Source organism: Balaenoptera acutorostrata, chromosome 3 (assembly GCF_949987535.1).
Source record: "Balaenoptera acutorostrata chromosome 3, mBalAcu1.1, whole genome shotgun sequence".
NCBI lineage: Eukaryota > Metazoa > Chordata > Mammalia > Artiodactyla > Balaenopteridae > Balaenoptera > Balaenoptera acutorostrata.
The window spans coordinates 101,062,745-101,320,927 of NC_080066.1; the positions used below are offsets into that span (position 1 = coordinate 101,062,745).

Sequence of the window (258,183 nt, forward strand, 5' to 3'; positions counted from 1 at the left end):
ACTTTCTCATATTTAAAAAAAATACTATACAAACAGAAATTATTATTGTTGCTCATTCTTACTGTCCTTTTTCCACAACCACAGGGAGCCAAATTACTAATTCTTTATTGGATTTGTCATTGGAAATGTTGCCAACGTGGAATTAGAAAGAGAAAACAATCGAGCTTCCTAAGAGCACAAATCCTCGAATTAACTCTAATAATTAAGGCATCTTGTGAAGGGCTTCAATGACAGGATAAACTCATCTGTCCCTAGCACAGGACCCATATCAATTACCCTGGGCATGGGGAGGCTGGTACACAACAAAAGGAATCAAAATACAGAGACTGACAATCTAGACAAAGCCTGACTCTGGTCAAAGGCAGCCTCTCCAAGTGTTATCTTTAAGCCAAGTGGTTTTAAATAAGTTTAAATACCAATAGGGGGTTAATTTGGACCCAATTTGATTTTATTTCTGAATTAATGCTTTTAAAATCTGCTTTTATAATTTCTGCTTATCAAGGATTGCCCTTCTGGTATAAAAACTGAGCCAAGACTCAGTTATCAAATACTATGAAGGGTTCTGTTAATTAGATAGTTTATCTGTGATGAGTTGTTGACACTGAGATGATGTGTTAAATAATTTTAAAATATTCTGTGGGGCACTAACTTGGTAGCTCAAAGCACTGTTCTTCCATTTTTCAGACCCTGATTTGAGTCAAACTAGAAGCTCTTAGTAAAAATTAATGTGATGGTTGTAACACATTTCTTAAATATAGAATCATTCATATCTCAAAATTATACATATGAGAGAATAAATCTTCTGGCACTCTTTATTAGGCTGCTCTAGACCATCCTAATTCAGCCTCCCTCACATGCTGGTTGGTCTTTAACTGCTCAGTACAGACTGCCAGGAAATTCATCCTTGCTGTTATTAAACACAATTCTCAGGATTTGCTCTTTTCATAGTGTTTCTTTTAAAAGCTTTTTTGGTGATTTTTCCTCTGGCTTCTCTCTCTACCTTCAAATCAGGCAACCCAGGAGAAATCTCAGAAAATGAAATATTTTTTCCCATGTAGGTAAATTAAAGTTCCAGCTGTTAAGGTTTTTTTCTTTCTGTCTGTCAATTTTCTTTTTCTAGTTATAGTCTGTGACAGCAGAGGCCAAGAACAGTCCACAGGGAATGGCTTGGAGCCTTAGAACAAGCTGGGATCTTTGTATTTTCCAGAAGAAAAAATATTGGACACTAGTCTTTAACATCAGGAAAGCTGCTAATTAATGAACCCGTAATTGTTCAAAGCACAAATCACTATTATCTATGGAATTTCATTTTAAGTTCCATTTTAAATATTGATTTTTATTTATAATTTTGTTTCTTTAAATTTTTGCTATTTTCTTTCCTCACTAATTCTCTAAGACACATGGTATACTAGAACAGCTGTGTCTCACGGAATCTGGAGTCCTAAGCCTTCCTTGTCTTTAATTTAAATTAATAGCCATAATGTGTTCAACCATTATGCATGTGGCTCAGAAGAAGAGATGGCTCTTCCAAGGTAGTGAAGCTCTCTGCAAGTCACTAACCTCAGAGAAATGCTGAGTTCAGATCCCAGTGTTACCAATGTCTGTGCCGCCTCAGGCAAGCTGACTCCCTCAGCCTTGATTTTTATATTTGTAAATAAGGAGATTAGAATCCATAAATACCCCTTTCAATTCTAATACTTTATGATTCTTTTCATCAGAGGAGCTTACTCTTGTGAAAGAATAAAAATGGAGCTCACATGAGAAAAAACTTGGCAAGCAGCCATTCTAAACTGGCTTTGTTCAGTTTCTTCAGAGGAGGTTTTGGAGAAAATTATCAGAAAAGAAAGGAGAACATTGGGCATCAGGTAAAAGGAAAGAACACTAGAAAATGAGGGGGTATCTTGTTCTTGTCACAGTTGTGCCATTAGCAACTTAGTAATCATGAACAAGTTATGGAATTGAAACCTCTGAGGCCAAAGACTGGACTCAAAATTGAAGAGTTTTGATTTTATTATCTCTTAGTCTCTTTCAGTACAAAAATTCTATGATTCTATAAAATGTCCCAGAAGTCATGGAGGAGGTGTACCTGAAAATGTTCTAACAACTATTGACAATGAACTCTGCTCTTTTGATCCAGACTGGAGAATGTTGTTCAAAAGCATGCTGTCCCAGACTGTCAACTCAAAAGTAAAACATTAGCTTGGGGACCCTAAAGAAATGCTAAGGGTAACTTTCTGAATCTATAACATCTTAGTTATCATAATGGCAATTTCCCTCATGCCCACTCCAAGAGTTAAGGATTATAAACAAAGCTGTTCCACGCATTTCTTTTATTCCACTTCTTGATTTCTTCTGTCCACTTCTTTACCCAGAATATAGCTGAAATAGCTAATAACAATCAAGAAACAACTAAAAATGTTAAGTCCTAGTGGTACATCGCAGGACCTTAGGGCATGTGAAGTGCTTGCTCGTTCTGCAAACCTTCCTAGACCCACTAGGCACTCTCTACAACAATGAATTTGGCAAAGCAGCTATAATACTAATGCATCCCAGCCTTTTAGCAAGAGAAATATCATCATTAATATTTTTCAAGTTCTAGTCCAGTTAATAAATCTGAAAGAACCAAGTATCAAAGGGAAAAATGCCAAAATAATGGTAGTAGGAAGGATAACTTCCAGATTTTAATAATTTACCAAGTGAAAAATATAAAAGGTAGTGGGATTTTTTTTCTCCTGAAACATCAAGTACTGGACACTGCCCAAGGTAAGACTATGAAGGCAGATGGTGTCATCATCCATTCCAGATAGTCAGTTCTGCTTTTTTTTCTGATCGCCTCCTTGGAACCCAGCCAAATGCTTTCCTTTTTTCTTCAGGACATTGACCCTTCCCCTTAGTGTCTGGAACCTCCACTTTTTGCAAGCCCTACTTATAGGATAAGCAGCATCTTCCAATAGCCCATGCTTTGAATCACAGTAAAGAAGATGGAGATTCTGGTCCCAATTTTTTATGAGCCTGATATGCTACCTAGGCCAAATCCCTTTAACCAACTCCTAGTGTCACGCTTTGATTTTCCTTTCATTGGTAAGATAATAAGTGGCAACATTTGAATGCACTTAAATATGCATTAATGATTATAACACATTGTGCCCAGAACATGAAACTCACAGCTAAAACTTTCGTTAATGAATAAATAAGAAATTTGTACTTTAAATTTTGATCCATAGAGCTCTTGAACCACAGCAAACAACCAACTTATCTTAGCCTCCTACACAACTATTCCATTTTCCAAATGGGAAACTGGAACAGAGGTTAAGGGAATTTCCTTAGGCTACAGTTCAGGTTCAGGGAATAACTTCTTTGTTCAATGTAAGTAATTCACTTTAAATTTCCCCAAGTCAAAATATTTCCAATATGAATCTCTAACGTATACAGAGCACCCACCAAGCATGGGGAAAAAAAACCTCAAAATACTCATTATTTGAAAATCAGCAATAACCTAAACTAGGTTATAATGCCAAAAACTGTTCCCTTAAAATAAGCTCTCATGTTGTACTCCCAGTGCTTGGTACATAGTATGGACTTTGCAAATGTATGCTGAATGGATGATGGATGGTTGGTGGTAGTCTTAAATAAGTTAGCAAGAAGATGGGGAATCGACGAAAGTGGATGGTCTATAGAACTATTATAAAGATAAAAATTTTTTAAGTTGGTAATTGGATGTAGAAAATATGTTGAAGAGGGGGAAATAGAGGGATTTCCTGGTTTCTGACTTACATGACCAGATAATGCCATTCAATAAGATAAGAAACACAGTTAAGGGGGAAGTAGGTGAGTTGGTGCGTAATGAGCTCAAGATTAGATGTGCTAAATCAAAAGATTTGTGAACATCAAGGAGATTCATTCAGTAGGAAACTGTATATATAGATTTGAGCTTAATATAGACATTTTTTACTTGGAGCTCACCATCATGTAAGTGATAACTGAAGTTATATCCATAAATGAAATAAACCAGGAATAACTGTAGAATAGTTTATCAATGTCCAGTATAATTTTAAATGGTTGGAAGGGAGAGCCAATAAATGGTTGTTAAATTTTTACTTTTTTAAGGACATTAAAAGTATACATAAGTAGCCATGTACTATCACTATTATTTCATAGAAGAAGTAGAAGACATTTCACCTTTTAAAAATATGGATAACATAGCCTTAAAAAGAAGGATAATTTTTCTAATTAACAAATTAAGGCACATAAAATGCTCACTACATTGTCCTTCATCACAAAATGACTCTATCATGAAATGGTATCATTCACAGGCCAGCATTTGGGAAACACTGATACTGGTGAAAAGGAACACCAAGGACAGATGCCCAGGGAACACTCATCCTTAAGGGTTCATCAGAGGAGAGGAACCCACAAAGGAGACTGCTTCTAATGGAGAATCAGGAAGCAAAGCCAGGGAAGTGTGGTGTCCTAGAAGGAGGCAGAGAAAATATTTCAAGGAATACATGGTCAACAGTTCAGATGCCACTGAAAGATCCAATAGATTTATTAACAAACAGTTTACTGATGTTCTGAGTAAGAATGGTTTAACACTGAAATTACATGATATGAGGACTTTATCTCAGGGTTGACTCAGGCAATACAGTCTTTTGTTATGACTCCTAAATTCAGGTCAATAAGCATTTGTTGAGCACTCAGTGTGCCCAAATCAATTTAACAGGTCCCCTGAGAGATTAAAAGATTAATAACAATTCCATCCTGAAGAAACTTGTAGTCTCAGAGGAGAGATAAGAAATGAACATAAAAGTCTATGGAATAACTCCAAAGATACACAAACGGCCAACAAGCACATGAAAAGATGCTCAACATCATTAGTCATTTGGGAAATGCAAATCAAGCCCACAGGAGATGTTACTTCACATCCACCAGAATGGCTACAATTAAAACACACACACACACATATACACACACAGAAAATAACAAATGTTGGTGAGAATGTAGAGAAATTGGAGCCCTCAAACACTGCTGGTGGGAGTGTAAAGTGGTGCAGCTGCTATGGAAAACAGTTTGACAGTTTCTCAAAATGTTAAACATAGAGTTACCATATGACCTAGCAATTATACTTCTAAGTATACGCCTAAGAGAACTGAAAACAGGTATTCAAATAAAAACTTGTACATGAATGCTCATAGCAGCAGCAGCATTCATCACAGGCAAAAAGTGGAATCAACCCAAATGTCCGCCAACTAATAAGTAGATAAACAAAATGTGGTATATCCATACAATGGAATATTATTCAGCCATATAAAGTATTGATACATGCTACAACTTGAATGAACATTGAAAACACTATGCTAACTGAAAGAATTCAGACAAAAGGCCACATATTATATGATGCCATTTATATGAAATAACCAGAATAGGCAAATCCATAGAGATAGAAAGCATGTTAGTGGTTGCTAGGAGCTAGGGGATAGAAGAATTGGGAGTGACAGCTTAATGGGTACAGGGTTTTTTTCAGGGGGGAGTGATGAAAATATTCTGGAATTTGAAAGTGGTGATAGTTACACATTGTGAATGTACTAAAGTCACTGGACTGTACACTTTAAAATGGTTAAAATGGTCAATTTTATGTTATGTTAATTTTACCTGAAAAAAGTGTGTGCAATACAATGTGATGAGCCATAAGAAACTTGCCAAGCACTGTGAGAATTAGAGCAATCAGAACACTAAAGAAGATAATGGTGTTTGATCTAGGCCTTAAGGACAGACTAGAGGAAGAATAGCAGTAGAAGCAGAGAGAACACTTTCAGTGGGGCAAGAAAGGGCAGGAAAATGTAGGTCATGCACAGATAGCAGTTGACAGCCCTGCTTAGCAGTCATATGATAGGTAAAAGGTAGTAGTAAAAGAAAACATTGGGGCCCATGTAGTTTGGAAAATCAGGTGCTGCTCTTTCCTCCTACAGGATACATTTACTCTTGGCAATGAGCTGTGACAGGACATTCTTTGAAGCAGATCAGAAACACAGATCCTTGAAATGATTCTCATAGTAAATGCCTAAATTGGAAGTTTTTTCTGTGTCCTTCCTCCCCATATTTCTTTTTTATCTTGAATAGACTTAGGATAAACAAGACAATTAATAATGAAAAGTTCTTGATGCAGTGAAGAAACAACAGTCTGTCTTCTCAAGTGGTCCTTTGCTGGGTATAAAATTCTTAAACATTGACAAGCAGTGACAGCCTTCCTGTTGTAGCTTTGTTAGTTACAAAACCCCAAACAGCCACAAGTTACCAGAGTGATTATTTGCCTTTCCATGATTTCAGGATATAAAAAGGCCAAGATATTTTAACCATCTACTTTATATATCTAAATCACAGCAGAGGACATGGACACCTTAAGTCACCAAAACATTGTGGAGGGAATAAAATATTTAAAAACTGCAAGCTTATGAGATGCATAGGATGGAAATTTAGTTCCTGGTTATAAAACATTTTATCAGGATACATGTCACCATTGCTGGAGAAGGTCTGTAACCTTAAGCTGTTCTTTCTTCCTTAGAGTCCTTACACAAATCTCTGGTATCTGGCCCTGCATCTCCATGATCTTCATCATTATTAGAGTCATTGTCACTATATAGCCATGGAGAATCTACATGAGTCTAGACTGATTTGCACTTTGAATTTATATAAACAGCATTATACCTCTGGGGCAGAAAGATCCTAAGACAGCCCTCCAAGATCCTTGCCTCCTGGTATTCACATCTTTGTGTAATCTCCTCCCCTAGATTATGGATAGGCCCTGTGACTTGCTTCTACCCCACGGACTATGGAAAAAGTGATGGAATGTATGTGATTACATACTAGCATAGCACCCAACTTGCTCGAGTCTCTCTCTCTCTGTTGCAGATTTTGAAGAAAGAAGCTGCCATGAATCCTACAGCTGCTAGGAAATGAATCCACCAACAACCTAAGGAGTATGAAAATAGATCCTTCTCCAGTCAAGCCTCTGGTGAGAACCCAACCCTATCCAACACCTTGACTGCAGCCTCGTGAGAACCTAAACCAAGGACCCTGTTAAGTCATGTTCAGATTCTCAGCCCACAGAAACTGTGGGAGATAACAAATGTGTGTTGCTTTAAACCATTAAGTCTGTGGTAATTTTTTATGCAGTAATAGAAAAATAATAAAACCTCCAAGAAGTACACTGTTTAAAACAGATAAGGGAAAACACGGTTATGCAAACAACAAAAACGTGAATTAAGTAAGTATAGTTGTGGGCTTTTTTACTCTCTCTGCAGGGAAAAAGAAATAGCATGAAACTTATTTTATTACCAATTAGAGAAGTGAGGCTTAGAAATGTATATAAGTTCTCAATGTTAGGGAGCCAAATAAAAAAGAGTATCACATCATGACATCCAACAAAGTAATTTAAGCAGCATTAGGAAAGTTGCTATGGCACTAATTCTCCTCAACCCAATAACAGAAATACACCCTTCATCATTTTAGCCTAAGACTTCGGGTTACAGGCATATGTATATATTCCTCAGAAGGAAAATATTTTAAACTATTGTCAATCATTTTCACTTATGAGAATGAAATTTTATATGAGTCAAGAAAAGCATAAGAACCCTGTTAGTCAGGTCAGCTCTATCCTTTTAAGTCTATGCTCTTAACCTAGCAAAGCTTTCTAAGACCTGCATAAAAGCAACACCGCCAAAGATACTACAGGTTTTCAGACCTGGATATTGAATCATTCACTTCAACAGCTAGCACATTTCACTGTCCTCTGTCTTCCTCGTTGTGTTTTCCTGGTTAATGTCTCTGCCTTATCCTTCCAGTTGATGTGTTGATTGATTACCTTCCAATTTCCCCACCTCCAAGCATGGATCCATTATTGCTCTTATTTTTCCTACCATTTATTCTGATACTCCAAGGGTGAATTTCCAGATAACATCCCCTAGGACTTTCCCTGGTAATACTGAAGCACTCTCCTAGCCAGCATCTCACCTGGGCAAAGTCCATCCCCCAAACAAGATCCAGATATAGGCACCTGAGTAAAGAGGGAAATAGTGCTCAGGAAGAAGGAAAGACCATGAAAACAACTTCACCTACTGCAGAATTTTGCATAATTCTGTGGGGTTGTTATTATCTACACAAGCAGACATTTAGACTCAGCTGAACTTGGTCTTCTTCCTCTCCACTGTCCTGGACTCAACAGTGGTATTTGTGGGAAATAATGAGAATAGAAAATTATCTTTCTCTTAATTTCTTCCAACATTTATGAAATGTAAAACAGTTATATGCAAGGCACTTTGTAAAGTGCTGTTAGTGACCTAAAAATGAATAAATCATGTCCCTTCTGCTGAGTTGCAAGAGGGGACGACATAGTTTATATAAGTATAATGCAAAGCAGAAAAATAATTCTATGATAGAGTCACAAAGAGATAGAAGGGAAAGATTATATAAGATTGAAGCAATCAGGAAAGTATTTTTGGAGAAAGGAAGTTAAAAGCAGTTGACCAGTGATCCATTTCTTTCTCAATTACCATAGGGATGCCTCTAGAGAAAGAAAGAAGGCAGTGACTCACTCTAATATTCTTGCAAGTATGATTACTGGAATTCTGGGGAAATAGACTAATGATGTAGGATGTTTCTGGTTTAGGACTGCTTAGGATGAACAAGCCTATAATCTATGGATTTATCATGCTTGGTTCCCTGTAGAATGTGATATAAGCTAAACACCTCTCTGGAGCGTAACGTGGAGATGTTTCCTAACTTAAATGCTTCCCACTGTGTGAGGTGACCTGCAGTCCGCATTAGAGACCTCATCTATTATTCTGGGCTGGAGAGCACATCTACCAAAAAAGGGACGTGGGGAATCTTGTGGCATGTCCCAACCTTCTCTCTGCCCTGCCTGTGTCTTTTGAGTGCTTTTATTTTTGAAACTGTATCAAAAGCTTGATACTGGGTAAGAGCTATATTTGTGTGAGTCTTGTTTGACAATCTGATCCTTGGTGTTAACTCAGTCTTCATGGAAGAGGCAGAATTTGAAATGAGTTTAGAGAGGTGTTTAGGATTTTAAAAGGCAGAAATGAAGCAAATGGCATTCCAAGCAGAGACACAATAAGTACTGAGAAAAGAAAGTAGAAAAACATAGGATATATTCAGGCTACAATACACATCCTAGTTTAGCTAGGGTATATGCTATATCTAAGGGAACAGTCATGAACATAAAGCTTGAAAAGTAAGTGGAGGCTTTGAATTCCAGGCTGAGGACTTTATACTTAATTCTGTAGAAAATGAGGATCCATTAAAGGATTTTTACAAAGAGAATAACAGTATCACAGCAGAGCTTCAGTAGATTTTTCCAGCAGATCTGTGCAGGTTGCTTTGGAAGGTGGAAAATTTTTCCAGATTGAAGCTTGAAATGGCTTAGCTCAATGATTCTCAAATGAGGTCTATGAACTCAGTGGATGTCTAGGCACAATTTTAAGCTCTTTTTGAGGATTTTGCTGTTGTTATTATTTGCTTATTTGTTTTTTACATTTAAAAATATTGAATATTTATTTATTTTGATTATAATTTTTTTGATTCATGTAATACTGCATGCCATGAAATGGCCTTTTTTTTTTAATTGAAGTATAGTTTATTTACAATGTTGTGGCAATCTCTGCTGTAGAGCAAAGTGACTCAGTTATACACATAGAGAAATTCTTTTTTAATATTCTTTTCCATTATGGTTTATTCCAGGAGATTGGATATAGTTCCTTGTGCTCTACAGTAGGACCTTATTGTTGTTTATCCATTCTAAATGTAACAGTTTGTATCTACCAACCCCAAACTCCCAGTCCATCCCTCTCTCTCCCACTCTCCCCCTTGGCAACCACAAGTCTGATCTCTATGTCTGTGAGTCTGTTTCTGTTTTGTAAATAGGTTCATTTGTGCCATATTTTAGATTCCACATATAAGTGATACCATATGGTATTTGTCCTTTTCTGACTTACTTCACTTGGTATGATAATCTCTAGTTGCATCCATGTTGCTGCAAATGGCATTATTTTGTTCCTTTTTATGGCTGAGTAGTATTCCATTATATATATATGTACCACATCTTCTTTATCCATTCATCTGTCAATGGACATTTAGGTTGTTTCCATGTTTTGGCTATTGTGAACAGTGCTATGGGTAAAAGCTATGATTTGTGTGAGTGAACATAGGGGTGAATGAACATAGGGGTGCATGTATCTTTTTGAATTATAGTTTTGTCCAGGTATATGCCCAGGAGTGGTAATTCTATTTTTAGTTTTCTGAGGAACCTCCATACTGTTTTCCATAGTGGCTACACCAACTTACATTTCCACCAACAGTGTAGGAGGGTTCCCTTTTCTCCACTGATGATAATTTTAAAATGTAATTTATGTTCAGCTAGATGACCATATCATAATTAAATATGCCACAAATTTCAGTGCTTATGTCTTCCTTCTGTTTATCATCATGTTGGCACTAATTACAATTTAAATTGTCATGGACTACTAAGAAAAAAAAAACAGGACTTCAAATGTAAATTTGTATTCATGCCAAGGGAAAGACAAATATTTTTTATTCATTTGAATTTTTTAAAAAATGTTATGAGAGAACTATGTCATCACAAAGTACCTGATAGTACATAGTACTGAACTCCAAAGAATTTGAATAAATATTTTTCTTTACCTCTCTAGACAACTCTATCTTTCTCCATTCTATTCTGTTCCCATAACCTTCATCAAGGGGTTTCCTTGATCTCTGGTTTCTGACTGGGCTCAGCAAATGGGAGTTAGTAGCAGGAGGCTGAAGAATGAGAAGAGTAAGATCAAGGTATTTATTTTGATGTCTTCCTCCCTGCTGGATTCCTGCAAATTCACTGCATCGCTCTAACAAAGAGCATAGCTTCTCTACCTTGTTCTCCTATAACTGCAGCCACTCTCTCCAAGCTGTGATGATCACTTCTTCATTTGCCTTTACAGTCTCACAGTGTTAGTGGCTCTTCACTACTAAAATACTCAATACTCTTTAGTTTCTTCTGAGCCTGTCTACACCTTTGTATATATTTCTTTTATTAAATCCTCTTCAAATACAGCTAAAATAAATGCCTTTCATTTTCCACCATGATTCATCTGATACAATGAATCTCAATGATCAGTACTGTGTTCGTATTACAAGCATCAATTTGGTTTCAGCAAAACAACATCTGTCACATTGAAATAAATATATTACTCTGAATTTGATTGGTTTTATAGTTTCATTTTATTTAATTTATAAAGTTATTTTTGTTTATGGTTGTATCTAAGCTCTAATCATAAGTGTATACCTAGTTTCATGTTTGTATGTTAAGTAAATTAATAAATAATGATAATAATGTCAATCAACACTAAGGAGGTCCTTGAATTTTTTCTCCTTCAAAAGAAGGCCATATATCATTCAGATCTGAGACTCAGTAGCCTAGCTCATTGCTTCTACCACAGCTTCCAAAACATCTCTTAAAAGCATCATAAAAACTGTCAGAGTGTGAAATGGACAATTGATAGTGAATGCATACCAAAAGCCAAGAACTTCATAAAGCCCATTATGACCCCAGAAGCCATAGCTGGAAACAACTGCACATTCTCCTACCCCCACAGTGCTCTGAGAAGGCCTACATGAACCACTATGGTTTTTCATGAATTCCAATCTTTAAACTCCAGATTGGAGAACTGCATTCGAACGTTTTCTTAGTCAAGCTAGTAAATTCATGACTTGACACACCCCTCTACTACAAACATATAGCAAGTTTGAAAAGGAAAAAGAAATAGGCATTTTTTTTCAAAAGAGAGGCATCTCTGTAAACCAGAATTCATAGTGGTACGTGGGGCTGAAGCTCCTGACTTGCTGGGTATCAGGTCCAGAAGAGATGGGCAGGAGGTAGTTCAGCCTCAGAAGCATAAGGTGCTCTAGATGAAGAACAAGAGTCAGCTTCACAACTTGTAGCCAGAGGTTGGAGAACTTATGGTGATTGCTGCCTGGGACTAAAGAAGGCCTCAGGCCTATGGAATTGGGAGTATAGAGACCAGCCTTCTAATACGAACTGAAGCCTGCCTGCTGGCTTGGTGGATTAATCTTCAATACCTCAAATATCATAATAGGGTAGGAACTTTGAACCATCATTTTATAACATAGTTCTGGAATAGAGGTTGGGGAAAAGGGTAGGTTGGCATGTGGTATATCAGCTAGGGCTAAGTTATGTTGCAGTAAAAAATTAAACCAAAATATAACCAGATTTAGATGACATGGAAAAAAATTTATTCCATGTTCACATCACCGTCCATGCAGGTCAGATGATTCTCCTTGACAGCTGTCCTCCAACAGTGATATGGGAATCTGGGATGATTCCATCTAGTATCTCTGCCAATTCAGTGCTCTTTACACTCATCAATAAGATAGAAAATGTGGCTATCCCGCATATGCAGACCAATGTTTCTAAACATATGAAGAAATTTACCAATAAGAAAAAAACATAAAACAACAATCAGAACATGAAGTTGCTTCATAGGAAATTAATTTCATAGAAAAGATTGACAGACTTCAGAATAAGTATATTTTGAATGCTCATAGAGATATGTGAGTTAATAACTTCTATTTAGAAATTAATTATGTAAAAGGAAGAATTATTTATATCAAAAATGACCAATTAGAAACATTGGAAATATAGCCATTAAAATTAAAAATGCAATGGTTGGATTAAACTGAATTATATATAATTGAAGAGAGAATTAGTGACAGTAGGAAAAAGGAGCAAGGAAGCCACCCAGTATGCCAGAGACAATGAGCTTTTTTAAATAGGAAGAGCAATTTTGAGAATGTAAGACAAATTGAGAAACTCTCACATTCATCTAATAAAAGTCACAGAAGAATAATATAGACAGTATGAAAGAGAAGCAATATTTGAAGAAATATTTGAAGGGAATTTTCCAGAATTGAAGAAAGACATGAAATAGGGAATGTATCCAAAATAACAAGAAGATTAAGCCCACACCAAAACCGGTATTAAATGTAAAATATCAAAAAATTTAAAAGCCATCTGAAAATCTACAAAGGAATGAAAATAGATTAACAATGATACCTCATCTAAGGCAATAGAAGTCAGAAGACAATGGAACAACACCTTCAAGATGTTGAGGAAAAAAGTTGCCAATTTAGAATTTTATATCTGCTTAAAGTGTTACTTCAGAATGAGGGCAAAGTAAACACATCATCAGACCTACAAAGGCTTAGAGTTTGCCACCCACAAATCCTCACCATAAACACTGATAAGACATGCACTTCAGCAAAAAGGAAAGTGAACCCCACAGGAATATATGTGCTACAAAATGTGTGAGGACAAAAACCAATAAAATTATAGTAACAAAAAGTAACTCTTGTCCATAGAAAAGTAACAATAACTAGTAATTTATATTTAAAAGGCAAAAATAAAAAATTTAAATGTCATAACAAAAAGGAGAGAATATCTAACAGTAATTAAAGAATGCTAAGACCCTTATCATGGTTGCCTTCTGTTGCTCGGGATTTCAGTATTAGAAAATATTAGGAGTGAAAAAGTGTTCAAGAGTGATAGATTCATGCCTATCTCCAAGTAGGTAGCTGTGGTTGTCTTTGATAAAATACAATTTTTTGTTTGCCTTGGTATATTCCCTCCATCCTATTTATTTTAAGTGTTGAAAGAGAATACGGTCTGACATGTTTTCCAATATTAGTCTTTTAAAATGTTTTATATCAGTCCAGACGAGTGATTGTATTTTAACTATTCATAGAAAGTATGAGTATTCTTGAGATTGCAGAGAGGTGTTATATTTCTGACTTTTGGTGGGGAGAAGTACATAGTATCTTTGTCCACTTCTCTCCATGGACCACAAAATTACACACACGCACACACCCCACACACACACTGAATTATAATGGGCTTTTACCTATGTTGCTAGGTTACTGTAGCTTAAAAACACACAAAACAAAAACTGCATGAGGCTTTCCAATTGCTTCATAATGGCATCTTACTTGAAATTTAATTTGTCATCCACAGGTGATGAAGATGAAAAGAATCTGATAGGTTTCCTAGTCTGAGTTAGCTTGTGAGTTAAAAAAAAATGTTTTGTGGTCAGGAAAAGTGGGAGATGCTATGTTATATCCACCATTTTGAGCTTTAGTTACCATAATTGTTTGGGTTTAGTGATGGCCGATATCAAACTTTAAATATTTGGGGTCTTTTTGTCTAGCTCAATTGGCTTTGGTAAGAAAGGAGTGAAAACTTCAGGAAAGGTGATGTGTAATTGGTGTTTGATGGAAGGATGAAGCAATTGAAATGAATTCATCCATAGCTCATTATTATAAGCAGCAAATAAGTCTGTTGCTTAGTGACAGTGATTATGTAACAGAGATAAGCAGAATTTTATTGTAGAACAAATATTCATTATATGAAATTTGTTATAACAAGATCATTCTTTTATAGAGAAGCTCATTGAATGGAATAAGCTTTGTTACACAGAACACCTTTTGTAAAGTAATTTGTTACAATGACTATTTTTACTCTTTTTTTAAATCATATTTTAAGCCCAAATCATATGAAATGAATGGTCAGTTTCTTATAGCTCTTTGATCTGTGTCACAAGAAAAATGCAAAAGTAATAAATTATTGACTACATCAAAGGAACAGAGAATTCATGCAGTGACAATGTAAAACATGTGGGAAATGTGGTTCAAAGAAGACCATGACTTATAAAAGTTTGTAATTTCAGGACTAATTTCTTGAAGTAGGAAAAAAATCTAATTTTAGCAGCTTTCTTTAGTAACAAAGATTGGAACTGGATTTTCAAGAACCTATATAATTAATCATTGTTCTCAGAGGCATAGATGTGGCTTCCACTAGTTTACTATTTAAATTCAATACCTCTTGAGAACCAAAATTCCTAACCATGTAGGAAGTGGGAAAATATCAGATTTCATTTACCATGAATCAACTCAAATCATTTGACAAAACTGAGCTACTTCTAGCCTTCTGCCTGTTAATTCTAGACTCCTGACTCCCAGTAAAAGAAGCATGAGTGAGACTACCAGTATTTATCCCTAATCAATGAGCTACTAAATTGTTACTTGTTACTCCAAGGTATGGGGTGAGCAATACAATGCAAGTGAGGCTGAAACTAGGAGAGAGGCCTGAGTACCAGAAGTTTAGCCAAGTTGTAATGAGATATCACAAGTTTGCAGGAAGGAAAAATCAAGCATCCAAATATTGTATCAAGTTAAAAGTACAACACAGATAGGCAGAACAACACAAGAAAAGATTGATCTTGTAGTTTAGGGGATTTATCTTCCATATTCTTTATCTTTCTGATAAGATGCAAAGTGGTCACAGGGTAGAAATAGAAAAGAAATATAATAGAAAAGCTTTGCATATACATACATTTATACATATAAAGTTAAACAGAAAACAAAACAGTTTGCAGTTAAATGCTAAATAGTGATAACATATAAGACTGAGCCTAAATAATTTTCAAGAAAGGTCAAATGTTTGTTTACTTGGCTCATTTGAAGCTTACGTTTAAATATGCTGTTTGGCTATTGTTTCTTGGGAGGCAGGCATCATGTATAGACCAAAATTACAATCAACAGACCCTTTAGCTCTTGTCTTTCCAAAGTCAATTTACCATAGCAGCTACTATAGATTCATTTAGCATGTAATTTTTTACATTTTACTGTGTCTATTATAACCAATTACATGTTATTTTAAAGATAGTCTAATAAAACTGAACACATAGCTCTAAATAAAGAATCATTAGCAGCTTTCACTGCAGAATGTAAGAACAATGGAGAGGCATGTTGATAATACTCAACAATTTCACCTCTGAGATGTGATTCTCTGTCTGTGCATGATCAAAAGCAAAACAAGCTTACTGATATTAATATAGCCCATTTTTCAAACTCTGCCTTAAGCTATTCAACTTCAAGCTTCCCATTTTCAAAGATGTTGGGTCTTAAGGGACATGTATTTTAAACTACTATGTCAAATTGATCAATTTAAAAATATATCTATGATGCACATCTCGAGAAAATCCATAAGAAAAAAATGGACAGTGTTTGTTGGAATCTAGATAAATAACTCCACTAGAACAATATTTTGGCTTAAATTCAAAAGCATCCCAAAGACTTAAGTTTCCATGACATTTTTCTAACTTTCAAAAGTTCATAAACAGGAACAATATAAGATACTCTCCCTTTCTCTCTCTCTCTCTCTCTCTCTCTCTCTCTCTCTCTCTCTCGTCAACTCTAAGTAGTATTTCCATTTTTAGCTCTGAAAAATTGATGTATCTGAAGTTGTACCATTGTATTCTAATTCAAGGAAAGATTCAAAATAGTAGTGTCCATATTATTTAGTGTTAGGCAATACCTGGGCATTTTACTAACAAGACAGAGAATTTGTGCCCTCAAGCCCTTTAATTGCCTGTGAGTTAATAAGTACTCATAAATAGATTTGAGAAGGAAACACAAAATTCCTGCTGATTATCATGTGAGTGCTGGTGCTAACCCTGGTAAAACATAAAGCAAGTAAACTTTGCTTTAGAAGTCCCATCTCCCCATCGGCTCCATCACTCCAGTTCTCTTCACTCCAATCTCCTTCCTCTACCCATAATACTGACAATTTTAACTCATCTTCTGTAGAAGAAGATGTATACAAGACAAGTATTTTGGAGAGAGAAAGGATTTTCAGCAGATAGGACTCAATGGCAGTAACTCTGAAAATAAAACATCTATGTGATTGTGTTAGGATGCTTCAGGAATCCTTTCTGAAACATTTTGAATTATTGCCCTGATCTTTTCCAAAAAGCATTTAATAATTCAGTCGATAAATATCAATGGCATTAACTATACTTAGTAGTAAGAGGGTGACTTCTTTATTCTCCTGATTCTATAAATTAATTACATTCAAACTATCACTTAATGATAATTCCCTGTTTTTAAGTGGTGTTCGATGCTGAGTGCCAGAACTGGCATCTGAATACTCCACCTTCTAAGTTCAAAGGAATGCCAGTAATTGGAGCCATCATCATCTTCCACATAGGGCCTGTAGAAAGGCACTCTTTCAACATAACCATAAAGATCACCTCCACCACCATCACTACCAATATAAGAGAAAGACTGGGTTTGGGAAATGAGGCATGGCTTTTATGGAGAGTGCAAGAGCTGTAAATTTGAAAATCAAGGCTATTGCTTTCCCAAGGAAGAATAGAGATGGCATACTTCTTACCAAAACAGAGAGAGAAGGGCTCCAGGAGAATTACTCTCAGTGACTGTCTGAACAGTCCTTATTTAAAAATTTCCAGGCTACTAGGCCAGCAGAATGTCTGATACTGAGTGTGGACAAAGGGCAAGAAGAAGATGGCATGTAAGAGAGGTCAGTGAAACAGCCTGCATTCCACTGTTAAATGTGGACTACGATCCATGATTTCCTATGTAGACACTGAGTAGGATGGCTGGCTTGAGCTGACTTGCTGGTATTAACCCCAAGAAGGCTGTCTATTAACTAAGAGGATCCCAGCAGTAAGAAGATATAGAGTGGGTGGCTTGTGAGAAGGGTTGACCTGGGAGGAAAAGATTAAAGCCAGCTTGGATCTCCCATTCCAGGAGATTATAGAGGGGGCATTCCTAGGGCCCTCCAAGAAACCAAAGGAGAATGATGGCCAATCAGCATTAGGTAGAGATTAGCCTGTTGAAAAGAAACATATAAGAAACCATGTCCATCAGAATAGAAGTACAGGAAAGAGGGAAGGGAAATGAGTCTTGTCTCGGTCATTTGGGGCTGCTATAACATAATACTATAGATGGGTGGATCAAACAACAAAAATTTATTCCTCATAGTTCTGAAGTGTGGGGAATCCAACTTCAAGGTGCAAGTATGGTTGGGTTCTGGTGAGGCCCCTTTTCCTGATTTACAGACAGCCACCTTCTCACCATATGCTGGCATGGAGCAGGCCTCTTCTTATAAGGGCACTAATCCCATCGTGAAGACTCCACCCTCATGATCTCATTTAAACCTAATTACCTCTCAAAGGCTCCACCTCCAGATACCATTACATTGGGGGTTTGGGTTTCAGAACATGAATTCTGGTGAAGCACAAACATGCAGTCCATAGCAAGTCATAAATCTAACTAGAGCTGGTGGGGGGGGAAATGGGAAAGTTTTGAATTGAATGTGAGATTGAAGCTGCAAAACACACAGGACTGAGTTTTCAAAAACTAGAAAGACTGTTCTGATAACTGAAAAGACTGTTAAGTCATAGAATTGGAAGTAGTACCTCAGCAAAAAATAGAGAGGTCAGCATAGTACAGAGTTATCAGAGAAATAAATCTAATTCATGTTTATCCCTAACAAGTTGAAGTTCCTCAATAAACTCATTACAGATTTAAAATTTTATCATATTAAAACAAATTTTAGAATAAAAATTAATCCCTGAAAATCATACTACATTAATACATTGATACTATTTTATAAATATCTTTTTATTGTTTACACATATAGTTACATATTTTACATAGCTATATACACAGTGTAATTTAAATTTTGAATCTTTTTATTTCCTGTATCATATGGTAGCATATTTTAATCATCCATTGTAAAAGACATTACATTCCATTGAACTGTTATTTTATAATTTGTAACTATTGTGTTTTTTTTCATATTTGCTTCTACGTTTTGCTACTATAGAAAATATAGCAGTTACTCGTAGCTCATGCAGCTTTTAAGATTTTATTTAGTTATTTCTTAGGATCACTGGTCATAAACCTGTCTCAAGGCTTTTGATATAATAAAATGATCAAATTTGTTTCCAAAAGTTTTACATTGCAGCCAGCAATAAATACAGATACTGGCTTCTCCACAATCTCACTAACATTACATAATATCACTTTTTAAAGTTTTACTTACTTTAATAGATGTAAAATGGGCCTTTATTGTTGTTTTAATCTGCATGTTTTGGATTCCTCCTGAAGGTGAACATTTTCTTTATTTCCTGGTTTTATTTTCTCCTGAATAATTATCTCAGTAACTTTTGTCCATTTATCTATATGGGATCTTGATGTCATTCTATGTATTTAAATGAGCTTTTTATAGGTTGAAAATATCAACTCTGTTCCACTTTAAAGCTGGTTAAACTTCTCTAGTACTAGCCCTCCCTTACAGCATGCATATGCATGAGCATGGCCACAAGCATCCCTACTCTAAGGAGGGTCCCCTTATATTTAATTGTTTTTTCCTTCTAAATTATTCAAGACTTCATGCCATTTGGGAGGAAAGGTTCATCATTAAGTATATGACTCCGACTCAAGTAATTACATTCTGCTAATTGGGGCTGTTCTTGTGGCATTCCTGAGGGATGGGATTCTCTGAAACTGAGAGACTTATTTTGAACAGTCAGGGACAATGTGCTCCATGTAGGGGCAAAGAAATTCTTCTCTAACGTTTCTTGTCCCTTGACAATTATTGGAAAAGATCCATTTACATTTATGCTACACATCCTCATCCCCCACTCCCACCCTAGGGCAGAAAGTTTGGGGCTATTACATAGTCCAACAGAGAGGAAGACCCCACACAGCCTCAGAAGGAGGCCTGCATGGGAGATAATAGGACAGAGACGAGACGGTGTCCTAGAGCAAATAACAGAAGAGACAATGCCCACTCAGATGTCTCTTGTCCAGATACACCTAGAGCCCAGGTTCTCATTCTCTAAGGGCAAGGTCTTCTAGCAATATGAGTAAGGAGAGGGTGGTGTGCATTTCTGTGAAACTTTAGAATGAGAGTTTCTGTTCATATTATTGCAGTATAAGGGTCCCTCAGAGCCCTTCTTGTAAAATCAAGGAAGTTGTTCTGGGATCTGTAGCTACACTCCTTGAGCCTGGCTCCCATGCAGAAACAACACTGCTTCAATAAGAAGTCAATGAATATTTCCCATAAGCCTTCTTCTTTGCCAAGAATGTTAAGCCTGCAGGCAAAAAAGGAAAATTACAGGACCAAGCGGGGTGGTGAGCAGTAAATACATAATAAGGCTGTGTGGTTTGTAGGTGAAGACAAATTGTTTTGAAGACTATAAAGACTTTCTGGGTGCACATACAACATTCATGAACACCTGCAACGACAGCCTCCACTGTTTTAGTCATGAACGACTTATTCCCTCCCCTCTTTCTAGTTTTCTTAAATTTACAAAGGATCAGCTTACATTATACCTTTCTGCCAAACATCTCCCTGCATCATATTAATAAAAGGCTTGCCCTAATATAAAAGTAATGAAACCAAGGAAAGGGCCAGAACCTTAACAAAGATTTGAGCATCTCCAACTCCTAACAAGTATTAAATTGTTTATATTTCTATGAGCAAGGAGTCATAGAATTACATGATTCACGTAGGTCATCTGCTAAAGGAATCATTGTTCCATTGGCACACTGTCAAGTATTAAAGAGAGGAAGATTATTATTACCTTTATACCACTCTTGGTAAATAAAAACAAAGTTCAGTTCTTAGACAAGAAAGACCACTGCCCAGATGGGTGACTACATAACTAAGGTTAAGATTCCTGAATTCAAAAATATCTCTCTTGGCCACTCTTTCTGAAATTAGAGCTAGACTTTTAGGCAATTACCCCATTAAACCTCAAATAGCCCCCATACAGGACAATATAGAAAGACACTGTCAAACATTAACATTTGGGTATGAATTTCTTTATAATACTCCTTCTCAGAGAGCTATTTAGAGAAAATGGTTTTGAAAGGAGAAATAAGGAAGAAGTTGGTCCAGATAATAGAAGACTTTAAGTTCAGGGCAATAGAAAGGAATTTTTTTCCCTAGGCCACAAATACAGGATGAAAATTCATCAAGAAATCTTCACCTATTAAGCTATTTATGAAAACAACAAGGTCTGAATTAACTCAATCATGAAAAAATGTGCACTAAAACTGTTGCCCCATAGAACTACTTTTGTCTGAATTTACTTTTAGAAGGGTGAAATCAGAGGAGCGCTGTTCAGATTTTATGTTATGACAGACTAATTTCTTCACTTCAGTCCTGGGGCAGACGTGGCTAGATGCCTACCCAATGTCTTTCCTCACTTCTGCTTTGTCTAATAGGACCCTGGCTTTTTGGAGACGTAACAAACTGTCTAGCTAAAATCATTTGCTTTCCCATACTCCATGGCAATCTAATCATGTGGCACAGTCCTGCTCTATGAAACGTAAGCAGACATCTGCTGGGATTGATGGGAAATCTGTTGCTTCTTGATGCAGTCACCATCCATGCCTGACTCTCTCTTCACTTTATCTTTCCTTTTTGTCTGATAAAATATTAGCATAAGACATGGCAGCAAGCATCTTTCTTGCAATCATAAGATGCCAAGCTTGAGAGCAAGAGCCTGCAAACTATGTTTGGCAGAACAAAAAGATGGAAAGAATTGAGGTTCCTAGTAGAATTACTGAGCTGCCACACCTACCCTGTACTACCTACTCCCAAACTTCTTGCTGCAGAAGACAAAACCTGGTCTCTTAGGGCCACTGTGGTAGTTTTCTGTTATCTGTAGCCAAATACATCTCTAACAGACCCCTTTGACCCTGTTCTGACCATAGACAAATATCAGATCAGAACAGATATTAGTACACCCTTTATTAAAACTTGCTTCAAGTCTTATCCTCTGGATTTCTGAGCATACAAACATAGAGAAATAAACTCCACTGTGATAAACACATCACCTGTTCAGAGCTGTGTTCTCTCTCTAACATGTCACAAACCATTGATTTCTTTCCCCCATTCAACAAATATGCATTGAATGCCTCCTATGGTCTAGTCACTAGCAATACAATAGTGAGCAAAATCTGTCTGTTATTAGAGCATATATCTAGTTTCCATAAAAAATATCTTGTTTTCTAAGAAACATGCTCATTGATTGGAATAGCATTAACTGAATATTTCACTTTTTAACTGGTTAGCCTGGTAACATATAGAACTCAAAACATCCCTTCTATATAGGTTCAAGAATATAGTGTTTAAAGTGGAAAGTATTACTAATGTTATATTGAAATTTAAAAGCAGGGTATCCATGAATGAGTGCTACAATTTCCAGATTAAAAAAAAAAAATCTTGTCTGAACAATGGACTTTTAGACACTTATGGTTTTACTTTTTTCCTTTCATTGGTCTTAATTCTTATATTAGTCTGAATAATGTAGTAGGGGTGGGTGGAAAACAACCTGTGCTGATGCTCAATAAAGTATGTTTGTGTGTTAGATACTGTGGGGAGTGTTTGGAGAAGCAATAGGCTTGCAAAAGATTTAACCAGCCAGGCTCCCCAACTTCATGACAGCTTAAATTATCTACTCCAAACTGCCAGCCACACTCTTCTTGAGACCAGCTATTAGACTTTACTTAGGCGGGGTTTCAGGAGCATCTGATGCTTAGGAACCAGCATTTTTTGTGCATTTACATAGGGACTAGTTTTTACTTTGACTTTTCCCCAATGGACAAAGCATTCTTGGACTGGTCCTGAGTGTTCCCCTGACTCCATAATGCATGAGTCCCTTATGGAGACAGCTGATTTGGGAAGAGGCACAACATATAATAACCCAGTGTAAATTATAAGGAACTGGAGTGGAATCCAGGCATACAGTAAGTCATTCATGAGTACGACTCAGAATGCTTAAGGCTGGATGCATTTTATTTCCACCAGCTCGGCTCCCTGCTATGATTTAGATCTAATAGGATACACATGCTGTTTGTATTTCTATTGGCAATATGCTTATAATGAATTGTACGGCTTCCATGAGCATACTAAGGATTGAGTGAATTAATTTTCCTGTTTGGTGATACCAGCTTGTCCTATTCCAATGCAAAGTGTCAATGATGTCAGAATTGAGCTTGAGCATGAAGTATGAATATGTGTACTTACGTTTGAATATAGGTCTATGGGCTCTTTTTTTTTTTTTTTTTTTTTTTTTTAGAAATTCACGTTCATTTATTTATTTATTTATGTATGACTGTGTTGCGTCTTCATTTCTGTGCGAGGGCTTTCTCTAGTTGTGGCAAGTGGGGACCACTCTTCATCGCGGTGCGCGGGCCTCTCACCATCGCGGCCTCTCTTGTTGCGGAGCACAGGCTCCAGACGCGCAGGCTCAGTAATTGTGGCTCACGGGCCCAGTTGCTCCGTGGCATGTGGGATCTTCCCAGACCAGGGCTCGAACCCGTGTCCCCTGCATTGGCAGGCAGATTCTCAACCACTGTGCCACCAGGGAAGCCCTATGGGCTCTTTTTTACTAGACTATTAGACATGTGTGTGTACATACACACACATCCTTACATACAAATATATAGCTTGTTCTTAGAGTGGTCCATTCAAATCCTACACATTAATGTAGTCTATATACTCCTTTACTTTTCCAGAATAACACATATTGATTTCAAAGGAAATTAATTTAGAGGTAAGCTACATGTTCATTCTCTAAAACTTCTTGTCTGAAAGTCTAGAGGTAAAAATCCTACCCTGCATGATTTGGTCAGGGAGCCACACCTGAATAACCATGCCTGACCTGCAATCTTGAGGTAGCATGAGTTAATAAATATTCTTTAGACCATAGTGCTCTAGTTTTGACAAAAATTATTTTAAAATTTCTATTTTTGATCTTTTTTCAATGATGTGATTACAACACAACATTATGTTTAAAGGATTTTGCCATAAGTCTAAAGACAGGCGAGATATTAAAGTTGTGTGTGCCACCTTTCCCCAGATTTCACACTCATATACCTGGAGATCCACTCTGACTGGTGAGACTATCTTTAAAAATTACAGACATATGAGGATTGGGGGAGAATTTAAGAATAATTTTCAAAATCAATATACAAAATAAAACAGTTAAAGAAAATAAACATATTTCTCTAGGCAATTCAGCTTTAATAGATTAACTGATGAATGGTCTTTTTTTTGGCTTAAAAAAGAAAAATAGTAAATTTTGCTTTATGACATTCAAGTGTTTTGTCAAAATATACCTGGCTGTACTTATTATCTTCCCTTCCAACACTACCAAACACACACACACTCTGTCAGAATAAACCTGAGGAAGACAGGTGCATGCATGAGTGGCGTTCTGGTACACATTGTAATCATTTTAATATAGGTTATCCAGTCACAAATGATGCACAAAAATGGGAAAGAGATGAAACTCCTTCCCGGCTTCTCTAAGAGATAAACAGAATCACAACAAGAGCAATTAATAATTCTCAACTCAGAAGAAGAGGTCAAAAGGTGGGATGCTCTCCAGAGCAGGAAAATATCAAATCTTAACTGAGGACCAGGTAATGCCACCATGTTGGAGAGCATATTCATTCTCTAGGGAATATACATTATCATTGCTGTTGTTGAGTCTATTTGTATTATTGCAACTATTCCTGTCACTGATTGACATGAGGTTGTTTGGCATACTTCCTTATACGTGAATCTATGCTCAGACTAAATAAGTATCTGGGACTATGTACGGGGCTTGATATAGTTTGAGCAAACCAAACTTCTAAATATATGTTCTTGGTTCTGATAACAGATTAATCTGGTGAGCTCTCAGAGTCAGTTCCTAGGTTCCCTTTGTTCCTCTTTACTTAATGTCAATATGTCTGAACAGCAGGTCTGATACAACTCTCCATAACACTCAAAGTTGACATATGCAAATAAATATTACTTTTCAAGTCAAATTCAATAGAGAGACAATGATAAGAATATGAAAAATATTGTCGGTAAATAAAAAAAATAGTAGCAACAATAGCAGTTTTTTACATTTGCAAATCATTTACAGATTAACAATTGCATGATTAAGTTCTTAAGTCAGAAAATATCTCGTCATTATAAAAGTTTGTTTATTATTAATTTACAATAGAAATGTCTTTGAAAGTTAGTCAGAAGGTAGTCAAAACCAAGCCTTTACTGTGGATTTAAAAATCTACCACCAAGTCCACTATGCATGGACTTTAAACTTTTATAGAGTTACTCCCCTCAGTTTTTCTAATATACCTGTTAAAATTTCATCCCATGAAAATCCTCTAAAATGTGGCTGTATTATTCTGCTGGGAGTGTGGCAACTCAAGCAGCAGTTCTGACATTAAAACTGCTGTTGGTGTTTTATCTTCTTTGCATCACTTACCCCAAACAGGCCTGATAGCTACTTGCCTGGAGCTACGTCAGGGCAGAGAAGCCTTCTGAGCTGGCTCACTGAGGATGCTGCAAGCCCAATTCCGACCTTTCCTCTCCAGCAGTAAGTGGGCTTCCTCTGTGCCATTTCCACACTTGTAAATATTTCAGATAGTAGGATCCCACAGGAGCAGAAAAAAATCTGACTCTTGCTTCTTTTTTCTTCTCACATCCTTTCCTCCTCAGAGTGGGGGTGGTAAGCTGGGGGACGGGCTGGTTAGGCTTTGATTCTGAGAAAGGCCAGTGAGGCTTTAAAAACTTGGTACTTTTCAATAAACAATCAGATATTCCTTTCAGAAAGTTTCCTCTTAACATTGTTCATGACAATGCCAATGTTAATGATAAAAATAAAAGCTATTTATTGGTTGGTGCTATAGGTCAGGGATTTCTAGATTTTCAAATTTTATGAACCTAAAAATTAATCAGCAATAGAAAAAACTGGGAAAGTGATATAAAGCTGCCAACTTTTCATTTCCTATGAAAGGTAATTTGAATAAATAAGTACTATCTTTTATCACTGTTGTATAAAGAAAAGACAATTTGATACCAAAATTGTAGGAAGAACCCCTGAAGAAGATGTAGTTTCTTATTAAATTGAATAAATTTGGCTAAACAAAATTCTCACTACTTTTTATTTTTGTTTTTGTTTTTGCTAGCCTAATAATATCATCACCCACTAACCCCAACTGATACGTATCCAAGATATAAGCATGTGCACAATGAGGAAAGAGATGATATGCTGTCTCTTTAATTAGTGCTAAGTTTTCCATTATTCTTTTTATATTCAACATTGTATCAGTGCTTTAGGGCCTAGAAAGAATTTGACTAGATGGTTGCTTCTCAGAAACAGAGACCATTAGAATTTCAGTGATCTTCCAAATCTACCTGTTTTAAGGCCTTCATTTTGTAGGTAAAAAAATCAAGGACCAGCAGGGCCCAATTTCTAAATACCACACAACTTCCCTCAATGTAAGGTGTTAGCCTCTATCTGTCTATAGCAATATGGTCACCTTTCAAATTTATAGTCAACATTTGTCTAATAAGCATCAGATATGTCTGCATGTTATTTCAGTTACGCTTATAGATTGGTTAACCATTTTGGTAGAAGTTAGCAATCCCGTTACACAGATAAGGAAAATAAAATCAATATGTAATTAACCCAGGTTCATACTGCTAGGAAGTGGTAGGGTCGCCATTTGGTGAGACCTTCTCCAAGTTAAATGTTTGTTATTCCTTACCATATAATGAGAAGGTATTTATTGAGTGGCTCTATGGGCCCAGCACTCTGATTAGTACTATAGCATTTGCCAGCTAGGTTGAGAATCTTAGGGCTGTCATGAGAAGAAAAAGGGGTACCTTGAGCTTCAGTTGCTCTCTTCTATTTATTAGGAGAAGAGAGAGTGAAAAAATCTATTTTAGTAAGAGTAATCCAGTGTGGTACATGTCTAGGAATATAGGGCAAGTCAGATAGATGCCCCTCCAGACCCCAGTACATTGGTTCAATACCTCTTGATTCCAGGTCATAATGATGGCTCCCTCCCCCAAAATTTTTATCATTTCCTGGTTAATTCTTCTGGTACTACCTGATGATATCTCTGTACTGTTAAATGAAATAATGATTTACTTTATGTCACTATATACATTTTTACATGCTTAAATGAAGTGCCCTACTCTCCTCATCCTATTGCTAGCCCGGTGCTTAAATCTCATTTCCTCTTGAGGACAAAGAACAAGACTCACATTTTAGGCATTCTGGCGCGCAGCTAGCGAGTCGGGCGCTGAGCGGGCGTGGAGCTCGGTCCCCCCCACACACACCCCTCTCAGACGCGAGCCCCACCCCTCCGCCGGCCAGGCCCACCCCGACCGAACTACCCACTGCGGCGCGAGCCCGGGGCGGCTTCGGGCGCCCCCCAGCAGAACCCCCGCCATGGGCAGCCAGAGCTCCAAGTCTCCCCGGGCGACGTGACCGCGGAGGAGGCAGCAGGCGCTTCCCCCGCTAAGGTCAACGGACAGGAGAACGGCCACGTGAAAAGCAATGGAGACTTATCCCCCAAAGGTGAAGGGAGTCGTCCCCCGTGAACGGAAAAGAGGAGGCAGCCGGGGCCACTGGCGATGCCATCGAGCCGGCACCCCCTAGCCAGGGCGCTGAGGGCAAGGGGGAGGTTCCCCCCAAGGAGACCCCCAAGAAGAAGAAGAAATTCTCTTTCAAGAAGGCTTCCAAATTGAGTGGCCTGGCCTTCAAGAGAAATCGGAAGGGGGCGTGGGGGGATCCGTCTGCTTCCTCACCCACAGGAAGGGCAGGAGCAGGGGCGGTCGGTGCCTGCAGCAAGGAAGGCACTGCCCAGGAAGGGAAGGCATGCGCCACCCCTGAGAGCCAGGAGCCCCAGGCCACAGGGGCAGAGGCTGGTGCTGCCTCCAAGGGAGGAGACACAGAAGAGGCAGGGCCCCAGGCGCAGAGCCATCCACCGCTCTGGGCAGAGAGGGGCCCTACACCAGCGGGCGGGCAGAATGAGTAGCTGGGTGGGGGCAGGTGGATGATCTTAAGCTGCAAAAACTGTGCTGTCCTTGTGAGGTCACTGCCTGGACCTGGTGCCCTGGCTGCCTTCCTGCGCCCAGAAAGGAAGGGGCTGTTGCCCCCTAGCCACGTTCCCTCTCCTCCTCTTCCTCCTGTGGATTCTCCACTCATCCATCTGGTCTTCCTCTTAAGGCCAGCTGAAGATGGTCCCTTGCAGTTTCCCAAGTTAGGTTAGTGATGGGAAATGCTCCTGCCCCTGTCCCTACCTCCTTCCCTGTCCCCACCTGTGCAGAAGGCAATTGCTGGTTTTCTTCCCCAATTCTTTTCCAAGTAGATTTTGTTTACTCCCCAAATCCCTGAGCCAGATCTGGGGGTGCCTACACTCCCAAACCCTGAGTGTCCAGCCTTCCCCTGTTGAGTTTTTAGTCTCTTGTGCTGTGCCTAGTGGTCCCTGGGCTGGGGAGGACACTGCTCCCTTTTAGGTTTTTATAAATATCTTACTCAAGTTCAAACCTCTGGCTTGTGAATCAACTGTGTCTCTTTTTTGACTTGGTAAGCAAGTATTAAGCTTTGGGGTGGGGGAGAGGTATGTAATGTGAAACAACTTCTTGTTGTCTTTTTTTTTCCCCTCCCATTGTTGTAAATAACTTTTAATGGCCAAACCCCAGATTTGTAATTTTTTTTTCCAGCTGCTAAAACCATTCTCTTCCACCTGGTTTTACTGTAACACTTGGAAAAGGAATAAATGTCATCCCTTTAAAAAAAAAATCATATTTTGTTTGTTTGCTTTTTTGAATCGTATTTTGAATGGCACAGTCCTTTAATGTAGAGGCCCAGAAATTATTTATTAATTGCTTCTCTTTTGGTTGAAAGTACTAGGAGTAGGCAAATTGTGTAATAGATAATGTTTGTCTCTGGCTGTATTATCTCTTCTTTCCATACTTTTTCTCCTCTTTTATGTTACTCTCTTCTACACCTACACCCCCCCAGCCCAAAAGAAACTAGCCCCTTAATACCTCCTACTAGATAAAATTATGTAGCCCTTTCCAGAAAATTTGTCTTCCCTCTGATTAAAACTCACATTCCTTCTGTGCCCAGATCTCAGCTACATGTCACCTGTCACAGAAGTTGAGCTGATAAGCCAATTAGCACTAAAGTATGATGACTACAAGAAGTAGTTCATTAATCTGTTAACAGAAGCATTAGATTATAACTGGGGATATTTGGAGACACAAAATTTGAACCTATTCACTCAACTTTTAATTAATATTTGAGTACACATTACGGTTCTCAGATTTTTCACCATTAAGTAAAGCTTTTTAATTCATTAGACTCCACAGTCCTTATGTTTTGATATATTTCATTTAGCAAACAAATTTATTTTAAGCAATATTTGGTTTCCTGTTTTATTACACATACATATCTGTTAATCAAAGTTTCCGGTCATCATGAAGTAACCAGGATATAATCTTACTGAACTGGTAGAATCCTAGCCAACAGCCGAGAAACTCATCTCTTTAAACAGTCTGTGCAGTCTTATCATTGTAGATGGATCATTTTCTTTGACATTTTAGAATACTGACTGTAAAACACATAGATTCTCCAATATTATCATCACATCCCTGGTGGTCCAGCAAACCCAGGTTTAAAATCACTGTTGGAACACTCACTGTACACTGAGCTTTGTGCTAAGTGCTCAAAATATGAAACTAAATAAGCCAAGGGCCCTGCCTTGATATTCTCAGGGTCTACTTCCCATTGTGGATAACCTTGGCTTTCACGTGTACAACACCTGCCTGGATTTCTAACTTCCCCCATTTTTACTCTGTTTATTTCTTAACCACCTAGGGCTCTCTTCAGGACAGAGCACTTAACACTTTTATCTTTTGTTATCTTAAGCACTATGCATAATTCAGGTACTTTTTGCATAGGAGGCAGTCTAGTAGCTGCTTCCGGGGAGAAACTAAACCAGAAGGCAGCAGAATGTGAGGTTAAGATCACTCACCTGAAGTGGACACTTCTCTGGATTTGAATCCCAGCTCTTCCACTTCTGAGCTAACAGAATTAGGGCAAGTTTCTAACCTTCTTTATGCCTCCCTTTTCTTATCTGAAAGACAGAAATAATAAGAGTACTTACCTCTTATTTTTTATGAGGATTAAATGATACAGTGTATGTAAAACATTTATCACAATATTAGCACATAGGAAGTGCTTAATGGATTCCATCTATTATCATTATTAATACTACTATTACTAAAGGGGAAAAGAAGAGAAATAGAAATATTAGGATACTGAGGCTTTAAAAAAGGGATGCATTCTTATTGGATCTTTAGCCAGAGAAATATCAGGTTTGAGGAGATCATTGTTTTGAGAGTTAAACAAAGGACAGGTGAAGGAAGATGGGAAAGAACAGGAGAGACAAAGAGCAAGGAAAGTGAAGTAACAGGGCAGAAAAGCTTAAATCATAGACCATGGAACTTGGTGTCTCTCTTTTCCAGGTAATTTTGGGTGCCTATGTCCATAATTTTAACGATCATAATATACTTAAAATGGAATAAAAATAGACATTGTTTGTTTTAGAGAAAAAGTGTTCAGAAATTATAGATTATGTAGAGAGATTTTCCTCGTACATAGTTCAAATGAAAATAAGACTAATAATGAATCTAAATCGGGCCAAGACTTCTAATTTTTGACTCTTGAAGTTATGTCAATAAACTCCAGCATTGGATTAGTGAGAAATCAAAATTCATTCTGTAATCTTGGAATTTGAAAGCTGTATTAGTCTCCTGTTTCTGCTGTAACAAATTACCACAAACCTAATGACTTCAAACAACATGAATTTATTATCCTACAGTTTTGGAGGTCAGAAGTCTAAAATGGGTCTCACTGTGTTAAAATCAAGGTATGGGCAGGGCCCAGAGGAAAGTCCATTTTCTTGCCTTTTCCAGCTTCTAGAGACTGTATGCATTCCTTGGATCATGGTCCCCTTCCATCTTCAAAGATAATAATGGCGGTCAAGTCTTTCTCACAGTGCATTCCTCTGACACTGACTCTTCTACCTCTCTCTTCATTATTTCTGTATTTTCTTGTGATTACATAGGACCCACCTGATTAATCCAGGATAACCTCTCCCTAGATCCAGGTCATCTGGTATGCAACCATAATCCCATCTGCAACCTTAATTCCCTTTTGCCATGTAACTTAATATATTCAGGGGATCCAGGGATTTGGATATGGTAATTTTTGAAGTGTCCTATTCTGCCTACCACAAGAGTGTATTGACTGCATTCTGCTTTAGCTTTTCATGCTTACAGAAATTAAATAGAATAGATCCAAATTTTAATATATATGGGTAATTAATACCATTAATGGAGGTTACTTCTGAAGTCCAGTTAGAAAGAAGTTCTCCTCACTTACTAACAATTTGGGAAAACTGATTAACCTTTCTGCGCAACAACCCTCTCATTTTAAATGAGAACCATAATATCTACCTCATATTGTTGTTGTGAGAATTAAATGAGTTAATTAATGTAAAGAATTTAGGCTGACATAAAATGAGCAGTCCATAAACTTAGTTGTTGTTATTATTATTAGCCAGCTTTATGATCTATTGAATCTCTTAAATGTATGTGTGGTTTTATACATTCATCAGTCATTATCAATTCATCCATGAATCTAGTCTGTCCATTGATCCACCAGCATTTATTAAACATCTATTGTGAAATGAGCAGCATACTACACATAATAGAAATAACAAAAATACCTTACAATTACATAGCACTTTACATTTTCACCTTTTTATCTTATCTGACCCTCCTTAGAAGTTCCTGCCCTTAGAAGTTATAGTCTCCTTGAGAAAACAACAGATTACATACAAATTTAGCCAAACACCCTAGACATAGTATTGAAGTTTTGCAACATTGGGAATGGGCACTCACTCAGGCCTGAGATTCATTAAGAGTAAGTCTATGGATTAGTGAGCACCAGGGGGGAATGACAATGTCCACCGTCTCAGTCTAGATTGGGCTCTTCTCTCACACAGGGCTGTGCAGTCTAGACTCATCAGTTTAATGAGGTCCTAACAGTTCAAAAGAAAGAGAACAACAAAAAAGTAGGCAAAGAAGAAAACAATCTACGGTGTGGTGGCTGTAATACCTCCATGAGTTCCTCCACTAAACAGTTAAATCTACACTACAAATTTCCAGGTTTATTCTTCTTCCAAATAAGGAGGGGTGGAAAACCCAAGACAAAATTATTTGCACAAAATTTCTCAGGTTGTGACCTGAGAAAATTTTATAGGGCAAGCACTGTGTCTCTTTCCCCAGAGTTGGTATTTTGATGTATCCACTTGCTGTTTCGTATGTTCATCGTTGATTCTGACAGTCACTTCGAACTATAGAGTATAGGGTAGGGGGAGTTTGAGTAGCATTCTCCAAGATAAAGAAAAGACCAATAAAAAAATAGGTGGAATGGGAAACCCCCAAAAGAAACAGTAAATGAGGGCACAAGGTTAGAATTTCAGTTTGAGTGTTCCATTCCTTCCACTAACCTCTTGAGTCTGGCTGCCCAGTGGGAGATTTGCTCCCAGGTGGATTTCTGGGAAGAGAAGGCCACCATTTGCTCGCTTTACCCTGGGGCCACCCAGCTGCCAAGTGTCAGCTGAACAGAGGTGCATCAGAGGCCTGCAGTCAAAAGGCAGCAGGATGGCCAATTGCCACGAATTTCTGAAGCAAGTCTGGCATCTTGGCATCTTGCTGCTCTCCCCCTCCCCCAGGTTAATTGCTGAGAACCTCCGACTTGAAAGCTGCTTATCCTACCAACTTCAGCTGCTGCCCTCCTTTCCCTATGCCACTTCAATTCCTACCTCCTAACACTCTGGAAGTGAAATGAAGTCTCTCATACACCTGGCTCTACTCGTGAGACCACCTAAGCTCTAATGTAAATACTTCTTTCCCCCTTTACACACCCCCATGGGTAAATGCAGAATTGCCACATCCCCCTTGGACCTGATTGCTAGGCAACACTCAGCCATGTGAATTTGTCACTTCTGTTTGGCGCAAATTTCAATTTCACCTCCAACTGTAACACTGCTCGATATATTTTAGATGCCACTGTGGTTGGACGGCATCCCAGGAAAGATGTGAAGTGCTACTGCCAGGAATGAATGATTGGCATTGGGTAAAGCAATTCTCTGAACTCAGCCTTGGCATACCATTAATTGTTAAGTCTGTTCAGCTACCACCAACCTCTTGTCAGAATCATGTCTATTGTAAGTCTTTGCAGCAAGAGTCCAAATGGTAGAGCTCTCTCCCTCTGTAAGATCTGAAGAATTATGTCAATAATGAAAGCAGTGGATTTCTCAGCTCACAACATATTACTTCTTCCTACTTTCATCTATTGGCTGCACTTTCATGTGCAAAGAAAAATAGTTCCACGTTTGAATATTACTGAGCTAAGAGCTGCCAATTCAGGTTCTGGCCCTGAATAAAAGATTTACCTTCCCTTCATTTCTTCATCACAATCTGCTTTCATTCATGGTAACAATTAAATGCTGCTACAAGGAAACATGTTATTAATGGAAAAAGATAAAGTTAATACTAAACATACTCTGGTGACAATAAATATATAATATTTGACATGTAAAATTTACATACTGACATTGTCAGAAAACATGCAACACAAAAACAATTATAATTTTTGAATAAATGCGTACCATCACTGGCAAGATATAATGCTATAATTCCCAAAGCCTAATGTGGTCTACCCAATGTTTATATACATATATAATATTATTTGTCCTTAATACATTTGTCCTTAATTGACACATTCAATTGCCTAGCCACCTACATCGAATATCCTTAAATACTACACAATTGCTCTATTGACTCTAAGATGCTACAGTGTGGAATGCTTTCATTTCTGTGCACTGTGCTAATTAATGGTAAAAACAGTAAATCTGTTTTGATTCCCCTTCCATCCCTCCAGCCACCAACTTTTTAGTCAATTGATTATTTTTTTTTCCTCAAATCTAAGCATCCTCAGAAAGCTTGGAAATATTTCCCCGGAATGAGTCTAATTAAATAGAAGAAGTCAGTCAGCTATGAGTAAGAATAGTGTTTCAGACTTTATATGCATTCCCTGATTCACTGGAAACAAAAGGAGTTTCTGTAACAGTGTGAATGAACCATGAAGTGTGCATGTTCTTTTAAGAAAGGCCAAGGGTGCAGTTCTATTTTCTTAGCTCTGTTTTCATATTTATGTGTCTCATTTCCAGCTCATTGCTGATGCCTCAGTTGCGCTATCCATCACCACTTTTATCCTCCTTGTTCCTCAAAAAGAACATAAAATCCTTTTTTATGTGGTGGTAATATTATTGCAAATAAAAGCAAATACCAAAATCTTTATTAGTCTGCCAAAATAATAAACTATTTAATAAAAGCATGCTGTAAAAATAAGGTCATTTGCATCACTCAAGTTACTTGTAGGAAATACAGAGAATTATTGGTCAAAAAAGCACAAACTGACAGCAATTATTGCTGTCGTTCATCTGATGCACCATGCAACAGGGTTAAAATTTTGTTTATATTTTGCATATTTTCTGGGTTCAAATGCCTTTAATATTACTTAAAACTGGTTGCTCATTGGAAAATGAAAAATAAAAGATCCAATTCTCACAAAATACTGATTTCCTCTTTGTAAAAAAGATTTTTGGTAAGGGAGAAGGACTAAGTAGACTGGTCTCTTTTTGACACCTTTTTCACAAATGTGGAAGTTGACCTACTGATACCCTTGATATTGTAAGATTTATTGCCTAAATATTTACCATTTTAATATCCAATATTAATTTCATTTGCTTTGGATTTGTGTCCATGCTTCAGCTGTATAATTTTTACCTCTTTGTATTCACCTTTTGTCATTTCTGCATGCACACCAACATAAGATATTTTATTTGGGAAGTTTAGTTTAACAGTGAAAGTTAACAATAAGTGTACTATTTCTAAATAAATGTCTAATGTTTGCTCTTTTAGCCTATTGTAATATAAACCCACCAATTCTTTCTCCCTTGCAATTTCCAACCTCAGCTGGCAGATTTGCAAATATATTATTGATATGTTTGTAACATAGCAAACACAGTAGTGTGGTGAGAATTAAAATATAATTTGTATAGTCTTTCCGTTGCCAAGAATAACTTGTACACCAATTCTTCTACATAAAAAGCAAACATGACAATTAAACAAATATTATAAATCTTTTCAAAACTACATATTAATTATTTACATTACTTATTCCATGATGACATTTAAGACCAAGAAAAGCTCTTCAAACTACAGTTATTACTATTTTCTCTTTATAAAGCCTTTTGTCTGTAGTTGTTTTCTTTGGGCCACAAATTAACCATTGCCAGTTTTATTGACATCAGGTTAACATAAGAAAATGAGGTGCAATTTCTATACAATGTAATGTTTCTGAAGGATAATTCAAGTATGAAAATTTGGAATTTGAAATAACACTTTTAGGGGCAAATAAAGGCAAGTAAATTCATATACTATGTGTTACAGCCTGAACTATGTCTCCCCCTAAATTCATATGTTGAAGCCCTACCTCCCCCATCCCCCCACCCCCCATACCTAGGAATGTGACTGTATGGGAAATAGGGCCTTTAAAGAAGTCATAAAGATTAAATGAGGTCACATGGTGGATCCTAATCCAATCTGACTAGTGTCCTAAGAAGAAAAAATGTGGACGTATGAAAAGACACTAGGAGTGTGAACCCACAGAGGGACAATCATAAGAAGAGGCTGCAAAAAGGCAGCTATCTGCAAACCAAGGAGAGACATCAGAAGAAACCAACCCTGCGGACACCTTGATCTTGGACTTCCAGCCTCCATAATAGTGAGAAAATAAATTTCTGTTGTTTAAGCCACCCAGTCTGTGGTATTTTCTTAAGGCAGCCCTAGACAACTAATATGCTATCCTATATAAACAGAAAATTTTAATAAAAATCTATCTGCAACACCACATCAAATATAATATTTATTTTGTCCAATTCTACCACCCAAATGCATTAAAGACACACAATACAACTAATTATTATCAACTCAGTGTTATAAGTTATCAACAAAAATCCAATTTGACGCCCTAAGCTCTGTGTTGTCACACAAATGTCTGAAAATCTTGCTCCATATTTGAAATTCTTTGTGTCTCAATAGTTTTTAACCTGGGGTCCACAGACCACAAAAGCCTCTTGATATTTCTTATACAACACATTTTGTGGGCTTTGCATACATTCACTGTCATGGGAAGGAGTTTGTCATCTCCAAAATTTAAGAACTGGGGTATTGTTTCTATTTGACCAATCAGTAGGCAATAGAGATGTTCTCTAATGGAAAAAAAAAAATCTAATGCTGTATATTTTAATTAACAGGTTTAGATGTACAATCATTTACCATCAAATGAATGATCTGGCTGGTCCACAGTGAGATGCTTGACTCAGTGAATAAGTCATGTGCAAATTTTGTCAGAGGACAAGATAAACCATTGTTTTCTGGTAACCAAATGTTTTCTAAGACCGTTTACTGGTTTGTAGCTTCTGGACTCATAAGGATCACATAAAATTCTAAAGAATCTGCAGTATGGTAGGTTCTAAGGAAAACGTCTGCAAATTTGGTGAATTCTATTTTATGCTGAGAGGAGCATTGAGATTACATTTCTGATCTGGGCCAAGTGCTGTGTCTTAGTGACACTGTTGGATAGTTCTTAGAAGGTCACAGTTCTTTCTTGATATAATCTACAAGAGATTAAGAAACTCTTCTAAATAGAGCTGACATCTCCCAATTAATACTTGGATTTGTCAGCTGTGGGTTTATCTAAATTTTACTTGGCACTATCCTTCTGGATTCATCAAATTCAGTATTGGCGATAATGCCCAGGGGAAAATAATCGTGTGGGAGAATCAAAAGAGCTTAAAAACATAAAATCTTCAGGATGCCTCTTCGTGGCCAGCTATCTGCTATGGAACACACCCTGACTAAGTGTAACATAGAAGGAAGGACATCTTTCACCTTCTGCCTGGCCATTCACCTCAAGAATCCATTCTTGCCTTTTTTTTTTTTTCTTGAAGACCCAGTGTAGATATGCTCAGAGGGCACCAGAGCATGTTGCAGCCTGCCTCAGAAGTACTGCAGGCAGCGGCGGTAGCACCAGGGCCTCTGGGACCAGTAGATACCAACATTTTATAAGGGGCCAGCAGTGTTGAAATCCAGCTAGAGGCACTGTCTGATTTGCTGCTCCATTCTCAGGCAGTGAGTGGAGGCGAATTCCCAGAAACATTCGATGAGGGGAGCCTCTGGAAAAAGGATTGGAATTCCTGATTCTAAAGGCAATGTGGACTTGGAGCACTGTAATCTGGTTATAAATAAAATGAGACCATTTTTATCACAAATGGCCCTTTTAAAAAATTCTTATTTTATGCAGGAGGAAACTGTAATCCAAAGAGGATAAAGGTCTCAAAGTTTATAGTCGATCTAGGATTCAAACTTGGATTTCCTTGGCTCCAAAGCCAGTACTTTTCCACAACACTAAGAGTTTCCCTGCCTGATCCATCCACTTTTTGCTTTGTAAAATGTGGCAGGTCTCTATGCTTGTATTTAAAGACAGCTACCTAAAAAGTAGTATCATCTTACCTCAGATTAGCAAATTAAAGTGTGCATGTCTGAAGTGGTAAATTAAGCATAGAAAGAAAGCTAAAAGGGTCTCCCACTAAATGCCCATAGCTCTGTCTGAATTCAAGTCTCCACTCACTGCCTGAGAATGGAGCAGTAAATCAGTTTTGGACACTGGGATGGGGAGGAGGAGGGTAGAGAAACCTTATCAGTTTGTAAAATTTAAGCAAACAGATCCCTATTTTGACTACATAAACCAGATAATAATACTTTCCCATAACCATTTCACGCCATAGCACATGGTTAATTTAATTAACATGTGTGACATTACATTAGTTTCCTGTTGCTGATGTAACAAATTACCCCAAACTTAGTGACTTAATGGAAATTTATTCTTTTACAGTTCTAGAGTACAGATGTCTAAAATCAGTTTCACTGGGCTAAAATCAGGATGTCAGGAGGGACTTGCTTCCTCTGGAGACTCTAGGGGGTGAATCTGTTTCCTTGCCTTTTCCTGCTTCAAGAGATGCATTCCTTACATTCCTTGGCTTGGGGCTCCTTCCTCTATCTTGGAAGCCAGCAAAGTAATCATTTTGCTATAGGCATCACATAGCCTTCTTCTGTATGCAAATCTCCCTCTGCCTCTCTTTTATAAGGACACTTGTGGTTACATTTAAAGCCCATCCAGATAATTCTGGAAAATCTCACTATCTCAAGATCCTTAATGTAATCATATCAGCAAAGATGCTTTTGCCATATAAAGTAACATTCACAGGTTCCAGAGATTAGGATTTACCAGGATCTCTTTGGAGGATATTATTCAGCCTATTACAGGCATTCATACAAAACCTCTTTTTAAGGTATACTGGAGAACTGAAGTATTTATTCAGATATTTTAACAAAAGTCTATGCTTTTAACGGCAGAGTAGTAATATTTATTGAGTGCTTACTTTTTGTCAGGCACAGCTCTAAATATTTTAAATATATTATATAGGTTAGTAGTAACAAAACAAATTATGAGATGGGTTCTTTGTTATTTCTATTTTAAGGATGGGGAAACTGAGGCACACAAAGCGAGATTATCAAATTTGCCCAAGGTCACAACTACTTCTTTAAATTATCCAGATTAAGTACCTGCATATATAAGAAAACTCCTTAAACTCTCATTTCATATTGCCCATGTAGTTATTCTAGAACACTATGCAGTGTACAGACTTGCAGCTACAATGTGTTCTTTGTATCATTTTCAGACAAATGTTAATTTCCTTGCTTTGGTATTCTTTCTTAGAATGGTTTCTAAACAATAAACCCACTAGTCTCTCATTTTGCTACCAGCAATGATAATCCTAATTTTATTTCCTAAGTATCTTTCTTTCTTCTAAAGGTCACAAAGTTCAGGATAGGGTTACACAGTAAAGGGAAAAAAAGCAATTTCTCTCACCAAAGAGGCATGAGATAGGGGGCAGGCCTTGGCATATGCTCAATTCCTGTTGTTACCCACCTCATTAATTGCTTGTTTTCATTTGAAACTCTTCTCTGAATGTGTTCCTTATAACTTTTAAAACTTCTTTTCATACCCTTGTTTTCAATGGCCCCTTATAGGCTTACAGATGGAAATCTGTTTCCCTTATCCTTATAGGTCACCCATGTTCTTGTTTTTCTTTGTAGCAAAGGAGGGAGAGTGAACAAAAACAGCTCTGTCGTTCAAGATCTTTTACACACATTCCTCAACTTTTGGAGCTTTCTCTAAACCTTAGCTATGTAACAGTGTGTGGGGAAAAAGAAGATTCTTTTTTTTTTCTTTAATTTTTTTCTGGAGTTTTGAAGAATCTGTCTTAAATAGTGGAAAAGTTGTAGAATTTGAAGACTCAGTGAAAAGTTAAGTTTGGTCCCAAACCCACTGGCAAGGATTATGGGTTTTATTTTGTTTAGATAGGTTTCAAGTTACATCAAGCATGTTATTGTTGTGATATTAGAGTACTTCCTTGTAACATTATTAGATTATATAATTGTCATGACCTATTCAACTTAACTAAAAACAGTGACACTAATGGTGAGAGGTTCATACACCACACCATATAGGAAGAAGAATGGTTTACAGCAGACTCTGGCCTTTTAGCATATCTTAACCCATGATACTATTAGTGGTTTATTACATTTCTCTCTATTGCAAACAAAGGAATAAATATACCATGATACTATTATGCATGAAGAGGTAGTGTCTTAATAAAATGGTGGACTAAATAGCTATAGTGATTGGTCAAGTCATACTCAAATGAAATCTATAGAAAAAGGTTGATTTAATTTTTAAAACTATGAACAATACTGAGAGCAGATGATACTGAGAGAAGGAACTGTATGGCTGACAGAGTCATGAAATTTAGAAGTTAATTAATACATTGGTAGATATCCATGAGATAATTAGAGAAATGAGACAGATGTTGTATTTGTAGCTTTATTTCAGCCTGTAGGACAGCACTTATTTTAATAAATCTGGAGAATTATAGATATATATACACACATAAGAGAGGGGGAAATCTAAAAGCATTGTTCTTATGACTCTAAGTTTAGGGTTATCTGTAAAGCTTTTTAATTAAAAAGTTATTGAAGAAGAAACATCTGAAATAGAACAGGGAGCAGGTTCCTCAAGTGACTTAGCAGTTTGCAGTAGCATCAACTGTTGCAGTGAAAACAAAGATTTCTAATCTTAGAACTTGGCAGGTGAGTGAGTAACAGATTTCTCAATATAATGTTTTGATTTTTAAGAAATAAATGGATTTGTCACTTTTTTCTTTGGCCTGCTTCACATTCAGTCACATGTTTTATTAACCACTTGGGAGGTTGATTACAAATATTTTTAGTTAAAAGAATTCTTGGTTCTCTATTAACTGAACAATTTCCTAGACCTTGCACCTCTCTGGGGATCTGTAAGGTAGTTCAAGCCTGAAAAAGTGAGTATATTTTTGAATATGCTGATATTAAGATATATGTAGGTCTGTGCATGTGTGTGTTTGAAATGGAAAAGAGGATGTAATTAAGAAGTTGAGGCTTTTAGTGTTAGAGTTCCTTTTTGAACATTATTGGTTTCTGTCACTTTATTAATTTCTCTCAACTTTTTGATTATACTGATTGCAAATGTTGGGAAGAAGGTGCAGAGTTGTTTGAGATATTTTTACCCCCTGCAGCACACCATCTTAGGTTTCTTTAAGTGCGATGAATGTTGTATTAATGAGGACTGTTGTCAACGCTATGCCAATAAAACTGCCAATTAAGACAAGAAAAGGTACGCCTAGATATTTTTTAAAACATAATTTAGCTAGGTAGTTGGGCTGTATAAAAATACATTAAAAAATAAATTTCTCACTAATAAAATGCTTTTGAGTCGAATGAATTCTACCTATAAACACTACTCTTCCTCATGGTCTCTATACCAGCCTTGCAAATATTCCCTTATTCACTTGTCCATTGCAAGTAACCATGGGGGCTTCAGGAGTAATAAAGACTATGAATTTACTGTTCAAATATATTTCTCCTGAGGTGAGGGCAGGTAGGGAAAATAATGAACAAGTCAGTTTTTGAAAATTATTTGCAAGGCTGCTATAACACACTTTACAGAGAGAAAACAGACGGTCCTTAGAATTTGCCTTATACTGACAGGGCAATTCTAACCCAGAACACTAAGGCCATTTCTTACTATGGTGGCAAAATGATAGAAGCCAAAATCTCAGAGAATATTGTACTTTGCCCTGACAAAGTAAATTGTGAAAATGCCATATTTCTACAATATTACATCTTGCAGAATGAAGTTATCTAACAGTAAATACTTTTAGTTGTCTTTCTTCAAGGGGTCAGAGTTCTTTACTAATTGTACATTAATATTTAGAACACAGTATGGTTTATTTTATGTGGAGCATTTTATGCCTAAAACTCAAATACTTTCAAACATCAGCTTAATTTCCCTTGATCATTAACATAAATTTAAAAATCACTGACAAAAATTTTTTCATGACACACATAGCTGGAACAAACTTAATTGTTTAGAAATGGTATAAAAATAACCACACTCTTTGGTTATGGTTATTTAATATTAAGCCAATTCAGTATGCATTTTGCTTCCATAAACTGGGTAACCCTCTGAAAAATCTCCTCTTACACTACTGTGGACTTGTTGGCTTGATTTAAATAAGTTTCTTTTTTTCCTTCTCTATCAAAAGAAAATTACTTCTTTAAAATTGCCATTTTTCACTAGAGATTTAATTCTTTTCTCTGTTTCGTCTCAGACAAAACATAGAGGCCTAATGTCTCTGTGTCAGTGAAGAATTTTCGTATAATTTAAAATATTTTATCTTTCCTTCCTTTCGTATTACTCAAACTAGGTTCACCCATCTACCCACCCACCCATCCACTTAATCATCCAACACTGATTAAATGCTTACCATGTTAGGCACTAGGACTAAAGAAATAATAATACATAATCTCTTCCCTTAAGAAATGTGTACTATTCAAGGTGCTATTAGGGAAACCACAGAATTTAATGAAAGAAACATTTGTAGATGTGTGTGAAGAATTAAAGAATCAGCAAGAGATGTTGAGGTATTCAGGGACTGGCAATTGTGGGAAGCCTAAATCATTCCTAAGCCTGAAGAGGGAAGAGGAGGAAATGGTGTTACCAGCACCTAGTGAAGTCTGGAGCTAGGCGAGCAGAATTATGAGGAAGAAGAGCACAGCTACTGCCAGAAACACAGCATGAAAGCAGAAAAAAAGCAGGAAAAGAAATATTTCTACTCTATTTCTATTTCTCTTTCATCTTTTATTCTTCTGCCTGGACTTGCCATTGGTAAAACCCAACAGAAAGCCAGAGGGTATGAGCCTGAGTGATGCAGTCCAACTGAGATCCATATCAGGGCAGAATCGGGCAGAGAATGAATTGAGGGTATGAGAAGCAGCCTCCAAGTGGCTCCCAATGATCATTGCCTCCTGGTATTCATTCCCTTGTGTATCCTCCCCCTGAAGTGAGGCTGGAAAAGTCGTATACTTCTGATGAATAGAATATGATAAAAGTGCTGAAAAGTCACTTCCATGATATGATTCCATCCTGGCTTCCATCATGGGCTTCCATATTGGACACCATCCCCTGCTCTCTCACTTCCTTACTCTATGGGAAGTCAGCTGCCTTCTTATGAGCTGCCCCATAGAGAGTCCCACATGGCAAAAAAATGAGAAAAGTCTCCAGCCCAACAAGGAACTGAGGCCCTCCGTCCAACAACCCTGAGGAACAGAATCCTGCCAATAGCCATGTGAGTGAGCTCTGAAGTAGATCCTTTACAAGACAAGTCTTTGGATGGGCTTCAGCCCTCTGAGAGAACCTGAGTCAGAGTATCTAGCTAAGCTATGTCTGGATTTCTGACCCACAGAAATTATGGGATAATAAAATATTGTTCTTTTAAGATGTTAGGTTTGGGAAGTAACTTGTTATGCCATAATAGATGGGAAGGGGGGCGGGACAGAGCATAAACAGCTTAGTTTACAATTTTTGCCTCATAGCATTAATTTTTGCCACTCCATCACATGAAAAAACTCTAACTCCCTCACACAAAAGTGACATCAGCTATTCCATAAATATGGAGTGATTTCAGTTCATTCATGCCCCTTCCTGAAACTTAAATTATAATTAACCTCCCATCAGAACTTTTTATATTCAGTAGCAGAAAAAGGGGGGAAATGAAATTAACATAAGATACAGCCACTATAATATCTGCTTTTGTAGCTGGTCATGAGACCTAAAATTATATCCATCACTCCTTCCATGTATTTTTCAGATTGGGGTTATTTACCTGGAAGGGTGACCTAAACCTTTATTTCCACAATTTAAAATTCTTAGTGGTGCTGACTTTATTGCGATTCCACATTTTCCCACGGACCATTCTTATGGAACAGTAAGTTCCTCAGTGAAATCCCCGAGTTCCACACGTGTTTTTCTTGCCTCTACTGTATCACAGTAACCCAATTTCCACATAGCAGTTACCTTAGCCAATAGAGTAAGATCTTCCTGTTGGTTCTTCAGCATGAGAAGCCCCAAAATAGCCAAAAGATCGACTCAGCTCTTAATTTAATGGAACAATGACTATGTTTCCTGGCAGAAATTGCTCTACCTTGGAAATTAGGATTTCTAAATCTTCTGAATACTTAATTGAAATATGAGATACTAAGACAGGTAACTCCCACCTCCATTCTTTGGTTCCTGAATCTGCATTCTGGCTAAAAGGGCACTATATATCTAATGTTAGTTTAAGGCATATACTACATTCTATAGCATAGCAACCTAAACTCACCAGTTGTTTCTAAGTTGATGCCTCAGTTGATAAAAAAGTCTATTTTTTAATATATTCAGAAACTGTGGAAATAACTACAGGATGGGTCTGTGGACTTATTGAATCCATTGTCAGATTAAATAAAGTCAAGACTTCATTTATCACTTGACCTCCGTTAAGTCCATACTCTGACCACTGGGCCATAATAGTGTTTTGTCTCCTAAGGACTAGCATTATCTCAAATTCACTATCTAAAAACCCCAAGAAGGACTGGGGATTTCCCTTCCCCAGTAAAAATCATCCTGGTAAATGACCATAGGTTAATCTGGAAAAGCCATGGATGCCATTTGTGGCCATATTTCAGGCTACATTCTTCCTCAAAGGGACCTGGCCTGCTCCTTAATTAAAGGACTTCAGATCTGTGAATTGGGAACTGGGCCTGAGGCTAATTCTCACTGACAACTTAAATTGGTTTTTATTTTATATAAATCAAGAAACACCTTACAAGATTGCCCATATATTTAATTGCCAGTGACCTTGTGATCAATTAGTCACTGGCACGTGTCCATGTTGGTCAAAACACTCTGATTACCACTCTGTAAACTGTGTCTAATAAGATATTATTATTAATAATAAAATATATTATTGTTAATAATAAGGTATTATTATTAATAAGGATATTGGGATAATTGTGCCCACCTTGTCTCTGACAGTTAAGAACAGCCACTTAGCCCTGCTACTCAGGGAGTTCATTTCCATGGCAACATTCTCACGTCCATCCTCAGCTATTAGGGATGCCACCACAGAGGTTTTCAAGGGTGCTCTCTTCCTTAACCCATTGCATTTTAGTATGTTTTGAATGAAGGAGGTGTCCTCCAGGATGTTCTGGAGTAAGGAAGGTGAGAGGGTGTGGAGCAAACTGCACATTTTAAATCTGTTCTAACATTCTTATTTCTCTAAGCCATCAAGCTTCTTTTTCTACATTATGTCAAGGTAGTTCTGTAATCTTAAACTCATTAACTACAGGAAACTGTTGAGTCCAGGCTTTCATTTACCAGCCAACTGTTTGACTCACTCCCAATTTTTCTAGCTAACATACTAAAATCTCATATTCTAGTAGAGGCCACATACATACATTTAGCATATTCCAATGGTTCTCAAATTTTAACACATACCAGATCACCTGGATGATTTGTTAAAACAGATTTCCAGGCCCCATGCCCTAGAATTTCTGATTCATTAGGTCTAGGATGGAGTCTAGGAAATCTGCATTCCTAACAAGTTCTCAAGTGATGCTGATGCTGGCTGGTCCAATGACCACATTTTGAGAATCACTGGCCAATTAAATCTTACAATTCATTCACCTTGACCTAATCTCTTTAGCATTCAATCTAATTCATGCTTGCCAGATTCTTGTTTATATAAATTGGCAAGATGATCTCCCAGAGCAGACCTTGCAATTTTCTCTCAGGATTATGCTGGGTCTCATGGTTATGTTGGGATTTAATTCTCATTATAGTCCTGGAGGCAATAAGGCATGGTGAATGGGGCAGGCAGGAGTGTCTTGAGGAGAACAGGTACCCCCTTGAGAGGCAACTGCCCCAAGCGAAGTTATTGAAAAGTTCTTCTGGAAGGAAAGACTGGTTTCACTAGACAGTGGGAGAAAGCATCTTCCATTGTCAAGGCAGCTTCAAAGGAATTTGAGTTTCTAAGTTCTCAGCCTTATCTATGCCTGCCCAAATGTCCCTATTTCAAATAATAGTTTTCACTTCTTCCCAACAATTGCCCCTACCTTAGATAAGAAACATGAATTCTTAACATGGATTCTAGGTTAGGAAATCTTGCTTAAAGCTTCCATAGAAGCTTTCTGATATTCTCTTCATGCCTTTGGTTTAAGAGTTCAAGCACTGAGCTTATTTTTTTCTTTTTTATAAGCTTTACAACACAGAGATAATCAGCCCATCCCACAGTCTCTTAATCATCATTGTTGCCATAGTGATCAAATGCCACAACCGCATGATCTCCTAATGCCTTGCCCCAGCTGACACTCCACCAAATATCAATACCAGTGATAATTTGAGTAATTGTGTGTAACTGCATGCCATGAATTACATTTTCTGATTCACCTTCTTCACTTAATTATCTACTCAATAAACTTGTTCAAATTGAGTCACCTCAATTTTGCATACCAATACGATCTCTTTCACAATTCCTTCCCCAGTTACTTTACTTTTTAGTATTCTTCATAGGAGTTCAAAATGTGGTTTAAAAGTATTTAATATCAATAGCTAAAACCCTCTCATGACAATATTCAGTGACAAGACAACTTATTGAAGTAAACTAATTTCCTAAAAAAGCCAAGAAATGCAGCCTGATCTTAGCATCCAGATTAGTTACTTTGCTTTTAATGTCTATGTTCTTCATTCTTTCATCCATTAAATATCTTTAAGTATTCCCTATGCACCAGGCAAACAAACAGGAATTGGGAATATAGCAATAAGGAGGTGTATAGGTTCTTCTGTTTGCCCTTCCAAGACCAACCCTTCATCCTACTCTGCCTTCTCTGCCAACCCCAAAGGGCTGATCTCTGTGAACTGTATCCACATGCTTCCTTATCCTCTTCCTGTGAAATTCAGCCAGTGGGAGGCACTGGTAGGAGATGGCAAAGCAGATGCAGAAAGAGGTCAGTGATTTCTCTTTCTTGGTGCACTATTATGGTAATGACCGGATTCCTCTATCACAACGGCTCCTATTGAGTGACTGACCCCTCTTCCATCACTCCAGTATCTAAAAAGATCCAATGACACCATTTTCTTCCTTTGCCTCTTTAGAGTTTGCTGCTCATGCAAATTGGCAGGATTATCTCCTCCCTGAGATAACTTGGTGGACTTCGAATTTCAGTGACCTCTAAAATCTCAGTAGTTTGCAACAACAAAAGTTTACTTCTTAATCATTTTAAGTATACATCCCAAGACAGCCAGGGGCTTTGTTTTAGGACTTAAGCTAGTAGAGCAATGAGCAGTCTGATTACCAGTCCCTTGGCAAAAGAAAAAGAGAACCAGTGAACCATGTACTGGTTCTTAAAAGTTCTTGCCAGAAGCAACTTCTGTCACCTCTGCTCATTTAATTGGTCAAAACAAACCACATGATCTTTGGGCAGAGATTAATGGCCTCTCATCAAGGGACTTCAAAGGGAAGAAAGACAGAATATTTGGTGAACAGTAATAAAAGCTACTACATTTACCAGATGGGATCTTGCCAATGGATGGGAAATCATCCATTGATGATTGAAAAGTCTTGATAAGTCTTAGGAAGCAAAAGTCTTTTCCATAAGATACAAAGTTAATGTTGAGTTTTTAACTAGGACTGATATGGGCAAAATGTTCCCAGCCATCCACACAATAGTGTTCTGCACTAATAGCATTAGAATATTTCAACTGATTGGACAATTATTGTGCATTTCGAAAGAAAGCAGAATTAAGGGTGTATAAATTTCCTTTTGCCTGAGAGAGAAAAAGGAGTCAGTGATGAAGAAAAACAAAGAAAATCCTATAAACAAATCAGGTAGGTTATTTGTTCTTTATTGATTTATATCTCTACCTTTTATTTTTAAAAAATTGGAGGAGATTTTAGAGAACGATTCTTCCTCATTATTTTTATTTTCAATATTTTAAAACATCAAATAAAATTAATATCCACTGCACTTTTTCAAAGAATTTCTTATCTATAAAAAGTATTCATTTTCCCAAGTCAGAACACAAAATTACATCCACTCAAAATAACAATTATGTTAAAATTATGTTTGTATATAGGTACAAACAAAAATTAAATGTGGAAAATTAAAATTAATATTGGTAAGGAGATACAGAATTTTTTTGTTTAATTTCTAGAATTATAATACCAATTGTGTGATGAATAATTTAAAGTGTTCATTGCCTATTATTTATCATCAAAATCTCCCACTATTTTCATTACATTAATGCTTATATAGTATATTTTGCTTGCTTAAAAATCCTACCTATTTCATTTCTGTCATGTTTTTTACTGTAGATAAATTAAATCATGTCAACTATATGCTTTCCTTCCTCACAGCTGAATAATTCTCGGATATCACTTATTCTCCAAGCATGTGCACATGCTCAGATACAGAGATGAGAAATGAAAAACAATATTAGAATTTGCACACACATAATCCAAAATACACATTGCTAAACACAATAAAAATTCAATCGATTCAGTTCTACAAAAAGAGCAAAGCCAATGTACAGAAATCTATGAAATGAAAGCTCAAAGAGAAAATGACCATAATTAAAATGTTGTTCAATCAAATTCTAACATACTACTATAATTGCAATGAAAATTTTCGAAGTTTAAATTCTATTTTTATAGACTGTTTTTTTCAGTTTTTCTTGCAAATTGCTCTACTTCAGAGAAATATAGGTTTTCCATTTAAACAAACACGTTTATTCAACTATTCCTGTTGCCACTGAGTCACTGTTTAGAATTTAGTTTGCTGGATTATTTAATTCATCTAATTACTCAGAAATACACAGCTGGACAGAGAAGTTTATTCATAAGCTTTTACCAGAGCCATGAGATATTGCTATGAATGAGTACAGACTATATATGTTCCATGATGAAAAAGAAGTGAGAGATGGGCATGATGTTTATGATGCTCCCAATATTTTCAGAGTGTAGTCGACCAGTTTCAAATGATTGATTTAGAGTCTAGGGCATTTATATGTTTGGACAATAATTTACAAGAATGAAAATAGGTGTAACATTGAGCCTGATGTCATCACATTTTAAGCTCATTTTACAGCAAAGTTCTGATGAAGAGAATCAGTGGTTGAATACATATTCTCTACATTTCTTGAGAAATGTTCTTTTCCAATGAGATTAGAAGGAAGATATTTTTTCTTTTTTTAATGGATTATTATTAAGCTCTAGAAATTCAGAATGTGTGAGAGTATATGCTATTACTTTTGCAAAACTGCAGAGGTGACAGTTTTATGATTCTGAAACTTATAATCTGGCTTGAACATGAGGAAACCTGGGTTCTAGTCCCAGCTCTGTCACTAGCACACTTTGTAGGCAAACATTAATTACTTGACATATCTATGTTTCTGTTCTTTCATTAATAAAGTGAAAAGACAATATTTTCTTCCTATTTCAAGGGGATATTATTAGGACAAATGAAGCAGAACTTGTTAAAGTACTTGGCACTTGTCAAAAGAAAGATGATCCACAAATCCCCATTATAGTTATACAACACTATATATTCCACCAGACCAGAAACATTTTCATAAATAAGAACAATGTATAAAATTATAAAGAAGGAATCTGGAAAGAAACTTTTTGAATATGGAATATTAGAAATATCAATTTGTCACTAAATAACTCTAAGTTTCTTCTATGATGCAAGTTTACAGACAAAATGTCTGGCAATGGAGACTGAAATTGGATGCACATATTAGTCTTATTTGCAGTACACTGAATCAGTAGCAATGAACTTCAAAAAGAATTTCATCATCCATCTCCAACTTACTGGGACATCTTGAGAGTGTAATCTATAAGACTTGATTACAGTTTGGGGAAGGATAAGGGAGAAGGAGAAGTTAAGAATTACCTTGGAGACTAAATTGGTGGAAGCTTATGTCTTCAAAAAACAATAGATTGGTAGAAGTGTGAGTTGGTGTAATGGTGTAGGAGTGTGACATGTTAAGATATTGACCTTAGCTTTGAATGTGCTGGAGATGCAGGTGTCCAGCATTCTTTAAATTAGTTACATTCCAATCTTATTTTAGAGGGGCTTCACCTAGCCACATTAGCTAGAATTTGGACACCCTGGTTTTTTTTGATGGAAACCTTAAAAAAAGAATACTTTATTCTTGGTGGGAGGGAGACGCAAGAGGGAGGGGATATGGGGATATATGTATACGTATAACTGATTCACTTTGTGATTCAGCAGAAACTAACACAACATTGTAAAGCAATTATACCCCAATAAAGATGTTAAAAAATAAACTTTATTCTTTACTATGCAGTTGATAAAAAGAATGAGATAGAACTATATATAACAGTACAAGATAATGCCCTAGATATATTCAGAAAAACAAAGTACACAACAGTGAATATAGTATGCTCCCTTTGGTGAAAAATAAAAGTGATATATGCTTATATATTCATAAACTCATTCTGGAAAGATACAGAACAGTGGGTAATGTGTTGCCTCACAGGAATGATCTGGAGCACTGAGGGTCTGAAGAAGGAGAGAGACTAATTTTATTCCTTGCTCTGAAATCTACATCATCTGATATGTATATAGTCACCCCAGCTTTTTTTTGAGTAGCGTTTGCATAGTACATATTTATATTTCTCATCCTTTTACTCTTACCCTGTATGTGTCTTCATATTTAAAGTGAGTTTCTTGCAAACATGATATATTTGGGTCTTGCTTCCTTGTCTAATCTTTCAACCTGCATTTTAGGTATTTAAACATTGATATTTAATGTGATTATTGATATTACTGGATTTAAATCTACCATCTTGATATTTGTTTTCTGTCTCATTTTTCCCCCCTTTCCTCTTTTTTTTTGCCTTCTCTTGGACTAATACAGTATTTTTATATGATTCCATCTTGACTCCTTTTTGGCTTTTTAGCTATAAATCTTTGCTTCATAATCTTTTAGTGTTTGCTTCAGGGTTTACATGTGACAGATACTGTGACCACTGTGTGTGTGTATGTATATGTATAAAATTCTAACCTCATAAGGTAAATGTGAATATCTCTATTTCACAGATGAAGGAAAAACATATTGCTGAAATTACAAATGAATGCCTCAGAACCAGAATTCAAACCCAGGTTTTCCTGACTCCAAAACATACATTGTAATATCAGGAAAATTTTATAATAACTTTCAACCTTGATATAATCAGAAGTCTATAAAAAAGACATAGGCTAAAAACTGAATTGTTATTACATTTTTTTTGTTTGTTTTTACATTTTTAATTATTGAATATATACGTGAAGATTGTAAAGAGATATAGGGTCTAAACATAATGGATTGCCAGAATTTGGAAATAAATTCAAGAATATGGTACTGTTATCTCTCTCTCTTTGAAGCTAACTATAGTAAAACAGAACAATGAAGAAATTAGCTATCTGCAGAAGTAAACCTTACCCTTAAGGCAAAGTTTTAAAATATGTCACTGATAATATTAATGTGTAGTGCAAATTTCCTTTCATATATTTATAACTGACTAGTGCCTGATTGAAATCACTATAGTATTTGAAAATGCAACTGCCACTAAAGATGGTTTTGGAGGCTTTAGCCCCCTTATAATCTCTTGCCTCCATTTTTAACTGGATAGCCACTCCTAAAACATTTTTTATATAGAGATTCTAGAACTCCTATTGTTTGGGGAAAAGAATGAAAGGAAAAGGGAAAAGGATGCCCCACCAATGAATGTAGATATTCCGGTCTCCTTCAAATTTTAATTCTTATGGTACATATACTCATACATATAATATATATATATTGAGAAAGAGACTTAATGGAATGATACCATTTATCAGATAATAAAAACTGACTCTATCCTTTCCAATTACTGTTTTGTTAATTAAGATATTAATTGCATACAATAAATATTACCAATTTTAAGTGTACAGTTTGATGAATTCTGATAATTGCATATAATTGTGTAACCACATGTTCTATCAAGATGTATTAGAACAATTCCTTCACCCTAAAAAAGTCTCCTTAAGGCCTTTTGCCCTTGATGACCTCTCCTCATTCCTGACTCCAGGCAATGCTGATACTCTTTCTATTACGGGTAGCTTTGCCTTTTCTAGCATTTCATAAAAATGGAGTTGCATGAAATATAGTCTTTTGTGTTTGACTTCTTTCACTTTAGCATGCTTTTAAAATTCATCCATGTTGCTGTGTGTGTTGCTGAGAAGTATTCTATGGTATGAATATACCATAATTTATTTATTCATTTGAAAATTGGGGTTGCTTTATGTTTTTAGCTATTATAAATAATGCTGCTATGAATATTCAACTACACATTTTTACATTGATATATGTGTTTATTTCTCTGAAGCAAATACAAGGAATAGAATTGCTGGATCATAAGGTAAAATGTGTTCAATTTTATAAGACACTGCCAAACTGTTTTATAAAGAGGCTGTACCATTTTTGCATTCCTACTAACAATGCACTAGAGTTTTAGTTGCTCCATAACCTTGTCAACACTTATTACTGTCAGTCTTTATTACATTAGCTATTTTAGTGGGTATGTATTAGTATCTCATTGTGGTTTTCATTTGTTAGGCAATGTTTCAATGAAAGAGCTATATTTCCAATTTGTGCTTTCCTATTGGCAAAAAAACAACTGACTTACGTACATTCTGGTTTATTATTGAGTCATCCATGAAGCTGTGTAGCTTCTATCAGTTCCCTACAGTCTTATCTACACTGGATGAATGGTAAAGACTTTTTGAATCTATGGAGCTGAAAACTAGCTCCTATACTTTTCAGTAATTTCATCAGAGTATTGCCTAACCCGTGAGACCTAGCCTGAAGCAGTCGGGTATCCTGCCTCTCTTCCTTCCTTCCTTCCACTCTCTCAATCATCCATTCTTCCAAATATCTCCTCTATTTACAAAGATAGGTTTTAATTTTGGAAAATTAAAACGATATAGAAAGGTATATATAAGAAAGAAAAAGAATCCATTCAGTTTTATCACCCAAAGACTACCACCATCAACATGTTAATGAATTTTTTCCAGATCTCTCTTTATGTAAAATAAAAAGACTTTGTTATTATAATGAACTATTTAATTTAATTCTTACAACAACTATGTGTAGTAGATCATACTTTAATCCCCCCATACAGATAATAAAACTAAAGAAAAAAAGGTTTCAGTACTTTGTCTCAAATTACAAAGCTTAGTAAGTGGCAGTACTGATATTCAAATTAAGGCAGTCTGAATCCAGACTGCAAGTACTTAACCATGCTTCTGCACTGTCTCTCATATATATGCCTATGTATATGTGTGTGTATATTCTTTGTATGTTAATGCAATCATATTATATCTCATGGTTATATTTACATGGTACATTTATTTAACCAATCCCTAATTATCGATATTTAGTTGTTTTCTGTTTTTCAATATTATAAACAACATTGCAAAGAACATTCTCTGTACTATTGTTCAATTATCTCCTTAAGATAATTCCTACTGATGGGAATGCTTAGTCAGAGTTTATGCACATTAAAGATTTAATATGTAGTCCCAAATTGCCCTCCAGAAAAGTTGTACTTACTTCTCCAGCAACTGAGGATGAGATTTTCCCTTTCCCTGTATTCCTGCCAGCATTGGTCTCTATCCTCACCAGTTTTGGCTTTTTTATAATCTCCGCTAACCTGAAAGTTAAGAAATTATATCACACGTTATTTTATTTCATTTACTTGTTATTGGAGCTAAATTGTTAGTCTTTTAAAATATACAAGTAATGCATATATATTCATCAAAAATAGTCAAACAATACAGACTTATATGAAGTGAAAGTAGAAGTCCCACCTCCCATTTTTCTCATAGAAGTATCATTGTAACAGTTTAGTATATAACTTTGTAGAGCCTTTAATATTTACTAATATATTTATGCATATGTATGCTTAATTTTCCTTTGATATAAATGAAAACATCTTATGCAACTTGCTTTTTACACTTGAAAATATGTCCTAAATAATTTTTCATTTTTCTTTAACTGTTACATATTATTTCACTGTGTGGAGGTACCATAATTTATTTAACTAGTTCTGTTGATGAAATTTAGGTTAATTACATATATATGTATGTGAATAAATATATAGTAAGTACCTACTATATACAAGGACTGTTCAATAAATGAATAATAAATAATATCAATTAATAAATATAATAAATAATATTATATATAAATATATAATAATTTAAAAGTCCCTGTCCTGATGAGATTTCCATTTTGCCGCAGTGGACATTCTTATACATTTTTGCACATATACAAGGGCAAAATATTTCTGTAGCCATGTAAACATTTAAAATTTTGATAAATAAACATATAATAGGCCATCAATAAATACTAGTTGAGTAAAGGAATAAAGATTGTTCTCTAAAGTTAAATTAAAAAATTAATAATAAGCAGATATGTTTTATTTGCTGTGCATAGTGATTAAAACTTTTAAAATTAGTTTCCAACACTGAAAAAAGGAGTTAACTAAAATGGAGATTTCTATCATCTCTTGGAAAATTGGAAGATCTGGTAACACTGGGTTCACATTTGCACAGGGCAGCTACAGCAAAGTGATGAGTGAGTAGTGGTTTGCCACAGTCTTCACCATTCCAAATTTTCTTATACCAACCTACTGCACTCATCTATGTTATCTGACTGGCTCCTATAGCTTCTGAATTTGCCATTCTCCATTATGGAGTAAAGAAAAAAGATATCTAAAGGAGATAGAATGAGTCTCAGGCCTATAATGCTTACCCATGACCTCATGCAATATATTAATTCATGTAATACAATTTGTGTCTTTCAAACAATAGCAGACATCAATGAAACTGAAAGCTGGTTCTTTGAGAAGATTAACAAAATTGATAAATCTTTAGCCAGACACATCAAGAAAAAAAGGGAGAGAACTCCAATAAAATTAGCAATGAAAAAGGAGAAGTTACAACTGACACCGCATAAATACAAAGGATCATAAGAGACTACTACAAGCAACCATATGCCAATAAAATGTACAACCTGGAAGAAATGGACAAACTCTTAGAAAGGTACAACCTTCTAAGACTGAACCAGGAAGAAATAGAAAATATGAACAGATCAATCACAAGTAATGAAATCGAAACTGTGATTAAAAATTTTCCAACAAAGAAAAGTCCAGGACCAGATGGTCTCACAGGCGAATTCTATCAAACATTTAGAGAAAACCTAACACCTATCCTTCTCAAACTCTTCCAAAAAATTGCAGAGGAAGGAATACTCCCAAGCTCATTCTACGAGGCCACCATCACCCTGATACCAAAACCAGACAAAGATATCACAGAAAAAGAAAATTACAGACCGATATCACTGATGAACATAGACGTTAAAATCCTGAACAAAATACTAGCAAACAGAATCCAACAACACATTAACAGGATCATACACCACAATCAAGTGGGATTTATCTCAGGGATGCAAGGATTTTTCCATATCTGCAAATCAATCAATGTGATACACCATATTAACAAACTGAAGAATAAAAACCATCTGATATTCTCAATAAATGCAGAAAAAGCTTTTGACAAAACTCAACACCCATTTATATAAAAACTCTCCAGAAAGTGCACATAGAGGAAACCTACCTCAACATAATAAAGGCCATATATGGGAAACCCACAGCCAACATCATTCTCAATGGTGAAAAACTGAAAGCATTTCCTTTAAGAACAGGAACGAGACAAGGATGTCCACTCTCGCCACTATTATTCAACACAGTTTTGGAAGCCCTAGCCACGGCAATCAGAGAAGAAAAATAAATAAAAGGAATCCAAATTGGAGAAGAAGAAGTAAAACTGTCACTGTTTGCAGATGACATGATACTATACATAGAGAATCCTAAACATGCCACCAGAAAACTACTAGAGCTCATCAATGAATTTGGTAAAGTTGCAAGATACAAAATTAATCACAGAAATCTCTTGCATTCCTATACACTAACAATGAAAGATCAGAAAGAGAAATTAAGGAAACAATCCCATTTACCATTGCAACAAAAAGAATAAAATACCTAGGAATAAACCTACCTAAAGAAGCAAAAGACCTGTACTCAGAAAACTATAAGATACTGATGAAAGAAATCAAAGATGACACAAACAGATGGAGAGATATACCATGTTCTTGGATTGGAAGAATAAATATCGTGAAAATGACTATACTGCCCAAAGCAATCTACCGATTCAATGCAATCCTTATCAAATTACAATGGCATTTTTCACAGAATCAGAACAAAAAATTTTACAATTTGTATGGAAACACAAAAGACCCCGAATAGCCAAAGCAATCTTGAGAAAGAAAAACGGAGATGGGGGAACCAGGCTCCCTGACTTCAGACTATGCTACAAAGCTACAGTAATCAAAACAGTATGGTACTGGCACAAAAACAGAAATATAGATCAATGGAACAGGATAGAAAGCCCAGAGATAAACCCATGCATCTATGGTCACCTAATCTATGACAAAGGAGGCAAGGATATACAATGGAGAAAAGACAGCCTCTTCAATAAGTGGTGCTGGGAAAACTGGACAGCTACATGTGAAAGAATGAAATTAGAACACTCCCTAACACCATACACAAAAGTAAACTCAAAATGGATTAGAGACCTAAATGTAAGACCAGACACTATAAAACTCTTAGAGGAAAACATAGGAAGAACACTCTTTTACATAAATTACAGCAAGATCTTTTCTGACCCACCTCCTAGAGTAATGAAATAAAAACAAAAATAAACAAATGGGACCTAATTAAACTTAAAAACTTTTGCACAGCAGAGGAAACCATAAACAAGATGAAAAGACAACCCTCAGAATGGGAGAAAATATTTGCAAATGAAGCAACTGACAAGGGATTAGTCTCCAAAATAAATATACAAACAGCTCATGCAGCTCAATATCAAAAAAAAACAACCCAATCAAAAAATGGGCAGAAGACCTAAATAGACATTTCTCCAAAGAAGACATACAGATGGCCAACAAACACATGAAAAGATGCTCAACATCACTAATTATTCAAGAAACGCAAATCAAAACTACAATGAGGTATCACTTCACACTGGTCAGAATGGCCATCATCAAAAAAATCTACAAACAATAAATGCTGGAGAGGGTGTGGAGAAAAGGGAACCCTCTTACACTGTTGGCGGAAATGTAAATTGATACAGTCACTATGGAGAACAGTATGGAGGGTCCTTAAAAAACTAAAAATAGAACTATCATATGATCCAGCAATCCCACTCTTGGACATATACCCAGACAAAACCATAATACAAAAAGATACATGCACCCCAATGTTCACTGCAGCACTATTTACAATAGCCAGGACATGGAAGCAACCTAAATGCCCATCAACAGAGGAATGGATAAAGAAGATGTAGTACATATATGCAATGGAATATTACTCAGCCATAAAAAGGAACGAAATTGTGCCATTTGCAGAGACGTGGATGGACCTAGAGACTGTCATACAGAGTGAAGTAAGTCAGAAAGAGAAAAACGAATATCGTATATTAATGCATATATATGGAATCTAGAAAAATGGTATAGATGAACTTATTTGCAAAGCAGAAATAGAGACACAGACATAGAGAACAAATGTATGAATACCAAGGGGGAAAGGGAGGAGGTGGGATGGATTGGGAGATTGGGATTGACATATATACATTATGTATAAAATAGATAACTAATGAGAACTGACTGTATAGCACAGGGAACTCTACTCAATGCTCTGTGATAACCGAAATGGGAAGGAAATCCAAAAAAGAGGGGATATATATATGCGTAAAACTGATTCACTTTGCTGTACAGCAGAAACTAACACAACATTGTAAAGCAACTATACTCCAATTAAAAAAAAAATTTGTGTCTTTCAGAAAAAGTATTGGTCAGCTTGGAAGCATAGAAAAAGGAAATTCAGGAAGTGAATGATGGCAATGTCCTTCCAAACATATTTTGGAAATAGGATATATTTGCCAAAATAACAAGCTGGCCTTTTCAGTTGCAGATATAGTACAGTGGTTAAGAGCATAGACTTTAGAGCTAGGGTTCCTGGGTTTGAATCTTGATTTTGCCACTTATTAGCTCTAGGATTCAAGGCAGTGCTACAGACTGAATGTTTGTGTTACTCCAAAATTCGTATGTTAAAGCTCTAATCCCCAATATGACAGTGCTTGGAGGTGGGGCCTTTTGGAGGTAATTAAGTCATGACATTGGACCCTCATGAAGGGGATTGGTGCTCTTATAAGAAAAGGCTCTCTCCACCACGTGAAGGTACATCCATCCACAGACCAGGAAGAGAGCTCTCATCAGAACCAGACCATGTTGATATTCTGATCTCAGACTTTCCAGCCTCCAGAACTGTAAGAAAGTCTGTTATTTAAACCACCTACACTATGGTATTTTGTTAAAGCAGTCCAAACTGACTAAAACAGGCAGCTTATTTAACTTCTTTGTGCTCAGTTTTCTCATCTGCAAATGGGAATAACAATGTATCCTACTTCATATATTTGCTGCGATAGTTACGTCACTATACCTAAAACACTTAGGAGAGTGCCTGGCTCATATAAGTTGTCATTATTAATATAAATGCATCAGACACTCATGTAACGATGCCCTTAAATCTTCCAGATAATCACTTAATTCCTTTTTTCCCTAAATCCTCACCAGGAAATCTTCCAATGATTCCGTGTATGGCATGACTTCAGAGAGATGCACTGGCTTGAGTTGTATTGGTAAATCCTCTCAAGATCTCTGAGGAGTATCTACCTATAGGGTTTTTGATTTGATTATCTGAATCTCTATCAATCAGTACATCATTGAGATGTGCTGCCAAGGAAGCAGAATTCAGTGACAGCTTGCAACTTTTTATTACCAGCAACAGTATTTGGCTATGAAGAGTCTCCCCTAAGTAAACTGGCAAGGAACTGAGATTTTTTGAGGCTGATTTTCCATTCACCTATTTTGTTGGCTTTATAAACTAATACATAGTCATTTATAACAGTTTGAGATTGTAGGAAGTGAGCTCACAATGCCTTTGAAAGGCAAATCTTGGGCAAGTCATTTCAATATATTATAAAAAGAATTACTTTAGACTATGCTGATATAAAATCTGTTATCTTGTTGACATTGGTTGGGCTGCAGCTACCTTTACACTATCCATGTAGAATGCTATGCATATAGGGGTCCTGCTAAGCCAACTTTTCTTGAAGTTTGGGCAAATTACTTATCGACAAATGGATTGACTACTTAAAAATGAGTTCTCCTTATTAACTTGTGAATCTTTTTAAAAATACTTTGTGATGTTTCAATATTAGTATGTTACTATGTTCAGGATTAGTATATTTGTTTCAAAGTAAATTAAAGCATTTCTTTAAAAATACTGGTGTTGAAATTCCTCATTTTGGCTTTCCATGACACTGGATAATCTGCCATCATTTTATCCATCCAACTTATTTTCCCTTCTCTCTTATATACTCTTACAACTTATCAGGCAGGTTTGCCCACTACTGCTGAACACACCATACTCATTCCTGTTGGGGAGGAAAAATTCTCTTCTACCCTCTTAGGTTCTCTGGCTAAGAATTAAACTCGCCTATGGCAGATTAACTGGCAAAAAAACATACAAGTTTTACTAAAATTTCTTACATGGACATGGGAGCCTTCACAACAGAATGAAGATCTTCCCCACCAGCCCCCAAAAGATGGCAGAACCTACATGTTTTTATAGTAGGTTGAACAAAGAGAGGTAATTGTAGAAAAGTAACTAAACTATACGGAGAGGCAAAAGGAAGATAAGAATCCATATTTTTAACAAGTTCTGTTTGCACAGATTTCTTTTGGTCTTGATTCCCCATTTCCCATCTCTGGAAGAGAATATCTTTTTTTCCCCCAAGTACAGAGAAGGCACCTTTTACATTGGGCTTTTATCTCCTGCTTTCAGAAATAAAAAGGAGTTCAGAATGCCCTTATTGCACCTGCTATTTCTCAAGTGCCCTTAACTTAAAATAATCAATATGCCAAAGTGGCATTTTTGGGGTGACATGCTCTGAATTCCTTTATTTGTCTTTGTTTGTAAGGTCCACCTATTCCTCCTCTTCATTTCTGCCCATCATTCAAGTCCTGTTTTTTTTCTAGAATTTATCCTGTGGATTCAACTCATGGGACTCTTGTCATATGCATTACATAACTTGTTACTTTCAAAATATGCCCTCTTGTATTGTGAATATTTGTTTCATGCATTTGTCTTATCTCCCCAACTAGACTGCAAGCTCCTTAAATACTTGACTCATTTCGTAAATATCCACAATCACAAAACTTTAAAACTGCATTTTAGATGCTGAAATTGGTATGCAGACTGTCACTGCTCTAGTCACCCATACTAAGAATAGCAGAGTTAATGAGAACATTATAGTATAATAAAATTGAATGCTTACTGGGTACAAGTCCCTTACATATATTTATTTATTTAATTCATAATGGTGACATCATCCTTCATGGTTTTCTTCCTCTCGCATCCAATGTTTAGTCCATGTGATTCTATTGGCTCTACCTTCAAAATAGATCTGGTACATTCCCACTTCTCACCGAAGTCACCAGTATCATCCTGATTCCAGGCCCCATTATTTCTCTCCTGGATTATTGTAAAAGCCTCCTAATAGGTGTATTCGCAACACAGCCCAGTGTCATTCTTTCAAAGTTTTAAGTCATATGTCTGTTCAAAATCCCGCAACGGTCACTCACTTCAAAGGAAAAGATGAAGTCCTTAGCGGCCTACAAGAACCTATGTCACTGGCAAAGCCCACTGGGGTTCCACGGAAAAATAAGATGGAATCTAGGTGTTAAGGTCTAACTTCTTCTTTTGTGCTTAGTCTAGTTTCACTTGCCTATAGGGGGTCGTGTGCAGAGGCCTTGCACCTAACATGTGGAATCAGAGTTCCCAGCGCAAAACTGCTGTGCCCGACACCCCAAATTGCCTGGGCCGTGGGCAAAAGCCCTAGCGCACACATCTCAATTCAAGGTGGGGACAACATACCCTGTGCAGAAATGCTGCACCCAGCACTTACGTCTAAAGTGCCCCTGGGAACACAACTGTGCCCCACCCTATTGACAAGAACCTCATAAAGCTGCCTTGCCCATGGCCTGTTGGGGAGAGCGTGTCTTCTAGAGCGAGAGCTCACACCTCTCCATTCTTTGACCAAAGAACAAAGCTTTGCTTTGCTTCTGAAGGAACCAGGCAGGAGGACCCTTGTTGGAGCCCAACTTGAAAGGGTTGGTAATACTAAGACAGGCTGGGACATGGTACACTCTGCTGTAGTACTTTCACATGGACAAACGGCTCCTTGAGCAACAAAATACAAGGAAACTACAAGGGACTAAAAATAACTGCGTGCATGCTCAGTTGGGGCAAATTATACAAAACAAGATACAAAAAGACCAAAAAAAGAACTGGGAGCAAAAACAGGGTGTCAGGAGCAAAAGCAGGGTGCTGTGCATGCCCCCTGCACGCAACACCACCAAAGGGGTGGGCAAACCACCTAAGCCACCACTCCCGGCCAACCCCTGGACACCCCCCCTACCCTCATCCCATATAAGGAACCAGCTGCCCCCACCCCCACCCCTGGGGAGCGAGCAAGGGAAACTATTACTTGTTTTTGCTCTTCCCTGCTTGCCTGAATTTCTTGTCTGGCCTCTTGTCACCTTCTATTGATTGGGCAAGGTCAAGAACCATGGTTGGTATCCGTAACACCTGTATGATCTCCCTCACTCCATCACTGGAACCTCATCTCCCACTACTCTGAGGCTTCAGCCACACTGGCCAGCCTTGTTTTTCCACAAACACATAATGCATCTAGGGTCTTGGCTCTGGTTTTTTTCTTCTGCCTAGAGCAGCGGTCCCCAACCTTTTTGGCACCAGGGACTGGTTTTTGTGGGAGACAATTTTTCCACGGATTGGGGGTGGGGGGATGGCTCAGGCGGTAATGCGAGCAACAGGGGAGCAGCAGATGAAGCTTTGCTCTGCTGGCTGGCCCTCCCACCCACCGCTCACCTCCCGCTGTACAGCCCAGTTCCCAACACGCCGCGGACCAGTTGGGTCTGTTCCCAACAGGCCGACAACCTCCTTCCTGATTCCTCTCAAGCTCTATTCTTTTTCATAGCACTTAACATGTTTCAACATGCTATGTAACCTTTTGGCAGTACACTGTCTGCTTTCCCCACCCCCAAGTAAACTCCCGGAGGGAGGTGATGGGTGTTTTTGTTTGTTTTTGCCGCTCTATCCTTGCAAAGCACACCTGGCAATCTCCCACGGGAGGTGATTGTTTCATTCACGGATGTATCCCAAGAGCCTAAAACAGCTCCAGGTAAATAAAAGGCACTCAATAAATACTTGGTGAATAAATTTAGAAACTAGATTTTCTTTCTGCAAGGACACTGCTCTTTGGTGATGAGCCTTAATCAGCTTCTGAGCTTATTACACAAAGGGCCCAAACCACAGGGAGCCTAGCGGCCCTGGGAGTGGCCCCAGAGGTAAGTTGGAAGCACTAAGGAGACAAAAGCTAAAAAACTAAAAGGTGCAGCTCTTTCTGGGGAAGGGGTGGGTGGGTGGCTGAGGAAGTAAAGACCAACTTGCTTTCCCTTTGCATGTCCACAAGTGTTTCAATGGGCGGCATAAAGGACTTTGAACATTCTCCTACCCAAACAAATCCAGGGCTCCGAGCCCGAGCGCGACGACGCGGGACTTGCCCTTCCCCAGGCAGCTTCAGTGCCCTCACTTAGGTGGTTAGGCCGCGCCTAAACAGCGTTCTTTTCCGGACGGGACGTCCCTGCCTCAGGGACTAGGCGCCAACGTGGCGCGTACTCCACGCCCAGGTGCCCCGTGGGCGGCCGCAGGGGCCGCAGCACCGGTCGCCTGACAGGCGGCGGAACGAACACCCGGGCGAGGACCTGCGCGCGTCACGGCGGCGGCGGCCCGCCCCCGCCACACGCATGCGCACTGCGCCCAGCATGAGGGTCGCGGCTCTGATCAGGTAACCGCCCCGGTGCCGCCTTCCTCCTCCCTGCTAGTTTCCAGTCCCTTTCTGCTGAGCGGCGGGAGCTGCCGCCACCGCCGAACTGACGGTGTCCCTGCAGAAGCCGCGTGTCGGGGGCTCGGCGGCTCCTCCCGGTAGCAGGAAGAGGCGGAGCTTTCGGGCTACCGCCCGGTCCGGCTGGTCCCCGGTCCCGGGCTGGCGTTCCTCCTTTCTGTCCGTCGCCGCCTCCTGGGTCTTCTGGGCCCCAAACTTGGGTTCAGATTGGTTTCACTTTAAAACTACTGATGTCTGGCTCTCACCGCCCGAGAGCTGGTTAAATTACCCCGACCAGACTCGGGGTCGGATTCTCAAAAACTGTAATGGGCTGTGAAGTTTGAGGGGCACTGCTTGACGCCACTTACTCAGTCTCTCCCACCCTTTTCTCTCTTTCTTCATCCTCTGTTATAGTTCCCTTCAGTCTTTCTGCCGGTCCTCGGGCCCTGCCTGGTTCCCTAGGTTGTTACCAGCCCCGCCCCCTCCCGCAAAAGACCACCTCTCCATCGCCTGCCGTCCCAATAGTGACTGGACTGTTTATGGCATAGATGTGTTTTACTTTGGTGCTCAAGTGATAGAGATGGAATTATCCTGTCTTATCTGAGATCCAGTTGCCATTGCTTTGGACACTCATGATTGCTTTTAGAAAAGTGACCTTACGGTAACATACTCCATATTCTAAAAGGAGTTTGAAATCTATAGTAACCCATCATGTTTAGGTGTCTAAATTAAGTCCTATGACGACCAAAGATTGGTCAGCTTAAATGTCTCCATACTCAATCTGTAAACTGAAGCAAAAGGGAAAAGAACAACAAAATGCAAAAGGGAATTTAGACTACTTGAACATTTGTTTGATGAGTTTTGGATCTGTATAGAGTGAGATGAATAGAGGGCAACCATGCAAAGCCCATTGAAGATTTCATGAAAGTTTTTGTTCAGTGACCTACGAAATTAATACTGGCTGACAATAGTGTGACCTATTAAGGACTCGATATAACATCTTTTACTTCAATGCCATTGTTAGGATACTGGACTATAATGCCAAAATATTTTTTTTTCAATGAATTTCTTCTGTAAACAATGTGATTAAGCTTCCAACATTATGGACTTCATTTGATCTAGATAAGTAAGAACAAAAAGCAGTCCAGGAAATGAGTAATTCATATCCACATGCAGTTTACCAAAAGTTTAACCGTTAAAGTGAGACACTTAACTAAAGTCTCAGAAATGTTGAAGGGAAGGAGAGAAGGAGATTGGTATAATCCATTACACTAAATATTCTGTAATGTGCATATGTTACTTTTATAATAAAAAAGCAAATTACTTTTAAAAAAAGGCAATGTTGGAAAATTGTTGCTGAAATGTAAGATCTGTATAAATGTTGGAAGACATAAGTAGGAGTACAGAACATAATATGTACATACAAATATGAATGCATACGTAATACATATATACATTTGTATGCATATACACTTGAATGTATTTGGATTTAAACTTGATACAGTGAATCTGCTTGCAATAAATATATTTAGTGTGTGCACTAAGAGATGGGATATGTGTGTGTGTTCTAGGGAATAAGTGAAACCAAGATTCCTACATTATCTTTAGACCATGAAGAGCATATTTTCCTAATACACCAAAGATTGCATCATTGAATTTTACAGTTGAATGACACCTTGAGGATTAGTTAGACCATTCTCTAATTTTATAATGAAGCATGTGAACCCAAGCACATTGAGTAACTTAGTTTGGTATTCCAGAATTGGGAACTGAAATTCTGATCTTGTGAAGGATGTCTGCCCTAACATGCTGATGTACTTTGTGATGTTCTAAGAAGTGAGTAAGGTACTCAGCATTTTCCAAACGTGATTTGACCTTGAAAACCTTTTGTTCTTAGAGTATTTGTTGGACACTAGTGTTCCACAGAACACAATTTGGGAAATACTATTTAAAAATCATATTTGAAAACTTAGCATATTTTAAAATAAAAGGACAAGTTCTGATTGTGGATGTATACCCTTTAATCTTTAATATTCTAAATATTGTAAAGAATTAGATCGTCTTGTCCTGGGGAAATAAAACAGTGAGGTTCAATAGGAGAAGTTGTGAAAGAGGTACTTGGGGGAAACATCAGAAGCTGAGGAGAGAGAGCATGATGTGTAACTTCACTTTGCCCCTTGCAGTCTCCCTCCCCTTGAGAAGTTCTGGAATGACAGTTGTTACTGATCAGAATATGGTAGAGGCTGACAAATGCTGGGAACTAAAATAAAAGGCAAAATGGCCAACTTCTAGGGTAATCAGTCTCTTGGTTTCTTTGTTTATAAATAGGTCTAAACATTATCTGGGGGTACATTTGCAGATTTTAGCAAAGATTAGAATGAAGGGAAACAGGAATAAAACAAAGGAAGAGAGACAAAGATAAAACAAAGGAAGAAACATGCAACAGAGCACTAAACTGAAATAGTGTAGAGGTTGCCATTCAACCTTGTTATAGATGAATGACTATTGGTCTTGAATAAGTGATTTGCCAGGTAGGTAGATTTGGTACCAGAATTTAGAATTTCCTGTCAATCTGTTTATTAGATTTATGACTCAGGCCTTATCCTGCCATCATATGTAGTGATGGCTGAAAGATGAAGTACTGATAGTACTGATGTTTAACTTTAGCAGTGTAATTCAGCATTTTGCTTTCAACCTCTACAGAATTTGAACCCAACAAGTACATCAAACTTTGTCATTTGATTGGATCTCAGATCTTTAATTTGATCCTTTAATTGGTGATGGTGACCGTTGTTAGAGTTCTTAAAGTGGAACAGAACAGATGTTTTTTCCTACTTTTTCATAGAAAATTTCATCTGAGAAGTATATATAATAGTTTAACTGAAATGTAAAATTAAATCATATTTTATTTGCAAAACACTTTATATATTAAGCAAAGCCACTATCGCAAACCAAAGAGTTGCCATTTTTTGTTTAGCATAGTCTTTGTTATAATGGCATATAATTTCATAAGCCCTTGTGAGTAGCAGCCTTAGATAATCAGATTCGTTTGATCAGTTGCGTATGCTATGGAAATTACATGTGTTTTTTGCATTCTAATGTAAAATAGTCCCTCAAATATTCTGAAAAGCTGAAAAAATGTGTTCTATTTCGATATCTAATGAGTCTATGTCAAATAATGGTCAGTAACCTGATATTTGTCTCATCTATTTCTTTATTTATTTTTTAGTGGTGGGAAGGACAGCTGTTATAATATGATGCAGTGCATTGATGCTGGGCATCAGATTGTTGCTTTAGCAAATCTAAGACCACCTGAAAACCAAGGTAAGTGTATAACTATCAGAAAGTTCTCTAAATGACTGAAACTCCAACCTCATAATCGCATTCTATTGTATGCAGTATGCAAACAATAAAAGGAACTCATATATCTTTAGCACTGATTACCTGCTATGTTCTATGCTAAGTGTTTTCAATTATGTGTCCTTTACTCCTCGCAAGAACTCCTACAAAGTTTTATTAGACAAAGATACTGAAGCTTAGAGTTTTATAAATTTGTCCAAGGTGAAATAGCTAGAATAAACTTGCAGAGCTGAGACTTGAATCCTCTTACTTCAGAGTGCACTGCTGTTCTACTACAACACTTTTCCAAGTGTTGTTGGCAATGCACAGTTAAATAAGATACAGCTTCTTGGAGCTTGGGAAGTAAGACATATATTAATAAATGATAATATATGTATTTTGTTATTAAAAGCATCCAGTTTAGCCACCTTAGATGTAAGCTAAATGTGTGAGACTTGAGAGAGCCATAGAGCAATGTATTTCTACTTTTTGTCTGTGGTAATAAGGACATCTACAAATAATCCATAGACCTTATTTTAGCTACTTTTTTCAGTTTTTCTCCAATGAAATTTCCCCATTTAGAACTGTTTTTTCTCTGTTTCCATGTCAGTGTCCAGATTTCCTCTTTTAATAAGGACACCAATCATACTGGATAAAGGCCTTACCCTAATGACCTCATCTTAACTAATTACATCTGCAATGACCTTTAGGACTTTAACACAAGAATTTGGGAGCGACACAATTCAAACAGCAACAATATCTTTTTTTTAATTGAGATATAATTGATGTGTAACACTGTATTCGTTTTAGGTGTATAACATAATGATTTGGTGTATATATATATATTGTGAAATGATTACCACAATAAGTTTACTTAACATCCATCACCACACATAATTATAATTTTTTTTCCCAATCAGACTTTTAAAAAAAGAAAAATATTCACTGATTTGCTTTTTATACTCTTTTATTATACCCATACAACCATAGATATTAACTGCTAAAATGTAATAGGGCGAGATTAACACTTGTCTAACTCTATTACTACTTTTCTAGTAAGATCTTTTTATCATCCCCTTTACTCAACTTCTTTCAAGATTCCATGCTTTTGCTCTACTATTATTTTAGGATGAATTATTAGTGAAAACCCTAATCATAGTTCCTGGCATGAAGTAGGCACCCAGTAAATTTAGTTGAATCTGCATCTAGCACTAAATATTTCCTTCCTTCCTTCCTTCCTTCCTTCCTTCCTTCCTTCCTTCCTTCCTCAGTGCTGCCAGTATATTGAATTTTTGTTTTTATATCATTTTACAGTTGTTTTCTATTTATTTTGTCTTTTTCTTTTTTTTCTTTATGCCCAAATAGGTTGTTTGTAAGCTTCTTGAGAGGAGAGGTCATATCTTTTGTGTTCCTTTAATTGTTCCTCAGCACTTGGGACAACTTTGTGCCTCTGATAAGCATTCACTCAAGGTTTATTGATGGACAGATGAATAATGAACTAACTAGAATTAGCCCTGCAAGAGCGAGCAGTTATTTCAGTCAGATATTTGAATTTTCTTTCCTTCTCTGATTAAGACCCAAGTAATGCTGGAAGTGAAGTGGGGAAGATAGAGATTAGAAATATTTTATAGGAAGAAATAGAACAGGTCCTGTGGAGGTCCTGTAGAGGGTCAGGGGTAAACAAACACTTCAGGATTTTGTACTGGGCTTCTGATGATTAATAATAATAGCTTTTTCGAAGTTATATGTTTAGAAAATAACCTCCTATTTCTGACTTTAAATAATAAAGAGAAAATTCTTTGACTAAGGGTGAGTGGGAACTATACTATAACTTCTATATTGTAAAAGAAGAAGCAGAATTTCCTTGCAGGTTGTATTCTGTTACCAAAGGAACGAATTTTCTTATCCCTTGTGGCCAGTCAGGCAAGTGAGTTTTTTAAGCTTTCTATCTTTAGAGGTGTTGGGATTTAAAAAGCAGATTGTTTTATATAATATATAATACGTACATGATATAATTTCATTCCCTGGAGTTTCTATCTTCAGCTTTTCTATATGAATTATTACAGTTACCTTGTACTGAATCATTAACGTACAGAGCTTCCTTGACTTACAGTAGGCTTATGTTGAAATACATAAGTTGAAAATATCCATAAATTCATTTAATACACCTAACCTACTGATCATCATAGCTTAGTCTAGCCTACCTTAACTGTGCTTAGAACACTTACATTAGGCTACCACTGGGCAAAAACATCTAACACAAAGCGTATTTTATAATAAAGTGTTGAATATCTTATGTAGTTTATTGAATTCTGTAGTGTGTGGAAGTGAAAAACAGAATGGTTGTATGGGTACAGAATGGTTCTAAGTGTATTGGTTGTTAACCCTTGTGATCGTGTAACTGACTGGGAGCTGTGGCTCTCTGCTGGGCATCACACAGAGTATCGACCACGTATCACTAGCCTGGGAAAAGATGAGACTTCAAAAGTTGAAGTACAGTTTTTACTGAATGCGTATTGCTTTTGTACCGTCGTAAAGTTGAAAAATCCTACATTTAACCATTTAACCAAAAATCCTAACCTTAACCAAGTTAAGGACTGTCTTTATAACCTTCCATGTGCTCAGGGTTCACTAGCAGAGTGGTAAGATGACATGCAAAGTATATCTTTAAATTACGCCTCATATGGAATGGAGCTATTTATTTAGAATATTGTTAGTGAGAAAAAATTTAGTAGTAAATGGAATTGGAATATTACAAAGTAAAAGCTGGGAAAAATCAGAGTAGTAAATGGAATTGGAATATTACAAAGTAAAAGCTGGAAAAAATCAGAGGCAACTCTCATTGCAATGGAAGAGAATAGATGGCTGTGGGTCGGTAGATGGAGAGGATTTAGCTAATCGTGATTTAAAGTCAGCAGGAAGTTGGTGATTATTGAATGAATCATTGACTGACGTTTTCCCCCAACCATGTAAAAGGAATCTTAATGAGGAATGACTGGTAGAGATGACTCCAGTACAAAGTTGGTTAAAGTAAATTCACAGCACTCAGTTTTCAATGGGTAGTCTGGAAAAGACTTTATCCCCATTAATGGGGATAAATGTGAACTTGTCATAAAATTCACAAAGCCATCTCTTTAAATTTGTAGTAGGAACTTTTGTGGTGTGTTAATTGAAGTGCTTCAGGCAACAGTGGAGCCTTTTGGTTTTATTTGCTCTCATACCATTGTTACTATGTAGCTTCCATTAATAAAAGTTACATTGTGGTTGGGACTAAATGGAGCCTTAAAGGAAAATTGTCTTCCAGGTTTTTGAAGTCAGTAAAGTGTTTTAATTATTAGGCTAACATCAGGAAGTTTCTTGCTAAGTAGCTCAAAGTTATTTAAATATATTAATTCGATTGTATTAATTGCTTTTAAAACTAATACATTTAAAGATCTAGTTTAAACTTGAGATGAAGGTAATCTGAAAGGTTTTTAGGTAACTTTGGCTATATCTCTCCTTCCTACTGGGACCAGGACTAGACAGATTTATAATAATAATGTGAGTACATGGAAGCCAGTCTGTTCTGTGGGTTCAGAAATCTGGTGAGCCAAAATCTGATAGCATATGGTGGCAGTTTTGATTATTGAAGGGCCCTTACAATATCATTTTTCATGCCTTTTGATAGAATTCTTTCACATTCAGTGGAAAGCCTAGACCTGCTTGGCATATATGCATATAGAAACACATATATGTCAAACATTGTTTTGTAACTTTTTGAAAACTTAATAATGTATTGTGAACATTTTCCCTGTCATTAAGTAGTATTCTACCATAGCATTTTCTAGATATTGTCTTTGGAACACAAATACCCTATGAAAATATAAGTGTTCTGTGGATAGATAACTTAGAGAGATAATTCATACACTCTCCCCTTGTTAGAGCGCCTTAAAGAAGAATAGCCTAGGAAGAACTGCAGTTAAAACACCTGTTTAATATGGTTTATCCTCATTTTTTATAAATTTATTTGACCACAGAGTCCTTTTTTTTCATCCAATACCTATTAATATCTCATGGAATTTCTATTCTGCAGAACATACTTTAGAAAATACTCCTCTTCAAAATTATATTAATGGCTGCATAGTATTTTATTATGTGAATATACTATCATTTTAATCTGTTATAAACAATGCTGTGATGAACATCTTTGCAAATAATCTTTGTGTATATTCATGATTCCTTTTTCTAAAAAAAAAGAGTGTTAAGAAATCAGAAAGCATATTCCAATATATTTCTAAGTTTATTTGTATCACCAAAAAGTCTGATGTGACTCATCTGTTTTGAATATTTTACTCATTGATATTTTTGGAATCTTGTGACAACCAGTGATTGTGTTACTTATTAGCTTAAGTTATGTTTCTATATACATTTGTAACTGCTCTAACAATACTGAATTTATATATGTTTATATGTTTTATTGAAGTAAGAATATAGAATATATCAAGAGCATCTAAATTTTTTTCTTACAAATATTTGTCACTTATTAACTAAGTACATATTTAATTAAGAGTTTCTTCTACAACTCTAGGTGACTTCATGAATAACTTTGAATGATTTGAGAAAATATTTATATAATAAAATCTTTAATCAAATAAACTATTCAAAATTTGCTGGATACATTACTCTTCTCTTTAAACGTTCTATATATAGTTTTAAAAATTTATGTATACTTGTATTTCTAATTGCGGAAGAAATGACCAGAGCTGATGTGAACTGGATGCAGCTTGAACAAATGTGCAACTCTTATATATTTCATTTCATTTAATAACTGAAGAGAGATATAGTGTAGTAAGCTTTTAAATTGTGTTGACTGCTCTCCAAGCAGTAAAACTTCAGTGGACTTTCAAATCCACTCTCTTTCACTCTGTTTGACTGATTATTTCCACTTTAATTGTTGCAGTGGGGTCAGATGAACTGGATAGCTACATGTATCAGACAGTGGGTCATCACGCCATTGATTTGTATGCAGAAGCAATGGCTCTCCCCCTCTATCGCCGCACCATAAGAGGAAAGAGCATGGATACAGGACGAGTGTACACCAAATGTGAAGGTGATGAGGTTGAAGATCTTTATGAGCTTTTGAAACTTGTTAAGGTATGCAGAGTGACTAATTACCTTTACTGAATTTAGTGTGTAATTTAGTAAATTACGTTTACTGAATTATTTAGTAATAAATAATTTACAACTGCTAGTAGCCCAACTATCCTTTGAAAGGATATTTTGTCTTTTTGGATAGAAAACTATTACTATGCCTTTATATTACATAGTATTTAAAAACAGAACTTTTGGTGTAGTCTGGCACCCATAACTATCAAATGATATTTAATTAAGTTCTCCTTAGGATTTTGGAGCTGATGACCTTTCAGTCATGATTGTAGCAAGTACTTTTTGAATGCCTACTATGTGCTTGTTATATATAGTTCTAGGCACTGAGGATAGGGCAATGAACAGATCAAACAAAGTCCTGTTTTGTTGGAGCTTACTTTCCAGTAGAAGGAGACAGACAATAAACAAACAAATTATATGCTTGGTGGTGAAGAGTACTATGAAGAAGTATGAAGCAGGGTCAAGGTGATCACGAGTGATGGCAGGGTGTGGTTAAGCAAGACCTTTCTGATATGGTGAAATTTAAATAGACCTAAAGAAAGGGAGAGACTGAGCCTTACTTTAAGTTAGTAAGAGGTATGAATTAAATACTTAAGTCCCTGTATATAAGAGTTTGGCAGTCAATGTGTATTCATTATTAATTTCTCTAGACAGAAAATTTAGGAGAGAAAGTATGGGACTCATATATCTAGTAAGTACTATACTTAGTAAATGTTAATTAATAGAGATCCTTTTATATTAAGCAGTTATCTTTTATCTTTTCATTCTCATTGATAGTCAATTACTTAAAAAAGAAACTGGTAGGGAAAACACTTAGAATTGTTATATAATTTACTGTCTAGTTATGGATGGCATAAGAAGTAGATACTTTTCAAAGAAAATCACAGGGACCTGATTTCTTCCCTCTGGGGATGTACATGCTAATAACAACTATTCTGATTATCAAACAAAGGGGAAGGCATAAAAGAAGTTTTCACTTCTCCCCATGTGCACAACTAAGACCTTGACAGCATTCACTTTGAGGTGTGAAATACTGAGCGCAAATTCTGCATTTTCAAAATTTCTTTCTCAGGGTACAGAGAAACTGTGTATTAAGTTTTTAGCATAAACCAATATTACAGAATGGTGGGACTCAACACTAGAGGTAATTGTATTGCTTAAAAATCACTGATAACTGATAACTTTGGAGAAACTACGTGATAATAACAGGCTTCCAAGAAAGGGAAAGATAATAAATTACTAATCAATTTAATTAAAAATGGGCTGATTAGTAGTAATAAAGAAGAAATTTCCCTTTCAATCCATGCTGTCTTTGGAGAAATGGATGCTTTGCCATTATCTTTATAGTAACCGTCAGTTAACGACATAAATTAATGCTAATGTTAAATCTTGACAACTTCTGCTTTGGAAGTTCGTACATGATAATTATAACTATAGCTGAAAGAGATGTTATCAGGTTGTCTGGGACTAAATAGTTCCTTCTTTTTCTGTGCAAAAATATTAATTTTACTATAGGATATTTTAAGGATATAAATATTGGAAATATATTGCTTTTATGGAAGAGATTGTATAACCAGGCTTTTATAGTTAAATCCATTTATAAAACACGGTGCAAAGATTCCAATAGTGGTCTTAGATATTCTAATAAATAATTGAGTAATTATAGAAAAAACGAATTGAGAGGAGCTATAATTCTTCAAGTTAGACTTCACTTGTTCTAAGGAAAAGATGGAATTGCATTTTTTTAATCCTTTGAATATTAATGAAGAATTGAAAGCATTTAGATTCATTTTCATTTTAAACATTCGTTTATAACAGGTTGCAGTTTTGTGACTTTCATATGTATGTCAGTCTTTTGTTTTTGTGAACTCTTTTTCCCTCCCAAATATTAGAGCTAATTTTTGAGTAGGAGGTACTTGTTTTTGCAAAGAGTTTAATTGACTAATTGCTGAAAATAAGTAGAAAGACTTGGAAGAATTTACAGAATTAAAAGTTTCCTAACTATTTTCTAGAAGTCATGAAAACTAATAGAAATGCAATAAGCCTTTATGTCTCACAGATTGTCAGGTGATTATGACAGGTAGATATATATATATATATATATATATATATATATATATATATATATATTTATATCAAGCTGTTTTCAAAATATCTGGTTATCATATAGCTAGTCTTTTATTCTTTAGAATTTCTTTAATATTAAAATGTCATTTTGGTTCTCATCTGGATTAGTTTGGTATATAGATAACTTGTATTATTTCCTGAAAATATAGTAATTTTCAAATTGTGTGGGTGTTTTCCTTTTAAGTCACATAAAGCAATGAAATAGTTACTGAAGGATACATCTAAACATCATATCTCTATAGAGAATATGTTTAGGGATCATGTATTCTTTCTTTCTCCACCTGTTGGGAGCCACTTCTTACTGGATCTCATATCGCCCTCTTTCTTGGTTTATTCCCTAATTTCAGTGGAATCCATCATTAAGAGACTGCCTTAGAGAAGTTACTTTCAAATCCTTGCATTTTGAAAACGTTCTTATTCTGCCCTCATATTTGATTGATAAATTGGTTGAATTTAATATTTTAGAATGAAGGTCATTTTTCCTCAAATCATTGAAGGCATTGCTCCATTGTCCCCTAGCATTTTGCCAGTGAGAAGTTTGATGCTAATATGATATTTGTTCCTTTTTAGCTGACTCTTTTTTTAAATTAATTAATTAATTAATTAATTAATTAATTTTTGGCTGCGTTGTGTCTTCGTTGCTGCACGCAGGTTTTCTTTGGTTGCGTCGAGCTAGGGCTACTCTTCATTGTGGTGCATGGGCTTCTCATTGTGGTGGCTTCTCTTGTTGCAGAGCACAGGCTCTAGGCATGTGGGCTTCAGTAGTTGTGGCACGCAGGCTCAGTAGTTGTGGCGCACGGGCTCAGTTGCTCTGCGGCACATGGGTTCTTCCCGGACCAGGACTCAAACCTGTGTCCCCTGCATTGGCAGGCGGATTCTTAACCACTGCACCACCAGGGAAGCCCCAGCTGACTCGTTTTTCTTCTCTGTTATCTTTTATGATTGTGTCTTTATGTTTGACATGCTGAAATGTCACAACAGTGCACTGGACATTGAAGGTTGTTTCCCCTGTATCCCTTCTGCAACTTCCTATTGAGTAGCAGCATATCTCTGTCCTCTTTCTCTTAATGATGGTTTAGGGTGGCATTAATGCAGGTGAAAGCCAGTCACAACATGGCATTCTGGCCATAGCCATTAGGTCAGGGATGATTTTGTTAACCTGCATTGTACCAAATAGAATGAAGCCTAAGATGATGGATTGTTGGCAGAAGATAAGGTCTTTCTCCTGTGCAGAGGGATGTGTGGATGTGAGACCTAGAACTGTTGTGGCTTTTTTGGGGGGAGGCAGGGAAGAGAACATGCTGTCAAATATGACACACAAAAAATGGCAGAGTCAATAGAATTGCAGTGTGAGGATGACTCTGCAAAATGCTCTTTCATTATTTGTTTGATGATTTACCCCCCTTGACTTTCTTTATTCCCTTTTGCTGGTACCCTCACTGATCAGACTTTAAATCTCCCAGATTGAATTTTCATGTCTCTTGTCTTTTCTCACATACTTTCCATCTCTGTATCTTTTTGTTGTACATTCTGTGAGGTTTCCATTTTAAATGCCCTACTTTCTTGTTGAAATTTTCTTTTTATTTTAGCAATCGTATTTTCAGTAGCCAAGAACTTGTTTATTGGTTGTCCCTTTTTTAATAACAATCTGTTTTTTCTTCTATAGATATAACGTCCCTACATCCATTTTAAAATACAGATTAGAGATTTTAAACATTATCTTTCATTCCCTAAAATATTCATGTTTTCTTTGGGTTTTTTTTTCTCATGTTTCTTTCTCTTTCATGTTGTAGGCTTTTCTCAGATGTCTCGGTTGCTTGTTCATATCTAAGCATAAGGCAAGAGGAAAGCTGACTGTGAATGCTTTTGACATTAGAGTTTTTCCAGCCTCACATTTCATCCTTGTTATACCTAGAGTTCAGAATAATGTGGCCTCGTTTGGTTCCTTTCTTGACTTTCTTCTCTTCCATACAAACAGTAGGTTACAGCTTCCTCTGTTGATTTATCAGTTGTTGTTCCTTATTCTTCTGCTTTCTGACTCAAGAAAACTAAATGCAATTCCTTTTCCATTGGTGTCTCCCCCCTGTTTTCTTTGGTTTTTGGAGATTATAACTTTGTTTTCATTTTAATGGAATCTCTTGATCCAGAAATCTTTCTTAATTTCATTCCAATGGAATTCATTTAATATTCTTCCCAAAGTTGAGTATTCAATTTCAGTCTTCCTCTTCTAATCTTTGGTACTTTTCTTCTTTCATGTTCCTTTTTGCATTAGGCATTTTATCTTGGTATTGATGATGTTAAATATGATGTTAAATTACCTAGTGGACACTTGTATTCTAATTTGAATACAACAATAAGTGAATAATGATCTTTTTTCTTTTTTAGATAGAATATTTACTATTGATAGACAGGCTTGTGAAAAACTTATTTTTTAAAACTGGATTTTAATTTAAAATTTTTAGAAAACATCAATTGCTACTTTACTCTTTGTATTGGTCAGAATTCTTTTGATTATAAGGAGCAGAAAGTAATGTTCAAGCTAGTTTAAATAATAAGAGAATTTACTGACTATGACCTAAAGATAAGTTTAGCTTCAAGTAGATTAGAAACAGGATACAAACTATATGACCAACCCGCCTGCTGGGCTGTTTTTATCTCTTGCCTTTCTTTTCTTTTGATTCTATTCTCAGTCTGGACCCTTGTAGTTAGAAGATGGTTCACAGTTACATTCTTTCTAGTTCCTACCTAGTAGGAAAAGCTCTAATCTTCTTAAATAGCTAGAGGGAAAATCCACTTATGTTTCATTGTCACTCAGTGGCCTGACACGTATCATCATGAATGCGTTGTTGTTGGGAGAAAATGATTTCATTTGATTGGACAGGCCTAGGTCCTGTGCTGTTCGTGGAGCAAGAGACTGAGTTGTGATTGCTGTAACCACATCTACTGTGGTTCTGTGGGAAGAACAGAACCCACTGTTGGAAGGGTAGGTCTCCACATATAAAGCAGGCTGTTGCCGCTAGAAGGCTGAACTGTGGCAGGGGGTAAAGAGTAACAAGTTTCCTGAGAATAAATAGGTTCCAACTGCTTACAAACTTGAGAACCATTCTAAATGGTTCTTCTTTTGAGATCTTCCTCCCTTTCTCCCCACCCCTCCCCCCTTCTTTTCTTTCCTCCCTCCCTCTCTTCCTTCCTTCTTGGCTTCTTTCAAAAATAGTTGACCATTGGAGCTACAATAGTAAGCTTATACTCTAGGACCTATATATTCAGTTGCTCATGATTTCTCCACCTTAACATCCTGTAGGCATGGTAAACTCCACAAGTTCAAAACTTATTCATTATCTTTCTGCACAAACGTGCTCACTTTTCTGTATTTCCCTCTTAGTTAAAAACATCGTCATTAACTGTGATTAAAAACCTTCCAACAAACAAAAGCCCAGGACAAGATGGCTTCACAGGTGAATTCTATCAAACATTTAGAGAAGAGCTAACACCTATCCTTCTCAAACTCTTCCAAAATATTGCAGAGGGAGGAACACTCCCAAACTCATTCTACGAGGCCACCATCACCCTGATACCAAAACCAGACAAAGATGTCACAAAGAAAGAAAACTACAGGCCAATATCACTGATGAACATAGATGCAAAAATCCTCAACAAAATACTAGCAAACAGAATCCACCAGCACATTAAAAGGATCATACACCATGATCAAGTGGGGTTTATCCCAGGAATGCAAGGATTCTTCAACATACGCAAATCAATCAATGTGATACACCATATTAACAAATTGAAGGAGAAAAACCATATGATCATCTCAATAGATGCAGAGAAAGCTTTCGACAAAATTCAACACCCATTTATGATAAAAGCCCTGCAGAAAGTAGGCATAGAGGGAACTTTCCTCAACATAATAAAGGCCATATATGACAAACCCACAGCCAACATTGTCCTCAATGGTGAAAAACTGAAACCATTTCCACTAAGATCAGGAACAAGACAAGGTTGCCCACTCTCACCACTATTATTCAACATAGTTTTGGAAGTGTTAGCCACAGCAATCAGAGAAGACAAAGAAATAAAAGGAATCCAAATCGGAAAAGAAGAAGTAAAGCTGTCACTGTTTGCAGATGACATGATACTATACATAGAGAATCCTAAAGATGCTACCAGAAAACTCCTAGAGCTAATCAATGAATTTGGTAAAGTAGCAGGATACAAAATTAATGCACAGAAATCTCTTGCATTTCTATACACTAATGACGAAAAATCTGAAAATGAAATTAAGAAAACACTCCCGTTTACCATTGCAACAAAAAGAATAAAATATTTAGGAATAAACCTACCTAAGGAGACAAAAGACCTGTATGCAGAAAATTATAAGACACTGATAAAAGAAATTAAAGATGATACAAATAGATGGAGAGATATACCATGTTCCTGGATTGGAAGAATCAACATTGTGAAAATGACTCTACTACCCAAAGCAATCTACAGATTCAATGCAATCCCTATCAAACTACCACAGGCATTTTTCACAGAACTAGAACAAAAAATTTCACAATTTGTATGGAAACACAAAAGACCTCGAAGAGCCAAAGCAATCTTGAGAACGAAAAATGGAGCTGGGGGAATCAGGCTCCCTGACTTCAGACTATATTACAAAGCTTCAGTAATCAAGACAGTGTGGTACTGGCAGAAAAACAAATACAGATCAATGGAACAGGATAGAAAGCCCAGAGATAAACCCACACACGTTTGGTCACCTTATCTTTGATAAAGGAGGCAAGCATATACAGTGGAGAAAAGACAGCCTCTTCAATAAGTGGTGCTGGGAAAATTGGACAGGTACATGTAAAAGTATGAAATTAGAACACTCCCTGACACCATGCACAAAAATAAACTCAAAATGGATTAAAGACCTAAGTGTAAGGCCAGACACTATCAAACTCTTAGAGGAAAATATAGGCAGAACACTCTATGACATACATCACAGCAAGATTCTTTTTGACCCAGCTCCCAGAGAAATGGAAACAAGAACACAAATAAACAAATGGGACCTAATGAAACTTAAAAGCTTTTGCACAGCAAAGGAAACCATAAACAAGACCAAAAGACAACCCTCAGAATGGGAGAAAATATTTGCAAATGAAGCAACTGACAAAGGATTAATCTCCAAGATTTACAAGCAGCTCATGCAGCTCAATAACAAAAAAACGAACAACCCAATCCAAAAATGGGCAGAAGACCTAAATAGACATTTCTCCAAAGAAGATATACAGATGGCCTACAGACACATGAAAGAATGCTCAACATCATTAATCGTTAGAGAAATGCAAATCAAAACTACAATGAGATATCATCTCACACCGGTCAGAATGGCCATCATCAAAAAATCTAGAAACAATAAATGCTGGAGAGGGTGTGGAGGAAAGGGAACACTCTTGCACTGTTGGTGGGAATGTAAATTGATACAGCCACTATGGAGAACAGTATGGAGGTTCCTTAAAAAACTACAAATAGAACTACCATACGACCCAGCAATCCCACTACTGGGCATATACCCTGAGAAAAACATAGGTCAAAAAGAGTCATGTACCAAAATGTTCATTGCAGCTCTATTTACAATAGCCAGGACATGGAAGCAACCTAAATGTCCATCGACAGATGAATGGATAAAGAAGATGTGGCACATATATACAATGGAATATTACTCAGCCATAAAAAGAAATGAAATGGAGGTATTTGTAATGAGGTGGATGGAGTTAGAGTCTGTCATACAGAGTGAAGTAAGTCAGAAAGAGAAAAACAAATACAGTATGCTAACACATATATACGGAATCTAAGGAAAAAAAAAAAAAAAGGCCATGAAGAACCTAGTGGCAAGACGGGAATAAAGACACAAACCTACTAGAGAATGGACTTGAGGATATGGGGAGGGGGTGGGGTGAGATGTGACAGGGTAAGAGAGTGTCATGGACATATATACACTACCAAATGTAAAATAGATAGCTAGTGGGAAGCAGCCGCATAGCACAGGGAGATCAGTTCAGTGCTTTGTGACCACCTAGAGGGGTGGGATGGGGAGGGTGGGAGGGAGGGAGATGCAAGAGGGAAGAGAAATGGGAACATATTGTATATGTATAACTGATTCACTTTGTTATAAAGCAGAAGCTAACACAGCATTGTAAGGCAATTATACTTCAATAAAGATGTTTAAAAAAAAAAATCGTCATTTACGCCATCACCTAAGTCTAACCTGGGGCCTCACTACCAGACTTCCACTTTCTCTCAGTTGCCTCCCACCCCAACCATAACCATTTGATCTACAAGACCTTTTGATATTACTTCTATGACTTCTGAAGTTGACCCTTTGACTTCATTCCCACCATAAATGTTTTTTTTATCTATACTATGCAAGTCTTCTAACTGGTCCACTTGCCTTCAATATTGCCTTGTGCACCCTCCAGCCTTGCTACCACATTGTCATCAGCTGATCTGCATACATACTTAAATAACCCACCCTTAAGATAAAGTCCAAACACATTAGCCTGGCAAAAAAAGACTCTTTAGGAAGAGGTCCTTGCAAGCCTGCTTGTCTGATCCTGCCATTCCCACATTCCCAAGCTTCTGGGTTTGAGTTATAATGAACTAATTAGGTTTCCAGGAGATTGCTTTTTCATATCTGAGTCTTTGCCTATGCTTTTCTACGCCTTTATCTCTTTGTTCTCCTGAAGAATCTCTTGTTGCTTCATACCCTTCTGTGGAATTGGCTCTAATTCACCTTCCTGTCTCTTCCTTGGCAGCTTATCCATACCTCTACTGTGCTTCTTAGGATATTATCAATACTAGGATTGTTTATATGATTGTCTCTTGCTAGACTGTGAGACCCTCAAAGACAATCTCAGTACTCTTCATTTTTATATCTCTAGTGTCCAGCTATGTTCCTGGCATATGGATGACGTTTAAAGGATAGTTGAACAAATTAGTCCAAAATTTAACGAATTGTCTTTTATATAATAATTTATCTAATGCAGGGGAGCCACAACATTGTTTATAAATATGATGTAAAACCATTGGCAAATTCATTTTATTTTGTTTTTTCATTTAGAAGCTTAAATAGAAGTGAAACTTTTATTCATAGTTCATAGAATAGAACTTTTATTCATCATAGTGAAACTTTTCAAAATAGGGTGTCCTATCAGATTTAGCAGTGTCACCATTAAGTGTACCAAGAATAATTTCCAGCTGCAGAATGTTTTATAAAAATGCTAAGCAGACACTTTTTCAAGTTATTTTTGGTATATATATCTTAGAAAACCTGCTTATTATGGTGGAAAATTACTTTGTGGATCTCTTTTCACTTTGGATCTCAGGGAAAAACCCTAGATAATTGGGTGGCTTGAGGCAAATCCAAAGGGTTTAGAGCGGGAGGCACATATAAGATGGCCTTAAGATTTTCAGGGAGAACCCATAGTGCTAATTAAACAGGCCCATAGTCCTGTACAGATTGCTTTTGGCTCTTCAGCATTGCACAGCTTGCCTCAAGCCCTGTTGGTTCCCAAGATTTTGGACGTTAAGCCTAATCCCTTGGCACAAGAAATGCTTTGCTAATATTGATTCTGGACTCCAAATAGGAGAACTCGGAATTAGCACAGGCCAGTGTCATTTTGACTCCCAGGTGTGGCTTTATTGAGGCTGTGCCATCTCTGGCCCTTTCAATGATAAAGTCAACTATGCATGAGAAAGTACATGATGGATGATCTGTCCGGAAATAAAATGTTGGATCATACTCATCAATGATTACAGTTTGTAAACTTACCACAGGTCTAGAGTCTTCATCTATAGATTTCCCCTAAAGTCTGGAAAACGTGACTCCTTCATTCTAGCAAAACTATCGTTCTGTCTCCTCAACTTTGAACTTTCCCCACTTAGTATCAATGAATGTGTGTGTATATTACACATGCACTTATATACTCTTCCTTTTTATCTTTTGCCTGATTCATTGCCTCTCTATAAATTTACCAACTGACTAACTTTTATGTCCTTGTATTCCTTTCTTCTACGAATTATAGATTTTTTTCTATCTTATCATCTACTCTATATATTTTAAAGTATGTTGGGTATGTTTGTCTTGTCTTTCAAATTTCTTGCTTTTATGCTTTTCAACCTCTGATGCTTGTGTCCTATTAACTTTTTGGACTATGCTACTATTTATTTTTTAAGAAACCTTTTGTTGATGTCTACTTCTGGAGTTGTGTTGTCTAAGATGCTAGGTGTATGTTGCTGTCCTACAGTCTATTATTTCATTTCTAGACCTGTTGTTTACCATGTCTTTGTTATGTTCTCTATTAAATGACTGAGAACACGTTACAAAGATTTATAAGTATAAATTACTTTATTCCTTTATTGTTATCTTTACATTTTTTGTTACACAAGACTTTATTGGTGGTCACACAATAATATGATAGGTCTTGAACTGAACTTTTATGTCAACTTTCCCTTTTAAGTAGGGAATGTCTTCATTCAGCAAGTTTGTAGTGCCTAAATCATAAAGTAGCCATAAAATCAATGATAATATCAATAAATATTTAGAGCTTATCTTTTTTATTGGTAAGAAATGATTTAATAGGGGCTTGTTCTGTGACATGTGAGAAAAAATTGAGTGAATCAAAGGGATGTGTTAGTTGACCTTGACTTTTCCTGTTAACTTTAACCTATACTACTACCATTTAGAGACTTTTCTTATGTCATTCATTTTGCAAACATTAATTGGATGCTTATAATGTACCACTACTGTAGAGTAAAAAAATGTACAAGACGTAGTCTCTGCTTTCACAGACCCTAATGAGATAAGACATATACACAAAGAAACTAATATAATGTAGAGTTGCCATTAGAGTGTGCATTTAATAGGCTTGGGGATTCAGAGGAGAAAAAAGTCCCCTGTGTTGGGGAATCAGGAGAGGCTTTACAGGGAAAGTTACATTTGATATCCTTAAAGGTTGTTTCAATTTTGACAAAGGCAAGCATGGAAAATGACTAAGAGAATGTTGCAAATTAAGGGCATAGTTTAGCCACAGTCATGGAAGCAGGAAATCATGAGATATATATTAGGGAAATAGTTCAATTTGGCTAGAGCTCAAGAGTTCAAGGAGTAGTGGGAAATAAGTCTGGAAAGGTAGGTTGAAGCCACAAAAAAGAGTGTCTTAAATTTTAGACCAAGTTCAGGCAGTGAAGAGTCCCTAAGGCGGTATTTTCCAAACTCAGTTTGGTGGTCACATCTTTTTCCTTAAATGAAAGAGGCTAGAATAAAATAGAAAATATCAAAATGCAGTGTATGTAGTAAGCTTAATTATTATTTTGGGAAACATGCGCAAGTGTGTGTGTGTGCATGCTAGGCTGTTAACATTACATGTATATATGTGTTTCTTACTGTTAAACAAATTGTCATGGTCAAACAAGTTTGAAAGCCACTACCTTGAAGGATTTTGCAAAAGAAATGACATAGAATTATATGGTTGAAGGGAACTTCAAGACCATTAGGTTGAACCACTAATAATGTAAGAAATGGATTAGGGAAGTGGAATTCTGGAGATGAGTTCAAATTGGAAACTGAGATACTCAGCTAGCTGAAAGGTTCTGAGGATCTAAACTGGGGGAGTACCAGTGGGAAAGCTGAAGAGAGGACATTGAAGAGGTGGGTTGATAGGGCTTGATGGTAATATTTAAATAAAAAGTGACAAGGAGTCTATGTAAGGTACCTTGTGAACTGACAGTTCCATGGCTAATCTACTCAGCTTTCACTGGGCACTGTTGATAATCAAATGAATTACAATAGCTATCTATTACAAATATTGTGATCCTCAATTTTGCAGCACCCTATCTTTGTCATCTCTTTAATCTGGTATAGGATGGTATAGAAGGTTCTTTATATCAATCTGGGTTCATTTAATCAAGATTAACTCTTAATAAATGTTAGTCTTGATGGTCCTTTTACATTTTCTTCATAGGGTTATATGTAGTACACATCAGCTAAAATAGTCCATCATATTTCTTGACTCTAAATAAAAGCACCTACAGGGAAGCACAATGTATGATATTAATGCTTTTAACATAATAGTCATGCATGTAGGTGGGATTCAAATTACCATGGTCTTTCTCCACTCTCTCACACTCTATAATGTATCCTGCAAACTCCTGCCAGGTTAGTCTTTCCAGAGTGTAGATCCAGTCACATTTGTCTCCTCATCAGAAACCTTTGCTGTTTACCATTGACCCCCTAGGTGCTCTGCAGTATGACTTCATCTTATCTTTCATATTTTCCCAGTATTCCCCCACATAGAACCTGTGTTCCACCTGCACTAGACTATTGTCAGAACTCATTCTTCCCCATATAGTCCTTGTCTTTCCTGCTGAGTGCTATGTTTTATTAAGAAATAACCTTTCCTCTCCAATTCCTTCTTTAACATGGCATCTCCTTCTTGATGTCTTCCTTGATATGCCCCCACTGAATGTAATATCTTCCTCTCTGGACCTTTCATGTAACATTGTATTTCTCTTACAGTACTTAATCTATCTTGATATCCAGAGCTACTGGCTCTGTTTTGTTGTGTAATTTGTTTTTGTTGTGGGTTTTTGTTTAAAGGTTATAATTACTTCAAGGGGCAAGGATTGTATTTCGTTCTTTTTTATTTCTTATGGACTATACAGGCATTGTGTTCAACTATTCTCCTCTGGAATTCAGTTTTTCCATCTGTAAAATTTGAATATATCTTCCTTTTATCCTTTTTATCTGTTTTGAGAATAAATGAGAAAATATATGAGAGCCTCTTTAGGTTTCTAGAAAAAAAGATGCTGTATAAGTTACTTTTTTTTTAAAGCCTGTCAACTTCATGTCAGTCTCAGATTTTCTTTCTCCTTTATTCTCTAGCTTCCAAAATAATCCAGTACAGCTAAATAAAGTCCGTTTTTTTCATTGCATACAATTTCCATTAGTATATTAATATTAAGTAGTAGCTGCAAGTTGGCATGGAGATGAGTGTAATTCCTCTTGACTTTATTAGTACATTAATGCAGAGAAGAAAAAGAATGGTAATCGTTCAAATTGTGAAAGAGGTTTTAATGGGGGCAAATTTATATTATATATTGGATTGAATTTATTCTACTACATTTGTTGCCTATAATTTTTGGCCCTCTGAGTCTTTTTTAGACTCTTTCAGTCAGATAGTTCAACCTTCCAAGAGATGTGTGGAAATAATGTTTTCTGTCTAGTTTCCTATATGAGTAAACTGAGGCATGGATTGTTTCAAAAGAAGATAAAGAAGTGAACCCAAAGATGACAAAGGTTCTTATTAATAGATGCTTTTTTTTCCATTAAAAATTATTTTGGCGTGTTCTTTTAGGATTAAACTATGCTTATTTTTAAAATTGAAGCAGTATATTTGCTATTAACTCATTTGTAAAAAGCCTTAAGCAAGGACTTTCATTGAGGGTTAATGAACTAAATTTAGAGAATTTTTACTTTTGAAATAGTATGTAAAGAATTAACAGATTTTAAAAATGGCTCTTAGAATGTCCAGAGGCAGTAAAATGGGACAATTATGTGCACTCCTGTATATAAGAGCAATTACCTCTCAATGCCAGCAGAATTTTCCTACCCTTATTCATAGAATCTATGGTGCTGAGGCATGTGGTCACTTTGTGTACTTGCACAGCGTAGGTGCTCAATGAGCAGTTGTTAAATTAGACTTACTAATCTGAGTCTATCTAACCTTCACCAAATTTAGCTAATATTGATTCCTATAGATTTCTATAAAAATAGAGACAAATCAGAAGAGGCAGAACTATTTATCAGATATTTATTTTCCCTTCCTTGTGCAAAATACTTTGCTGCCTACTATAAGATTGGTTCTAGAGCCATTGAAATGGTCTGTGGTCTCTTTTAAAACCAGTTCCCTTGTGGATTCTTTCCTACATACTAATTTTGCAAGGTGGTGAGGAGAGGAGGAAGAATCATCATCACTTGGTACATAACCCGTGGTCTTCCCTTTTGAGCCTTTCACAGTTTCCCTCCTTTAATGATTTTTATTGGTTTCACAGTCATTTTTGTGACTTCTTAACCCTCACCCAACTTGTACTGATTTTGAGTGGTCATATAACCTGGGCTTGATCACAGAAAGCTAGTAGGAATCAGGCTAGTGGACTTCAGTGCAAAATAACTTGATAAGACAGGATTTCTTAATTTAGAGGGGAGAGATGTTTTTGAACCCTGAAATTTTGTGCAAATTTTTTGTGAATGTAAATTTTTCTGGGGAGAGGTCCAAATTTTTATCATAGACTCACAGCGATCTGTTCTTTTCAAAAGTTTAAGAACTACTATTTTAACCATCAGTTTCAGAAAGCCTTGTAGCCTAGGGGTACGTACACATGACTACTCAGGTTAGGAATCTACTGTCCACTGAGCTATGTGCTCTGAGATCAGAGGGAGTTTCTGTGGCTTCCAAAGAGTGAAGAGGAAAGTACCATGGAGGTAGCACCTGAGAGCAGATGGGGATGTCAGGCATTTCTCAAGAAAAATATTAAGATCTCAAAAATAATAGAGTGAAAAGTGGCATCTTATAATTTCAGGTAGGAAATGATGACCAGAGAAGGGCCAACAGGCTTGGACCTTGTGTGTGTTCTGGATGGTTCTTAATAAGCCTTTGGATTTTATGTTGAAAGAGAAAAGGATAGGGATACAAAAAGCAGTGTTCCTGATTTTCTCAAATGTAGCTTTCTTTTTTTGAATTTCTGTTGTGCTTAGTTACTTTTTTGGGTTGTTATTACATTATGCCTTGTTTTACATCATTATTTGCATATGTATTATATCTTCCTTGTCAGTTTATAGCCTCTTGAAGGCACAACTTTGTGTTTTTCAACTTTGGATACTCTGCAGTGTTCATTATGGTGCCTTGTCCATAAGAGGTGTGCAGAATTTGTCATTGTGTATTTGCCCTAGGGATGCTGTTGAAGATTTTCACCATATTGCATGTTCAACTTTATAACGATCCAAGGGTGAAATTTCTCTCAGGACTTAGTCTTTATAATGGTTTGCCTTACTATAACTATTAAGACGGTTTTTATTGTATGAACACTAAATCACGCAACTCATTTTAGTTTCTTCTTTATATTGATTGTTAGAAAGCCCAGAGCCATGTGATTTTTTTTCAATTATTTTTGTCTTATTGTAATTATAGTTGCTATTGTTCATGTAGCACTACCTGCCAGGCACTGTCCTAATCTCTACACATTATATTCTAATTTATCCTTACCTCAACCCTGGTTTATTATCCCTGTGTTACAGATATGTCATTGAGATACAGAGGTTAAGTAACTTGTCCAAGGTTACACAGCTAGAAAGTAGAACATGTACTTTTAATCACTGTGTTCTGCTGCCTCCCAGCATTACATATGTGTTAATTCATGCAGATATTACCATATAACAATACATATATAATACATATATAGACCAATAAGGCATGTGTGAATTAGCAGTGAGACAGAGGGGGCAGGTATGTGGTTTGATAAGGGGAGGTGGAGTTATTATGTCTTGGATTAAATTGATCTATCATCTGCGATCTCATCTCATTTCAAAGCTCTCAGAATAGTTTTAGATTATTGCTACTCAGAGTATGGTCTAGGGGCTGGTGCTAGTCGAAGAAGTGTTTGCTGTTGGCTCAAGGTCAGCTATTTATAGAAATTGAAGGTAAGTATTTAGAAACTTTTATAGTAATTTGAGAGTAATTTTATATTTGTTGAATCTAATAATAAAAATTTGGCCTTGTGTTTTTTATCTTTTTAATTTTTTTTTTGTAATTCATTTTAATTGCATTTTACAAAAGTGTTGGTCTTTGAAGGTTTGGAAATCTTTTTTTAAAAAGTGGTCCTTAACTTGGTTTGAGAAGCACTGGTCTAGGTAACAGCTTTTCAAGTTTTTAGGCTATTGTTTGAAAAAGAAAAGACGTGATCTGTAGCTTGAAATTACATTCTAATCTAAACCTGGTTCTGAAGATGAATTAGTAATTGGTATATTTGGCTGCATTGTCAGTTTCTTGATTCTGTGAGAAAAGGCCCTAAATTGAATGGACTTTTTAGGGAAGGAGGGCAGTTTTCATTTTTTTTCTTATATTTAGTACTTTTCTCAAGAATGACACATTTTATTGATTCCTTGATCCAGGATAATAGCATGAGGAACTTGTCTATCATTTACAGTTACAGCCTCCTTCCTTGACTTAAGTAGCTAATAAGGTACTTCAAATTTTTTTGTGTTCAAATTTTTTCCTGGAATAACAGAAAAGAAAAAAGATAATAACAGCAACAGAATTGCTGATGATGCCACCTTGGTGTGATAGCTTCTACATTTATGGAAAGCAAAGATATCTTCATTGAAATAATATTTGCAAAACCAGTTCAGTTTTTATTTTTTTTGAATTTTATTTTTATACAGCACGTTCTTATTAGTTATCTGTTAAACCAGTTCAGTTTTTAATTTTTCTTTTTCTTTTTAGGTGGGTTGGGAAGTCTTCTTCTACAATATAATATGCTGTAAAATAACTACGTGTTCAGTTACCAATCCTAATAGGGTGTTTTAGTGTCCATACAATTGCCATCTTGTCTTTAAAATAATCTCTTTTTGGTGATCCCGTAAAGTAGCATTTGATGAGTTCTTTTCATCACTTTTTTTTTGGATGTTTAAAAGCTGGTCTGCAAATAGAGAAATGGGCTAAGGATATGAACAGGCATTTCACAGAGAAAGAAATTCAAATAGCCAAAAAATGTTCAACCTCACTAACTCAAAAATGCAGCTATCACTTGGGCAGGATTAAGAAATGATACTGGTTTTGGGGAAGTGAGTACTCTTATGTGCTGCCAACAGCCCTAGAAATTGGTTCAGCCTTTCTGAGTGTAATTTGGCAGAACTCATCAGAAAACAAAAAATATACTGTCTCTTTATCCAGCCCTTCCACTTTGGGGGATATATTCTAAGGAAATAAAGTTGTACTGAAAGATTTAGAAATGGCTGGCAAACTAAATTATGGTGTATCCATACAGTGGAATGCTGTATAGGATCAAAACTGAAGTTGCAGATATATATCTATATATATTATTAGGAGGAGGAAATGGAGTACCAGATACTCTGTATGGTATAATTACATTTTTGTGTAAGTATTTGTACAAATATATGCATAGAAAAATATCTGAAGGATACATTTTTTTTTAAGTACTTTATTTATTTATTTATTTATTTATGGCTGTGTTGGGTCTTCATTTCTGCGCGAGGGCCTTCTCTAGTTGTGGTAAGTGGGGACCACTCTTCATCACGGTGCGCGGGCCTCTCATTATCGCGGCCTCTCCCGTTGCGGAGCACAGGCTCCAGAAGCGCAGGCTCAGCAATTGTGGCTCACGGGCCTAGTTGCTCCGCGGCATGTGGGATCCTCCTAGACCAGGGCTCGAACCCGTGTCCCCTGCATTGGCAGGCAGATTCTCAACCACTGCGCCACCAGGGAAGCCCTGAAGGATAAATTTTTAAGTCTGTATATGGAAAGTATTAAGAGCATTGGTGTAATTTTTGCACATTGGAATTTTTGATTCTTTCCTCTAATGAACATGCATTGCTTTTGAAGCTTCTTTGTTGAAGATTTGGCCTCCATCTTAAAATGCACAGAATGGTATAGGAGTCAAGGAAACCTGGTAATCAACAGGATGTCGCCATTCCCCAGGTCCTTTACTGAAGGTTCATCAGGAGCCTGTTTTTCTTTTCTTTTTAGAGCTGGTTCTTGAAAGCTGTGTTTGAGGGGGTTTTTTGTTTGTTTGTTTGTTTTTTCCTTCTGTGACAAATGCCTATCATTTTCTAAACAAGAAAGCCAATGTCCCAGTTAGGTGTGTGGGGTTCTTTTCATTCACTTGCAGCCCTGTTGTGTTAATACTGAATAGGCAGAGACAGCCTGACTGGTGGTGAAAGATGGTGAGCCAGCCTCAGGGCTTTTTCTGGTCAGCCCTAAACCTCTGATTGCCACGTTTTCCTAATTTCCCATTTCCAGGGCATCACTAGAGTGACCTTGCTTGCTGAATATGACGCTCTGAATCTCAAAGATTTTCACATGCATTTGGAAGTGGGCAGCCAGGCGATTGTTTACAGGACTCTGAATGAACTGTGCGCTCACAGCAAGTTTGATAAACACACCATTTCCTCCTTTTATCAGTGAGATTGCAGAATGTGAAGTATGAGTTTCCAGTTTTACTCATTCTCCTCAACCCTTTTCCTGTTTAAAAACTTAGACATACTAATTGGATGCTGATCTGTCCCTGTTTTTTATTTTGCTTACTGGTAGTTGACGGCTTATTCCACTACTTACCTAGGCAAGGTTTGGCAGTCCTTCAAAAATAAACTTTCCATGTATTCAACTTAAAGGAGATTCATCCCAAGGAATGTAATGTGAGCACTAATTAACAGTAATGACTGCTAATCACTTTGCTTTTTATACTCCTTTAGGAGCACTGCTATTATCCAGTGTAGTTAAGTAAAATGCTTGTATATGAATCAACAATGCTGCATCCTTTTAGCAGCTATTGCTCACAGTCAAGCTTTGCATAAATTAGAGTAAACCAAAATTGATTTTAGTATGCTACATTTCTTTTTATAATAGGAAACTAAAATATCTACTTAAATATCCTGAATATTAAAGACATTACCTGTTTTTCTTTATTTCTTCTTTCTTTCTTTCTTTCTTTCTTTCTTTCTTTCTTTCTTTCTTCAATCATCCTTATGGTAGATGAAGAACAATATTGCAAATAAATTTTCTCATAGTTCACGACATTTCTCTTAGATTTCTTTGAAATTGCGTGTGACATACTCTTCATAGTCACAGCAGCACTTTGATTCTGTTGTATGCATTTTATCAGATCAGTGAAAAGCAATAGGCTTATGTTTAATTTTTCTGGTTTTGTGCATTTACTTCCTAGAGGATCTTACAGTTTCTTTAAATTACATGGCCCATTTATATAAACTTGGTTCATAGGATTGCTCATTCAATGTTCATTAGAAGAGGTTGTTTTATTATGTTTAGTGTATTATTAGACTATTATAAAAGCTTTCTGTTTATTTACATGCACTCAATATACCTACAAACTGCCTTGCCTCAGGAGGAGACTAAGCAAAACTCATAAATTAATAATTTAAGGGAGCAATACTCAAGTAGCATTTTGGTTAAGTTAATAAGTTAAAGCCTTAGAGTCAGTGCTGGCCACTTCAACAATGCTTTACTTTTGACTTTTATTGGCTGAAAATAACTTGTTAAACTGGGGCTTTGGTAATAAAATGAAATCTACATACCATCTGAAGCCCCTTCCCCTCTTTTTGATTTATGAGTAGGTTGACATATTATTGAAGAATTTTTAACACTTTCACAGTTCTGCACTTTGATTTCAGAGAACGTGCTAATCTCTCTGGAAGTTTGAGAGTGACAAAATGAGTTGTATACTGTTTTTCTGGGAAACTTGGGAGTCTTTACTAGAGGCCTTAGTTTTATTTTATTTTATTATTATTTTTTTGAGCTGCTCTGTGCAGCCTTTGGGATCTTAGTTCCCTGACCAGGGATTGAACCCAGGCCCTCGGCTTCGGCAGTAGAAAGCGCAGAGTCCTAACCACTGTACCGCCAGGGAATTCCCAAGGCCTTAGTTTTATGATGGTACCTTTATTAATGTTGATTCATCTAACTTCTAATGTGGTGTTATGATTTGATATATATTAATGCATTTCTCATTTTACATATTATCTCTAGTAGTCTGGTCATGATGTTTTAATTCTTATAGCTGTATAGTGTTTCAGCAATTCAGGACATTATTTTTTTTTTTTTTTTTTTTTTTTTTTTTTAATTTTTTTAATTAATTTATTTATTTATTTTTGGCTGTGTTGGGTCTTCGCCTCTGTGCGAGGGCTTTCTCCAGTTGCGGCAAGCGGGGGCCACTCTTCATCGCAGTGCGCGGGCCTCTCACTGTCGCGGCCTCTCCCGTTGCGGAGCACAGGCTCCAGACGCGCAGGCTCAGCAGTTGTGGCCCACGGGCCCAGTTGCTCCGCGGCATGTGGGATCTTCCCAGACCAGGGCTCGAACCCGTGTCCCCTGCATTAGCAGGCAGACTCTCAACCACTGCGCCACCAGGGAAGCCCCAGGACATTATTTTTAAATTACCAAAATAAATAATTTAATTTTCCTTTCCCATTTATATTATTTGTGTCAAAAATTTTAATTTTTGGTGAATAAACAAATGGAACAAAATTAAGTGGTAGGGTAATAAGTAGCTTTGTATTTTATATACTAGCCTCATTGTAATACATTGCAAACATATATATTAAAAAAGATCTTTGGCACTGTACTTAATCGAATTTAGTTGCAAAGAGTTGTAACAGGAATGATGTGAGAGGACAGAAAATACATGGAAAGCTTGAATGCTATCCGTATGTAATTATATGATTAGTGAATATTGTTGTATATAACTTATTTCTTTTATATCCCAGAACTGTTGCACAATAGCACAAAATTCATATCTCTGAAGGAAAACTTGTTTTTTCTATTTTGCTTTGAGTTTGAGTTTTTACATGTAATAGAATTTTGTTTAAAAAAGGTGAGGATTTCAATTTTGATCCTTTTTTTGTTTTGTTTTTTTGCAGTGTGTTTACTTTCATGTGAGAGTGATTGATCTGTAGCTGTCATTTTTCCCAAAGAGGGGACAAATGGAATTGGCCTTTTAGACAAAAGTATGCAAACAGACTGCATTCTTTCTGTTGATAGAATTATGGAAGGATTGCATGAGGTGCCACATTCGTTTTCCTATTGATTGTGAAGAGGATTTTGCAACGGGGTGCTGTTTCCATTGGATAAGGAGGTGCTATGATTAGTTACCTTTCTCATGAAAGCACTACAAAGGGAAATGCAAAACGTGTGCAATGCGGTGTTCTCAATTTGACAGTTGTTTTTGTTAAGTTTTTTGCCCCATTGAAGTTCAGCCTATTTTAGAAAAACATACATTTTGGTTTTTTCCCTTTATTAGGCTTAGTAGATTACCATGCATTTGACTCTTTAAAGAAATTACACATTCTAGACGTTTTTCTCAGCTTCTATTTTAAAGCTTCAAAGCTAATGCAACAGTGCCCTCTATAGTCTTTTAGTGAACAGTAGATAAATGTAGATGATTTGGAATATTCAGGTAAGAAGCAGGATATTTAAATTTAAGTTTTGCTCAGACAAGAGACTCCTTTTTCCTAAGCAGACATTCTTGTTTTTCACTAGCGGCTTTAAACAAAGGGAACAAAAGACCATTCTGAGTTTTCATTTAGAATTATTGGCTACCTCTTGGTGTTATCCAGTGGTAAATCTCAAGTTTTATCAGACATTCATCAGAGTAATTTGAGATAGAAGGAATCTTACAAGCTTTACTGTCTCTTCATGAAATATCTTTTTGAAGTTGAGTTCCAATAGGAGTATTTCAAAAAATAATTTAGTTCCTTTGTACTCATTTCTTCTATTTAATTAGAGCCTGAGTGGGCTGCCTAGAACTTAACTTTTACTTGTTCCTGAATTGGGTAACCCAGGCTTTATACATGACATTATTTAAATTCAAACTAAGGGAGTTACACAATGACTAAAGTATTTGTCATTAATTAGCATTGATTTAAATTTTAGATTTTCCTTTCTCTTTTTTGGTAGCCTATTTGATCATATATGTCGATAGCTAAATTTTTCATTGTAAAACAGCTTTATGTACAGCTGTTAAATGATAGTAATAGAAGGCAGGATATTTAGCTGTGATTAGAAGAGAAAAATTTCATGTGCTAAGTTATTTTGCTTCTGAAAGTATTTTAATAAAAAAAAACCATGGGCCCAAATCCTAGCTTCTCCTTGTATTCACTATGTAATATTGAACACATTTCTTAATGTCTGAGCCTGCTTTCTCATCTGTCAAACGGGAGTGAAAATAGCTTATCTTTTGAGGTTTTGTAAGGGATGAGAGATAATGTATATTAATTGGCCAAGTCATTATAGATGCTCAAATGGTAACTTCAGTCCAAAAATCACAGTGTGAAGGTAAGTGGTGTTGTTTTACATGGGGAAGTTTTAATATAAATCTAGAACACATTTAATGCACTATAGATTTCTTTAAAAATTCTGATCTCATAACTTCTGATGATTTATGTGGATCTGAAAGCTGGCATGGCATTCCTTGGTAACGTGGACTGACAAAGTGAGATGGTGCATTAACTTTCAATTCCCTGCAGACCTCATCCCCAAACTTCTTAAATAGGCCATGTTTATTAACTTTACTTTAGTAGACATTTACCCACAAAACAATATTTGGCAACATGTGAAACTGATAATAAATGAAACTCAAAAAAAAAGGGAGTCTTTTATTTTTTTCCCTCAGTATATCTGGGAACAGTTAGGATACTTTTCATTTACCTGTGTTCTTAGAGGTAGTCTAGAGCCCTTATTCTACTTTCTAGGTAAGTGGCTTTTGCTTTCTTCACCTGGCTGCAAAAAAGACGTGTAAAAATAGATGAAGGTGGAGCTTTTCTGGTCGAAGTGGACTTGGGTCAATAAAGACCCTCCCCTTTGAAGGAACAAAGTTTAAAAATCACTTGGTACTGTACTGTAAATGTATATGTGTGTACACACACACACACACACACACACACACACACCCTCTATTGTGCAAAGGCTTTGTTCTACTTTGGTTTGAATACAAAGTACTTAATTCTTTACCTGGCACATAAAAGATGCTCAATTAATGTGTGCTGAATACAAAATTTTTTTAACATCAGGCCTTTTTTATTGATATATAAGATTTGAGATATCATATGTATTAAAATTCACAATTTAATGCAGTGATGTAATATTACAGTAATTGTTTCTCTGTGAACCATTTAAAACAAGCACACCTTCAGAGTAATTCATATACCTATTCTTTAAAGTCAAATTGTTCTAACTACAAATAATAATGGGAAATGAATTTTTAAAAATTCAGAACTTGTCTTCAAAACGTAAAAGCTGCTTTATTCCACAGTGATGGATTTAGCTAAATATTCAGGCATTTCACATAACCCGATGATAAACATAATCTTTCTCTAGGAAGTACTGAATTGAATTTTCTCAACATTCTGTAAAGCATTGTTTTTCTTGTAAGGTTCTTACTTGTGCTTCATATTGATTTTGAATAACCTTGAATTTAATATTATAATAAAGCACGTATTGTTTTTAGTATATCACTTGGGTTAACATTGAGAACTGCAAAAGCATCTTTTTAAATCATTTTGAAGAAGCAACCAATGTTTAAGCCTTTAGATTGAAAATGAACAAGCTCTTAATAAACAAATATGGTAGTTCTTTTTAAAATAATGGCCAGTTGCAGTAGGAAACATGTTTAAAATTAAATTCTGGTTTCCAAGACTGACAAGATGCTGTCTACCAAAAAAAACGAATAAGGTATTTTTTCTTTGCAATGGAAGTACCAAATTAGGAATCCGCTTAATTAAAATAGTGATAAATGTAGATTACATTACTGAAGACAGTGAAATACAGCTGCTCCGTCTAGTTAGCGCCTGCATGATTTACCCAGACTGTACAAAGAAGCAGTGGGGCAGCCGCTGCAGACTGTTAGGGGAAATGTCCTGTTTATTCTACATACGTGTCTTTTTTAAATTAAAATGTCAGTGATAATTTTATAGCAGTCCTCTAAAAAAAAAATCCTTCTTTAAATTTCTTCAAGGTGGTAGAATGTGAGACGAGATCATTACCACTGCTGAATGAAGAAGAATGGAACCTGAGAAAAAAACAGCATTTTATTATTTTTTTACTAATTCAGTTTTCTTTATTATAAGTTGATATTGAAATATGTGATGAAATTTTTTTAATGTGAGTCTTGCATGAGAGAAATGTGGCAAAAATCTTTGAATATATATTTTATTTAAAAATCTTTTGGAGCCACAAGCAAGATTTGGGTGGAGCCATAAGTAATATTGCTTACAAAAAAAGATGTGTGTATGTATACTGTGGAATTCTCAAGGTGGGTATATCAGGATTAGCTGGGTGGTATTTCCTCCTCAGCTCCATCACTGGGTTGTGATGAGGAATAATCTGTTGTCAGTGTTTGGAGACCAAAAAGAGGTTGATAGCCCTTGTTACACTGTATATTTTCACCTTTTACTTTAATGATGACCAATGATATCTTCATAATTACATATATTTCAGAAAACCAAGGTTGTATGTAACAAGAAATGTTGGGATTTCTTTGTTTGTTTCCAAGGGCTGAGTGGGGACTCTGGAGTCAGACTTGTCTGTGTTCCAGGCTCTACCATACCACATGCTAGCTGTATGACCTTGGTTTAGTTAATTTCTCTAGCTTTCACATTTGTAAAGTGGGGCTAATGATAAGTACCTACATCATAGGATTGTCATGAGCATTAATGGGACAGTAAAATAGATCATAAAGGAAACCTCAATAAATGTTAACTATTACATTATTATCATTATTATTATTATTATTTTTAGTCACTAAGTATTATGTTTCTTTTGCATTAGAGCAATAGAGCATTGCTCGTAGTTAACTAACTTAAGATCATTGCTATCTGTCCTGGTTTATCTGTTGATCTGGTTCTTAGAGTAGTTAGCCATGCTCTTCTGTGTCTTCAGGCATAGTGTGGTAGAAATTTTGCTACGTCTTATTTTGTCTTTAATTGTCTTTCCTCTTTGTGCTTCAGATATCAGTTTCTTTGACATCGGTGAATATAATGTCAAAGCTTATGCATTTCACTATGTGTGTTTTTGACTTTGCTTTAGCTTGATATTGCTGGAATTAATTGAATATCTTCCAGGGTTCAGTTTTTCTAAAGGGTCTTGCAGGTGCCCACCTACTAAAATCTTATTAACTGGAAAAGCTTTGTAGACAGAAAATGGTCACATTAGTAGAATTTGAAAAGTTTATATGAGAAAACAATGTGAGGAGGAATTCTTCAGATGATTTTATTCTGTATGCTTTTTTCTTTGAGCTTCAGTAAGGTGATAAATGCAAGAGGTGCAAAGATAGGAAGTCACATACTATATAACCATTATTCTTAATGTTTACACATGCTCTGTGAGTTGTAGAACATTAACATACGTTTATTTTTTCTCTTGTTATTTTTCTAGGGTTTTTTTTGTCTAGCTGCTAGAGATGTGGATGATTTAAGGCACAGTACCTGTCTCAAGGACTTAGCACTTTGAGTTTTTAAAAGTTACTACTATGTATTCATCAGAATTATTATTTGTGATGAAATCTTTGCTCTTTTAAAAATATTCCAGGTTTCTTGTAGTGTACCTTTTGTTCCATGAGTTTGCATTCATCCTTCCTTGTCTGGCCATTGTCACTGAGTTTCTCCTAAGAGTCCTGTGGTCTTTAAGGCTCAGTATTGCTCCATCTGAGCCTGTTTGTGGATTATACTTACGAATCTTGATTTAGCTTATAATTTTGATTAATATCTTCAAATAACTTAGTAGTTTATTTTTAACCAATTTAGTCTTAGAGTCTCTAAGCTTCTTCCTTGTCCTGGTCCTCCACAATGGAGAGTGGATAATTACATGTTAACAGTTTTTCAGTGCTTCCACCACAGTACTAGTTTTGCCAAAGTGAAGTGTGATTTTGTACTAAATTAGGTCAGACTTCCAATTCAGTGTATCCTGAGGTCATTAATTAGACACTTCTTACTGTTTTAAATTAGTTGCTTTGGAAAGCCAGAAACCACCTCTCCCCTTTTTTTATGGAAGCATCATCACATTAATTTCAAATATTCTTTAGAGTTGTCATAGACTAGTTTCTATCAAAGAGTAGGTAATTTAAACATTAATTTTAGGTTAATATCAAGGGGCCTTGTTTTCAGATGGAGTTCTTGAACATTTATGCTCATGTAGAAATTTTGTCTTCAGCTTTGAGTAGCTTGATTTTTCCTTCATGCTATTGAGCATATATAGTTTCTTCTCAGACTGTCACTTGTGTATATTTTAGACAAAACAGTGATGTATAATAGGTAAAACTAATCTAGTTTGTGAAGATTTCACAGTTATAAGATACCAAACTTATGTTGATGCTTTCTGTATACTTTATGGTTATTTGATAATTACTGATTCCCTACTGTGTATAAAATCAGTGCATTCACTGAATTCCCTGTTTTATATAATGGATTTAGTGTGACTACCCTTTACTCCATGTTTTTATTGATTTGGAATCCAGATCAATCAAGCAATCTGAAATGAAAATGATTATGAAGCACTTACAGTCAAGAAAAGTTTAAGGGAAAACACAGTAAGTTACAACTTACTGTTACTAATTAACATAGTAGCTAAAATATTGTTTTATAAAAGACATAGCTTGTAGATTGTACACATTTCAGTATATAATTTTTATCACCTGGACAGTTTAAAGTTGTGTTTTAACTGTGTTTTGTGAACGAAATGAAAACAGCAGTCTTTGTATCTGTCAACTTCATAGAAAACAAAATGAGGTTCTAGAAATTTGTTTTGTTATTATTTAATAGTAACTAGTTTCTTTCCTTGTATTCAGTCCAAGACTTGGACTAAACATTCTAAAACTAAGCGTTATTATACTTTATTTTCTTATTTACTGAAACTATTTGGTACTTTTGTAGAGTAAAAAATCACATTGGCATTGATGATATCCCCTTTGCTTTCTTTGTCCAATTATTAGATTCTAATAGATCTGACGTTTCTACATTCTTTTTTTCTATTTTTTATTGTTTTTTTGCTTAACTGTTTCATCTGTCTTTTACCTCTCAGGTAGTCAGAAGAAAGAGCTTCTTTTTTTTCTGACACTAGGTTCTTGGTACTCCTCTTGCAGACACACACACAATTTCTTTATTCAGTGGAATAGCTTCAGTGTAACCTTGCAGTATCCTCACCCTTGTTCTTCATACCTTGTCTTTTATCTAAATTATTACTTAATTTTCTTTGATACTTAAAACAATTGATTCTTAAAGAAAATATATAAAAGTATAAGAAAAGATCTTGCTCAAAATTTAGTCATTCAGAGTTAACATTTTGACATATTTTCCACACCCATATATTTAACACACATACGTAGATATACACACACACTTTGTGTGTATAACTTCATACACTGCTTTTTTTTTTTTAGCTTAAAATAGCAGGAGCGTTTTTCATGTCACTAAAACGTCTTTATGAATATAATTTAATGGCTACTTAATATTCCATCATGTGGCTGTATAATAATTTCCTTAATGATTCCCTAATTTTGTAAATTAGGTTGAATCTAATTTTTACTATAAATAATAGCACTTTGATGTGGGTATATCAATTATTGTCTACATTAAAAAAAAATTAATTCCTTAAGATAGATTTTCAGACAAATCTATGCTAAGGAATTAATGCATCAAAGTATATGATTATTTCTGAAGCCATTGATATAGATTGCCTAGTTGACTTCCATAAATAATAAACTTGTTTATGCAAATATTATTTATATTTGGAAATTTTCAGTCTTTGTTTAATAAGTATCTGAAACCTCAACTTGGAATCCTATTTTTACAGTTCCTGGCATTTGGTGAATACAAGCTGGGAGTAGCATTCTGCCCATCTTTGACTGCATTTTTTTCTTGGAGCAAAACCAAAGAGATATGTATTAGGGAAGCTCAGTCATGAAATGCAAGATATAGGGTGATTTTTTTCCCCCTATTATTGTGAGAAGTCAGTCTCCAGTGATTTAATGGAGCTACATTCCATAGATGGTCAGCTGCAAAGTGAGCTGAATTTGACTACACTGTATACTATTAATGTGCCATGTGGATGAATACAGATACAGATATATATACAGATATATATATACACACATATATATTATTTTTTAAACAGATACAATATTACATTAATTATAATTCATTTTTTTCCAACAAGTTCTGTTTTCTGATTAACCATTATGTTCTCCTGGATATCAACTGGTATATTTTCTATTGGTATCATTAAGTTTGGCAGTATTTAGAAATGATTTCTAATTTTCTCTCATTAAATAAATGATAAAATATTGGATTAATCATGGTAGATTAATCATTTTAGGTGTATATATATATATTTAAAAGTCAAATGTAACATTTTAGGTAAACTTCACACTCTGCAAATTATTACTGCAGGTTTAAGCCGTTACTTTATGTCCAATAGAAAATGTTTCTCTTTTTTCTTGGGCTCGTGTTATTAATGTTAGCTATTTTATGATGTCATTAAGAACAATCAAAACTATAGTGCTACTATTTTGAATTTAGTCTCTTAGTATAGTAATAATAACAGTAAGAATAGTACGTTCATTTGTAAGAATAAAACAAATAATGTTTATTTTACGGTAACTATTTCTAAATGATTATTTAGACTTTGGAAAAAGAGTATTAAATCACCTTTTTAGTGTTATAATTACCTTGTGCTGTTGATCTCTTTACTTTCTCAGAAGTAATCTTTCCATGTTTACTTGTATTGTTTAATACAATTAGGGAATACTGGTTTCTGTGACATATTTTGCTTTTAATGCTTATTTCTTGGTAGTTTCTTGTTGCTGAGATGAAAAGTATTCCCATCACACTGTCTTGGGCATGTAAAAGAGGGAGTGTGTGGGAATGTGGTTGAGAAGGGGCATTGCTGCTCTTCTCCAAGCTGCTGGGTTCTCACTTAATTTCTTCTACTTTTCGGCCCTAAATACATCTACATATACATCCTCTGTACACTCTTACGGTTCCATTCTCTCCCTTTTATTTTTTCTCTCGTTCTTATTCTACCTTTCCTTTCTGTCTTCCTCTTTCACCTCTCACACATGTCTGTGCATGCACATACACACATATAAGTGAATTTGCAAGTATTAAAAACAAAGATTGCAGGATCTAGATCTAATTTAATTACTTAAGTTTTGCTAACATTTTCTCCCTGTTTTCTCTTTCATTATTTAAATTGTGGTCATCTGTAATATTATGTGTTTTTATGAGTACAAGCTGTTCTGTTCTTCACTGTTTTATGTCTCTCAATGAAGAATAAATGGTGGAACTAGAAAAACTTAGACCAGAGCTCCTCAGTGCAGATGAATCATCCGGGAGTCTTCTTAAAAATTCACATTCTGATTCAGTTGGCCTGGGTAGAGCCTGAGATTTTTCTAGCAAGTGCCCAGGTGATGCCATTGCTACTGGTCTGAGGCCACACTTAGAAATGTGAGGTTTTAGACGGGTTCTCTGCTGAGAGTACCATTCATTTAGAACAGGAATATTTGAATTTAAAAGTCAGTTTCTTCACACATTAGCTATAAAAGTCTAATATCTACAAGGATAGGGAGGTACTTTCTTTTAAATCATAATTTGCCGTGTTTCTACAGTTGTTCTCTAATTTAGGCAATTGTAAAGCAGGTGATTTAAAATATCCGTGAGTCTTGGATCTTCTGTGATGTTTCATATACAGCTTCCCTAGTTTAGTTTGCTACTTAGTGTAGACTAATGAAGATATGTATCAAGGTTTATTTTTGATGATTAGATTTTACGGTATATCATCTCCCACTGATATTTGAAATATTTTCTGCTGGGAGGTTTGGGAGTGAAGGTTAGGGGTGGGGAATTGGGAGCAGGCATGGAGGCTCTAGTGTAAATGAGAATTAGGTTACTGTAGGGAAATGCTTTTATTCTTTTTCATCCCTGTGGTTATCATTAGGAGAATCACGGACAACTGGATTGAAATGAATTACCTGTTGAAAGTGAGAAAACCACCCAGTACACATGCAAGAGTTTTTTTCCCATTGCACTTTTGAGTAAGATGTCTTTTAAATAAAGAGATCCACACAGCTTCCTGTACAAAAGCCAGCAGCTTCTAGCAATAAAGATGTTTCAGAACTGATGGGCTGATTTTAGAAAGGAGATGATATGGCCAAGTTTTTCAGATTGGCCCATTATTTGCAGTCCAGGAGTCAAATGTGACTACCATCAAAACACCTGCATCTTTGAAGCTGGTAATTGTTGAGTATCTTCGTTTACAACATTGTTGAGGAAAATGATCAAATTACGTAATGCGGTTGGTTTCTGAGGTGGCAGAAGCCATGTACTCTATTATAAACTCCAAGGAAGAAAGGTGGGAAGCCTTTCCCTTGCCAGTAAACACTGCACTTGAAATTAATTGTATTTTAATATATCACAAAAAGATTTCATCCAGCATGGATTTTGCTTTTTCAACCCTTTTCAAACATTATTTTAGAACTAGGTACAACACTTAAGTTATATTTTCAACCTTACTTGCCTGCGTACTTTCAGTGAATATAGATTGCCCTTTCTTTAGTCAGCCTACATTTTAAAAGCTTATGTTTTGCCATAATACAGTAGAATTATTTGTGGTAATGTTACAAGTCTCTAAACTGCATGAACATTATCCTGCTGTTTTATTGTTTTATAATGTAAAAGTAAATGCAAGCATTAAGAAATGTGCAGTGCTGTCAGGCTCCTTCAGGATTTAAGAAAATTGCCCCAACTATTGAAGAACTGAAAATAATCTTTCAGGTTGCAAAGAGCAGTTGTTATAATATTGCCTAGCATTTTGCTTTCTTTTTACTCTAACCATGGTGGTGATTTGAGTCAATGCTGAAGAAACTCAGATATTATTTGATTTCAGCAAACTGCTATTGCCTTCTAAGAATTCCATATAAAATAGCATAGTTAAAAATAGGAAGAAAATACAGGACTCATTCTTAAGTCTGCACAAGCCTAAACAGTAAATATGTTTCTTGTAATAGTAAAAATTTTGCAACCCTACTTCTTCATCCAATTTGTGAATTTGATATAATAGCCACAAATAGTATGTGTTAATCACAAAACTGTGAAATTATGTTGCACTGCAAGCTCTTCATAAAAATGAAACAAACATACAAACAAAATCTTAAAGCCATACCATACAGAAAAGTTCTTATGAAGCATTTTGGATTTTTAAAATGTAAGGATGGAGATATTCCTTATGGTTTTAGCCTTTTGTCCTATCTGTTTTAAAATATTTCCATTTAAATGTAGATTTTGATTTTCCATCTGGGAGTAGGTAGAAGCCATTCTATTACACTACTAAAAGAATAATCCACTTTAACACAACATTTCTCCCTAAAGAGATGGTCTTTTCTAGTCATAAGGTATTATTTTTTTCAGAATGATATTAACATTCATGATGTAGAGATTTTATCTTGATTTGAAAGATGTTTTGTTCTGGCAGTGAAAGGGATTAGAAGAATGTCCTTTGTATCCTGTTGCTAAATAATAGCCTTACCTTGCTCAAGATTAGGTATTAGTGATTTTCAAAGTGTTTTGGGGTGGGTGTATGATTTATATTTTTATAACATAAAATCTTTAAGTCTAGTGAAATGGAAATCACCAGATTCATTTAATTGAATTCTTAAACGTTGTACAAATATACATATTTTTAATAGATCAAGAAGCATGTTTGAAAATTTCTAAACCTGTTAGAACATTTTTTTGCTTTCATTTTCTTTACGCCTTGTGAAGAAGCCTTTGGGGTACATAAGAAAAGTGTTAGAGCAACTAGTTACAGCATTCAGTGCCATAGATATGTTGGTTTTGCCTCACCTAAATTTATTAAACCTTTAAGATAAAGAGGGATTACATTAATTAAATGGAATGTCTCAGACAGAAGAAGAAAGGCTCTGAAGGCCTCTCTGCTATTTGTTGGGTAAAGTCTTGGCGTGCAGAATGTAGCTATCCAAGGCTTAAAGCATGTTGGGACCCTGTGTGGGATGCCAGTGCCATGCCCCTAGGCACGCTGTCATTCAGCCGCAGATTAATTAACCAGAGGCTGCAGAGCCTCATGCTTTCAGTCAGCCCATTCTTGAGGCAGAAAATACAAGGTTTTTAAAACCTTGAACATTCAAAAAAGTTTTTATTTTCTTAACAAAATCAGAGTGTATAGTGACAGTTTTTCTGGGAATAGTTTTACTTATACATATATAAATATATATGTGTATATATATGTATATATACATATTTATAATTTTTGTCTCTTTGCACCAATGAGTGATTTAAATGGATTAAAAATTTTTTAATCCATGCAGAGGATGACGTGTATAGCCTCCAAAGAGAGAATTTTTCTAGTGTCACTGTGCATCTTTAAAACTTCCTAATTAATGATTTCCTAATTAATGATTTATTAAATCACAGTGAGTAGTGAACTCTTAATTATGATTAAGACTTATGAAGTTTCAATAGAGTCACCCTAAAAAACATACTTTTATATATCTGACTGATCACAAACTATATACATTCACATTTTCATTAAGACCATTTTTTATCTTCAGCAAGGACATTTCCATTCATACATGCATAGAAAGTATTTTGAGGTGAATGAAGATTTTTACACTGTAGTGTTCTGTTTAAACAACACAGTTGTTTATATTCATCTATATTCATCTATAGAAATGAGTACATTAAATTTGAAATGAGCCTTTTTTTCCCTTGTCAATTTAGCTTGTTTTATAATTATATTAAGCATTATTAATAGCTTATGGGTAAAATATTAATAAGTAATTATTTTCTAAATATAGAGCAAGGTCTATGTTGATAAGATAATGTTTCATTTGTACCTTAAAGTTAGGAAAGAATAAGGCATGTTTTCATTTTTATTTTTTAGCAGTGTAGAATACGACTCCCGCTCCCGCCCTGCAACCTTTTTTCCCTGACACTGTCAATTTTTTAGCGTTCTCACTGGAATTTATTTTGTTGTAGTAAATAAAAGACAAGTCATTATTAAACAGATTTTTCTGTTAATTCAATGTATGATTACCCTTTGCCATAGGTACTTTTAAGGGCTTTTATCCAAAATAAAATTCATTAAAAATGCAATTAGAAAAATCTATTGTTAATGACTGCTTGAGTGACTGGCTCATAATTGGCTCATTACAATAAAAAAGCCACTGTTTAAAAATCTTGACAATGAGATACAGTACAGAGTGAACACTTCATTGTAAGGCCCTATGTGATTACAAGATCCTGAAGGTGAAGCAGAGAAGCATGCAAATCTGAGACTCCAGCAGAACTTTCTCTTTTACACCAGTACAGTGAGTTTAGGTCGTGACCTAGCATGGGCTGTCAAAGTAGGAGCCCCTCTTATTTACAGTGTCCCACACTGAAGAGTAAACTTAGGTAATATATTCCACTTAAATGCTAGCATTCAGACTCCTCTTTGTTTCCCTTCCCCAGAAATCTTTTCAGTTGACTTAGATTACCAAGTCGTAATCAGGAAATCTTTAGTTCTGTTGGGGCTAAACTAACAAAGACAATATTGTCATACAAGCCATCATTATTACCTGCCCTTTTGTTAATGCAGGAAAGCTTGCAATAGCTCTTTTTTAAGCTCCAGAATTTTTGTTTAAGCATTCCTAGAGATTGTTTTTGTTCTAGTATTTTGGTGATTTGATATTTGCATTAGATTATTTTTAATTAATTAATTTTAATTCATTTAATTTTTAGGCCATAAATTGCAGGTAAGATAAAAATACAGACTTGGTGATGCAGGAAGGAAAGTACACTGTACATGATAAGGTTTTTCCTTAACAAATTAGTTTTATTTCTCTTTTTGTGTCTTGGGCTTGACATACTATGGTTTTAATAATGAACTTGCGATGTCAAATATCGGCTGTTCTTTGCAGAGTATCAAATTTTAAAATACTGACAAGTATAAATAAGAATGATCATTAAATCTCTGCTTAGAGTTCCACCTATAAGGCAAAAATCCTAAGTTCCAACAGTAGTTTAAAGGGCTTCTTTAATGAGCCCTATATTTCCAAAATGCTCTTCCTGTTGGAGGCTAGAAAAACAGTAAAAGTTTTAAAGACTGCCGACTCCTGCTTTTGTTTAGTCTACAACAGCAATATTAATGTTGCTTTTGTGTTCTGGTGAGTGACTTAGGTGTAATTTTTCATTATATGTATTAAAAGTTGAATTATTTTGAACTCTGAACTTTAGACCAGCCCATGTGTGAACCTTAGTGTATAAACAAGGCAGTAACTTCAGGATCAGAATCACTCAAGACCACTCATATTATTAAATGCAATCCAAGAATGTTGACATGAGAATTTAATATAAATTAGGAAAAAACTGTCAGTGAGATACTCAATAGTTTTTAAAGAAATAAGACACATTTAACTGACTTCATTGTAGCTTAAGTAACTAAACTGCTCTGAGTATTTCATCATTGCTCTGTTTGTGCTACTTTGCATTTCTCTCATCACCTTATTTTGTAACCTTTGCATTTTTTTTTTTCTTTTTCTCAATAGAATTAAGAGGAACCGCCTGCAGAGGAAACCACCGTTTAAAACATGGTGGAAACCACATTGCTTTCTGGTTGAATTTTTCTTTAAAGATCTACTTAAGGCAGTTTACCTCTACTCTTACAAGCAAAAACTGTGCTATGAGTTTCCCCTACTTAAGGCTGAGTGAGACAGCTTCAATCTACCTCACACTTATATGCAGTTGGGCATGTAAGCTGATGCCTTTGTGATTTATAAATGTAATTTAGTAAACCATTTAGTAAATGCCATGGTGTGTCATACCATTGCCAAAATATTTTATACATGTAGGAATTAGAGTAGCGGGAAAAACTATTGAGACTAAAACTTCAGTGTTTGGTTCATGTGGATATCTTGTAATATTTATAATCTGATGGCTATTCATGATCAAGTTTTGTGGCTTGGAGACAGGCCTAACATTTCTGACTTCTTATTGCCTTTATGTATTTTACTATTTACTTAAAGATTGCTTGTGTAGATGGTAGAGTTCTTTGTTCACTGGAACTTCAAGGAAGAGTCTATACTTGTATTACTATTTAAACAAAAATATTCTCTGCATATTGCTAGGATTTTAGCCGTTTTATAGGCAAGTAATTATTAATTAAGATTATGATGTCTCTTAGGATGTATTCATTTATCTTCCCATGTGCAGAGCACATTGATTTTGAATAGTAAAGAAGAGATACATCTATTCATTTATCAAATGTGTTCTGAGTGACTGCTGTGTTCTGGGTACTGGATATAAATATCAGTAAGAGAATGTCCCAGTTCTCTAAGAGCTCATAGTCTATATTACTAATGATAGAACAATATTATATTGTGATGATAGAGTTGGGTTTTTTTTAAACAAATATTTTGGGGATGTAGAAGTAGGAGAGAGAGATTAGCTTTACCTGGGGAAGGTGCAGGATGGGCGGTTTGGAAAATACAGATGAGTAATGATTCATCAAGGGAGAATGAAAAATGACTTCCCAAACTGAGAGAACATTCTATGTGCAGCAGAAGATGTGACAAAGTATGGTACATACTTCTCAGAGTTTGATGATTAGAGGATATGTGTAAGTAATTGCAGGAGTAGAAGTGAGAAGGTAATTTTGGAGCAGGTTATGAAGAGTCTCGTGTGCCTTGCTGAAGAGTTTGGAGACCCTATTTTGTAGGTGATGGAGAGTCATTGAAGGTTTGTAAGTTAAAAAGCATAATGGATAGATTTGATTTTGTAGCAGTGTAGAGGAAGCATAAGGGAGAAAAGAGATGGAGGCTAGGTCTTTCGAATATATTGAGATCAAGGTATCTCAAAATAGGAAGTAATGAAACTAAATAGGGAAAAATCAAGACTAGATAGATTGATGGTAGTGATTATTAGTGTATAATTAATAATCAAAGTTATGTGAGTAAGTATCCTTACCCAGGGGATGAAGTGTTGCATAGTGGGAAAGAACTGGGCTCTGGTACCTGGTTTCTCAGTCACCACTTACTAGCTATGTGACTTTGGGCAAGTCACTTTGCCTCTTTGTGCCTCAGTTTACTTTTCCATACAATGGAAATAAATACTGCCTACTTATAGAGTTGTGATGAGGACTGAATAAGTTAATGTTGTATTAATTATTATTATTAATGTTATGCTATTATTTAGAATTGAGAGTCGGGTTTTTTTTTTTCCCATGAAGTGTTTTGATAAGGAGGAAAAAATGGCTAATCAGTAGAAGGAACGCATTTTATAAGATGAGAGAGATTGGGATGTGTTTATAGGTTAAGAAAAAGTAGTCAGTAGAGAGGAAGTTATTGAAGTCAAGTGACTGAATGAGATCCAGGAAGATACGGAGGTGATGGTGTGAAGAGCACAGGTTCGTGGGTCAGCTCTGGACAGAAGAATATAGATATGTTTAGAAAGGAGAAATGGAATGATAAAGGACTATGTGTCCTTTGCTATTTTTCTCTGTGGTCTTGGAGGCAAGACCATTTACCTCAAGTGGGTGGAGATGATGGAAGTAATTAAGGGATTTGAGGAGAATTTTAAACATTTGGAATGATCCCTTTGGAGAAAAGAAAAGGGGACTGATTGCCAAACTGTCCAGAGCCCATGTGTGGTTAGAAATCAGAAATTTGAAAAGGAGATAGTTTTTAAAATTTAACTTTCACTTAAATTGAAAAGAATTAGGGATGTTTGGTAGGTAAGATCACTTTTAAGGAAGCAGATTACTTATGTACTTATATCAAAGGTAAGTAATAAATATAATTTATTATAGAATATATAAATAAAGCATTCCAGAAACCATAGCAGATAGCAATTGCTAAGTAAAATTTCTATGAGAATAATCTTCCATACTTCAGAGGGGAGAATACAGCATTAGTATGAATTTAAATGAATACAGCTGCTGAAAGATTATATTTTCTGGGCAATAAACAACAGATGATACAGTCACTTTATGATGGTCACTTAACTATGTCAGTGATGAAAGAATCACATACCAGAAAACAGTTCATAGATTCAAACAAATATAGTCCTCCCTTTCTAGTATTAATAATGATCCTAAATAGAAATAGGTGCCTAAACTGCCTTCTTAAGTGAATTAAAAACAAAATGAGATATCCACAAATAAGTTAAATAAATGTCTGCATAACAGTCTAGTGTTGCAATTTTTCTATATTATGTATAAGTTGCTTCAAGAGTTATTCCAAGTAGCTTTTTTATTTTTCAAATATTCCTCTTTAAATGTTTATCCTATATTTAATTTATAAAACAGTAGTCTCATTTTTAATAATTGAGAATAATCTTTAAAATATTGTCACTTCGTTTACATTAATTTATACTACAAAGGATGAATAAATATCCCAATGTCAACTACTTACTGTTCTTTAACTGCTGAGAAATGGACAGCTTATAGTTTGGATTCACCAATAGAAAACAAACAAACTGAATGGGCAATTATTTGTCAATAGGAGAACAGTGGTTGCAAATAGTAATGTAGAGATTCTGGTGGTATTTTGTTTCCTATCACTCTGGTGGCTATTTAATGCTTAATTTTTCTTTTTCTTTTTTAACTTTAGAATGAGGAAAATTTTAAGCATGTATAAAAGTAGAGAGAATAGCATTATGAATCCCCATATAGCTGTCTCCTAAATTCAATAATTTTCCACTCATGGAATGCTTCATATAAAGTATACAGATTCATATGATGTCTTGGTGCCAGTATAATTACCTGTATCTTAATTATAAATATAGAAAACTGCAGAGTAGCATTTAAAATTGTCGATTTGCATAAAAAGACTTTGAAGGAGTAAGTTTTTCCTCTGAATGAGCATTTTAAAGCCATTGTTTTTATTGTTTTCCAGTTAGGAAAATTAAAGCATCATAATTCTAGGTTATTTATCAAATGAGAGATCGAAGTCAAGAATATTTGCTGCCTAGGTGTAAGGATTGAACTGACCTTGAGAATGTTCCATGCTAAACTTAAATTGGATGGGTTAAGGTCTGGCTTAAGAATGAATGTCTTTGACCCATTGTGTAGTCCCTTTTACTTTGATTAGGAAATCTCTGAGAACTATTTTAAAATATAGCCACCCTTAAAAGAATATGAACAAAATTAAAATGAGAATGACTTCCTACTTTTTCTCTAGAAGATAAATGTAAAAACTTGAGTTTTGCGAGTTTCTTAAGGAAGGAACAAAAGTATGATCAGAGTTTTATTTTAGGGTTAACTTTTCAGGAACATATTTATTCTATTTATTAAGAAAACAAAGAAACAAACAACTAGACTGACTCTCCAGTACACAAATCAACTCAATGGTTCCTAAAATGTTTTCTCTGTATATAACAGAGACCAAGCCTTTGTTTTTCACTAGGAAGTTGAAGAAAAGTTCAACTAACTTTTCTATGTTTTTTATCTTTTATGTGAATCATGATGAATATTTCTAGGAAGAATTACACTTGTTAGAAATTGACCCATGTTAGCAGTTTAGAGGACTAACTGAGCTTTTGACTAAGCTAAATACTCATGCTAACAGGAAGGCTGCTCTGGCATTCATGAGAGTCACTTTGCTGAAAAGTGAAAAAACAAGCTAAGAGGCCATGGTTTTCAACAGAAAGTGATATAACCATGAAAGGAAGCTTCTAATGTTTTTCCATATCTTAGGTTTTTATTATTATTGTCATTGATTGTCATTATGAAATTAGGGGAAATATCTTTTGGAAAGAGGACGGGCAATGAGAGGGAAAAAAGGGAAGAAATACACGGACAGTCGTTTGAATGGAGAAATTCATATAATGCATAAATCGAACTAAGCCCCATTTTATTTAACATTAAAAATTATCATGAAAAGAGAGTACATGTTCAAATCTGCTGGCTTGCAGTTTATTCCTGGTAGAAACAAAATCCTCGGCAATACCAGATTTCAGTAGGCATGGTGCCTTGTTCATATTTGGGTACCCCAGTTATTTGTTAAATGAATAAGTAAATGCCAATGAACAAAGCAGTGGAAGTTTAGCCTTCATGTGAACAAGTATGTAGTAAAATAACCAACACTGCTTGTAGAATGATAGGTTGAGTTATTATTTAAATCACGACAAGGACCCCCAAATTCAATATATGCTTGTTAATAAAAATAGCCCTAGCACTCTCATTCTCCTTGATCACTAGATCACATTGCCAGCAGATGCAGTTCTGAGAAAAGGTAGTGAATATCTAATTAAATTGACTTGGATCATATTGAGCTTCTTGTTAGTATGCTGGAAACATTTGCAAGGTGGAGAGTATAGCCATCAGTGATCTATTCATTGACTGTAACAATATGATTTGACTCATAGAAGGTATAAGATTCAGGACTGAGAATAGGAAGCTTCTAATCAAGGGAGAGCCCATCACTGTCTTCCTAACCATCAGCATTATATGGAGTGGTTATGATACTGATTATGTTGTGGCATACACTGATACATTCATTATCCTGGAAAATAGAGGACTTACTTAAAGGATAGGACCAAAATGTCCTCATATTCATGATAGGGGTGAACCTAGAAAAATATGACAACTTCCTTAAAATTATTAACTTCATCTCTTATTTCATCAACTTCTTAACCTCTTTGCACAGTGGAAAACGAGCCGCATTACAGTCTGTGACCTTGTTGACATTCACAAGACTGAATGGTTGCTTTAGCAGGCTGGTTGTTATGGGTATGTTATTGCAGGAACCTTATTCCTGCTTCTTTCTATTGACACTGCTGCAGCTGTTGGCAAGGTACTTTCTGAGTTAAATGGGAAGCTCACCATCATGACACCTCTGCACCTATGCCCACCAGGCACACCTGTCAAATACACAATGGCCAGAAAGTAATGGAGCAAGCATCTGCTAGACCCACAAACCTGTGATTTCCCTTTGCTGCTGTGACTAGTTATTCTCTTTAATACTTAAACAAGTTCAGTTATTGATAAAATGATTTTGGCTATGACAAACATGCTATTCACATTAGGACCCTGGGGCCTCTATCCCTATAGCAGTAGCCAGCAGACCATCTCTCTTAACTCTTCCCTCTTTATCTTCCCTTTCCTCCTAAAACACACAGTGGAAAAATTACTATTTCACATGTAAACCTTTTCCCAGATTTCCATGGGTGTAGGTTCGGGGCCGGAGATATTCTTGTATTCTGTGTCATTAGTAAAATTTGGTAGGTTGGAACAGAGGAGGTACACATATCAGCCTAAAATGCATTTGTAACCAAAAGGTAAGTTAAGTCTCATAATCATCAGAAAAATAACTTGTGGGGGGAAAGGAAGGGAAGGGAGGGAGGGAAGGAGAGATGGGGAGAGAAAGAAAGAGAAGAAGGAAGGGAGGAGGGGAGAGAGGATTCTGCCTTGGTGTAAGTTCTATAAGTCCTGCACTTAGACTGTTTCATTTGGTTCTGGTTGTAGTATCTCAAGAGGAATTTTGTCAAGAGCAAAGGGAATTGGAAAGGAGTATGAGAAGGATGAACAAGGTCATTCTATATTTAGTGTTCTAGAACTGGCAAGAGACAAATTTAGGAAAATAGAAAAGTATAGAGTGGCTTTCTCAGGGAAGAGCAAACTACTGGAACTTGCTACTCTGAGAGCTACAACATTGTGGGAATGGTTAAATAAATTATTCCCATGGGATATCCCATTAAATATCCCAATGGGATATTTCAGTGCTAAAGCCTATATATATTAACACATAAAAATGCATATGATTTAACAAGATAGAAAATTACACGTATACTTTGACAACATCTATGTAAAAACAACTGTATGAATTGAGACTAAAAGGGAAGATCAAAAGATCAAATTGTATTTACTCCCACAGTAGGCTGGCCCATTCCTATCAACAGCGAAGCCTGTACTTCCCACTGGTGGCCATTTCTTAACTGTACTTCTTGGGAAGTGGGGAAATGTGGGATGGGGTGAGGGGAATGAGTAGAAAATTTCTAAATAACTTTAACGTTATGCTTTGATAACCACGTGACAACCTGTGCAAAATATCTGTGTCTTATGGTAGACCAGGAATAAGCGGATTCTCTAATTTTCTCCCAAGAAGTGATTTTATTTTTAAAAGTGAGAGTTGGGAGAAAGGAGTGAATGAGGGATGGGGAAGAGAGACTCTAGTACTCATCTAAGCTCATGACTTTGCTGTTAAAAATGAGGGACCTGAGACTGAAAGGGGATTTTTGTTGTTGTTGTTGTTTTGTATTTTAAACATTTTATCATTCTAGATCTATTTGAGACAAGCCTGTCTGTGAACTTATAAACATCCAAGAGCGTGGTTAGAAAGACATTTGAGATAGTATTAGGGGCAGGGGCTTTTTAACTTCTGAACTAAGGGACATCTCAACTCAAGAGAGAGAAAGTACTAACTATTAAACTATGATCTTGCGTGGTGCTGGGCTTAAGAGTCTTGTATCTGCTCAACCTATAGCAAGTGAAGAGGATGGTTTGCAGAGTGATGAACTCATGTTGCATAGGCTTCCTTCTAGTATTGAAAAAAGAATACAGCTCTGTACAGTCAACAATAATAGGCCATTTTAACAGATAGCAATCTTTTGTTCTATGGTCTTCCATTCGTGTGGTATTTGGTGTTTCTAAACTGTTATATGATTTTTACACTATTGGGTAATGTTAGTAGAATAGTAATTGTTTTTTTAAATACCTCGTACTTGCAGTAATGGCTTTGGAATGACAGTGGATAATATTAACTAAATAAGTTTGAAGATCAGTTTGTGTCTTGGTTTTGTTACTTTTAACTATGATTTTGAGTTATCTTTTTCTCTCCATTCTATTGAGAGTTGATTAAAATTTTGACCGATTGGCAGGGTTAGTATTCTTTTTCTTTTCTTTCCTCCCCCCGACCCCCACCCCCGAAATATAGAGATTGATTAAAAAAGAGATTTCTTGAGGTTTTTTTGGTTTTGATTTTTGTTTCACTGTCAGTAGTTAACCATATTATTGAGCTGTACTTTCTCAACTTCTGACTATGGATATGGTTACAGAAAATTTAAGAGTACCCTTCCCAGGACAAGAAAACTTGCTATGTGAAAAAGGAACACATTTTAGAGAATAGAGTTGATTCCAACTCTACTAGACAACTTTGTATCTTGGTGTCATTGATGGTTTCCAAAATGTGTAAATATTTGTAAATTCACTCCTGAACAACAGCAAAAATAAAAACTGCTGTATAAGGAAGAACTCACTAATATCTGTTTCTTGATTTCATGATATTTTATTTTTCGATTTCATTCATTTATTTAACAAATATTCATTGAGTACTTACTGTGTGACAGGCCCTATGCTTACTGCTAGGAGTATAATGGTGAGCATCTGCTTAGAGTCTAGTAATTAATGTCTATGTTAATTACTAATTAATTACATAATTAGTTGTTAGTGTCTACAGATATTAATCAAATAAACCATCTAAAACATAAAATTGCAGCTACGACAAGTATTACAAAGGAGAAGTACATGAGGCCATGAGGAAGAATTTAAACCGGTCAAAGATTATGAAAGGCTTTCTTGAAGTGAGGTTTGAGTGTGAGAAAATTTCTCCAGTTGGACAGTACCTGATTAAGTGCTGGGAAGGAAGAGTGTTTCCATCCCACCGATGGCTGTGAGCAAAGGCCTCTAGCAGGCAGGAGAGCAGCCTGGTGCGTAGTAGGAGGCTGAGAGAAAGCTAGTGTGGCTGCAGTGCTGAGAGTGAAAGTTGAGAGTGATAGGTGAAGAGGCTGAAGCCGGTAGATTTGGGTAGAATTTACTTAGGTGGTTTTCTTTGTAAGTACTCATCAAGTTGTCCAGTTTGATACACTTTTCTATTTGTGCATTCTACCTCAATTAAAAAGTTTGCTTCAAATTTGTTTGGGTTCACTTCAGAGAATATTTTAGAAGGGTCCAAAGTTTTATACAAAAGAGCACCTTAGTAATTCTCTTATATCCACTCCTGGTTACCACTCTCCCTTCACTAGAGGCAGCCAGTATCCTGGCTTCAATCACCATGGGTTATTTTTGTCTATTATTAAACATAAAATAATTGGAATCATAATATTTATGAGTTTATATCTGGCTTCTGTTGATCCGTTTTATGTCTATGAGATACTTCTGTGTTTGCACAGAGCAGTAACTTGGTGCACTTTTATTGTAGCATAGTATCCCAATGTATAAATATACCATATTTTGTTTATTCATTCTACTCTGGATGGTCATTTGGGCTCTTTCTAGTTTGGGGCTGTTACAGAATATTTTGTATATATCTTTTGGTGTACTTGTAGACTCATTTCCATTAGAAATGTGTATAGGAGTCAGATTGCTAGGTTATAGGGTATGCATATGTTCAGCTTTAGTAGATATTACCATATAGTTTTCCAAAATGGTTGTTCCAATTTATACTCCCACCAGTAATATATGAGAGGTCCAGTTGTTCCACGTCCTTGTCAGCACATGGCATTGCCACTTTAAAAAAAAAAAAATGTTACTCATTCTGGTGGTATATAATGTTATGCATTATGATTTTAATTTGCATTTCTCTGCTGAGATTGAAAAGTTTTTATATGTCTTTTGGCCATTTCGATATTATTTTTTAAATTTATTTAATTTATTTTCTTTTTGCCTACATTGGGCCTTCGTTGCTGCGTGCAGGCTTTCTCTAGTTGTGGTGAGCGGGGGCCACTCTTCGTTGTGGCGTACGGGCTTCTCATTGCAGTGGCTTCTCTTGTTGCAGAGCACGGGCTCTATGCGTGTGGGCTTCAGTAGTTGTGGCTCATGGGCTCTAGAGCCCAGGCTCAGTAGTTGTGGTGCACGGGCTTAGTTGCTCCATGGCATGTGGGATCTTCCCAGACCAGGGCTCAAACCCGTGTCCCCTGCATTGGCAGGTGGATCCTTAACCACTGCGCCACCAGGGAAGGCACCATTTAGATATTCTTTTTTGGTAGTGCCCTGTCAAACCTGTTGACAGTTTTTCTGTTTTATCCTCTCTTTCTCTCATATTGACTTAGGAGTTCTTTATATTTCTGATATTTTAAGTCCTTTGTTAGATAGGTGAGTTGCAAATATTTTTTATTCTGTGGTAGAAAAATATCTTCTACTCTGCTTAAAAATTTTAATTATCAATTTTTTCCTTTATTATTAGATAAGGCATCTCTATACCTTGGTTTTGGAATCTTCTCCTACCCAAAAGTCAGAAAAGTATTATCCTATACAGTCTTTTAGAAGCTATTGTTCACTTACACATTTAGATGTGCACTTGAAATTGATTTGAGTATAGTGTGAACTAGGGGTAAAGATTCATTTTTTTTTGTCCCAAATGGATATCCATTTGTCCCAGTATTATATATTGAAAAGACCTCACTATACCACATTGTCATCTTTGATGTAAATTAAGTGATCTTATACATGTGGATCTGTTTCTGAATTCCCTATTTTCTTCTGTTGGTTCATTTATTCCTTCTTGTGCCATTAGAACACTTTTTAAATTACTGCAGCTTTATAATAAGTTTGCTCTCTGGTAGTGTAATTTCTCCAACTTTTTTCTTTTTTAAGAGTGCTATGCTTTTTTTCAGCTATTTTAGATCAGGTTGCCAGTTTCTACAAAAATAATCCACTGGCATTTTGATTGGGATTATACTGAATCTATAAATTAATTAGAAGAGATCTGGCATCATTACAATATTGAATCTTTAATCCATGAATGTAGTATATCCCTCCATTTATTTGGGTCTTCTTTAATTCCTCTTAATGTTTTGAAGTTTTTTGTGTAGAAGTCATTCACATATTTTTTTAGATTTATGTCTGAGTGTTTTTGATGCTAATGCCAATGTGTATTAGTTTGTTAGGGCTGCCATAACAAAGTACCGCAGAGTGAGTGGCTTAAACAATAGAAATTTATTTCGTCCAGTTTAGAGGCTAGAAGTCCAAGATCAAGGTGTCAGTAGGATTGCTGTCATTCTGAGGCCTCTTTCATTGGCTTACAGATGACCTTCTCCCTATGTCTTCATATGGTCTTCCTGTGTCTGTGAGTATATCTGTGACCTAACATAAGGTATAGAAGACCTACTCTTCTTATAAAGACATAGTCATAGTGGAGTAGGGCCCATGCATATGACCTCATTTTACCCTGTTTACTTCTTTCAAGGACTCATCTCCAAATACAGTCACATTCTGAGGTACTGGGGGTTTAAGACTTCAACATTCGAATTTTGTGGAGACGCAGTTCAGCCTATAATACAGTGATATCAAATTATTTGTTGCTGACATATAGACATACAATTTTAATTTTGCATATTGACCTTGTATTAATTATATAGTGATCTTGCTAAACTCACTTATTAATCTAATAGTGTTTCTGTTAACTGTTTTGGATTTTTGTGCATAATTACATCACCTGTGAATAACGGCAGTTTTATTCCTGATCTCAGAATGAAAGCCTTTAGTTATTTCACTGTTAAGAAGATACTTGCCATGGGCTTTTTGTAGACACTTTTATCAGATTACGGTAGCTTTCTTTCTATTGCTCATGTTTCTTATTTGTTTGTTTTTTAATCATGAACTGACTTTGAAGCTCTTAGACTGTATGAATGTTAATTGTTACTGTAATGGGGACAAGTTGGTAGAATTTATTGATGGATAATTTTGATATGGAGAATGGTGGAAAAGAGAAATTTCTTGTTTGAAGTATGAAGTTTTGTTGAAAAAGTTAAGAATTCAGCCATCTAGTATTTTTAAAGTTACAGGTATTTATAATCATCAACACTTGAGTATTTTAACATGATTTTTATTTTTTTTAGTTCTTGCCAACTAATGTTGTTATCCAGTTTATTTTCAGTTAATAATGGAAATAACTGCTCTGGTTTCTTTGCTTTGGTATTTTGGAGTTTGGTGCTCCAAAATAGTGAGTATGTGCAAAAGTTAAACTGTGCATTGCACAAATAGCTATCATTTTAGAGAAATCTGAAAATCATTAAAAAGTATGTCATTCAGAAATAGATGGATGACAAGGAGTAGTCATGATGGTAATAGTAATAATAATAATAATAGTTATTAGTAATAATAACTAAAGGTTGTAATAGTAATAATAACTAAAGGTAATATTTTTTGAGCAAATAAAAATTGCCTACTTTTGAGCAGGCACTGTTCTAAGTGATTTACATGTATTAATATACTCCTTACATTAACTCTATACTACTATTTTATCGTTCCTTTTTACAGATAAGGAGACTTAGGCACAGAAAGATAAGTAAATTTTGCCAGGCCACGCAACTAATAAATGATTGAATCATAATTTGAACCTAGGCAGTTGCCTCCAGAGCTTTCTCTAGAAGGCTATGTTAGGCTGGGATAGAAATCTTCAATTTTAAAATAGAATCCTAAAATAGATAGGTAGTAGTACATTTTAATCTCAGACTCAAAAAATACAGCAGGAGCAATAAAAATGTTATTAAAATACCCTCATCTGAAATACAAGAGTTCTTCACATTATGACTTCATTATTTGTCCCTGTGCATCTACTAGGTACATGGTTCCTCTCCCTCCTGTTATTCTTAAACCATTTGTCTAACTCTGTGCCTGATTACTCCCCTTCCTACATCAAGCCACTTCACATGTTTTATTTGTGACTATGGATGAGAGAACGTTGGTAGATCAGCATGAATCTACTACTTTTGAATAAAGAACTTAAAAGTTAGTGATCTTCCTAAGGTAGAAAATAGAACCATGTTAAAGATGACACTAAAAATCAGATAAAAGTAGTTCACACATTTGGATCTATGTTTGTCAAGTTCTGTCTTGTGTCTAGTAAACCAAAATAGTGGACTTCATTATTCATTTTTTTCTACACCTTTGCCCTGATGTTTCAGTGTAGTGGTTACAAGCCCAGACTCTGGAGCCAACCTGCCCTAGTAGTTGTATGTTCTTGAATAAGTTACTTAATCCCTCTGTGCTTCAGTTTTCTTATTAGTAAAATCAAAAGTAAAGGAACATATCTTGTGAAGTTACAATGAAGATGGAATAAGATAATACATGTGAAACCCTTAGCAAAGAGCATGCACTTATTTAACACCTCAGTGATTGTCAGCAATGCTCTCAGACTTGAAAATCTCAGTCAGCGAAGGCCATGGGAAATAATCCTTAGTGAGAAAATGTTTCTGAATCTTAGGAAATCTTATTCCTATAGATTACTATTACTGATAAAGAGGGAGGGAAATTTGTGGATTACCTTCTAGCACCCACATGATAAACAATTTTCATTTGTTAGTCAGCAAATATTCTTATTTCTTAGTGAAAAACTTGAATAACGTAATAGGTGAATTTAATTGTCTTCCTTCATTGGCCTCATGTTTGATGTTGACCATGGAAGTTCAGATGATTAATTGAAAATGCCACTGAGAAAGTGATTATAGGAAGAACTTGAAAGAACTTGGTTTAGGACATTAATTTCAGTAACAGTTTACTTTGTAGAAAAATTTTCTTTATCTACGAATCCAGTCATTTCACTTTTGACCAAGCAAGGTAGTCAGCTAACCTTATGGCATTCGTGTTGACTCTGTGCCAGGCACTGTATATCGATATCCATTAATTTTCTCTTCCCTAATGTTGCGCAGCCTTTTATCTGTCTTCATTTTTCTATTCTTTAAAAAAGAATGTATATACATATATATGTATCTTTAAATTCCCAAAGCAAGCTGAGATGGCACAGTGTGTTTAAGCATTGTGGATTTCGTCAGACATCACATTCTTCCAGATATATTTTTCCAAATGGAAAGATGGCTCAACATTTTCTATTATTATTTTAGATGAAATGTTCTGCAATATGTTGTTGACATTGTACTGAAGTAAATACTGTATGCTCAAGTCTCTCAGGAACCCTCATGAAAATGAGATGCGTGTCCCAGGAGGCTATCTCAGAAAAGAAAAATTCTAAATAAAATAGCATGAATGAAGAGGCACAGAAGAATTTATTATAAGAAAATATTCTTTTTGTACATTTCTGGACCTAAAGAAAGTGAAAGGTTGGCACAACAGATTGCTATCATTATATGGCTCTATGTGGTCACGTACACATAATAATTTATAATAGTTTTCCTTTTCTAGTCAAATAGACTGAAGGTATTTTGTTTTACAGTGATGGAATGTAGTTCATTTATTAGCTATATTCCACATTCACTTGATCCACTACAAATCTCTCTTTATAACTGACAATTCAGGCTGCTTTCTTTTCTGGTTTTGGGGAATATATTTTCCTTTAAGAGGGACTAAGTGGGAGCCACAGAAATCTCAGACTTTACTTAGTGAAGTGCAGATTCACCCAAGAATTGAGGTGCAGTTGAAAAAGGGCCTGTGATCCTAGAGTAGATTTAGTCCAAGTACAAAGATAAATGCTCAGTCTTCTTTTACCCTTGGGCGTTTTAAGTTTAGGTGCACCTCCTGCATGAAGAGCATTGCTTCAGGGCTTATGCATTTTCAGTAATTTTGTCTAATTGTTTGCTTGCCAAAAATAGTTTTTTGCTACTTTTTAAAAGTAATCGTTATTAGGTTGTTAATTAAGAAAAATGGGCGTCCCTGGTGGCGCAGTGGTTGAGAATCTGCCTGCCAATGCAGGGGGCAAGGGTTTGAGCCCTGGTCTGGGAAGATACCACATGCCGCGGAGCAACTGGGCCCGTGAGCCACAATTACTGAGCCTGCGCGTCTGGAGCCTGTTCTCCGCAACAAGAGAGGCCGCGGTAGTGAGAGGCCCGCGCACGGCGATGAAGAGTGGCCCTCGCTTGCCACAACTAGAGAAAACCCTCGCACAGAAACGAAGACCCAACACAGCCATAAATAAATAAATAAATAAATTCAAATTAAATAGCTAGTCATCATCTTAAATTATAAAAAAAAAAGAAAAATGTTTAAAAAATCTTGTAATCCCATACCCAGATAATCTTTGCTGACATTCTAAAAAATAGTGCATTATTAGACAAATAGAATTGCACATGAAGGTATAGAATTTGTTTTCCATCTCCCCAAAGCAAAATATTTAGTAGTTTTAATATATTGCACCAGAAAAAAATGGTTTTTATATTTAATATTTCATTATGTAAACGAAAAGCATCTTATTCTGTGTACACTGTAATATGAACATGAGAAAGATATGGGCTCTTTCCTGCAAAAGTTTGGTGAATAAGTTTTGGTTGTAATTCTAGTTAATATTTATTAGTATGCATCTTATTCTATTTATGATGTATTAGTTGGGTCTGTTTTAAGATAGAAAAAAATGTTTTAAGGACAGAAGGGAAGCCAATGTCATAAAACTCTAGAGCAAGGGACTGGAGTACTTTCAAAACTCTTCTCTCTTATTTCTGCTTCTCTTTAAAAATCCACTCTATTTTCTCTGAAAAGACTGGTTTTCTCAGATCCCCAGATTATGTGGTAGAAAACATGGCTGCTCCTAGTTTTCAAGGTTATAACTCCCTTTTCAAGAGTCCGTCTTAGCCTGAGATTGAAATCTATTAGTTTCAATTTCAAATTTCTGAGAAACAAACTGTTGGCCAGCTTGGAGTGCCCAGTTTTGAACCAATTAGTTATTCCCACAGGGACCAAATCATCTTGTAAAAAATAGTTGTGGTTACCACATGGATGGTAGGTGGGTGTTTTGCACAAAAGAGATGCTGGACAGACAACTAAGTATGTATTTACTGTATTCATTGACTGAAATTACAAGATGCTAGGTGATTTTATAGCTTGCTATGCACAAAGTTGTAGTATCAATCTTGTATTTTTAAGGAATTTAGTATTAATAAAATTCAGAGTCTCATTTTTTTCTGAATTGAAATGTCTATGGCCCTCAACCAGATTTTTAAATTCCATTTGCCTGATTATAATTTCCTTTCCTCATCATTTTTATCTCTTTCATAGCCCTGTAGAACTTTATTTTACATAATGTACAATTTATTCTTTTTTTGTTCTTTTCAAACTAATATTTAATTACTTAAACTAACTAGTGATTTGTGGTCTCCTAAACCCCAGAAGCATTTAGGGAAGAATAGTGGGTACTAGGAAGGGCCCTGGACTCAGAAGCAAGAGTTCCAGTGTGAGTTTTGAATTCCCCACTTACCATATTACTGTAATCCAAATAGAGCAATACTATAAACTGTCAATTTAATTACAGGCTAGTGTGAGAAGGATCAAATAAGATAATATATATGAAATTACTTCATAAATTCAGAAATATTCTATCCAAACAGTTTTTAGACATTTGACTTTGACAGAGGGAGAGTGAAGCATGAGAAAAGGAAGCCTTGGGGCTTCCCTGGTGGCGCAGTGGTTGAGAATCTGCCTGCCAATGCAGGGGACACGGGTTCGAGCCCTGGTCTGGGAAGATCCCACATGCCGCGGAGCAACTGGGCCCGTGAGCCACAATTACTGAGCCTGCACGTCTGGAGCCTGTGCTCCACAACAAGAGAGGCCGCGATAGTGAGAGGCCCGCGCACCGCGATGAAGAGTGGCCCCCGCTCGCCGCAACTAGAGAAAGCCCTCGCACAGAAACGAAGACCCAACACAGCCATAAATAAATAAAAAATAAATAATAAATTGCCATATCTTTAAAAAAAAACAAAAAAAAAGGAAGCCCTGCCCTGCCAACTGATCAGAGACTGATGAAGGCATGTGATTTGTTAGAAGAACAAAAGAGAGTTGAAAAGAACAGCTGGCCACATTTATGATATGTATAAATGAGAAATTACATTAGCTATTAAATATTGCTTACATCTAAAAATAATCCATGCTGATCTTTTGAGCAGAGGGTGAACCATAGAATAAACTTGTCTTTGTAATGACCTGATCCTGTAATGGGGTTGACAAGGGAGAATAAGACCATTTAATTATTTTGACATAATAACATATCTTGATACCTGAATTGTGTAGTAATGATGTAAACATTAATAAGACAACACATGGCAACACAAAATATCTTAATCCCCTTCTCCAAGAATTCCTAATTCTGAACTTGTGATGTGTTCCGCATGTGCCATTCAATCCCCATCCCCCTCCCTGCCACCCATGGAACTTTTGGCTCTACTACTTACTAGCTGTGTGACCTTGGACAAGTTATTTAACTCTTGGTACCTTAGTTTTTTCATCTGAAGGATATTAGTAATACCTACTGCAGAGGATTGTTGTGAAAATTAAATTACACTAATACATGTTAAATGTTTAGAACAGTATCTGGTATGTGGTAAGTGGTCAAAAAATGTTAAAATAATCATTTTATTGTTTTTTCATTTAACAACATTTTCATTATTTTGCTACTTTGTAGAAACTTCTGAAATTTTGTTAAAAATAAGAAATGTTTACTTGCATTTAGTTTCTGAAAATAATACTTTCTCTCTCTTCTTGAAATTTTTATTAGGAAAAATTTCAAACATACACAAAAGTAGAAAGAATAGTGTAACTAACCCAATTACCCATTACCTATTGTGTTTGACAGCCTCTAAGATGGTCCCCAATGATCTCTGCTTTCTAGTGTTCCTGCCCTTTTGTAATCTTCTCCCCTTGCATGTGGGCTGGACCTAATGACTTTTTTTTTTTAATTTTTAAAATTTTTTTATTGATATTTATTTATTTTTGTATTTTGGCTGCACTGCATGGCATGCAGGATGGTTCCCCAACTAGAGAATTCCTTGTTAATTATTTGTATTTTATAGTTTTATTGAGGTATAAATGACAGTGTGCTATAAAATACTCATTGTAAGTGTATAATTCAGTGACTTTAGTAAATTTATAGAGTTGGACAATCAACCACCATCTAGCTTTAGAACATTTTTACCTCCACCAGTTTTCCTGTGCCATTTGTCCTTGTTCCCATACCCCAACCCGAGGCAACCATTAACCTGCTTTCTGTCTCTATGGATTTGCTTCTTCTAAACATTTAATGTAAATGAAATCATCTAATATGTAGTCTTCTGTATGTGATTTCTTTCTGTTAGCATAATGTGTTTTCTAGGTTTATCTATGTTGTACATGTATCAGTGTTTTATTCCTTTTCATTGCTGAAGAGTATTCCATTATGTAGGTATCTCACATTTTGTTTATCCATTCACCAATTAATGGAAAATTAAATTGTTTTCAGTTTTTGGCTAGTATATGTAATGCTGCTATGAATATTCACATATAAGTTGTGTGGACATGTGTTTTCATTTCTCATGCATAGGTACCAGGAATGGAATTGCTGGGTCATAAGATAAATTTATCCTTAACTTTTAAAGAAGTTACCAAACTGTTTTCAATATAACTACACAATTTAAAATCCCCATCTGCAGTGAATGAGGGTTTCCCTTTCTCTACATTCTCACCTCACTTGTAGACATTTTGATTTTAGATATCCTAGTGAGTGTGTATTGGAATCTCATTGTTTTAATTTGCATTTTGCTAATGACTAAAGATGCTAAGCATCTTTTATGTACTTATTAGCCATTCATGTTCTCTTTGGTAATACTCACTTTTTAGTTATGTTGTTTGAATTCTTATTATTCAGTTGCAAGAATTCTTCATATATTCTGTATACCAGTCTTTTATCAGATATATTAGTTGCAAATACTTTCTCTTAGTCCATGGCTTATCTTTTAATCTTCTTAATGGTATTTTTTGAAATGTGAATTTTTTAAGTTTAAAGAAGCCCAATTTGTCAATTTTTTCTTTTATGAACTGTGCTTTTGGTGGTGCTTTTAAGCTAAGGCCATTCGGGTATTCTTTTGTATTTTCTCTTAAGTGTTTTATCGTTTCAGCTCTTACTTTAAGTCTGTGGTGTAATATATTTTTAGTTATTTTTTTGTATATGGTGTGAGGAAAGGATTTGAATTAATCATTTGCACATAGATAATCAATTATTTCAGTACCATTTGTTGAAAACTATTCTTTCCTCCATTTAATTGCCTTGAAAACTTTTTCAAAATTCAATTGGCCATAAATGTGAAGGTTTATTTCTAGACTCTTAATTCTAACAGTTTAAATGACCTATATGCCTATTCTTACTCCAGTACCATCATCTTGATTATTTGATTTTATAGTAAATATAAAATGTTTAATAATCAGCTACTATTCCCTTTTGTGTCCTACCTGCATAGGCTTACCATTGTCAGGAATGTGTAGCTAGCTTGGGCCCTCTCTGGTGTCTCCTGCATATATGTGTGTAGAATTTATCAGTTGGTTCTATGCTGTTTCATTTTCTGGGTCTCCTGTTATATGTCTGGCTAGTCTGACAGTCCATTGCTTCACCCAACCAGGATTGCAGCCTCAGGCTATCTGAGTCCCTGGTCTTCTCACTTCATTTGCCGGGGAAATCATGGTTGGTACTGAGGATGCCACTGGATGTGGAGATTTTTCCATGGCTCATTCCAAATCTAGTCAGCCTCCTCTAGCAATAAAACTGCTGATTTTTTCAGCTTCCCCTGCCTTGATATGGGAGCAGCTCCAGGCAAGAATGCCACAGACTTCCAAAGTTCAGTAGTTTTTCATGTATTCAATGTAACCACTTCTCAATTTGGTACATACCTTTGATCAATTTCCAGATCCCCGAGATAGTTGTTTCTGACAGTTTCTCCAGGTTTATCATTGCTTTTGTGGGGATAGTATTTGCTGAAAGTAAATCCACCAGGCCTTATTTTCTTTTTCTTTAACCTTTTTGTTATTTTTTTTTTCAAAAAATTTTAAACATTTAAGAAGAAGGTAAAGGGGGGATGGAATCAAGATGATGATGGGGGAAGATGCTGGGTTAGCATCTCCCCACAACTAGGGTGCCTGCTGGCCACTGGTGGGGGACCCTGATGCCCAAGGAGACGGAAGGAACCCCCAAGTGAACCGGTAGGACGTGGGGGTACTGAGGGGGGGAGGAGAAGTGGAGGCCAGACAGGATTGGTGCCACTGAGGCCAGGAAGATCAGGAGAGGCAGGTGGGAGGGACCCTCCAGCAGGAGCAGGAGAAGAGCAGAGGGCGATTGCCCTGCCCACTGGGGTCCCAGGGAGCAGGCTGAGCTCCCAGGCAGATCCCCTGCCCTGAAAAGCCCCTTCCAGGCCATGTAGGCCCTTGGCATAGGAAGGAGGCCAAGGGGAAATCAGGAGAGGCAGGTGGGAGGGGCCCTCCAGGACCAGAGGAGCAGGAGAGGAGAGGAGGGCATTTGCCCTGCCCACTCGAGCCCAGGAAGCCTGCTGCATTGCCAGGTGAGGTCCCCCACCCTCTGAGACCAGGGGTAGAGGGCATGCCTGGGCCCTTTCAGTTCTGTTGAGCCTAAGCCCCACTGCTGACAGCCCCCAGGGCCTTTTCCAGCCCTGTGGGTCCTAAGCATAGGCCACACCCACTGCCCAAACCTCACCCTTGCTTAGGCCCCACCCTCCACAGCCAAGGCCTTCCCCGCCTCCCTTTTTTTTCTCTTTTCCCTCCTCTTTTTTACTATTGTACTATTGTACCTTCTGGTTGTTGATTCATAAATATTTTTATTTTTATATTCTTTCTAACATATCTGTTAGTTTCCTAGTCTAATTTTATGTTTTATTTTGTTACTGTTCTCTTTTTTTTTTTTTTTTGGCCACCCCATGTGGCTTGCAGGATCTTGGCTCACGAGCCGGGGGTTGGGCTGAATTTCCTGCAGTGGGAGCTCTGTGTCGGAACCACTAGACTAACAGAGAACCTCAGACCCCAGGGAATATTCATCGGGGTGAGGTCTAATGGAATTCCTCATCTCAGCATCAAGACCCAGCTCTACCAGACAGCCTACAAACTCCAATGTTGGAAGCCTCAGGCCAAACAACCAGTAAGACAGGAACACAATCCCACTCATAAAAAAAAAAAAAAAAAAAAAAGAGACGGCAAAACAATATGTCACAGATGAAGGAGCAAGGTAAAAACCTACAAGACCAAAGAAATGAAGAGGAAATAAGCAATCTACCTGAAAAAGAATTCAGAGTAATGATAATAAAGATGATGCAGAATCTCAGAAATAGAATGGAGGCATGGATTGAGAAAATGCAAGAAATATTTGACAAAGACCTAGAAGAACTAAAGACCAAGCAAACAGAGATGAACAACACAATAACTGAAATGAAAAATACACTAGAGGAATCAATAACAGAATAACTGAGGCAGAAGAATGAATAAGTGAACTGGAAGACAAAATGGTGGAAATAACTGCCGAGGAGCAGAATAAAGAAAAAAGAATGAAAAGAATTGAAGACAATCTCAGAGACCTCTGGGACAACACTAAACACACCAGCATTTGAATTATAGGGGTCCCAGAAGAAGAAGAGAAAAAGAAAGGGTCTGAAAAAATATTTGAAGAGATTATAGTTCAAAACTTCCCTAACATGAGAAAGGAAATAGTCACCTAAATCCAGGAAGCACAGGGAGCCCCATACAAGATAAAACCTAGGAAAAACACACAAAGACACATATTAATCAAACTAACACAAATTAAATTCAAAGAAACAAGATTAAAAGCAGCAAGGGAAAAACAAACAAAAACATACAAAGGAATCCCCATAAGGTTATCAGCTGATTTTTCAGCAGAAACTCTGCAGGCCAGAAGGGAGTGGCAGGATATACTTAAAGTGATGAAAGAAAAACCTACAATCAAGATTACTCTACCCAGCAATGATCTCATTCAGATTCGACAGAGAAATCAAAAGCTTTTCAGACAAGCAAGAGCTAAGAAAATTCAGCACCAACAAACCAGCTTTACAACAAATGCTAAAGAAACTTCTCTAGGCGGAAAACACGAGAGAAGAAAAAGACCCACAAAAACAAACCCAAAACAATTAAGAAAATGGTAATAGGAACATACATATCCATAATAACCTTGAATGTAAATGGATTAAATGCCCCAACCAAAAGACACAGACTGGCTGAATGGATACAAAAACAAGACCCATATATATGCTGTCTACAAGAGACCCACTTCAGACCTAGGGACACATAAAGACTGAAAGTGAAGGGATGGGAAAAGATATTCCATGCAAGTGGTAATCAGAAGAAAGCTGCAGTAGCAATACTTGTATCAGATAAAATAGACTTTAAAATAAAGACAGTTACAAGAGATGAGGAGGGACACTACATAATGATCAAAGGATCAATCAAAGAAGAGGATAAAACAATTATAAATGTTTATGCACCCAACATAGGAGCCCCTCAATATATAAGGCAAATGCTAACAACCATAAAAGGAGAAATTGACAGAAACACAATAATAGTTGGGGACTTTAACACCCCACTTACACCAATGGACAGATCATACAAAGAGAAAATAAAAAGGAAACACAAGCTTTAAATGACACAATAAACCAGGTAGATTTAATTGATATTAATAGAACATTCAACCCAAAAGTGGCAGAATACACTTCTCAAGTGCACACAGAACATTCTCCAGGATAGATCACATGTTGGGTAACAAATCAAGCCTCAGAAGATTTAAGAAAATGGAAGTTGTATCAAGCATCTTTTCTGACCACAGTGCTATGAGATTGGAAATCAATTACAAGAAAAAAACTGTAAAAAACACAAATACATGGAGGCTAAACAGTGCACTACTAAATAACCAAGAGATCACTGAAGAAATCAAAGAAGAAATAAAGAAATACATAGAAACAAATGACAATGAAAATATGATGACCCAAGACCTATGAGATGCAGCCAAAAGCAGTTCTAAGAGGGAAGTTTATAGCAATACAATCCTACCTCAAGAAACAAGAAACATCTCAAATAAACAATCTAACCGTATGCTTAAAACAACTAGAGACAGAAGAACAAAAAAACCCAAAGTCAGTAGAAGGAAAGAAATAATAAAAATCAGAGCAGAAATAAATGAAATAGAAACAAAGAAAACAATAGCAAAGATCAGTAAAACTAAGAGCTGGTTCTTTGAGAAGATAAACAAAATTGAGAAACCTTAGCTAGACTCATCAAGGAAAAAAGGGAGAGGGTGCAAATCAATAAAATTAGAAATGAAAAAGGGGAGGTCACAACTGACACTGCAGAAATACAAAGGATTGTAAGAGACTACTACAAACAACTATATGCCAATAAAATGGACAACCACGAAGAAATGGACAAATTCTTGGAAAGGTACAATTTTCCATGACTGAACCAAGAAGAATTAGAAAATATAAGCAGACCAATCACAAGTAATGAAATTGAAACTGTATTTAAAAATCTTCCAACAAACAAAAGTCCAGGACCAGATGGCTTCACAGGCGAATTCTGTCAAACATTTAGTGAAGGGCTAACACCGATCCTTCTTAAACTCTTCCAAAAAATTGCAGAGGGAGAAACACTCCCAAATTCATTCTACAAAGCCACCATCACCCTGATACCAAAACCAGACAAAGATATCACAAAAAAAGAAAATTATAGACCGATGTCACTGATGAATATAGATGCAAAAATCCTGAACAAAATACTAGCAAACAGAGTCCAACAACACATTAAAAGGATCATACACCATGATCAAGTGGGATTTATCCCAGGGATGCAAAGATTCTTCAATATACATAAATCAATCAATGTGATACACCACATTAACAAATTAAGGACTAAAAACCATATGATCATCTCAATAGATGCAGAAAAAGCTTTTGACAACATTCAACACCCATTTATGATAAAAACTCTCCAGAAAATGGGCATAGAGGGCAACCTACCTCAACATAATAAAGACCATATATGACAAGCCCACAGCAAGCTTCATACTCAATGGTGAAAAACTGAGAGCATTTTCACTAAGATCAGGAACAAGACAAGGATGTCCACTCTCACCACTATTATTCAACACAGTTTTGGAAGTTCTAGCCACAGCAATCAGAGAAGAAAAAGAAATGAAAGGAATACAGATTGGAAAAGAAGAAGTAAAACTGTCACTGTTTGCAGATGACTTGATACTATACATAGAAAATCCTAAAGATGCCACCAGAAACTACTAGAACTAATCAATGAATTTGGTAAGGTTGCAGGATACAAAATTAATGCACAGAAATCTCTGGCATTCCTATACTCCAACAACAAAAAATCAGAAAGAGAAATTAAGGAAACACTCCCATTTACCATTGCAACAAGAAGAATAAAACACCTAGGAATAAATCTGCCTAAGGAGGGGCAAGACTTGTACTCAGAAAACTATAAAACACTGATGAAAGAAATCAAAGATGACATAAACAGATGGAGAAACATACCATGTTCTTGGGTTGGAAGAATCAATATTGTGAAAATGGCTATACTACCCAAAGCAATCTACAGAGTCAGTGCAATCCCTGTCAAACTACCAATGACATTCTTCACAGAATTAGAACAAAAAATTTTATAATTCTTATGGAAACACAAAAGATCCCAAATAGCCAAAGCAATCTTGAGAAAGATAAACGGAGTTGGAGGAATCAGGCTCCCCAACTTCAAACTATACCACAAAGTACAGTAATCAGGACAGTATGGTATTAGCACAAAAACAGAAATGTAGATCAGTGGTACAGGATAGAATGCCCAGAGATAAACCCATGCACATATGGTCACCTAATTTACGACAAAGGAGACAAGAACATGCAATGGAGAAAAGACAGCCTCTTTTATACGTGGTGCTGGGAAAACTGGACAGCTACATGTAAAAGAATGAAATTAGAACACTCCCTAACACCATACACAAAAATAAACTAAAAATGGATTAAAGACCTAAATGTAAGACCAGATACTATAAAACTCTTTGAGGAAAACATAGGAAAAACACTTTGGCATAAACCACGGCAAGATCTTTTTTGACCCACCTCCAAGAGTAACGGAAATAAAAACAAAAATAAAAAAATGGGACTTAATAAAACTTAAAATCTTTTGCACAGCAAAGGAAACCATAAACAAGACAAAAAGACAACCCTCAGAATGGGAGAAAATATTTGCAAATGAAACAACAGACGAAGGATTAATCTCCAAAATATACAGACAGCTCATGTAGCTCAATATCAAAGAAACAAACAATCCAATTAAAAAATGTGTGGAAGACCTAAATAGACATTTCACCAAGGAAGACATACAGATGGCCAAGAGGCACATGAAAAGATGCTCAACATCACTAATTATTAGAGAAATGCAAATCAAAACTGCAGTGAGGTATCACCTCATGCCAGTCAGAATGGCCATTATCAAAAAATCTAGAAACAGTAAATGCTGGAAAGGGTGTGGTGAAAAGGAAATGCTCCTGCACTGTTGGTGAGAATGTAAATTGATACAACCACTATGGAAAACAGTATGGAGGTTCCTTAAAAAACTAAAAATACAACTAACATGTGACCCAGCAATCCCACTACTGGGCATATACCCTGAGAAAAGCATAATTCAAAAAGAGACATGTACCACAATGTTCATTGCAGCACTATTTACAATAGCCAGGACATGGAACCAACCTAAATGTCCATCAACAGTTGAATGGATAAAGACGATGTGGCACATATATACAATGGAATATTACTCAGCCATGAAAAGAAACGAAATTGAGTTATTTGTAGTGAGGTGGATGGACCTAGTGAAGTAGGTCCATCCACCTTACTTCATACAGAGTGAAGTAAGTCAGAAAGAGAAAAACAAATACCGTATGCTAATGCCTATATATGGAATCTTTAAAAAAAGAAAAAAAAAGTGGTACTGATGAACCTAGTTGCAGGGCAGGAGTAAAGATGTCGACATAGAGAATGGACTTGAGGACACAGGGTGGGAGGGGGAAGCTTGGCGAAGTGAGAGTAGCATTGACATATATACACTACCGAATGTAGTATAGTTAGCTAGTGGGAAGCAGCAGCATAGCACAGGGAGATCAGTTTGGTGCTTTGCAATGACCTAGAGGGATGGGATAGGGAGGATGGGAGGAGGCTCAAGAGGGAGGGGATATGGGAAGATATGTATGCATATGGCTGATTCACTTGGGTGTACAACAGAAACTAACACAGCATTGTGAAGCAATTACACTCCAATAAAGACCTATCAAAGAAAAAAAAGAAACGAAAAAAAATTAAAATTTTCAGATAACAGTTAATAAAAAGAAGACAAAGTAATATAAAGTAATAAATATTACGGCACCTATTAGAGAGCTTCAACAACAACGAAGCCAATAACCCATCTTCTTTCATCTATATACCTGCTTACTTACCTCCATCAATTATTATTTTGAAGCAAACACCGGATATCATGTATCATTTACAAATATTTCAGCATCTATCTCTAAGAGATAAGATTTTCCTTTTAGGTATAATGGTAATACCATAATCACAGATTAAAATAATGCATAGTAATTTCTTAATTCATTATATATCCAGTCAGTGTTCAAGTTTTCAGTTGTTTCATAAATGCCTTACATTGTTTTGTCTTGCTTAAATCAGGATCCAAATGAGTTTTATGCATTGTAATTGGTTGGTATATCTTTTAAGTCTCCTGTAATCTATATTTTCTCTCTCTTTTAACTTCTCTGTTGAAAAAACTAGGTTAGTTGTCCATTAGGGTTCCCGCAGACTGACAAAATCCCCACAGTGTAGTGCAGTATGTTTCTTTGTTCTCTGATTTGCTGTAAATTCATAGTTCAATCTAAAGCTTTGCTGTCCAATATGGTAGCTGTGAGCTACATGTCATTAAATACATCAAATTTTTAATTAATTAAATCTAAGTAAAATTAAAAAATTACTTCCTCAGTCTCACTAGCCACATTTCAAATGCTCAATAGCCACATGTGGTTACTGTATTGGACGGTACAGAAAGAACATTTCCATCATTGCTGAAAGCTCAGTTGAAAAGCACTAATCTAGAAGTTTCATTAAATTCAGGTTTGAATTTTTTTAAAAATTATAACTCACAAATGGTTTTATGTTCTTCCATTAGAAGACATAACGTTTAATTCTCTTTTTTTTTATGATGCTGATAACATCATCAGCTGTTGATGATTGTTGCTTAGATTTATTATTTAAAAGGAGGTTGCAAAATGTTGATATTAATGATTCTACCATTCTTGCTTCATTTATTAGTTGGAATATTCTATAAAAAAAGACTTCCCTTCACCTGTTATTTGGTTACTCAGCAGCTACCCGTAATAGAGTTCATATAAGAAAGACAGGACAAATTCTTAATTCTTAACTTACTTGAAAATAATATTTTCTTAAAGATAATACCCAACCTTAAATATTAAAGTAGTTTAATTTCTCTTGTTAAATTATTTTAATGGAATTTTTAGGTTAAATATCAGCATGCCATATGTGAAATCTTATAGTGCTTGCTTTAAATGTTAAACGTTTCATTTAAGGATAAAAACGTAAAACTGCTATAAGTTTTACAGGCATCCTATGTAAAATCCCATGAATGTATTTGATATATATGTGGTTGGTATTGGATAGAAAACTACGTAGCCTTTAGACTTAATTGTTGTGGTTGTTCACTGGCACCTGATCACTGCAGAATAACTTTAGTGTATTAAAGTTTGGGAAGCTTGTTTATGTCAAATTCAGTTTTAAATGTAAGTCATTGTCAGTTTGCTAATGGTGGTCATTCTTATATATAGGATTTCCTGAAGGAATTGTCTGTAGGAAAATGCTGTGTAAATATTTGAGCTTTTAAAGGGAGAAACCACAAAATTCATATATATTTCACTGCAAATAAGCATCTACCTAATATTAGCTTTTTTTAAGCTGATATTGTTATAAAGTCTTCTGGTTGACTTGAACTCATCCCAGGAGCAAAATTGGATTATTACTATAAATTTTTTTTAAAATTCAAGATTAATTTTTATTTTGTTTTCTTCAAAGTTTAATAGGTCATCATATTTATATCTTACATATTTATATTTATATCAGGTCTATATCAGTAATTGCATATCCAAATAAATTTTATCATTAGAATAATTTTTTTTAACATCTTCATTGGAGTATAATTGCTTTAAAATGGTGTGTTAGTTTCTGCTGTATAACACAGTGAATCAGCTATACATAAACATATACCCACATATCTCCCCCCTCTTGCATCTCCCTCTCACCCTCCCTATCCCACCCCTCTAGGTGGACACAGAGCACTGAGCTGATCTCCCTGTGCTATGTGGCTGCTTCCCACTAGCTATCTGTTTTACTTTTGGTAGTGTATATATGTCCATGCCACTCTCTCACTTCGTCCCAGCTTACTCTTCCCCCTCCCCATCTCCTCAAGTCCATTCTCTATGTCTGTGTCTTTATTCCTGTCCTGCTCCTAGGTTCTTCAGAACCATGTTTTTTTTTTTTTTTAGATTCCATGTATATGTGTTAGCATATGGTATTTGTTTTTCTCTTTCTGACTTACTTCATTCTGTATGACAGTCTCTAGGTCCACCACTTCACTACAAATAACTCAATTTAGTTTCTTTTTATGACTGAGTAATATTCCATTGTATATATGTGCCACATCTTCTTTATCCATTAATCTGTCGATGGACACTTAGGTTGCTTTCATGTCCTGGCTATTGTAAATAGAGCTGCAGTGAACATTGTGGTACATGACTGTTTTTGAATTATGCTTTTCTCAGGGTATATGCCCAGTAGTGGGATTGCTGGGTCATATGGTAGTTTCATTTTTAGTTTTTTAAGGAACCTCCATACTGTTCTCCATAGTGGCTGTATCAATTTACATTCCCACCAACAGTGCAAGAGTGTTCCCTTTTCTCCACACCCTTTCCAGAATTTATTATTTGTAGATTTTTTGATTATGGCCATTCTGACTGGTGTGAGGTGATACCTCATTGTAGTTTTGATTTGCATTTCTCTAATGATTAGTGATATTGAGCATTCTTTCATGTGTTTGTTGGCAATCTGTATATCTTCTTTGGAGAAATGTCTGTTTAGATCTTCTGCCCATTTCTTGGATTGGGTTGTTTGTGTTTCTGATATTGAGCTGCATGACCTGCCTGTATATTTTGGAGATTAATGCTTTGTCAGTTGCTTCATTTGCAAATATTTTCTCCCATTCTGAGGGTTGTCTTTTCATCTTGTTTATGGTTTACTTTGCTGTGCAAAGGCTTCTAAGTTTCATTAGGTCCCATTTGTTTATTTTTGTTTTTATTTCCATTTCTCTAGGAGGTGGGTCAAAAAGAGTCTTGCTGTGATTTATGTCATGGAGTGTTCTGCCTATGTTTTCTTCTAAGAGTTTTATAGTGTCTGACCTTACATTTAAGTCTTTAATCCATTTTGAGTTTATTTTGTGTATGCTGTTAGGGAGTGTTATATTTCATTCTTTTACATGTAGCTGTCCAGCTTTCCCAGCACCTCTTATTGAAAAGGCTGTCTTTTCTCCATTGTATATTCTTGCCTCCTTTATCAAAGATAAGGTGACCATATGTGCATGGGTTTATCTCTGGGCTTTCTATCCTGTTCCATTGATCTGCATTTCTGTTTTTGTGCCAGTACCATACTGTCTTAATTACTGTAGCTTTGTTGTATAGTCTGAAGTCAGGGAACTTGATTCCTCCAGCTCCGTTTTTTCTTTCTCAAGATTGCTTTGGCGATTCAGGGTTTTTTGTGTTTCCATACAAATTGTGAAAATTTTTTTTCTAGTTCTGTGAAAAATGCCATTGGCAGTTTGATAGGGATTGCATTGAATCTGTAGATTGCTTTCGGTAATATAGTCATTTTCACAACGTTGATTCTTCCAATCCAAGAGCATGGTATATCTTTCCATCTGTTTGTATCATCTTTAATTTCTTTTAGCAATGTCTTATAGTTTTCTGCATACAGGTCTTTTGTCTCCTAAGGTAGGTTTATTCCTAGGTATTTTTTTCTTTTTGTTGCAGTGGTAAATGGGAGTGTCTCCTTAATTTCTCTTTCAGATTTTTCATCATTAGTGTATAGGAATACAAGAGATTTCGGTGCATTATTTTTATATCGTGCAACTTTACCAAATTCATTGATTAACTCTAGTAGTTTTCTGGTAGCATCTTTAGGATTCTCTATGTATAGTATCATGTCATCTGCAAACAGTGACAGTTTTACTTCTTCTTTTCTGACTTGGATTCCTTTTATTTCTTTTTCTTCTCTGATTGCTGCGGCTAAAACTTCCAAAATTTTGTTGAATAATAGTGGTGAGAGTGGGCAACCTTGTCTTCTTCCTGGTCTTAGTGGAAATGGTTTCAGTTTTTCACCATTGAGGATGATGTTGGCTGTGGGTTTGTCATATATGGCCTTTATAATGTTGAGGCCATTTCCCTCTAGGCCTACTTTCTGGAGAGTTTTTATCATAAATGGGTGTTGAATTTTGTCAAAAGCTTTTTCTGCATCTATTGAGATGATCATATGGTTTTTCTCCTTCAGTTTGTTAATATGGTTTATCACATTGATTGATTTGCAGATATTGAAGAATCCTTGCATTCATGGGATAAACCCTACTTGATCATGGTGTATGATCCTTTTAATGTGCTGTTGGATTCTGCTTGCTAGTATTTTGTTGAGGATTTTTGCATCTATGTTCATCAGTGATATTGGTCTATAGATTTCTTTTTTTGTGACATCTTTGTCTGGTTTTGGTATCAGGGTGATGGTGGCCTCGTAGAATGAGTTTGGGAGTGTTCCTCCCTCTGCTATATTTTGGAAGAGTTTGAGAAGGATAGCTGTTAGCTCTTCTCTAAATGTTTGATAGAATTCACCTGTAAATGCATCTTGTCCTGGGCTTTTGTTTGTTGGAAGATTTTTAATCACAGTTTCAATTTCAGTGCTTGTGACTGATCTGCTTATATTTTCTATTTCTTCCCGGTTCAGTCTCGGGAGGTTGTGCTTTTCTAAGAATTTGTCCATTTCTTCCACGTTGTCCATTTTATTGCATATAATTGCTTGTAGTGACCTCTCATTATCCTTTGTATTTCTGCAGTGTCAGTTGTTATGTCTCATTTTTCATTTCTAATTCTCTTAACATGAGTCTTCTCCCTTTTTTTCTTGATGAGTCTGGCTCGTGTTTATCAATTTTGTTTATCTTCTCAAAGAAACAGCTTTTAGATTTATTGATGTTAGCTATTGTTTCCTTCATTTCTTTTTCATTTATTTCTTTTTTTTTTTTTTTTTTTTTGACATGACTCGTGAATTTGTTTTTATTTTTATTGGGCTATAGGGGATGGGTTGGGAAATATCTCTGTAAGTTATGCCCTACTAGGGAAATGTCCATTCTAATTTTCCTGGGATAGCTTTCGGAGCTTTTTCTTTTTCTTGGAGCTGCTGCTCTTGCTGGCAGCAGCCTCTTCAGGTCCACTGCTGAGAGGCTCCTCCTTGGAAGAGAATTTCCTCTTTTTCTTGGGGACCCTCTTGTTTCCTGACTCTTCAGGGTCACTATCTGGTTCCTCTTTGGGGAAAGATTTTTTCCTCTTGGGAAGACTTCCACTGCCAGCTGTCTCTTCAAGATCACTACTAACCAGCTCCCCCTTGGAAAAAGATTTCTTTTTTTTGGGTTTGGAGGAGACAGATGGGTCTTCCATTCCATTCTCCTGAGGAGCCTCCTGGGGCTTTTGCTTTTTCTTCTTTTTGGGTCTTTCACTTGTCTCCTCACATTCCTCTGGGGTACTACTGCTGTTTTCTGAAGACGCTAGGGCAATCGCAGCCAGCCTTTTCTTTTCCTTCTTCAAGCGTTTCTTCTCCTGTTTCTCCAGCTTCCTAGTAATCTCAGCAGCCGCTTCCTCTGCCTGAACCATTGCCTCCTTCATAACATCCAGATTCTTTCGTGGAATCTCTCCAGTCTCATAGAAGGACAGCCGCTCCTCAACTTGTTCTCGAAGCTTCTCCCCAAATACACTGGTAGGTACCTCAGAGAAGCAATCAATTCGTGAGGCAATACTGCATTTGTTTGCCAGGTATCGGGAGATGCGGCCTTTGTTCCTGGCAGCTGCTCGGCCAATGAAGGTAGAGTGGAAAATGAGTCCATATTTTGGGGTGTTACCCCTTGTCTTCAGGGCTCTGGAAAGCTGGTCCCTGTGCTGGGCCCAGGGAATCACTCAGTCTTTTTCATTTATTTCTGATCTGATCTTTATGATTTCTTTCCTTCTGCTAACTTTGGGGTTTTTTTATGCTTCTTTCTCTAATTGCTTTAGGTGTAAGGTTAGGTTGTTTATTTGAGATGTTTCTTGTCTCTTGAGGTAGGATTGTACTGCTATAAACCTCCCTCTTAGAACTGCTTTTGCTGCATCCCATAGGTGTTGCGTCATCTTGTTTTCATTGTCATTTGTTTCTAGGTATTTTTTTATTTCCTCTTTGATTTCTTCAGTGATCTCTTGATTATTTAGTAGTGTATTGTTTAGCCTCCATGTGTTTGTATTTTTTACCAATTTTTTTCCTGTAATTGATATCTAGTCTCATAGCATTGTGGTCAGAAAAGATACTTGATACGATTTCAATTTTCTTAAATTTACTGAGATTTGATTTGTGACCCAAGATATGATCTATACTGGAGAATGTTCCATGAGCACTTGAGAAGAAAGTGTATTCTGTTGTTTTTAAATGGAATGTCTTATAAATATCAATTAAGTCCATCCTGTTTGATGTATCATTTAAAGCTTTGTTTCCTTATTTATTTTCATTTTGGATGATCTGTCCATTGGTGAAAGTGAGGTGTCAAAGTCCCCTACTATGATTGTGTTACTGTTGATTTCCCCTTTTATGGCTGTTTGCATTTGCCTTATGTATTGAGGTGCTCCTGTTTTGGGTGCATAAATATTTACAATTGTTATATCTTCTTCTTGGATTGATCCCTTGATCATTATGTAGTGTCATTCTTTGTCTCTCGTAATAGTCTTTGTTTTAAAGTCTATTTTGTCTGATATGAGAATTGCTACTCAGCTTCCTTTTGATTTCCATTTACATGGAATATCGTTTTTCATCCCTTCACTTTCAGTCTGTATGTATCCGTAGGTCTGAATTGGGTCTCTTGTAGACAGCATATATACGGGTCTTGTTTTTGTATCCATTCAGCCAGTCTGTGTCTTTTGGTTGGAGCATTTAATCCATTTACATTTAAGGTAGTTATCAATATGTGTATTCCTATTACCATTTTCTTAATTGTTTTGGGTTTGTTATTGTAGGTCTTTTCCTTCTCTTGTGTTTCCTGCCTAGAGAAGTTCCCTTAGGATTTGTTGTAATGTTGGTTTGGTGGTGCTGAATTCTCTTAGCTTTTGCTTGTCTGTAAAGATTTTAATTTCTCTGTTGAATCTGAATGAGTTCCTTGCTGGGTAGAGTAATCTTGGTTGTAGGTTTCATCACTTTAAATATGTCCTGCCACTCCCTTCTGGCTTGCAGAGTTTCTGCTGAAAGGTCCACTGTTAACCTTATGGGGATTCCCTTGTATGTTACTTGTTGCTTTTCCCTTGCTGCCTATAATATTTTTTATTTGTATTTAATTTTTGATAATTTGATTAACATGTGTCTAGGCGTGTTTCTCCTTGGATTTATCTTCTGTGGGACCCTCTGTGCTTCCTGGACTTGATTGACTATTTCCTTTCCCATATTAGGGAAGTTTTCAACTATAGTCTCTTCAGATACTTTCTCAGTCCCTTTCTTTTTCTCTTCTTCTTTTGGGACCCGTATAATTCAAAAGTTGGTGCATTTAATGTTGTCCCAGAGGTCTCTGAGACTGTCCTCAAATCTTTTCATTCTTTTTTCTTTATTCTGCTCTGCAGTAGTTACTTCCACTGTTTTATCTTCCAGGTCACTTATCCGTTCTTCTGCGTCAGTTATTCTGCTATTGATTCATTCTAGAGAAATTTTAATTTCATTTATTGTGTTGTTCATCATTGTTTGTTTGCTCTTTAGTTCTTGTAGGTCTTTGTTAAACATTTCTTGTATTTTCTCCATTCTATTTCCAAGATTTTGGATCATCTTTACACTCATTACTCTGAATTCTTTTTCAGGTAGACTGCCTATTTCCTCTTCATTTGTTTGGTCTGGTGGGTTTTTACCTTGCTCCTTCATCTGCTGTGTGTTTCTCTGTCCTTTCATTTTGCTTAACTTACTGTGTTTTGGGTCTGTTTTTCGCAGGCTGCAGGTTTGTAGTTCCTGTTGTTTTTGGTGTGTTTCCCCAGTGGGTAAGGTTGGTTCAGTGTGTTGTGTAGGTTTCCTGGTGGAGGGGAATGGTGCCTGTGTTCTGGTGGATGAGGCTGGATCTTGTATTTCTGGTTGGCAGGACCGCGTCCAGTGGTGTGTTTTGAGGTGTCTGTGACCTTGTTATGATCTTAGGCAGCCTCTCTGCTAATGCGTGGCATTGTGTTCCTGTCTTGCTAGTTGTTTGGCATAGGGTGTCCATCACTGTAGCTTGCTGGCTGTTGAGTGGAGCTGGGTCTTAGCATTGAGATGGAGATCTCTGAGAGAGCTTTCGCCATTTGATATTACGTGGGGCTGGGAGGTCTCTGGTGGATCAATGTCTGAACTTGGCTCTCCCACCTCAGAGGCTCAGGCCTGACACCCGGCTGGAGTACCAAGACTCTGTCAGCCACCCGGTGTGTAGCACAGGGAAGTATACTCAGTATCTTGTAATAACCTATGTAGATGCTGTTTCTGCTGTTTTCTTTTTCTTTGTGTAGATCCAGGTTTCCGTGTGATATAATTTACTTCTGCTAGAAAGATTTCTCTTAACATGTCTTACACTGCAGGTCTCTCTGTGAAGCATGATTGCAACATGTGCATCTGCTGGTCTTGGAGACTTTCCTTGAGAGGTAGCCGGGACAGCTGTGGCTCACCCTGGGGATATAGTCACTGGCAGCAGCCGTTTTGGGGAGCTCTTTCTACCATGTGGACACTGGTGCTAGTGCTAGAGTAATTTTTTAAAGAGTAACATTTTCACTATTCAGGAAAATACATTTGAAAATATAGCAAATTGTGTTTAGAACCATAATAAATACATTATTTTCATAAATGGTTATTCTTATTTTCCTTGCAATTACTTTTAGAGGATGGACCTAGTATTGTAATTGTAGTCTCAAATAAAACTGTGGATAATTTTCTTTTCAATTAGAATTTTTAATTCTTGTAAATCATTACTCTTTTTATTTAAACAAGATGTTAAGTAATACTCTTGCATGGATTTGAAGTTGTGGAGCGTTCAGAGGGACAGTGTTGTGTCCATTAATGTGAGACTTGCAGAGGTCAGAGGGAGTGTGCATTAATTAAACCCTGTGGTATGAGAGGAGACCAAAAAGCCCTGGGGATTGCTAGAAGCAGCTAAATTGAGTCACCTCTTGGTGACCGGTTCGAATTTCATTCTATAACCCTAAGATAATTTTTCAGCTGCTCTGTGGTGAACTCTGAAATATGTGGACGTCTTGGAGAAATTTTAACCTGCTTTAAGCAGTGTTAGTCCTTGATGGACTCCCATCGTCCCAAGTGTTTCCTGAAAGGTGTACATTGCTGCTTGTAGCAGTTAGGAAAGCAAAACCACTTCCTCTGCACTTCAGGTAATTCTTTGCAAAAACGGTAATTTCAGAGAGTCTGTATTAAGCTTTTTAATGTATTGAGAAGTAAAACTTTAAGATACAGTGATCCTCTATCCATATGTGGGTAACAAGTTTGAAATTCTGTTGAATAACTTTAATTTGTACTATGGACCTCTGATGTTTAGTGGTTTGTATTTGCATAGAATTGGCCCAGTTCTTCTCCTGTCAGTGGTCTACTTACTAAGAAGTTGCATTTGATAAAGAGTATGAGAATCTTGTTGAAGTTGAATATATTATCTGATCGCAGTAGAAGAGAAGAATAAAGATGATGGAGTATTAATTTGAAATTTTCTTTGTCAGAGGGTTTGGGACTCCTGCTCTGATTTATAAATGGATTTTTCATAACTACTGCCTATTATGTCTTTCAAAGATAATTTTCCATTCTTTTCAGATTTAGTTTCTTTCTGGCACTTGTTACTGATATATCAGTTTATAAGATAGCCCTCTTCTATAGTTAAAGCAATCTTAATTAGGAATCTGAGAATGCTTTGAAAGTCATAATATGCTCCGAAAGTGTAAAGGTTTGCCAGCCTCTGTATATAATAATAATTGTAGGAGCTTTTAAATCCTCTTATTAATAACCAGGCCCCTGATGATATATATTATTTTAATTGGTAACACTGCAAATGACTGTTGGTGCTCATTGTTACAGGTTAAAAATTGTCTGCTTTCTTAATTAATTTAGGATCTTGCTATAGTTTAATCTACCCCAGATTTTTTTTTAAAATTGGTGGAATTGTATCATTTCAGGCACTAGGTAGAACTCTGTGGATGAATGATCTTGAATTTACATACACTTTCCCTTAGCCATTAAATATTTGGTTTACTTGATATAATTTTTCAAGTGTCCTAGAAGTAGTCTCGGTGATGATAAGCACTGTTTCAATAAAATCTCTCAGAGAATCTAATTTTAAGAATTCCATTTCCCTACTCCAGTGCATGTTTTTACTATCTTTTTGTGGGTTCATTTATATATAAGTGTGCATATGTTTGTTTTTATGTGTGGGTAAAATATTCCTAGTCTTTTCTCTAAATTACTTTTTTTTGCTTAAAATCATTTAGAGTAATTTGAATGTTGACTATAACATTTCTTTCCAGACAGACATTGTTACAGTGGTAAGCAGTTCTGTTTACCTATAGGCTTATCAGTAACCTTTACACATAATGTGATATTGTCTGAATGTCTTATTTTGTTCAGCTTTCCCTGGCACTGATGAAGCCTAAGGCTGCTGTTTCTTTGAGTTACTGATAATTTTTTATCTGATTAACTGACACATTTAGTTGAAATCAGACACAGCCCTTAGGCTGGGCATGGATTTAATTTAAAAAGTATCAAAGGTTTGCTCTGTGTGCTATTTAATCATCCTGTTTATCAGGCAAAGAAAAATTACCGGAAGGACCATAGGGAGAGGGTTATCTTAAGGAGCAGTAGCTTGGGAAATTGATAATAGCTACAAGGTAATTTACTGCTAACTTTTACATTCATTAATATAACATTTCCCGCTAATAATTACAGTGCATGTAATATACTAATTAAATTGAAAGCATTATCACTAATTTTCTTTTTGCTGAGCCCTAAGATGGCTAGATAAGAAGTGAGAATGTGAAATTGAAGAAAACCCATATAAGTCACACCAATTTAAACAATTGGTTAGTTGGCCAGTTAAAACATTTTGGAGATAGACAATGAAATTACCATGAGTGTTCAGAAAACTCATTTTAGGCTGTGACAAGGAAATGAAATTTCTAAATGAATGAAATCACTATGTACTATAAATCTATAAAATATTGCACTGGTCTAACCTGTAAGAGTAATACATTACCAGGAACAAGTGCATCACTACTCTCCATGTGTATGATGGCACTACTCTAGTGAATGAATATGCTGCACTGATGGAGTACACTGATGCTATGGGGCCTTTGCGGTGCCTTTGTTTGTTATATAGCTCTTAACACTTCATAATATGAGTCATTTTTTACTTAGAAAAACATTTCATGCTGTATAACAAAGTACAGTAACTCCACACTAATATTTAAGAGAAAATCTACCCCCCACCTAAGATCCCTTAACAAAACAACAAAAAAAACTAAAAAAAGATTTATTTAAAATTTTATGTAATTCAGACAATAAATGTTATATTATGATATATAGTTATGGTATAATTGTACATTTTAATCTAGCAATAAGCCTCCAGGGTTTTTCCCCATTTTCATTAATGTTATGCATAGGGTATATTAAAAATGAAAATAACATAATCATTTCAGCTTGTATGAAAAATAAAACCTATAATTAAGAAGTCTTATCTTTGTAGCTATAACAAAGTATTGTGCTACCTCTAAATGTCTTTTTTCACAATTCACAAATGTATTTGTTTTTATTTTGTTTTGTTTGGTTTGGTTTTTGAAAGTCTCACATTGTGTTCACTTTTAGAACAGAAAAGTTTAGTAGTTTCCGTGGAAAGAAAATGTTATAAAAAATGAAAAGCTTTGTTAAGTGGAAATCTGCATAGTCTTTTGCTACCTATATTTTCTAGATTATTTTTCTTAACACTTAGTGTTCTATAACTGTTCTATAATGAATGCTCTGAAGGCTAAGTAATGCATTGGGATTTCTCTATAATACGCAATGTAACTAGTAAGTGAAACTCAATCTAAAGTCAGTCTCTCTTGTACCTGATTAATCACAGACTGTGTTTTAAAGAAGTTTCACCTTTAAGTGATACCATAGGATAGATCTTGAAAACTTTGTAATCACAAAGTTTTTTTTTTAATTTAGTTTATATTTTATATTGGGGTATAGTTGATTTACAATGTTGTGTTGGTTTCTGTTACAGCAAAGTGATTCAGTTATACATATACATATATCAATTTTTTTCAGTTTCTTTTCCCATATAGGTTATTACAGAATACTGAATAGAGACCCCTGTGCTATACAGTAGGTTCTTGTTGATTATCTATTTTATATATAGTAGTGTGTATATGTTAATCCCAAACTTCTAATTTATCCCTCTCCGCCACCTTTCCCCTTTGGTAACCATAAATTTGTTTTCAAAGTTTGTGAGTCTGTTTCTGTTTTGTGAATAAGTTCATTTGTTTCATCTTTTTAGATTCCGCTTCTAAGTGATATCATATGATATTTGTCTTTCCCTGATTGACTTCACTTAGTATGATAATTTCTAGATCCATCCATCTTGCTGCAAATGGCTTTATTTCATTCTTGTTAACAGCTGACTAATATTCCATTGTATATGTGTGCCACATCTTCTTTATCCATTCGTTTGTCAATGGGCATTTAGGCTGCATCCATGTCTTGGCTATATTGTAAATAGTGCTGCAGTGAACATTGGGGTGCATGTATCTTTTCAAATTATGGTTTTCTCCAGATATATGCCCAGGAGTGGGATTGCTGGATCATATGGTAGTTCTAGTTTTAGTTTTTTAAGGAACCTCGATACTGTTCTCCATAGTGGTTGTACCAATTTATATTCCCAACAACAGTGTAGGAGGGTTCCCTTTTCTTTACACCCTCTGCAGCATTTATTGTTTGTAGACTTTTTGATGATGGCCATTCTGACTGGTGTGAGGTGATACCTCATTGTAGTTTTGATTTGCATTTCTCTAATAATTAATGATGTTGAGCATCTTTACATGTGTTTATTGGCCATCTGTATGTCTCTGGAGAAAAGTCTGTTTAGATCTTCTGTGCATTTTTGATTGCGTTGTTTGTTTTTTTTTGATATTGAGCTGCATGAGCTGTTTGTATATTTTGGAGATTAATCCCTTGTCTGTTGCTTCATTTGCAAATATTTTTTCCCATTCTGAGGGTTGTCTTTTTTTTTTTTTTTTTTAATTAATTAATTAATTTATTTTTGGCTGTGTTGGGTTTTCGTTTCCGTGCGAGGGCTTTCTCTAGTTGTGGCAGGCGGGGGCCACTCTTCATCACGGTGCGCGGGCCTCTCATTGTCGCGGCCTCTCTTGTTGCGGAGCACAGGCTCCAGACGCGCAGACTCAGTAGTTGTGGCTCACGGGCCCAGTTGCTCCGTGGTATGTGGGATCTTCCCAGACCAGGGCTCGAACCCGTGTCCCCTGCATTAGCAGGCAGACTCTCAACCACTGCGCCACCAGGGAAGCCCCATGAGGGTTGTCTTTTCTTTTTGTTTGTGATTTACTTTGCAGTGCAAAAGCTTTTAAGTTTAATTAGGTCCCATTTGTTTATTTTTGTTTTCATTTCTCTTGGAGGTGGATCCAAAAAGATATTGCTGTGATTTATGTCAGAGAGTGTTCTGCCTATGTTTTCCTCTGAGAGTTTTATAGTATTCAGTCTTACATTTAGGTCTTTAATTCGTTTTGAGTTTATTTTTGTGTATGGTATTAGAGAATGTTCTAATTTCATTCTTTTACATGTAGCTGTCCAGTTTTCCCAGCACCACTTCTTAAAGAGACTGTATTTTCTGCATTGTATATTCTTGCCTCCTTTGTCATAGATTAGGTGACCATGTGTGCATGGGTTTATTTCTGAGCTTTCTATCCTGGCCCATTGATCTATATTTCTGTTTTTGTGCCAGTGCCATACTGTTTTGATGACTGTAGATTTGTAATACTGTTTGAAGTCAGGAGGCTGATTCCTCCAGCTCTGTTTTTCTTTCTCAGGATTGTTTTGGCTATTTGGGATCTTTTGTGTTTCCATACAAATTGTGCAATTTTTTGTTCTAGTTCTGTGAAAAATGCCATTGGTAATTTGACAGGGATTGCATTGAATCTGTAGATTGCCTTGGGTGGTATAGTCATTTTGACAGTATTGATTCTTCCAATCCAAGAACATGGTATAGCTTTCCATCTGTGTAATCTTCGATTTCTTTCATCAGCATCTTATAGTTTTCAGAGTACAGGTCTTTTGCCTTCTTAGGTAGGTTTATTCCTAGGTATTTTATTCTTTTTGATGTGATGGTAAATGTGATTGTTTCCTTTAATTCAATTTTTCTTCTGTACATTGAATATAATATATTGGGTTGGCCAAAAGGTTCATTAAGTTTTTTACATAAGATGGTTCTAGTAGTGCTTACTTAGCTGTCTTTAACATCATTCAAAACAATTTTGTTAGATTGTATTATGACAGCTGTCATATCAGTGTGCATTAAAAAAAAAACTTATCAAAATTGGTGAATCTTTGTGTAAGCATTTTAATATTGAAGATAGAAGAAAAAAAGCAACATTTTCAGCATATTATGCTGTATTATTTCAAGAGAGGTAAAAATGCAACTGAAACACAAAAAAAGATTTGTGCAGTGTAAGGAGAGGGTGCTGTGACTCATTGAACACGTCAAAAGTGTTTTGTGAAGTTTCATGCTGGAGATTTCTCACTGGACAATGCTCCACGGTCGAGTAGACAACTTGAAGTTGATAGCTATCAAATCGAGACATTAATTGAGAACAATCAACGTTATACCACGTGGAAGATAGCTGACATACTCAAAATATCCATAGCAAGTGTTGAAAATCATTTGCACCAGCTTGGTCATGTTAATTAATCGCTTTGATGTTTGGGTTCCACGTAGGTTAAGCAAAAAAAACCTTCTTGACTGTATTTCCGTGCGTGATTCTCTACTGAAATGTAATGAAAATGTTCCATTTTTAAAACAAATTGTACATGGTTGATGAAAAGTGGATACTGTACAACAATGTGGAATGGAAGAGATCATGGGGCAAGTGAAATGAACCACCATCAACCACACCAAAGACCGGTCTTCATCCAAAGAAGGTGATGTTGTGTATATGGTGGGATTGGAAGGGAGTCCTCTATTATGAGCTCCTTCTGGCAAACAAAACAATTAATTCCAACAAGTACTGCTCCCAGTTAGACCAACTGAAAGCAGCACTCGATGAAAAGCATCCAGAATTAGTCAACAGAAAACACATAATCTTCCATCAAGATAACGCAAGACTGCATGTTTCTTTGATGACCAGGCAAAAACTGTTACAGCTTGGCTGGGAAGTTCTGAGTCATCTGCTGTATTCACCAGACGTTGCACTTTGGATTTCCATTTATTTCTGTCTTTACAAAATTCTCTTAACGGAAAAAATTTCAATTCCCTGGAAGACTGTAAAAGGCACCTGGAACAGTTCTTCACTCAAAAAGATAAAAAGTTTTAGGAAGATGAAATTATGAAGTTGCCTGAAAAATAGCAGAAGATAGTAAAACAAAAGGGTGAATACGTTGTTCAATAAAGTTCTTGGCAAAAATGAAAAATGTGTCTTTAGTTTTACTTTAAAACCTAAGGAACTTTTTGGCCAACCCAATAATAGCAATGAACTAAAATTATCAAGTAGAAATAGACCAATCTTTGTGCTTCTATGTAGACTTTTAAAAAACTAAGATTTTTAGATTGTGTATACATTGATAGTGTTGTAATTTTCTGTTATTTGGGAATTGAAGATCTTTCCTAGCATTTATTTGTACTAATTTCTTTGATAACCTGCTTTGGAAAAATGAAGCCGTGTTTCATTTATTTATTTATTTGATTTATTTGGTTTATTTATTTGATTCAACACAGCAGGACCAAGTCACATTCTATATTCTCAGATCATCTGTTATTCCATCATCCTAACTTTATGCACAACCATATTTATTAGTTCAGCTGCTCAGTATCAGGATAATAGACACACCAAGTCTAAACTTCTTATTTACCAATGACGGACCTGAGATCTAGAGAAATTAGGAATCTTGGCTAAAGACCCATAGTTAGTGATTATCAAAAATATATACCTGGTAAGATACTATTTCTATCATAGGAACTCAACAGTTAGGAATATTTCTTACTTTTATAAATCATCTAATAATTTTTAAAATTAAAAAATGCCTTTTATTAAAAGTTAGTAAGCCTTCTCTTGTCCCAAATCTTTTCTTTTCACGTCTTATGCACCCTCGGTAGTCATTTGCAACGATGTTTTGCTGTTTTGTTTTTATAAGATTTTTTGTTCTTTTCATTTACTGTTTTGTATTATTCATATATGTTTTTCTCCAGCTACATGTAAGCTGTTTGAGGGCAGAGACTGTGGCTTACATTGCTTTTTAATATTCTTTCCAGGTTTTTTTTGGTTCATGTTATAATTTATTATTATTTTTGCTCTGCCACTCTTACCCCTCTTCTTGACTGTCTTTCTTATCCAGTATTTTCTGTGATAATTTCAGGTTACTCTGATGCTTTATGTGCAGAAATTAACACTATTAAAATGTTAACCTGTCTACAATTCTGGCAAAATACAAAATGCTTCAAAGCAACATTAAAATTCCGTTTTTCACCAAATGCATCAAAAATTTTTGCTTTTCTGTAATTGACCTCAGAATATCAAAGATTTGACCTAAGAAATATATAATTCAATTTAATCAACATGTCCCCAATAGCACTGCAGTCTCTTTAATTGTAACTGTGTGTCATCTTAGTCAGTACTTGGTCTAGAAAGACCTTGACAAGTTTGGTATACTGGTTCTGATTAGGTTCTCCAGTTTTATAATTTCCAAGAGCCTTCGATTGCAGAGAGTTCAGGGAAACTAAATAAACATTGATGTTTATAGATTCTGAAATCATTGCTGATCTTCAGGTTTATTTCCAAATCTGCCCTACAGCTGATACTGACCCTGAAACTAGAAAATCACACCAGCAATTTCTTGGATGTATGTATGGAAAGAAGACTTATAAAAGACTGTTTCCATGTTTTATTTAACTCTCATTCTCATCCTATCCCTAGTCTATGCAATATTTAATGTTTGGCAGCTAGAACCAGGATAATATACTTTACTAAGTCTGTTGTTGCAGTGCTTCATTATCTAGATGCAGTGATGAAGCTGGAAGGAGAGAGAAAATCAAGAATGGTGGTAGCTGGGCTTCCCTGGTGGCGCAGTGGTTAAGAATCTGCCTGCCGATGCAGGGGACACGGGTTCGAGCCCTGGTCTGGGAAGATCCCACGTGCCGCGGAGCAGCTGGGCCCGTGAGCCACAATTACTGAGCCTGCGCGTCTGGAGCCTGTGCTCCGCAACAAGAGAGGCCGCGATAGTGACAGGCCCGCGCACCACGATGAAGAGTGGCCCCTGCTTGCCACAACTAGAGAAAGCCCTCGCACAGAAACGAAGACCCAACACAGCCAAAAATAAATAAATAAATTAATTAATTAAAAAAAAAAAAAAAAAAGAATGGTGGTAGCTGTTTAAGTTTTTTCCCCCAAGTGTGAGCGGGTAGCATGAAGGGCAGTATTCTAACTACTCCGCTCATGGGACTGGGCCTTGATGTCCCAACTCTTGATATCAAAGATCTTCTGAATGAAGGCCTTTATTATTTTATTTTTGCATTTATTTTTTATTATTTATTTATGCGTTCTTTTCTGGTGCAGTTATGGAGCTAATATTCATTAATTAGAGAATGCTGGCTTATTGATGACTAATAACATTGAAAAAAATCTTTAATTATTTAACTCTTTACATTTATATAGTATTCCGGTATGGTTTGAGAGAAACCCTGTTTGGCTGGTGGTCAACATTCTTTTTCCTCAGGGATGCTAAAATGAATAACTAAAAGATGATCTACCAAGAAAAATTGGCAAATAGATCTGTGCTTTGACTTAATTAGCCTAACCATGTGCAGACCATTGGCGGGTTAACCTTAAAAGAATTCTGAAAACTACGGTCTCTGCCTTGAAACTTTAATGTTATGTCTGTTGGTGGCTTTTTTTTTTTTTTTTTTTTTTTTAATCAAGGGCAAAGAAGAGTTAAGAATGTAACTGGTCTTCAGTATTTGCTTCTCCTTTTTGTAATTCCATATGTTTATGTGGCAACATTCTGTTAGAGTTTTAAACCTAGTGACTCTGTAGTTGTAACAGCACTTCAGGCAATAATATGTAGATCAGGGCTAATTGGAATTTTTCCCTTGAATTTTTCTCTCTCTTAAAGAGGGGAAAAAATTAACTTGGTTTGGAAATCAGTTTCCTGCCAAATTTGCTAAGGGCAAAAAGATTCAGAGGATGTTGCTGTTGAAGTTGCTCTTAATCTGGTTTATTTATTGAATAGGCAATGCATTCACCTGGTTCAAAATTCAGAATGTTCAAAATGTTCATGGGGACCTCCGATTTGTAGCCAAATGGGACAGAAATTGTGAGTAACCTGGGGACCTACTACTTGTAATTGGCATCTGAAGGAGGTGTGGGGGCAGTCTTGTAGGACTGAGCCCTTAACCTGTGGGATCTAATGCTATTTCCAGGCAGATAGTGTCAGAGTTGAGTTAAATTGTAGGATACTCAGCAGGTGTTGCAGAATTGCTTGATGTGGGACAACCCTCCTCTGACATTGGTGTCAGAAGTGTTGTGAGTGTGGTAGTAGTGTGAGAGTAAAGGAGAAACACAGGAGGAACTGGGTTTTTTCTAACATAATGATTATGTTATTACTGATCAAGGCTTTTATTTTCATTTCCTTAATGAAAAGAAAACATAACTGAATGTTGGGAGACCCGAGTCCTTTTCCTGATAATGATTTATTTGGTGAACTTATGTAAATCAAAGTACTTGCTTCATTTTTAAAGCTGGCACCATGAGTTTTCTTTCCCAGGATTGTTACCAAACTTTATGTAAAAATGAGACAACTCCTGTTTGCTGAGTGACCTACATGGTGTTTATTAATTAGCATATATAAACATGGATTCTCTTTCTATTCCTGACTTCTGGCAAAGCATTCTATAGTTGAAATTGACCATCTTAAAGACTGTTCCTCCTAAATTTCTATTTTGGGTATAGTCAGTTAAAGTTGCTTCTCTCAATTTCGGGATTAGTATCTAAGAGAATCAGAAGAAAAGAACATTTCAAATAGAGCTGGTAGCCCACCGTTCTTAACCATTTATATGGTGATGCTGGAAACCAGCAAAGTTTATGATATATTACTATGTCTTATTTATTAAGGTTGATTATTCTAGCAAGCCTTTGCTAGACAGTAAGGTCATTAAGGTAAAGATGATGTCTGTCTGTATTTGTTGAATAATCTACTGAGTGAGAAAAAATAGTGTGTTGGGATTTGTCTCTTGATGATTTTTAGACATTTTACTTTCATAAGTAGTTTTTTTCTTTTTAAAAACATTTTCTTAAATGATTACATACTGTTAAGGTCATTGTACGGGTCCTGGGCCTCTGCCTTCATATCTTTTTTTTTTGCTCCTTCCAGACCCTGCTTGGTATCCCAAGGGGGCTTAGTGGGCTTAGATTCCAGAGCTCCCCAGTAGCTGGCTTTCCCTTAGATAGGAGCCACTGGGGAGATTAAGGTCAGAAGGAAGTGAGAAACCCTGGTTCTTCCCTTTTTCTCTGCCTAGGTGGATTTTGTGCTATGGCTGGCTTGCCTCTTGCTTAGCTCTTATTGGACAGGCCCACTGAGGTTCCAGCTTCCACCAGGTACTTGGTTCCTGGGCTCTGGAAAAGTCCTCCTTTGTCCCTTCAGCCTAGGGATAGTAACTGCTTTCTGCTATTGCTGGTTCCTGGGTTCTCTCGCAATGCTCGGTTTGGCTTCTCAGTTCTGTAACCTGTGTAATTAATTCCCTGTACCTTTCTTTAAATTCTCAGAGTGTTTTTTTTTCCTACTTGTACTTTGACTGATACAGTCATCAAAGTGCTAATTTTATAAAGTATAACTTTAATATTGCTAATAAATTAGTCATCCCTTTACTTTTATCATTCTAGGATCTATAGAAATGACTGAATTCTCATGTACTTTTTTGATGATTGAATGTAAGACACTATACTGGGTGCCTGTGGATGCCAACAGAATAAAATAGATTTTGTTGTTATTTTATATATATATATAAATGACATATGTAAAGTGCCTCAAGAAGTGTACAGAGTAAGAGGTATAAAGGGGTGAAAGGCAGAAGAGATCACCTCTGATCAGAGGAATCAGGCAAGGCTTCATGGTTTGTGAAGAATGAGTAGGATTGCACTTAGTGGAGATTGGGGCCAGAGGATTGGTAGAAAACTGTAAATGGAAAGAAGAGTAAGATAGGAAATTAGTACATTCAGTCTAAATAGAAGATACATAAAGGATTTATGTAAATAAGTGTAGATTAGAGAGAGAAATGTATTTGGCCAATACGGAAGTGTGAAGGGATTGCTTTTAGGAAGATAAATCTGTTAGTTGGATCAACTGGAGGGAGAAGAAATTAGAGGTGGAGAGAGCAATGATGGCTCCATTGCTGTTATTCTAGGGAGAGCTGAGAGGATCTGAACTAGTACTAACGCAGTAAAATGCCTAATTTGCCATACCTAGTGACTGGATATGGGGAGTCTTTCTAGTCTCAATGTCCGTCTGGCTCCAGGTAAGCACCCGCAGAGGGTGGAGAGTCTAAGGTCACTTGTACATTTTGAAGCTGGGTGATGTTAGTGACAAATACAGAGAAATGAGAACATAAAGGAGGTTAATGAGGAAATATTTGTATTGCTCTATGATTATTTGAGCACTTTTCCGTATGTTATACTAGTTGCCTCACACAACCCTATGAACTAGATTACCATCTTTATTTTATGAAGAAACTATGCTTATAAGAGTTGAGATTTGTACAGGATTTTGTTATTTGGTATGTTGTAAAGCTGAGTATTTCAACTCAGGTCTTCTCTTTCCCTGTTTTCTTTTTTTAATAATGGACTTTATTAGCTTCCTTGATCACATTTAAAATCATATATTCTTTTGACCGTAAATCACAGCTTCTATAGTAATTATAATAAGGTTAATTTTGGACATGTTTTTAAAGGAAAGTTAGAAACTTTTAAAAAAGTTTTTCTTCTGAGAGTACAATTATTGAGGTAAAAGTAAGTTTTCTCGTTTTGTTTTACTTTTTGGAGAACACTCGTACTTTTAGAGATTATGAAGCTGCATACATTTTCTTATGGTCGTGTCATTCTTGACCTGGATAGCATTTCTGTATGTTAGTAGAAGTAAGACTGAACTCGGAAATGTTATTTCAAATTCTGATTTTCATGGTGGTGCCACCACTATGTTTTGTGAACTTGTAATACTAAACATTGTGTATCCCTCCTTAATCCTACCTTCTCTTCTAGCAATTGCACCATCTGTCTACAACAGATCTTTTTGGAATATTTATTTATATTTATTTTCTTTCTCATTGCCCATTCTATTATGCTGCTTCAACTTAGTTCCCATCAACAGCAATGCATTAAAACTTCTCTTCTTAAGGTCAGTAACAACTAAATCCAGTGGACACGTTTTATTCTTTTTCACTCCCAATCTTTGGGAACTTGTAAACTTTTCTTCTTTGGCCTCGTCTTCTGTGATATCCTCCCTTCCTAGTTTTCCATCTGTTTTTCTGTCCTTAGCTTTCTTTCAAGACCCTTCTTTCTCTACCCAATTTATAATATTATAGTTCCTCGTGGTTCATTTTTCACCCTCTTTTAGTCTACACTTCCTTGCCATTTGACCCCATCTCTTCTTATGGCTTCAGTTACCACCCAATTATATCTTTTTTTTGAGCTCCATACTCAACTGTCTATTGGACAACTCTGATTGAATGACCAAAGACACGTAAGGCTTAATGTCCAAAATAGTACTCATCATATTCCTCCCCAAATTTGTGTATTTCTTTTAAAATTAATGTCATTGCTCTTCATCAAGTGACCAAGCCAAAAACTTGAGAGCATTCTGGATTTCTTTCTCAGCCACATGCCACCAAAATCTGTGGATCTTTTCTTGTATCACAAGTCTGCCTTTTCCTTGTCATCATCATAACCACTGCCTTACTTTAGACCTTCATCATTTCTTACTTAGTTACCTTTAGGGTTCCCTAAGTAGTTATTCTGCTTCTGTACACTTTTCTGATCAATATTCCTATGTAATCATTTAAAAATGCAAAGCCAATTGCACAACAGTGTTAATGTACTTAACATTCAGTGCTCAATCAGAAAGGTAATATTGTTAAAATGACCATACTACTCAAAGCAATTTATAGGTTCAGTGCAATCCTATCAAAATTCCAGTGACATTTTTTATAGACGTTAATAAAAAAATCCTAAAATTTTTATGGAACCACAAAAAATCCCCAATAGCCAAAGCAATCTTGAGAAAGAACAAAGATGGAGGCAAACTATATTACAAAGCTATAGTAATCAAAACAGTACGGTATTGACATAAAGATAGAGACATAGATCAGTGGAACAGAATACAGAGCCCAGAAATAAACCCATGCATATATGGTCAATTAATTTTTGACAGAGGAGCCAAGAATATACAATGGGCAAAGAATAGTCTCTTCAATAAATGGTGATGGGAAAACTAGTTAGCCACATGCAAAAGAGTGAAACTGCATCCCTGTCTCACACCATAGATAAAAATCAACTCAAAATGGGTTAAAGGCCTGAATGTAAGATCTGAAACTTTTAAATTACTAGATGAAAACATAGGGGATAAACTCCTAGACATTGGTCTTGGCAATGATTTTTTTGGACTTGACTCCAAAAGCAAAGGCAACAAAAGCAAAAATAAACAAGTGGGACTACATAAAATTAAAAAGCTCTGTACAGCCTCAGAAACCATTCAAGAAAATAAAAAGACATTCTATGAAACGGGAAAAAATATATGCAAACTGCATGTATGATAAGGGGTTAATATCCAAAATATACAAGGAACTCAGACAACTCAATAACCAAAAAAAAAAGAAAGAAAGAAAAGAAAAAGAAAGAAAAGAAAAAAACCCAAGTAACCCAAGTAAAAAATTGGGCAAAGGACCTGAATAGACATTTTTGTAAAGAAGACATATGAATGGTGAGTAGGTATGTGAAAAGGTACCCAAAATAACTAATTACAGGGAAATACAAACCAAAACCACTATGAAATATTACTTCACACCTGTTAGGATGTCTGTTATCGAACAGACAAAAGATAACAAATGCTGGCAAGGATGTGGAGAATAGGGAAACCTTGTACAGTGTTGATGGGAATGTAAGTTGGACAGCCACTAGGAAAAACAGTATGGAGGTAGCTCAAGAAATTAAATATAGAACTACCATATGATCCAGCCATCCTGCTTCTGGGCATATATCCAAAGGAAGTGAAATCATTATCTCCGAAAGATATCTGTACTCTCATGTTCATTGCAGCTTTATTCAGAATAGCCAAGGTATGGAAACAACCTAAGTATTGTTGACAGAGGAATGGAAAAAGAAAGTATGATATATGTATATAATGGAATATTATTCAGCCTTAAAAAAAGAAGGAAATCCTGACATTTTGCAACAACATGGATGAACTTGGAAGGCGTGCTAAATGCTAAATGAAATAAGCCAGATAAAGACAACAAGTACTGCATGGTATCACTTATATGTGGATCTAAAAAAAAAATTCTTTTTAAAGATGAACTCATAAAAACAGAGAGTGGAAAGGTGGTTGCCAAGGGGTGGGTGATGTGGGAAACAGGGACAGGTTGGCAAAAGCGTGCAAACTTTCAGTTATAATATGAATAAGGTCAGAGGATTTAATATATAACATGGTGGCTATAGTTGATAATACTGTATTGTAAAGTTGAAGTTTGCTTTGAGAGTAGGATTTAAATATTCTCACCAAAATGAAAAGAAAGAGAAGAAAAGTTAAATATGTGAGGTGATGTGTTAAGTCAGAATCCTTACACAATAATATGGATCATCATGTTGAACATTTCAAGTATCTTACAATTTTACCTGTCAATTATTCCTCAATAAAGCTGGAATAATCAAAAAACATATAAAATATAATAATCCCCATTTATATAAGTTGCATGTTAAAAGTTATCTCTAATCAAAGGAAGTTTTCTTAAGAGCTTAGAAAGTGAGTTCAGAAAGCAGCTTTTAAACATATTAAACACCTCCTACCAAACTTGTTTGTTTAGAAATGAATACTTCTTGATTCTTTATTCTTGCAACAAAGATTAACAATTTAGTCCTTTATTTATTTATGTTGTTGTTGTTAGAGTTTCACAGAAGTCCTCAAAATGTTACCTTGTCTTGTTAGCAAGATGAATATTCTTGGGAAACTCAAGGAAAAATAATAAATAATTGTAGTTCTAGACTTCTATTCAGTTTCATTTTGGGTTGAATTTGGTCTAGGATGACCAGCAGTCTCTAAGTCCATTGAGGTTGGAACACACTCTCTGTAGCAAACGACTGATTTATTACAAACTAGGAGTGTCATACTGTTGCAACTCAGATGGAGACTCAAAAGTAAAAGAATACACATTAGTTTTAAAATGGAAATAAATGACAAATGATTATGATTTTCTGCAGTTTCTTTGTCATTTAATTTCCAGCCTTAACAAATTTTTCCCTATTTAACTGAGAAAGCTCACAAAGGGAAACAGTAATGCTACAAATTAGTGACCTAATACTCTGTCATGAGCTCACTGTTTAATGGAAGAACTCCAGATGGTGATCGTTTCCCATTTTGGAAATATTTTATATTGATGATGCTAAGAAAAACAATAACAAGTCAAACAAAAATTTTAGTCAGACGCCTGAATATATCACTTGGAAATTCTCAGTGTTACTTTCAGAATTATTTCATATAAAAGAATATTCACTTTTGTGGTTATTTTTACTAACCTGGACTGGTCTAATTCTACTAAAATGAAGAATTAGAAGTTTAAGGAAAAATCATCTAGTGCCTTACTGGCCACATAAACTTCTTGTTTAGTTATCCAGTCCCCAGAATATCATTGACATTCACAAATGTTTCTTATTTAATAATGTCATGCTGCCAGAAGTCCAAGTATCGCCACTCAGAGCTATAATGCAAGTGTGCTTCTTTAATGAATGGTTCATATTAAAAATGTTAGAATGCCTTTCAGATGAAAAACATTTTGAATTCAGCAGTTCATTTTTTTCTCAACAGGCAGGAACTCATTAACAGAATAATACTGGTAACGGAGGCATTTTTCAAAGAAAATAATATCCCCAATAAATGCAAGCTGCATATCTTCTCATCTTTGGAATAAGTAGGCCTAGTTTTCATCTGTAAAAAGGGACAGCTTGTTTTCATCACGTTGCACATTTTAAACATCTTACAATTTTATTTGTCAATTATACTCAATAGAGCTGGAATTGTTTAAAAAACATAAAAAATAATAATCCTCATTTATATAAGTTGCAATTTAAAAGTTGTTTAAAAAGTTTATGTTGTTGGCTTTGTGAATCAACTTTTCATTATGAAAATAAGTGAATATTGAGTGAATAAATCTAATTTGGGTCTAGATTTCTACCTTTAAAACTTGTAATTATCACTATTACCATATGACTGAATGCCTTCATCATCCCAATCTCTATATTGGGTGCCTTTTAACTGTTATATGGTAGAGTTTTGCATGAGGACACGTCAAGTACATTTCAGAGTGGAAGCCCATTTCTATCCTTGTGTGTCTATGTTCCTGATACCTTAGGGTATTGATTTTAAGAGAAGTCAATAAGACTTAGTAGTTAATAAGGCTTTAGGACTAGGTTATAAACTTATATGGGCAGGTCCTCATAATCTCATGCAGCTCCCCGCCTGGTGCAAAGGCTTGGACTTCTAGGGCCAGGCCTGGGCTGGGCTCACAGGAGCTTCGTGGAGCCCTCAGGGCAGCTGTCCACCCAGCAGAGGACTCTGGCTTTCTGAGGATCTAGGCCCAGGCCAAAAGCAGTGAGCGTCCCAGGAGCCACAGAAGAAAGGCGCCAGCCTGGCACAGGACCCGCCCCGCGGCCTTGACAGATCGACGTGGTCGTATGTGTTTGATGATTATTGATTGCTGTGTTCTGTGGAAGATGGAACCACACAATCGGATACCAAATGGAGATAAACGATTAGTATTATGTAGATTCGTTAGCTGATAAATTTTATGTATTTCTTTTTAGATCCAGATTTATTTCTTTGAAGAAAAAATACTTGGTGGATTTTGTACATAAATGCGATATGAAGGAGGGTAGAGGAAGACAGTAGTAGGAGCTCTTATCTATTTTCTTATGGTCAAGAAGGGCAAAGAATCAACATTTCTGACTGTTTAGTATTTGCAGTATAATTTTTTTTTAAGAAGTATTTTCTAATATCATTGCCCCAGCAAGAATTCTTTCCTTTGTGGTCCATTATGCTCTATATGGACTTATGTCACTTATTTTACTTAATTTCTTAATGTGTCCATTCTGCCACATCCCTCACCACTAGATTTTAACTTCTTAAGGTTAGCAACAGTGCTGTTTTCAAATGTGTTTCATCCTTCCTAGTATAGGACCTGTCACAATAGGCCTTTATAAATTACTGTAATAAATACATGAATAATTTTGTCTGCTAGCTTACCAGCACATAGGATAAGAGATGAGTACGTATATGCATATGTGGATCTTAATAACTTTCCCCCTAATTGAAAAGTAATACACGTGTTGTAAAAATATTTGAGGAAGTATAAAGTTGGAAATGAAATAGGAAAAATGAATTACTATTCAGAAGTAAGCATTATACAGTTTGGTCTATTTCTGGTCTCCAGAAGTTAAAATGTATTGTGAGAAGCATGGTTGACCATCTGTATTCAGACCTTGGATTCTTAAACAGAGTGTTGATATATTGATATATTTGCTCTTTCTGAATAAATCCTTGGTATAACTGCCCTTTTGCACACAAGTAGGTGTAGAAATAGTAATAATGAAGTTGTGTTTTGTACCAGTTTATGAGTATGTGTCTGTTTTTGCAAGTGAACTCTCTATTGTTATGATTAGTGAGGTAGGTCAGTAGCTGCCTGGACTAGCTCACCAGCAGTCCTGCAGGTGTGTTTCACATTGACAGAATTGGGAAAGAAGAGTGATCTAAGCAACAAATAAGCTTGTGATGTCTGCTTAGCTAATCTGATCATTGTATTTACAACCATTACATAGCATTTACATTGTATTAGGTATTTTCAGTAATCTAGAGAAGATTTAAAGTATGTGAGAGAATGTGCATATGTTATATGCAAATACTACACCATTTTATGTAAAAGACTTGAGCATCCTTGGATTCTGGCATCCACAGTGGGATCCTGGAACCAATCCCTTTGGATACCAAGGGACAACTGTACTCTGATGCTCAAGAGAGAATAGAGAAAGATGGGGGTGCTGTCAGCATGTAGGAGAACTTGAAGCCACAGGAGCAAACAAGAACCTCAAGAAGCAGGACATAGAGTGAGAAGAGGGCTCAGTATCTGACCCTGAGGGTTCAGTGACTTGTAAGAAGAGAGGGGAGGAGAAGGAAAATTCAGTAAAGATGTTGAGAAAGAGTGGCCGTGATAATGAGACACACAATGGGGATAGAATAATGGTGTGTGCACAGAAACGGAATTTTGATGAAAAGGTAAGATAAAGTAACAATATTACCAAGTTCCTATTATATATCAAGATTTGTGCTAGGTGCTTTGTATATATTATCTCAGTTATTCCTTATAACAATCCAAAATATTATTAACCTGATTTTATATGTGAGAACACAGACATTAACCCATTCAGGTTGTCATAGCTGGTAAGTAGAATAACCAGCCTTTAAGGCCTGTCTGCCAACCATACTTGTGTTCTTTCTTGTATACATAGTACCAAATTCTGTAGAAAGTTCAACAGAACCACTGTATTTTACAATATTTTACAATTAGGAAATTGGTTATGACCACTGAGGGGAAAGTTGTCGATGTTTAATGAAAGCAAGAACACAACACTTGACACATATTATTGCCAAATTCTTCAAAGAATAAATTTCAGACCCTCAGTAAAGTAAATATGGTTAATCAATTAATGAGTATCTATTGCTAAATTCAACACAATTCAGAGAATTTGGAGAGTTGAACACATATTAAATTATATTCCTGTCATAAAGTAGTTAAGAACAAAGAAGGCAAAAATAAAAATAAAAATTAGTAATGTCAGTAATAGAGAAGTTAGCGACAAGGGCCTGGGCCCTAGATAGTCTGGCACATTACTAAGCCCCAGGGACTCCCAGACACAAGTGGAAACTGTTTAGCTCAGGCCATTATCACTATCGATGATGGATGTGTAAGTTCAACTCAGGAAATAATAAAATCAACAGTAGCATCACTGAGTACCAGAAACAGCAGCACATAATGTCATTAATCATTTATATTCGTTACTACCCTCAACCCTGTTCCAAGGTAGATAAGCATTATAAGGGATGCTAAGAAATTTTAACAAAATTCTGTGCACACACCATTACTCTGTCCCGGTGGTGTCTCTTATTATCCTGGCCACTCTTTCTCAACGTCTTCACTGAATTTTCCTTCTCCTTCCTTTTCTTATAAGTCACTGCACCCTCAGGGTCATACATTGAGCCCTCTTCTCACTCTGTGTCCTGCTTCTTGAGGTTCTTATTTGCTCCTGTGGCTTCAAGTTCTCCTACATGCTGACAGCACCCCCATCTTTCTCTATACTGTCTTGAGCACCAGAGTATAGTCATCCCTTGGTATCCACAGGGGATTGGTTCCAGGACCCCATTGTGGATACCAAAATCTGAGGATGCCCAAGTCTCTTATATAAAATGGCACAGTACTTGCGTATAACCTATGCACATTCTACCATACTTTAAATCCTTTCTAGATTACTTATAATAGCTAATACAATGTAAATGCTCTATAAATAGTTGCCAGTGTGCGACAAGCTCAAGTTTTCCTTCTTGAAACTTTCTTGAAAATTTTTTTAAAAATATTTTTGATCCACTGTTGGTTGAATCCACGTATGCAGAACCCATGGATATGGAGGGATGACTGTACTCAATATACCTAATGGTCTTATCTACTTTGGATACCTAGCAAACAAATTGAACACAACACGTACGTTGCTAAATAAACTCAGTATTTTCTTTTAAGACATATATTTCCTTTCTCAGTTAATAGTCACTTAAATTACAGTCATTGGCCCCATGCTTTATGTGTGCTTCATGTCACTGTTCACAAGTCCTACTAATTTTGTCTCTAAATCATTTTTGGAGTTTGTCCTCTTATCTCCATTCTTCAGTTCTTTCAGATTAGGCTCCTTCTTCTATTACTCTACTCTCTAGTCAATCCTTCACACTGTCGCCACGTTTATCTTTTTACTTATAAATATCATATCTCACTTGTTAAATTCTTTAGTAACTCAGGAAAAGTGAAAACATATATTAACACAAAACCATAAAGTAAAATTCATAGCTTTATTCATAAGAACCTTAAACTGAAATATCCGTCAACAAGTGAATGGATAAACAAATGTGGCATGTCCATACAATGGATTAAAATGGAATAGAAGGAATGAACTATGGATACACATACAACATGGATGAACCTCAAAATCACACTGAGTGAAAGAAGCTAGAAACAAAGAATACGTATTGTAGGATGCTATTTATATAACATTCCAGAAAATGTAAACTAATGTATACTGACATAAAACAGATCAGTAATAGTATAAAGCCAGGAGTAAAGGGGAAGGGTTGGGCTGCAGAGGCACAAGGTATCTTTTGGGAGTAATCAGTAATCTTGATTGTGGTGGCAGTTTCACTGGTGTGTGCGTTTGTCAAAACTCATTGAATTGTGCACTTTAAATAGATGCAGTTTACTGTATGTGAATTGTACCGCAAGAGTTGGTTAGAAAAAATTTTCTACAGGGAAGGGTTCTCTGTTACCTTCAGGATGCAAGCCACATTTCTGAACAATCTGATCCCAATTTGCTTTTCCATCCTTTTTTCCTTCCACTTCTTGATGTGTGCTTTCAGCTCCAGCTACCCGACACTGCTGACCATCTCCTAATATGCCAAACACTTTATTTTGTTGCCTTGGTTCATATTCTTCACTCTGTCTGAATTGTTCCCTACTACCTTTCTTTCCTTTCTCAACAAAATCAAATATATCCTTGATGAGTAGGCCCTGAAGTCTACTTCTTCTGTGAAACCTTCCCCAACTTTTTGCTTTCATATCACTTTCTTTATTACTTAGTTTTGGTGCCTTAATCTCCCAACAGTAGAGCTAATCTTATTTATTAAACTGGTACATAGTATGGACATATAAAACATTTTTGGTTACATGTTTTAATATTAGATGAACCATTAAAGAATGATGACATGACAATTAGCATTATTGTTAGAAGAGGTTACATGGCTGGTTAAGCTTGGGAATATTACTTTGATGAGTACTGTGGTATAGCTCTCCAGACTAGAGACTTGATTTTGACAATGTACCAAGAAGTTATCAGTCTCTTTAGTATAGACTAATACAGACCAAATTCATTTAAGACTAATATATAGGCTTGAATGCCAATTTGTTGATTTATAATGTAGACCATTTTTGTTAAGTGGATGAGAATGCTTGTTTTTATGGATTAGCATAATCTTTCTGGGTTTGACAGTAACAAGGCAACCTAAGGTTGCTTAGTGGGCATGGGATTGATCATGGGAAGTTGGTTCGAATCTGGTCAGGTTTCTGGGTCTCAGATTCTATATTAACTGTTTTCTGCAGCACATTTATTTGTTTATTTATTTTTAAATATTTATTTATTTATTTTGGCTGCACAGGGTCTTAGTTGTGGCACACGGGATCTTCACTGTGGCATGCCTGTGGGATCTAGTTCCCCAACTAGGGATCAAACCTGGGCCCCCTACTTGGGAGCGTGGAGTCTTACCCACTGGACCACCAAGGAAGTCCCTGCAGCACATTTATTTTTATTTCAGTTATGTCACAGGGTGATTTATTTGGCTATGTCTTTATGCTGCCTTGGTATAACACCTTTTATTCTGGTAGTCTGGTAGCTCAGGTAGGACCTGAGCTTAGCTTTGTGTTTTCTGCAGAGTAGATTGACTATGTGATAGAATGTGATAGATTTTTATCTTTTACAGGTCTCTCTTTCTTCAAAATTAGTAGTATGTTCTGAATGATTAAGGATTCAACAGAAGTCTTACTTATCCTTGGATTATTCAGGGCTCACTAGGTTGGAAACATTTGTGACTGGACTGTAGAGTTGGTTGTCAAGGGTTATTTATTAGTCAGGGTTCTCCAGAGAGACAGGACCAATAGGATATATAAAGATATATAGAAAGAGGTTTATTTTGAGGGATTAACTCATCTGATTATGGAAGCTAAGAAGTCCCACATGCTCCATTTGCAGGCTGGACACCTAAAAAGCTGGTAGTATATAGTTCCAGTCTAAACCCAAAAACCTGAGAACAAGGGGGCCAGTGTTGTAAATTCCACTCTGAGTCCAGAGGCCCAAGAACCAGGAACACTGTTGTCTGAGGACAGAAGAAAATGGATGTCCCAGCTCAAGCAGAGAGTAAATGCGCCCCTCCTCCACCTTTTTGTTCTATTCAGGTCCTCAACAGGTTGGATGATGCTCACCTGCGTTGGTTAGGGCAATCTTCTTTACCCAGTCTACGAATTCATAATCTCTTCCAGAAGCTTCCTCACAGAAATAATGTTTTACCAGCAATGGGTACCCCTTAGCCTAGTCAAGTTCACACATAAAATTAACTATCATGGGTTAGTAAGCTAGTTAAAAAGTGATAATGAGCAAGAGATTAAAGTCCAGGAATGAAGGGCTTTGTTTGTTAAGTTAGGCCTTTATCTAGTTGTAGTGGTGGTGGTGGTCAGTAGTAGTAATAGTAGAAGTAGTAACAGAAGTGGTTATAAAAGTAGTATTAGTGATAACAAAGATTATGATAATGACAGAAGAAAATATTTACTGAGTGCTCACTAGATGCTAGTCACTTACTTATCTGTATTATATTACTCAATGTTCACAATGCATGTAGACTAAGAAGAATTTTATAATTATTTTAGGGTTGTAGTGAACATTAAATGAGAATTATAGAACATTAACACATTTTAAGTGGAGAGTAAATGCCAATTATTATTTTAACAGTGGCTTGACTTAGTTTAGAAAGAAGAACACCAATGACTTGTGTTTGTTTTCATGATCTATAGAGAAACACACACACACACACACATACTATTCAGTACCTTATATTTTCTTTTGGCAGTTAAACAATATATGGTAAAATAATATAACTAAAATTTTGATTTTTGATAACATTATTCACTACCCTATGATCCTATGCCATATTTTCATTTAATGAGGATCACTATGCCATGCTTTTTTCTAGTAATACAATGACTTTTATGAAAAGAAAATGGCTAGGAAGGTTAGAGAAAGGTTACAAGCAAATGTTCTCACAAAGTTGCTGAAATAGGAAAACAAAGGAAATAGCTCTTTTCCTGGAATCCTTATCTAATAGAAAGAATCATTTTATTTTGGGGAGGTTTGGGAAGATGTTTCTCTATCATTTTAGAGGGGAAATTTTAAATTGGCTTTATCTTCAAAGACATGAGAGATTCCTGTTGTGCATTTTTGTTTATTTATTATGGCATCATTTTAGGACATTCGGGGTTATTTTAGAATGTCTCCCAGGTATTACATTTATTTTTATGTGAAACACTATTGTTCTTTTTTGTAGGTTTCCAAGTTTGGAAAGACCAATGTTAATAATGAAGTTATCTCTCTGAAGTAGTTTCTTCTGTACTCCATAGGCTAGGATGACTTTTCTTTTATGCCTATTCAGAGAATTTCTATTCAGTTTGTTATTAGTAATCACCCCCCAGTCACTTTCTTCATATCTGTTTTCTAGATAACATTTCCCTAGTTTATACCTGTGTTGTGTGTGATTCTTCCTTAAGGGTATTATTTTATACTTCTTTACATTAAATCTCATCTTAGATCTGTCCTTTCAAATCCCCAAGTTGTCCATATCCATCCAGGTACTTGATTGATTTTCTTTTCTTTTTAATCCATCCTAGCTTTGTATCATCTGTAAACTTGATCATATTTGAATTTACATTCTCCTCCATGTCATTAATGGCTGTGTTGTATAGACTACTCCTCATCCCTGGGGGACTCTGCTGGATATACTGCTAGATGTTCTCAGCTCTACTGATAATAATTCATTGCTTCCTTCTCATCCTAGATTTCTTTATCCACTGTTCTATACTGTTATACAGGCAATGCCTCTATCATCTCTGCTTCCTGGATGCTCCTATGTCAATCACTTTAAGATATGGATTAAATCATTGTATTCCTTTATCTACTTATACCATTGCTTAAATTTTTTAAAAAAAGTTACTCAACCTGGGAATACATTGTCCTTAAATAGAAATTTCTTGAAAATTTCTATCAAACATCAGTGAATCTTTAAAAATATATCAAGTGAGAAAACATTTTGGAAGTGCTGCCTTTATCTTCTCCATGGAAAATGGTCTCCAGTTATTTGGATTTTAGGTAAAAAGAATAATTATTTCCCCCCAGAGCTGAGAGGGTGACTTAAAGATATATTTTTTTAATATAATTTCTTTTTCTCTGAATGTGGATTGCATTTCCAGTAAGTTATTCTGTTTCAAGGTGGTCTTCTAAATGAAACACAGTTCAGTTATAATTTTTAGAACATGATGCAAAGCCACATGTTATTTATTTTTTAATCATATTTTTTTCTTTATTTTCAGGAAAAAGAAGAAGTAGAGGGAGTATCAGTAGGTGCTATACTCTCTGACTATCAGCATGTTCGAGTAGAAAATGTGTAAGAAAACGTTAATTTGTCCTATATTTTTAAAGTTTATGTATTTTAAGAATGTGAATAAATAAAAACTCAATATGGGATTGACATATATACACTAATATGTATAAAATAGATAAATAATGAGAACCTGCTGTATAGCCCAGGGAACTCCATTTCGCTGTAAAGTAGAAACTAACACAACATTGTAAAACAGCTATACCCCAATAATAAATAAATAAATAATTATATCCAAATAATAAATAGATATGGTATTCTACATGCCCCATGAAACTAAATGTATTGCCCTAAGTAACAAAAGTTGCACTTTTACTTCTTTTCTATCCTTATATCAACACATGAGAAAACTTACCATAAGGAAAAGTAAATTATTTATAATAAAAAATTGAAACAAAGATTTTTTTGAAGTCGAAGTATTATTTTCAATTTTTCCTTATTTGAATTAGTACACCCTTTTAATATCTTAACTTATCATCATTTGTAATAAAAGTGCAGTAATAAAGAAAAAAAATGTATTAAGAAATCTCTTCTTTGGTCCTTAGAATTCAGTTCTTGACTAAAAATATTCATGAGATTGAAATACTTCTATAAAAAGCCATTCAACTTTAAAGGAATTTTTAGAGTGTTGCTCCTCCCATCTCCCCCACCTCCCAAGCAATGTAGTACTAGTAAAAAACATGGTCTGTACAAGTACCAAAATAGTCAACTCCTTTGATCTACTCAAAAAACATAAGGTCAAATGAAAATAATGATTATTAAATGTTGGCTTGGCAAAACACCCCCGAATGAATTTAATTTCCATTTTTAATTTATTCGGATAAATAAAATATTGTGTAGAGACTTTACATGTCATTATATTAGCAAAACAGAAAATAAGGACTTCACTGTTAATCTTGAGCACAATTCGATGTAGAAATAAATGATTTTGCCATGTAAAAGGGTAAATGGAAATAAGATAAGGGCTGTATTTAGGTAATAGTTTCATGTTCTTGACAAAGAAACATTCATATTGACTATCTCATTAAACACTCGCATATTAATAGACTTGAAAACTAGTTTTATTTTTTACTTTATTTATTTTCTCTCTAATTCCACAATGAATTTAAGGCAGTTAAATGTATAGAATTTTAAAAGTAAGTGAAGGGAAAGCAGGACAAAGAATAAATAAACGAAAAGAAGTATGATGATCTCATATTTGGGGGACTATCAGAATCTCTGGAGAATGGAGAGCGGAGGTGGAAGTGGGGGAGGAGGTCAAACGTGTATTTGGAAAAAGTTTTCCTTACATTCTATCTGCCTACATTTGAGAACAGCTGATTTATTGATGGAGATGGATTGCATATCCCTTAGCCATATGTTAAAAATAATATTATTCTCATCAAGTTTTAAGTCATGTTCTCTGAGAATTATTTTGTTTAAAAATCTTTGTTTTTGAATAAGTTCAAACCTACATGGTTCACTGGGTAGCCAAGCTGTAGATAGGGCTGACATCTGTTTATGAAAGCTTTAAGGAGCAGAATGAAAATGTGCTCCTGAGGTGAAGCTGCCTTATAGCAGTATCTAAATGGGAGAAGGGCCCATTGATTACTCATAGGTAGAGGCAAGCTATTTCTCAAAATGCAGTCTCAAGTACACTTCAACACATGGTTTAAGATGCCCAGATTATATACCATAAAGCACATCTGTAATAATTTAATCCTTGAAAATTGTAAAGCAGTGTTATTGGGAGTCTGTTGGTCTACAAACTCAGGTTTGAATTAGCTGATCTTCAATTTGTAGTTAGTGTTGCATCATTATATTTTCAAGGTATAAAGCACTTAATAGATGTCACAAGCTCAAATACAACAGTGATTTACAGAGGAAGCTTATTTCAGCCATGATATTTTAAACTGTTAAAGAATTTAAATAGGTAAAGAAGTATGACTTAAGTCTAAAAATAGCCAAAAGATCAGGGATACCAAAGAAACAATCAAGAATTTTGCAATAAGGCCTGGAAGGAATACAATTTTTTTCAAAAAAAAAAAAAACCTTTTAGCTGAAAAAGGTGGAGAGAAGTTTGATTAGTAGGCATTAAAGACTGGTGATAGGACAGCAAAAACTGTAATGCTTGTGTTACATGGATAGTTACAGTTTTATTATTTTTGTATTTATTAACTGCCTCCACATTGCTTTAGATGCTCAGGACATTTTACAAAGGTAAATTATATACTGATGAAAGTCTCTACATTCAGGAAGATTTTGATTTCTTTGAAGGTCAGGGTATATGTGCATGAAAAAAGGAGTGATATTTCTAAGACCATATATGAGTAAATGACTAAACGTGTGGTACATTTAATAGGTACTGGGATTATCTGAGAAAGAGTTCAGTGTGTGCTGGAGTAGTCAGCCAGGAAACCTTACTGACACTAGGGATGATGGGGTTTAGAGCTATGTTCTTTTAATTTGCAATCTGATCTCAGCCACTTACTCTGTGACTTGAGCAAGGCACTTGGCTCTGACTACCACTTACTGAAGACCTATTTTATCCAGGTATTGTACTACATTTTTTATCTACATTACTTTTAATTGATCAATCAATTAATCTACATTAATTTTAATCAATTGGTCCTCCCTGAGAAAGTGACATTTAAGCAAAGGCATAAAGCAAGTGAGGAAGGTAGGGAACATGGCAAGTGTGTTAGTCAAGAGTGAGCAGGCCAGGGGTGGCGGGTTGGAGTGAGAGGAGAGTAGTGGGAGATGAGGTATGAGAGCCAACCAGGGTGAGATCCATGTAGGTCTAATTTACTAGGAGTAATGGGGAGAGTTCTGAGCAGAGAAATCCCATGATCCGTTTATGTTTTAAAAGGGTCACACTGGCTACTATATTGAAAACTGATTTTAAAAGGGCAAGAATGGAAATGGGAAGAAGTTAGGAGAGATACTGGTGGCTCAGACCAGCATTTTAGCAGTGGTATTGGTGAGGAGTGGTCATATTCTGCATTGTGGTAGATTGGATGTGGAATGTGAAGAAAAGAGGAATAATGAATGACTTCACCTTCTAATATTTTAATCTTCTCAAGAACTTTGGAAGGAAATATTTTTGTCCCTAGGTATGAACTGGGAAACTAAAGGCCTGGAGCTTAGCTCTGACTTGTCAAAGTCATGCAGGTAGTGAGTGTAGAAGGAGGTTTCAAACTCAGATTTGTCTGGAATCCAAAATCTGCATTCTTTCTACAGCAACATAATGTAAAATACGTAGTACAATACCTGCAGCATACTAGGTATTCAATGAATGTACTTTTTGTTCTTACTATTTTCTTTTCACTCAGTCGAATTCTTTTTTTTTTTTTTGCTGTCTTTATGATTATGCTTGTTCTTAATTCTTTTTGTTTGTATTAACATATCTTTATTTTACCTTTCTTCTCTTTTTTATTGAAGTATAGTTGATTTACAATATTATGTTAGTTTCAGGTGTACAGCAAAGTGATTCACGTATATATTTTTTTCGGATTCTTTTCCATTATAGGTTATTACAAGATATTGAATATAGTTCCTTGTGCTATACAGTAAACCCTTGTTTATCTATTTTATGTATAGTAATTTTTATCTGTTAACTCCCATACTTCTAATTTATCCCTCCCCCTCTCAGAGTCAAATTCTTTAAAAAAAATTTCAGTTATTAGATAAGAATAATTCATATAACCATAGGTATTATAAATGTAATCAATATATAATTATTTTATTAGGATAAATGTATTTGCCTGTGCTTCACAATTTTGATACCCAAGAAAGTTCTAAAACAAGAATAAACATCCATTAGCATTTGGAAGCTTTTTTGCATAGATTTCTAAACTTAGAGTCTTACTAAAATTAATATTTCTAATCTGCCTGGAGATTTCATTTTTATCTGTTTATGCATAGCCCATGGAAATTAAATATATTTATGTTGTATATATAAACTTCATTATGCAAAACATGTTTTTAAAAGTATTTTATATGCTAAAATCCTTGAGAGAAGCAGTATGTTTAAAATCAAAGTAATTGCTGTGGGTCCAAGTATAGAACATTAAGATATCATCTGATTTTTTAAAAATTATGTTATAGGTGTAAAAGGCTTAATCTCCAGCCTTTAGCTTACCTTTGGCAAAGAAACCAGGAAGATTTGCTCCGAGAGATGATATCATCTAACGTTCAAGCAATCATCATCAAAGTAGCAGCTCTAGGTATGTAACCAGAATTCCAAGGGAGCTGTCTGTTACCACACAGATAATCTGAGTTCACTAATAAGCAATTACAAGTAAAAAGGAAGAATGACTTAGAATATAAAAATGTGGAGTCACAAGCTGAAAAAATTGAGTAAGGGGAAGTTTTAAAATGGGCTTTTGATTATTAACCAAAGTGATTAATAGTGAGCCTCTTTTCTTTTTTTAGTATATAACTACCTCTAAAACTGGTATTATATTGTGGTCCTTCAATTTAAGTTCTTTTTATAAGATATGGAAATCATATTCATAGGAAACAGAAAATATAGTTTGATTTTTTTTGAAGCTTTTTAAAATCTGTATTTGGTATAACACATGATATTTTCCTTGTATTTTTTTTAACATACTTTGAATAATGCTGAAATAGAAGGATTGTCTTTGTGGTATCAGAAATAAGCCGCGTAGTGGGTTTTTGTTGAGGATGATGAGAAATTCATGTTTGAGAAAATGTCGTTTGATCAGTTAGCATAGACACAACAGGCAGGTGGTAATCTGATTCAAAAATGGATATTACATACAAACACATTTAATTTGTTGCTTTGAATTTTTATAATTATATTCATTTTCAAGAAACCATGGGATTTGAGCCCAATTCATTTATTGCATGAACCTATTACAGTAAATGCCCTGGAGCCTCAGGGTTCTCAAAGCCTAAAACATGTACCTCATTTGAGAGTGTTCACCTTGCTGATCTCTAAAATAACAAGGTCCAAAGCTGTGGAAGATTTCACAGATGAATTCACATTTTAAACAGCATTAAAAGGAAGATTCCATAATATTTCTTCTTGGTAAACACCAAGCTACTCTCTTCTTGTGGAAGTTGAGGTGTTATCTTTAGTGGAATGCCTCATTTAGAGAACATGCAGTTGATCTCCTTAGCTGTTAAAAAGAAAAACATTGAGGTGGTGTTGTGTTCTCATTTTTGAGAAAATGTTGCTCAATAACTCTTATGATTGAAGTTCTCGCTACAGATATATTTGTCATATAAGTTTCTATATGAATATATACAGAATATGCTCTCTCACTTTCTTTGTCGCTTGCTCTCTTTTGGATTTTCTCAGATTGCATAGTTCTGTAATGAAGTTCATGTGACACCTCACTGGACAGTACATATTCTGTCCCTTTTACTACTAGAAAATGGAATGGATTAGAACCCTGAGAGATCCTGCCCCGTTAGAAAGACAGAGCAATAGAATATGACCTTACTGCCACCTTTATTATAGTATGTGGCTGATATTGCTTGTCTTTTCATTTGTGTGTGTGGATGTGTGTGTGCCTCTCTGTAAAGGTTTGGGATGGTGATTAACTGTATTAAACTTTTGGCTAAAATATGAAACTTAGATAATTTGTCCTTGACATCCCAATGACAAAAGTATAGATCCGATTTGAACATTTACAGCACATAGTTTCTATTGATTGCCTATAGGTGTGCAAAGATGAAAGTTATTCTCAAGAACACTATTAAAGAAAGATTTGTTGAGTGGCACATTCCTTGTAAAGACGCAAACATAAATGATGCAATATAGGTTTCCAAGCTTCCCCCCACACACACTTTAAAATTTTCAGAAAAAGTTTTAAACAAAAAATGGGACATTAGGACCTTTCCATTCACAGAGGGGGTCAGCAAAGTTTTGTGGCCCATGAGGTTATGGAACGGTCTTATAAAAGGGTTGATTCTATATGGACGTATAAAAACAAATTTCGAATAATTGTGTTACACAACCTTGGTGTCTTGCAGGCGTGAGTGAACTCGTGAAATTTTCACATTAACGGCTTAGTGCTTAAAGGAGTTTCTGGTTTTTAGACTTATTTAAAGAAGTGTTTCCACATTGGACTTAAGAACAATCCTGCCTTTTTGAAATATTTATTTTTAATTGTATGAGTATTACATGAAAACATTCTTGCCATGTAATGTTAAATTTTCATGGTTACAGAAAAGATTTGATGTGTTTTCTATCTGCTCCTCTGCTGCCAATGATTCCCTTTCCCAGAGACACCCATCAGAGTGATGCTGATCATCTTTTTAAATCACTTTTTTGGTATGTGTATATGTAATATTTAAAAAGCCATAAAACAATCATAGTACTTCTACATAGAAATATTATATGAAGAGTATCTTACTCTGTGTATTGATGGGCAACTTGCCTTTTTTCACTCAACAATATGTTTTGGAGACTTTTTTTTTCCATGTCAATAAATGTAGATTTACTTCATGTTTTGTTTTGTTTTTAATTAACCTTTTATTGAAGTATAACATAAATACAAAAAATTGCATTCTTGTGTCCAACTTGATGAATTTTCAAAAAGTGAACATATCTATGTAATCAACACCCAAATCTAGATATAGAACATTGCTAATATCTCCCTAGTCAATACTTGCCTTGCCCTCCCAGAGGTAATAGCTCTTCTGATACTTAATACCGTAGATTGGTTTTTCCTGTTTTTGAATTTTATATGGCTGAATCATAGAGCATAGGCTCCATTGTGTCTGGCTTCTTTGGCTCAACATTATGCTTATGAGATTCATCCACGTTATTGAATGATGCAGTAGTTTGCTCATTTCTCCTTATAGTGTAGTGTTCCATTGTAGGAGTAAACCACAGTTGAATTGTCCATTCTATATTCGATAGCCTGTGGGTAGTTTCTAGTTTGGTACCATTATAAATAGTACTGCTATGAACATATAGTGTCATTTTGTACATTTTCTGCCCCAGACCTAGAACATCCATTTCTTTAAGAAGACCTTGGGTTTTTTTTTAATGGGGAATGATATATATGTATGTGTATATGTAAAACCTCAGGAGTTCATGATATTTTGAATCAGATTTAGGGCTATATAAGGACTGTAATTATTCTGTCTTCCATCTGTGCTTTCTTCCACAGTGAAAAATATTCTTGATTCTCAAGGCCATAGGAGATGTTATTGATTAGAAGATCCCATAATTACTGGGAACAAAAGATCAAGTAGTAGGTCTGTAACCCATTCTTTCCAGTAACTGGGGTAAGTCCCCTGGAAAAAAAGGAAGAACTCATATAATCTCCTTATAAACATTAATTACAGATGTCATGGCAAAAATAAACAAACAAAACAAAATCACTAATGATATTTACTAGTGGGGAGGAGTCCTTATCTTTAAACTGCCTTTAGCAGGACGTATCTGGTTGCTATGGTTGGTTTTGGTAAACAAACCTGGAATCTTTGGGTTTGGGAGCATGGCTCCCTGGAACATGTCATGTAAGGTATGTAACTATCTGAATAGGAAATCAATCAAGATGTTTTATGACTGAGGTAGCTATTTTCTGTGTAAGTAATGTAAGCTACATGCATTGCTTAGAGACCTGACCTGTTGACCTGGTTCACGGCAGGTTCAGTGTGACCAGAAAACACCTGGAGGGCTTCACGCATAGTTCTGGCCCTCTCCCTGCTTCACCTGGCCCTTTGATTGCTTGTATCCTTGGAATTATTAGTAAAGCTTGGTACTAGGTAATTTCACAGTACAGTCTTCTGTTATTGCAAATTGGCCTAGTCAGTGGGATTTTGTTTTTCAGACCCACAGATATATAAGACACCTTTTGGCAAGAAAAAAAAGGGTAGAAAATGGTGATGAGGACTTAACTATTGTTAGCAGCCCCGGTAAAAGCAGGACAGTTTAAAAACAACAAAAAAAGAGATAGTAGTTGGAGAAAAAGCTTGAGACTAACTTTACCCATTACTGGAAAACCTTCTGCTTCCATATATATTTGCTAACAAAGTAACTAAATTGATCAGTAGAAATACCATACAGGTAGTTGGAGACCAAAGTCAGGTGACTACTCAATGCTAAGAGTATTCTGTTTAAGAGTTAGTGCTCTTTATAGAAAATACCAGCAGAAGCCTGGGGAATGATTATTGACATGGATTTTTAGAATTAACAATCAGGAAGCCATATCACTATTATAGACATTGTTGAATGGAAAGGAGTATCTAGGTTGAGCAGATGGATGATACGACAGTCCATTCTGTATACTTCTGAACGGTATGACAACTAACTTGCTACAGTGCATTATGGTTGGGATTTGGCAATCTTACCCTGAGAAGAGTAGGTGTCTCGCCTCTTCCCTGAACTACAAATGGAATACTCCTTCCAAAGCAATAATAGAAATGGTATGAGTTACAATTAACCCTAGACTGGCTTTATTAAGACCAGAGGGAGACACATAATTTGATGCCATTGGCACAAATGATGAAGTCATGCAAGTAGGTCATCATGAAAACATTGCTTTTGGGAAGCCAAGAGACTATTCAGGGCAGTAACTGATCTGCTGGCTTAGTTACCATGCATAGGGCTGCATTGTGAAAAACTACCAAGCTATCCAAAAGAAAGGAGGCAAAAAGGAGAGAAATGAAAAGATAGGAGAACAGTAACTGGCTCAACCAGGTGGAGTTGTTTAGATGACTTCTGAAAAATGGGTTGACAAAGTAGGAAATTGGTGGAGTTTTTACTAAGGATCTAATAAAGCACTATTAAGCTTTAGGAAATGGGAGAGGCATTCTGGCACCACCGTTTAAAATGCTTCAGCAAATTCATTCTATCTGTTCTGGAGAAATTCAGCCCAATTATGAGGATCATGATTTACAATGGAAAATAAAAAGGGGACTAAATTTATTCTCTCAGAAAGCTGTAGAATCTGAAAAACACTGAGAAGTCAGATCTGTTTGCCCAATCCCTAGCAGGGAATCTTAGGCTACATACACTGTTGGGGTGGAATGCAGAACTTTTTAGTTAGATACTGGGCTCAGTATCCTATGTAATCCCTATGAAAGATAAGAATTGTGCACTGAAAGGCTGAGGGTGAAATTTGTGGTATATAGGAATGCTGTAGTGGAGAAAACCAAAGTAGGGCTAAGGTTAAAAATTGGAAAATATAACTCTTGAGCTTCTCCTGTGGTCATTTCATGTTTACCTGAATGCATAATTGGTATGGATATTATGTGTGAATAATATATGTTGCCCTTACCCTTTTTACAGGGGATGTGTACTAAGTCTGTCCCTTCATTTTGATTTAACTGACCATGCTAAATGGAAACCTTTGGAATTGCCCAGGCCCTTCTTAGTAGTAAACATTAAGCAATAAGGATTCCAGGAGGTCAATAGAAGATCACTGATCATTTTTAATCACCTAGTCTGGCTAGTTCCTGGAGGTTAACAATATGCAATCAAGGATTATACAAGGTAGTTCTTCCTATTGCTATAGCTGTACCTGATATAAAAAGACTATAAACAGGAAGTTCAAAAGGACCAGGGGGACTAGTATGCCATTAGAGCCCTGACCAACACGTACTTTACAATACCAGTTTCAGAGTCCATCCATGTACAATATGTTCCATTCTCATGGACTGGAACTCAATATACATTTACTGTGCTGCCACTGTGATGTTTAAATTCGTCATCACAATCCAGTGAGGTAAGACTTGGACTTGAAAAACATTAATACCAACCAAGTTAGTGCATTGCATTGATAAAATCGTGAGAATTGCCTCTTCAGAGGAAGAAACTCAGAAGGAGTTAAGAACTATAGTATATATATATGAAAAATAGAGGCTGGCTGACAAATCCAGCTGAAATTCAAGGGCTAGCTCAGTCTTTGAGTTTCCTGAGAATTATATGGGCTGGAGCAACCATGGGACGTTCCTCAAAATGTGAGAATTAAGTTGATATCTCCCACAGAATTCACTAATAAACAAGAATCTAAGACTAGAAGGGCTTTTGGATTTAGGCAAAAACATATTCATCATTTAGGAATCCTGTTCATCCCTATTCACAGAACCACCATAAAGAAATCTGAATTTGAGTGGAGACCTGAGCTAAAACAAGCAAATTGTAATCCCTAAGAGAAGGAAAATGAGAGAGGTGAGTGCTGCAATTGTCTTAGCTAACTGCCTGGAGGTAATTTCTACACTGCAGCATAAGGGAAAAGAACCCAAAGAGAGCTCAGGCAGTTTTCACTGAACTGAGGAGACAGAGATCACAATTCAGAGAGACCAAGGGCTGAGATTTTGTGGGACAGAATACCAGACAGAAGGGATCTTCATGGAGAGAAACCACTGTAGACCAATAGAAAGCTTCCCTCAGTCTTCGGCAGAGTATGGATCTGCATATGTGTGAAAGGGAGCTACCTCCAGCTGAAGAAAGAATCATCAAAAAACAGTAGGCTGAACAATTTCCAGAGTTCACATAAAACTGGAAGCATCCATGTTTCCACCAGTGGAAAGACCTCATCATACATGAGATATCAGGTAGAGTCCTCAAACAGGTATCACCTTAGTAGTCATGAGCCTTAGACTAAAGGCTGCTACGAACCTGATCTAGCAAAATTTAAAAGCAAGCCTCAAAAGGATCAAACTGATTTCAAATAACTTAACTTATGCCAGAACAAAATCTAAAACTATTTAAAGGAAAATAATAAAATCCAACACATAGTATAAAATTCATAATGCCTTGCGTCTTAGTTACCAGGCATGCAAAGAAGCAAGAACATGTGATTAATACTGAGAAAAATCAATCAAAATACACCCAGATTTGGAACTGGCAGGCAAGGAAGTTATAACAGCTCTTATAAATATGATCATAATGCTCAAAAAACTAGAGGAAAACATGATTATGATAAGAAATAAAAAATATAAAAAGGCCCAACTACTACTTCAAAAATACCTTATCTGAAATGAACAATACACAGCAATTAGACATTGCAGAAAAAACATGAGTGAATCGGAAGACAAATAGTATCTGTCAAAAATGAAGCATAGAGGAAAAAAAGGACTGAAAATAATTAACGCAGTATCAGTGAGCTGTGGGACCATAACAAGCAGACTAACTTAGGTGTAGTGTCCTAGGAAATAGGATGGGGAGAATATTTGAAGAAATAATGGGCAAAAGATTTTTCCAGTTTGATGAAAACTCTACATCTACAGATCCAAAATTTCAATGAACCCAAGCAGAAGAAACATGAGGAAAATCACAAGGCACATTATCATCAAATTGCTGAAAACCAGTGGTCAAGAGAAAATCTTAAAAGCAGCCAATGTGAAAAAATCAATTCTATACAGAAAGCAAAGACAAAAAAATCAACAGGCTTTGCCTCACAAGCTGTCCAAAATGGAATACAATGAATTTATATCTTAAGGTACTGAAAATCAATAAAAGTCACCAAGAATTTTATACCCAGTAAAAATAAATTGCGAAATGAAGACCATATAAAGACATTCTCAGATGTACAAAAATTGAGGGATTCATCACCTTTAGATCTGCATTTCAAGTAATATTAAAGGAAGTTTTTTGGACAGAAGGAAATAATAATTGATGAAATTTGAATCTTACAAGGCGATAAAGAGCAATGAAATAATAGAGTAGATAAATTTTAAATCTATTCTCCTAACTTTTAAAAAGAGAAGCTAGATTACTTAAAGCAAAAATAATGGTAGTGAGTTGTGGGGTTTATATGGGAAGTAGATATATAATTATAGTAGCACAAATAGTATAAGGGGGAAAGTACAGTGAAATGAAGTTACAATGTATAAGATTCTTAAATTATACATAATTATATAATACTATTTGATTGTGGACTGATAACTTACAGATGTAAAATGTAAACCATAAAGAACCACTAAAAAATAAAACAGGTGTATAGGAGAGTAAATTGAATATTGTAAAATAATCCAAAAGAAGTCAAGAAAGGGAAAAAACAAACAGAACAGATGAGAAAAATAGAAAACAAAAAATAAGATGGTAGATTTAAACTTAATCATTTCAATAATTACATTAAATGTAAATTATTCAAACACCTCCAATTAAAAGAGAGGGATTTGCAAATTCAATTAAAAAATGAAAAAGAAGGCTCAAATAAATGCTTTCTATAAGAAACTTGCCTTAATTGTAAAGACATAAATAGGTTAAAAGTGAATTGATAGAAAAAGATACTCCATGGTAACACTAATTCAAAGAAAGCTGAGATGGTTATGTTAATATCTGACAAAGTAATCTTTAGAACAAGGAGTATTATTAGGGATAAAGAGGGACATTGCATAGTGATAAAGGGGTCAATTTATCAAGAGAGCATAGCAGTCTAAAAGATCTGTGCACCCATAACAGTGCCTTAAGATACACAACATGAAACTGATATAAGGAGAATTGGACAAATCCATGGTTATACACAGAGCTTTCAACATTTTTTTTTTCAGTAATAGCTAAACCAGGTACAGTAGACAGAAAATTATTAGGATATAGAAAGTTTGAACAACACTACCAACCAACTCACCCTACTTGCCCCTCATAAAACACTTCATGCATTAGCAGCAAAAAACACATTTAAGCACACATGGACCATTCATCAAGATAAACCATATTGTGGATCATAAAAGAAGTCTCAGTATATGTCATCATACTGAAATCAGACAGAGTATGTTCTCTGAATATACAAAAATTAACAGATATATCTGGAAAATCCCCCACGCTTTGAAATTAACCAATATACTTCTAAATAACCCACTAGCCAAAGAAGAATTTGAATTTGAATTTAATGAAAATAAAACTGCAACGCATCACAGTAGTGGGATACAAGTAAAGCTTCGTATTATAATTATTCCATTTATATGATATTTTGAAAATAGAAAATTATGCAGGCACATGGTAAATAACTGGTTGCCAGATGCTGGGAGTTGGGGGAAAGACTAACTGTAAAGCAGGAAAAGAACAGCCTACAACTTCTCTCATGAACTTTTTAGAGTGGTGGAAATGTTCCGTATCATTATGATGGTGGCTACATGCCTGTATATATTTCCTGAAACTTAAAATTGGTGAATTTTATTTTAAAGCGAATTTAAAAAATGAAAATAAACAGAGCAGTGAATAAAATTTCCCAAAGACAAGGACTGGCATATTAGCTGTCAAGTAGATTATATTGGACCTTTACCAGAAGCCCCAAGAGACTGCAAATGAGTGTTAACTAAGATGATGCCTATTCAACACTAAGCCTTATTCAACTTAAGCAACATTGGGAAGTACAGTTAAAATTTGGAGCAGCCAATTCCCCATCTTTTGGTCCACTTCAGGATATTCTGACCATTGTATACATTTCACTGCTATAAATACACAGAAATGGACAAGAAATATCTCATGGACCTACTACATTTGTTAGCATCCTTAGAGCAGCGATGTATTTGAAAATTGGAATGGGGAATTGATGCACTAGTTAATCAAAATGGCTGGTAAGGAAAAAAAAAGATTTATGGTTAGCTTAATTAGTTAAATTATTTTGTGCTAATATTGACTATGATAGGAAGTAATGCCAAGACTCTACTGGCAAGGGTTCTAGGATTGGGAGGTAGGAATGAGGTGATGGGAGATGATGCAAGTGCACAACTATATATTTTTCCTATTTCACAAATTTTTTCTTTTGTTTTGCCTGATCTATACTGGTCCCAGGCCTGAGTTTAAAGTTACATGTACCAAAATAAAGTGTTATCAATGCACAAAACACAATATTAATACTACTAAATTTGACAGTGCATATTCTTAAAGACTGTTAGGGGTATGTCATAGCTTCACCCATAGAGATAAATTAAGGCCTATCTCTAAACACAGGGCCATGTGTCCTGTGATTCTTTTTCTGTCAGATCCTGTAACATCAGCCTGCGAGTCAGTCCAAGGAGAAGTGCTAACAAGGCTGCTGTTTTTACTGCCCCTGTGGGTTTATAATACATCTACTGAGCCAGAAAGGCCAATCATAGGGGAAAGGGTATGGGTCAAAACAGGTAATAAATGGAAATGGAGGGAATCAGAGGAGATGGAAAAGCACTTATAAGTAGATTACAATTCTGTGGCAGAGTGCAGTCATGTGACCTCCGTGCCAGAGCCTCTGAGCTAGAGAATAACACTCTTAGGCATCCCTCTCAGATCTGATGCTGACTACTTAACTTATGTTGAGAGAAAACTCTGGACCTCTTTTCTGCAGAGAAGGGAAGTTGCTGATACATGAGCTCTACGTGAAGATTTTACCTAGATAATTTGAAGCAACAAAATGACAGTGTTCCAATTGATGGTTCAGTGTAGGGGTAGTTTACAACAGTTACCACTCAGTTATTGGTTTATTGTCTATAGCTACCATTCTGATCATTTTTCTGATGATTATTGCTAATGAATTATGTAGGTGGAGGATTCTGAACTGTAGAGCTTTTGCACTCTTTGTGGGCATAAAGCAAAACAATATGTTGCTAAGACATCTACCTAGGTATAATGGAGAGCAGATTTTTACTGCCTGCCGTAGCTTAGTCTAGTCCTTCAAATACAGAATATGTGAATGTAATGGACTTCATTTAAGGAAATTGGAACACAACCCTTGAGGGAGATGGATTTGGTAGAGATATAATGAATTGATATTACTTATAACTTCTCTCTGGAGTTATGCAAAGTACATTTATGGAAAACCTGTGACACCCAGGCAGAGCTGTATTTGGTATAATACACCAATTGATAATCTTACGGGGCTTAACGTTATTTTTGTGTACAAGCCATTTTCCTAAATTGTACAAATGCCACTAATGTACCGTGGTCATAACACATGTTGTGGGTTGACTACTATTGCCTCTGCTGTACAAGATGTTCTGTAGGGATTTTTGATCCTGGTCTTGCGGTACTACATCAGACCAAAATATGGAATGCTCCTGGAAGTTCTTCATGGTGAAAAGAACCTGCTAGTCCAAATATAGACACTAGAGGGAGCTCTTTTCCAGGAGACTGGCTACATCTAGAAACGGCCCTGAAGGGAGAGCAAAGCTTTAAATGCCTGGACTAATGGAATATTTACTTTCATGGAACATTGTGTCAGTCAACAGTATAGGGAGAGGGCCTGAATACTTACCCACGAAAGACTATTGAATATTCTACTCATTATGGAAGTTGCTGTTTTTCTTTTAATTTACTTAATTTTATTTATTTTATTTTTGGCTGCGTTGGGTCTTCGTTGCTGCGCGCAGGCTTTCTCTAGTTGCAGTGAGCAGGGGCTACTCGTTGTTGCGGTGCACGGGCTTCTCATTGGGTGACTTCTCTTATTGCAGAGCACAGGCTCTAGGCGCGTGGGCTTCAGTAGTTGTGGCTCGCGGGCTATAGAGCGCAGCCTCAGTAGTTGTGGCCCACGGGCTTGGTTCCTCCGTGGCATGTGGGATCTTCCTGGACCAGGGCTCAAACCCGTGTCCCCTGCATTGGCAGGCGGATTCTTAACCACTGTGCCACCAGGGAAGCCCCGGAAGTTGCTATTTTTAAAGATCAAAGGAGTATTAGAAGCCAAGCTAAGGATGCCAGTATACGGGAATACTACCATTAGCCTAGATTATGGTAGGACATTACTGGACAGTGTGACCCTTATATTTGTTTTCTAATGGCCCGGGTACCACAGATAGATATAAAGGGGATTTATCTTTCCATGGTGCGTTGACTGAGATTGGCCAGATAAAGGAGTAACGCTGTGTTGACCTGAAGAGAGCATTTTGCACAATGATATCTGGAAGCCAATGGCTGTTAAAACCTACACTGTGATATCTGGGATATAGTTGAATTCTCAAACCAGATGGAATCCACAACTTAATTGAACAGTAATCTCTGGTCACTACCCTGGTCACTGAATGTGAATGTGCATGAGAAAAAGTTGGTTTTGTTGGGCAATAAATGGAGAATGGTGCTATAATTCTAATTGACCCTTTATGCCAACCTGGGCCAGAGCATAACCAGTGTGACAGTGAAGGACTTGGAAAGATGTTCTGATAGTCCTGGACCTCTCCCTGATTTGCTGTGTTGTTTATTTCTGTTCTTTAAATTATCAGTAAAGATTGATACTGACTAAGGTCTTGGATTTGTTTGAGTCTGACTTGGCAGTCCAGTCTTTTGGTTTAACTCAATTTCTCATTTATTTTGTACCACATTGTATATGTAGGGTTGTAGAGAAAATAGGCTTATGTTTCTGCATAATTAGGGCTTTCTGAGCAAATTTTGCAGAAACTTGGGACCTCGGCTAAAAGACAAGCATTAGAATTTAATGTATGTTGGAGTAGACAGAGCGGACTGCAGAGAGATTTACTTCTCTGGAGGTCTGTGTTTACATTTCAGGGGTGGGGGTTGAGACCAGGACCTTAAGAGACATCTCCTGAGTTGTAAAGCTGCAGACACTGGTTTATTCCTCCCCAGAGAGATTTTTCTTACGTTCCAAAATGAAGACACAAGTCTTTCCCTTTACTTTTCCAGAGAAGCTCTCAGAAGGAGAAGGAAAACAACTGTCTCTTTTTTCCTAAGTAAATATACAGATTTATACCTTACCTACAGAAGATGGAATTACTTGAAAAATTCCATCTCATTCTCACCACCTTGCTACTGGGATAAGACCTGGGGCCCAGAAGAGCCAGAATGGTATTACCTACTTACCGTATGTAAGTAGTAATAATAATCTGTTCTGCTCCAAGAGACTCATGTTGGCACTCGGCATTATTAATAAATATAGATATTAAAATTTTAACAATGTATGATACAGTCTCAGAATAACCATGCTAATACCACCACCATTAATGTGATTGTTGAGAACAGTTAAAAATAATTTTTTACACGTGGTTTCCTGCATTTCACTTCCCATTTCTTATGAGTTCTACATCTGTTTTGTCTGAGCATATAACTATTATATACTGTACTATTTTTTAACAGTTTTATGGAGATACAATTAACATGCCATACAATTCACGCATTTAAAGTGTACAATTCAGTGTTTATTAGTATATTCACAGAGTTGTGCAGCAATCATCATAATCAAATTTTAGAACATTTTTGTACCCCCTCCCCCATAAGAAACCCGTACCCATTAGCAGTCATTTCCCATTTCCTCCCAGCCTTCTCCTACTCCAAGTCCTAAGCCCCACAAAGCTGCTTTGCATCTTTATGTCTTTATATATTTGCTATTATGGATATTTCCTGTGAATGGGATACTACAATATGTGGTCATTCATGACTGGCTTCTTTCATTTGGAATAGTGTTTTCAAGGTTTATCTATATTATAGCCTGGATCAGTATTTATTTATATATATTGCTTGTAACATTGCACAGTGAATTGTCCCTTTTTTTAAATTGCTTGATTCAGTTTGCTCATACTCTGTTTAGGAATTTTGCACGTATGTTCATAAGAAGGCTTGACCCATAATTTTCTTTCCTAGTAATGACAGGTGTGGGTGATAAGGTTACGCTGGCCTCATAAAGCATCATAAAGTTTCCTCTTTTTCTATTGTCTGAACGATTTTCTGTAAGATTGGTATTAATTCTTTCTTCAGCGTTTTGAAGCACTTATTGCTTAAGCCATCTGGACATGGAGATTTCTTTTGGGGAAAGTTTTCAATTCGTGATTGCATTGCTTTGTTAGATTAAGACTATTCAGATTTTCTATTTCTTATTTCAGTTTGGTAAGTTGTGTTTTTCTCTGAATTTGTCCAAAGTTTTGAAAATTGTAAATATAAAGCTTTTAATGCTTCTTATTGTCTTTTTATCATCTCTAAGATTAGGAGTGATGTCATTTTTTTCATTCCAGTGGTAATTTGTTCTTTTCCTTACTTTATCAGTCTTGTAGGGCTTTATTGATTGTATTATTGACAAGCTTTGATTTTGTTGATTTTCTAAATTACATGTTGATTTCCTTAGTTCCTTAATTTCTGCTGCTGTCTTTATTATTCCTTCCCTTATACTTTCTTTGGGTTTAATTTGCTGTTTAGTATAGTTGACATATAACATTATATTAGTTTCAGGTATATAACATAATTATATATTTGTATATATTGTGAAGTGTTTTCTAATTTCTTGATATATACATATACACTAAATTTCACCCTTGTTTTCTAATATATATAGATTTATGCTATAATTTTTCCTGTAATTGTAGCTCTAGTTGTATTTTCATTATCAGTTCAAAATGCTTTCCAATTTTCATTGAAATTCCTTCTCTAATCCATTGGTTATTTAGAAATGTGTTATTTAGTTTCAAGTATTGCTTAGTTTCCAAACATGATGGCTTCCTATTTGTCTTTATATTATTGATTTCTAACTCAATCACAATTTTTAAAAAATTTAAGGGGATACTTTATAACCTAGCATATAGTGTAATCAATATGTTATTTCTTAATTTTTCTTCTTATTTTATCCATTTGATGTTATCTATTTTTCATGATTTATTGTGTTTTCCTTTATTTTCTGCCTTTTGCTGTGTGTGATATTTTAATGTTCTCTGTTGCTCTGGGAGGGATTCATTCTACTAGTAATTAGCTTTAATCTTTTCAAAGTTATATTTTTCAACTTAAAAATTCTAAAATATTAATATCAAAAATGCAATATCATCTTTATAATACTTCCTAATCAATATAAGGAATTTAAGGGGCTAGCCCATAGGCAGGACAGAAACATAGTCCTGCCGCATAGCACAGGGAGATCAGCTCGGTGCTTTGTGACCACATAGAGTGGTGGGATAGGGAGGGTGGGAGGGAGACGCAGGAGGGAGGAGATATGGGGATATATGTATATGTATAGCTGATTCACTTTGTTATAAAGCGGAAACTAACACACCATCGTAAGGCAATTATACTCCAATATAGATATTAAAAAAAAAAGAAAAAGAAACATAGTCCTATTTGGGATCCTTATATCCCAGTGATACAAAGGATTGACCTTTGATTTAAAATGACTTGCTGTATTTTTTCAGAAATGTGCTTAACATGTTGGGCCTCATATGTGCTAGTTTGTAAGCTGATAATAAAGACAAATAGAAACATTTTCAGTGCAAGATGCTCTGGTATCCTGACAGTTAATTTATATATTATACAGGACAGCCTGGTGCAGTACATTTGGGAATGTTACAGCCAAATAAAGACATCTTTACCCCTCTTCTTTTTTCCTCTCCATAGACACATATATCAGGGACCCAGGTCAAATTTCTAGAACAATTGTTTTCAACCTCGGCTGCACATCAGAGTCACCTGTTGGGCTTTTAGAAATCCCTTTGCCGAAGCTTCACCCCAGAGGAATTAAATCAGAATATCTAGCGATGACACCGAGGCTTGCGGGCTCTAGAGCGCAGGCTCCGTAGTTGTGGCGCACGGGCTTAGTTGCTCCGCGGCATGTGGGATCTTCCCGGACCAGGGCTCGAACCCGTGTCCCCTGCATTGGCAGGTGGATTCTTAACCACTGCGCCACCAGGGAAGTCCCAGAAATTGCTTTTTTAAACAGGGGGAAAGATTGGATGAAGACGGGACACAGAAGCAGCTATAATTCAGTGAGTGGCGAGTGACCAGAACACGAAAGGACGAGAAATGGTGCCATAGGAGGACTGTGTAAAGGAGCTATATATTCAGCCTGAAGTGAGGGCAGCAGGCTCCTGGGTCGAGGAAAATGGGGCTTTTTACAGCAATCCACAGTACTTGACAGGCTGCTGGTACTTCCGTGACTTCAGAGAACAAGTCTAAGAGGAAGTGGAAGTGATGTAGTGAAACAAGTCTTGATTTGGTATCAGAACTTTCCTACATTTGGAGCTCTCAGATAGTTTCATAGGAGGTTGCCACAGGCCCTTGTGTGGATTTCTTCAAGCTTCTACTACATGCCCTTGCCCTTTCCAATATAATGCTGCTCCTTCATGCTGAAACAGAAGTCATCTGAGGTTGTAGAATGGGGCTAGCTAAGGTTGCTTTGGGGAGGAAATTCCATCCTACTCTGATGGCTTCTGGCTCCACTCTTGAAGGGTGGAGGTTTGCCACCATTGGATAACTTCAGAACAATATGCCACTGGCTCTGAGGGCAGTTCTATAGAGAGAATTTTGGAAATGGATTGATAAAGGGCAAATATATACTACCGGAATAAGCATATGTCGTGTGCAAAGGCGACCACTTTGAAGGTACAGCCCTCATTTGACTGCGTAAAAATCACTCTCATTACTTTATTACTTCTTAGTTTTCATTAAAATCTGATGCTTACACAGAGCACAGTGATGAGAAATTTAAACTCAGTTATGGCATTCAGATTCCATTTGCTAGGTTAAAATTTTGTTACGTGCTTATTTTGCCATTGCATGTTGGTCTCTTACTGTTTTTTTCTTGATTTGGAAGCATATCTTCCTTCCCTACTGTTACTCTGCATCTTGTGTATAGTGAAATTCTTTTTTTTTTTTTTTTTTTTAATTAAAGGTGATCTATATGTGTCTGGAAAAGGTAACACGGTGTTAAGGAAGAAAATTGTCCCTGAAACTTTGTTTTCATTACTTAGCAAGTTTTACAGTTAATGACAGAAGTTTCTCTTGTGGCCTCTCCTCCCAAAGACTGTGCTTATTTTTCTCCAGTAGTTTCATGTGAGCTTGTTAAAAGCTTCATGTAATTCCCAAATAAATTACATTTACTGGTTTACTTCTATCTAGTATTTTATTGACATTTCCAGATAGGTTTAATAGGATGGAGAGAAACAGTGTTCTCTTTATAGACTCAGTGGGTGATTTGACCTTAGCAGGTTAACCTTATCCTGATGTTGAAGGAAGCTATTCTTAATTAGACTCTATCAGTTTCTCCATTATCACCAAGAGAGTCACTGGTCTTTAATTCTATAAATCTTAATTTGATTGTTTTTCTTTCTTACAGAAGAGCTACCGTATTAGAAAAATTGCAATATTTGGAAACAGTTGCTGGTTTTCTGAATACATTGCATATCCTCATCTGTAGCTGAGCCATTTCACACTTTATTTCCTTCAGAAACTCTCAGTTGAATACCATCTGGTCATGGTAATTTATTACTGTGGAATTTCTCAAGTTGCTCTGTTATTTCCCCCTAGGAGATTGCTCTCTGCTACTGCCCCACTGATTTTCTCAGAAAGTGCCCTTGGAATAGTCGTTTCCCCACTATCCTGTACAGCAAAGGTCAATGCCAAATAAAACTGAATTAAACTTCTCTGCTGCTTCTCATCCTTTTATTTGTCCTCATTTCAAGTCCTCACTGATGGGGAGAAACTCAGCAGTTAGTCCAACCACTCATGTTGTCTGCTTAGTCCTCATGGCACCTTTTGTCCTTTTAATTTTCAAATTCTTTTTTTCCCTGACAGTGTATTTTTGGTATTTAATTCAGAAAAAAAAAAAGCAAGTGTTAAAAGATATTCTAGACACTTTCAATGTATTCATAAGTGACTCTGGAATTATTTCCAGTTTTGTTTTTTTTTTTTCTAAACTATCCACAGATTTCTCTTTTGACCTGTCGAATAATGAGCACTCTGTATATGTCTCTCATTGCCACTGTCCTTTTCTGTCTTCCAAGCAGCCTGCATAGTTTTTAAACTCCCTTACTTGCCTCTCGGAGGGATGCCAACCATTTTTTTTCTTCAGATTTTTAACATACACTTTTTAAAGTTTCACCCTTTGGATTAACATTAAGAGATGCCCATACTAATTAGAAAACAGCTTTAATTGTGCCGACATCCCAATGGCTGAGTTCCACTCCTACGCATACTCACCTGCGGTAATTCCTATATGTTATATTAATCTATTTCTTCTTTTATAACTGCCCAAATAAGCCAAGGTAAGGCATATTAATTATTGCTTCCACACCTTGCACTCTTCTGTCATTCATTTGGATAATAATGGACATAATTAAAATCATTCATTGCAATAGCCTTCCTAGAAAAGATTGCTGAACAGTAAAGGTTAAAAGCAATTTGCATTATTCTTTCATATTCTGTGGTTAACATAACATTTTTTTACACCTGAACTTTGTTCAAATAATTATTTTGTTTAAAAAAGGTTACTTAATGTGCATTCAAGGGTAAATTGCTACTAGAAATATATTTTTACCTTTATACAAAGTACTGTAGCACAGAATTTTTAAACTCAGGTGTTGAAACATCAAAAGTCGAAACTTTTAATGTCTCCCAAATGTGTTGTAAATATTTACCATTTTAAATTGAAGGAAAAAAAATCAAGTCTTAAATATCAAATTCTGAGTATATGCAATATAATCTTTCCTTAAGGTTCAAATACAAATACTACCAGTCCCACAGCTACCCATCTCTGAATAGAGTGCCTTTTGCTCAGTCTGTAAAGTGAAGTAACAGATTATAACAGCAGAGGAAGTAAATGCTGATTTTGTTCATTTTATGGCTAGCACATCTTTTCCTTTGCCAGGTAAGGCAGGCTGTTCTAAAAATAAGTTAGGCATATAACTATTTGGTGCTAATATGGATATGTTCTTTGAATTTTTTAATACATTAAGATTCTATCCATCCCCAGCTACTTTGTATGTATATGTATATGTATGTGTGTGTGTGTATGTGTGTGTGTGTGTATATATATATATATGTATATATATAGCCTTCCAAGAAATATGTACCATGTTATAATTCTAAAATCTGTCTTTCTACCTTCATTCCTACCGATTCCCTTTATTCTTTAACATATACAAAATGTAATATTCACAAATAGATAAGATCTTTTTTTAGTGCCTGCTATTATAAAAATTATCCCTCTGTAGCAAGTAGCCTTTATGGCTGTGTCAGGCAGTTTACACTAAAACAACTTTCATGATAATATGTAACAATTCACTGAAAATTCCTTCTGGAAAGGTAAGTCTTTGAGTCTTTTTCTGTTTATCCATGTAGTAGTAAGACTATTTAATAACTATATGCCCAAGCAGATATTTGTGTGTAGAAAATACCAGTATCATTCTATATTTGCCATGGTTGGAAAGTGGGATTTTCCTGTCTTAGCTGAGGTCCCAACATTTACGTATTAAAACTGCTTGGAACAAGAATATGTTATAAAGTTTGTAGAGCTTGTCTTCTGACAAAATCTCTTTCAGAAAGTTAATATTGTATTGGTTGATGTCTCAAACATATGTAGGTAAATATGTAGAAATATTTATAGGTCACAGTTAGTGTAAAGTTACATAAAAACCAGGTGAGGTGGGCATCTCACAGTGCAAGACCTAAGGTATGGACAATAATTAGGGTTCTCTGAAGTCACCTGTACTTCTTTTTCTAGAAAGTTATTCTTTCACTGGAAAAGTCTTAGGATAGACTTTCTTCTGAATTTGATTCCAACTTCACTCAAGTAAGCAAAATTTAGTTCAAGTTTTGGGCAGTTTCAGTCCTGATATTTTCCTCTTCCTTTATTTAGTGGTCTTTTCAGTGGAGTTTGGAATGGAGAGGGTACATGTGTTAATAAGCAGGGTTCTCCAGAAAAACAGAACCAACATGATATAAAAGAAGTGTATTATGAGGAACTGGCTCACATGATTATGGAGGCTAAGGAGTCCCGCAATCTGCTGTCTGTAAACTGGAGACCCAGGAAAGCCAGTAGTGTATTTCAGTCCAAGTTCAAAGGCTTCAGAACCAGGGGAGCCAATGACGTACATCCCAGTCCGAAAGCGGGAGAAGATGAGGTGAGATGTCACAGTTCAAGCAATGAGGCAAGAAAAAAGGGGTGAGTTCCTCTTTCCTCTGTCCTTTGTTCTGTTCAGGCCCTTAACAGACTGAGTAATGCCCACGTACATTGGAGAGGGCAATTTACTGAGACCACTGATTCAAATGCCAGTGTCATCCCCAAACACTCTTACAGACACACTCAGAAACAGTGTTTCTTCTGGGCATCCCATGGCCTACTCAGGTTAACACATAAAATTAACCATCACAGGAAGAAAAGGAAAGAATTGGATGCCAGTGCTCATGTAACCATCTTGCCCAGAAGTATAAATGAAGGATTTAAAAATGAAGATGACCAGATCAGATTTCCATTTTGGACAGCTCTCTGACTGTAGTGCCCATTAAAGTTTGATATTCCTCAAAGCTCTTGCCTATATTTTATCTTCTCACTTTGCAAGTTCTCCTTGACTGTTCATCTTGTGGCTTCTATTTCTATATCAGTATCCCCAGCTCAGACTTCCATGCTGGGCTCTAACCCCATATACCTAATTGCCAATTAAATATCTCTTCTTGGGTGATTCCCTGAAACCTCAAACACATGTCTAAAATTGAATTTGCCCTTTGTTTCCTTCCCAAACTTTCTTGTGTTCTGTTCTATATCTGAAGTAAATGGTGTTTGGTGCCACCATCTTTTAATTTGACCAAATCAGAAACCTGCAAATCATCCTTGCCTTTTCTTTTTCTTGTATTCACGATACCCAATTTATCAGCAAGTACTATATATCCTACCTACTGTATGTTGCTCTCAAATCTGTTCTCTTCCTTCCATACCTATTGCTTTTGTCTGTTACATCCTGTCTCACTAATTACTGCAACAATCCTTTTATTTGCCTTCTTCCCATCAGTCTTGTTTCCTCCCAAGGAATTCAACTGAAGCTAGAGTGATCTTTCTAAAGAAAGATCACTAATTGGATCACTAAAGATCTAATTGGATCATGTCATCCTCTGCTTAGAATTTCTCTGTGACCTTGAATTCAAGTACAAACTCTTTAAAATGAAACACAAGGCCCTATAGGATTTGGCTTTTGTCTACTTTTTTTTTTTTTTAATTTATCTATTTATTTTTGGCTGTGTTGGGTCTTTGTTGCTGTGCATGGGCTTCTCTCTAGTTGTGGCGAGCGGGGGCTACTCTTCGTTGCGGTGCGTGGGCTTCTCTGCAGTAGAAGCTACTCTTGTTGCAGAGCACGGGCTGTAGGCACGTGGGCTTCAGTAGTTGTGGCTCTCAGGCTCTAGAGGGCAGGCTCAGTAGTTGTGGCACACACACTTAGCTGCTCCGTGGCATGTGGGATCATCCCAGACCAGGGCTCGAACCTGTGTCCTCTGCATTGGCAGGCGGATTCTTAACCACTGCGCCACCAGGGAAGCCCCCTTGTCTACTTTTTTTAACCTCAACTTTCACCCCTCTAAACACTCCCTGCTCATATCAAGCTTCTTTCACTTTACAGTCCTCATTATGTTGAAAACTAATATGAAAAATTAGGAAGATATTTCTATAATAAATATTTCAAATCCCCCTTTTAAAAATTTCTTTGACTCGCATATCTTTCACTTTTTATTCATTTTTTTCATATTAAAACTGTGTAGTATTTTAAAGGTAGAAGAAGGACCATTTGGGCTATCATCGGCAAGTATTGATTATCATTAACTGCATAGTTATATTTAATGTGATTTATTGGTCATTCATTTCATGGGTGCCATGGATCTCAAAAGTGAATCCACGAAGTGTCTGAGTCTCCTTTATGTTACATACACTGAAGTACAATACCAGTTCATAGATTTCAGAAAGAAGTTACATGTTGAGATGAGTCCTAACACAACCTCTAAGATAGCTAAGCTTTTAGTGATCTAATTGTAGAAATGGAAAATATGGAAATTCAAATAAGATCCTTCCCCCAATAGTCAACTTTCAAAACATGTGAGCTAATTTTTACCTTAGAGATCATATAATCAGTCTTTTTTATTTGTTCTTTTGACACAAATATAGTGGTTATATTTATAAAGTGCTCAATTGTAGAATAATGGTGTGCTCAGTTGAAGTCTGGGAACAAAAAGGTTATATTTACCAACAAAAACATTAGCGCTTTTTAAATGAAATTCACTTGTTTTGATGGCCAGTGAGCCTGGTAAAAATAGGAAGAGATTATTGGGGGTGGGGAGGGGCTGTGTTTAACTTTTGAAGATACACAGAATGCTCCATTCCTGTCTGCACTGAAATTTATCAAGAATTACAGGCAGACTAGAAGTTGCTTCTCAGAGTGATTATACCTTTTCTAATATCACCTACTGATTTTACAGTAAAAGTCTAGGCTACAAAAGCTGAGAACACAATTCATTTTACTTGACTCTGTTAAAAGTAGCATTATCAAACATTTCGTGATGTTTCTCTCATATCATATATTAGGCTGTCCTGAAGAAATAAACCTCCACTTGCTTTCATGATAGTAGACAATAAATTGACTGATATAATTCAGTTGAGAAGTTGAAAAATGCATTGAAAATAATGGGGCATAACATTGTAGGGTTAACATTTATTCATAGATGATACAATTAAATAGAACAGGCATTAACTTCAAGGTCAGTCAGTAAAGTAATAAAATTGAATATTTTAATTGAATTGTAATTGCTTCCCATTGATACATGCAAGTAAAGTAAAATAGATGTCAGCTCTGCAAATTATGGTTCTTCCTCCTAATTAATTTCTTAATTCTGCATGGAGTTATCCAGTGCCTAGGTCTTGTTGTGGGTTTATTCATCCACCCAGCTTCCACCAAGGAATGTCTGTAAGTCATGATTAAATGATTAGGTGTCAGGATTTATAGTAAATTTTTCTGCACTTTGAAGAAAATTTTGTTAGTAACTTAAAGTAGCTTATCTAGGTATTTGAGTTAAATATACTTTAAATATACTTTATATTTATATAAACATTATTAAATGTTACCATCTCAGTGATTATAAAGGTTTTCATAAGGGAGCTAGACACACTGAGACTCAGATTCCACATCTGACTGATTCAGGAGGTAAACTGAACAGACTGTTAGGGTTCTGGTGAAGCACAGTTTATGTCCATTCATGACCCAGGCTTCACTAGAGAAGAGACACCTAAATTGAATGAATCTAAAAAAGAAACATCTTTTTCAAGGACTAGGATAAATTGAAGCTTTTAGTTGAATTGCATGGAAAAAGCCCATGAACCATTGTGGCTTTTTCATAGGCTTTTCACAGTCCCTCAGAGGGTTTTTACATAATATAGTTTTATATAAAATAAAATGGGAATGAAGATATTACAAAGATTAGGCTAGAGATTTTCAAATTGTATTGAAATTGTATTGGGTCTAGATACTAGCATTTATTCAAAGAAAGAGAAGATTATGCCTTTGGACTGGCTGCATTTACCAGTTAAATAGCTACTGTTTAAAAATTGAAAATAGAATGAATATATAAGATGGATTTTAAAATTACTGAGGTGTGTTATATATTCATGTACTCTAAAGTGGTTCCATGTAGTGGAATCATTTGAGAGCAAATATATTGGTATATTAGCATCTTTCTTTAGTTGAGTTTAAAAATATAAGTGGATACTTGTTGATAAAACAAGTAAATTAAACTGAGAAGTTATTTATTTTGTCTAAGCTTTGTGTTAAATTTTAACTCAAACATTGACTTTATTATGTAAAATATTTCTCTCTAAAGCACTTAAAGCATAAATCCAATGATAAATATATTTTATTGATACTAATCTGACCCTGACTTCCCATTCTCAATTATGAAGGATCTTCAGTGTCAGAATTCTCTGTGCATATCATCTAGTTAGAAAATACCAAAACCAAAATACATGAGGTAAAGATTAACATCTTTGGGCTTCATAATTATAGATAAGCTAACAGGTTTTTGGGGTTTTTTTAATGTTAAACTGATCTGTTTCTCCAGATGCTTGTTTTAAAATTATCTTAATAATTGTCTTATTCCATTCAGAGAAATTAAATATCATACAGATTGTACATACAATGCTAAGATGTTTCTAAATGAAGAAACTTGTGAAAAAAATGTGTAAGTGTAATAAAATTAAATATTCAATCATCCATTATATTTATAAAAATAAGTTGCAAAGAGTTTTCATTTGCATATAGTTTAATATTTATGGAAACATCAGTGTTTTAGGCAGTAAAAAATTTCTTGAGAAAAGTTCCATATCTGAGTGTATTCTAGGGTAGGATGAATAATCTTCCTACCGCATCCCTGACTAATATCATCCCACGTGTAATAGTATACCAATTTAGAAGAGATCTCGGAGATGAGGGTGGCTTCAGGCCATTGATTTCTCAAGGACAGGAGCTTGAATTGCTAGGAGTCTCTGGATCTTATCCAAGAAAACATTTTATAAAAACAATTTGAAATGCACGTCTTATGGGCAGTGATCGTGAGGTCCCCAATGACTTGTCACTTTCTAATGAACAGAAAAATGGAAGCAAAGACAGATTGCACTTGCACAGGATAACCAGCATCAGGAGAAAAGCACTTGAGTAGTCATTACCAACTACAGTAGAACATGGTAGCCTGACCCAAATATATATAGTGTTGATTTAAAGTAGAAAGATTCATTCAGAACAATATGTACATTATTGTATGGAATCTAGACAAGCAGTTTCATTATTAAAACTTAGACGTTTTTTGGAAAAGAATTATAGTCTAGTTAAACAGTATCATCTCATGAGATAAGAACTCCTAAATCATTGTTTATGCAAAGATGCCTACCAAAATCACCAGACATAACCTCTGATAAATTTACAATGTGTCAAAATTGTTTATTTCTCACTTCCCGCATTTCCTTGGTTTTACACGTCCATTGGAATCATCTATTGATGTGTGTATGTGAAGTATCCTTACTGATTGGTCTGCCCTGTGTGAAAGATCTAAATAGTCAGACCATGACTCGTAACAGCATCTCATCCTCACCAAACATGGTGCAGACCGTATTACCAAACTATAATGATTCATACATGCAGCTTATTTCATTATTAACTCTGAGAAAAAATGTAACTCTTTTATTTTAACTATCTTATAGTTTTACAATAATCTCCTAGTGAAATGATCTATAATGTGTTTCAGAAAAATATTTGAAAATCTTCCTTAAAGTTTTAAATTTCTATTCTAATTGTTTTAGCTCCATAGAATTTTCAGTGCTATCCTAGGAATAAATAAATTGAAAATATTTCTATGAATACACAAAAATCTTGAAATAATTTTACCAGGGTGTACTTCTGTGATGAATACAGATTCATGTGGAAAAAAATGTGCCCAATGTGACTTATGTTTACATATTTTACTGACTCTCTTATCTAAAGGCAAGCCAAATTACTTTACTGGTACAGCATGGAATGTAGCCATCTTTGAAATGAGATATTACAGCTATTTCTCTACTTTAACAGTTCAGAACTGGGGCATGATGATTTTGCAATGAATTAAAAGGCTGAAAGGAAAATGGGAAGATTGTTGGCTTGATCTTTCACTGCCCACCTGTATAAAATCACATGCTCTTAAATTCCTTTTCATGCCTTTTGGATAGACATTTATTTACTCCCAAACCCTTATAGAGAACACAAAACATAAATTCTTAGGTTCAATCATGAGAGACTTTTTAAATGATTTTAATGATGTGTAGCCTGATGCTAAGTGCTAAGGTGATATGTATGTGCTATGTGACCAATATATATGAGAATCAAGGAATTGGAAGGGCAGCTAAAAAATGACTTCCTGCCAGGCTGGCCTTGTACATTCTTGCTTTGAGTTTTCCAAATTTCTACCCCAAACCATGGCAGTAATAGATGAATATATGAAGGAAAAGTATGAAAGAGCCGTGCTGGAAAGCATTATAAACATCTCTGTGAATTAAGAATGAATAGACATGCAAAATAATTCAGAAATGAAGCTGTGGGGCTGTAATACAGAGGGTCAGGAAATAGGCAAAAGCAACTGGGAGATCACAGTCCTGTGGGGAAACAGACTGAAAGTGCCCCCTCTGAAGGAGAACCTCAAAGAGATAAAAATAAAACATCCATTAAAGAAAAAACAATCAGTTAGAAAAATAAATCACTCAAAATGAAATAGCAACAGTATGATGTGAAAAGTAAACAATTAGAAATTTGGGGTGAAACATAGAGTCATTTAAAAAACAAAATAGTGGGCAGAATAAACTCTAGATGAACCAAGTCAAAGACAGAATGAGTGAAGCAGAAAAAAATAATTCACCCAGAAGACAACATTGAAAGAGCAATTTAAAAATATGGAGGATAGATTGGGAAATTGCAATATTTGTGTAATAGATGTTTCAGAAAAAAATAGAAGGCAGAAAAACAGTATTTACAGATATAATGGCTATAAACTTTTTAGGTTTGAAGAAAGATGAGTTTTGGAATTGAAAGTGCATATTAGGTGCTGTGCAGTGTAAGTAAAAATAGATACCTTGTGTTAAAATTATAGAATGTCATAGGTAAACTGAAAATTGTACTGTCTAGCACAGAGAAAATGAAGATTCCTTATATGGGAACCACCGTTTGACAGCGTAAATCTCATTAAGAACAACTAAAGCCTAAAGAAGTAATAATATATTACAACTAAACTGTTATGTGGTGGAGATAGCAAAATAGGACATTATCAGACAGGTAAAAACTAGGAGAGTTTACCACTCACAGATCTTCAGTGAAAAAATAAAGAATGGACTTCAGTCAGAAATAAATTGAATTCCAGGAGAAATGAATGACAAACAATGGTGAGCACAGACACTGTAAAATGTGTTCATAAGCTTACATTTTCTTGCCCAAAATGATGGAACTAAAATTTAACACAGTGATAACAACTTAAATGGTAAAACTTATTTAGTGTCTAGTTTAAAACATGCTAATTTGTTGTGGTCAAAAAGTTGCTAAGTGGAATTCCCTGGCGGTCCAGTGGTCAGGCCGCTGGGCTTTCACTGCTGAGGGTGTGGGTTCAATCCCTGGTGGGGGTACGAAGATCTCGTAAGCCACGCGGCGTGGCTAAAAAAAAAAAAAAAAGATGCTAAACATAAATTCTTAGATTAAAAAAATTTAAAAATAAATTCTTAGATTTATATTCTAAGGTTCATAAATTCTTAGATATTTAATACTTTAGACTTAAATACTGTGGTTTTGAATGAATGTTAAAAATTACAAGTGATTACTGGAAGAGTAGAAATTCAGTCTACAGCTTTCTTTTTTTTATTTTTCAGATTAACATGCATTTATTCACTAAATATTTCTTGAAAGCTTATACTTGAAAATGTTCCAGGCACTGTACAAAGATGAGACCGATGAAAAGGATCACATTTTAAAAAAATTTTTATTAGAGTATAGTTGCTTTATAACGTTGTATTAGTTTCTGCTGTACAACAAAGTGAATCAACTATACGTATACATATATCCCCTCTTTTTTGGATTTCCTTCTCCTTTAGGTCACCACAGAGCACTAGAGTTCCCGGTGCTGTACGGTAGTTCTCATTAGTTATCTATTTTATACATAGTATCAATAGTGTATATATATTGGGAGATTGGGATTGACATAAATAGTCTACAGCTTTCTAATCAGCAGAGAAAACAAACAGACAAAATATCCTTTTTGATCCAGTATGAGGCAGAAAGTGGCAAAGGAAAAAATATATATATAAAGTTTAATGTAACAAAAAGTGCACAATAAGGTGATGGAAACAGGTCCAGACAAAAAAAATTGTAAAATATAAAAAATATAAAATATTTAAAATCAATTCTTTGAATTTGTATTTATAAGATAGGATAAAAAATTTCAAAACCCGGTTATATGTATATCAGAAAAACGTTAACAAAAGAAAGCTGGTGGGCTTCCCTGGTGGCGCAGTGGTTGAGAATCTGCCTGCCAATGCAGGGGACATGGGTTCGAGCCCTGGTCTGGGAAGATCCCACATGCCGCGGAGCAACTGGGCCCGTGAGCCACAACTAGTGAGCCTGCGCGTCTGGAGCCTGTGCTCCGCAACAAGAGAGGCCGCGATAGTGAGAGGCCCGTGCACCGTGATGAAGAGTGGCCCCCGCTTGCCGCAACTAGAGACAGCCCTTGCACAGAAACGAAGACCCAACACAGCCAAAAATAAATAAATTAATTAATTTTAAAAAATAGCTCATATAAAAAAAAAAAGAAAGCTGGTGTTGTAATGTTGATAAATAGAATATATGATAAAAGTCATATGTGGAGATGAAAAGCTCACTACTTCTTGGTAAAGGAATAATCCTCCCAAGAAGTTTTAGAAATTATGAATTTGTGTCCATAACAACACACCTCTCAAGTGTATAAAACAAAACTTTCAATTATAAGAAATTATTAAAACCAAAATCATAATGGGAGGTTTTAACCACCTCTTTATTTGAAACTGATGGTTCATGGAAACCAAATACTAGTAAGGTCATAGAAGATATGAACAGCAGAATTAACAAGATCATGATTTTTTATGTTTAGGTATAAAATCTTACTTTGCTTTCAGCAGATCCACTTTCCAAGCACAAATGGGGCATTTATAAAATTTAATCATCCATAAGTCACATAGGAGCTTCACCAAATTTTGAAGAATTATTATATAAAGACTACAGTCTTGACCATATGCAATTAAATTAGAAGACAACAAAAAGTAGTGAAAGTAAACAAACATGTTTTGACACAAGAGTAATCTTAAATAACAATAAAAATGACAAAATATTGACAACAGAATGACAATAAATGTGTCACTTTCAAATCTGGGATGCAGCTAAATTGGTACTTAAAATCTTTCTATTTAAAAAGTAAGAAATGTGTAAATATAAATGAGTCAAGCATTCAAATCAAGAAACTAGAAATAAATAAGCTATTGAATGAACACAAAGAAAGCAGAAATAAGGAAGTGACAAAAGTAAGGGTAAAATTTATGAAATTGAAAAGTGGAGAAAATATTAAAAACAACAAAAAGCTAGCACCTTGATGAGACTCCCCAAGTTGCCAGATACATGACAAGATCCATCAAAAATAAAAGACCAATCACCAATAAAGTATTCTGCCTTATATGAATTCATAAAATAAATGGCCTTGGTTTAGAAGTGTTTCAGTATTAAGAAAAGAAGATGAGTGGCCTATTAGAAAAATAGTCATTTTCACAGTTAAAAAAAAAGTTACAAATCTGGCCACAAATTTCTGAAGAATATGTTCCACCTCAATCATACAAGAGTAAAGATATGCAAATAAAAATACCAAGGAGATAAATATCATTTCTTCCTATCAAAATAGCAAAAGTTTTAAATTTAATAATATCTAGTATTGGTGAAGATGTTAGAGAACACATCTCAGTAGATATAGACAAAGTATGTATAAAATTTGGTGTCTCTTCATGCTATAAAACAGCAGAATTAGCAAGTATGATCATGAGAACAGCGAAGAAATCTTAGCAAATGAAGTATAGATGGAAACATCCTTAATCCAACGTAGAGAAGCAACATAGTCTGGCAGTTGAAAGCCTGGACTGTGTAGCCAGACTGCCTAGGTTTGAATTTTCATTTTTATCTCTTGGTAGAGGGTGATCTTAGAGAGTCACTACACTTCTCTGTGCCTCTATTTTCTCATATATTAAATAGGGATAATTATAATACCACTCATTAGATTGTTATGAGAATTCAGTTAATATTTGCAGAGCACTTATAACAGTGCCTTGTACATAGTACTATATAATCTATATATATTTTAAATAAATTTCACAAGGAAAAATCATTTCTAACAGACATGTTAATTAGCAAACTTTCTCTTGCTGGTCTAAGATAAAGATAATTGTACCACTAGAAGTTGGAGTTATGGGTTCTGATTAGAGTCCTTTAATTGCCAAATAACCATCTCTGAGTGTAGATTAAAACAGACACTTGTATATTTCACTGGTTATGCTGAAATATTTTAAAGTAAGTTGTAGGCAACATGACATAGATTTCCATATGTATGGAAACGTTTGTCAGAGGTGGTGTATACATCAATAGGGAAGGGATTCCATAAACAGTACCTACCCATAAATAAGAGATACAGTTATAACACTACATCTATGATAACTGAAAGTAAATTCTACATGGATTGAATATCTAAATGTGAATAGCAAAATTTTAAAACTTTGAAATGAAAATATAAGAGAGTAACATTATGACCATGGGCATTGTTTATTACAATACAAAGGAAAAACATTTTTAAATAACAATTCTTTTGACTACTATAAGGTTAAAAAGTTTATGTTTATCAAGAGACCCTCCCTCAATTAAAAAAAAGTGTAATGACAAGCCACTGATTAGGAAGATATTTACCGTGCCCATAATGATGAAGGATTAGCATTCAGAATATATCAAGAACTATGAATCATCAAAAAACAGCATTAAAAATAGGCAAATGATTTTAATAAGCAATTCACAGAAGTGAAACCCTGAATGAATGGACAATGAAATATGAAAAAGTGCTTACTTTTAATAGTAATCAGAAGATGAAAATTAAAACAAGTATCCAAAACATTTTTTTATATGTCTATATAACTCAGATTGGCAAAGATGAAAAATCTAACAACATTAATTATTTTCACCTTATGGGAAATAAGAATTCTATTTCCTTGATGACAATACTGCTTTGGAGAGCAATTTGGCAATATATAATGGACTTGAAGATTATATGTATATATAAAATAGCAAATATATTTTTCTCCTCTATCATATTGCAATAGTAATTTCACATAAAAGCATATTTACTGCAGCTAGTGGCAGTAGCTAGTGGCATATTTACTACTTACTAGTGGCAAAACAGACATTAGAAATAAGTCAGTGCCCAACTGTGCATTTATTGGAAAATGGATAAGTAAATTCTGATATATCCATATAATGGAATACAATACAACAGTAAAAATGGATGGACCAGAGCCATAGTAATTACTATAAGTAAATCTCATTAACAATGTGAATTGAAAAAAACAAGTAAAAAGTTATCATTCGTGTTAAAATTTGATATACATGAACAATAACAAATATTGTTTTGGATATGTACATCTGTAATAAAATTATAAAAGCATAGCTGGGAAATAACATACCAACTTCAAAAGACTGAAGGCTAGGGAAAATCGATTGATTAAGGGTAGATATACTGTGAGATTCTATTATGTTGGTGGTGTTTAAAGAAAAGTTGTGGAGGAAATAGGGCAAGATGTTAATGCTTATTAAATCTGGGTGGTGATTACATAGGTGCTTGTCTCAAATATTTTATTTACTTACTCATTTTAAACATTGAATTGCAAAGGTTGCAAGGGTGACAGGAATAAAGGAACTGGACAAAGTCAACAATTAGTTCATCAAGTGTTTACCCAGCCAATTGAAATTTTGATTTTAATGAATGCATCTTGAGAATAAGATTGCTGTGAAAGGAGTCAAATAATCCATTTAGTGCTAGTAGTCTGAGTTGTTTCCTTTGGGATTAATGTAATTTAATATCAGTAGGAGAAGAATCCTTAATCTTTATCTGACTTCCCTTTTATTATTTTGTATGTGATTATAAGAAATACCATGTTACAAAGAAGGGATTTGACTAGAAAAAGAAAATTATTACTCAGTTTGTATAATTAATAAGCTGATTGGTTTAAACCAATAATAAATAAAAAATAGCCTATTTAAATGAACCTAAGCTAATACATGTATTATGGATGTAAATATCTAAAATGAATTCATTCCTTTCATAGCTGACTTGCGGCATGTGATTTTTTTCCTGGCAGGTTAGTTTTGGAATGTGGGAAGAGTTCCTGTTGTCCACAGTAGTCTACCTATACCCCATCACCCACATAAACTCTGCTATTATATCAGTTGAACATCTTTATCAGAGATTATGCAAATGCTATTGGTACTATAATGATTTTTCAGAGTGTTTCTATTTTTTCTTGGAAAACGCTGTCACACAAGTGGTCATTGAAATGAGCTGTCATTTAATTTGGTAATACAATTGTTTGTGTCCATATGCTACTAAGTGAATTAATTATATAAGGATACAGTTTACCGCTCTTTTATTTTCTACTTTTATTCTCCAAATAAGAAGTTTGAAACAGATAAAATAGAAATGTCAGAAAATTCTCGCTGTTGTCCATGAGTAAAAAATAGTAATAATAATTAAAATACCAAGGATTTAAATTTCATATCTTTGAAATGATACTTTTTTTTTCCATCCTAATTACAATTCCTCAAAAATGAAAAAGGGATTGAAACAATGTGTCTGGTAGGTGATGAAGTGCAATTGAAATGAATTGGAATGAAACTTATTTTTCAGGAGCAAGAAAACCAGTTACCCAAGGGGAATAGAAAAGTAAATACTAGTAAGGTACATTTTGCCTTAAAATACACATACACTGGTTTCCTAGGTAAGGAGGAGCCAAGGGAAGGGAAACGTGTCTTTAAACCTCCATTTTAATCGTTATCTAAAAAAAAATTTAACCTTTCTTGGCAGGTTTAGATCCAGATAAGCATCTTGGAAAAACCCTGGACCAAATGGAGCCTTATCTCTTAGAGGTAAGAATTTATACTATTTCTCAAAATATAGGCATCTAAAGCAGGAAAATAAACAATGCCATGATATAATGATTATACAATCAATTTTTAGAAAAACGCAGATACATTGATGATATAGTTTTATGAAAAAATTAAACCTCTAGTGGATATGAAAGTATGTTTAAAATTAATTACAAAAGTTATATCAGCTCGTTGAGCTCACTGAAAGAGTAAGTAAGCTATACCTAAAAGGAAATTGTTCCGTCAAGAAGTTTACTTTTATTAAAATCGACATTGTTAAGTACTATACAGTACCTGATAGTCTCCATCAGTACCTGATCAGGTGCATTTCCATCAGAAATGTGAGTGGAAACTTCCTTTAGAGATTATCTAATATAACCTCTTCTTTTTTACCAATTGGGAAATTAATTTGCAGAGTAGTAAATAAATTATCCCAAGGCTTCAAATTACAATTGTTTAACCCTTATCATTGTCAAATCCTGAATGTGTTCTAAATATTAAAGAAAGGTTTTGTTATTTTTACTCTTTTCTGTTAACTGTATTATATTTTATTAGAATTGGGGTCAAATGTTATGATTAGTATGGCAATGCTAAATTAGCTAGAATAGTGTAATTATTAGAATGTTTTTTTATTTTACAATCATGGTAGAAAAAAGAAAATCACCCTACTTCTGTGACAGAAGTGAACTCCTCTATTATCATTTTTCCCTCCCATGTTCTTCATCAGAATTGTCTCTGGACATTGTTAATACCATTGCTGTGATATGAACTGTTAGCAGGTGTGCTCTTCACTAACTGTATAGGTTTCACATTTTCTTTCAGACTTATTTGTATTTGATTATTTTATGGCTTATCAATATGTACCAAAGGCTTAGAAATCCCTAAAATGCTAATTCCTTCTTTTATTAAGCATTATTAAGCATCTAATATGTGCCAGGGAAATAGTAATGATTAAAATTAAAATGCAATGCTTATATAATTGTGACAAATTATATTTGATTTCTAGACAATTTGGTGTCATTTATTTAAGTCTATCTAATGGACATGATTGCTTTCCATGCCCTTCTGATAGGACTTTTCTCACAGCAGTTTGTTCTGTGGCCAACATATCTATGTTCACATCTGTTCACTACCATCAGACTAAATTTTGTTTCTGCAAAAACAATGTAGATAAATAATGAAATTAAATTTATGAGGGTGAAAGAAAGAGAACTTCAGAAATGGGAGACTGGAGCTTTGGCAAAAGAGCTTTTGTAAGCTGCTTCTAAAATTTGAAGTGAGTTCAGGTTTCAAGCATGTAGAGATTCTTTGTAGAAAAGGTTAAGTAAAGTTTCAGGATTGCCATGATGTTGATTGTGAATTAACCTATATGTTATCATATATGTTTAAACACAAAAATGCAGAAATTATTTTATTCAACTTCAGCAAGTTCCTCACATGACCTGGCTATCTTACATTTCATTAGAAAAATAATCTACCCATTCTCTATAGTGGTCATTTTATTCCTTCTCCGCTCCTCAAATTTCAAACCCCTTCATATTTTCTCCTCACAATGAGAGGATGACTTGTTTCTTCCTTCACAGAAAAAATAGAAATCATCATCCTGGGAATCCCTCCACCTCTGAGCACCACTCCTTCTAACTGATGCGCACTTACACCTATCCTTGCTTGCTGTGACGGCGAGAAGTGTCCTTCATCCTGTCTATGGCTAATCCACTCTCTGTGCTCTAGATCCCATTAGCATCTGCCTTCTTAGAGACCTTGCAATCAACCCCGCCCCTCCAGTGTCTTCCTCCTCTCTCTCTTTATGGTCTCCTTCACATCACTGTTGAAACATGCCACCATCTCTCCCATCCTAAAGATTCGCTCCCTCTACTCTAGTTATTTCTCTAGCCACTTCTCTTTATTCTTTGCTTCAAAACCAAAAATTTCAGAAGTGTTATCTGTATTCATAGTACTTCTTCGCGTCTCAGACGCCTCATATACCTAGCATCTTACTTCTTTTTCTACCTCTAAATGGGTACAGCTCTGATCAAGACCACCCATGATCTCCAGTTTTACCAAACCCAACAGACACTTCTCAGTCCTTATTTGACAGTTATAAACATTTCTTCTTGAAATGCTTGTACCGGCATTCATGATGCCACACTCTCCTAGTTTTTCTCCTTTGCTTCTGGACACTCTTAGTCTCTTTTGCTAGTTCCTATTTTAGTCCCCATTTTCAGTCTACAGACTTTTCCTGGGTGATCTCAGTCACTCACATGGCTTTCATTACTAGCTCTATTCTGATAACTCCCAAATATTTCTAGCCTAGATTTCTCTGCTAAATTCTAGTGCCCAAAGGCACTGCAAATTAAATCTCTACAAACTTGATTGTGGCCTTTATATCCATCACTTCTTGCCGTTCCCTTTGTCATCACCTTAATTCAGATGCCTGTCACTTCAAGCCTAGAGTATTACTGATACTTCCAAATTTGCCTCTACTTTCCATTTTATTTCTCAAAGAATTTATTTTGCTACTGCCTCAAGATCATTGTTTGAATATATTCTACTGTAATTGTGTCACTCACTTCAAAACTTTAAATGAGTCCCCATTGCCTACAGGCTAAAATCCAAATTCTTTACACTCCTCTCCCTCACCTACTCTATCCAACCCATTAACATGATCTTGTCTATTCTATCTCCAGAATATATTCCAAATCCAAGCACTTCTCACTGCCTCTGCTGCTACCACCAGACCATAATCATCTCTTATCTGGGATACTCCATCAACCCCCAACTGGTCTGCTTACTTCTGTCATTGCCCTGCTATGATCCATTATTCATACAGATGCCAGAGTGATTTTTTTTTAAGGGTAAATCAGATATAACTATTTTGTTTAAAGTTTCAGTGGTTTTTCATTTCAATTAGAATAACATCCAGACTCCTGTGAGATCACAACCACTGAGACCCTGTATGATGAGCATTTTATCAATCTTTTCAGTCTCATTTTCTCCCAGTCTCTAACTCACTCACTGAGCCATAGCCACATATGCCTCTTTTATTACTTAAGCACACTTTATTTACCCTTTTTCTCCTTAAGACTTTCCTCTGCTTGAGGTTTTTTTTCCCTCAGACCATCACATGGTTAATGCTTTCTCATAATGTGACAGCTCAAATGCTACTTCCTCAGCTCAAAAGCTCTCCCTGACTACCCCAGCTAAAGTAGGTCTCCTCAAATTATTTTGTTTATCTGTTTACATGTATATTTTCTGTTGCCTCTCTCCTTACTCCACTAGAATGTAAGCTCCAATAATATTACCAAGATTTTGGCAAAAACATGAGTTCTTTAGTTCTTTCATTCATTTGTTTGTTCTGTCTGTCCATTCATCGCTTTCATCTTTAAATTATTTAACATTTATTGAGGACCTGTTATGTGACAGATGCTGTGGTGAGCACTAAATATACATGACGAATTAAGTAAACAAGATCCTTGTTCTTGAGGAGTTTACAATCTGCTATTGCTGTTTTCAGACCTGAGAGGAAAACTGGGGACCTTGTTAAAAATGCCTATACTCAGATGTTAAAAAAAAAAAAAAAAAAAAAAGCCTATACTCTTTTCCCATTCCAAGAAATTTCAGTGCTGAAGGACCAGTAATTTGACCTTTAAATAAGCACAAGGTAATTTTGACACAATGATCGAATGTATAATCTTCTAGTTCCTCAATACCAGCAACATACTTCAGGTCCTGTCTATCTAGATTTCTCTGAAAGAGTGTATGCCTCGTTTGTGTGTTGGGAGGGAGAGATATAAAGCAGAATTTTATTTATTTTATGCAAATCAAACATTCATTTATGGAAATGAAAGATTAGCATGTGACTCACTTATGAACCTGTCATTCCTTGCTCTAAAGCTTTTGATGACTCCCATTCGCTATAGAACAAAGTCCAAACTGCTTAGTATATACTTTAAGGCCCTCTTTTATCTGGTTTTAACCTACTTCCCTAGGCTGATATTTACCACCCTCTCCTCCCACATCCAGGAATCTTATGCTCTGGTCTCTTGGACTGATTTCTACTCCTGTTCCCTTGGACCTCCTGATATTTCTTACTCCACTGGGACCTTACTCCTTTTCACTTTCTCTGTCCTTTGATCGCCTATCAGTCTCAGATGCTCACCAGTTTTCTCATAAAGTTTTCTCCATTTTACCTGAAGGAATTAATCTCTTGGAGTGTATGCCTTCCACTCACTCCTGAATTTCTGAGTACTTTCTTAGCTTCCTCTTGGGGCTTCCGATTATATTCCACCCCTTATATATAGTGGTTCCATCCACAGCCTTCCTCCTGTGGTGATATTAAATACCTATGTGACTTCAACTACCAATTTTATTCTTACGACAGTTAAGCCTATTTCTCCATCATCTTTCTATGCCTAAGACATGTGTTCTTTTTTTTTTTTTTTTTTGCCATGCCATGCAGCATGGGGATCTTTTTCTCTGACCAGGGATCAAACCCGTGCCCCCTGCAGTGGGAGTGCGGAGTCTTAACCTCTGGACCACCAGGGAATAGATACATGTATATGCATAACTGAATCACTATGATGTACACCTGAAACTAATGCAACATTGTTAATCAACTATACTCCAATACAAAATAAAAAGTTAAAAAAAAAGACATATATTCAGCTGCCAACTGGGCACCTTTCTCTCTTAGGTGTCTTCAAGCACCTCAGCCTCAACTGTGAAGAACCGAACATTTCTTCCCTGACATCTATGCCATATTTATTTTTCCTGACAGTGAAAGGCCCCATTGTTTCCTCAGGTATCCAAGCCAAAAAAAAAAAAAAAAAAAATTAAAAATGAATTGTAATAAATCATTTCACATACTCCATTACTCATAAATAAGGCCCCAAGTCCTTTTCATCCTACCTTCCTAATATCGTATTATCTGTTCCTTTTTGTCCTCATGTCACCACTTTAGAGTCTTCCCTATCTTCCTTTTTTTTTAAATTAATTTTCATTGGAGTATAGTTGCTTTACAATGTTGTGTTAGTTTCTACTGTATAGCAAAGTGCTTCCCTATCTTCTTTTTCAAGTCTGTCTCCTCCCTGTCTTGCCCCTTGTCCCTCCATTGTCCATATATTGCCATCATGATATATATGAAATTCAAATCTGATCATATCACACTTTCATTTCAAAAAGCAAACTTTTGAGTTGCTCCCCATTTGTCTCAAAATAAAATTTAAACTTCTAACACAGCACAATCTGTCCATGAGGAAGAGTGAAGCTTGTAAGGTATACAGTCTCCTGCATCTACCCTATCCTTCATCAGCTTTGAATAGTTGATGATTTCCCTAGAGTGAGCATGCCCTCATACCTCCATGTTCTACTCGCCTTCTCTGCATGCTTTCTCTCTCCTTCACTCTACTAAATCCAATTTGTCCTTAAAGTCTAAATTCAGAGTTTAATACTGTGAGGTTTGTCTTGCTTAAATAAGCCTTTTTTAAAGAGCCTGCCATTTTCCTCTTTGCCTCCTGGTATGTAGCACTTCTCATGCTATATAATATTTTTCTCTTAATGTTTATTATAAAGTTAAGGCATGTAATATGTAAAAACATAAATTCAAATACTATAAAATATAGTGAAAAATATTCCACTGACTCCAAGCTCCAGTTTTTCTGTCCTTTCCCAGAGCAGCAACTCTTTTCTGCTCTAGGGTATCTTGTCAAAAACATTTTTGCATATGTAAAAAATATATGCATGTGTTTATCCACTTTAGCCTAAATTGGAGTATACTATGCACATTAGTCTCCATCTTCCATTTTAACACATGAAAATTCAGGTCATTTGTTTCCACATCATTGTGTTCTATTACATACACATAAAACCTGTTCTTTATTGATAGATTTTATTCTTTATTGATTCCTTTCATGTCTTGCTATTACAAATAATGCTAGAAAGAACATTACATATAATTTTGGGCATGTATGAGTTTATAGGATAAAATTCTAGAATGGACATGCTGGGTCAAAAGTATATATGTTTTTAATTTTAATAGATACTTAAGAAATCCATTTCCAGTTATGGTGGAATAACTTGCATGAGATCAACTCTCCCAATTCAAACAACTAGAAAAGTGGTATGAAATTAAAACAAATTAATGTTGGAAGGCATTAGAGAGTTACAAAAACTGAAATAATTTGAGGGGCCAGAATTCTAGAGAGGATGGAAGCCCTGAACATTGCCTCTTCTTCTAATTCAAAAATGGTACAGAAGTGCCAAGAAGCTGAGGAGAAAACTCCAGCTGAGAAGCTGACTTGGACTTTCAGCAGCTTCATAGGGCTAGGGAGACAAAAATTAGAATTCAGGGCAAACCAAAGTGGAATGGACCTGCTTAATCCTCCAAGTTTTCAGCTGTATTCCTACATGGACTCTAACTTAGGAATAAAGGCAAACCAGAAATAGTGCAGCCCTTGCAAATGCTTATATCCAACTTTGAATCGTATCAATCCTAGAGTGAATTAAAGTGGTCTGATCTTACTCTTATTGCCTATTTCTCTCTGGAGAAAAATAACGTGATTCAGAGCCTTAGATTTAAAATATCTCACATACAGTTTTCAGCAGGCAATCAAAAATTACCGAGCATATCAGGAGACCTGAGAAGATAACTGAAACTAAGAAAAAAACACAAAATAGAAACAGTCCCAGAGGATATCTATTTAACCAAATTATCAGATGTAGACTTTAAAATGCCTGTGGCATTGGGTGAGAAGATGAACTATTTTAGGGGATATTTGAAAGCTATATAAAATAATCAAATAGAATTCTGGAACTTAAAAATACAATACCTAAAACTAAGAACACAGTACATGAGTTTACCCGTAGATTAGATACAGTTGTATAGACAATTAAAGAACTGGAAGATAGGGCAATGTAAAATATCCAACCTGAAGCACAGAGAGAATAGAATGGAAATAGAGACAAGAATATGAGATGTAAGGAAGAGAAGTTTATCATACATGTAATTGGTGTTGCAGGAGTGGAAGAGAGAAAGGAAAGAACAGAAGCAGCGTTTGAAGAGATTTTAGGGCTTTGCTGTGATTATTTTTGCTGATTTTGACAAGTAGCTTCTCAGGATGGTTTAAAATTGCTCTAAAAGGGAGGGGTGAATATAAATGGATAGTTGTACATTTTGAACAGGAATTCTTTTCCCTGATAGTTATAGAAAATTATGCAAAGCAACCTGAGTGTCTTTTTCTCTGGCTTCTGCGTAGTCTAATCTGTGTATGTGGATTTTCTGTAAAGTGAGTACTTAATATTTATACAGTTAGAAATTTGTTTCTCAGCTCATTCACAACAGTTATCTGACACAATCCACATTTTAATTCAGACTGCCCAGGTTTTTTGCTCTCTTTTTGTTTCCTTTCAGTTTTGCATACGCTCATAAAGGAGACTCAATCAATTGCCTGATGTACACATAGTACAGTGATTCTAATATAAAAGTGAATGAGTCATTTGTCAAGCTCTAGCTTCCTTCTGAATTTAGAAAGTATTTTTTTTTAACTTATTATCTAGGACTCTCATCTTCTGCATCATTGTCTAAGACAAATCAGATTTTAAGGAATGCCTGTATCTCCTTATCTTTATGAATAATGTGATTAACCTCATTAAGTGATTTTAAAGATCAACCACATGTTCATTTTTCAACTTGTTGGCACAACTCTCATGAATAGTCAAGGAGTCCAAAAGAAGGGGAGAAAGCAGACAACCTTTGAACTTGCAGGGGTGGGAGAGAAAGAGGTTAGGTAGAGGAACCCAGTGTGTTTACCTGCCTCAGATCCCCTGAGCCACTTTTTATGTACTGTGTAATGTGGGTTGACATGACTTATTAACCGTAATGTCACTTTTGCTAATATATTAATCTTTGAATATATTGCTATATTCAAGGGTTCATATTTTTAAGTTAGGGAATTTTTGCATATTATAATGTTTTCCCATGCAGGAATTAATATTTAATTGTGAGAATTACAGAGAAGTTGGTGACAGGAGTTGTGGAGAGAAGATGATACCTTTGGGCAAGAGTCCTTTCATAGTTCATTCAGATCCCATAGGGTAAGAGGCAGTGTGGGATAGCAATCAGCAAGTTACCTCTGTACCTAGGAGCCCAGGTGTGAATCCTACCCCTGACTCTACTGCTTACCTGAAACGTTGATCTAGTTAGTTTCCCATATATAAAATGGAAGTAATAACAATGATATGATATATAAAGTGCTTAGCTCAGCATCTGGCAATGTTAAATGTTAGCAATGTTTACTATTATGAGTAAAATTTATAATGTTAAATGTTAGCAATGTTAGCAGTGTTTACTATTACGAGTAAAATTTGCCATTACTAAAGAAAAATTTGGAAACTTTTCTGCCTTACAAAATACACAGAGAACTGGGTAGACACTATAATTGGGGTCATATTTAAAACTCTCAAGGGATTTTTAACTGGCATATATCAACACGTGAGGCAGCAGTCCTAACAGAAAAATGGCAAAAGCTATGGAGAACCACTATACAGAAGAGAATGTCTTAAAACCTAATACAGACGGAAGAGATGCTCAAACTGATTTAGTATCAGAGAAATACAAATTAAAGCAACAGTGGGATGTTACTTTTACCAGTTTGGCAAAAATGCGAAAGCTGGATAATGCCAGTTGTTGACAGGTGGGGATTTATAGAACCCCTCTAAGAATGTGGACAGGTACTACCATTCTAGAGGGCAATATTGTAATACCTAGATTAAATGTCCCTATGCTCCTTGACGAAGCAATTCTCCTATCAGTCCCTAAGGGGACATGAGTGAGACTAGTCCTTTGCAGGGTTAGTTTTGATGGTGTTGGGTTGGGGTTGTTGGAGGCAGCATGGATGTCCATTCCCAGGAGAGCTTTTAGTTAAAACGTGGTAGGCACACCTTACAAACTACAGATTTACAGTTAAACAAATATATTCAGTGTGCGAATGGCAGCAAAGTGCTGAATGAATAAAAGTATAGGGTAGCAAATAAAAAGCATAGTTCTTCTGCCCCATGATGCACGCTGCTAACATGTTGGTGTATTCCATGTTGTTTTATTGTACACACAGTGTTCATTGTACACACAAGCTCATGTCATTAAATACTTGTACATATTGTATTTAGATAATTTGGTTCAACTATACATACAGTTTGTTTCCTTTTTTTCTCCTAATATTATGCTGTGTTTATTTTCCCACATAACTAAATCTATTTGAAAATACATTAATTAATGGCTGTGTAGATTCCATCATATTTATATTCTGCATATGAATATAGCATAGTGAATTTAACAAGTTATCTCTTGTTGGGAATATTTCTTTCTAAATTATTATAAATAATGTTATTTATTTTTAAATTATTATAAATAATTTTGTGATTATTATCTTTCCTAGTAAATCTTCATGTACATTTCTGATTATTACTTTCTTTAGATAAATCCCTAGGAATGTAATTTCTGGGTCAAAAAATACAACAACTTCAAGGTTTATACATTTATTACTCTAAATTAACTATGGAATCATTTTAGTCATTGATTCTTAAATTCCTACAGGTTCCTAAAATTATCATCTGACCAATGGAGTCAAAAATCATTTTATCTTTTGTGCTTTTTTCCCCCAGGATTATTTTCTCGCTGTTCAAAAAAAGGAGATGAATTTTAATATAAAAATACATCAAATTTTAAAAGTTTTGGACTGTTATTTAAATGTTTGTTAAGAGTATTCCTATTCTGTGATATTTTACAATGTTTGTCAAAGTTAATACTCTCAAGTGGTCCTTCAAACTTTGCTATGGGAAGCAACCCTCTGAGTCTTTCCTGCCTCTCACTCATTTCACCATCTTACTTTCATTTCTTATAGTTGATTTTTACCTCCATGTCTATGTATTACTTCATGATTTCCCCCAATTCTAGAACTATTTGTTGACTTCTCACTCTAGATTATACAGATTTAGCTATCTTTACTCCCTTTGCCTCCATCACATATGTGTACTCTTTCCCTCATTCCATCTTCCCATACAGTTATACTGCAATTCCAGTTGGATGAATAGTCAGTGTTTAAATTACAATAACTATGAAAATTCAAAACACAGCTGAGTTAGATAATAAACTCTGGTAATAAACCTTTCCTGTACAACTTCTTATTTTTTCATTTGAATTAATAATTGTCTTGTTTTATTCAGTTATTTAGTATTCCATGTACCAATCACTAATTCGGTGCTGTACTCACTGCCAATTTTCTAGTCTCTTAGCCAGATGTTCAGACATGTTAAGTAGTTTTTCAGTTTCCTCCTCCTGAAGTCTTTTCCAGGGCCCTCTGACCTGTATGTAATCTGGGCCAGTTTCCTTCTGTGTTACAAGGCTGTCATCCTATCATCTCCTCATAATCCTGGAGACCCCTTTACCTTTCTTCTTTGTTGAAGCCCTCATTTCCTGGATCCAGCGTCTTCCTTTTTCTTTGTTTTATTCTCATTTTTGTGAAGCACATTCTCTATAAGATTTTAATAAATGGTCCACAGGAGGTAAGTGTTTTGAGACACTGTGCATATCTATAAATGTCTTCATTCTTTCCTTGCATTTGATTGGTTCTTCAGCAGGTCATAAATTCTATTTTTGGAATATTTTCCCTCCTGGATCTTGATAGTATTGCTTCATTCCCTTGCAGCTTGGTATATGCTGTTGAGAAGCCTAAAGTCATTCTAATTCCTGACTATTTGTATGCAACCTTATTTATTTCTCTCTCCATCTCTCTGTAAGAGTATGTAAGATATTTCTATTGCCCCAAGAATTTTAAAGTCTTATGTGCTATGTCTTGGGTGTGCATATTTTTATCCATTGTGCTGAGACAGGTAGAATTTTCAGCTTGAAAATTTCAGTTCTGGGAAACGTCCTTGAATTACTTCACTGGTGTTTACCTCCCCTTTGTTTTTGCTTCTTTGAATTCCTATTATTTAGATGTTCCTTTAATTTCTAACTTTTCTCTTTTAATTTTTACCTACATCATTTTTCCCCTTTCTGGGAGACTTTCTCAATTTTACCTTCAAAATTTTTAATTGAGTTTTTTCATATCTTATTTTTAATTTCTAAAAGCTTATTTTTGTTCTCTGAATGTTCTTTTTTAAATCTATAATACTTTATCCTTATTATAATTTTTCTTCTCTCCTGCATAGTCCTTTTTCTCCATTGTTTACTTTGGTCTCTAACTTTCATTTTAGAGATGTTTCTGCTAATCTTTGGTGTTCTACTCATATTTAAGAGTAGGGACCCAAAATTTTTGTGGTAAGCACTAAGTGTGTGGATGGAGCTTTGTGACCTTGAGTTTCACTATAGGGAAGTATATCTAGGTCATTTAATCTGAGCTAGTTAGATTTCAAAGAAGAGGATTCTACAGTCTGCTCTTGAAGTGAACACATGCTGCAGGTTTTTTTGTTTGTTTGTTTTGTTTTCTGGGAGTTGAACACGGAAAATGGCTAGAGGTCTCAGAATCTTGTGTGCATACATTAACTGAATCCCTCTGTTTTTATTATAGTACCTCTGCCCTCAGCTGTGTCTCTTTTCTCCCAGGCTAGTTCCTCTGTCTCACCCTCTGCAGAGAATAAACCTTCAATGTTCTGTCAGGGTGGAGGAGAGGCAGTTGCCAGCCTAGAGCGAAAGGATCTGGGGATCTGACTGCTTGTTAAACACACTGCCAATCAACCCTTCTTATTTTGGTGTCCTTTTCACATTTTTCCTTTACTTCCAGAGGTACCCAGTGCCACCAACTCATTACCTTATTGTTTTAGAGGAAGGAGTTATCTTACTGTGTAAGTTGGTTTGGTCCTTTGCATTCTCCACTGTCGGTCGGCCTAGGATCCAGTGTTCTTGGTTCTATTAAATTTATTGATCCTGTCACTTGCCCTCTGCTTTTCTGCATCCTTTTGTGTTTATGCCATTTTATGAAATACCTCCGATGGAGGTTTTAGAAGGGGGTGGGAGTAGATACATGGATTCAATCCACTGTCTTTACCAGCAGCCGTTACTCTTTAATCAAGAGATTTCTTAAGATCATCCAAGTAAAAGTTGTCTGCTAAATGGAAGAATGAAACCATATTATATAAAAATTGTGAATATATAGAATTGGTTGCTTTTTCCAGAACTATTCACATAGAATTGGGAAATTGGACTTATAGCCTTGAGTCAAAGGTAAGTAGATATGTACTGACTAAGGAGTATACCACTCAGCTAGGTGCTATAAGAGCTAAAGCCAGATATGTGCAATGCTGATTTCAAGCTTAAAGCTCTGTTTCAAGTTCTGTTTTATATGAGTTAACTTGTCTTCCTTATGGGTTTGACAAAAGAGCAGTTTACAGTCCCAGCTACCTATCACTTAAAAAGCAAAAGATAAAGGGAATTTCACTAAAGTTGATTTGATAATGTGGGAGAGAGAGACAGAATTTTAAGCCTTGTTCCCTGCACTGCTAACTTTATGGAAAAGAACACCTTTAACTGACCTTGAAAGTCAAGAGGAGGTAGAACTTCCTTGAGAGGAGATTTTGAATTTTGAACATAACTGAGTTGGAAGGATATGTGGAATTTTATGGTTGAGTCCAGTGACTATTATAAATATAAATTACAAGGTGTATTAAAATGTACTCTAAAAAAAGTAAAAAATATGTACCATAGAATTTCAAAGAAAATTATATGTTGTTGAGAGAATTCTGAGTAAATTCAGAGATAAATTGACCGCCATACTGGACTTTAAGAATGGATAGGATTTTTGACTGGCTGAACTGTTTGGAGTATATTTTGAGTACTGGGAGAGGAAGCTGAAAAAAGAAGTCAAAGCCATATCGTGAGAGATTTTGAATACTGAAGTGCGGATTTAATTATCTAAACAATGAGGACTAACTGCAGGAGTTAGAGGAAGGGACTAAAATTCTGGAAGGTGTAGTTTAAGGAATTTGACCTGGCAGTAGTGCCCATTAATAGCTGTAGTTAAAGAGAAGTTAAAGAGAAGAGGTTAGTGGCTGTTCTAATATATGACCTTGAACCTGTCCCTCACATTTCTCTGATTGTGTTTTATAGAAGAACTCTTAACTGCCAGTGTCATTTTTCATGGAACTTAGAGTTTTGTAAATGAGGGGAGGACCCTAATAACTTGGATCAGATAAAGCCAAATTGGTATTTACTATAAATGTAATTGGGACCTAAGAGTTGGAAGATGACCACATGACCTAGAGTAGCTGAAGGCAATGTCATGGAAGCCTCAGCACTTAAACTGGTCTGAAGGATGGATGAAATTTACATGGGTGGTAACAACAAAGTGAATCAATATGAAGAAGATTCCTTGGCAAGAAGACATGCAGGGACAATGAGGAACTTGGTTTAAATGAAACTAAGAGTTGGTATTGGTAGATTAATAAGAAAAAGGTGAGGTGGGAATTTAGGACCCAATCATAAAGGGCCTTGAGAGATGGACCAAGCAATTTGGGATAAGAAATAGCAAGATATAGAAGGCTCATCAACAGGGATTTATATTACTAAAATATATCTCAGGAAATTTAGTCTGGCAGTAGTATTCATGGATTGGGAGTAGAAGAAATTGGAAATGAAAAAGAGTCTAAGGTGCTCTTATAGGAAACAGGTGTGAGGGCTTAGAGCATGAAACCACTGACAGTAGGGATGGAGAGAGAGAACAAAACTAAAAGAAAGATTTTGTTGGAAGAATGAAAAAGAAATTAGCACCAAATGGCCAGAAGCTGGAAAAGGAAGAATCAAAGATTAATACACACGTAATGATTGGGGAAATTAGAAGCACACATTTTTGCAGAGGAGAACAGGGTTGAGAAAGAACATGATAAGCTTGGTCTTAAACATACTGAGTTTTAAATTATAACATGTAAACCAAAGGCATATGTTTTTAAACTATGAGGTTGGCACACAATTGAGATGTTCAGGCTAAAGACTAAGGTTTGTTATTTATGAGAGTCAGGACACAACTTTAAATTCTGGGTTTGTTTAGTTCTAAGCTACATAACCTTTGCAAATCAACCTAGTTTTCACCTCTGGAAAAGGAAGAAAATAAAATTAGTAGCCATTTCATTGAGTATATATTATGTGCTGTGTAGTATATTAGACTTTTTTCCACATGGTTTTATTACTGAAAACAGCACTCCTATGAGGTAGATGCTGTTGTCATCTCCATTGTACAGATCAGTAATCTGAGGCTCTGAGAGTTTGCATGACCTAAGATCACGTAGCTACAAAGTGACAGAGCTAGGATTTGAACCAAGGGCAGTGTGTCTCCAAAGCTACTGCTTAATCAATTATGCGATGCTGCTTTCACCATGCCTCACTACAATACGTGCTTTACCTCCTTTTATAGTTAAGCTGTGTATTTACTAAGTGCCATACTCTGTGCTAAGTGCTTTTTATGCATTATTTTATTTAACCATCTAACAAGCCTATGATGTTGCTACTACTAATGTTTACATTTTACAGATGAGGAATCACTTAGCGGGTGAGTTACTTTTCCAAAGTCACGGAGCTGGGAAGTTGCAGAACTGGAATTTATGCTTTAAGTCTATCTGATTTCAGAGCCTATGCTCTTTTTTATTCTTAAAAGGCATTTTGAAGATTAAATAAGATAATTTCATCATTTTCTTAACTTTAAGGCATAAAGCAAATTGTTTTTACTTAGTAGTGACAGTGTTTGTGTTTGCAGCAGCAGAATAACATAAAGGTGATGGTTGAATCCGTGGACTGCATAAGCTATCCGAGGGAATAAATTGATAAAGAAGACTATAGAGAGAATCATGAGGGCTACTTATAATTTAGGAGCAGCAGGAGGGAAAGGAGTTGGAGAAGCCTAGCAATAACTTAGAAAATACAGTAACATGGAAGCCTAAGGAAAATAATCACAAAGATTTGAGACATCAGTTGTATCACATGCTACATAAAATTTGAAAAAGATAAGGTCATTAGACAGTGTCCCAGCACATTGCTACTTATACTAAAAACCAGTAAATAGGACCACCATCCATCCAGTTTCCCAATGCAGAAAGCTGGGAATTTTTCTTACTTTTTTTAAACTTTCTTCACTTCTCCAGTCACTTATTTCAGCCTAGAAAATCTCTCTCAAAATATCTGCCCTCTCCTCTCCATCCTCACTGCTACTTCTCCAGTTCAGGAAAGCTTTACCTCCTGCCGAGATTCCTCCAGCAACTTCTCAGTTCTTTCTGCTTCTTGACTTTCTGCCCTCCAGCCCATTCTCCACTGTGCAGCCAGAATGATGTTTCTAAAAGACAAATGAGATCAGGTCAGTTTTCTGTTTAAAACATCCCCATGGGTTCTCAATGACCTGAGGATAATAACTTAGTATGGCATATGAAGCCCCATAACATCTGTCTTCTTTCTAGTTTTTCAGCCTCACCTCTCCACCATTACTCGTCTAGTTATGTTTCAGCTATGCCAAACTTACTTCAATTTCTAGTACCCATCGTGTGCTCTGGGACTTAACACATGCTGTTCCTTCTGGAACAGTTTTCTTCTCTCCTGCCTTCTCTCTCTCTCTCTCTCCCCTCTCCCTCTTTCTCTTTCCCTCTCTCTCTCCAGACTTTCCTGGTTAACTCATCCTTCAGATTCTTTGAGAAGCCTTTTGAGTTCCTTCCAGTTAGGTCCCCTGCTTTATATTCCCACTGCATCTCATGCATCCACCAAAGCAATCCCTACCTTTTATTGTAATTGCTTGTTTAACTTTATGTCTGTACCTCCAGACAGTAAGCTGTTTTATGCAGAATTTATGTCTGCTCCTATTGTTATCCACAGCACTTAAAACAATGCCAGACCTACTGTAGACATTCAATAAATACTTCTTTAATAAATGCTATGAATGAATATATGCAGCATGAAATTATTTTGTATGTTAAATACATCATTTATAAAATGAAACTGTGGTGAGTTTTTTAAACCTCATGGTTTTCTTTAGGTGGTAGGAGGGATGAGGGAAGTGCAATTTCATTTGGCCTTTTCTTTTTTTTTTGTCAGTTTTAAGATTAGTAACAACAAATGAGGTAGGTTTAAAAGAAGAAATATCTTGATTTAATAAGAAATTCTCACAATTATGGTTATTACAGTCTTTCAAAGGGATAAAAAAATTAAACAGGGAAATCATGATGCCCATAACCTTTTCAGTTCAGTAATTAGTAGAGTTCAAATGGAGTTATTATGAATATGAATATTTATCTGTATGAATAAATGTGCCAGAAAAAATAGAATCATATAAGTAATTTCCTTTTTTTTTTTTTTTTTTAAAGGATTTTCTTATTTATTTATTTATTTATTTATTTAATTTTATTTTTGGCTGTGTTGGGTCTTCGGTTCGTGCGAGGGCTTTCTCCAGTTGCGGCAAGCGGGGGCCACTCTTCATCGCGGTGCGGGGACCGCTCTTCATCGCGGTGCGCGGGCCTTTCTCTATCGCGGCCCCTCCCGTCGCGGGGCACAGGCTCCAGACGCGCAGGCTCAGCAATTGTGGCTCACGGGCCCAGCTGCTCCGTGGCATGTGGGATCTTCCCAGACCAGGGCTCGAACCCGTGTCCCCTGCATTAGCAGGCAGATTCTCAACCACTGCGCCACCAGGGAAGCCCCGTAATTTCCTTTTCATTTACTAGGAATTCACTTTTTAAATGCTCAGACTCCAAGGCATTCTTATAAGCCATGAAATGACCCAAGTCAGCCACATCTGTTCAAAATGTGTTTTAGAAAGCTTATCTTAACAATAGTTAGTTGGAAAATTAATGTTCACCTTCCATAAAAATTTTATCCAAAGGAGAACACAGCACAATTTAGATATATGTGAAACAAGGAATATACTTTTTTTTTTTTTTGGAATATACTTTTATACAATGGAAATTATAATGTGAAATAAGTAAAAAATGATCTTATTATTTTATCAAAAATAATTTAACTGGTTAGAAAACAGCAACATATTTCTTTTCAGCTGGTCAAGATTCTTTTGAAATTTTATTTTATTTTATTGATTGTGTTAGCTTTATACCTTTGTATTTATACAAAGGATGGGACCAGTTTGACTGATGTCAGGCAAAATAACAGGTGTATTAATCATATCCAATGGCCATCTGATCTGAATCTTTTTCTATATAAACATTCCCCAAATGGTTAAAGACAGGGGGAAAGATAGTGACATCCCTGATTCAGTGGGTAATGAGATAAGAAAAACATTGACAACCATGTGTAAATTTTATCCAGTTTTAGAGTTCCAGAAATAGAAAATTTTTATCCTATTTCTAACGATATAGAAAAAGCAATTAGTAACTTTCTCCTGATGCCGAAAGCTCAGCTTCTCTGTACACTGGTGCCGAATCAAATCTCGGAGACAGAGATTTGGGTGAAGTAGAAAAGGATAGCTTTATTACTTTGCCAGACAAAGGCAGACACAGCGGGCTCCTGCCTCGAAAAACTATGTGTCCCAACTTGGAGAGGATAGTGAGAAGTTTTATAGTAATGGTTCAAAGAGGGTGTGATCAGCTCATGGACATTCTTCTGATGGGTTGGTGGTAAGGTAAGTAGGAGTCAGCCTCATCAACCTTCAGGTTCCAACTGGTCTGGGGTCTACATGCTTGTGGGCAGCATACCATCATTAACCGTTAACTTTCTCCCACCTGGAGGGGGTTTCAGTATCTGCAAAACAGCTCAAAGATATTATTGTGTGTATCCTTTGATGGGGAACCAGGACCTTGCACCAAGGCTGCACTATTGTTTCTCTTGACTGTTTTGTTTCTCCCTTGTCTCATATCCCCTCCCTTCCCTAATTAACAACTGCTTGAATCTGCATGTTGGAACTCAGGGAAGGTTCCGGAGGCTGAATGAAGGCTATTTCCTGTAATCACAGAAATGGGAGACACAGAGAGGCTTTGTGCCCAGAAGGCCCACAGGGCCCTGCTCGGTATCACTCCTCCCTTTTACTTGATAATTCTGTTTGGGAATGGCTTACTTTCTGTCTGAAACTAGACCTGTCAGTACATGCCAATTGGATCCTTTTCTGGGAGTATACAGGGTATCCGGGCCACAGAGAAGACAGCCATTTCGTCATTGTGTACTATGTGCTACACACTACTAGGAAAAAATTATGAGAGGGTTTAAGAAATTTAGAAACTTATAGTCTCATGAGAAACATTTAAATTCAAGGGGTACTTAGTAATGCAATACAGAAATATGTCACAAGGCAGCATAGGACAATCCCACAGGCAGTAATAAGAGTGATTTCTATAAGTTGAAGAGAAGGAAATTGCCTGTTAGGGTTTATGTTTATCACATTATATTTCACTTTTTAAGATTTAATCTTTTGGGGTTTTTTTCAGCCAGTCAAGATTCTTTTGAATCTTTATTTTACTTTATTTTCTCTTTCAGTGTATTAGCTTTATGTCTTGGTATTCTTGTGAATGATGGGACCAAATGGCTGAAGTCTTTGACTCTCAGTTTACAGAGCTTGATTTCCATTGAATAGGCAATAGTCAAACACCAAAAGTTTTTGAGTGGATGAATGCCATCTCATATTGTTAAGGAAAGTTAGTGTGTTGATAACATGTAGGGTAGATTGGGAGGGGTGAATATAAAGCAGGAAGACAAGAGTTTATTGTAATAGTTCAAGTGCAAAGTGATCAGTAAGGATGTTAGAATGGAAGGGAGTGCGTACATTTTCTCATTCACTGCCATATGCCTAGTGTATAGAAGAGCATCTGGCACGTAATAAGTACTGAGTGAATATTTGTAGATTCAATAAATGAATTCATGAAAAATTTAAAATGTAGGCTGTGTGGCAGAAGGAAAGGAAGGAATTAAGTTCTACTCCAGTATTTTAAGCTTGATTGAACAGAAATTGAGCAGGGAGAGAAGGTTTTGAGGAAAAATTAAAGAACTGTGTTTTATTCATGTTGAAGTAAGACAACAATGCTCCCAAGTAAAACACTCAATAAACGTTTGTTATGGGGGGAGCGAATACATGGGAGAGGGGTTGATGGCTAGGGTTTTCGCTTCAAGAGCCATTTGCAGTAGAGGTAATAGACATAGTAGGGGTCATGGTCCTCAGAGATGGGAGTATATAGGTAAAGAGTAGAAGGTCCAAGGGAATGGCAAATTAATAGAGAAAAGATAACATATGTCAACTGCTTCCTGTGCACTAGGCACTGGGTTAAAAGCTTTGTATGTATTATTATCTTCTAATACAACATCCCCCGAAGGGCAGGTATTACCTAGGGAAATGGAAATTCAGAGAACTTAAGCAATTCATCCTGGGTCCAGTACTCAGTAAATGTTGGAGCTAGAATATGAACCTACAGCTGTCTATCCCTAGTTTTCCAACTGTGCTAAAATTACTCTCTGTTCGTAAATTTTGTCTATCTTTTCCAGTAAATCTTTAATGTATTTATAGTAGTTATGTTTAAAGTCCTTATCTACTGGGTTCAATATGTGGTTAATGTGTGGGTCTGTTTCTGTTTTGTTTGTTTTTCTCTTGATTACAGGTCACATTTTTAACTTTTTCACTGTTCATCTAATTTGTTTTATATATATTATAGTAGATATTGAATAAAAAAGAACAGTAGAGACTGAAGTAAATATTCACTCCGGAAAAGTCACACCCCTTCCTCTGTCTGACAGCTAGTTTGTGACGTTTATTCTCTTTAGTCTAATCTCCAGTTGAGCTGGGTCTGGTTTGAGTTGTTTCAGTTTGCTACTTGTTTGAAATGTTTTGAAAGCAGGATAAGGTCTCTCCCTTTATCAGGGCATGTGATCTGTGCTCCAGTGAGTCTAGAGATCTCTCTCTCCTTCTCCCCCCCTACCCCGCCCCCTGCTTTAAAGTCCTGCTACCAGTGTTTTGTGCCTTTTCAAGGGCTTACTGCTCTTGGCCTTTCCCTGCCTCCTCTCTGGCTTTCCAAGTCTTGGCTGAAATCTCTCTGTCTTCCTGCCCTGTCACCAGTCCTTGGTACAGTGAAAGTTCAGTAGAAAAGACTTGATGGGCAGGTGTTCTCAAAGGGATCTCTCTCCCCTTTTCTGCCCTGGCCCTAGCTCTCTGCATGTAGCTACTGTGTACACTTAGTTAAGACTGTGAAAAAGAACTGGCAGGCTGTACACACTCCCTGGGTCTCCTCAGGACTCTAATAATCCATCACAGAGGTCCACAGATGGCCATAAGAGTTTGGCTTTTTGTATACACTGATAGACGTCCCTCATCTATGGAGGTTTGCTTCTACTCTGTCTGTTCCCCCATTAGGAAAGTGGCCATGGATCTTCACTCATCTAGGAAAGGCTTACCCTGATCTGAAGTTAGTTCATCCAGACTTCTTTGCATTCTCGGATCTCTGTAGGTAAAACACAAAGGCATGGTTTTGTAGCCTATCTGGCATATTTTTGGTGTTACAGTGATAACAACTGTCTACTTCCACTTTTTACATACTAACTGAAACTATTTAACGATGTTTTAATCATTAATGGACATTAGACCTTAATGGTCAAATAGCAATATGAAAAATATTTTTTATTTTTCAATATAGATTGCTATCATTTGTACTTAAATTATGGAAAGAATCATGATAATTCAGCGAGAAACTAAACCTTAGAAAAACTGTTACCTATTTAGTATTTTCAATTACAATGAAATTGACAGAGAAACTTATCAAAGTGAACTGCAAAAACTGTATTTGGAGTGATTAAGTGCTGGCATACAATAATGCTAATTTTGAGTTGAAACCCAAACACAGACCTGAAACATGTTAGAATAAAGTTGCTACTTTCTGTGAATAGTGTAGATATGAGTAACAGTGGCCTCCATGTTTTAGAAAAGTAAATCGAATGTTGTGTACCACAAATATGTCTCTGGAATGTACACATCTGGATTCTCTACTTACCTAAACTGACCCTTTTTTTATCACATGCATACATCATGCTTTTGTGCTACCAGGATGTTGATTTCTAGCAGGGTGCTATGTCTTAGATAAAGAAAGTGGCTTAAAGAAAGTGGCTAGCATAAACTTTGCTTCTTGAGGCCTCTCAGGACATCAAAGGGACTTGGAACTGGCTAAAAGTCAGCCAATAAAGATCGAATTTTCTAAATACTTGCATCTACTAGAGCTTGAAGCTAGTAGAGTTTAGAGGGGCTGCAAAAGACATTCTAAGGATTCACAGACTACTTCTTGGTTCATCAGCCATAAAAACCACTGGGCTCTTTACCCAAATTTCTTGACTTGGAATCTGTGTCCATGCTGGTGAACCAGTAGTAGTGGGGAGAAGAGATTGCACATATTATTTATAGAAGTGACATCACTATTTCATCATATTGTGGTATTAAAATATAAGGTGCAGTATATTTAGGAAGCTTCCAGAGACCAGGGACATTGTCTTGTTTACTTTTGGATCTTTTTCATCTAGCAAGGCCTGCCAAATAATCACTGTTCAATAAATATTTGTTGAAGAACTGATTGGATGAATATTATGGAAATATTTTACGTGAACTGGAAATATCACTGGATGCATCCATATTTTAGATTTCCTAGTACTGTGTTGGATTAACATAGCAGCTTGCATTATTTTTACTAGGGACTAATAGAAGGATATCAGTAGGATAACAGCCATGCCAACTTTAATTTTAAAAAATCCAGTTATTCTTTGGTGGTAGATTATAGAAATTTTGCAAAGCTTCAATGGAACATTCTCTAATAAAAAGAAGCCAGTGATTGTTAAGGTATACTCCCACGTAAGGAGACTGTCCATAAAGGTGAGAGTAGAAGGTTCACTTGGTAGACAGTTGCTAGAATGGGAAGACCAGTGAAGGGAGATCAGCACAGAAGGGGTCAGGCACCAGCTGACAGAACAAGGAAACACCCCTGAAATCCACATCCCATTATTATTCCTACATTTTTTTATTGCAAAGCAGACATGAATTTAATTTGGTTTACTACGGTAATGTATTCCTGTTATCTGCTCTTATAAGGACCAGCTGCCGTAATTCTGGCTTGCTGATTCCCTACTTCATTTATCTACTTTGCTCTTGTGAGTTCTTATAGAAAATGCCACCCCATTTTCTTTCCTTCACTTCTCTTGCTGTTTGGCTTTACAGGTCATCCACATTACTGTTGATCCTTAGAGGGAGTAGTAGAATTTTCATAGATGTGTGCTTTAAATCCCGAAGGGCACGTAGTCAATAGTTGAAATGTAATGGATTTGGAATGGTAGCACAACCACAAAAATAACCAAATAAATAAATGTGTAACTATGCGGGTAAAACCGAAGACTTAGGCCACAGTCCCAGCACTGGCAGTAACAGAGAACATCAATGGAGTCGCTCTTCCTTTGGGCTGTGAGGACTTTGGGCTGGGAGAGACTGTAAGCAGGGAAAGCTATGAAGTTCAGAATGAAGGAGATGGAATCATAGTGATAAAGCCTCCGCACAAGAGCAGAAAGCTTCTGTGGCACAGCCAGTGAGAGTGCTCCCCAGCACTGATTCCATCCATGTACCAACCAAATAAGAGATGATTGTACTCTCAGTATCAGGATCATTTAAATAACACAGCTTATATTCAGTGCAAAGCACGGGGAATTTTTTTGTTTCTTTGCTTATTTTTTTGTTTTAATTTCAGGTTTAATCAGACAACATTATAAGCTATCCCAACCTTTCTGGGGGTTATACTTTTCCTAGGGCTTGTCTGCAGCGTTGGAACTTGGAACTTTACTATTAATAATAACCTTAAGCATAATAACCATGTTTATGACTTCTTTGTGTGCCCAGGCCCAAGGAAAGGCCTTAGATTACATTCTCTGTGTCTCTGAGAAATGCTCTAAACACAACATTTTTTCCCCTTCTACATATAGGTCAAAGGGCAGGGAAAAGCACAGTTTGGCTGCATATATTCTCATTTACTACATAATTACTTAGTATCTTTCCTCCTTAGCCTCCCTTTGAAGCTAAAGCTAGTGGCATTCCTAAACTTTATAGTAATCTTTAAGCTTTCTCATTCTACACAAAAATGTTGGTCCCTTACATCTTTTTATAAGGGTTTGGTGATTATTAAAAATGCTATGCTTTATGATAACATTTTTCATATGGTTTTAAACCCATATTTTAAGCAGAAGTATACAGTTATTTTCCTGTAGCTCACAATCTGTTTTGGAATTAAAGTTTCTGGCATGGATATTTTTTAGGACAAAATAAGTTAAGTGAGCATTTTTGCTAACTAATTTTAAGATTCCTGTTTCTTTCTTTTTCTTTTTCTTTTTTTTCCCTATTTTCAGCTTTCTAAGAAGTACGGAGTCCATGTTTGTGGAGAAGGTGGAGAGTATGAAACGTTCACTTTGGATTGCCCTCTATTTAAGAAGAAAATAATTGTGTAAGATATCATTTCAGCATTTTCTTCCCCTTCCTCAAATTTAAGTGATGGAAGCAACGTAACATTAAGCTGGAGGCAACTTTTGTTAAGAGAAATAGAACATGTCCTCCAAGTTCACAAACACTCAATTTGTTTAATACCAGTGAAGTCGTCTGAATACCTAAATCAATACATGACAAGACGAGGCCTTCATAGAAGCCTATAAACTTTTTAGACATTGCACTTTCATTTACTTGCTGATTATGGCCTGCAGTAAAACTGGTACCTACACACTGACACTTTTATCCTTTCATGAAGTGTGAATTGCCTGTATTATTTATCTTTCATTACAGCTACATTTGATAAACTGCCACATCAGTAGCCTGTGGGTTCCATTAACTCCGTTCTCTTTTTCCTTTTTCTTGGCTTTAATAACTTAGAATGGTAATACTAAACATTTCTCTTCAATTATTTGGGGTTATTTTTACATATGAACTTTGTTTTTAAATGAATTCTGTTTTATGGTGAATAGTGTGATTTCTTTGCCATAAATTGTTAAAATTCTTGTAGCAAAAAATAGGAACTTTCTTCAGTTTGTTAACATTATTATCCATACTCTAATTTATATCACTCTTCTCATATGCTAAGAGAGCACTTTATTTGCTTTTCCTAAGCTCTTCAGCTTCTTGAAAAGATTGTCAGAATTATGCTTGATTTCAGAAACCTCATTTGATGAAAGACTAGAATCTTGTATCAAATGGACAGCTTTAATATTTTCAACACTGAAAGGTGACTTCTTTGTACATATTAATAATGAGGGAAAGAATGTTCTAAGAAGTTAAGACAACTCCAGGTGAATTTTCTAAAAATTACATTTATCTTGGGAAACATAGCCATGACCTTTTCATTACCCTATGCAATATTCACCCACTCTTGCTTCTCTCATTTCTTCTAACTTCTCTTCCATTAATAATCATCAAACATAATAATAATATATTTGGCAAATATGTATCAAGTACCTATTATGTCTAAAGCATTCTACTGGGCACCACTGATGTTGAAACATAGTTCCTGTCTCCAGAAGGGTGGAAGGAAGACACATCTGCATAAAATTGTGACACAAAATGGTAGAGGATAAGAGTCAGAAGAATAAGTTCATAAACGGGAGGTATTTCTTCTGGCTTCAATGATCACAAAACAATTCATTGAATGAACTGTGCCTTAGGTATTACTTCTATGAAATAATACTGTTTGGTTTTTCAAGAAAAACATTTCCATGCTAGGGTGAAATTATAGTATAATAGGAAACTTGCAATATACTTATTAGACTAACCAAATTAGAAAAAAATAAAAAGCACAATAAGAGAAAGAAGGCCAAAGAATAATACTCTTCCTGTTTATTAGACAACTTGAGGTCCTGGAGCACCCAGAAGTCTTTATGGACAACATAGAATTATAAGAAATGTACTGCTTTACACTACATAACCAGAAGGTTTATTTATCATAGTACTTTAGACCTGAAAAATGAATCTTTCACCTCATCATTGTGTAGATAGAGAAACCTCAATCTGACTGAGACAATGACATGATGGGAGTTAATCATGCTACTGAAGAGAAGGATGTCAGGGAAGGTGTATTAGAACCCTCTAGTGCCAAAATGAGCTGTTCAATTGAACTGGATAATCATTTGTTGAGGATAATTATGTGGGTGGAACTCTGCAAGCTGCCACCCTGCTCTGTAAAAGTTCTTCTGTAAGAATGGAGAGGCAAATCAGCAATACTGTAAGTGCTAACATACGAGTGTGTACCTTGAGAACAGAAGGGGAAGAACTGACATTTCTTTCTTACTCAATTATCAGCTAATCACTAATCTGATTCTGATGCTTAAGCATGTTCTTTGATTTTTTTCTTCATAGGCTCTGCCTCACCTCAGCTTCGTAACTTTCTTATTTGACTTCTTTTCGCTAGATTGCCTTCCCATTTATCCCCACTTTGCTAAATCCTTCCATTTTTAAAGGCTTTGGTTGTTACTGCTTCCAGTGCTTGTCCTCATATCTGAACTCTCAGAACACACAGTAGTAGGCACTGATAAATGTTAAATATCGTGGAATTAATTTTTCATTTATTGTTTAGTTTTAAATATCCTATTTCACTTTTATGTGTTCCTTTCTTAGGTTATAACTAGAGGTTGTAGTAGTTGAATGGAAAAAGAATGTCACCTGCTATATACAAAATCTTTCCTTCTCTTTAAAATAGAAAATGTCCTTATCATACCTATCTGATAAGCACTAAATGTGATGATGTGAATGAATATGCATTGCACATTCTAAAACCATATATAAATTAAAGTTATTTTATTTAGAGATAGTTTTCCATGTGACACAATTAAAAGATAAGTTTAGACCTGGTAACTACTTGTTAACAATTGACTATTAATCATACTGGATCCTGTCAGTTAGAATGTATTTGGGGGGACAAACTTAATAATTTCTCCTGTTATATTTGACATAGTAGTGATCTTCCACAATTAGCACACAACTAGTTGATTATTAGGAATCCCCTTTTAAATGTCTAATTCAAAATTTTATGTTAAAAAGGAGACTACCTCTATGAGGAGAAAAAATAAACTTTTGCATGCAAAATGATTTGATTATAATTAGGGTGTGTGGTTTTTTTTTTCAAAAACACAGAATCTCTTGTATAATGAAATAATTTAGACAAATTAGGGTGGTTCTAGAAGTTTATTATAAGATACATTTTGCCCCGAATTCCAACTAACATTTTTAAAATCTTGTAGGAAACACTGGTATAACAGTCTTTGTGTGGAAGTAATTTTTTAAATTTTTGACTAGAACATTTTACAATTTACTTTTCACATCAATTAGGATGTGACTACTCACCTCTAGATACAAATTTTTAGATCAGAAAATGAGGGTTTTTTCCTGAGGAGCCTTGACAAAAGGAATTACAGCCTAGTCTTTAAGAAAAGAGGACAATTGTAGGTCCTCAAATAAAAAACCTACTTTCTCGGCATCCCTGGTGGCGCAGTGGTTAAGAATCCATCTGCCAATGCATGGTACACGGGTTCGAGCCCTGGTCTAGGAAGATCCCACATGCCGCGGAGCAACTAAGCCCGTGAGCCACAACTGCTGAGCCTGTGCTCTAGAGCCCGTGAGCCACGACTACTAAGCCTGCGCACCTAGAGCCTATGCTCTGCAACAAGAGAAGTCATCGCAGTGAGAAGCTCGCGCACCACAACAAAGAGTGGCCCTCCGCTCGCCGCAACTAGAGAGAAGCCCGCGTGCAGCAATGAAGACCCAACGCAGCCTAAAATAAATAAATTTTAAAAAAAATCCCTACTTTCTTATTATTTCTTACTTTGAAATATATGTGTATGCATATCAAAAGTAAGAACTAAAACATGGGGAATATAGCCAGTATTTTGAAAAAAAAAAAGTAGGGACTAAAATCCCAATGTATTAATGAAGGTGATAATTTTCTTCTCACTGTTAATGAACACAATTTTAATGTCAATCTTTGATACAACCCCATATTTCCATTTGAATTGTCAATATTAATATACTACTGCTACAGAGTTGCTGTGTATGGGATGGATGGATGGATAGAAGAAACAATGGGAAGGAAGGAGGGATGAAAAGAAGAACTAAATTCTATGATTAAAACACGATGCACTCATCTTCCCCACTTACTCCTAGTTTCTACCTATTCAAGACAGAACTCAGCCCAGAGCATCATAATATGGCATTTAGCCGTGAGGATGAATCAAGTACTTTCCTTATCTGCCTTCTCATTTCTATTCTGTATCACTTAGGAATTTATTAGAATTTATGAACCATTTTCCTTATATTTAAATTTATATAATTATTTTTATTATGCTAGAGATAACTATATATTGTTATTGGTATACATATATGCTTATGTTCATGTATCCATATATATGCAGTATGCATGTATGAAAATGTACATATTTGTGTGAAGATAGGTAATTGAAAAATCAGTGTGGGTTTTTGATAGTGTCAATAGTTACTGTGTAAATGTAAAGATACTTAACAAAGTTAAACTATACAGTTATTTGTTTATTCAACAAACGATTGAAAATAAGGCAGTGTATTCTGCACTGAGCCAGAGGTGGAGTGTGGGGAGACAGGCAGACAAAGATGAACAAAACCTGGTCCCTCTCTGAGAAGGAAGACAAGCACACAGACACATAATTATAATACAGTGGATGTGTTATGAAAGGTCTGTAAATGCATTACCAAAGCACATAAAGAAGAAAACTAGCACTGTCTGAAGATGTCAGGCAAGCCTTCACAGAAATGACGTTGGAAACGTCTTGTGAGGATAAGTGTGAGCCCACGGGGAATATCTGCGTGCAGTTGTCTTTTCAGAGGGGAAGTAGGAACCAAGACCATGGCTGAGCCTCAAGAGAAAATATCAGGGTTTTGAAGTGAGAGGGTTAGGGCCTGATCTCTTAACTCGAGAGAGAGCCTGTAGTCAGGGAAGAGAGACTCAGACCTGACTCAGCTAGCTGCCCTTTTGAAGTCATAACTAGGGATAAGCCTAACGCAGCAGTGAAAGGGAGCATGGGATCTAGCTCTTGGCTAGGGAGAAACCTCAGTTGTGTAAGAGGAAGGGACTGCACTGATTACTTGTATTAATAGGGAAAGAGGAGGAGGGTAGCCAACTGGAAAGCATTTTTGCTGTGGTAGAGTTGTTCTTAATTTTCTGGGTCTCTCTAAGGGTATTCCAGCAGATTCTGCTCTAGGTTTCAGAGAAATCCATGAAGCAGACAGAAACCAGAGACCCTTGAAAGTTGAGTTTCAGGTGATAGTTTATGAAAGAAAAGCAGAGCAGTAGTGGCATTATTCTGTTTGAAGCTAAAAGCCATTGATTTGAATCTACTATCTGTCTCCCAGTTGATTCTGGCTTTGTATAACTGAGTGAAATGACATTAGTCAATTAGAGATTATGGATTTAATAGAATCCATAAAAACCATATTCCTCTTCATTTAGTGTTCAGAATGTTATATATTTTCTCTGGATAACAATCTTGATTCAGAATGCAATAATTGTATCAATTAAGTGAGCTATTTGCTGTCAATCTTCTGTTTCTAGTGGGAATAACTGTCAAGAGAAAGGAGGGCCCGAAACCCTTTCCACTGACACATCACTGGTTCAGGTTAATCATGGTTTTGGTGTACCCATTGTCAAGGATATCAAGACCAAGCTGCCTACATCAGGCATAATTCAGGCTCAGGATCAGTTTTCAAAGCTGGGATTGGGAACATAGAGATTGAAATTTAATGTAAGAATGAGGTCATACACAGGAACTAGAATTTGAATCTATTGAGGAGCCAAGATAGGACCAGAACAGACAACTCTGGAGTAAATAGACAAGACAACTAGACTAGAGTCAACAAGGCAGAGAGACAGGTGGTAGAAAGCAAGAGGGTCTCCTCTTTTCTTTCTCTTTCTCCTCTTGCTCATTATACATTGAAGCATCTTTCGGTTAGGTAGTCTGTGAAGGCAGGTTATTACTTTCTTTCATGAGCCCGACTCTAATGATTTTATTTCTATTATAATATTTTTCTTTCAAAGTCATAGAAGCCTGTTTTAATGTAATTTTTTAAAGCACTAACAAGATACGTATTTGATACTAACGGTTCATGAATGGTAGTTGATTTTTTCTTTTAACCATCAAACTTTTTTCTCTATCTCTGATCTTTCAAGTGAAAAGTAAACAGATTTTGCTCATGAAAATTTAATATATCGGATCCTAGTCTTTTGAGATTTCTTCTATTGTCGCTAAATAACTTTGCATTACAAAAGTTAATTCAAAAATATTTTACATTAGTGGAAAAGAATCAAAGTAAGAATTTATTTTGCTGAACAACAATGGTTAAAGTGCTAGCAGTGTACTAATATAAACATTGGAACTAGTTCCTAAGGCATTAAAGAGATATGAGAAATTTCTGCCTTTAGAATTTGAGTTAAAATGCAAAAACACTATTGCTTTCTTAATAAACAACAATAAAAGATAATTAGTTATTAGAACTTCACACATAATCTTAGTTATTCATATGTGCTTTACAGGGTATCTTTGATAAAAATTGAGTTAATTTACATGTATCCATATGGTGCCAGCAAGCAGTTCATACTATTTTACCTGAATGTGGTAATTACTATGTCAGACAATCAATTTTAATAACAATGATATTGCAGCGTGAAGAGTTCATCTAGAGCTTATAAAACCATCACCAGTACTGCCTTTGTGAAGGATAATTGAGATTTTGTGTGAAACACTGGATGAATTACCTCTTGAAAATGAAAAGAATAATGAAGATAAAGCACTACTGTTTAATGGTAGCCCATACCAACCAAATTTGTGAAAATGAAATTGAATAGAAGTTTCAAGTTGTAAAACTGTTCGGAGAGCTTTGAGTGAACCTGAAAGTTGAACTGTGTGTCCTCATAAAGATGAAAAGGTCTTTACTTAGTTTTGAAAGTTTAGTATTCTCAATCTTTTCCCCAATTAAATATTGGATTATTAAAAGTAGATGTTAATCACTAATTATGTAGTAAATATGTATACAATAGTATACTAGTGGAAATAAATGAGGATTTTTGGTCTTTTCTAGTCACTAGTAAGAGTAACTTGCCACAAAACAGATTTTGCATAGTAGATAAGTGTATTATAAAATTTTTTTATTTCAGGGATTCATCAGAAGTAGTCACACATTCAGCTGATGCATTTGCACCTGTGGCTTACCTACGCTTTTTAGAATTGCACTTGGAGGACAAGGCAAGTAAGTCTAAGATTCACAGTGATTTAAAGAGAAAATTGAGATATGTGCGTTGTCTCTATAGATGTAATTCTATAACAACAAATGAAAGGGTAAAAAAAAGTGATTTTTTTCAAATCCTCAGTAACTAAGAATTCTGCAGATGTTTATAGTTTTAAGAGCTCTATATTATATAAAAGATATCACATTTCTGAAGAGTTTGCAGTTCATTTGAAAAGGGAATCATATATACATTAATCAAGGAGAAGACAGGACGGTGTATAACCAAATATTAAATCAGCTAGAAAATTAAGAATTAGGTTATTGAGCATCAGCCTTAGGGGAAAGGTTTGAGGATAAATTGGATCTTCATTATACAAAGTTTAAGAGGAGAGGAAAGGGAGAAATTAAAGCTTTTCCAAAAATATACAGGGGAACAGACGTACAAATGAAAGATGGAAAATGAAGCAAAAAGTGTGATAGTTTTATTTTAAATACATTGACTGTCAAAATACAGCAGAAGTCAATTTTAAAATGTTTTGTGGAATAGTTAAGGTCTAGATTAGACCCTGTGATTAAAAGCTCTGCTCCTTGAGGCATAAATGATTGGAAGAAGTCTGCATCTTTCGTGTTCTGTCATCAAGTCTTGAGGCACACCCACAGTCATATATATGATAGAGGATCTGAAGAACCAAGAGAATCAATGATTGGCAAAGGAAGGAGAAAAATGGGAACCCCAGTAATCTCTCAATCAGCAAGAGTTTCCAAAAGTAGAGAATAATATTTGGTGCCATTTCTCTAGAAAAACTAGAAAAGACAGGGTTGAAAAGAGATGATTGAATTGGGCTGAAAGATGACTATTGGTGACCTTTTACCAAAAAAACTGGTAAACCTCAAGAGAATGAAGCTAAACTATCCAGACATCTTTCAGACCCACTGAAAGGAGCCTCTTACTTCTAGGTCTCTGCTGCTTTTGCTGCCATGGGCACACACAAAAAAATCAAAACCACCAAATTCTGGTTTAAATACATTAGCCATTATATGTTCACCTCTACCTAAATAGCTCAGTATACGCACTATTTTGGTATTGCTTTGGTGGTCTCTGTCCATTTGCCCTCTTGCAGAAAAGAATGTTACTTCTTTAAGGTGCAGTACTCACTGACACTGAATAAATGTGGTGCATTTCCTTTTTTTTTCCTTAGGTGTCCCCAGTACCTGACAACTGCAGAACATCTAATTATATACATAACTCTTGAAAAGCATTTTTGTTACTAAGCTGGTATTTTTATATTTTAAAAATCACATACCATTTTCTCAATTATTATGTCCCACTTTTTTCATTACATTTTTTTATTCTTAGAAATATTTATCTTTATCAGAAGTTGGTAGAACCACTGATTAATTGGTTAACACATCCAATCCATGATCTCTGTGATTGGTACCTTCTTTTTTCCCCTTTTACTTCATCTGAAATCCTCATTTCTGTAACATTTCTTCGCTTTCATCACACTGGTTTATTTTCCTCTTATCTTGTTCCTGCTTTCATCTCTGCCTATAGTATCCTAATGCAAAGGCATTTGAAAATGAGGATGAAAAGGCAATCACTGTATTTAGCTAATCAAGTTTATTCTACTGGGCGTCACCATTTTTGTTTTGAATATATTCATTGTTTCAACATTATTGGACAATCAAGAAGAATACCATTAACTCTTACGGGTTGTTTTATAACTGATTAAAAAATGCAGTTTTTCGGTATTACCTATGCTGACTTCAGACTACTTTTAGAGTTTGCAGCAAAATTGAGCGGAAGGTACAGAGAGTTCCCACACATGCACAGCCCCGCCAGCTGTCAACATCCCACACCACAACAGTACATTTGTTACAGTCAAGGAATTTACACGGACACATCATTATTACCCAAAGACCATAGTTACATGATGAGTCACTCTTGGTATTGTACGTTCTATGGGTTTGGACAAATGCATAATGGCTTGCATCCACCATTATAGTATAATACAGAATAGCTCTACCTATTCATCCTTCCTTTTCCTCTAACCCCTGGTAACCTCTGATGTGTTTACTCTTGCCATATTTTTGCCTTTTCCACAATATCATGTAGTTGGAATCATTTAGTATGTTGCCATTTCAGATTGGCTTCTTTCACTTACTAATATGCATTTGGATTCCATTGTGTCTTTTCATGGCTTAACAGCTCATTTCTTTTTTTTTTTTCTTTTTTTTCTTTAATTAAGACAATTTTTTAGAGCAGTTTTAGGTTCACAGGAAAATTGGAGGGCAAGTACAGAAATTTCCCATTTACCCCCTACCCCTACATATGCATAGTCTTCTTCATTATCAACATTCCTCCCCAGAGGGGTACATTTGTTACAAGTAATGAACCTACATTGCACATCGTAATCACTCAAAGTTCATAGTTTACATTACAGTTCACTCTTGGCGTTGTACATTCTATAGATGACATGTATCCATCATTATGGTATCATACAGAATATTTTCACTGCCCTAAAAATCCTCCATGCTCCACCTTTCATCATTTACTACCTCCAACCCCTGGCGCAACCACTGATCTTTTTATTATCTCCATAGTTTTGCCTTTTCCAGAATGTCATATAGTTAGAATAATATGGTATGTGCCATTTTTAGATTGGCTTCTTTGACTTAGTAATATGCATTTAAGGTTCCTGCATGTCTTTTCGTAAGTTTTTAAATGCTTAGTAATATTCCATTGTCTGGACATACCATAATATATTTATCCTTTCACCTACTGAAGGACATCTTGGTTGCTTGAAGTTCTGGCAATTGTGAATAAAGCTTTTGTAAAACATCCATGTGCAAGTTTTTGTGTGGACATAAGTTTTCAACTCTATTGGGTAAATACCAAGGAGCGTGATTGCTGGATTATATGGTAAGAGTATATTTAATTTTACAAGAAACCACCAAACTGTCTTCTGAAGTGGCTATACTATTTTGCATTCCCACCAGCAGTGAATGAGAGTTCCTATTGCTCCACATCCTTGCCAGCTTTTGGTGTTGTCAGTGTTTCGGACTTTCATCATTCTAATAGGTGTGTAATGGTATCTCATTGCTGTTTTATTTTATTTTTTTTTAATATTTATTTATTTATTTGGCACTCAGGATCTTTGTTGCCGCCTGCGGGATCTTTTAGTTGCGGTGCGCAGGATCTTGAGTTGTGGCATGTGAGCTCTTAGTTGCAGCATGTGGGATCTAGTTCCCTGACCAGGGATCAGACCCGGCCCCCTGTGTTGGGAGTGTGGAGTCTTAACCATTGGACCACCAGGGAAGTCCCCTCATTGCTGTTTTAATTTGCATTTCCCTCATGATGTATGACATGGAACATCTTTTCATGTATTTATTTGCTATCTCTATATCATATTTGGTGAGATGTCTGTTTAGATCTTTTGCCAATTTTTTATTTGAACTCTGTTTTTTATTATTGAGTTTTAACAGTTTTCTATATATTTTGGAAATAGTTCTTTATCAGCTGTGTCTTTTGCAAATATTTTCTCCAAGTCTATGGCTTGTCTACTCATTCTTTTGCCAGTGTCTTTCACAGAGCAGAAGTTTTTAATTTTAATGAAGCCCAGCTTATTAATTATTTTTTTCCTGGATCATGCCTTTGGTGTTGTATCTAAAAGTCATCACCAAACCCAAGGTCATCTAGGTTTTCTCCTGTTTTATCTTCTAGGATTTTTATGGCTTTGCATTTTACAATTGGGTCTGTTATCCATTTTGACTTAATTTTTGTGAAGGGGTATAAGGTTTGCGTCTGCATTCATTTTTTTATGTGTGGATATCTAATAGTTCTAGCACCATTTGTTGAAAAGACTATATTTTCTCCATTATAGTGCCTTGCTCCTTTGTCAAAGATCAGTTGACTGTATTTGTGTGGACCTATTTTTGAGCTCTCTATTCTGTTCCATTAATTTGTTTGCCTATTGTATTGCCAGTACCACAAAGCCTTAATTACTGTAGCTTTATAGTATGTCTTCAAGTCAGATGATGTCAGATTCTGACTTTGTTCTTCTCCTTCAATACTGTGTTGACTATTCTAGGTCTTTTACCTTTCCATATAAACATTAGAGTCAGTTTTTTGATATCCACAAAATAACTTGCTAAGATTTTGAATGGGACCACATTGAATCTATAGATCAAGTTGGAAAGAACTGACGTCTTAACAATATTGAATCCTACTATCCAAGATCATGGAATATCTATTTATTTCATTCTTTTTTGATTTCTTTCATCAGAGTTTTATGTATATATGTATATGTATATGTGCTTAGACATCCTTTTTAATGTTCATCGTTCTAACTTAATCAGTTAAATGTTGCCTCCTTTAGGACTTTTTTTTTTTTTTTTTTTTTTAATATCAGGCTTTGAGATGGCATTCTTAGGGTGAATCAGGAAAGAAATAAGTAAGAGTTCCTTTCCCAGAAATTTTACTACATCTCAATGGATTGGGTAAAGCATTGGCCAAGTCACCAGCTTTACTCCTGAGCCCACCCAGGTAGTAGAGAAGGGGATTCTATAGAGGGAAAACGAAGTATAATTAACAAAAGAAAGATGAATAAATGCTAGAGGGCAAAAATGACAGATATTCTTCCACGTGTTTTATCAAATTCACATTGTTATTTTAAACTCATATTAACAAATTAATTAACACTCTACCCCAAATAATAGTGAGACCTCAGATGTATACTTTGAATACCACTCTGAAAATCCGTATCTGTTCCCTAAATTCCTTTAGTTTCTATTCACTTTATAACACATTTGCAATCTAGCTTGATTTCAGTTACTTTGATGTTGGTCTTTTCTGTCTTCATAATTGTTAATCATTTTCCCTGATAATATTGACTACCATCTCGAAATTTTTTCCTATAATGTGTACATGTCATTGTACTATTCTGACTTTCCTTCCACTCTCTCAAGATTTCTTCTGTCTTCTTCAATAGCTTCTTTGCTTCTTACCTTCATCATATATATAAATAAATATATATATATATATTTATATATATATATATATATATATATATGCCTCAAGTTCTTTTTATGGCTCCATTTTATTCTTTGTCAGTATTTTCTCTGACAAAGACTGTGTCTTTTCCCACAAGTTTACTTTTTACCTCTATGCAGGTAATTCTCAAGCACTCTCTTTCTGGACATTCTACTGCTATCTTTTTTTTCCCCTTAACTCTACATCCTTATTTCTGACTGGCTGCTGGACATAAGCCAATGAGTATCAAGCTCATTATGTACAAACTTTGAAATCATTTTCCCCTTCAAGTGCACCTTGTCCTTGTTTTTTGTTATTTAACACAACTCTTTTCCCCCTAGTAACTCAGGCACAGAAAAAAAAAATCATCTCTTCTTTACCATGAACATTCAATTGGTTATCTAATCCTTTATAAGTTAGTTTTAATGTCTTGTACACCAGCGGCCCCCAACCTTTTTGGCACCAGGGGCCATTTTCGTGGAAGACAATTTTTCCACAGTTGGGGGTGTGGGAGATGGTTCAGGCAGTAATGGGAGCGATGGGAAGCAATGGGGAGAAGCAGATGAAGCTTAACTCACTTGCATACCGCTCACCTCCTACTGTGTGGCCCAGTTCCTAACAGGCCACGGACCGGTGCTGGTCCTTGGCCCAGGGGTTGGAGACCCCTGTTGTACACTATTCCATCTCCGTGCCCATCTCTCTAGTTAAAGTTGTATCTTGCCCAAACTCTTGGACAAGATAGAACTTCTTTAAGTGGACTCCTTGCTTTTATTCTCCCCATATTCTACTTCATTGCCATATTAGATTTTTCTTTCTAGTTTTTGTTTCTCTGCACAAAAATCCATAATGGCACTACATTGTTTTCTCAATAAATAAGATGTTTAGCTATGACATGTTGCCATAACACCCTTTTTCAGTCTTTCTCCCAGGACTGCCCCACGTGTACCTTTGCTCTTGTAATACAGAACCATTGGAAAAGTCCCTTACCATGCCTTCTGCTTCTCTCCTCCCTTGCCTTTGCTTATTCTGTCTGTCTTTTTTAACTGTTTACATCCTGTCCATGATGTATGACTGAATTCAAATACTCTTATACACTTAGCCACACCAGATGAACTGCCCTAATACTTTGTTTGTTCCTTTCTTGTGACCATTAATTTAAGCAGCTTATGTTATAGTTGTTTAAGGACTTATTATTTCTACTAGATTGTAAATTTCTTAAGGGCTCTTCTTTTTTCATCTTCATACCCCCTACAACAGCAACTAGTTCTGCAGTAAGAATTTTTTAATTTAACTGATTGTTATTTTCATACTTCATTTTTTCTTCTTACAGAATTTTATGGACGTGCTTCCATTTCATGTTGCATACAATTTTCCTTCTATCCTGTTAGAGAAAAATGCTCCAAGCAAACTGGAACATAAAATACAGCCTTTAGAGAGGTTGTTAGTGTAAAATTTAAGTTATCACTAAGATTTACACTTTATATATAATGACCCTTAAACTTTTCTATTGAATAATTAACCTATTTAAATGTTACCTTTAAGTTAAAATATTTATTTATGTGAGTGTAAAAATTATATCAACTAAACATAGGATCCCAAACAAAATAACTGAATAATGAAAAGCTCCAGGTTAAAAATGGGAAAATATATTAAAATTTCTTTTGGGGGCTCTGACTTTATTGCTTATGGCAAACTTGATGCTAAAATGAACCATACATCACTACTCTGACAGGCTTGAGAAAATGAAAAATACAAAGCTTTACATAAATCAGCCAACAGATCATATTAAAATGCATAACCTTTAACAGAAGAATAAAGACTTTTAACAATTCAGAAGCTCTTCCTTCCTTATGTAGTTGTTTTAGATTTTTCAAACAGCTTTATGAGAAATAATATTTCAAATTAATTATTGGCAAAGCCATTGCATTTATAAAGAGACAAGGTTCACGGAAATTTAGCCCCGATTTTACTGACGTACCCTACTATCACTTAGTACTTCCATTTTTTGTTGAAATAACCCATCGGACAATTATATATTTTATATAATTATAAAAGCTCATATTCCTACTAGTTGTAACTTTTAAAGACATCATAATTTCATGGACCATTCTTGGTCTTTCATTTTATTTTGCTTTTTTTCAGAAACCTCATCAAATATCTTGAAAAAATTTATAACATTAAGTCATCTCTGTGCTTTTATTTTTCTCTTCAATCCAACAAATATCTGTGAGCACCAACTCTGTTTCAAAAACTGTTAGGCCTACATGGAATTGACTATAATTATGGACAGAATACAGCATAATTCTAATTCTGACTTTAAATTGAAGTTATTATGAGTAATCATTATTCCCAGCATTATGATTACAATAACAGTTCACTAGCTTGGCTAATCTGAACTTAAGTTATGGCCATAATATATTGTTGATTCAAGGTGAAAAATAATGTGTAGGATATGGTCTTGTTTTTCTAAAATATAGTGGTGGAGACAAGGAGCTTATATATTTAATTATATTTGATTAAGGATAGTAAGATGTAAGCACATAATAACCAGACTGATAATATTGGTTTCTTTGGGGAAAGGGAGCATGAAGGGGAAAAACAGAGAGAAGCTTAATTCTTTATATATCTGTAATTGTGACTTCTTACAATGAGCATATGTTTTTAAATTTAAAAATATTTGATTAAGAAAATGAGGCAAATAAGTTCATCAGTGCTAAAGGAGTATTTAAATGTTATTCTACAGCGTTTTAGTAGTCTCGGTAGAAAGAGATGCACTAGAGCCCTTTTCATAAAACTTTCCATATAACTTAAGTGAAAACAGTACCCACTATGTGGGTTGAAATCTAGTTGATCCTATAGTAAAGTCTAAGCAGTGAATCTTGGGGCAAATAAATAAATAAATAAGTAAATAAATGGACTAAAAGTATTTGGATGGTTGGCCTCTTGATTATGTTGTGCATGGGAATTTACTCTCACAGCTCATAGAAACATGTATAAATTGGAAGATCCCTGCCATGGAGATATGCTGCCACAATCTCTATACCACCTCAAAAATATTTCCTTACAGAGGGACGAAAGAAGGAGAAAGATAAAGGATGACTTTTATTCGTCAACATTTGGTTCAGTACAACTTTTCTACCACATCCCACCCTTTCCCCATCTTTTGCCGTCAAGCTAAAGAGCAGAAAACTGATCTAGTAGGAGGGAACAAGGCATTTAGCAGGTTTTAAAACCTTATTCTATAAACCTTATTGATATAACTTGGGATTCGGGTAGATTTTGGCCTTAGGTACCGCTGTGCCAATGCTGCCATAAATGATCATTGGAGCAGATTAATAAATCAAGCGTCAGATTCACCCAAGTTTAGAGAGCTGCTTAGCGCATTTCTGCCCCTAATGCACAGATTTCAGTAGTACCAACAATTTATCAGTGTGTCAGGAAGCCATGAATCAAACTGGGCAGTAGAAGAGATTTTGAACCCAAATCTTGATAGATTTAATCAGTTTGGGGCAGGATCATAAAAATAACCAATCAGTTGATTTCCTTCTCTTCCTTCAAATTCTAATTGACTAACTTTTTTTCTTTAATATTTACTTAGTTGTTATGTTCTCCCATGTAGCTTTTTGTTCTTGGTGTTGTTTTTTTGTTTGTTTGTTTTTAATTTTATTTATTTATTTATTCATTTATTTTTGGCTGTGTTGGGTCTTCGTTTCTGTGCGAGGGCTTTCTCTAGTTGCGGCAAGTGGGGGCCACTCTTCATCGTGGTGCGCCGGCCTCTCACTACAGTGGCCTCTCTTGTTGCGGAGCACAGGCTCCAGACGCACAGGCTCAGTAGTTGTGGCTCATGGGCCTAGTCGCTCCGCGGCATGTGGGATCTTCCCAGACCAGGGCTTGAACCCGTGTCTCCTGCATTGGCAGGCAGATTCTCAACCACTGCGCCACCAGGGAAGCCCCTTGGTGTTGTTTTAAAAAATAAAGTTTCTGATTGGTGTTTTCATAAAGTTTCACTTTGATGATTTCTCATAAAAGAGATGTGGCATACCACTTATTCATTTAATATATTTATTTGGTGCTTACATTTATATGCCTGACACTGTTCATTCAGTGGGGATACAATAGCGAATTGGACAACCAAAAATCATTTCTTTCATGGAGATTTTATCCTATGGAATGAGACAGATAGACAAATCAAATATATAAAATAGAGGGGATGGGGGAAGTTGCCTCATTGCCCATAGAAATGAAAATTGGAGTTTATGGAATAAACATGATCTGAGAATCTTAGGCTGCTCTGGTGACAGGTTTAAACGCAGATTTAGGATAGCAAGACTGGTTCTTTTGGTCATATACCAGATAGTGGTGGTGAGCTGTGAGTGGTTAGATTTGGGTAGGGAAAGGCTAAGAGTCTTGCCAGAAGACTGTAGATACATCCAAAGAGTGATTCAGTGAATTAGAAGTCAAAAGAAAATATTCAGAATGAAGCATGGAGAGAAACAAAGATAAAAAATACGCATTAGAGGTTGAGAAATAAAAACAGTGGAAAGGTCTAAAATGTAATTAAAGTGTCAGAGAGGAGTGGTATAATGGGTAAAGTGCACAAATTGAGAAGATAATGGTTCAGAACTTCCCAAAATTAAACACACTAAGGTACAGATTCAAGAAGTCTTATGAACTGCAGATGAAATAAAGAGAGATCCATATTTAGGTGTGTGATAATAAAACTGCTAGAGACAAAAATCAAGGAAAAAAATTGAAAATAATCAAAATGCATTTTTTTAAAAAGACTGCCTTCAAAGAAGCAACTATTAGAATGAAACCTAACTTTTAAACAGAAAAAAAGGGCATCCAAAATAATGGAGTCATATTCTTGGTAGTGCTAAATGAAAATAACCATCATCCTAGAATCTGTAGCCAGCAAAAAATATCCTTCAAAAATTAAAGTGAAGGTACTTTCAGGATGACGGTAATGCATTTGTCAAAACTCATTGGTAGTGCACTTATGGTTTGTCCATTTCACTGTAATTTTTATCCTTAAGAAATAAATATTTTAACTCTAGTTAATAACATTTATGTTAAAACCTTAACATACTTTATTATGCTTTGGTGTGTCTGCTAGTAATAATTTTTCTAAGTTTTTGTTTGGAAATTTCTTAACTTTATTTTTATTTTACTCCAACATTTTATTAAGGAAAAATTTAAACATACAGAAAAGTCTAAAGGAAGAAGAAATAAAGACCTTCCCAGTTAAAGTAAAACTGAGAGAGTTCTAGACTTGCCTTTTTTATGAGTATTGCTAAAGGGAGTTCTTCAAGTTGAAAAAAAAAAGAGACACTAGACAGCAACACTAAAGCATTTGAAAATGTAAAGCTCTCGAATAAAAGGTAAATATATAGACGTATACAGAGTTTTATAATATTGTAATGGTGGTGTGTAAATTACTTCTAATTCTGGCATAGAATATTATAAGTAAAATCATGAAAAGTAACTATAAAACTATGTTAGAGGATACAGAATATACAAAGATATAAATTGTGACATCAATAACATAAGAGAGAGGAAGTATAAAGGTGTAGAGTTTTATATGTAATTAATGTTAAGTTGTTATCAGTTTAAAATAGATTGTTATAGATGTTTGATGCAATCCCCATAGTAACCACAAAGAAAATACCTATAGAGAATGCACAAAAGAAATGGAGAAAGGAATCAAAGTGTGTCACTACAAAAAAAAATCAACAAAACACAAAGGACAACTGCAAAAGAGGAAAGGGTGGCAAAATAACTAGAAGACTAGAAGACATAAACAATTAACAAGATGACAATAGTGAATCCTCTCTACCACTAATTGCCTTAAATATAAATAGATTAAACTCCAAATCAAATGACATTGGGGAGGGTGGAGATCAAGATGGTGGAGTAGGAGGATGTGGAGCTCACCATCTACAAAACACCAAAAATTACATCTGCATGTGGAACAATTCTCATGGAAAACCAAATGACATAGAGTGGTTGAATGTATTGAAAACAACAACAACAACAATATGCCCTTTATAAGAGGTACACTTTAAATATAAGGTTATACATAGGCTGAATGTGAAAGGATGAAAAAAGGTATTCAATGAAAATGGTAACTAAAAGAGAGCAGGAGTGGCCATACTTATATCAGATAAATAGGTTTTTAAGTCAAAAACTGTCAAAAGAGACAAGAACATTTTATGATAAAACAGCAGCTCATCAGGATGTTATAACAACTATAAATATATATACACCTAACAGCAGAGCACCCAAATATATGAAGCAAACAGTGACAGAATTGAAATGAGAAATAGTAACACAATGATGGTAGAGATTTCAGTATCTCACTTTCAATAATGTAGAAATCAACCAGATTAAAGGTCTTGACCTATACTGTAGGAAATAGAGGACTTGAACTATACTGTAGACTAATTGGACCTAATAGACATTAAAATAACACTCCACCCAACAACAACAAAATATACATTCTTCTCAAACATACAAGGAACATTCTCCAGGATGGATCACTTGTTAGGCCACAAAACACTTCTTAACAAATTTAAGAAGATTGAAATCATACCAAATATCTTTTCCAACCAGAATGGTATGAAACTTGAGATCAATAACAAAACTGGAAAATTCACAAATATGTTGAAATTAAACAATACACTCTTGAACAACCCATGGGGCAAAACATACACACACACGCAAGAGAAATTAGAAAATATCTTCCGACAAATGAGAGTGAAAACAGAACGTACCAAAAATTATGAAATGCAACAAAAGCAGTACCAAGAGGGAAATGTATAGTGGTAAACACATACATTAAAAACAAAGACAGAGTGATGTTAACATCATGGTCAGGTGAGACACCCCCTTTGTTGCTCCCTTTTAATCTGCAACCAGTAAAACATCCACAAGTCAGCAAAGGTGGTTCTGCCTAACACACCAGAACACTGCAGAATTTTCACACATCTGTACATTTAAAGGTGGGTGGACTCCAGCACATGGGGGAGGCAAAACCAAGGGAACAGCAGAGGCAATGCCTCTTATCCTGGGTCCTCAGCCACTACAGCTGAACCTGCAGCCCTAGCGAACCCAGTAGCAACAGAGGAGTAGCACACACAACTCTGTCCTCCTGGCCACAGCAGTACTTGTGGCTACAGGTAATTGGGCAAAAGTGGTTCAGGGCCTGTGACCCCATCTCTCCAGCCGATACACTCACGACTTAGGCCCTCCTGCTCCCCACCTTCAACAGTGGCAGCCACAAACTCAGCAACTCCAGACACAGCAGAGGCACTGACAACCCCAGCAACCCCCATCTAACCCCCTCGCTCTGCAGCAGTGGAGTCTGTGACTCAGGAGATCCCCAACACAGGAGTAGCACCTGCCACCCCATTGCCACAGATGCTGGCACCAACAACAAGCAGTAACAAAGGGCACTAAGCTACACCACTGAATGATGGAGGCAGTGGAGGATGGAAAGTGACATCTCTAAAGCACAACCAGAGGCAGCCCAAGTAAGGGAGACCAAAACTCGTGCTATAGCACTGCCTACCGAGGAAAGAAAGACCTCTAATATCCAACCTGTTGAATCCGTTATTGGAAAAAAAAAAAAAAAGCTTTATCTAAAGAAGAAAAGTATTCACTACAAATGAGGAACAAATCATCAAGCATCATAAAGCATCACAGTAACACTGTATCACAAAAAGAAAATGACACTTCTCCAGAAACCAAAAGTAAAGTCATGGAATATTACAAGCTAACTGATAGAGAATTCAAAATAGCTGTCATGAAGGAACTCAACAAGTTATAAGAAAACCCAGAAAGGCAGTTCCATGAGTTTAGGAATAAAATTAATGAACAGAAGAAATAGTTTACCGAAGAGATTGAAAGTCTAAAAAAGAACCAAAACGAAAGTCTGGAGCTGGAAAACTCAATAAACAAGATGAAGAATGCATTAGAAAGCATTAGAAGTAGAGCAGACCATGCAAGTGAGAATTAGTGAGCTCAGTGGCAGAACTACAGAAATGATACAAGTAGAAGAGGAAAGACAATTAAGATCTGTAAAAAAGTGAGGAAATTCTACAAAAGCTATCTGACTCTTCTAGGAAGGGCACCATAAGGTCATAGGCATCCCAGAAAGAGAAGAGAGTTTTTGTTGTTGCTGTTTTTTAATAACTGAGAAATTCCCACACCTGGAAAAGGAACTGGATATAAAAGTCCATGAAGCTAAGAAAATACCTAATTACCTCAACACAAAAAGACATTCTCTAAGATACAGTATATTAAAATTGTCAGAAGTCAATGAGAAAGAATTTTAAAGGCAGCCAGGGGAAAAAAGATGGTAACTTACAAAGGAACCCCTGTAAGGTTAGCACATATGTCAGCAGAAACTCTACAGGCCAGGAGGGAGTGGAATGACATTCTCAAAATACTGAAAAATAAAAATTGGTCCACCAGGAATACTCTATCTTGCAGTTATAATTCAGATATGAAGGAGAAATAGTCTTTCTCAGACAAATAAAAGCTGAGGAAGTTCAACACTAGATCTGCCTTACAAGAAATGTTGGAAGAAGCTCTTCTACCAGAAACAAGAAGGTAAAAGTACACAAAACTTTGAGTAAAGTGATAGAGTCAGAAAATTGCAACTCTGTATCAGAATAGGTTTTTAAACACTTTAATATAGCATAAAGGTTAAAGGGGAAACAAGCAGTAAAAATAACTATAGCTACTTAAATTTGGTAACAAATTCACAACGTAAAAAGGGGTAATTTGAGACAACAAAAGCATAAGAACACTAAGATATATAAAGCAACTATTAACAGATCTAAAGGGAGAAATTGACATCACAATAATAGTATGGGATATTAACACCCCACATACATCAATGGATAGATCATCCAGAAAGAAAGTCAACAAGGAAACAATGACCTTAAATGAAACATTAGGCTGGGTAGATTTGATAGATTTGTACAGAACATTGGATCCAAATGCAGCAAAATACACATTCTTAAGTGCACATGGAACGTTCTCAAGAATAGACCATATGTTTGACATAAAACAAGTCTCAATATATTAAAGAAGACTGAAGTCATATCAAGCATCTTTTTTGGTCACAATGATATGAAACTGAAATCAACCACAAAAAGAGAGCTGGAAAAATCACAACTATATGAAGACTAAACAATATACTACTGAGCAACTATTGGGTCAATGAAGAAATCAAAGGAGAAATTTTTTAAAAATCTGAAGACAAATGAAAATAAAAATACAACATGCTGCTTACATGGTATGCAGCAATAACAGTTGTAAGAGGGAAGTTTCTAGCAATACAAGCCTACTTCAAGAAACAAGAAAAATCTCAAATAAAACAATCTAATCTTACACCTAAAGGAAATAGAAAAAGAAGAACAAATGAAGCCCAAATTCAGTAGAAGGAAGGAAATAATAATGATTAGAGTGGAAATAAATGAAATAGAGACTAAAAAGACAATAGAAAAGAGCAATGAAACTGAGCTGGTTCTTTGAAAAGATAAAAGTAATTGACAACTTTTAGCTAGACTTACTAAGAAAAAAAGACAGGAGGCTCTGATAAATAAAATCAGAAAGGGGGAAAATAAAATCAGAAAGCAATGGATACTCAGAAATACAAAGTAATATAAGAGAATATTATGAACAGCTATATGCCAACAAATTGGACAACCTAAAAGAAATGGACAGATTCTTGGAATCATATAACCTTCCAAGACTAAATCATGAAGAAATAGAAAATCTGAATAGTCCGATCACTAGTAAAGAGATTGAAATAGTAACCAAAAACCTCTCAGAAAACAAAAGTCCAAGACCAGATAGCTTTACAGGTAAATTCTACCAAACATTCAAAGAAGATGTAATACGTATCCTTCTCAAACTCTTACGTAAAGTTGAATAGGAAGGAATGCTTTCTAACACATCTTAAGAGACCAACATTACTTTGATACCAAAACTAGGCAAGCACAACACAAAGAAAGAAAATTACAAGCCAATATCTCTGATGAACATAGATGCAAAAATCCTCAACTAGCAAACTGAATACACCAATACATTAAAAGGGTCATACATCATGATCACGTGTGATTTATCCGAGGAATGCAAGAATTTTTTAATATCCACAAGTCAATCAATGTGATACACCACATTAACAAATTGAAGAATAAAAACCATATGATCACCTCAATAGATGCAGAAAAAGTATTTGACAAGATTCAACATTGATTTATGTAACAACTCTCAAGAAAATGGGTATAGAAGGATCCTACCTCAACATAATAAAGGCCATCTATGACAAACCCACAGCTAACATCATGCTTAATGATGCAAAACTGCAAGCTATCCCTCTAAGATCAAGAATAAAACAAGGATGCCCACTCTCACCACTCTTATTCAACATAGTATTGGAAGTCTTAGCTAGAGCAATTAGATGGGAAAAAGGAATGAAAGTCATCTAAATTGAAAAGGAAGAAGCAAAACTGTCACTATTTGTGGATAACATGATCTTTATATATAGAAAATTCTATACCAAACAACTATTAGAAATAGTAACAGATACAGTAAAGCCGCCGGACACAAATTAATGTGCAAAGTCCATTGTTTCTATATGCTAACAGTGAGCTAGCAGAAAGAGAAATTATGAAAATCTCATTTATAATTGCAACAAAAAGAATAAAGTACCTAGGAATAAATTTAATCAGGGAGGTGAAAGACCTGCACACTGCAAACTATAAGACATTGTTGAAAGAAACTGAAGAAGACATAAAGAAATGGAACAATATTCCATGTTCATGGTGTGGAAGAATTAACTTCTTAAAATGTCTATATTACTTAAAGCGATATACAGATTCAGTGCAATCCCTATCAAAATCCCAAGGACATTTTTCACAAAAACAGAACAAAAAATTCTAAAATTTGAATGGAACCACAAAAGACCCTGAATAGCCAAAGCAATACTGAGAAAAAAGAACAAAGCTGAAGGTGTCACACTCCCTGTTTTCAAACTATATTACAAAGTTGTAGTAATCAAAACAGCATGGGACTAGCAGAAAAAAACAGATATATAGATCAGTGGAACAGAATTGAGAACCCAGAAATAAAATCCACACTTATATGGACAATTAATTTATGACAAAGAAGCAAAGAACAATGTAGAAAGGATAGTCTTTTTAATAAATGGTGTTGGGAAAATTGGACAGCCACATGCAAAAAATGAAAATAGAATATTATCTCACACCATACACAAAAATCAACTCAAAATGTGTTAAAAACTTGAAGGTAAGACCTGAAAACATAAAACTCGAAGTAAACACAGGCAGTGTGCTTTTTTTCATCAGTCTGAAAAATATTTTTCTGGATATGTCTCCTCAGGCAAGGAAAACAAAAGCAAAAATAAACAAATGGGACAGCAAATTAAAAAGCTCCTGCATGGTAAAGGAAACATTTAATGAAACAAAAGGGCAACCTACTGAATGGGAGAAGATATTTGCAAATCATATATCTGATAAGCCATTAATATCCAAAAATATATAAAGAACTCATACAGTTCTCAACAACAACAGCAAAACAATCAAAAAATGGGCAGTGGAGCTGAATGTTTTTCCAAAGAAGACATACGGATGTCCAACAGGCACATGAAAAGATGTTTAATGTCACTAATTATTATGGAAATGCAAATCAAATCCACAGTGAGATATCATCTCACACTTGTTAGAATAGCTATTATCATAAAGGCAAGAAATAACAAGTGTTGGCAAGGATGTAAAGAAAAGGGAATCCTCATACACCATAGGTAAAAATGTAAATTGATACAGTCACCATGGAAAACAGTATGGAGATTTTTCCAAAAATTAAGAATAGATCTATCTTATGATCCAGCTATTCCATGCTGATATTTACCCAAAGAATACAAAAACAGTAATTCAAAAAGATATACCCATTTGTATGTTCATAGCAGCATTATTTACGACAGCCAAGATATGGAAACAGTCTAAGTGCTTATCAGTGGATGAATGGATAAAGAAGATGTGGTATATATACTACATCTTGCTGACACTGGAGTGTAGGTTCTTGTCTCATCATAGAAAGTATTCAGAGACAAGACAGGGAGGTCAAGAAAATAAAGCGAGGATTAATTTAAGTGATAGTACACTCTCAAGGGGAGAGCGGGCAGTTTCAGGTCAGTAGCTGCCCCAAGTTTCTTTGGCAAGCCAGTTATGTGGGCCATAGAAATGAAGGGGTGGAATATTCATTAGGGGGGAAGGATGTGGGGGTCATACTCCCTGATTTTCATCCGAGCTCCATCTTCCAAAGGAAGGAGGGATTTATATCCTTATTTAATCTTGATTGGAAGTGTCATGGCATCGGTGCATGATGGAAGCTTCTTATCTGCAAGGCTAATTTTATTGTAATGAGAGCATAATGAGCAAAAGGTTACATTCAGACACTGGAGATTCCCAACTTTTTCCACCTTTCTTTGTCTGCCTCTAGGACACTATCATCCCAAAATATGTGGTTTCCTGTCAGTCTGGAGGTTCCTGCTTTTCTTTTTCTGCCCAAGGACCCCCATTGTTTACAGGTTGTATGGTTTCCTGCCATTTGGCCCATGCCCCCCTTTCTATGCTCATATCTAGGTAACTGCCTGCTTTAACATTGCCACTTACAACAACATGGGTGGGCCTTGAGGGTATCGTGCTAAGTGAATTAAGTCAGATGTAAAAAGACAAATACCATATGATTTCACTCATATGTGAAGTATATTTTTTCAATAGTAAAATAAAATAAATGAACAAATTAAACTAAACAAAAACAAACACCTAGATACAGAGAAGAGTAGTGGCTACCAGAGGGGAAAGAGTTGGGGGAGAGGGTGAAATGGGTGAAGGAGCTCAACTGTATGGTGAGGGATGGAAACTAAATTTTTGCTGGTGAGCACATGGTATTGTATACAGAAGTAGAAATATAATGTTGTACACATGAAACTTATATAATGTTTTAAACTGATGTTACCTAAAGAAAATTTTTTAGATGATTGGGAAAAAAAAAAAAGAAAGATCTCAAATCAACAACCTAACTTTACACCTCAAGGAACTAGAAAAAGAAGAACACACTAAACCCAAAGTTAACAGAAGGAAATAATAAAGGTTAAAGCGGAAATAAACACAGTAAAGAACAGAAGAATGATAGAAAAAAACAGCAAAACTAAGAGTTGGTTATTGGAAAAGATCAACAAAAATGACAAATCTTTAGACTAAGAAAAATAGAAGACTGAAATAACAAACATCAAAAATAATAGAAGTACATTGCAACTGGTATCACAGAAATAATAAGTATGAGACTACTATGAACAATTATATGCCAAAAAATTGGAAAACCTACAAATAACAGATAAATTTCTAGAAATATATGACCTATCAGGACTGAATCATGAAGAAATTTAAAATCTAAGCACACCTATAACTAGTAAGGATATTGGATCAGTAATCAAAAACTTCCCAACAAAGAAAAGCACAGGACTAGTGGTGTCACTGAAGAATTATACCAAACATTTAAAGAATTAACACCAATTTTTCTCAAACTCTTCCAAAAAAGTGAATAGGAGGGAATATTTCCAAGCTTATTTTATGAGGCCAGCAATACCCTGGCAAAGATACTGCAAGAAAAGAAAATCGGGCAATGATACTGTAAGAAAAGGAGACTATAAGTCAATATCCCTGATGAATGTTGATGCAAAAATCCTCAACAAACTACAAGCAAACTGAACTCAATAATACATTAAAAGAATTATATACCATGACCAATTAGGTTTATTCATGGAATGCAAAGGTGGCTCAGCACATGAAAACCAGTCAATATAATATACCACATTAACAGAAGGAAGGACAAAAACCACATGATTATCTTAATTGATGCAGAAAAAGCATTTGACAAAATTCAACCCTTTTCATGATGAAGGCACTCAACAAACTAGGAAGAGAAGGAAATTACCTCAACATAATAAAGCCCAAAGGTGAAAGCCCACAGCTATCTTCATACTCAATGATAAAAAAAAAAAAAAAACGGAAAGCTTTCTCTCTAAGATTAGGAAAAAGACAAGGCTGCCCTCTCTCACCGCTTCTATTCAACGTGGTACTAGAAGTCCTAACCAGAGCAGTTAGTCAAGAAAAAATAAAAGGCATTCAAATCAGAAAGGAAGAAGTAAATTTTTCTCTGTTGGCAGATAATATGATCTTATATGCAGAAAACCTTGATTCCACAAAAATATTATTAGAACTAATGAACAAATTCAGCAAAGTTGCGAGATACAAAATCAACACACAAATTCAGTTGCACTTTTAAACACCAACAACAAACAATCTGAAAAGGAAATTAAGAAAACAGTCCTGTTTACAATAGCCTCAAAAAGAATAAAATATTGGATTGGCCAAAAAGTTCGTTCAGGTTTTTCCTTAAGATGTTACAGAAAAAGCCCGAACGAATTTTTTGGCCAACCCAATACTTAGGAATAAACTTAACAAGTAGATGGAAGATTTATACACTGAGAACTACAAAGCATTGCTGAAAAAAATAAAAGATACAAATAAATGGAAAAACATCTCATGTTCATAGGTTAGAAAACTAATATTGTTAAATTACCCTCACTACCCAGAGCAATCCACAGATTCAGTTCAATTCCTATCAAAATCCCAATGACATTTATTTTTCAGAAATAGAAGGTACTATTCCTATGGAATCTCAAAGAACTCCAATAGCCAAAGCAATCTTGAGAATGCAAAACAATGCTGGAGGCTTTACACTTCCTGGTTTCAAAACATATTACGAAGCTACAGTAATTAAAACGGTATGGTGCTGTCATAAAGACAGACATGTAAACCAATGGAACAGAATAGAGAGCCCAGAAATAAACCCTCATATACATGGTTAAATGATCTTCAACATGAATGATAAGGCTACTCAATGAGGAAAGCATGGTATTTCAACAAATGGTGCTAGGAAAACTAGATATCCACATGCCAAAGAATGAATTTGGACCCTTACCTTATACCATATGCAAAAATGAACTCAAAATGGATTAAATGCCTAAACATAAGACCTGAAACTATAAAATTCCTAGAGCAAACATAGGGAAAAAGCTTCATCACATTGCATTTGGCAGTGATTTCTTGGATATGATACCAAAAGCACAGGCAACAAAAGCAAGAATATGAAACAAATAGGACAACATCAGACTTAAAAACTTCTGCACAGCAATGGAATCAGTCAACAGAATACAAGCTACAGTATGGGGGAAAATATTTGCAAACCATACCAGTATTCAGAATATATAAAAACACCTATAACTCAACAGTAACAATAAGAATAATCCAATTTAAATATGGGCAAAGAACTTGAATAGACATCTCTCCAAAGAAGATCTACAAATGGCAAACAGATGAAAAAATGCTCCTCATCACTAGTTATCAAAGATATGCAAATAAAAACTGCAATGAGATATCAATTCACATCCATTAGGTTAGCCACTATCAAAAAAAACAGAAAAAATACCAAATGTTGGTGAAGATGCAAGGAAATTGTAACTTTTGTGCACTCTTGCTGGGCATGTAAAATGGTGCAGCAGCTATGTAAGAAAGTATTGAGTTTCCTCAAAGTATTAAAAATAGACCTACCATATGCCCAGCAATCCAGCATCTGGGTATCTATCCAAAATAATTAAAATCAGGATCTTAAGAAGAAATTTGCACTCCTGCATTCATTGTAGCATTATTCACAGTAGTTGAGATGTGGGAACAACCTAAATGTTCATCAACAGATGAACAGATAACAAAAATTGGTATATACATATGATGGAATATTATTCAGCCTTTAAAAAAGAAGGAAATTCCATCATATGAATAACATGGATGAGCCTTGAGGACATTATACTACATGATATAAGGTAGTCACAAAAAGACAAATGCTGCATGATTCCAATTATGTGAGCTATCTAAAGTACACAAACTTATAGAAACAAAAAGTAGAATGTTGGATGTCAGGGACTGGGGGTAGGGCAGGAAAGCAGAATTGTTCAGTGGGTACAGAGTTTCCGTTTTGCAAGGTGAAAAGGTTCTAGAGATATGTTACACAACAAGGTGCATATATTTAACACTACTGTACAACACATTTAAAGATGGTTAAGATGGTAAATTTTATGTTACTTGTCTTTAATCACAATAAAAAAAGATAGCTAGAAAATTTATAAATATGTGGAAATTAAACAGATTTCTAAATAACTCATGGCACAAAGAATAAACCCCAAGTGAAATTAGTAATGTTTTGAACAAATTGTTAATGAAAAACTTGACATATCAAAATTGTGAAATAACATTAAAGCAGTGTTTTCAATGAAATTTATAGCCTCAAATATGTATATATATAATATAAAGAGAATGGCAAAAAAATCAATGAGTTAAGCAATAATCATAAGTTAAAGAATAGAAATTTAACCCAAAGAAACAAATAATAAAGTTTAAAAAGAAATTAATTAAATAGAATATGAACGTAAGACAGAGAAGTGGTTCTCAGAAATGATTAAACTCGATCAATCTGTGGCAACGCTGATAGAGATAAAAAGAGTGAAGGCACAAATAATCAGTCCCAGAAATCTTAACAGGAAGACATCATTATGATTCCTTCTTACAAAAACCTTTCAAGAAAACAGAAGAGGGGACTCATTTTATGAGATTAGTATCTACATTCTGTTACATATAATTGACATTTCTTTTGAAAATGTTTTGGGAAGGATGACTGACTACACATCCTTTCAATGTTTTTCTGGAGTATTGCTGAAAAGCCCACTCAAGGAGCATTTATTCTCTAGAAAATAAACTTTAATTTATTACTTATTACTTATAAACTTACTATTTACTGATTAAAGCCTAGAATCTATGAAGTTACTAATTAATATATAGATTTTTGTCCAGTAAGGATGTGAATTATTTCTGTGAAATAGAAAAAGATAACCCCAAAAGTTACAATATTACTGCCCTGTAGGGGACATTAACCAGTTTTGATATTTAATACTGGTTTGCATTAGACTCATGATTCTAATTTTTTTTAAATATACTTGGAAATAATAAAATCTGATAACGAAATTAAGAGGTAGGAAAATTGTAAATCAATCTCACTCATAAACATAGGTTTAAAAATCCTTCACAAAATGTTATCAAATTAAACTTGTGATATATAAAATGAATAATACACCATGACCAAGTTGGGTTATTCCATGAATGCAAGGCTGATTTAACAGCTGAAAATCAGTTAATGAATTCACCATATTAAAAGAATAACAAAGACAAAAACACATGATCATCTGCAATAGATAGAGAAAACATCATACCTAAGTGTGAAATGATGAAATCTTTTCATTTGAGTTTAAGGACAGGATAAGGGTGCCTAAAATCACCACTTCTATTCAGCCAGTGGGGAAGGTAAGAAAAATAAATAAATGTATAAGTTAGGGAAAGGGAGAAATAAAGTTATCACTGTTTGCAGATTATGACTGTATAAGTAGAAAATGTAGAGCAGATCTATAGACACATCCTTAGAATTAAGTTTTGTAAGGTTTCTGGATACAAGGTAAATTTAGAAAAATGGTTTTATTTATGTATAACAAGAAAAAGTTCAAGTGCTTCCATTTTGTGTTGAGTGACCTTGAGCAAATTTTCTAACCTCTCTTCTTTCAGTTTCTTCTATAAAATAGGAATGATAATACTGTATCTTAGTGATTCTAGGGCACATTTTTTTCCTTTTTTTAACATCTTTGAAATTATGATGTTAAGTCTTAACAGTGATGTCTTAGATTTAACATCTTTGAAATTATGATGTAAGTCTTAACAGTGATGTCTTAGATTTGATGAAATATGATATCATATACCTCATAATGTGGTTTTGAAGGTTAGATTAGTAAATACAGTAAATTTAAAATATTTACAACAGTGCCTGGCACTTAACAAATGTTCAATAAATGTTAGATATAATTATGATTTTCTTCCATTATGTTTTTTAATGAGTTATTGTTTGCATAAAGAAAGCTTCTGGTTTTTTTATAGATTCTTTTTGTAGAACTAGCTTACAAAAGTTTTATTATTTCTAGTATCTTTTTAGTTGATTCCCTTGGATTTCACAAGAATATATACATATCAATTTAATTTGAATATTTTATATCTCATTTTATTCTTTTCAAGTTTAATTTTTTCCTGTACTCTAAGAACAATGATAATTACAATAATAATAGCATGATAACAATAATAATGATAATAATGAAAGCCAGCACTAAGTAGAACTTACTGTATACCAGGTACGCTTCTAAGTATTTTAAGTATGGACACACTTGCCTTTTTTCTGTGTACTAGAGTAGTTAAATTATAGCACATTAACTCATTGGAATAGTATATATCCATTGACAGTTTATTTTACAGGGTATATGACTGATAATTGCATATTATATATCTTTAAATGATAAAAGTATAATTGTGCCTATAGTATGAATGTAGATGTGTAAAATTTATGCATCTGTAAAAAAGGACAAGAAGAAATGTGGAAAATAATTTGTTAGGAAGGAATTCTATATTTTTTGCTTCTAAATTTTCATTATTTGTGCTAAAATTACGTAATAATCTTTTAAAAATATGTTAATGGTTTATAATCTAAAGATACAGTTTTTACTTCCATGTTAAAGGTAGAGGGAAACTTCTCAATCCGTTGCAAATACAGAATTTTTGTGAGAAAACAGAAGAATATTTTTTTCAGTATGATGCTTTAATTGTTATATTTGTCCTTTTCAATATATTAAAAGTGGGATGAGGAATCAAAGTAAGTCCTTGGAAGCATTAAAGTAGTTGTGGACAGAATAGAAAAAAAATGTCTCAAAGAAGAAATAATGATTAATGCAGTACCCCCCAAAAGTAGGTCAGTCTCAAATATTAGAAATTAGCTAATATTTAATAATGGTAATATTAAATAATCAGTTATATTTAATAATATCAATTAGAAAATGGCTAGTTTAATCATAGAAAATGTTTAAATTGTTATTTGAGTGATAGTATTTTCACAATGAATGTTAGTATGTTGGGTGCCACATTATATCAAGAAATCTATCCTTATTAAGCAAATGCTATCTAGTATGATACTTTGCAGCTACATATTTGACAGTCTCTGTTGATTGTCTTATATGTGTGTGTGAGTTTATGGGTGGTTGATCCAAGTCAACCATATAAAAAAACATTTTCTTCGCAAAAACGGCTCTTTTTTCTAATAATTTACTAAAGACAAAAGATTAAAGTCACTTCAAAAATAAGATTCTTCGCTGTTTTAAAAGTAATTTCCCTGGATTAGGTCCACAGGTAGTTCAAGTTCAGTTTGAAATAAAATAGGAACTGATATCTGCCTATTTTTTTGCACATTCTTTAACTGTGACATAATACATAAATAATTTCGCACCTTTTTTGTAACCAAATAAAGTTCAGAACAGAATTATATACTCCAGTAATATCCTTCTTACTTTATTTATAATTTAGACCACGGTCCACATGTAGGAAAATATTATACAATGTATTATTTTATATACTATTTAATTGCTTCTTTTCGTCAATTCAGTTTCTATCACTTGGTCATTTATTTGCCTAAATAAGTGAATATCTAAGGAGAGAATATAAATTCTTTAGGAATCTAGCATGTTTTTAACTTCCTTTTAAGCCTCTCCTGAATTGTTTCCTAAAAGAATGGGGGGTAGTAATTGAGTCTCCTGAGAACTTTCAAACATACAGCTTTCACTTAACTGGAGACTTTTTTTCCTTATTCGGGTCAAGTATTTATGTGTATTTTGAATTTCTGGTTTAGACTTTTGACCCAACCTTAATTATAAGTGAAGGTTCAGTTCCATTGCATATAATGGGGCTTTCAGCCTGGAACAAATATTTTTCTAAAGAAAGAGAGCAATTTTTAATGAGTTTAGGATTGGCAATTTACATATCTTCTTTGAGCTTAGTGTATATGCTTACAATTCTGCCTTCCAGTTGGCTTCTCTTTATCATCAGTAGTAATCATAAACCTCTAAAAAAGAAAGCTGTCTAATAAGAAAACATAGACTTGATGTTTCAAACTTATCTTAATTGATTACTTCAGCTTTAATTACAAGTTGTTTAACCCATCTTAAACACAGCTAACTGTTATTAAACAGGAAAAGTAATGAATGCCTTATCCAGAAAAAACCTAGGTTAATCAGTTTAGTCCCATTACTATTAATTGAACGGCCTCCTATATGCAAAGCTTTTTGCCTCTCCTCATTTTTTTCCTTAGTAAAATCACAGTTTTCAGATGAGAAACAAATGTTGTTAGGGATATTTTTAAATATCACATTTCCTAATTTTAGAAATAGGTTACATGGGCATGCTTTGGCATATTTTTACAGTTTTCCTACGAGACTAGATTGTAAACTTGTTGAGAGGGGAGATCATTTCTTGCCTATTGACTGCTCACATAACAGTACGTATAACATCGTGGAGCCTAGCATTTATTAGGCACTCAATAAATATTTATTAAGTTGAAGTGAATTAGCCAACTTTTTAAATCTGTCAAAGGATGAGTGATTGGTTTAAAGTAGTCCAAGGCCTTACCTATTCATTGCTACTATAGATAAAGTAGTTGTTGGAACATGAGGCAGTATATAACAGAAAATGAGGCAGCAATATATCTAGAAAGACATCATGTACTTTTGTATGGTGGGCATAGAAGTAGCATTATCCCATGTCAGTTTGTGTGCATATACAAATAAAAGTTAGGGTGATTATTCACAGAAAAAAAAGTGAACACGTTGGAGATAACTCATTGGCAAGTACTGAATCTTAAGGTCAAAATCCTTCTATATTGCTTAATGGAGACTTTAAAGTAAATAATAATGGATACTTAAGAATTTTACTTGATAATAATTCATATGGAAACAACATTCAGTTAATTACCAAATGTATTTTAAAAATTAAGACACATATACAGATTGGGTATGGATTTTGCTTTGACCATTTATTGTACTATTTGTTAAGATATCTTACATTTTGTTGCATTTCATCAAATTTTGATGGGAACATTGACAAGATAATTGATGATATTAAAGAATTATTTTTTTAGGTGTGATAATTGTATAGTGGTTATATTTATAAAGAAAAAAATAGTTCTGTATGCTTACTTACTGAAATACATACAGATGAGATGTTATGATATCTGGGATTTTCCTCAGTATTATCCAGTGAGGATAAGAAGTGGGTGAAAGTATAGGTGAGTAAGATTAGCCTTGAGTAGATAAATGTTAAAGCTGGCTGGCAGGAATACTGGACTGAGTTGCCCTCTCTTTTGACTGTATCTGAAGGAAGGAAATCAGATAACCCATGGAATTACTGAACCTCCATTTAAAATTATT

At 35.6% G+C, this 258,183-nt stretch overlaps 2 protein-coding genes and 1 pseudogene across 4 annotated transcripts; 2 read left to right on the top strand and 1 right to left on the bottom strand.

Moving 5' to 3' along the window:
* Positions 1-27,194: 27,194 nt before the first annotated feature.
* Positions 27,195-27,783, top strand: LOC103008545 (MARCKS-related protein-like; annotated as a pseudogene).
* Positions 27,784-62,486: 34,703 nt separating this feature from the next.
* DPH6 (diphthamine biosynthesis 6) lies at positions 62,487-234,481 on the top strand. 3 transcript variants are annotated; one of them, XM_007180438.2, is made up of 9 exons: positions 62,487-62,587; positions 65,853-65,947; positions 70,902-71,095; positions 165,082-165,155; positions 169,236-169,354; positions 201,400-201,461; positions 224,779-224,873; positions 231,588-231,679; positions 232,858-234,481. In XM_007180438.2, the coding sequence occupies exons 1-9, from the start codon at positions 62,547-62,549 to the stop codon at positions 232,872-232,874; spliced, it is 789 nt and encodes a 262-aa protein (XP_007180500.1). In that variant the 5' UTR covers positions 62,487-62,546; the 3' UTR covers positions 232,875-234,481. The 3 variants fall into 3 exon arrangements, with proteins under 3 accessions (XP_007180500.1, XP_007180499.1, XP_028021903.1); XM_007180437.2 differs by having other exon boundaries at positions 231,588-231,675; XM_028166102.2 differs by lacking the exons at positions 165,082-165,155; positions 169,236-169,354; positions 201,400-201,461; ... (1 more) ...; positions 231,588-231,679; positions 232,858-234,481 and adding an exon at positions 89,314-89,478.
* LOC130707492 (nucleolar protein 56-like) lies at positions 136,163-137,072 on the bottom strand. Its single transcript, XM_057542170.1, has one exon. It carries the CDS (start codon positions 136,784-136,786, stop codon positions 136,256-136,258), a length of 531 nt encoding a protein of 176 aa, XP_057398153.1. The 5' UTR covers positions 136,787-137,072; the 3' UTR covers positions 136,163-136,255.
* Positions 234,482-258,183: the final 23,702 nt, after the last annotated feature.

What these genes read in the sequence shown, in the direction of transcription:
- DPH6 (XM_007180437.2), top strand. Translation starts at nt 62,547, where the DNA reads ATGCGCACTGCGCCCAGCATGAGGGTCGCGGCTCTGATCAG. An exon ending in AGCTTTTGAAACTTGTTAAG is followed by an intron (nt 71,096 to 165,081) that starts GTATGCAGAGTG and finishes CTTTATTTTCAG; the next exon opens with GAAAAAGAAGAAGTAGAGGG. An exon ending in CATCAAAGTAGCAGCTCTAG is followed by an intron (nt 169,355 to 201,399) that starts GTATGTAACCAG and finishes CTTTCTTGGCAG; the next exon opens with GTTTAGATCCAGATAAGCAT.
- LOC130707492 (XM_057542170.1), bottom strand. Translation starts at nt 136,786, where the DNA reads ATGAAGGAGGCAATGGTTCAGGCAGAGGAAGCGGCTGCTGAGATTACT.